The sequence below is a fragment of the Oreochromis aureus genome, linkage group 4 (genome assembly GCF_013358895.1).
Source record: "Oreochromis aureus strain Israel breed Guangdong linkage group 4, ZZ_aureus, whole genome shotgun sequence".
Taxonomy (NCBI): domain Eukaryota; kingdom Metazoa; phylum Chordata; class Actinopteri; order Cichliformes; family Cichlidae; genus Oreochromis; species Oreochromis aureus.
The window spans coordinates 15,122,604-15,410,961 of NC_052945.1; the positions used below are offsets into that span (position 1 = coordinate 15,122,604).

General features: G+C 38.9%; 9 protein-coding genes and 5 long non-coding RNA genes across 20 annotated transcripts; 7 read left to right on the top strand and 7 right to left on the bottom strand.

Annotated features, from left to right (window-relative positions):
- Window positions 1-25,740: 25,740 nt before the first annotated feature.
- LOC116325199 (transcription factor Sox-8) lies at window positions 25,741-29,297 on the bottom strand. The gene is made up of 3 exons (XM_031746026.2): window positions 28,641-29,297; window positions 28,127-28,362; window positions 25,741-28,030 (listed from the first exon to the last, which is right to left on the bottom strand). The coding sequence occupies exons 1-3, from the start codon at window positions 29,054-29,056 to the stop codon at window positions 27,294-27,296; spliced, it is 1,389 nt and encodes a 462-aa protein (XP_031601886.1). The 5' UTR covers window positions 29,057-29,297; the 3' UTR covers window positions 25,741-27,293.
- A 35,724-nt stretch (window positions 29,298-65,021) lies between these two features.
- LOC116325179 lies at window positions 65,022-67,381 on the top strand. The gene is made up of 4 exons (XR_004199836.2): window positions 65,022-65,126; window positions 65,269-65,301; window positions 65,417-65,537; window positions 66,169-67,381. It is a non-coding gene; the product is annotated as an uncharacterized LOC116325179 (long non-coding RNA).
- Window positions 67,382-76,911: 9,530 nt separating this feature from the next.
- Window positions 76,912-131,367, top strand: LOC116325222 (ras-related protein Rab-26-like). Of its 2 annotated transcripts, XM_039611561.1 has the most exons (10): window positions 76,912-77,068; window positions 77,198-77,411; window positions 79,150-79,260; window positions 101,132-101,173; window positions 102,182-102,248; window positions 107,133-107,185; window positions 126,797-126,862; window positions 127,841-127,897; window positions 129,773-129,849; window positions 130,365-131,367. In XM_039611561.1, the coding sequence occupies exons 2-10, from the start codon at window positions 77,226-77,228 to the stop codon at window positions 130,462-130,464; spliced, it is 759 nt and encodes a 252-aa protein (XP_039467495.1). In that variant the 5' UTR covers window positions 76,912-77,068; window positions 77,198-77,225; the 3' UTR covers window positions 130,465-131,367. The 2 variants fall into 2 exon arrangements, with proteins under 2 accessions (XP_039467495.1, XP_031601913.1); XM_031746053.2 differs by having other exon boundaries at window positions 76,912-77,411.
- Window positions 131,368-131,491: 124 nt separating this feature from the next.
- Window positions 131,492-146,741, bottom strand: LOC116325178 (arf-GAP with dual PH domain-containing protein 1-like). Its single transcript, XM_031745995.2, has 11 exons — window positions 146,424-146,741; window positions 144,483-144,613; window positions 143,952-144,043; window positions 142,085-142,167; window positions 137,455-137,567; window positions 137,105-137,251; window positions 136,677-136,760; window positions 136,206-136,268; window positions 136,018-136,089; window positions 135,563-135,791; window positions 131,492-134,067 (listed from the first exon to the last, which is right to left on the bottom strand). The coding sequence occupies exons 1-11, from the start codon at window positions 146,512-146,514 to the stop codon at window positions 134,039-134,041; spliced, it is 1,134 nt and encodes a 377-aa protein (XP_031601855.1). The 5' UTR covers window positions 146,515-146,741; the 3' UTR covers window positions 131,492-134,038.
- A 734-nt stretch (window positions 146,742-147,475) lies between these two features.
- On the bottom strand, window positions 147,476-152,161 carry LOC116325191 (RNA-binding protein with serine-rich domain 1-like). Of its 2 annotated transcripts, none has more exons than XM_031746012.2 (7): window positions 152,066-152,161; window positions 150,205-150,348; window positions 149,923-150,105; window positions 149,704-149,809; window positions 148,258-148,411; window positions 148,023-148,164; window positions 147,476-147,905 (listed from the first exon to the last, which is right to left on the bottom strand). In XM_031746012.2, coding segments are annotated over exons 1-7 (837 nt in total). In that variant the 5' UTR covers window positions 152,068-152,161; the 3' UTR covers window positions 147,476-147,799. The 2 variants fall into 2 exon arrangements, with proteins under 2 accessions (XP_031601872.1, XP_031601871.1); XM_031746011.2 differs by having other exon boundaries at window positions 149,923-150,102; window positions 150,199-150,348; window positions 152,066-152,159.
- Window positions 152,162-152,203: 42 nt separating this feature from the next.
- On the top strand, window positions 152,204-156,382 carry LOC116325189. Its single transcript, XM_031746007.2, has 4 exons — window positions 152,204-152,337; window positions 153,334-153,969; window positions 154,110-154,220; window positions 154,588-156,382. Exons 2-4 carry the CDS (start codon window positions 153,355-153,357, stop codon window positions 155,557-155,559), a joined length of 1,698 nt encoding a protein of 565 aa, XP_031601867.1. The 5' UTR covers window positions 152,204-152,337; window positions 153,334-153,354; the 3' UTR covers window positions 155,560-156,382.
- Window positions 155,670-166,333, bottom strand: LOC116325190 (cytochrome P450 2K1-like). Of its 2 annotated transcripts, XM_039611643.1 has the most exons (11): window positions 166,204-166,333; window positions 164,759-164,887; window positions 164,458-164,664; window positions 163,724-163,883; window positions 163,486-163,635; window positions 161,528-161,688; window positions 160,769-160,948; window positions 160,533-160,686; window positions 159,497-159,678; window positions 158,742-158,883; window positions 155,670-158,645 (listed from the first exon to the last, which is right to left on the bottom strand). In XM_039611643.1, the coding sequence occupies exons 2-11, from the start codon at window positions 164,837-164,839 to the stop codon at window positions 158,458-158,460; spliced, it is 1,605 nt and encodes a 534-aa protein (XP_039467577.1). In that variant the 5' UTR covers window positions 164,840-164,887; window positions 166,204-166,333; the 3' UTR covers window positions 155,670-158,457. The 2 variants fall into 2 exon arrangements, with proteins under 2 accessions (XP_039467577.1, XP_031601868.2); XM_031746008.2 differs by lacking the exon at window positions 164,759-164,887 and having other exon boundaries at window positions 166,204-166,319.
- A 12-nt stretch (window positions 166,334-166,345) lies between these two features.
- LOC116325208 (cytochrome P450 2K1-like) lies at window positions 166,346-169,839 on the bottom strand. Its single transcript, XM_031746035.2, has 9 exons — window positions 169,562-169,839; window positions 169,301-169,463; window positions 169,068-169,217; window positions 167,903-168,063; window positions 167,380-167,559; window positions 167,155-167,296; window positions 166,878-167,062; window positions 166,637-166,778; window positions 166,346-166,559 (listed from the first exon to the last, which is right to left on the bottom strand). The coding sequence occupies exons 1-9, from the start codon at window positions 169,754-169,756 to the stop codon at window positions 166,372-166,374; spliced, it is 1,506 nt and encodes a 501-aa protein (XP_031601895.1). The 5' UTR covers window positions 169,757-169,839; the 3' UTR covers window positions 166,346-166,371.
- Window positions 169,840-170,693: 854 nt separating this feature from the next.
- On the bottom strand, window positions 170,694-179,354 carry LOC116325207 (cytochrome P450 2K1-like). 2 transcript variants are annotated; one of them, XM_039611644.1, is made up of 9 exons: window positions 177,301-179,354; window positions 176,989-177,145; window positions 174,870-175,016; window positions 174,585-174,745; window positions 174,235-174,414; window positions 173,980-174,121; window positions 172,689-172,873; window positions 172,445-172,586; window positions 170,694-172,354 (listed from the first exon to the last, which is right to left on the bottom strand). In XM_039611644.1, exons 1-9 carry the CDS (start codon window positions 177,508-177,510, stop codon window positions 172,167-172,169), a joined length of 1,512 nt encoding a protein of 503 aa, XP_039467578.1. In that variant the 5' UTR covers window positions 177,511-179,354; the 3' UTR covers window positions 170,694-172,166. The 2 variants fall into 2 exon arrangements, with proteins under 2 accessions (XP_039467578.1, XP_031601894.2); XM_031746034.2 differs by having other exon boundaries at window positions 176,983-177,145.
- Window positions 179,355-179,470: 116 nt separating this feature from the next.
- On the bottom strand, window positions 179,471-220,250 carry LOC116321442 (cytochrome P450 2K1-like). Its single transcript, XM_039611646.1, has 14 exons — window positions 219,694-220,250; window positions 219,428-219,590; window positions 218,544-218,693; window positions 218,230-218,390; window positions 216,811-216,989; window positions 202,463-202,631; window positions 202,146-202,308; window positions 200,800-200,949; window positions 200,456-200,616; window positions 182,572-182,751; window positions 182,339-182,480; window positions 181,777-181,961; window positions 181,533-181,674; window positions 179,471-181,458 (listed from the first exon to the last, which is right to left on the bottom strand). The coding sequence occupies exons 1-14, from the start codon at window positions 219,892-219,894 to the stop codon at window positions 181,271-181,273; spliced, it is 2,334 nt and encodes a 777-aa protein (XP_039467580.1). The 5' UTR covers window positions 219,895-220,250; the 3' UTR covers window positions 179,471-181,270.
- Window positions 183,228-185,213, top strand: LOC120440059. Of its 2 annotated transcripts, XR_005612938.1 has the most exons (5): window positions 183,228-183,905; window positions 184,240-184,284; window positions 184,403-184,462; window positions 184,558-184,647; window positions 184,814-185,213. It is a non-coding gene; the product is annotated as an uncharacterized LOC120440059 (long non-coding RNA). The 2 variants fall into 2 exon arrangements; XR_005612937.1 differs by lacking the exon at window positions 184,240-184,284 and having other exon boundaries at window positions 183,240-183,905; window positions 184,814-185,211.
- Window positions 188,225-197,985, top strand: LOC120440061. Its single transcript, XR_005612941.1, has 2 exons — window positions 188,225-188,411; window positions 196,770-197,985. It is a non-coding gene; the product is annotated as an uncharacterized LOC120440061 (long non-coding RNA).
- LOC120440060 lies at window positions 207,157-211,836 on the top strand. 2 transcript variants are annotated; one of them, XR_005612940.1, is made up of 5 exons: window positions 207,157-207,191; window positions 207,326-207,488; window positions 208,345-208,402; window positions 210,145-210,255; window positions 211,565-211,785. It is a non-coding gene; the product is annotated as an uncharacterized LOC120440060 (long non-coding RNA). The 2 variants fall into 2 exon arrangements; XR_005612939.1 differs by lacking the exons at window positions 207,157-207,191; window positions 207,326-207,488 and having other exon boundaries at window positions 208,265-208,402; window positions 211,565-211,836.
- A 28,717-nt stretch (window positions 220,251-248,967) lies between the features above and the next one.
- Window positions 248,968-252,519, top strand: LOC120440062. The gene is made up of 3 exons (XR_005612942.1): window positions 248,968-248,995; window positions 249,916-249,942; window positions 251,485-252,519. It is a non-coding gene; the product is annotated as an uncharacterized LOC120440062 (long non-coding RNA).
- Window positions 252,520-288,358: the final 35,839 nt, after the last annotated feature.

A 288,358-nucleotide genomic window follows, 5' to 3' on the forward strand; every position in this document is an offset into this window, starting at 1 on the left:
TTTCCTGAACATCTTCTTTTCTCCTTCTTTACAAAAGGCCTCAGATATCATGACACAGTATTGCAATTTCTTCCTCTAGCCCGCACTTTCAGTCACAGCTTTTTAGTAGAAAATGTCAAACTAAAATTGAAATCAAATCTTAAACTTTTGTTTGTTTTGAGTAATTAATAGTCTAATTTGAGCATGTGCATCAGCAGTTAGAACTCTGGTGTAGTTAATCTGCAGTTTGTTGAAGCTTTACTGTGGAGGTAAACCTCTTCTCGGCATCAAAGCGTTTTAAAATGTGTGGGATTAAAAATAGACACTTTGGCTCAGGTTGAGTCGCAAACATGATCAAGAAATCTTCTCATCCTGGACACCACCTTTTCACTCTGGAAGGTGCTACAGATCAATAAGGGCCTGCATATCCAGACATCAGAAAAAATAATGTCCAAGCCATCAAAGTACCAAACTCCATCTGATAACACTGCCACCACTCAGAACATCCTGTGCCATATTATTAAAGTTTGCTATTTGCACCGCTCAGAGAGATGTTCCAAATGTCATTGTGCACCCGTACAATGACCACATACAATCACAGACACCAGAATGGTGTTGGGCCCAATTTACTTTGATTTCAAAAACCAATTAGAGTGTAAACTTTTTGGCATTTGGCATCTTGCCGTAGAGGGTGTCTTTAAGGTAAAATAAATAAAAAAATAAATAAAAAGTACCAGGAAATTATCGTTAAAAAAAGCACAAATAATATTTTTATGTCATAAAATTACGGTGTAATAACACAAGCAAGTACACAAGGAAACAGTTAACAGTTAATGGAGACCATTTAGTTTATGAGCTTTTTGAAAGAGTGAGGTTTTTTTCCACTATGAAAAAATGTAGGGACAGAATGAATTTGGGGCCAGTGGACAAAGTATATACTTAAAGGCACAAGTATATAAGCACAGTTACACCAAGGAAACTGAAGCTATAAAATTAAACCCTTTTTTCACAAAAGTCCACAAGGGGACTCCAAACCACTCAAAACAAAACAAATCAGGAATTTACCTCTTCTCATTTCATCTCATCCCTTCTAATTTCATCTTATTACATCTCGTCATATTCATCTCAAATAAATCCCCGGTGAAGAACAAATAAAGCTAGTAGTCCCTTGGATGGTTTTAAGACCTGATTAAGAAACACTGATCTGCCTTCCTAGATGATCCGCCACGTTAATCTTCTTTAATGAGAAAAAAACAGGATTCAAATCTTGTTGCTGATGCATCAAAAATATGTTTCTACATGTCCAGAACCATAGTGGCGATAAGATGCAGTCCAATTAAGCCTCTCTAACTGATTAGCTTTCTAATTAAAGAAAAGCAACAGCTGTAAAACGCACTGTGTCAAGGAGAGTGGTGGAAAAAAGAGTAAGCAACAGCTGCACTACAGAGCCATTAAAGATTCTACTGTTAAGAAATTCTAATCAAGTGCAAGGACCTCTCTTTTGTTTTATTGTTTGTTGTTTTTCAGTAAGGTACCTCCAGTGTCTTTTTTTGTTTTGTTTTTATTACCAAAAATCTTGTAAACTTGAAACACCTTGTCCTAATTTTACAATAATAAATACATGTGAGTGTATGTAAAATAATATGTAAAGTATTTAAGTAATGGATAAAGTTTTGTCTTTCTGTACAACCCAAAAACTGTTAAAAAAGGCTTTTCCCTCAGCACATTTACACTCACCAGCCCTTTCATCTTGCTGGTTCTGATTTGAAACCCTTGACTTAACTGCAGTATTTCTTTCAACAAGGTGCTGCAAAGATTCTGGTCCATAATGACAGGATAGCATCACACAATTGCTGCTGATCTTTCAGTTCCACATCCACGATGTGAATCTCCTGATTCACTCCATCCCAAAGGAGCTCTACTGGATTGAGATCAGGTGACTGTGAGAGCCATTTCAGTATAGTGAACTCATTGTCATGCTCAAGGAGATGATTTGAGGTTTGGGATGTAGTGTGTCACAAAGAGATGGGTGCACTGTAGTCATAACGGGATGGACACGGTCATGGTCAGAAACAATACTCAGGTAGGCTGTGGTACTTAGCAATGCTCAGTTGGTACTTAAAATCATGGTGTGCTGATAAAATATTCCTCACCCCATTATACCACCAGTTAATTTGGTGTTTATATTAAGGAGCAGTTTATTAGGTACACTTAATTAGCTGTATCTTATATGTTGAGATATAATAGGCACTTACAAACCACTTTGTTCAAACATAGCACTGTTAACTTGCCTTTCATTTTCTCTATTCATAACAGGCATGTGAGTCTCCTGATACTAGTGATTCACTTAGGAAGCTAAATTAAAAAGTCACTTTTGATCAAAGACAGAATCATAACGGCACGAGCAAAACACATCAGCATGTGCGTGCATCCACAAATGTCTGCATTGAGTGACACAAATATACACACAGACATACAGCATGAGGGCAAAAGTAGATGGATCCAGGTGGGTCAGGTCACTAGATCAGCCAGTCACTAAACAACAAGTACAGCTCTGTGATAGGGGCGTGCAAAGCTGATGGTCATCATACATCACAGGAACCTTAGAAGGTGTGTGTACATCTGATACTTAAATATGTGTGACACCCATATAGTTTAATTCATCAATGTCAACGTGTGTGTATCCATGCCACACTAACAACATCTGCCCAATCCTAGCACATGTTGCCAAGACAGCTTTTGTATTTCTAGAGTTACCTGCAATGTTGAACACCGCACTTGTATAACTCATTAACTACTAACAATATGACAGTGAACAAAAAAGTCAGTGGGCAAACCTTTCCCTTAGATTAAACTCTTTAAAATGCGTAGTGAGTCTTAATAAGATTCTTTTTTAATGAAAGGCTGCTGATCCGTGGGATATTTTAAAATGGAAGCTGCCTTTCTTGTGGATAAAAGCTCTCTGTTCTGCCACTTCCTGACTGCAATCTTGGCAGAAGAGGAAAAAAGAGATCAATGATAATGTGAAAGCAAATAATAAAAGTCCTAATCGGACTTCCACGTGCAAGAAAGGTGTTAATACATGTGCATATCAATTGAAAAGGCATCATGTGCCAAACCGAGAACACTGAGATTACAAAGAAATTTATCACACTGCACATGGGGAAGCACTTAGATGTTCTTTCAAGGACTATTCAGCTAAAATATGGTTTTATTCAGCTTTCGCATACATTAAAATATTTTTCTAATATGCTTTCTAAATACTTTAAGTGTGTTAATTCCAGCTCAACTACTCTTCGTTTCACAGGGTCAGAAAACTCGCATATAATGTGTTCCTATTACACTGTATATATCATATTCATGATGATAGATAGATAGATAGATAGATAGATAGATAGATAGATAGATAGATAGATAGATAGATAGATAGATAGATAGATAGATAGATAGATAGATAGATAGATAGATAGTGTCAGTATTTGACACTATAGATAGATATAATATATATATATATATGTCTATATATGATGTCTTTTGTTTTTATTTATTTATTTTTGTTTGTTTATATTTTAGATATTCTATATGTCATCTATTATAATGCTGTTACTGAGCTCTCTAATACAAAACCAATGGGGCAAAAAACGGGGAGGGGAAGAGAGTTCACCAAGTTGTAGGTGGTGTTCTCAATCCAGTTTCATCCAGTCAGGCAGATCATGGGCTACTGTTGAGCTTGCATTTCATTTATTTCCACTCAGTGCTAACAGATGGATTCCTTACTGGACAAGACATAAAGCCACATTGTTTTCACTGCCCTCCATTACGCACTTGAGACCATTAATATATTTTTTTTCCTACCTCACTAACATCCTTCACGCAGAGGTCCCACTGCCCTCCATTGGCACATGTGTGTGTCTGGCAGAGCCCACTAATTCAAAACACCTCATCATGGTTGTTTTGCTGTGGCATTAAAAGGAAATGAATTTCTCTTCAGCACAGAAAATATGCCTCTTTCCCTAAGGGTGTTTTGTGCCGAGGCTCTTTTTTTCATTCCTTTCGAGATCCATTAAGGGCACAAATGTAATACAACTAGTGAATATGTCTGATTGATAAAAGGGCTGTCTGTGTCCTTTTTTTAAGATACAGTCTTATAATGCATTTCTAAAAGCAAAAGGAGCACTCCAGTGGCTGAGTGTGCATAAGGGCACGGTGAAATTAAAATAGAAGACAAAGACTTTAATAAGCACAGGAGAGTTTAAGGTCGCTTCAATTGTGCTTGTTCCTCTCTTAGTGACAACTTCACAACTAAATTTCTATATTTTTTAATTTGCTTGTAGTTTGCTGCTACAGACACTGGATCACAGGCTGAGCTCCAAAAAGTCCTTCAACCTGAATGGCCAACAATTTCTCATCCCAGGGCATCCGATACTGCTAGATATTGGTCATGGATGAAGGATGCGACCTTCAGTTTAAAAATCGAAACAATTAGTAAGTAGTGCCTCGTTTTACAGTTTTTCTCAGTCGCTTTGGTGCGTTTCTCAGATCAGAATTGAAATTCTCATAACTATTAGTTCAACCTCCACAACACTCAGTCATTTGTGCACATCATAGTAGCAATTTCTCCCCTCTCTGAACAAACTGCAAATGATCTTGGACATGACTCAGTTGCTTCCATACATTTCCCTGCTGCTTCCTGACATTTCCATTTGCTTATGTCATGTCAGTCAAAAGTAATCATACCTATGGATGCTGAATAGTTGTTCCCAATAAAACTAATAGTCATACATCCATTGCTTGAGTCATCACACACAAAATTGTTGAACTAGTTATCACATGCCAAATATTGGCCATCTGTCAAGCAAATCCTATACCTTTCTGTATCATTTTTCCTGGAAATGGCTCGAAATTGAACAATTGATCTCAGGTGAATTACAGCTGTCACTCATGAGGAGGCGTGTGAAAGTTCAGTTGTAACCAATGACAAACAACTTGTTCACTGTCAATTATAGATGAATCCTGTGAATCCCCAATTGGCAAGCATATATAAACTGCGCAGGAGCTAGTGTGTACCATTTCTACACTTCTGTGACACAAAATGGAAGGTCAGCACCCTGGAAGAGGGGTGAGGATGCGGGGAGGAAGGGGAAGGGGAAGAGGGAGAAGAGGCAGATATAGGCGGATTCCTAATGAAATAAGGGCTACAATTGTGGACCATGTTGTCAATCACGGCCTCACCATGGAGGAGGCTGGTCGAAGGGTGCAACCCAATATTGGAAGAACTACTGTCAGTTCAATCATTCAAACATTCCGTAGGGAAAACAGGTATGCAAACAGTAATTCACTGTACTGTACTGTGCCATCTCAGACACATCACATGTTACTGTACTGTATTTGCAAATTCACAAAAAGTCCACTCTGCACCACATAGGATTGTCAGACAACCTCGCGGAGGCGGAAGAGGGCCCCTTTTTAACCCACAGCTAGAAGAAGCCATTTGTGCAATGGTCATTGCAAACAATGCAATAAAGCTGAGAGAAATACAAAGCGCTGTCATAGAGAACGACACGGTATTTGGCAATATTGAATCTGTTTCAATTTCAACAATTGACAGAGTACTCAAGAAGAATGAAATCCACATGAAGCAATTGTATAAAGTGCCATTTGAACGAAACAGTGACAGGGTGAAGGAGATCCGTCACCAGTATGTGCAGGTAAAGCTGGTCTTCTATGTTCTGCACTGCAAACTGTTTTACAGTACTTGTAGTTTCATGCAGTACACTTGCAATTCCACAGCACATACTCTACAATGTGTTTTACCAAATGCATGCATTACTGTTTGTTACTGTACACAGGCATATTGTGACATTGCATTTCTCTCTCTCTAAAGCGTGTACTGGAGCTGGAAGCCAGGGAAACACTGCACACATTCATATATGTTGATGAGGCAGGTTTCAATCTGGCCAAAGGCAGAAGGCGTGGAAGAAATCGCATTGGACAGAGGGCAACCACTGAAGTCCCTGGTCAGCTGGAGGAATATTACCATGTGTGCAGCCATCTCAGACAACGCGCCCTCACCCATATCCCCTTCTTGGTCCATACAATACCCAACATCTCCTGACATTTTGTAGACACTCTTTACAGGGACCTAGTCCCTGAGAATGAGAGAGGTGGAGGCCAACTCGGCAAGTATGTTGTTGTCTGGGATAATGTCCGTTTTCACCACTCCCATCAGGTCAGAGAGTGGTTTGCAGCACATGACAGAATTCTGGTTGAATATCTCCTCCATATTCCCCATTCCTTAATCCAATAGAGGAGTTTTTCTCTGCCTGGAGGTGGAAAGTTTATGACCGGCATCCACATGAGCAAATGGCCCTGCTAGCAGCCATGGATGCAGCATGTGACGACATCACAGCAGGGTCCTGCAGAGGATGGATTCGCCACTCCAGGAGATACTTTCCTCGCTGCATTGCGAGGGATAACATCTGTTGTGATGTAGATGAAAATATGTGGCCAGACAGACAGGAACGTCTGGATGTGCCAGAATGATTTACTGTACTGTTACATGTGCTGTTTATTGTTCACATTAGTGCACAGCTCTACCAAATGGGTGATTTTATGTTTACATGTATTCTACAGTGAACAAGTGACTGTAGCATATTTTTCTTTTGCACAATTCTGTAGGATTACAAACACTTCTACACAATGGAAATGTGAAACGTACGTATTCAGTGTCTCAGTTACTCCCAAGACTCCCATAACATCTACAGTGACTTCACTGCACATTTCAGATGGCTGTACAGGTAGGCCATAGTGCTGTCGTCAGCATTTTCAGGTGTCACCAATTGTTTTTGCAATGGGAAACACTGAAATTATAAACTGTCATAGTGGAAACATGACAATGCCATTTGACTATCTTGTTCATACAGATGGTGTCAAGACTTTTCATTTTGATGGCACTGGCAGTTTCATTGACATGGATACTTGCTTTTGCGGTATGGATAATCAATTCTGTGCATGTGACGTGCTTTTGCAGGCTATCCACTAGGTTTTGCAGTTTGCACTAATTGTTTTGGGAAATGCACTAACTGCTGTGCAAATGTTGATGGTGTTCTGAGAAACGCACCAAAGCGACTGAGAAAAACTGTATTTTCTGGGGTTTTCTTGAGCCATCGATCAGTCCATCACACGCCCTTTTTGTTGTGCAAACCAATGTATACCAAACAATAGAACCATAGTGGTTGTTTCATCTCTCGTGACATGACAGGGCACGTGACATCCATCCATCCGTTTTCTTCTGCCATTTCATGCCCTTATCCAGTTCAGGGTCGCGTTTTGCACTGTTTCCAGTTGCTTATTGCAAATAAAAATTTATTAGTTAGGAGCTGATCAGGTGACCCTGGACCCTACCTTAGTTACGCTGGGGCCTCTGTCTTAGCTTCAAGGGCTTCCCATGATGCACTTAGTGTTTTTTCTCCACTCACCTCTTTCACTCTTTATGTGTTTATGCACCACTTTGCATTTAATCATGAACTATTATTAATCTCAGTCTGCCATGTTCTGTTGGAGGTTTCTTCCTCTTAAAAGGGAGTTTTTTCTTCACACTGTCTTCACGTGCTTGCACCAAAGGGGGTCGTCTGATTGTTGGTGTTTTCTCTCTATTATTTTAGGGTCTTTGCCATACAATATAAAATACCTTGAGCTGACTGTTGTTGTCAACATAAAACTGAATCGAACTGAACCGAACTGAAATGAATGTTAGCATATTTGTCCCACATCTGTTCCACTGAAGCATGTTGAAATGGCATCTAATGGCTGGAACTAGTGGGAGCAATAACTATAAAACAAACCAATACTGTTACAGGAGGTCAGCGAAGCACCTTAACTAAACACGTATCAAACATTTGAAACTGATGTATTTTGTGATGACCAGACATAAAGAAAATATTCAATGGGTGATTAATTATGCCTTTGGCACACCTCACATGTACATAGAAGTCCTACAGCGACATGATATTTTCTGCGTTTCACTGATGGGTTCTGCTTGAGCATCAGTTGTCCGTCATTCACTGTGACTCATTTTGCTCCAGGCTAAAAAAAGACAAGAGAAACCTGCTGAAGCATAATCCTAATGTCTTCTTGTGCTTGGAAAATCATTTTAAATTGATTCATTTCTCCATAACCCCTGTCCGAAATCTGTAGCAAGGGAAAGGCTAAAAGGTAGAGATTTTAGTTGAGTTGTATGAAAGGATCGCCAAGCGGCTGCTTAACCATTATATCCGCTTTATCCTCAAAGTAAACTATGCAGTGTTCTCAGTAAAGATTCTAAAGGACAAGATAAGAACAGCTGGAGTTATTGGACTGTAGCAAGTTTAATAAGTTAATTCATACCGGTGACACTGTGTCACCCCAGCCAACGAACACCTCAGTGGCATCAAGAGTAGGCTTAACCTCTACATGTACATTAAGGCATTTTATAGTTTCTCATGGGCTATGCAGTTTGTTCCAATATTATTTGGAAGTGGGCTTCTCAGCCTAAGCAGAAACCAAAGCAACTGGTCAACATCTACTTATCTTCTGAGTGTTGCCTGCACACAAGACATCACACCATATGCAGTTCTGAACACTACTGTATCTTCACATTGGCCTTTAGTTTACTGTGCAAAGTACACAGACTTTCTTATCATTTTTAAGTTGTCTTGAGGAATGATTTTTCAGGTCAGATGGTCTTCCAAAGTTTTTCCTCGGACACTGCCTGCTTTTTAACTCATCTTGAAAAGATGGATGGAATTGTAAATGTAGAAAAGTATCATTGCTATAGAATAGGTGTCTGGAAAGTGTCTGATATAGCAACAGCTTCATTTTTCAGGATAACAGTGATTCCAAATACTGCCGGGAAGTAAAAGCATACCTGGATTGAAAAACACTAACACTACCATGGACTGGCTTCCCTAAAGCCCTCAACATTAATGAAGCAGATCATCTCGATAAAGAATAGAATAAAATACAGCGAGCACCCAAAGATGCCCTTCAAGAAGCCTAAAGAACTATTCCTTGAAACTTAAGCAGCCTTTTTGTGTCAACAGCAGTTATTTTGTCTGTCATCTCTACAATTTGCTGATTTCTAATTTTATTTCCACCTCTTGTTCAACTTAACACGCTTTTCATGTGTATGCTCCTGTTTGTGTTTGGAAGTTTCACATACTTCATACTGGCACATGAGACACTTTAATTTGAAACTCTCAGATTACTGCCTCATAAAATGATATATCTGTTAGGATTAACTTAGTTTTTAAAATATTTTTTATATCAAATTATCTTGAACATACTAAAGAGTTTTGTAAATAGTGGACAAAATCAATACATTATATCTAAAGTGTTCAGATTATTGTTTCTCTGCCATTAAAAGGACTAAAAGACTAAAAGATTTGGGGGTTTATGACTTGAAAAAATGGAAAAACTGCAAAGTAAAATGGAAACTGCACATTGATATGGGTTTTTAGAACAAAATATAATGATTTAGGCTTTTTTGTGTTATTTTAAAATGTTCCTATTATTTTAAAGTGTGTGTGTGTGTGTGTGTGTGTGTGTGTGTGTGTGTGTGTGTGTGTGTGTGTGTGTGTGTGTGTGTGTGTGTGTGTGTGTGTGTGTGTGTCGAACTTGTATCAACCACACTGCAGGAGGTGATAGTCACATGTTGATTAACAGTTTTTTGGCATCTTGGATCCTCTTTAGATTCATTTGTAGGTCAGTACAAATGAATGTAACCCTCTTACAAAAGCAGAAACTGGCAAATTGGGGATTCTCAGTGTTGTCTAAGAGGCCACAGAGTGAAGCAAAGAAAGGCCAAATGGCATTATGAGGGCATACAACGAGACACCCAGTCATCAGTGAGAGCTGCCACAGTGAACTATGACACTTTTTCAGTGTGTTATTCCCTGTTCTGGTCACACCTCAAAGTAAAGGTCAGTCTCACCTATTATAGACACTATTATTACTTGTGGCAGGAAAATGCACAAATGACTGCATCATGTTTCAGGCTTACTTAAGTTTTCAGCTTCACAGTAGCAAACATTAGATAAATTGGCCTAATCCCTGCTACTTAGTCCTTGTGCTTTCCCTAAACTTGGTTTTTCAACCAGAGTCCCAAAAGTCTGAGGGTTTTGTGCCATGTCTTACCTGTTTCCTTGGACTGCATTCTTCTGTACAGAGCCCTCTGATGTGGTCTCTGGAATCTGTTGGAGCCACTTCTCCAGCTTGAGGTTTACCATCCCTAACGCTTCCATTACCACTGGGAACACTTTGGATGTTGCTTTCCACATCTGCTCCGGTTATTCCTTCGCCCTCTGATACTTCTCTATTTTCTCATACTCCTTTTTTGTAATGTTGCTGTATCCTGAGAATGCCACATCTATCACAGCTGTGTTCTTCTGCTCCTTGTCAGCCACTGCTATGTCTGGTTTGTTGACCACCAGCTTCTTCTCTGTCTGGAACTTGAAGTCCCACAGGACCTTAGCTCTGTTAAGCGAGGTCTTCCATTGGCAATTGGGCATTTCTAATCCATATGTGACACAGATGTTGCTGCTAAATATCCCAGCCACTTGGTTTTGCCTTCTCAGTGTATAGTTCCAGTTTGCATTCTACATCCTGCTACTATGTGATGAATAGTCTCTGAGGCACCTTTGCACAACCTGCAACTTGTGTTTGGCAGAGTTCTACCTCTGTGGATCTGCTGCTTAGAGCCTGTTCTTGTGTTGCCATGATCAGAACCTCTGCTGTCTTCTAGCCAGCTTGTGAACAAGAACAGTAATACAGCAGGAGATAACCAGACCAAAAACTAGGACTCAAGGAAACCACACTGACAAGAGTGCACATGAAATGAGAGATGAAGGAGGATGCGACAAAGAACAGAAGCAAACTAAAGCTTTAAAAACACAAAAGCAGATTAGAACGGAGTGGATTCAGAGTGAATCTAACAAATTATACAGGGAAAGCAAAACTGAACATAATGCACACAGAATGAGGGACTATCAAAATAAAACAGGAAGTAACAGAAACACTTGATACAAAGACAGAAAGGGAACCAAACACAGAGGTAAGACAGTCATCATACAGTGGACACTAAGGATAAAACACAAACAAAATATTAGGACAGACTGGACATGAAAGCCAACAAAATAATCAATAAGGAGAATAAGGATTAGATGCAAAGATATGCTCAAGCATTACAAAATAACATTATACTCAAAAGGATAAATGAAGAATTTGGTAATAAATCAGATCATAAATTCAAAGGACTTAATCATGTGTCCACAAGAACTACGAACGCTGGGTCAAAAGGCCCAAGATCATGACACTAACATCCTTTCAGACCTCCCTGATTTTGTCTTTCTGCCTTCTTCTCCACAAGGGGCATTCTGCTTCAATGCTTGATCTTGTACGCAAGAGTCTCTAGGATTATATATGAGTTCACTGGTTTCAGTGATACTAGCATTGAGAATGGTGAGCAGAGCAGTGTTCATGTCTGCAAGCATCTCCTCTGATGGAACTGTCAGCTCAGTAGATGCATCTGTTATTGCAGGTGGTCATTTAGTTCAGTTAAACTGCTCTTTTTTTTCACCAGTGTCTGCTCATTATGTCCATACTGGTCGGGATTGTTCCCATTGTGCTGTAGCCTCTATATAACTGTGTGTCTCCATGTCAACAAATGCTGTTGCTAAGCACATTGTGGTATAAGAGCACATTAATACCTTTTCTGTTCATCCTCCTGCTCTCTCTTCTTCTCTTCTCACTGAACTTGTCTGGCATTAAAAATAAACAACAACAACAACAAAAACACTAAATCTGTGGACTTTGGTAACAAAGTCAGTTTTGAAGCAGAGCTTAATAACACTGCTATTCATTGCACCTGTGTCATTTTTGTATTTGTTAATAGTAGTGTGAATTTTAATGCAATCTACAACAGCTCAGAAGAGTCCGGACAGTGCAATGCATTTTAGAAATTGACATATATTTATATTCAGTTTTGGTCTGGTTTGATTAACTATGCTTTCTTTTAGATTGCTACAGGAATGAGGCACTAGTCTGATCATTCACAGGGCTGATACACAGATACAAATAAGCACAAGTGAGCACAAAGAAACATACCTGACGTGCCGTGTTGCTGACTTTTCTTTAAATTTAGTTTAAACTCAAAGTTCATTTTTTCCAGTTGCTCCATGCTGTGTAAGTGTGCTTGTTGTATGCTTTAAAGAGCTGACCTGCAGCTTTAAAGAGCTGACCTGCAGCTCTTTAACACATTTTCAAAGTTGCAGTATTGTGTGAAAATACTAGAGAAGTGTCTGTTTTTACAGTTTTTCTCAGTTGCTTTGGTGCATTTCTCACAACAGAATTAAACTTTGCACAATAGTTAGTTCAACCTCCACAACATGTAGTCGTTTTGGCACAACCTTGTGGCGGTTTCATGTTCATTTCGTCCAAAGGCAAATACCTTTGGACATGGAGCAGTTGAGTAAGTACAAATATCTAAAGAATGGTCACTTTTGACTTGCTATTCATCACTATCTCCTTGCTTCTATCATGAATGTCACAATTATTTATACTTGTACCGGCTGAATAGTCATTGTCCATACAACTAATAGTCTTCATTTCATTGCTTGTGTCAGTGCACTCAAAATTGTTGAACATCTTGTCAAACAATTTGTACACCCATTTTGAAAACCCTATTTTTAAGGAGTTTCCATGAAAATCTCCATAAATTACTTTTCTCAGGTGAACCTTATCTCACACTAATGAAAATTGGTGTGTGTTACTCTTACTTGCAACCAATGAAAAGCCTCTTCTACCCAGTCATAGGTGAATCGCGTTACAGTATCCCCTACTCTACAAGTATATATATAATGTAAACCAACAGACAGGATTGGCATGAGGTGCATACTGAATCTACAAAAGCTTGTGATGACATCACAGCAGAATCCTGCAGAGGGTGGATTCGACACTCCAGACGATACTTTCCCCGATGCAACGATAGAGCTGACATTCGCTGTGATGTTGATGCAAATATGTGGGCAGACAGACGGGAGCGTCTAGATATCAATGATTGATATGCAGCAGTGTCTGTTTTTCTTTTTTTTTTTGTGTTTGTTTCATAACTACTGCAGTAAGGTTTACTGTCTAAGTGAGTTTAGGTTTGCTGTAAAATGTTTGATTTACTGTATTTCCCCAGTTGCACAATGCTGTGCACAGTTTCAATTGAATATTATCAAGAGTGCATATGAAGTGTCTTGAGTTTCCTTTACAATTTATGGTTTTCAGACTTGACATGTCATTGGGAAGCACCTACAAAGAAATCCATCACAATGAGAACATGTTCAAACCATTTGATTTTGTGACCAAAGGTGCTGGTGTACTGACTTGTAATTGTGACAGCCCAGACACTTTGATTGATATAAGTACTTGCTTTTGATGAATATATTATCTGTTTTGATTAAGGGACTTGCTTTTGAAGCATTGACTACTTATTTTGAGCAACTGACTTGCTTTTGAACAACTGACTTTTCTTTTTGATGAAGTGACTCACTTTTGCAAGTTATCCACCATGTTTTGCAGTTTGCAGTAATTGTTTTGAGAAGAGCCTTAGTAGTGGTGCAGAGATCAATTCTGTTGTGAGAAATGCACCAAAGCAACTGAGAAAAACTGTAATGAAGTGCAATCTGAGGGACCGAAGATCACCAATAATTCCATTTTGGTTTTCAATCTTGTCCATCACCAAATCACTCCAGATGCTCTAGTACTGGTTGCTCCTCAGCCAAGAGGAACCCTGATCATAAAAAAGTGACTCTCCTTTTCCCCCTTTTCCAAGAAATGACCAGGGAGGGCATGAGTTTAGATAGATAGATAGATAGATAGATAGATAGATAGATAGATAGATAGATAGATAGATAGATAGATAGATAGATAGATAGATAGATAGATAGATAGATAGATAGATAGATAGATAGATAGATAGATAGATAGATAGATAGATAGATAGATAGATACAATACTTACAATTTATTCAATTTCTGTGTCCTATAAAGGAGAATAATGGTAAAAAAAAAATGATTTAATCTATTATTCGCGTCATGATGGGTGTTTTTTTTTGTGTTTTAATTATTCTACTTAGCGCTGCCTGTAAATTGATTTAAACTTTATTGTCTCCTGGAAAAAAACATGACATGTGTTGCTGGGGTAAGTGGCAATGTGCAAACATCACAGGTTGCCAGGTTCAACAGAAGCTCATCGTGAATGCAGTTTAGCAAGATAAAAGTTTAATGAGGCATCGTCTGACATCAGTGATGCCATTTGCAGAGCCCAGGATATCAATTTTGTTTGGCAAATGTAACTGAATAATAGAGCTAAGGGCATTAGACGGTGTAGGATTTCTCCACTGAAATGTGTTGGTATACTGTATTAGCACCATTTATATCTTTCCTCAAGTTATTTTCTCTATTTTTAAGGCATATCATGACTAACAGCCAGTTGATTGTCTTAGGTGAAACAACATTACATTTCTGCATTTGGTGCGTTTCCTCATATACATCCTATGATGATCCTAAGACATACAGTCACTTCCAGTTATATTTCTATTTAACTCATTAGTCTTCTCTAACTGTGATCATCCTCTCTTCTGGTCTGGAACTCGATACTAAACTTGTATTGATTCTTGAGCAAGAATTGAGAATTTACAAAGACCCACCAAGCTCTCACACCTCCAAATCTTTTTCTTTCTCTTATTCTGTGATCCTCTCCATTTAAACAAACAAGTGCAATGTGAGTGGCATCTGTGTGAACCAGACTGTTTTGTCTCAGCTCTTATTGGAAGCTTTGCCGTGTCTAGTTAGAGGGCAACACCTTTATTTCACCCATTTTAAAAATTAACTGTCTTTAGACACATGAATTAAACAAAACGCTGAATATCAAGACTTTTTCTGCATTCTCTAGAATGAAATAACAAAATAATAATAAACAATAAATAATAACAGCAAAATTGTTCCAAAAATTATTCATTCAAATGCAATCTTTTTAAAATTCTCTATGTTTTTTAAATTCTCTACAGTAAAGCTTACCTGGTGACATTTGACCTTATATTCGGTGATTTATGGTTGTGATGGAACATACTAATACATACTAACATACTAATGCTTTATTTTTAATCCTGTCTAAAATTATTCATCCCCTTCACCTGCATTAGTATTAGGGCATATGTTATTTACAGTTTATGTATTTTAGCATATCCAGAGTCTGTTGCAGAAGTTCTAGAAGTGTCTAGCGAATTCCTGGGGGCTAAAAATTCAAGGTAGTTAGTAAAAGCACTTCCAATTGATAGTACAAGGACATCTGCCTTGAGTAAGAAGATAGAGGTAGGAGATGACCTCAGGTCATGTATTCTAGATTGTATTATCAAAACAGATTGGGGTAGGACTCACTAAGCATTTGCTTCCTCCTACTCCTTTTCCAACAGTAAAGGTTTTTGTTTTTTCCATGCGAATAGTTTGTCTATCAATGATTTCATGTTTATTTGGATTTTTTTATATGCATTAAAGCTTTATGCTTATACATTTGAAATAAAGATTTGGTTGACTGATTATGTTTCCAAGGATCCCCTGGGCTACAAACCCATATCCAAGCAATTCCAGGCCACTGAAGGCATAATCCAATGAATCATTAAATACCTGGAGATGTTCACTAACAAGGTAGGGGCCAAAATTCATGTGTTGAATTTTGTTAAGTGATTAACTACAAGAATTTAAAGGCTGTAACTGCAAATAAATGTGTTTCCACTGGTCAATAAGACAGTGTAAATATATCTGAAGATGAGGGTTTTTTTTCCAAATATGTCAAATAAAATACAAAACTTATTAAATATTTTGAGACCTTATGTGACTCTTATATTAATAAGAATTCATTTGATTTGTCCAAACAAACAAACAAAAGAATCATTTTGGGCATAATTGCAGGTAAGGGCCATTTGTAATGTGTATTTTTGACCACTAGGTGGAGCAACAGATCCCAGAATCAAAATAATTGATTTAAAGTGCTGCAGTGCCATCATGTGGTGACCTGCTTCCTTTCAACAATCTGTCTTGGTGCCAGTCATCTTTATGGAAATACATGTATCATTTACAGCATACAGCATGCTTATTTAAGTGATTACATTGTTTTGAGAGTTAAGCCAAATATTTGCATGAACTGAAGGTTTATTTTACATACGTAGGAGAGGGTCATGTTACTCAGCGGCGACTGGTTTCTGTGGTAACAGGAAGAACAGGTGGAACATAGCCTCTTCTTTGGGGAGGAACCTTCTCCAAAGCAACTCATACCACCTGTGCGTCTTAAATTTTCAAGCGAAAAGGGATGATGACACGCAGAGTCCCCAGTTGCGGTTCTGTAAGTTGATCATTTCGTTGGCTTGATTCCACTTTCCCCCTTGTTAAAAAGAGGTCCGAGGTGGGTCAACAGATAGAGTGAGTTTTAGCTGTTACAAGAGACTCTGCATCTGCTTTCTTTTCTGGTTGGATTAAATGTGCTTATGATAATTCAGGGATTGTAGGATGGTGGATAAACTTAGCATGCTTTAGAATGAAGTAGAATGAATATTTGCACATTTTAATTATTTCAGGTAGGACGTGAAGTCAAATAGCAGCAGCTATGAGGGGGATCTGTGGGAGATTATGTTGGCCCTCGTGCTACAAGTAAATAGGTTGAGCCTCAGCTGTTGTTATGAACTAAAGACCTGGGTGACTGGACAGCTGCAAGGGCCAGGAAAGCAAAAGTTCTTACTGCACAGAGCAGTTGTCCTCTGTTGGGCTGCTGAGCGTTATGATAGCACACAAAGAAAGTGAGAGGAGAAAGCTTTTGACCCCCTGTGATCACAGTCACATATAGATCTGCACATATCAATAGGAAATAGACAACAAAAGAATAAAAACAGCATTTCGGATCAAAATAAAGCGTGTCTCCTAATAATAAAAACGGTTATATAGTGCATTAAATCTTGCACAAATGCCACTTTACTGAAATAAGATTTGTAATAGTAAGCTAAACGTATTAACTTTGGAGATTTGATTAAACCAGCATGTGATATGCATGCATCTTCCCTTCCTGTCAGATGCAGTTTGATGATATTATACGACTGCGGTTTATATTTTGACTGAGATGGACTGTAGAACACAAATTACGGGGAAATCCCCTCAACGTTCCAGCCAGGATGCGGCTTGTTTGCTGTCAGGTGCCCTGGAGAGATTTCAGAGCAAAACTGGGAACAGGGAGGGGAGAAGGGTAGAGCAATAGAAAGTTTGGCATGAAAAGCCAGTGATACCTTAGTGATGATGGTGCCAGTGCGCCTTGTGATGAAAGATCATGAGTGATATTTGGAAAGTCCCTGCAGGGCAAAAAGTTTGCACAGCAAAGACCATCTATCGTTACCTTGGGGGGGGGGGGGAATAAGCATCACATTTTAATCATCATTTGCCTATCTTCACTTTGTTTTTGCTTTTTTTGTTGTTGTTTTTTTATGTTTCGATGGGACTGTTCCCTGGGCAGAGAGAGTGACTGAGCTTCATGCAGAGGGAGTCTAGAATTATGGGCATCTGAAAGCTTTTCTGGACTGGGTTCAAGAAGTGCTGACGAAGCAAGACTAAACATCACAAACCACAGTTGAAAGATCTGCACATGTGCTCGCACCCCCCCTCTCCACTCCTGCCACCCTAGGATTAGTCCTGGTAGAGCAGCTACATTTACATGTGTGCAAACACACTCACTTGCTCACTCATGCGCATGCATATGTGCCCTATAATTGGAAAGAAAGAAGCAAAGCTTAGGGAGAGGGGTGTCTAGTGTGATGGGAAAATGAAAGAAAATGCAGATTCTTTACTGACCACAACTACTGCTGCAGCATAAATAAAGTAAGCAAAACCCATTTGCAGTGGGATCAAGTATGTGGGCCCAAGAACAAAGTGTACATTAGTCTTTATTTTGATAAGTAACAAAACCGTGAAGCGCAATATTTTTATTGAAAAAGATTGCTGTGGTGAGATTAAAATCTTAAATGGGTTTATGAAGGTACTTAATCAAAAAAGAAAGAAAGAAAGAAAACAATGACTTTACTTCTTGGTGCTAGTTTAGAGAAATTTTAATAAGCAGATGCATTTATTTACACTCTACCTAGACTTTAATTGCCCAAAAGGATCAGCCTGCCTGACATATTTACCTACAGCTGTTCTCAATGCTGGCTTTTATCAAGCACAGCTACATCATTATCATTATTATTATTATTATATTTTCCGATTTCTTATGCTTTCCAAACAATACAGATAATCTGAGAGCCTATATTATTCTTTAAAAAAATACATTATTACGTTAAATTTTCTGCTTACTCGAGTGATTTCATCCATTACTACGTGGATTTCTAACCTCCAGTAACCTTCCCTGCAGCAATGAGAGCACCTCTTCTCAGGGATATCACACAGCAAAACAGGGAAAGGTCTGTTTTAACAAAAACTGACCCTCCCAAACTACAGATCATTTTTCACAGTTGATCAAATAATCCCTGCACATCATCCTACCCCACTTCCAGCACTCCCAGACAGTGAAATGCTCGCTACCTGTGTGTTTCCTTGAAGCGGGGCAATGCTTGAATCTTAACTTCCATGAAGGGTGATGATAATAATATATGCTAGCTCAATATAAAGAGATCTGAGTCAAATTAGCAGGAGGATAATCAATATCTGTCCAAAATTGCAGCACAGTTGCTTTCTAACCAAACCAAATGACTGAAAACAGTGGACACATGAGCTAATGGCATACCGTATGTCTGAAATATAGTTTTAGCGACACACACCATACATGTTTTCATTAGAATGTTTTAGTCTTCCAGCTCATTCCACCTTCCAAAAACCATAAAACATTTAGGCAGCAACTGGGGCAATGTACCACCGAGTCCCCAGTCTATATAAGGGGTCAAAGTTCAAGCTCATTAGCTGCTACGGTTAATAGTCCCTCATGCTGGCTAAAAGCACCCTCCTCGGTTCAGTCTTCTTTTTTTTGTCTTTCTCATGTGTTTGTCTCAGGCTATTAAAATTTGACACAGGCGTTACTTCATAGCCATGTGACATCATGGCTCTGTCATTAAGACAAATGGCAAGTTTCATTTCTTTTCTCTCTCCTAATGAAGAGTGATGTAGCTCAGTGGGTTGTGACATGTGACCACGAGTGGGGTGTAGGATGACAATGGAGTGTTGTGGAGAAAAGCAAGACCTTTCCTTTTAACTTTTGGCTGGAGAACTGAGAAGATACTGATGAAGGAGACTTTTATCTTTGGTCATGGGGGAATTTTAGCCCGCAGCTTCATCAGAAGTGAAATTTAAATTATTTTATTGAATCTTTTGGTGTGTCTTTTTTATAAACACACAACAAATGCCACTTAATGGCTGTTCAACCAGGCAGACATTTGATCCTTTTTGAAAACCAGCCGGCCTATTATACAGGCTGCTGGTTCTGACTGTGGATTTACCAACTGAATGCTAACCTTATGCTTATTCCCAGCATTCCTGTAAAGTCAACAAGGCGCCGTCAAACGTCATTGTTGTTTCTCTATGAAATATCGTGAATGTAATTGTCGCTGAGCACTGACTGTTGTCGTTGCCGAGTTTCAACGTGGGAGAAAAAGATGGAGGACGACCAAAGCAAACATTCACCAATACAGGAGTAAAGAACGGAGGGTTGGAAACCACAGAGTGTAGTCTTATCCCTGTCTTGTGTTACTGGCTGTCTGTGGTCAAGGTTTGCCTTTCCAGAACCAAATTCCACCTTTAAACATTTACATACAGTGAGTCATTCCTCCCTCCTTGTTCGACTCACGCTGAAAAGCACCAAGTTTGGAGTGTCACACTGGTGATGAGCTAGCGTGATCGTAAAGTGTGTGTCTTCTGCCCTATGATATCTCTTCCTCAAACAGCAAACAGGCTGATCTCATTTTCATTCATGCAAATCACCCTCTGCCTCTGCTGCTCCAAATATAATGCATTTGCATTGAGCAGCATTTGGCTGCTGCAGTTAAATCAAACTGCTGGTCTCCAGCACAGGAGCGTCATCAGATGTGACGCGGTTAGAGCACCTTAAAGTCACAGTTCAGGGTCTTTGCATCCCTTTTTGTCTGTGAGAGCAAGCATCGGTCAGGGACCCAGTGTCGGGTTGGAGGCGCCAGAGCATTGCGCAGCGGGTGACCTCTGCAACCACGGAGGTTTGCTGCTTTCACCATAGCTCAACCATAATGAACTCTGCAGACCACTAAAAGGTTAAGACACTCGCTCACGATACACGCTCAGTCTGAGTTCCTCCAGCCTTGCTGAGGCTACAGTAACAGGAAAAGGAGTATCAAGCCACAGAAAGTATTGGTTTAAGCTGTAGTTGTGTTTGTTGCAGTACCGTTGTGTTTGTGTGTTGACCAAATGCAGCTGATCAAGTTCTCCGGTTTGGTGTGGAGTCTAAACTTTGATAATTTTCTGTTGCATAACAGGAAACCCCATAGTGGGGAGGTAAGAAGGTTCATGATTCATATTAGAGAGGATCTTTTTGATGCTACCCATTTGCAGCTCTTGGAGTGGATAATAATCTCAATAATTTATATCAGGTTTTATGCTTATTCTTTGCAGGTGTGTGAATGGAAAAAACAAAATAGCAAACAGAGAAAAGGAAAAGTTGAATGAATCCTGGAAGGTTTTGTCGTTAAATACATGTCTCACTATACATTCAACGTGAGAAACCTGTTTGGAGACGGTTGCTGTTAATACAGTGTGTAGTTCACTTGGAAGCCGAGGCAGGGAGCGCTGTTCACAGTGTGAGGACTGCGATAAGGTGAGAGAGAGCGGTGTACATACCTTTTTCAGCCGCTTGCTTTTTAGGTCCTCACACAACACACCTCTGGCCGCATATTGTTTTATTTTATGACAATAGATTCAGTTACATAATGAACCCCATCCATATCAAAGGCTGAACCAAGGGTAGACTGGCGTGGCTCCAAGCCCACTCAGAACAGGCCCAAACCACATGGGAGAACAAACTCTTCCCTATTTTTTCCTCTCCCCCCTGCCTACCCTGCTCTTTGTCATACCACAAGCGCTATCAAGTGTGAGAGGACAGACATGTGTTGCTGATCATATGCATATTAAGTAAATATTGCAATGGTCACCTAATATGTTGCGGTGTACTTTCCATTTCACTATAGGCCCATAAACCAGAAAAAGTGTGGCAACCAAGACATGATTTTAAAATGCGTTCCTCATGGCACTGCATTACAGCCATGTGAAAACTGCAGGCTTATGGGGAATATATGTGCTAGCTGGGTAAATGGGTTTTGATGGGCTCTGCTGGTTGTGTGTGAATCGCCATGTTGTGCTGGGCGTCAAGATTTGGTGCTCCCACAGAGAGCACTCACACACAGCTCTGCCAACACTAAGCAACATTTAAAACTCTGGTCCTGCTGTCCCTGCCGCACCTTCTGCCAAGCAGCTCTGCAAATAACAAGAGAAACGTTTTGTTTTTTTTTCCTTCTTTCTACCTGAGAGTTTCCGTCCTTCTGTCTGCTTCCTCTGAATTCTTTTTTCCCCTCTCTCTTTTCGTGGACCGCTGACTTCTTCTTTCCTTTTCACTCTCTTCTCTTGTTTTGTCTCTACCTCAACCACCTCTCCGAATCAATAGCGTTAAAATTTTATGGCAAATGTTCCTCCCACACCCGACATTCCGGGGTCTTGCTGGTGGCTCAGTCTCTCTCCCTCTCTCCCTCTACTCCGTGTCACTGGTAACAGAAGAGTGTAACTTGTGTGGGTGTTGGGGGCTGTGGGACTGGGCAACAATGCGAATTGGGAGGGGGGGAGGCGGGGGATAATTCATCATCCTTAATTACATCAGCCAGAAAATAAATTCCCTAGTTGGCATGATAATTTTGTATTAACCATTGATTACAATTAAGTTCCTGCGTATGTCACTTTAAATGACAGAAAGCTCTAAATAGTGTTTATAATAACATTTTAATGGTAGTTTATATAAAAGGGCCATAATACAATAAATCAATACATCTATAAAATAATCTAAATGAGAAGCAGAAAATTTGCCATAAGTTAAACATTAATTTTTCATATTTTAGAAATGTTTTGTCAACCATTAAAAGTTGTTTCATTGAGACAGTAAACTCACTCACAGCATGGGACTCAGGATGAAGGAAGGGAAAAAGGTTTAGATGAGATAACTTCAAGTAAAGATGGAGAAAGTACATGATGATGGAATGATTCCACAGTTCAACAAAAGCAGAAAGCTGTGACAATGAAAACACAGCCTCAGTTACTAATCAACAAGTCTTAAAGCTGTGGAAACAAGATGAGCAGCTATGCTGCCACCCCATTCACAATTGCGATGTGCCAAGAAAAGTGAAAAGGAGAGAACAAATGAAAAAAGAAAGTGAAAGACTGTGGACAACTGTTCAGGGAACAGAACATGACCAGATGTCAAACTGTTGCTGTATTTTTTCACATTTCTTTATTTCTTAAAAGAAGGAGAATGTTCCACCTGTGGTAAGCGATATCACTAATAGCATTTCAGAGGGCTGATAAAGCCCAATTTTAATAATATATTTTTCATTATTTTGAATAATATCTAACCTTTTTTTGTACTTTTATCAGAATTAAAATGTGTTGTTTTTTTCCAAATGTGAAATTCATAACAGGAGAAAGTTTCATTAATCAGAAAAGAAGTAAAAGTAACCTGACATTCTCTGACTCTCCCTGGTGCAGTAATCCCTCCCATCTGGCGCTCCAAGCAGGTTGAAACAGACACAGAATTATTTGCAAATACTTTTAGACCCAGGTCTGATTATCTTTTCAGTAAACAACTGTAATCAGAAACTCCATTGAGACATTTTTACTTCAGAATGTTTTTTTTCTCTTTTAATGCCAGACTAAAGAATAGATTTAAAAATTTGCCATTACAAAGTTTTCAAAGAGCTTAATTTACTGATCCTTCCTAATTTACCGAGAAACATTCCAGTAACTAATAAACTGCAACTTCATAGACATTTAAAAAAAGAATGTTTTTGAATTTCAAACTTCTGTTCTTTTTTTCTGTACTTATTCTGTTCTCGGTTGAGTAGTTGCAACATCAAAAAAGTAAGCATTGGTGGCCAATCTTAGGTGACCTTGGTGGAGCCGGCATCAATTTAGTGCCATTTAGAAAACCTTAGTGTTGGCACTGTACCTTCCTCAATTCCTTTCTGCGCGGGCCCATCTGTGAGGAATTGGGGAAGTTAATGTTGGTTCTGTCTGCCACTCTGTTTTACTTGGCCTGGCGATCCCAGCAAACACAGGACACACCAATAATAAAATAGATTCCTCTATTTAGTGAGAAAAACAGGGAGACAAGACAGAATAAGCCACAGGGAATCGTTTACTTGGGTGGAGCAGCTAAAGTTTAGTTGAAATTGTTTGTTTTGGAAGCAGCGTGAGTTACTGAAGTAAACAAGAGAGCCCGAGAGCTTTTCTTTAAAAACATGTCATATGCCATCTTGACTTAAACTAGTTTATGCAAATACTCAGCTGATGTAAAATTCACAGTAAAATAAACTCAAGCAGCGTGGCTCTGTCTCCAAGTCTTTGAGATAATACCTGATTTTATGACAATGACAAATAAATTGTTGTGAAAGCAAAATGTAATAAAGGGGTTAAAAATACATAACTTAATCTGCCCTATAACTCAATTCATTTTTATCATTTTGTGTAGGAAGTATATTTGCAAGGCAAGAGAAAATGCCATCAGTGATGAGGTATGAGATAAATGCAGGATTAAGATTTGGAGAACTTAAAAGAAACTCAGTACATCAAGTGGAATGAGGCTAGGCAGATTCAGCGGCAGGCAATAACCATGCTTTATGTCCACTCCATTTCCCTTGCAAATCAGCCTCACATTCTTAGGGTTTTCACAGTTCCCAGCTCCCCTTTTTCCCTCCCCCGAAACATGCCCTGAGTCAGCCAGGCTCATTAGGCAGGATGAGACTATTACCAGGCGAGTTATCCCAGTCTGAACAATGGGATGTGGTCAGGTGGTAGAAGCACCAGTTTCACTCGTTTCATCTTGCTTTCCCCTCATGTCCCCTGGGTCCGAGACCACGACTTCGACTTTGGCAAATAACGCCCTTCCTCCATCAACAATTAAATTGACAGCTGGAATGCAGCACAGACTCGACACTGCAAAATTAATGTGCATTATATTTTATTTTCATTTCCAGTTCCTGCATGTATGTGCATGTGGAGTGACAGGGTTTGTGTCAGCGTGCGCATGAGGATATCTACATGCTGTTGAGCTATTTTTGTGCATTAAGTAGGTTGCACAAATACCTATGAACTGCTTTTACTGAAAGCTCTGATTGCGACACAAAACTGTTCCACGCGATTTCCTTTTTTGGTTTATTTATTCATTCGGTATATTGTGCTAATGTAGCTCACAGTAAAGTTCCCCGCTGCACTTCACTTTTTCAGTTATTTACAGTAGGGCTTTCAAGCGGCCCAATCAGAAACTGTGGACAAGTTCCAGGGAAACAGGACCCAAGCACCCTGAAGAGCCTTTTTGCCTCACTTTTATTCACTCCTGTTCTTTCTCAAGAGTTCCTCCTGAAAGTATTTGGCAAACACTTGTGAAAAAAAAAAAGAGTTTCAGGGAAGAAAAACAACAAGTCGTTCTTGAGCCACCCACACCCCATCTGCTGTGGTATTATCTTCTTTTATTATCTACAGATTATGTGCGCTGATATTATTTCTGCAGTTTGGTCTGCTGGTCATTGTGGTTGTTGTTCTTGTTGTTTTTTGTTTGTGAAGCACTGTGATATGAGACAGCGACGGGGAGGGGAGGGGTCCTCCACCATGTGCATCTAATCGTCCATTCAGGACCCTCTTAATGGCTTGTCAGTTCCCCTTGCCCTTCCATTTTCTGTCCAATTAATTCCTTTCTAGCTGTCCGGATAAAGGGACACAATGGGGCCCCTCCACAGCATAATGAATCATTAAAATTCAGCAGCGCGGCCCTGGCACTTGGCTTCTCCCTGGGCTGGTTAGGGACGGCTGCTTGGCATGCATGCCAGGGCCAACTTAAGCATTCTACCCACTGGACCAACGGAGATAGGATCTCTCCCCATTCCTCTCATTTATGGTTTAATGGAAAAAACATACATATCTATATATTTACGAGGATAGCTATTCTGATATATATGACTACAGGCACATATGAAACGCTGGAAAAATCTCCGGTGTGGTCCAAAGGTTCTGAAAGTGGCAGCAGTAATTATAATAAGATGCTTTTTTTGGTTTTTGTTTTTACATATAACATTATCCATTACGTATAAATTTCAGAAGAAAGGCTCATGAGTTCTTAAAGCAAAATATTATTTTTGTTATTTATGTAAACACATTTCAGCGCATGATTTGAGCACAATCCAATTAGATTTACTGTGAAGGGATCACAGGGAAAATAATGACTCTATAAAAGTCTCACTACAGCTATAGCAAACAGTACAGATGTTAGACAAGGAGTCTAACAGCTGGTGTTCAGCGAAAAAGCAAACCCAACAACACGGCGTGCTTCTGTTCAGTTAATTCTTTTTTTCTTTTTTTTTCGGTTTTGTTTTTTTGTTAAGAACAAAAACATCGGAAACCATATGTGAATCCAAAAAGGAAGGACGAATACAAGTATCAACAAAAAGTTTTTTATTAAAAAAAAAATGTCAGCGCATGAGTTAGCTGTGCATGTGCGAGTGAAACTCTAGTTAATAGAACAACAATTCTTTTCACAGCCTCTCTCAAAAACTGATACATCATAATGATACAAAACACAGTTCTGCGGACAAAAGCATGATTCTCTGTACGTTTCACATACAGCATGTCACACAACATTACAAACCAAGGCTGTAAGGAATGATATCAAATTAAGGACATAGCCAGAAGCAAGGTAACTGTTGGAGTCTCTGGTGTTGATTACCGATTGTGTGCTGCCCGAAGTTTGTTAATAATTCCTTGTCATATAAAAATACTGACAATAAGCATTAGAAGGCACAAAAATGTTTTATGCGACTGCAGCAGTGAGTTGGCACTTAATGGTTGATGATAAACTGGCAAATACTCGCACACTTAATTTCATTTTTAAACTCTAAATTCTCTTATTTGAGAAAAAGTTCAAAGATGAATTTCAATTTAAAAAAACAAACAAAAAAAAAAACGTATCATTTGTGTCACGGGTTATATATGCAACTTTTTCCCAAGGAAATGGCTCGCGCATGCATGTGCATGTTTGACACCACATTATCTCCCTGACACACCAGCGCGGATGCATGTACGTAGATGTAGTCTTGCGTTGTCCATCGACATATACACGAGATCCAGCTGACATGTCACTCAGAGTGTGTGGTGTTATTTTACCCCATTTCCTTTAACCCTAGATCATGACTAATCGCAATTTGCCAAGCATAGATTTCAGACACCTGTTCTGTCCTGTGCAAGTCTGTTGGTCCCGTCTGTTTGTGTGCAACTTGGAATGGAGATGTTTCTGGAAAAATTGGTCTTTAACTGAATAATATCAAACACGGCACTTGTACCACCTTATTTACCTAGTTTTCATTGAAAGCCAAACAGTACTCTAAATAACCAAACCCACATTATATGTGTTCATCTACTTAAGAACAAAACCAAATAATGCATGAACATAAATAGATATAAGACTTTTATGCCAAAATGACACTAGATTCATAGGAGCCAGTTATTTAAGACTGATCCACTGATGCAAACAGTGTGCGGCGACATGGCTCTGGCCGTTAAGGTAAGTGTTACTGAAAATGCACATTATAGGTCATGTGTACATTCACAGAGTTTGGCCAAACCATTTCAGTCCTGCACAATTCAGCGTCAGGCCTTTTCTTTACCTCAAGTGTGCGCACACATGCAATCTTTAACTGCAAAGAAGGGTGTACAGGATGTAGGCGTAGGCGCTATGTCCTCATGGAGGAGTCTGGCTCACCAACAACACAATTTCTCTTTGTGTATAAAGTCTGTACAAGTGTGTTTTCGTCGCAACAATAGAACTCTGTATAAAATCAGCAGGCACTTTTTTCTCTTGTCTGTCTCAGGTTCAAATGGTCACATTTCGCCTACTAGCCCCTACGCACACTACTCCGTCTCCTCCTTACTTCCTTCGTTAGTAGTGCATCGATCTGAATGAGTCTCCGGTGCGAACGGGCTGTTTCTGTACTCTTAAGGTCGAGACAGTGTGGTGTAGACCGGCTGGTCCCAGCTGGATGCGTTGGGGCTGTGAGGAGGAGCCATGGACAGACTGTTGAGGATTGGGCTGCTGTAGGGCCGCCTGGATGAATGGAAGTAGGGATACTGATAAAGGCTAGAAGGATAGCTAGAGTAAGGGTTGTAATAGTTGGAGCTCTGAAGGTCAGTATAGTCACACTGGGAGCTGGAGAAAGAGGAAGCGGCCGAGGCAGCTGATGTGGCTGATGTGACACAAGCCTGGCTACTGTAGGAGCCGTAATCAGAGTGTGAGGGCGAGCCATGAGAGTGCTCGTTGTAGTGGCTGGGGCTCAGTTGCTCTGTTTTAATATGGAGACGGTGCTGGCCCACCTCACCGGTGGAGGGAGAGGAGGAGGACATGGAGCTTTTTCGGCTCCACGTTGACCCGTTGCTGCTTGTATGGCTGTATGAGGAAGTGTAAGCGCTGCCAGGCAGTGGAGCCTGGCTGTGGTCTGAGGAGCCTGAGGCGTGGCCATTGAGCGGGAGGTACTGGTCAAACTCGTGAACGTCAAAGGTCTCCATATTGCTGATGACATCAGTGCTGAGCTCAGAGATGTCTACGTTGCTGAAGTCAATGTTTTGCCTGCTGCTGTCAACAAGTCGACGGCCTTCATGTTTCAAATCCTGCTTCACCCCATGGTGGAGGTCTGTTTTAGGAGTAGTGGGTGGTGTAGGTGGACCATGGGGCTGCCCTAAAAAAAAAGAAGATGTAAATCAGAAACGAAGGTTCGTCACTTCAAACACAAAATTATCTCAAGAATTAAACAAATTAACCACAAAGTACATACCTGCATGGTCAGGATGGTGGTGTCCGTCACTCATTCCTCCCAGTCCTCCCATCCCTGGTTCAGCTTTGTACATGTGATGAGCCAGTTCTGCTCCAGAATCTGAGTCGCTCTGGCCTGGTTTCACATTCTTCCGTCTCCGAGGCTGGTACTTGTAGTCTGGATGATCTTTCTTGTGCTGAACCCGAAGCCTCTCTGCTTCATCTACGAATGGCCTCTTTTCACTCTCTGAAAGCAAGCTAAGGTAGAAAAATAAATAAATAAAATAGAGAAAATTATTTAGCTGAAGTAAACAAATTAAATTCAAAGTTACTTTAGCGCTTTTGTTTCACATAAAATGTCGAGAAAAACATACATTAAAAGGTGTTTTCTGTCTTGGTTTGTTCAAAAAATCTATTTATTTTCAAATCATTTATGTTACTTTACACTTACATAAAATGTTCGTGAATTTCTCTACACCCCAATCTACATACATAAATATATATAATTTTATTTAAAATCAATATTTTTTTCTCACCGCCAAAGTTTCCCCAGGGTCTTGCTTAGTTCTGCGTTGTGCAGGTGTGGATACTGATCCGCGAGCTTTCTGCGGGCCGCTTGCGCCCAGACCATGAACGCATTCATGGGTCTCTTGACGTGAGGTTTACTCTTCAGGGATCCGTTCCCTCTCACGGGCATTGGCACCAAGGACCAGTCGTACCCCTTTAGGACCTGAGAGACGGCATCTCGTATACACGCAGGGAACCTTTCATCATCTTCGGAGTCCAGTTTCTTGCCCATACCGGCGAGCAGGGATCCTTGACCATCGGAGCCTGTCGGCGAGGACGGAGCATCGGAGTCGGACTCGTCCTGGGACATGGAACTGTTTGTACCCGATGGACTGCATGGCTGGTCACCGACACACTTGTCATGCTCCTCCGTCATTTTTAACATTATTTGTTCAGTCCTTTGGAAATAAAAATTCAGATGTTGCCACTGAAGTTCAAGCCTTCACCAAATTGGCCAGTGCGCTTTTGCGCGCGTTGCGCCAAAGTAAATTCCTTTAACAGTTTCAGTCAGTGCGAGCCTGTTGTTTTTCCCCCGCTTTCCTGTTTGTTTGCCTTGTTGTCCTGGGCTGTCGTGGAGGGGGGTGCTGTCGTGAAACTTGTGGTTCTCACTGTGAGCTGAAGTGCTGGATGTTAGAGCAACTTGAGTTGGAGTTTTAAAAGCGTCACTCCACCTTCGGCATCTGGTTGGCTGGAACAAATCGCTACTTTCTCCTCATTGGTTCAGGATCTATGTGGGCTTCATTATGATAATGACTTTTTAATCGGTGGCACGGTCCTGTTTTTGTTAATTTATTCACGAGGTGTGACCAGCAGATATTTCACAAATTGCGCATTTCTACAATTATTTCTGAACTTAATATGAAAGGCATCTTCATTGTGTTAATGTCAAAATAACCTGACACATTATTGATTGTATACTTTATGATACAGAGTTATATTTTGTTATTATTTACCGAGATAACATAAAAATAAATAATATTTATATGTCTATCATATTTATTCAGATCGGATCATCAAAAGATGTTGCATGCACAGAGTAAAAAGAGAACTTAATCTGACAAAAACAATAGTATGAGGCGCTCAAAAATGTTTTGAAGCATGGAATAGCTCAAAAAAAAAAAAATCTTACTTGGCATATCACATCAGGTCTGACAGACTCTCCAGTCAAATTCACAGCAATAGGGTGACACCCTCCACAAGATTCAACTGATGGGTTTCTCTTTCTTTTAGCATAATACATGTGCTCTTCTAAAACTCATGCAACAATATTTTTAGCAAGATCAATACACATAGCCTACTAAGCCTTTCAGATCTTTTTATTTAAATCACTCGTCTCCACACGAACTTATAGGAAGAACTAAATTTGAATCTAAACAAATCATCGTGGCTGTGAAGCCCAAGTCTCATCCCAGAACACACCAAAAACAAAGGTTAATAAATTTGATAATAAACTGCAGCCCAGCTGCAACTTTGACAAATGCTCCAACTTTAGAGACGGAAGTTAACGTGTTCTGTTTGTTTTTGATCCATAATTCACTTCTCATCTCCAGTGAAGCATGCTTTTTACGACACAGAAGATACTGAGAGCAGAGAAGATAAGAGTGTAGATTGAATCACAGCCTTTGTTAAAGGTGTCTTTGTTCATATATAGTGGGATGATTTTTATCACTGGCCTCCCCATGAAAAGACAAGGTATGTTTGTGCTGGACGGCAGTTTGCTTTGCTCAATGCACACTGCAGGTGGCTGAGGGAAGAGGAGAGCTTGTAATGTGGAAATAATAGAAACTCTGGCTTGGTTGTACAGACGCTGTTTTTCAGTGTGAAAGGTGATGGCTTGCATGGAAAGGTAAGGGGTTTTTATTGTTTGTTCTTTTATTATTAGCAATGGCTTTTTATTGTGACTTTGTATTAACCTTTAGTGTTCAGTGTATTGTGTTTGAAGGACAATGACTGCATGGTCCATGCAACACAAAATAAGCCTGTTTTCCTTGAAAATGTAATTCACAGTTGATATAGTTAAACTGTCTTGCTCTGGCTTGAGCTGTCTTACTTTCCAGCAGCTGCTTTGAAAACACAGCTGGATCAAGTTCAGTGTTTGTGTGCGTGTGTGTGTGTGTGTGTGTGTGTGTGTGTGTGTGTGTGTGTGTGTGTGTGTGTGTGTGTGTGTGTGTGTGTGTGTGTGTGTGTGTGCGTGCGTGTGTGTGCATGTGTGCATGAATTCAGACAGACAGGACAGCATCTAGCTGTCAGATGAGAGTGGCTGTGGCCTCTTTCTCTTGTAACACACACAGAAAAGTATTAAATATGCACAGCTATTTTTGGCGTGCATAGATTCAATTTTATTTCTTCATAGTAATTTTAGTTATTCGCCAGTTGCTCGCCCTGGTATAAAGTTGCTGTTATTGTTGACAGCTTATTAGAAAGATCCACTGGCACAATTATCAGTAACATCTTGTCAAGTCTCATGAGGTTTAATTCTCATCACTTTTTGACTATTTGAACATCTCCTCTGGATTTCCAATCCAATCTCATCTGGGTCACATATAATGCTGGAAAATCCTTCCTCTAATTCACCTTTGAAACTGAATCAACTGTTCCTGGCTCAAATCCCACCTTCCCACCAAATTTCATGGAAATTCATTTGCCCGGGCTGAGGTATCCTGCAGAAAGACAAACAAACAAGCAAGTAGATTTCAATAAGTGTGATGTAGTTCCAAAAGTACTTTATTTGGGTTTTTATTTCTGGGGAAAATTAAGGGATGCATTGTGTTGTAATACCATTTTAATAGCTCCATGTTGACGTAAGTGTGACGCTAAACATATTAAAACTCACTTTAGCATTTAATGAAAAGGCAGAAGAAAAATAAATTCCAAGCAACTCACCCTGACATGACTCTTCAATCATCTGCTCGCAGGTATGACAGTGAGTGTAAATCAGCACGAGTCCAACATGAGTGGCAGCTGCCGTCACTTCCCACTTAGCTCTGGGATCGTATTCGTTTTTGGGGTAGACAGCAAGAGACAGAAAGGAGGAGACAGACTTAAACAGACTCCAGCCTTCCCTCTTAATGTCTGCCTGTATTGTGGGGAAAAACTCTGGTCAGAGTTTGTGGGCTTTGGGCTCTTGATTAGAAAAGGAAGAAACAACAGAGGAGAGGCAACCGCGCATGAACCTTAAGTGTCCTAAAGAATGAAGGAAGGTTTTAATTTTCCTATTTTTGTGAGCTTCATCTCAAAGTAAAGACCCGGGTAAAGATTTTCAGACTTTTGCAGAGCATGTTGGCCAATTTCTCCTGGGCCTCAGTCACTTCTACTCCACATGTAAATTATACTTTCTGGCTTCTAATGTGCATACAAAATTAAATTACACAGTCACCCACAGGAATCTTGCTTCCTTTGGTCTCTGCTTCTGTGTTTTAATACAGTTAGGCACATTTCTTCGTTCAAGCCAAGTTATAATGCTGAGCAGTTAAATTGGCATAAATTGTCACAGTATTGACATGATTCTGAAGTTCATCGGGTCATCAGGTCCATAAATACCATATATAAAACATTTAAAACCACGTTTTTTGTGCATGACGTATAATTCCTGCAACACTGGAATCTTAAAACAACTTCTTTACAATTTCCTACATGAGGACAAGCTCTCTTTGCAGCCACCACAGCATCCTAAACCTAACCCAGAACAGCAGGCCTTCATTTTGTCTAATAATCTCCTTGATTGCACTTTGAGTCAGTGTAAACTTGGTGAACTGTGGAGACTGGCATGCCCTCCATCTCACCCAGTCAATCCCAACCACTCCATAACCACATGTGGAGCAAGCTCCTGGGCTACTAACAAACCATATTTCACCCCTGCACCGCATCAACCAGACCACTTTTCTTTGGTTTCACACTCAAATAGGTTATTTAGGGCAGAATTTACAGTTGTAGCAAATGCTAATGGAAGGCTAAGATGCAGGTTTTAGATATTATTTATTAAGTTATGAAATCTAACATTTAACATGTCTGGGGAAGTTAAAGGATACATACATTTTTACATCTTTAAGCAACAAGATTCAGATTTTTTAGTTAGGTTTACACACAGTAAAGCAAACTCTCAGTGACGGATGTACGCACTCCTGTTTCAGGTTCATTGCTACTCATCACACCCCCTCTGAAACCACGTGATGGTGGATGTTTTCCATTTTGGTCTGCGGCCAAATGTATTTTCCAGGTTGTCTACTTAGCAAGGTCGAAGACCCGGGGATGCTTGACTCCACTGGTTCCAATCACAGTCCAACCCCCATGACAGCTGCTGCGCGTTAGGACCTCCCATTGACCTCTGACCTCACACTATCCTAAATTCATTCTATTAAAACACCATAATGAGGGGTTTACTGGACCAATTGCAGGTTTTATTTAAACCTATTAGTAGATGCAGAAAGGTGGAGGTGAGGGGTTGCACAGAAAGGAGTTTTGAAGAGATGTAAGGGGGAGTGTTTGAAACTGAAGGAAACAATTAGTCCAAAACATCTTTGGGTGTGTTTGGCCCTCGGCCACTCTCACATTTTAATGTCAGGAGCATAAAAAGAGCTCAAGTGTTTCCAGATTATTTGCTGTGTTTTCTCCCTGACACATAACTGCTTAGTGAGGCAGTGGTTTTGCTTGTGATAGTTGTATATGTTCATATGAATTAGGGATTATGAACGGGGAGGTTTTGGAAGTGGTTGCAGTAGCCTGTTGGGAAGAATTATTTTAAGACAGTTACTCAGTCTTTTGTCATTCGTAGGCCTTTTTGGAAATCTTTGATCTAAAAGTTAGTAGGTATCCTGGTTGTGTGACTCGATTCATGTGCACGCTTGTGAAGTACAGAAAAGTGACTGTCAGCATAATAGTTTCTTAATATTGGGTAAAGGTGAAGCTCTAGGTCGATTCCAGGAGAACAGGTCAGCAAACTTTAATTCAATCTTACGCATGCACAGTAGAAATGTCCATTCCACATTATTTTCTTCTTGAAATGACAGCCTAACTGCTTAGATGCTCAGATCGGACAATATTTCACATATCTTTTCCCAGTATTTTCCCAGGAGGAGTGAGGCGGTATGTGGGTTCCTTTTTTTACACTTTGTGATCTATACCCCCATAACTCTTTCTTTCTTTCTTCCTTGACATCTTCAGGGCATATGTTCTGAGTAAAACTTGTGGTGTGCTCAGTTTTCCACATTGTCTACTTTTTTGATCCTTGATTCTCATAAATCATCTCCCTAATTTGCTTGAGAATTAGATGGTGCGGGACATGTAGACATTAAGAACAGGACTCAGAGGCGGCGAAAGAACAGAAAGCCCACCCCTTGACTTTACGGGAAATGAGAGCCTGTTCTACAATACTAAGTCTATTTAAAGGAGTTGTCTGGCTGTGGGGCCTTTGCCTTATAGTGCTATGATAACTGCGGTGCATTGTTTTTATTTACAGATAATTAAAACAAGAATAAAAAAGACATTTTCACTCTTGATTTTTATGTCCCTTTTACGAGCACAAGACTGCGCTGCTTTTTGCACGCATGCAAGTGCACAAAGCCAGTGTGCAGCACAGTGCACACACACTAACCAGAGTGAAACCTAAATCTCTTGTGTACAATTCATATATTACAGCATAATTTATAAGCTATTAAAATGATTATTGGTGAAGTGGATCATATTCTCCAATTAGGCTTTTAGTGCACCAGCCAAGACTTTCAGTGTTTATGAGCAGCAGTTAGTCTGCGTGTCTCCAGCCTGTCTGCAACCTGATTTTGCAAAAACTTTTTTTTTTAAAAAGCGCATAAGCACACCTGCTGCTAACCGCATGAAGAAGTAGTGTGTTGTGATCATCTTGATGAGCTTTATAGTATGTGATGTTACAGCCCTGAGGGTATTCCCAAGGCTTGATGTGGATTCATTTAATGTGCAAGTGAAAACTGATTGGTGCTACAGCATTTGCTGTCCCCACAGGGCTCATGTCAGAGAAATTGCAAAACTCCTTTCACGAACTTCAGTTGGACTTTACTTTCAGCCTCGTCCAGAGTAATTAGATTTGGACACATCTCACCCGGCGTATCGACGGCTGAAGTGAACAGTGGACTGACGGCCTGCCCAGATAGCAAAAGACTCTGGGGCGGATCCGGTCAGGAGTCGCTGTCTGGGTACACTCACTACAGATGATGGTGGCCAGAGTTTTTAAGGTTCCCTTAGGGGTTAAAATATAAAATACTGCAAAAGTATTTAGTTGATATATATTCTATCCTGATTTATTGCTAGGTGATGATTTTATTCAAATATGCTAAAATATAGTGTGTACAAGCATGTAGTAGGAACAGGCTTGCTGTGGCATCTAAATTTATTGATTAATGTCTAAAGTTAATGTTTTTGATCTCTGTCAGCTGACTAAAACATCTTTGTTCCACAGCAGCCCCCGTAGCTAGTCTTATCCACTTGAATTGCTCAGGGCTAAGAACTCACTTGGTTGCAGTCTGCAATCTACTGACATCTAGAGATGATATTTTACCCTTTGTAACTTTAATTAGTCATTCAGATTTGTCTGAATGGATCAGGGGATCAGTGTTGTAGCAAGTAAACCACCAGCATATACAGATCATAAATTAGCCACACACAGCAGAGAGCCAAAAACTAAGTTCAGGTGCTCCCTTATTCACAAGAGCTTGCCACAACAGGTAATGCCGCCTGTTTGATTGGCAGCGGGCTTTTTTTTTACACTGCATGCAACCTACAAATGATTTGGATCTCCTCAAGGGAACAAACTGGGAAGCTTTCACTTGTTAGGTGAATATGTAAAGCACTATACTGTGAAGTCACTACAAACGGCACAGCGTTAGCCAACAGAAAAAGGAATCCTGCCCATCTGTGAAAGAGCGCCTCCTTTTTGTTGCTAGTTTTTTCTTTGTATGTTTGTTATTTTGTTTTGTTTTGGGTTTTTTGCTCATTTACCTTGTGTGACAGGTCGCACCATATAGCTTCCCTACTGACGGTTACACAGACATCACTCGCCTCAGGCAAGGAAAGAAGGAAGCAATTGCTAACCGTTTCCACTGGTTATAGGTTGCAGGGTATTTCCTGGTTACCACTTCACTATTTCTAACTGTTTGCCTGCCTGTTGCAGACATGCAAAGCAACAAAGTGAAATGAAGTCATGTGTAATATTTAGACTCACTCTCACAGCAAACTTAAAGTTAAACATGGATGTGACGTACAGTTAAGATAAAGCTGTTGTTCTGTTGAGCTTACTGGGTTTGTACGTATGTGTGCTCTGGTCAGGTGCTGGTGGTGTCCACCTTCATAAGACAGCGTGGGAAACCAAGGTCATCAAGGTCACTTCCTGTTCACTCTGAATAGGTGCAGAGGTGTATTTTGGGACAGAAGAGTCAGTAGGAATATTTGTGTAGCAGGAAGGATAGGGATTTTCAGATGGTGATTAAGTCTGATGTTTTCATTCCCAGAAGAATTTCACTTTCTCTGAACTTTTTCCCTTTTTAAATATTTCATGCTCCGCCTTTAGTTATTTTTTCTAAATATGACTATTTGCTTTTATCTAAAAAGTTATATGTGTTTTGCCTCCCTAATAATTTTAAGAGTTTTGTATGGCTCAGATCACTTCAGGCCACAGTATCACTTTTGGTGAGTGTTTACCCTCAACTCACTGGTGACTCTGTTCAGCTCTGAGGGTTATCAGTGTGGAGATGAAATTACATATTAGCTGAAGATGGTCAAATCACCAACATTTGATTCCACTCAACACACTCACCTTGGATTACCTCTGTGTTTGTGTGTTTCAGTGCTCTTTGCCTGTCGGTTCAGTCACTTTTGCCTTCAAAGATAATGATTTCTAAATGTTTTGATCCAAATAACAGTATGATTTTTAAGACAAATGTTTTCAGTTAAACTTTTTACTAGTTATCTGTCTATTTTAGCAAAATTAAGAGGATATACTTTTACTTTACCACTTTTGCCTGCTAATGACCACCCCGAGACAGCTTTGGCTGCATTTAATGCAGAGTATAAATCTACCCAACTACAGGGCCCTTATGGTGATGTGCAAAAATTAACTTCCTCTTGTGGATATATAATATATAAAGACCCGTAGCTGGTTAGCCTGATTGATGACTGCATTTTTACTTTGAAGGCCAGTTTTACTTTTGGGAATTTCTCATTATAATTTGGCACACTTATAACACTTTAAATCTAAGAGTAAAACAGCTCAATTCTCTGACTTGTTTGATGAAAGTTTTAAAAATATTTAAATACTATATGTGTGTACCGTTTGTTTGAATATGTTTGTGGTGATAAATGTGCAGCTCAGAACAGTTTTTGTAGCCACAAATAACTCCATGCTTGTGGATAAATTGGGGCCAAATTTAAAAACAGCCAATAACCCCCCCCCCCCCCCCCCCCTCCCGAATGAAGGCCCAATTTTAGCTCCATTGGTGCCTTTATAGCTTCAAACTCAGGTACATATATTTATGACGGCTGTAAAGTATTGCTGCTGTAGTTAATCTCCTAATGACGTCTCTCTTCCTCTGCTACCAGTAAGTCTGGGTTCGGACTTCAGGGACCAGTTGGCTGGAGACAGGAGGGGGGAACGCGGTCTATGATTTTGAGATGCAAATTTTAGGGGGCTAGGGGCTTAAACTATACTGTGTTTGTGATTGAGAAGGTGGAAAAGACCGGGTTTCTTCTCTTTCTTTCTTTCTTTCTTTCTTTTCTTTTCTTTTTTTTTTTTTTGATGACATGCATGTGACATGGCATATTTCAGACGCATGAGATCTATTACAAGTGAGAGTGCCAGGAAGAAATTTTGCTAATGGGAAACAAATGGGCCACACTTCTGAGCTCTTGTCACTTTCTATTTGGGATGCAGTTTGTTGCCATCTTCTTTTTTTCTTTTTCTTTTTTTTTATAGACATTCATTTGCAAAGATGCTTTGCATACACCTTATAATAATATTCACCAAACCATCGTGCAGTCTGCTTTTGCATACGTGCTTCTGCACAGGTGAGAGTGTACAGTCATATCATTTATGTGGATATGAGGTTGTTGTTTTTTTAGTACTTGACCCTTCACTTATAGATATAGGATGATGCCCCGGTGACACTGGTACACACCGAGCACAGCAGTTACTGCCTCTTCCCTCTTTCTGTCTCCACTGTCCATCTTCCCTCCTCCTTCCTCTCGCCTCTCCTGGTTGCAGTTGTATTTGTGCGCCTTGGGAAGATTACAAAGAGGTGCTTTGTGAGGGGATGCAGCTGCTGAAATCCGACTAGATCCAGCTGAAGAGAGAAGGGAGCAGGTGGGTCAACAACGCCACCCTGCTGTTCCCAGAATATCAGGCTGCAGAGCTGTGCCTCCCTCCCCCACACAGGCACTCTCGCACACACAAACACACAGCAACACATGCACACACATCCTCAGAGCACCCCCATCCCAGCCCATCACACACAAACATTATAACATGTCAAAATAAAAACACAGCAACACCCACAAAACAGCAACACAGCAATATGCACATGTCAAAGGACTACCTCTGTGGAAATACTGCCCACTCAAACAAGTGTGTTTAACAAGAATCATTCATGTAGTGGGAGAATTTTGGCAGAAAGTTTGAAAGCTACACAAATTATTCCCGCACACACACTTAGTGCTGCGTACTAAGATCTTATGCTAATTCTAGGTCGCACCTTATGATTTAATTAACAGCAGCAATGACACGGGCAGTCCACGTGCTGTAGAAAGCAGAGGAAGATCCTGTCAGCTTTGTGAAGCTAAGATGTTAACAGGTCAGGATGCTGCCAAAATGTTGGATTTCTGCATCACAATGGGGACATTGGTAAGATGACCCTCATCCGGCTTTGTGCAGCTCAAAAAGAGGCGGCAGGAGATGGAGAGAGGAAAGGAATGAAAGAGAGAAGAGGAAGTCATGCAGGCGAGCGTTCTCGCTCCCGTTGAAGTGGATCAGATGTCTCACCGCCAACCTGACTGCAGGGGACACAATGCTGGACCAAGGTGACATAAAAAGAACAAAATTTACTTTTTACTTTTTCTTCTTCTTTTTTTTGTACTGCTGAACTTGAAAAATCCAAATGTTGATGATGTTTCCACTTTCCTTTATCATCTCCTTCTACACCCTTAATCAGCTCCAGATCCAAATTCTGTACTTTATACTTTATAGAAACACCCACCAAATTATGGATGAATTTTTGTATTAACTTTGCATATGTGTCCTCTCTCCCGTCATGTCCCATAAGCAAGCTTTTTGATAATCATAAAAGAAATATGCTAATAGGATGCAAAGCAGTTGTGCTGCACCGAAAGCTGTGGGCTTTGTGAACTATTCTTCAGCTTTATGTTTCTCTTACTGAAGTCTTTCTGTATACTTAATGAGAGTTTTGACGCACGTGGCTCCCTCCCCATTGCCTTGGAGCGCCCAGCCCCCCTTCATGTGTGCAATAATTCAGCCACATTGATAATAAGTTCTTCTGTCCCTCCCTGAAAATGCTTGAATGTCATTTCATACACTAGGCTTTACTCTGAAAGAGGCCACTGTCCCGCACACTTAGTATTCTTGGCTGTCCCTCACCATATTTGCCACGTTTTTGCTTAAGTAAAAACCAGCAACTTTAAAATTTCCTTCAGCTAATTCGTCCACTTCTCAAAACAAAAACAAAATAAACATAAGCTGGCAATATGTCACCAATAGATCCGTATTTCTTTCCCTCTATTATGTCTAAATGACTTCATTTTTTTATGGGTCAGTTATCGTCCACCATTCACGTAGCTTTATCTGTGGGTACGATTGAGTTCAGTGACATGATATCCATCACAATTCTGTCACAAGCACCCCGCAGGCCTCTCGCTGCCTCTTGCGCCAGCGAGGAAAACGCGGGTCCCGCTGTTCGTACAGTGCTTCAGGTTGTTATTCTTTTTTCTAATATGTCACCCCGGTTCATGTGATATCGAAGAAACAACACATTCTGGGTCATTGTGGGTTTCTTTCTTGCTCAGATAACAGTTTGTGTGGGAGAGTGATCGCCATTAGAAGGTGGATCTCTGAAAATGCAGACTCTCAGCCATCTGGAGTTCCATCTCTACACATGTTTTAGAGTGTGGGAAGCTGCAAGAGTGTGTCACTGGTTTATATCAAATCACTAAATATTTCATCAACTCTGTGCTCAGTCGTGGGTGTGTGGAAGTTATTCTTTGAGTGGTTTTCCTTTTTTTTTCTTTCTTGTGGCCAATTACTCTCCCATCGCTGTCATTTACCTTCATTTACATCAATTCATTTGTCATATTAAATTTGTTTAAGCCATGCAATCTGTGTCCAACCCACGTTTCTGGAGTTTGACAAAATGAAGCCATATGCTGTTGATGTGGCACTAATCAGATGCGTTTAGCTTAGCGCTGTCTAATGTTAACCAACTCTAGGCAGCAGCAGAGGATGAGCCAGCTCCTACGTCTTTTCCATATCTTTGCTATAAGTGTAATGGTCCCCACATTTCCTAGTGAAGCATCGGGCCTGATTGCCGTCATTCTCACATCTGCTTCCTGGAATAGCAGTGGGGAAGTCTCCAAAGAGCTCCCAGTGGAGTGTGGGGCATGTGTGCTCACATATGAGGCGAGAGTTTTGAGACGGGGGCTTGCCGGTGTGGTTTATTTTCAAAGGGTTGTGCTGAGGATGTGTTGAGAGGTTGAGGAGTAGAGAGAGTTCTCTGCACTCTGGTTTGGGTTTCACCTCCCTGGGACACAGCTGGGGAGTTTAGGTTAGGAACCGGGGGATGGGGTCCACAAGGATTTTGTGTTTAGACCAAAGCACAAACAATAGAAAATTTCATTTTCTGTGTGTATTTTGGAGCGACAACAAATAGAAAGTGTGCAGCCTTGTTCGTAATGTTATAATCTTACTGTGAAATGATTACCTAGTTCTTTTTGACATTTCTATGAACTGATAGTCTGAAATGAGAAAAAGAAAACATGCAAACAACTAAACTGAACTCCAGCAGAAGAAGGAAGTAAATTATCCACACCAGTGCTAGCTAACTGTCATATTTGCACCATTCATTTCCCTATTTTTCACCAGCCACAGTAATGTGGGCAGCGATAGGCATCGCTCCAAGTGGGCCACTTTGCATTAAAAAAAAAGCTTTGGCAATATGGAAAATGCACAGAGGTAAACTGAACTTATTTGCTTATTCAAAGCTGTCACTCTCTCTTTTCTGGGCCGCATTACCGTACACGTGCATTCTCCAGCAGTCATAGCAAACTGGAAAGTTTTGAATGCAAAATAAGATGCAAAACAAAAAAATTTGCATCACTGTACAGTTTCAGTACAGAGCCGCCTAGCCTCACATGTTAAACAGAGACATTATTTAAGATGGGGTATTTAAGTATTTAGGGTGATAAATGTCTAACTGACTGTTCAGTGCAATTTTGAGCAAGTGGAGCATGTACTGTCATTAACTCAGCCAAGTGTGCTCCCAGAAATGTTTTCTCTGTAGAAAAACTCACTTTAAAGGCGTCACAGGCAAGATCACTGCACGCAGAGCAACTTGTTGACTATAAATTTGAACTATATTAGTTTAAATTTAGTGGGCAGTTATTGACTGGGATTTTTTTAAATGTCTTTTGTGCTCATCGTCTGCTTGTCAGTACTTGTTTTTCCTTTCGGTTGCAATTCTGATTCTTTTCCACACTTTCATTTTTAAACTGTAAACATCCTATTTTACGCCCACCTCTGGGTTACTGCTGCCTTCTTGTACTTTATGTTGAGAATGCATATCGGAAAGCAGACAGACAGCGTGTCTGGATTTTTTTCCCCTCCCCTTTTTAATGATTCTTACTGTTTCTCTGCATTTGCTGCATGGCGTTGCCTGCCAAACCCTGAGAGTGCCACAGTGTGCTGCTAGCTGCTGGTGTTTTTTCAATCAGGCTGGTGCAGACCTGGGAAGCATTGTCCGTGCCTTGCTGAAATTCAGGTGCCAAGAATATAATTTTCCTTAAGTGCTTACAACTGTAAAAACCAACGCTGAGACTGAAAGCAATTACAGATCATTTAAATTGGAGAAAAAGGTGAAGCAGCAAGCTCTTTAGTTTTCGTAGAACTCGGGAAACATTATGCGGTCTGTCTAATATATGTTTCATTTGAATGGTTTAATTTTTAACTTGGTAATTTATATTGGCTGTGTGTGATTCCTCTGGGGGAAATGCCACTGGCTGTGGTTAAACCAAAGACTACAATTTGTGGAAGATGTACTGGGCTTTCATATCAATGCTAATTTACCAAAGTAAAATATGGAATGAAAAGGACAGCAACATCTAGTCTTTAACATCTGCCTATGGCTGTCACTTGAACTGATTGCCTCTGTTTAAACTAATCTGTATGACTGTCTATAGCCTGGTTTCTCTTTGCTTAGAGATGAACTTGTAACTATGTTCTGTTTTGGCTCAGCAGGAGTTCGTCACCCAGACTATGTGAGCATGATGTTGCACCTGTCAGAGAGGAAGGCTTCAATAATTTCTGTAGGCTGTAGCTAGGGAGAGCCTTCGGTCAGAGTCATCTTCCGGCCTCAGGCATGCCTGAATTTAATCATTTTTATTATTTTTTAAAAAATGTTTTAAGTACAATAATGACAGAGAATTTCCCTTGTGATTCCCACGCCTTCTCACTGTTCCCACTGCTCCTTGGAGCTTCCCCTTTCCAACACTTTTCTATCTTTTTCAGACATCAGAACATTTCTCTGTTTTCCCTCTTAACTCATCTGACTATTAGTAGGATGATTACAACCTGATTCATATTTGCTCACTCATCTCTGCTGTGAAACCCGCCTTCTTGGGATTAGCTGGGTTGCCATTGGCTCCCTCAGGTCCGAAAGAGTGGAGAAGGTTTCTCTGGCCTCTTTCTTTCTCCCTCTTCCACCGTATGTTGAGTCATTCTCTGGGAAAAGCAAATCAGCGCTCCATAGAGATTACAGAGAATACGCTCTCCAGTTCTGTTGACGAAGGGTGAGGTTCTTCTTCTTCTCACCTCTTGAGGCAGGACCACACAGCATGTGAAAATCTGCTCCGCAGACACACCTCGGTTTCCATGTGCAATAAAACGTACATGTTTTCCCACAACGAATTGCTTCACATGACAAATGAGAGATGCAGACTCATCCGCGCTTTGTTGTGGGAATAACCTCAGAAATAATTCAATTTGTGCATATCTCAGGAAACAGGTAACAAATGAAAGACGGCGGCACTGCTGCAATCTAAACAACTGAAAACAAATAGACATTTTTCCTGGAGTTCAGCGGCATTAGTATGTCAATTTTTTCCAAACAGAAAAAAAACTTCTCCTATTAAAATCAGATGTGGATGTGAGGAGCCTACCTCAGTTACAAAACTCGTGAACACCAGTCTTTTTCAGTTGTATATGTTTTCTGATTTGTTTTCAGTTCCAGGAAGACTCCAAATTTATATTACGTCGAATTTGGCCAGGCAGACTCAGATTGAATTTTGTAAAGTCATTTGTGTTTGCGTGTGTCTGGTGTAACTAATTGCATTTGGTCGGCACATTCAGCCGCTTCATGTTTGTCAGTAATGATTCGAAGTGACCACCATGACATTCTTTGAAAATTCAAACCCTCGATTTCATTGAACTAATCTCTTTATACCTTCCACATTGTTCATTTTCCTTAAATAACTGTAACCGCTGAAGCAGCCCAATTACTGCAGCCTGTAATACAAAATCTTAGAATACTAAAGGTCTCTTTTTGCAGCTTTCTTTGTTGGAAGAAAACTGAGAAACCAACTTTCTAACAAGCAAAGAAGCAAAGGCCATCTCTGGTGTTTTTAGTGCTTCAAAATAAACTAAAGTCACAGTTTAAATGAATTCCCCATGACACCATTAGAGACCAATAAGTGTCTTAGCCACCGTTACACAACTTTCTTTTAAAGTGGGAAGTGTAATGGAGGTGGTAAAAAGAAAAATAAGCATAAAAATATCACAAATACCATGTAATTGTGTATTAGACATGATGTACACTAAGCCACCGTGGGTGTGATGGTGAAGCAATGTTTAACATTTGACTTAAAATCCAAATAATGTGATTTTAGTTCGAGCTTTATGGAGTTTTATGTCCCAAGTGAATCGTCAGTAACCGGTCATTTCAATAGATCTCTACTGAAGAGTGGACTAGGCGTGAAAAGGAGTGCCTGCCGTCATCAGCGTGCTTCCATTTATAGCCACCACCTCCTCCTTTTTTCACTTTTTGCCTTTCACGCCTTTCCCTCTGTGTCTTTTGACCCTGTCCTTCACCCAAGGGACAAGGCTGAAGTGGCGCTTCTTGAGTTTTGTTTCCTAAATGGGCTTGTTTGTTGTGTCTAGTGTCTGAGCTTTTGCAGGGCTGAGCTGAAACATAATATAATGCTGCACTGGGCATATGGCAAGTGGTGGTTTTTGGGAGCCTCTTAGTGGCTGGTGGCTTCTTAATTCTGGACACTGCAGACTTCCTGTTATGGGCAAAGGCTTCTCATCATGGGAACATGGTTATCTGGCTTCCTCTACCAACTTTGACCTAAATTTTCCTTAAATACAGCTTACTGTCTTAAGTTTTAGTTAGTGAGAAAACTTGTTGAAACTTTAGTAACAAAGAAGAGTATTATGGTTAGAAACTGACTGCATGAATAAACATTCTACTACTGTTGGCTTTAACCCTAAAAATCTATCAGATTTTCTAACTATAGAATCAAGACCTTATCTCAAAGCGCTCATCTTCTAACATCCACATAAATTCACTGGCTAGAAACGCACAATAATTCCTTTTTTTGTTTTTGTTTTTTTGCATTTTTTCTTAAAATTCAGTTAAAAATTGGGCTATATCTGGAATCAAACCTGATAATCGTTCTTTTGTGAAGCCTGTTTTAGGGAAAGGCCACATGATTGCAAGACCCCTAAATAAAATTCAGTTTGTTCATTCAATCATTCATTCATTCAATAAAGGTGGCGGTTAAGAGTCTGTCGCTTTTTTTTTATTCATGGGGAAATGGTATGATCTGCTTGGATCATACCGTGCGAGGTTAAAGTGTGTTTCCTTGGTAAAAAAAAAAAAACATTCTCATGAATCTCTGCTGCAACATCCAGATGTTGGGATCAGTATTTGGCATAAACAGGAAAGCATGTATCAATGTTTCCGTGCTGCTGGTTGTGGTATAATGTTCCAGGGGATATTTTTTGGTACATTTTTCATCCAATTGTGCATCAATTAAACACCACAGCCTACCTGCGTATTGTTGCTAAGCATGTCCATCCCTTTATGACCACCATCTACCCATCTTCTGTTCACTGCTTCCAATAGGATAGCATGCCACGTCACATAAATCATTTCAAAAGGCTTTTTGATCATAACCATAAATTTAATGTGCTTAAATGGCCTCCAAAGCCACCCGATGTTGATCCAATATCGAACCTTTGGAATGCAGTGAGAGATTCACATCATGGATCTGTAGATGGGAAAACCACCCAACTACTTGATGCTATTACGTCAATATGGGCCAAAATCTTTTATTAAGGCATTAAGTATTTAAGGCAGTTCTTAAGTCAAAAGAGGGTCCAACCCAGTACTAGTTCGTTGATCGATGACTGTCTTGAATTGGATTGAGCACTGCTGAATCGCTATTTCATGACAGCATTGTATCACAGTGTATCGCTAATCTATAATTCCTCCTTATGAGTGTTTCCTATGATAGATTTCTGTGGCTGTGTTGTGATGACACTTTAACAGCAGCTTCTTCTGACCGATTGCTACTGTGGCTTTCTCCATCTACCTGATAGGCCACGACGCACACATACAGTCACACAAAATACCGTGGGTCCCCCGGTCTGGCTGGGCTGTGGGTAGCTTGTAACCCAAGTGTTTTATTAGCAACTGGTCCAACACAGCTAATTGCTTCCTGAGGGAACCGCCTCCCTTCGCTCAGTGAATGATGAACGGCCCACATTATGTGTCTCGACAACCTTGACAATTTTTTTTTTCTTCTTGGTCACAAAACTTTTTATTACACTGCACTGCCACAAATCTCCAGTTTAAACATTCCTTCAAACCAGTTTTAATTGTGAAGCAGTTAAAGCATTCAAAATGATTTTGTTGCTCTAATTAACATTAAACACTATATATATATATATATATATATATACATATATACATATATATATGTACATTCCGCAATGTATCCATGTAGATAAATCTCAGCAGTTTTCCATCATGTTGTTATTAACATTGTGCATCACACATTAACACATCCTCAGACAGCTATACACAACTGCATCCTTCTGCGAATTTTATTGAAACGTGAAAAGAAAACAAGATCAGATTTGAATATTCGGTTACTTCATTGCTTTCCTTGGTCAGTTTTTCTGTTGCCTATAAATATTAGTACCGTGTGTATGTTTCTTGTTTCTAAACTGGGTCATTCAGATTCAATAGAAGTTGTTTTCTGGTTGTAATCATATTTGTCACTTACTTCTTTCAAAAGCCTTTTATCTTCCCTTTCTGGGGTGAATACATTTCTTATTTTATAATCACTTGCTCAGACTATTAACTCGAACAGATATCTTCTCTGTGATTCTTCTCTCTGTGCGTTTGTGTGCGTGTTGTCTCATGTCACTTACATTGCAACACACATGATGTAACTATATAATCGTGGGCTAAAACCATGCATCATCTGGTTTTTGACCTGTTACTCCCAAAAAGAAAATCCCCAATATATGTTTGATCATTTAATCCGTGTGTGGGTTGACATCAGATTTGTGAGGGCTGAGAACCTCTCTTCTTTATTTACTTTGTATGTGTGTGTGAGCATGTGTGTGCATGTGTCTGCAGATATTTATTTAAAATATGCCTTTTCATCCTCTCTAAAGCTTTGTTCTTGAAAATCTTAATTACAAATGCCGAATTTCTGGTCATAAAAAAGTCACCGGTTTCCGGACTCTTCTTGTTGCATGTTCTTGTCTCATATGTGTCTTTGATGATGCCACTGGGAGCTATGAGATGGGTTTCAAAAGGCTGCTTTCCCAAACAGGATATAGATGATGTGTAGGCCCATGATCTCTGAAGCAAGGATCAAATGGTGTTCTTCCACCCCCTGCTGCTCCCTCTATCTCTATTGGGTGGAGTCCGGATGGATGGCCTGAGAAGGAGGAGTGTGCTTTAAGGTCAAATTGTCATAGCTGCATCACCTTTATTTCCTCTGGGTTTCATAATATGTACAGTCATCTGAAAAACAGATGATGAGGTAGTACTGTTAAAAACAAAGTATACCCTTACTGCTTCCATTGGAATTAAAAATGTAAGTTGTAGCCAGATACTGCTCATCAATTGGATTTGATCAACTAATCATCGGCACTGAAGTTTATTCTAACATAATGTTCAAATATTGTGAAAAACTTACAAATGATCAGAGGCCAGACTTTGCAGTGTTCAGAGAATCTGCAAAACACCCAAGAGCTACATCTCAGACTCTACAGATTTCAGTTTACAACTTAAAATGTTAAAGTTCATGACAGTACAATTAGAAAAAGACTGGTTGAGTAAGGCTTGTTTGGATTGGCTGCCAGGAGGAAGCCTCTTCTCACTGTTTGCATCTGAATAAACGGCAAAACTTTTAGGCTAATGTCCTTTGGATAGATGGGAATCAACTGGAGATGTTTGGTCACAATACACAGCACCATATTTGGTGGAAACCATACACAGAATTCAGGGGTGAAGGGGTGATGATTTGGCTTGTTTTGCGTCTACACGACCTGGGCGAACTTTGTATACCAGAGTCTTCAAGAGTCAATTGTGGCGCCATCTTTACAACTGCTAAACTTTTGACCAGAACTAGATCGTGCAACAGCACAATGGTCACCAGCACGGCAGTAAATCTAAAGAATGGCTGAATGAGAAAAGTATTAAGGTGTTGCAATAACCCAGTCAAAAGTCAGGCCTAAACCTGACTGAAATGCTGCACATAAACAAATGACCACGAGGTTCAATGAACTGAAGCAACTTTACAAAAAAGTAGGCCAAAAATCCTCCACAACAATGTGAGAGACTGATAACGTCAAGGTGGTTCTACAAACTGTTCAAACATGGGGTGTACTTAGTTCTCACAGGACTGCATAGATTCCTGTGAAAACTTTCTTTTTCACATGACTATGAAATCCACATTGTCTCATTCCTGATGTTGTTTTAAAGGGAGTGTTCACGCCAAAATTAAATTTACATGCTTTTCCTCTGGCCTATAGCACTGTTTATCTAAACTGCTTGGGTTGCCTAGTGTTGGATATTTTGCCTGTAGAGATCTTTGCCTTCTCTTGAATAGAAGGAGGTTAAATGACAGTTGCTTGTCAAAGTACAGAAAATTATTTAATTAAATCAAATTAAATTAAATAAAAACATCTTAAAACCCTTTCAATACCAGGATACTCAAAAGAAAATTTATTCCATGGATGTAGTTGGTTGGCCAGTTTCAACCAACCTACATTCACCAACCAAAAGAAGTACGCAGCTTGCTGATGTTACGATGCAGCTGAGAAAAATGGCATCACTAGCTTGAATGCATGCTTTGTAAATGTGTTAATTTGCAGATCTGACAACTGCAAGATAAGCTGTATTATTTTAAAGAGAGTGCAGACATCTCCGCAGCACATATCCCAAGACTGGGGAAACTCCATTATAATCTAGTTGGATAAATACCACAACAGACCAGACGAAAAACATGAGGAAAACTGATTTTGGGGTGAAATATCTTTGAAACCAAATCATATCATCTTTCTTCATCATTCGGCACCTCGTTTTGACCCCTAGACACAGAACTCTTTAATTATTGTCATAGTTGCATATATAATGGTAAATCATGGCTCTGAAGCCATGTTCAGTCAAACTGTGGTGACAAATGCATATTTCTGGTTTGGATTTGGAAGGAGCCCTCCTGTGTCTTTTCTCTGAAGTTCAGAAACGACATCAAACACAGAAATACGTTATTGACATGGATTTCTTTTGTACCGTTTCTTTTCAGCATTTTTTTCCATAAACATGACTGAATCTGAGACATCTGTCTCAGTGTGGACTCATCTGACGGATCTGTCCTCTGCAGTGCACTCAACATGTGTTTCAGCATTTGTGCAGCTATTGCTTAACAGAGGACAGTGGCACTAGAACTGGCACTGACATCAGGAGCGATAGAGCAAAGGCAAAGACTCATTTGGTTCAGACACATTTCTCTGCCCAGTGTGGTGGCAACACTTTGGGCAAAGCAACTGGATGTGGCTAATAGGAAGGAGACAGGAGAAGGAGGAGTCACTTTTGCATTAGCAGAATCACATTTTGAGATAGATGCAGCATTCCAGGACCTCTTTATTTGATTACTATAATGTCATAAATGCAAGAATGTACTCTGATAAATGGCAAAAGTAGCTGATGAATTAGTTATTCCCGTCAGCAAATACCCACGCTAGCTTGCCCTCCCTGTCCTCATCCCACGGGCCACATTGCCTCCTCAATCTGCAATATGGAGCATAATTATACTAATTTCTCTCTATTGCATTAGCAAGGGCCTGGAGAAAAGAAAGGCTGTCTTTCTAAGCAAGAGTCTTGACTATGCAGTCAGCCTCCTTCCATGCACCTCAGAGAGCAAGTACAGGGGGAGGCAACATGACCCCTGGTCACCCCCACCCCGCTCCCCAACACACATACACATTTGCCTGTACTTCCCTTGCTTGCTTCATTCCCTCCATCTCTTGTCTCTTTTCCTCATTCTGTGTTTTCTTCCCACACTGACTGCTTGATCTGATGTGAAATGAAACTTTAATACTCAAGAAAAGTGTTTCTGGTACTTGTTATAATAAAAATTTAGTCTTGGTGTGTGTATTTATGTGTGTGCATGCATTTGATTTTTCTTTTTCTGTCCTTAGAGGAAGAAATATGAAGTTTTAGCGGCTTGTTTTATATGCCCTTGAAGACCTTTAACTTTTGTTTCAGCTTGTGCTCAAACAGTCCCACTCCATTAGAAATGTGTGCCTGCTCTATCATAGCAAGGCATTATTCCAAACAGCATAAATTCATAGCAATTCATAGCAATCATAACATTAAACTCAAAGCTGGAAAATCTTTTTAGCTGTACAGCTGTTAGGGTCAGTTCTGAAAATGTTCTATTAACTAGCACCCTAGTCTCACATTAGAAACTATATTTTGAATTTAAATTTTGCTTTAGTGGATAGATATTTATATGAGCAAAATATGATTTAAAAAAGATTGTACAAAGATACAAATCCTTCTTTCTGTGTTTCCTCCTTAAGAAGAACCAGTCCACCATGACCAGGTCACATCAGATCAGCCTGGTGGATGAGGGACTCTGGGGGACAGCGGGGTGCTGGTAGTGGGAACGCTGCCTCAGTTATGAAAGACGCCATTGTCCTATCTGGCTCGCCAACATAGAAAATGAATAAATCAAAGTGGAGAGATCAAGAGTGGAGGAGAAGAAGGGACGGTGAAAAGGGGGGGGGGCTATCTGACATCTGCATTTTTAAACTGGGCATTGAGCTCTGGAAGAATGTTGTTATCATCCACCCGCAATTGCTACAATGGTGAAGAATTCTGCATCACATTATAGCATGTTCAGACATCTGAAAAGCTCTAAATCCCCTCTTTGCCTCACACTCCCTACACCCATGAGATGGGGGTTCTACTTATAACCAGACTGGTATCAAAGTAACCCCTGTTTTGTGGTCATGCCTTTGGTTTTAGGCTTTTTGTAAAGAATAGTGAAAAGAATTGGGGGTTTTTTTCAAATGTATATCTATATTTTTTGTCCATAGATGCTATGCACTATGCAATAATGGAATTACTACAAAGTTTGTTAGTGTAAATAGGTTAAAGTGGAGGTGATTTATATCCACGAGTCTGTAATGATCAATCAGATAGGTCAGCCAGGATGGTTGCAACAGATGTTATTTTTGCCTCCATATCAAGCAGTTGCAGTGATGCATGCAGACACAATTCTATTTCTGTTTATTTGATTGAGGGATTAGATTTGAAATCAAACAGCAGTTTTCACTGATAATACATTATTTGGCGTTGGTGCTTTTAGTACCACAAATAGATAGCCTTTTCAGCGGATAAAGCTAACAAGACTTGGATTCATCCATTGAGAATCGTGCTAATGCAATCATCAGAACTCAATATAACTGAAAAAATGGGACTTTCTGGTCAAAAGATCAAAGGATGAACACAGTGAAGTAGCGAAGACGGTTCCTTTTTTAAACGCTAGGTAGCCATGACTGTGAAATTTCTAATATAACTGAAAAATATTACATTTATTCTTTTTTTTCAGTCTCATGTCCTACTCACGTCAGTATTTGGATGTCTTTTCTGTGGATTTCCCAAATTAGCTGACTTCAAACAACATCAGTAGTTGCTGCTAATCCTGGAGTTTGCAGAGCGTATGAAATCCTTCCAAGTAAAAAGAAAAGTCCTAGCCATTAGACATTTATGCTGAATTCACGGTCAAGTTCAAAGTCTTTTTTTAATTTTTAAAGCTAAAGTCCCTTATTTATAGCATGACTCTACATCTGTGATAGATTCAAATGTGAATACAGTATATCATTGATTTGTATGAGAAGATGTGTAGCATTTTGGGGGATATTTTAGAGAATTGTCATTTTCGCATCTTCATTTGTAAGAGGGGGAAAGACTTTATAGATTATAAATGGTGACATGTCAGTGAACTATCACTGTCTGGTCACTGTACTTGTGAGGGGCGCACAGGGCAGCCAGTCAGTCACCCAGCCTCTGCCTGACCTCTCCAGTTGCACAGCCAGTCCAGACCAGTATACTGGTAGATCCCTTTAACAGCAAGACAGCAGCTGGCTTGCTGATTCAATTCAACATTTAACACAGTGGGACTTTGCTACTGCCTTCAGTCCCAGGTGTGTGTGTGTGTGTGTGTGTGTGTGTGTGTGTGTGTGTGTGTGTGTGTGTGTGTGTGTGTGTGTGTGTGTGTGTGTGTGTGTGTGTGTGTGTACGTGTGCGTGTGCATGTGTGTGTATGTGTGCATAAATGATGACCACACAATGGTCGCCCTGTGTGACCCTGTGCATCTGTGTCTGCCCGGACAAGCTCCACTGTCCTGCCTGCCGCTGCAGTCTCTCTTCAGTGTTGACGGCATGCTACAGGTGTCCCGCACATCTGGTGCTTCACACGACCAAACACATCTGCTGAGGCACTGATTAGTTAAATTAAGATGGCCCTCAAAGGAATACACTATCAAAATCGTCAGGAACATAACAGAACGCTTTCAGTTGCTACTCTAAGACATGAGAGAAGTTAAGTGACTTTTTTTTTTCTTTTGCTGGACCACAAATGGATTCATTATTTGACCAGGCCACAAGTTCATGACCAGACCTCTGCTCATTAATGAAAGACTGTGTTTGGGCCGGGATTTTGAACAGTCATCACACTGTTATTTCATCTAACACCCCCCCCACACCACCACCATCTTTCAGTACCAAACACATTCTGCACATAATCAATGCTCTGTCTAACAGCAACCACTGTTTGCTAACTCTGGACGGGCAGAAAAGTTTGGTTGAAAGAAGCCATTTATAGATGTTTTTGTACGCTAAGAGAATATTTGTGAATCATTTGGCTGCTTCTGAAACACAGTGGCACCCTACAGTTGTAGCTGCTCATTTGTGCTTCACTCTGCATACTGCTGTTCAACACATCTTGGCTGCAAATTAGAATATAAACCACTCACTGGTCGCAAAATTAAAAAAAAGAAAGAAAGAAATTTCAGCCCAGCCCAGCCCAGCCCAGTTATGCAGTAAGCTATGCAAATAAATCATGTAAGTTAGTTTCATATTTCTGGCAAATAAATGCAACAGACAGATCATCATCTCTGGTTTGTCACACTGAAATGCAGACCAAAGGTTAAGCTGTTCACAGGTGCACTTCCTCCTTCACCTGCATGAATATTTGCATGAATATCCAATGAGGAACCATCATCTGCGCCACCTGTCATACTGATCAGTGAGCAAAGCTTGTTGCATGCTTGGTGTTTAATCTCTTCCTCATTAACCTGTGGAACAGGTTTCTTTTTTAAGGTACCAGAACTGCTCGGGGAGAAACTCTTGTCATCATGTTTAAATGATTTGTCCAAGCTCAGATCACTTTAAAGGAAGTTTTGGCAGCATCAGTAACAAAATCTATGTTGTGTTTTAGGTTGTCATGTTGAGGGGGGCTAAATATCTTTACAGAGTTACATTACGAGGGTGCTATTTTATGCAGAAGATATATTAAAAGGTATTATTAGGTTAAGATTTCGGTTAGGGTTGGTAAAAGTTAGGGCTAGGCAAGCAGAAGTTATGGTTAAGGTTAGTCGAAGTCTCCAACGAATTCATGTATGACCTGTGAAGTCATGGAAACAAGGCTTTGTATTCGTCTATGTTATTGTAAGTTCCAGGTTTGGTAGGTCAGGTCACAGGACATGACAGTTTTCTGGTGGAATACAGCCTCTAGGCTAGTGCAAGCCCCTTCTCACTCTGGGTGGCCTGTGTTTACGAGTTCCAGGAGCAGGTCATCACTGTGCTGAGAACATGGTCTGTGCAAGGGGACTGTTATTGGGTCATACCCGGAGGAGCAACCAGGAATTTTTTCCTCGCTGTGCACGTCTTAATGTCTGTGTGCACACTGACTGATGTGTGTTTGTGTGTTGATTCAGACTTCCTGTGTGCAACAGTGCGGGGGAACTGGAGGTGGGGGGGGGAGCTGACCCTCGACCCTGACCACATGTCCCAGTCTGTTGGTTGATCATCCACACTTCCGCTGTGCAGAGGCTCTTTGGGCTAAAGAAACCTCCAAACTCATCAGCACCACTGTTATGATAAGGATGATCAGCAGCAGCATTGTGCAAGTTCACACTTCAAAAGAGCTAGTGAAATGTTTCATCGCACTGAAGAAAACTTTAGAATCTAGAACCAAAGTTCACAGTCAAAAAGCAAACTGGTTCACTTTTATGTTTTTTAGCTGTTCTTTTTCAGTATTTCTCCACATATCCATCAGCACTGTTCCCGGTCATTCGTACTACCCAAACAACTATATAGTCACAGATTTATTACTTTAAAAAAAGCACAAAAAATGCAAGTATATGTTTTTATCATTTAAACAATGTAAATGGTGCTGGTGTACAAATATAATGCAGCTCTATAGGAACTACTGCTGTTGGATCAGGGTGTTGTCCTTTATTATTATTTCCTGCTGTTGTCGGTCTGTGATTGATGACACCAAATCAATAATGGATGTTTCACAAGACTCTTCAGATGCCTCTACGCATGGAGTTGTTTGAAACTCATTTGCTGATGTGGCTGATGCAGAGAAAAGTTTGAGCGCTCTACTAAAACTTTCTGAGAATGTTTTTGTAACAGTATAAGTGTAAACGGCATGTTGGATTATGGATTTTCCAAATTACCTCTTAAGAGCTACATATGTAATAACCGTTCCATTTTGTGAAGCCTTGTTGAAAATCAAATGTTTATAGTGTTAGAGGTCATGCTTTACAGCCAACTTACGGGCCCAATGTCACAGAGAAGCGAGGATGAGAGATTGTCTTTTTTACTCATCTCCCCACAGCGCATGTGAATAAGGTGTGAAAATTAGCTTGACTGGTTCCAAAAGTTAAGCAGCACATAATAAAGCGGCACAGATGTTGGAGGGGAATCTGACAACCTGACATGCAGTTTGGACGGTCCATAAATCCCGCTTATGTTTCAGCTCCCATGGCAGTGGCTGTCTGACAGTTGTGTGTCAGTCCTGTTAGACGGTTTTCCACGAATTTGCATGGTGAGTCACACACACTGTAGCTTGTAGCACAGCATATTTTGTCACTTTTTCTTTGTCACTCCCACATATATATTTTTTACTTTTTCGGGTATTTGTGACTTTAAACTTTAAATATTTTAATATTTACCAGCCAGATAGCATAGCAAAGTCATTTGGTGGGTAGTTGGTATTACAGATGTTGGGTAGATGTCAATGGAACTGTATTAAAACTGTGCTCAAAACAGTTTAGAAATTTTTATAGGTGTGTAGTGTGTATCAGATGAAGCCCAGATTTTGTGATGAATGTGGTTGGAGAGCCAGTTAGAGTAGCAGCAGGTTAGGAGCAGGTATGATCCCATTGCAGGATAGGCTCAAGTTAAATGGTTGATATCTATCTTGGGTAAAATGGAGCTATTAATAAAAGTAAAGGATTTTTAGACTGTTTTAGAAGATACTCCGAGAGATTTCACATAGGTTTCCAACATATACAGACAATTAATAATATACTCGAAGCACAAGGTGGCATGGGATCTTCCAAGCGAGTTAGCATAGCTTCCTGGCTAGCTTGAGCTATTTCTTTTGAGCTCCTTAAGGTGACAACAATTAATCATACTGTGAAATACAGCAAATGTTTTCCAATAATAGGTGTATATGTTTATTTTTAATTTTAAAAAAAGGTTTTTCCATTCTAAAATTTTTATCTGTTTTAGCCATTTCCATACCCCGTGTTGATTTTTCAAATACGAAGACGTTAATAATCAACCACGATGCTTGATCACTGGTGACCTTTTAACCCCCCGGTTTCCCTGGGAACATGCTCATTCCTGTGCTCTCACTCACACAGCAGTAGTCACTGGCTCAGGTCAAACCAGCCACAAGGCTTTCTTTGACTACGCCTAATGAGAAGACTATGGTACAGGATTGCAACCAACATAGAGAGGTTTACGTGCATTACTTTTCTGCTTATTGGCGAGTGAATCACGGATTATTCAATTATGTACATCTCCGCTTTCCAAGGATTATGCCCACTCCCATTAGTGCACACTATTCTGTTAATGTAGTTAAATACAGTTAAATTGTGTAATCACAGAGGCTGCAATTAGTGCAGTATGCTTGTCAATAAAGGGCCTAGTATGTCTGTTGGCAGAGTGCGCTCCCCCTACGACATCCCAATTCCTGTAATTAAATGTAGGGGTCTGCATTTTAGTTTATTCAATTTATTTCGAGTGATTGGCCCTGGCATTGACTGATGGGTAAAACAGCGGTGGTGTGTTGGCTTAAACAGAGAGGGATCTGGTACGATGTGTGAGCAAATTGTCCTACAACTGCTAGGTGCTCATGATAATCCACCCAGAAGGTCAAAGGGTGACACAATCAAATGTAAAGCCTCTTTGCGCTTTCAGACACAAACACCAACGTTCATTTGCTTTCTTTCCTAAATAATATTCATTTTTTTTCCTTCAGAGCCTGAAATTTGCTTATGTGCAAAGCCAACATTTGTAGGTTGTGGGAGTGTGTTTGGAGTGGCATTTACTGTGTTTATTTGGTCAGGGGTGTCAGACAGATTAGCTGGTGTGTTACAGGTGCTATAAAAGTTGTTGCTTTGGACACGGCTCATGAACAGCATAATGACTCCAGGTTCGCTATCTTTTATCTCACTCTGCCTGGCTCCATCTTGGGCTGCTGGACAGTTTAGTTGCCAGGCTCAGCCTAAGCTAAGATGACGCATAGAACAGGACAGCGCTACAGCGTTACGCCTACTGGCACAGGTTGGGGAAAAGGCCAGAGAGGGAGGGAAAAAAGAAAAGTCTGAACAAGAAAGAAGTTGAATATTATAATCAAGGTCCTTATTTTTTGTAGCTTTTTTCATCCATTACTGTTCTCCTTTTTGTCATACGTTTTCCTGTCTTTTATTTACAGATATTGTAGGTTCAGTTTTTTGTTTTTTGAAATAGTTTGAGATTATAAAAAAGTGAATGATTTAGTGCAGAGCAAAGGAGAGCACAAGAATATGGAGAAGAAAAGAGTAAAGGAGAGGGTTCAGTTGCTGTCTTCTGCTTGGGGGGAGGTGAGAGTGTTGAGGAGTACATGCTGTTTGTTTTATTGCCCTTTAGGGGGGAAAAGGAACACAACATTTGTGCTGAATACCAGGAAGCACATGGCTTGTACCTTGTTTGTGGATGATATTCAACTCTTTGAAAGATCATTACAGGTCACAGATTTGTCTCTTACTGTCACCCTAGTTTTCTGGTGCATCTGTCTTCCTCCTAGCTGGCCACTGCCTCTCACTATAACTTTTGCAATTGCTGTCTGTATTATCTATCTCCAGCTCATTCTTCAGTTACCTTATTTTGTTTCCCCTCTTTTTATAATCTTAATAAATTATAGCGTGATGAGAGCATCAGACATGGTTCCCTAGTGAGGTAGGGCTTTCGGCCAGCCAGCACACAGGTTGAAAACTTAGATGCAGTTTAGAACCGCAGTGTTTATGAGGCAAACACTGGTGTAATCCAAGTAATTGTTTATTACAGACCTCAACCTATGTTATAAGTAATTACTTTCGGGTGCCCCTGCTCTGTAAAAATCAGTTTTGTTTCCTGTCTGGCTGCCTTAACACCAAAATCTAAGCTCCTCCTTTCAAAAATGAATGTATTTTATTGCACCTTGAGAATGACATTACATATAATTGTTGGTTTTCTGTTAGCTGCACGGTTGTAAAATACATGCATTTGCTATTAGGGATCATTAGAGCTTTGATGGTGCAGAGCAATTCCTCAGTGACACTCCATCACCTGTGCCCATAAAATTCTGCGTGCCAAGTCAGTGGGGGAGGATTTTTAAATGTGGCATAGGGCTCTAATAGCCACTTCCTTATGCGAACGGCTGGCCAAATTGCAGTCATGAGCAATGTGCACAACATAGGTCTTGAAACACGTTAAAGTGAGTTAGCAGGGATAGGGAGCACGTGAAGGAGGATACGAAGGATGGGAGACAGGAGGAGAAGGTTGCTATCACACACTCACCTGGATCTGTTTGTAATCAGGCATCTGGTCCTATTAGGCGCTCACTAGCTCAAATCAGCAAGGCTGATGTCATATTCATGCCACACATGCATGCAAGTACTCCTCTCACATGTACACAGTAGGCATGTGCGCAGGGATAGCCAAACGTGTGCGCCGAAACCCACACAAACTGTGATTACAACAATCACACATGCGTGCACACACTCAGCGGGGGGGGGCAGATACCGTTCACACTCTGATTCACTCTGTTGTCCTTCTGTGCTATGTGAAACCGACTGCAACAACAAGTGAGCCGTCAAGTTACTGATACCTGTTCGTTTTTTTCTTCTGTGTTCTGGGCTTAGTTTCCTTTTTTTTTCTCCTTTCTGCCTTTGTATATTTTCTTTGGCCAGTTTCTTATCTCCTACTCTTTCATGTTCACAAAGTAGCTAATAAACAGTCAGGGAACATTAAATACAGAGAACATCTTGAGTTGCCCTTCCTTTTGTTGAGAAGCCAGAATTCAAAAGACACACACATACATGGGATCATTCATACACACACTGATAAAGAGACTGTATGGATGACTGTGTACAAATACTGTACACAGAAGTGCAAAGACGCATGTGCACGCATTCACACAGCTGCACATGCTTAAGCAAAGCCAGCATCTGTCGCAGATACATCCGTCAGTGCCTTCACATCTGTGTGCTCCAGCTCAAACCTTTGGCTCCAGCCCCCACACCCCGCACACGTTCCCCTCAACCGGGTTTGGCCCCGAGCCACCCTCCCTTATTCCTCCAGCTGAGTGATACATACACTAACCTCAGACAGCCATACAGTCGTGTAGCCTATTTAAAGTATTCCTAACGGGAATGTGATACAGTAAGTTTTATTTGAAACATCTTTTTTAATTAAAGGGGAGACATGACGATTCCCTATAACTGCAGTTCTAATGGCCCTAACATGGAATGCCGTTTTTTCCCCCACTGTGACACATGTTCAGAGATTTTCTGGCATGCACACTGAAGTAGCAAATGTTGTCCAGTGAAAAAAGTCCTTCATCTGTCTGAAACTTGACTTTTCCTTGTAGCAGCCTCACGGACGAGCATGAGTTAAATCACTGATACTGGCTCCTGAAGCCATTGTTTAGGGACAGTGACTGACATATCATATGCAAATCCAGAGCAGTTTCAGTTGTGAATCTAATTTGGATAGATTTTCATTTTGAGAACATTTTTGATGCCTTTTCAAATGTTGTTGCTGAGGCATCGACAGAGGCTGGGTTTTGACTCCTGTAATGATGTTATCCCTACCCCGCGATCATCAGTCATGAGAAAGAGGGAGAGGGAAAGATTGCGAACAGTGTAGTGGAAATTGTGCAGAATGGATCCCATTGTCGTAGCCCCACAGGCCAGAGGGTGCTGTCTCATCCAGGAAAGTATCACCATTTGGACTACGCTCGTGGCCAATTGTGTTTTCTTGGGTGTCTGTGCATGTGTGTGTTTATTTTTCTGTGAATGCTTGCGCGTGTGTGCGTGTTTGGCTACGCGTCCATGTACAGTATGTGTTAATGTGTTTCTTCCCAGACATATCACCATGGCAACTGCTCTTTTTGGTTGTTCACATGCGATGTAACACCAGCTGACACCACCACATGAGCATGTGAAGCTTCTTACAAGCTCATTTGTAAACTTGTCTTTCATTATTGTTGCATCTAAAGGTATTTCCATATGTCGGCCGTGCAACCGGGAGCGTATGTGGAATTGCGTATGCGTGTTGGTGGGCGAACGGGTTTGCAAGAGATGGCTAATGTGAATTTATGTACTTGTGGCGAAATTATTACAGATTACCATAATCATATCTGGCTGTGACGTGACATTGATTTCCGGCCAGCTCTTTTTTCATGCGTGTCAGCAAACCCGTTCCCTCTTGGCTCGCCCTTTTAAACTGGTGTCCATTGTGTGATCGTACCTGGCTTCAGGATATTTGAGCCAAGGGAAAAATCAGCCTTTAATAAGTAAAGGGAAAAGATTTAAACTGCCAACATGGCAGTACACTGTTCAGCTGGCGGGCTGACAGCCAGCAAAAGAAGGATGGGATTAGAATCTAAGCAAAAATAAGAGTGATTTTTCTCCCAGGCCTCCTGTTGAAAGGAGACAACATGTAAGAATGTACATGTGAGAATGTGAAGACGCACTGCACCAACGCAACCTTGCGAAGTATGGAAAATATCCCGATAACAGTCTTCCAGGTCATGTGACCAGTAGCTACATCAGTAGCCACATTAACATTAGGACCCTTACCTATCTTGTTATTCCCCTACACTTTTGCTGCTGTGCTTTACCGGGTGCTAGTAGTTGTACGTTTTGTTGTATGTGAATCACAAGTCTGAGCTGAGTGGAGCTTGGTAGGGAGGAGGCTCCAGCATGTTGGAAAGCACAGAACTAACGGCGCCAACTCCAATGAGAGAAGAATTATAGCTCCAGCTTCCCTGAAATCAAATAAATAATCTTTCCCTTATTTATTTACTCAGACCCTCTTTCTGATTTGCAGCTTCTTAATTATTCTACTTGAGTAATTGACCATGGTTTTCTTCTCACACTTTGCTTTCCCTCCTTGTACAAACGTCACTGCTGATATTCAGACACACACCTGTCACCTGTTTCTTTCATTTATATCGACGTCTGGATATTTCGTCATTAAATTAATTGCAGCCAGCCGGTCTATAGCAATGTAAATTCATTGTTAGGGCATTTATGCAGCAGCAGGCTTTGCTATTCCTACGCATCGACAGAAGCAAAAACATTCAGCCAGCCTATAAACACGCACACACACACACACGCACACACACACATACATTCACACAGGTCCTAAGTAGCAACAGCGTTGCACCTATCAGAGCCTCTTGGCCATGTGTTGAGTGCAATAATGGTAAAGGCAATGACAGGCTCAGCTCATACTCTCAGTAAGGCTCCCCAAGTGCTAGGTGTGGAAAGGTGTCTGGCAAAACGCCTGACCACAGCACTCAAAGAGCACTTTGTCTGCACACCTCACACCCACCGTACCTGCTCATGTTGTGGAAACAGCCCAGTGTTGTCACACAGTTGATTTAATAAAATTGGATCCTCAAAATGAGTCTTCTAGTGTTTCAGGGGCGCAATATTCGTAATGGAAACACATACTCCGCCACCCGCCCCCCACTTTGGCTTTACAGGCACCCTTCCAGAGTAAGAATGAGCAGGGGAGACCCGGGTAAACGGATACTTCCCCACTGTGAGCCCAGTAGTCTGGGTATGGCACAAGTAAACCCACATCCATTGCAGGCTCATATCTAGCAACAGTCCTTGGCATTGCTGGAGCTCACAGAGTTGTTAAATGATGATTACTTAAACAGAAAAAGTCCCAAATGAAAATAAAGGTAGCAGCAGTGGAGCTGAGGTGTGGCTGTGGTTTTGTAAGTTGGTTTTGGGATTGGCAGGGAACCTGTTTAGTCTCACGTAGCTCAGACTAGTGCACAAGCTTTGAGAATGTTTACAGTAATTACATTTTATAATAAGTCCAAAGCCAAGCTTGATTTACTGAATTTATGCAAATTTTTAAGTATATCAACCAGTGTTCGCCAGAAGCTTGGAATGCAGGAGGATGATCAAATTGCCAAAAGGGTTGGCAGCAGCTGAGCTTGTGAACACAGAGCAGTGTGACATTATTTCCTGGAAATAAATTTACTTTGATGACGCATTTTTAAATAAGGCCTAAACACATGAAAATAAATATGAAATGGAAAATATGTTCTTCATACGCTCTGTGTGAAAAACTTTTTTAAGGTGCAAAGACAAGAAGATGCTACTTCAAGAAAAAGACAAGAAAAAAAAAATTAGCCTGACTCTGGAGCTCTGAATCAATCAGTGCACATATATGCTATCTTTTATCTGGAAACCTGCCATCGCTACAGGGAGTTATTACTCAAAAGGTAATGTATTAAACATAAACATTACTTTATTTTTTTTTTAACTGATGCATTAATGAAATGCTCTCTGAATAAAATACTAATTGCATTGCTTTTGCATTAACTCAGAACATGACCTGAGATGCTCTGTCAGATAATTACCAGGTAACAAGATAAACCTTAGGCTACAGTCCCACACACTAGCACAAATGCCTATCCTAATGAGGACACACACAGAGAATTGTTCTAAGTTTTAACACATAGCTGACAGCAGGCCTGAAAACCAGGCCAAAGATCCCTTGACAGCTATCACCACGGCAGTTCTGCTGTAGAAAACAAGCACTGGTAAAAGTGGAGGCTAGAATGCTACAAACCTAACGTGTTTCCTTTTCTTTGTGTCTGTGCGTATGGTTGCAAAAATCAATCTAGTGCTATCAAGAGTTGGTTTTGGCCTGGACACTGTTTGCACTTCGCTGTCATGTTTTTGATCTTTTATGCAATAAGCATAAAAGTTATGTCCATAGCTCCAACACTATAGCTCCAATAGTTTTGGACACTACTTTTCTCCTCCATGCACAAAAAACAAAATAAGCTGATTGTAACACAAGTGTGTTTGAAACCCTCTCCCCAAAAAAGCATGTTTGATGACTCAAATCATACAGCCAAACAATCAATGAGCATATACAATGGCAAGGCAGTTCAAAGAGTTCCTTTAAGAGTATTGATGGGCAGCACGGTGGCACGGTGGTTAGCACTGTTGCCGCACAGCAAGAAGGTCCTGAGTTCAATTCCACCATCAGGCCGGGGTCTTTCTGTGTGGAGTTTGCATGTTCTCCCCGTGTTTGCGTGGGTTCCCTCCGGGTACTCCGGCTTCCTCCCACCGTCCAAAGACATGCAACTTGTGGGGATAGGTTAATTGGATAATCCAAATTGCCACTAGGTGTGAATGTGCGAGTGAATGTGAGTGCGAATGGTTGTCTGTCCCTATGTGTTGGCCCTGCGACAGACTGGCGACCTGTCCAGGGTGTACCCTGCCTCTCGCCCTATGACAGCTGGGATAGGCTCCAGCGCCCCCCGCGACCCTGAAAAGGATAAGCGGAAGCGAATGGATGGATGGATAATGATCACCCAATTGGTTCACCCAAACTGTGCTCAAGGTTACATTTTCCCTTTTATGGGCATTTTTCTATTGTTTCCTAATTATAACCTTCATCCTCCCGACATAGCTCCTAAATAATATTCATTTTAAACCATTTAGCAAAGTCATTAACTTAATATTCTCAATGTTAAATTAGATTTTTTCCTTGCACAGCATTGTATCCTGTTAGATGAAGATAACGTCCTGTTTGTTACTATCATGGAGAGAGTCGTCCTATTGGTTGAAGCCAACATTAGGAAGGCTTGAATGGAGCCTTGCTACCAATATAGTCAGAGATATGAAATGCTGATGTATTCCTATATTTTCATGGTTTTTCTAGTCCTGAAGCCATTTGGAGATGAGCTAGATTATTTCATTTATGCCATTTTTTTTTTTTCATTTAACCTGTATTTAACCAGGTTAGTACCATTGAGATCTAAGATTTCAATAACAAGGGACACCTGGCCAAGAAGGGAGCAACACTGATACACAGAAACACACATCATACTAAATTAACAACATTAAAACTCACTGATATAAAACACTTGCACACAGACAAGTTAAACTGTACCAGATCTTTAAACATCTTTACTGTAAGACGGGCGTGAAGTTAAATTCAGATTGATATGACAGTTTGCACATCGTGTTGATTTCTCAGCTTCATTTCTCATGTGTGTGGAATATAACAATGTATGAAGTATTTATCTACTTCATACATTACAGTTATCTGTAAACTGCAATGAGCCGGATGAGCTATAGTGTCATTTACATCCTCTGCTGTTGTTACTGCACCTAATTTAGCGCAGTATTGCATGGCATTTTTCTGTGATCACATTACAGAAAAACATTATGTGACGACAATAACATGTCGCTTTGTAACTTATTACACTGCTTACAATTCAGTCTGCTAATTCAGCAGTAATGGTCCTAAAATGTGGAATAAATTAGGACGCTGCTCTGCATATTTCTGGCCACTGTTAGGATAGGTGGCATTACACATAACAGACTTCCAGTTTCATGTTCTAATAATATAGTGATTTTATCAACAGATGATGATCCATATGTCTTTTCCACACTATTCTTCTCTATATATATACTGTGTCTTGGAGCGATTTCCTCTCTCTTGGAACACACTTTTGCCAGCAGCCACCCAGCACTTTATGTTAGTATGCAGAATATAGCCATTTGCACATTTGACAATGTAACTGCAACATGTTTTTCTCTATCATTATATCCTTAATGTTACCAAAAATGCCCGTTTCCTTCAAGCAATAAGGTTCGTGGGTCCGCCACCTTGTTTGAGAGAGATCTCATTGGCCATGAGTGCTATAAAATATTTTGGTTAGGTTTAGATTTTTTACACACAGATAAAAAGAGAAAGCACAAAGTTAGATTTTTATACAAAGGCCAGTCAATGGAAATGCTTGCAGGCAAACAGAAAAGCCACTAGTGGGGTAAACAGTTTTTTACAGCCACCATAAAACTTATAGTGTTATATAATGTTTAATAATGCGTGACATTAAAATAAAGTTTCAGTTTGAAAAGTGTCATTTAAATTTGAAGATATATAATAATACATACATTGTTACCATTTTAAATTCAGCTCTTTGAGTTTCAGGATTTCGGTTTGCTGCTGTTTAATATTCAAAAACAAAGGGAACAAAGACAAACACTCATAGATGGCTTCTTTAGTTAAATACACTATGCTTTCTCCCATCTTGTTAAATTGTGCACAATATTAACACACCCGTTTTTTTCCTGTCTTCTGTGTATAACAACGCTTATTTTTCATTTTCTTGTTTTTCTATTGCCATACTACTAAATATGATAGCAGCACAGGCATTTTAAAAAAACTACAATTATTAAGCCATGCAGTCAGATTACTCTCACAGGGTGGGGGTAGCATAATGGTCACTTGGTAAACAGGTAAACACCCTGTTGAAATGTGTATTTGTTTACCCGCCAAGGTGTGTTGACACGCACATATTGCCACAGGGCTCTTAGGAAGGGGTGGGGTGTCATAGGCTTATTTATGCATCCATGTGTGTGGTACGGGGTCGTTAAAAACACACATTATGGATGGAAAGTGGGTGTAACAGAGACACCTTTTTAAAATGAAGGAAAATGGCCCTTAACTGCTGGAAAGTTTCTTCAAAACAGTGTAATTTCTAAATCAGGTACTTTTAAAAAATGGTCTTAATTTACACATTTTCATTCCAGAAAATTAGGTTGAAGCAGTGAAGAGTCTTTGATCATGTGATTGAGATTAGAAATAACAGCGCTGGCTGTGAGTTTCACACAGCTTGCTCCATAAATGGAAAAACCTTATTCGCTCCAGAGCAATTTGCTATCTTTAAATGTGTTCATCTTAAACTCGGTCTCTGTTTTGTCCTTACAGCGTGTCCATATGCGCATGCACGTCCATACATCACAGAGCCATCTCCAGCCACGATGATGTCGATGGATTTGTGAGGTTAAATCTTGTGGCCTTCAACGTGGAGGTTTACTTCCATAATTACACTTTGCAGGGTTATTCGTGTATTTTATGGGTCTGAACTTGTGACCCTGGATGCATCGTGGAACAATTTATGATTTCTATTTCTTTCCCCCCTGTACATGATAAACATCTGCAAACCTCCCCAGAGCTGACGACGATGACAGCTTACAGAGAAAGAGGTTTTGTTTTTTTTAAATGAGAATAGCAGAAATCTCCCTTTTCCTCTCTACCTCCCTTGTGCCTTCCCTGTCCTCTTATCCCTCTCTTTTTCTTCACTTCCATGTGTTTCTGTAGTCTTTGGAGTCTGGAGACAGAGTGGGGGGACAGATCCTGCTGCACATCTGAAGTTTATTTGGCCTCTCCCTAGGGAGCGCGGTGAATCTCTGCATTTCAAGGAAATTGCCAGCACTTTTTGGTCAGCTTGGCACACTGTCAAACACAGTACACACACACACATTTATATATATATTCTCACTCCCAGTGGCAAAGTTTCTCCATCTTTCCAGCCCTCAGCATCCAGTCCATATTATTTTAATATACATTCCCGTTGTTTTAACATTTATGTGAACACACGATGCTTGAATTGTAATTTTGATACCTGGATTTTTTTTGTTTGTTTTAAAGTTGCACTTTTGAAGGTCATAAGTAAAAAATATATGCATTCAGTAAGATGGTGTCAATGCAGATCTAAGAGCTGCACAAAACAAATGAATTTCAGATTGAAAAGACGGGATGGATGCTACCAAACTGCAGTAGACTGCACATATTCTAATGTACAAATACTGTATAACCACACAATAACATACAGTACCGCTGCCAGCTTGCCACACTGCCATTTTTCTCATTTTTCTTTGTTTAAATGCGGAACACAATTAGTTGTTTTTTTGTCAGATGGACACGTTGGATTGTTGCCAATGTTTCTACCTCACTCCTACCCTCATTTGTGCTCCAGACTTCCAGCTGGTGGAGGGTGGACACGAAGACAAAAATTATGCCATCTCCGTGCTCAAACACTGACTTCTTCCATTTCCTGCTATCCTCTCTAGATCCAGCACCCATCCCCCCTCTCCCTGCATCTACTCCCCACCTGGCTGTCATTGAGGTTTCCATCTACGGGTGGTGGGGGCTTCAAATGCAGAGGCAGACAATCAGACGCAGGTGTCTCCTCTAGTGACCCGGATGTACTTATCCCCCGATGCCTGGTGACCCTGACAGGAAGTGATTCGCTGGCCAAGTGACCTCCCCTGGTGGCCCTTCCTGTCCCCGTGTTGCCTCTCAGGAAGGAAGGATGCGGTTTGTTGTCCTCAGGCGCCTCGCTCTCACTCTCCTGTCCTCAGCCCGACGAGAGAAACTAGATTATTGATTCCAGGCTCGTCTCTCCTCGTCCTGTCCTTTTTTTATTCTTCTTTTTCTGTCTGCTCCATTCTTCATCTCTTTCTCTCTTGTCTCAGCACCCACTTTATTTTCTTTTGACATCATCCCTTTCTTCTTTTGTTATATTTTCCCTGTCCTTACGAGATGTGAGTAAACACTGCGGACACAGGCAAACCGCATCGTCCCCGATCCCATTCAATTACACTCAGGGGGCTAACAAGTCTTTTGATTTATAGGCTCCATTTATTTTATTTCTGACACTGATTTATTTATTTGTTTTACTGTTATTTTATTGCCCATACATTCACATTAAATATGGCAGTCAATTCATGTGGTGGAGAATTTCCAAGGTCAGGCTTCTGGGTTTAGTCTGCTCTAAAATGAAGTGCATGCACACTGCAGATTAAAGACACCATTTGGTCGTATTTAGGACGGGAAGGGGACTTCCAGGCAGAGACAGAGACAGAGACCTCTCTAACAACATCAAACGTTGTTTTTGTTGTTCTTGGCTGTAGATTAAGAACAGGAACTTAAACCAACAAGGTGAAAAGGTCATGAAAAATCATTGCCATTGTTTGTTAATTGTGTATCTGTCAAGCAACAATGTCCAGGCCAGGAAAAACCTTATCTCCTGAGGACTTTCACTACTTTCTATGTTTATAATGTCAGCGTAGAGCGTAATTTATAATAATTCGTTTGGTGTAAAGATGGTGATAATACAGTTTTTATGTCTTATTATAGTAGAATATTTCTCTTTGTCACTTGTTAATTAACATTTTGTAATTTCTGTCAACAGCTGTAATTGTTGTATTGTGTTTGGTAATGTGCCTTCAGTTTATAATTTTAATTATTAAATGCATTAACATAAAAAATAATAAAGTTAAACCTTTTATGAGCCTAATTGTGTCTTTTTGTAGTTTTAATATTGTGAAAAAAGTAGAAACAGAAAAAGCGATTTGTATCAGTTCAGCTGTGACTTATCTTCTATTAGTTAATGCTTCTTTACTTTCTTTAAATACAAATTAAAATATAATTGTCACTCCTGTTATAACAACTAAAATTAAAGTGTAGTGTTCTGGAAATAGTTGTCCAACATCTAATTGTCACATAATGAGAATAAATTTGTGTTTCTAAAACATTTGGATCTAATTTAAAAAATGACTGCAAAAACCAGCAAAACTGAATTTATGTCTTGTCCATTCTCGTTTTCTTTGCGTCGTTAACGGAGAAAATAAATGGATTTAGCTGTTAACAGGGTGCTCGATTCTTTGTTTTCTAAACGGCAACATAACGTGTTCCAAAAGAGACAGGAGAATAACAGGACAGCAGGGAGAGAGTGTGAAGTGAGATGCTGTAGTCCCACAGGTGTTTTTCTCTCCTCTGTAATGTCAGTCTGCAACTTTATTGCCACCTAGTGGGAGTGGATGTTTACTGTTTTTAGACTAATTCATTTATAGCTCTTAAACGTAGATGGTCTGTTTAAAGTTTAGGCAAAGCAGTGAAATAATTAAGCCCAGAATAAGTGTTCAGATCAGCAGTTTCTTACCATCATTGCCTATGTCAGCAAACTGCTGGTCTGTGACAGTGAATTTTTCCAGCTGAGCTCCTCTGTCAAGTCCTCCAGTAAATCTCCAACCAGTGAGTTCACATCTGGAGTCTGAGTGGGAAGATAGACATCAGCAGGCCTTCAGGCGATGAGCTGGGGCTGAGGAGCACATCTCCACAGTTGCAGAGGATCAAGAACACTCAAAACGAATAAATGTCAAAAGGCAGTACTTTAAACTGTTGTTCAGTTTGATACACTAAGAGCGAGGAGGGGGAATAAGCAAAGGGAGGGTAAGGGTACAAGGACAGAAAATCCTGTAAAAGCAAGGGAGATGTTTGGCTACATTTGTCTAATTGGTTTTACGTTTGTGTCCACTGGTAACCAATGAAGTGTGTAACTGCTGAATTTCAGCATTTTTCCGAGAGACGTAGAATGCAGGGTGCACACAATTGAAAAAGGAGAGTTAAATCAGCTAATTTAAAACCACGCGTAGCACATCCTGCCACTCCTTTATGTATTTAACAGATGTTAGGCAAAGTGAATTTGAACCTGTTTCATCCATTTAAAGCTATTTTAGGTTTTCACACTCTAAACGTCAAGCTTACGTTTGAAGATTTTTAAAAAATGCTTTCATCTACTTTGCTATCTTCCATCTCGTTTAACCCTATCAAGTTATAAGTGGTCATCCCTCTGACCTTCACCATTCTGTTTTGTACATCTTTCTTCAGCCATAGCTAAGGAGGTATGCAACAACAAAGCTCTGCTGTGGTCAGATGGCATCTGTCCTTTTAATAATCCTGCTTTTATAACTACACATCAAAGCGTTAAAGGCTAACATAATTGAGTTAACGAGTGTGTTTGGTATGTAACCTGAGCCATTTTCCCTGTTAGGACTGTGGTCACAGTGTGTTGACCACAGATAGAGACAAACAGAGAGAGAGAGAAGGAGTGAGAAGGCCCTAAAGCCTTGCAACAACTGTAGATTCATGCTGTGGGTCTGGCAAGCTCCACAGCACTCTGGGCCAGCACCAAGCTAATGAAAAAACAACACAAGGGTAATGCTGGTGTGGAGCTGGGATCGCAGCACCGCGCACACGGCACAACTGCCCCGGTCAGCACTGGCACTGGCCACAGCGCCAGTTGTCACGGCCTTAATCCTGCCTGCTGAATGACCTCATCATTGCCTGCCTGCCTTGCTCAAATAGCTGCCGTGACTCGTTACAGCAGCAGCAATAGAATGACCTCACCGACTCAACACACTCACACAATCACATGCAAAGTAGGCTAATAGGCTGGTGTAATATCCAAAACATGCAAAACCAGAATGGATAAGACTTTTTCTTTTTTAGATCATTTTAATGTTCAGTGTGAGAGTTCTACCTCCAGCTGATAAAGTGGAGGTGAATTAGTTTTATTTTGAGTATTTGGGGTAAGATGTATTCATCACTGTTTATCATTCAATTTAAACCCATAATAAAGTTTTGGCAGTAAGAAATATGAACTTATTGAACGAGTAAATGAAACAGGATGAATACATGTTTTTTTAAAGAGTAGAGCTAAAATGTCGTGAACGAGCGTTTGCCCTCTTCCTTCTTATTTTTCCATTCTTGTCACAGACCATCAAATAAATTTTATTAGACAAAGATAACCCGAGAAAATTGCAAATGCACTTTTTAAATGATGATTTTATTTATTTAGAGAAAAATGTTACCCAAGCCTACCTGGCTCTATGTCAAAAAGCAATTGCCTACGAAACCTAATAACTGGTTTTCCTTCTTGGCAGCAAGAACTGCAATCAAGCATTTTCGATAATTGATAGGGGTCTTTCATCGCCGTGGAGTAATTTTGGCACACTCTTCTCTGCAGAATTGTTTTAATTCAGCCACATTGGAGGGATTTTGAGCATGAACGGTCTGTTTAAGGTCATGCCAAAGCATCTCAATTGGATTTAAGTCCAGACTTTGACTTGGCCGGACCAAAACCTTCATTTTGTTTACTTTTTTTTTTTTTCATTTAGCAATTGAGAGACAGACTTGCTGGTGTGTTTCATATTATTGTGCTGCTGTACATCCTGAAATTCTCCTTCAGGTACAATTCTTGGTAGAGAGCAGGATTCATGGTTCATCCATTTGGGCAAGTTCACTCCAGGTCCTGAAGCAGCAAAGCAGCCCCAGACCATCACACTACCACCACCATGTTTGCATGTTTGACTATCGGTGTGATGCCATTTTTATTAAATGTGAGACGGGCATTTGTGTTCTTTTTTGTCAGCAGTGGTTGTTTTCTCCTTGGATCTCTTCCATGGATGCCGTTTTTTCTCGGTCTCTTTCTTATTGTTGAATCATCAACTCTGATCTTAACTGAGATAAGTGAGGCCTGCAGTTCTTTAGATGCTGTTCTGGGTTCTTTTGGGACCGCCTGGATGAATGGTCAGTGAGCTCTTGGAGTCATTTTTTTAGGCAGGCCAGTGCTGGGAAGGTTCACTACTGTTCCAAGTTTTCTCTGTTTGTGGATAATGGCTCTCAGCGTGTATCACTGAAGTCCCAAAGCCTTAGAAATGGCTGACAGATGTCAATGACATTGTTTCTTGTCACAAAGTTCTTCAGTTTCTTCAGATTGTTGCAGGATAAGTTGCGTTTTGAGATCTTTTAGGCTACTTCACTTTCTCAATCAGGTTCTATTTAAGCAGTTTCTTAATTCAACAGGTCTGGCAGTAATCAAGTCTGAGTGTTGCTAGTGAAATTGAATGCACCTTTTCAAAAAGAATGTAGCTTATTACAGAGGGGGCAGTCACTTTTTCACACGTGGCCAGGTAGGTTTGGATAGTTTGTTTCCTTAAAAAATGAAATCATCATTTATGAACTGCATTTTTAAAAATAAAAAATAAAATTATTTGATGATCTGAACCACATAAGAGTGATATATGGGCAAAAAAAAAAAAGATCAAATAGGACAATCAGAATCAGGGCAAATACTTTTTCACAGCACTCTGTATTTGTGCAAACTTTTCCTTGAGCATCCTCGAAAGTGACAAATACGACAAAACACATGATGCAAATTTACATTTACTGCACTCGTATTAAATAAGATCCTGTCCTGCACATACAGCCCAAATTATCATGAACATAGCTATTAACAGACATAAACACAGATGTACCTGCTGTCCATGAACATATATCCACACACAGACACACTTGTCTGTGATGAAAATAAAGAGACACTTGCTCTGTTGGCACCTCCTCCAATCACACAGGCCGCCTCCACTCCTTCATCCCAGCTGTCACAACTGCAAAAACTCTACAAATACACACGCGCACTCTTCCATATTCACACTCACCCACACACACCACTTTTCCTGCTCACACCTTTTCCCGCTCACCATGGTTCTCTCCAGTTGGTGCTCGTGTGCCCACTCTCAGCTGCAGCTTGTATGTAAAGTTTATGTTTGTGTGCATGTGCCGTGTCTTTTATTGACGTGGTTCCAGCTGCGTGCAGACACGAAGAACCCACCTCTGCTCCTGAAGCAGTAGAGTGGACAAAGAGTTGCCGCCTTGAAGCTGTGAAAAATTACAGCCACCTAAAAGTCAGTCTGCTCTGCGTCTGAGAGAGGGGAAAGTATTGAAATGGCATCGGGTAATTTTGCATCTCCTTGTTGTGAATCTCTGCTTTTTCTCTGCTTTACACACCCTTATATTTTTGCTCCATGTGTCCAACCTGATCAGCTCACCTACTGAGTTAATTTGGGGCCACTGGATCTTATGATTAGTGCGTGTGAAATCACTCCTGTGCTCACTATGCATGTTTTCGTCTCTTTGTGTGTGAGAATGAGTAAGTGCAACAACAAATGCTTCCTGTTTGACAGCAACACCATGTGCAAGGTCATAAATCTGATCACCAGAGCAGCAGATACAGTGACAGTGTTGCTCGCAGGAAGCACCCTGGATTAGCAAGGATTTATGGGTGGACTTTGGATAACACAACCCATCACTTGTGAATGCACCCAGTATCCTGTTTCTTAAGATGGCAGACTGGAATTTTTGCAAGTGAAAAGAAAAGTGTCTTGATACTTCAATCCACGAAAACAGAAAATGCTCAGACTGAATTCAGCTTTAGTAACTATCTGCAATTGAATAGGGGAACTGAAATAAGGAGCAGATATCTGGGAGGGGAGTTGGACCTCTGGTAGTGATTATTGCCCATGTGGAGCTTTTTCCATTCTGGTACCCTGGCTCAGACTCTTATGTCTGGATCTTTTAAAGGGTCCAGTGAGGTTTGGGCATGTCTGATTTTCAACACTTCAGATTAAACTTTTCTACAGCTCCCTGAGGCCTTACTAATGCAGACCCCCTGTTGACTTGCAGCAAAATTGAAAAAGAAAAAAACATCAACTGTGAAAACTAGAGGTGGAAATTGCATGTGTGACACTGGGATGATGTGGTGACGTCTTTGGAAAGGTAATAATTATCGTTGTCACCTTCGTTTTTTATGATGCCAAGTAAAGAGAATTAAAACATTTTCAGGATGACAGGTTTGAAGCGGGTGCTTGGCTTAATTTGTTTAGCACATTAAAAGAATTGAGGCATTGAAGGACATGATTGTGCCATGGCAATTTCAAGCAGCCTTAGCACATTGTTTCTGCAAAGCACCGTTTCTTTGCAATTTCTCAGCTAAAGTACACAAAGGTTCCTTTATTTCTGCTTCTAGGTCAAAATTTATAAGTAGAGAAAAGTTAACAAAATGACCTTACGGCAGCAAAGAAACTGCATTAAAATTCAGCTGAAAATTCACATTAGATATTCATGGTGTTAGTCAGACTATCCATCTAAAATATTTTCATTTTTAGTGAACTGGGCCAGAATCAGCCCACCAAAGGCTGTCAAAGTGAAGAAGGACATGAATTTTAGACTTTTAACTGTATTTCAAAGGTTTTAAAATTTTTCCTACTGATAAAACTAAAACCATTCATGTCACACCAAAGTAAATAAGTAATAGATAAACAATGAAATAGCAGAAGGTTCCTGTTTTCTATTATATTATCTAATATAGAAATGTGTGATTTTTAGAAACAAAGACAAAAAGAGGACATTAACACATCTGTTAACAAAAAATATCCATTTTATAATTGCAGGACAGTCAGCACAAATAGATAGCAGAGCAGGTTTTTTTTACAATTTAGGCCCAAAGCAGCATTTCTTTCTCTTGTTGAAAAACTGGGATGTACTCCTGAAATTGCACTTCTTTTTTATTTTAAAATATCTCTAAACTTATTTGCACTGACATAAAGAGGAGTTTCTCTGACAGTTGCAATGCTTTACTCTGTTGGGAAACCTCAGGTCTGTCCGTGGTAATATGCTAACACACACACACATAATTATTGAAAACAGTCACAACAGCACTCCCTGATGGCCGGAGCCTCCGGCCTCCTCCAGAAGGGCAATTCACTCCCCCACACAGCACCCAAAACATTAACCCATTAACTTCGAAACATGATATACCAGAACAAGCCTGATCCACAGAGGCCGACACCCCAAAACCCACGCAGAACCCAAGTGATAAACTTCCAGTGTACTGGTGCCAGAAACCAAAGGACATCCTCAGTCGTCCCTGCCCGTGCTCCAGTGGATCAAAGCTGTTATGCTGGCATGCGGAAGCGCTCCTGATAGGTGATTTTAATATTGTGGTTTAATGGTCTATGAATTTGAATTTATTTTTGAAAATCAGACAAAGTGTCATCAATATTTTTTAAGAACTCAGAAAAAGAGTCCTAAAATACTGACAGCTAATGGAAACCTGGAACACAAAAGGAATCATAAGTAATAAATGGAAAAGGTTGGGGAACATCACTACATAACAGTGTCAAAATAATCCAATAAAACCTCTTTTCAGTGTGTGTCCTGTAAGTATAAAGCTGTTTCCTCACTAACTTATAACATGTGGCAAATGTCATGGAGTAAAAAGCAGGATAAGACTTGTGGAATTATAGCTGAAGTAAAGCATTCCTTGAGTATTTAGATAGCTAAAATATAGTAAAAATATAGTAAAAATAGTAAAAACTGTTCTGTTCATATTATACTTGTGCACTCTTTCTTAATGTTTTTTATTAAAATATATTTGATATAACCACATACAAACAGCTAGCACCCACCCATACTTCTCTCTGAGACACACATATACACTCAGTGTGTTTTTCTCATTTAAGATGCCTCGGGGAGCGAATAAGTGCCAGACGGTACCAGTCCACTGTCGGCTGCTCTCGCCAAGGCCTGACAAACAGGGGTTCGGGTTGGCAAGATGCCCCCTGCCCCCTCTTGCAGCACTCAGGCCACAGGCAGCTGACAGAAAAAGCAGCCAAAAGATCAACAGTTGCTGTGACTTTGGTTGAGCGACTGGCCAGGCTGCTGCACGCCACCCAGCACACACTCAGGGCACCTGACCCTGAGTAAACTGACAAATGCCGAACGTTTGGGTTTGCCTGCAGAGTGATGTGACCCTGAGGGTTCGATGACCTTACTGCACCGGGTAACCAGACACACACACAACTACAGGTATAATTTTAACACTTTTTCCTCCTTTTTTGTCTGTCTTTCAAGCTCTCGACCAACTATATCCCACTTACAATCTCCCACACAGTAATCATCATGGAGCAAATCTAATGATCCTTGCACCAGGGAAAGAGTGCTGTAATTTGTGCCTGATTACCATGTTTATGTGACTGGATGCTGTTTTACAGTGCGTGATACTTAAACAAGTGCTTGAAATTAACGTCTGGTTTGTTACTTTCAGCAAAGAAAAAGTACACTCGCTTCATTAGGTTTCTCTGAACTGCCTCCACATTTTGTATTCATAGGCCTTGGCACAGAAACTCATAAACATGCACAAGCATATGGCACCCTAACTATACATTACAGCCTTTCGATGTAAAGTACAGTCGTCAGACATATTTAACTCATCTTGACAAGGATGTTAATTTTCCTGAAAGCAGGGATGGATTCCAGTGACCTTCCCTATCGACGTCCCTAATTCCCTCCAAAATGCCCAGCTGTTGCCACAGCAGACAGCTGCTTTGGGGGCAGAAGGAATCTCAGCTGTTGAGGGGAGCTGTGCAAAAAGGTTGGTGGATTTTCGGGTGTGTATTCCCCCAAACTCCACTCACTGCCCTGCTTGAAGCTGGGTGGAAAAATGCTGACAGACAGCAAACTGAGGGATGGAAAGCAGAGGCTACAGCTGTCCGTGTGTTTACAACCAAACTGCTCTGTTTCTACCCCCAGCTCAAAAACTACTGATTTTTGAGCTGGGGGTCAAATTAAGAGACATCCCCAAATAATCTGTGGACTATAATTTAGCTTGTTGGGAAATTCACTGTTGGAGATTCAAAAATAAAGAAAGGAAGAGATTCATTTGCCATTTTAGCAGCAAAAGTTTACCACAGTTATGTCAAAACCACTTGGGGATCAGCTGATTTCCAAACACAGTGATTTCAATACACTGATCCCTCTATACATATGACTCATAACCTGTTTAATGCTCTGTTGTTTCTTTCTGGATTGATTTTCAGTTTTAACTTGCATATCTAAAATGTGACTTCCTCTGTGGAAAATTCAGCCTGATATTACAATTACGGATGCATAATGAAAAGCTGAGGGGATAATGAGAGCTCACTTTGACTCCCTGATGTGGGCATCAAATAATGTCTCTGGGCTATGATTGCCATTAATAGACTAATGAGCCTGGACAGTCTGGAAAATGAACGGAACGAAAACTGCTGCGGAAGTCATGCTGCGGAAGGAAAAACTATTATATGAATTAGAAAGGGCGTGGGTTAGTTCAGAGAGGATCAAGTGACCATCATTTACCATTCTTGATTATGGAGGCAACTGAAAAACCTACTGTAGTTTGGACAGAAGCAACCAGTAGTACTGATATATAAGCCAGACTCATGCAACAGTAGCACCTCTTTTTATTTTACTCCTAATAGTGATCTAATATAGTCATTTCTTAATTTCTAAAACTCACACATTTAAATCAATCATATTCATTTTCTAGAAATCAGAGTATCAAGTCCAACTGTAGGTCTGAGTTTTAAGCTCTATGACTTTGTTTCTTATTGCTATACCGCCCTCTTGCGGCGCAATGTTGAAATCACAAGACAAGAACGTTCCACAGGTGGCCGAAATGCTTCAGCTGTTTTTCTTTTGATTATTGATGTATAAGAGAACCTTTTAAAATTATTTGCACTGACCTGCAGCCACACACCATGTATACAGAGAGAGAGAGAGAGAGATACATACATACCAGCTACAAAAACACTTCTAACCTAATCATCAGTATAATACATGGAAATGTTGGCGCACTCACCTTAAAACGGCTTCTGTAACACAAAGTAGGGTAAGCTTATTACTAAAAAAGCAAAACTAGCTGCTTTAACAGCAGTTTTGTTTTACAGTATAATGCAAATTATTATAAGGCTTTACAACATATCACCTTTATTAATGCAAATTATTATAAGGCTTTACAACATATCACCTTTATTACATAAAAATCAGACTGCTGACAGAGAAATATCTGAATGCTCTGTACTGTAGCACACACTGACCCAAAGTCCTGCAAATATCAAGGTTTCATTGAACGCAAAACTTCGTTTTTAGGTGGGAGAATTCCTTGCAAACAAATCTGTAGCAAAGCTGTGCCGCTGATTTTTTTTTTTTTTTTTTATCTTATTCCTCCTCCTTCTTTTCTTTTTCAGGACCACGGAGAGCGCCCCTGACCCCCTCGACTGGAGGTTATGCGTTTGGAAGTCACGTGATTGTGTTTAAACCTGAAAATCCCCCCTCCTCTCTAAATCGACTTCAGCTCTGCCCCCTTCGGCTTTGCCGCTACTACGCGCAGTGCTGAAGCTGCTGTCCTGGAAAGAGCAACCTATCAAGAGCAGGAAGCGGCAGATCAACAACGGAAGCGACAGCGTTTTGCGACAAATTTACTCCCACTTTGAGTGGAAAGGTGTCGAGGAACATGCGTTCAACGCACAGGTGAAAAAATCACCTGATTTAACTTCTTCGCTGCTCCAACTTTTCGGCCCTGCCTTGCGCAGATTCCGGTTAGATTTGCTTTTTGTTTGTTTGGTTCTGTTGAGAATAGTTTTTTTTTTTTTTTTAAAGAAACAAACAAACTATAAAATCTTGAGGCATGTCTCGCAAGAAGGCAGTCAAAGGCAAAGCAGCGACCAGCAGCCCGTCCGCGGGCAGCCCCGCCGGGAAAGGGACCGGGAAATCTGCGAGAGGAAGCCCGGGCATCGTTCAGATGAATGGTGTAGTTCATCCCAGCAGACCGTCCATCAGCAACAGCAGCGAGTTTTATGACATCGCTTTCAAGGTAAAGGTGCCCGCCGATGTTACTCAGTCAACCCAAGTCACGCAAAAGTCGACTGTGTTGTAGGACTTTGCATGAAAACACGACAGGGTGCGGTGGGGTATAATTTGGGAAACAACACACCCACGAAGGTCAAAAACTAAAATCGAGCAAATGATATGCATGCTTTTGTGTATGTGTGTGTATTTTAGGCACGATAAACCCGATTGTAGTCTACTTTATGCCTGCTGCTGCCGTTGTCCTGCCCAGCTTTCATTGTCTTCCGTTTTACCACCACCTTTATTATTTAAACAGCAGCGAACCCGCGACAGCAGCTGTGTCAATAAACAATCGATAACCCGGAGAAGGGGCGCATCGCACTACAACAGCCAACCAACAAATCATTTGCTCCTGCCGTGCAACCGGTTAATTGCACGTTTTCCTCAGAAGCAGGTTGAGTTGTTGGTGTACTCAACCTAATGTGAGGGTAATGGGTGTGCAGAACTGCCACTTCACCTCAACACAAACACAGATTTACACCCACAGATTCCCTGTGTGTACTCCCAGCATAGCTTCAAGGGGCCCTTGCCACCTACTCCGTGTTTTTGAAGCAGCTGTTTGATGTGAGAGGAGAGATGGCTTTGTGTTGCTTTTTTTTCCATTTGAAAGAATGGATTGTTCCATGTAAGCCACTTAAATGAAGGGCTTCTACTTCCATATTTCCAAAAGGTTGGATTAACCTGTTTCAGTTTGGGCTCAGATCTCTACTGGTGCAAATCTCTACTGCCTGGCCTTTCTTCAGTAGCATCACATACTGCCACACTGATTTCCTACAGCTCTGACAAGTGCTTTCGAAATTCTCTCTAATCCTTCTCTTTTGATTTCTTTTGATAATTCAGCACTGGATTATAGTCCAACCTGTAGATTCAAGGTTAGCAGGAGGCTTTTGAGAGATTGCACTGTACCTCTATCTGATCGTGCTCTGAAAAGTAAAGTGCAATGTCATTTGTCGGGCATTGTGCCATGTTCCATGTATTGCTTATGGCTCTCTCTGGTCAATAATCACATTAAATATAAGAGAGACAGAGAATCCAAGCACCTTCTCTTGCACACTCCTTCAAAGGTCTGAATATGGGTGAGGCTTCTGAGGGAGGGGTCAAAAAAGAAACAAGATTTTCAGAGATAAAAAGAAGTGGAAGCGACTTCTTTTTTTTATTCTCCTTCCTGGTTCTTTCGTGTCCTCTCTGCTTCCTCTCTACGGACCCAGGAGGCGCTTTTAATTTCCATACTCCAGGTCCCAAAGTGCCTCAGCTAAACTGATAATGGTAATCACATAAAACCTTTAACCTAATCACAGCTCTGAATAAAAAGAGAAATGTACAGCTCGCTTTTCTGCAATAAAGTTAGCCGCGTACGAATACATCATGCACTTACAGAAAGGCTTTAAGGACATCAACTGGTCGCAGCAAGGAGTCACACATTCATCCACATACACCTTCTCCCCTGGCCAAGCACCAGAATACCAGGACCGATTTAGCCGAATGATTCAGACGCGGCGATGACAAACAATCAGACGCTGATAGTTAATTAAACAAATGAGCAACAGCTCCCTCCTGTTCGTGCTAATTATTTCAGTTATTTCTGGCATTGACTTTTATTTTTTTTATTTTTTTTTTATTTTTTTTACTTTTTTTTGATTGGTCAGTCTGAAATCATATCCCTCGCATGCCTCTAACTCACTCCTGCTGGAATACCTGTGCAGGTGATGCTGGTTGGAGACTCTGGTGTGGGGAAAACCTGTCTTCTGGTCCGATTCAAAGACGGAGCTTTCCTGGCCGGCAGCTTCATCTCCACTGTGGGCATCGACTTTAGGGTGAGTTTAAATCACAAGAGCCAAACATAAACCAATTCCCTGCACACATGCACTTTCATACACACTTTCAGATTGTGGTGTTTCTAAATGGGGTCATATTCTAATGGGATTATTTTTACAGCTATTCAGTCACTTTACATGTCCCAGAACTATGACTATCTCCTGTGTGAGATGTCTCTGAAGATAAGATATTGATTTCTTAAATTAGTTCGACATGCTTTAGTTTTTTAGTCTCCCTGGGCAATCACAGTGCCTATCATGTGCCAGTTTCATGGTCCCGCATGGGCAACTATAAAGAAATGTATCCACGTCTTCTTTTGATCACATTCAGGGGTCTGTGCATGTGACAGAAACAGGTGTTCACTTAGATGATACTGAGAATCATATTTGCAAAAATTTGCTGCTTTTAATCATTAAGTCATAAAATGCGTTGTTCAATTTAATGCACATAGATTAAAATAAAAGTAGAATCAGATATATCTTTTTGCTGCATATTCTTTTTCTTGATAGAATCTGGCAGATACAGTTGTGGTGAGAAGTTTACATACACTTGTTATCAGAATGATTGTTGTAATAATTTTGGGGGCTTTTAAATGATTTGAACTGTTCTTTTTCCAGGATGGAATAATTATACAGCACACATCTTTAATTACTTTTTAAAACAAGAATTGGGTGTGCAATTTCAAATTTTGGGGGGGATTTTCTCCAAACCACACACATTCGAAAGTATACATACAGGCTTAAATATATACACACACTTACTAATTGATGCTGAAGGCCTATTAACATCATTGGTGATCATGATTGAATGCAACTGGTAGGTTCTCTTTGCCAGCATAAAAAGGATTTGTTTGACAGAATTTATTGGACTGATGTACTCAGAACAATGGGAAAGTCCAAGCAACTCAGTGAAGAGCTAAGAAGGAGAATTGTAGCTTTACATTTGGTCACAAATTGGCCGAGATGTATGTTTGAAGGATGATACAAGTGAGGCTTTCACCAGCTGTCAAGCAAGGTGGTGGTAGCATTATCCTCTGAGGCTGTTTTGCTACCAGTGGCACTGGATCATTACACAAAGTGTATGGAATAACGAAAAAGGAGAACTACTTCCAAATTCTTCAATTTCACTTCACATCAACAGCTAGACAGTTGAAACTTGAGACCATCAATAAGATTATTGAATGGCCGTCCTAAAGCTCTGACCTCAACCCTACAGAAATTGAATTTGTGGACTACGCTTAAAATCCAGGCCTGTGATGAGAAACCAATTGATTGAAATTAACTCTACCATTTCTGTCAAGTAGAACATTCATGCCCATGATGAGTGACTGCAAATCAGTTCAAACTCCACATATAACTGAGAATAACGTAAAAATAAATCTTTACATGTTCATGCTGAGATATTTTTTTGCTTGTTTTTGACAATTATATGCTAATTTGATTTTGATGACAGCAATACTTTTTTTCTTTAATTTCACAACTAATTAGATTCATTGGCGATAGTTCAGCAACATGGCTGGGTATAAACAGCAGTTGTAGGAAGGTTTGGTTGGGTTTGCCGTTGTGTTAAAGACTAAACTGAAATTTGTCAGTGTAAAAATGCAAACAATTGAGATGTGATTAATGTCACTGCAAATCATCACTACATCTACAAATTCTTTACCATAGAAAGACAAAAATCTATATACTGTAAGCACCTTCCCCAGAAAGTAGTGTCATCAATACTATACTACTGTAAGCACTTTTTTATTATAAGCATGCACACACACTGCTGATCTACTTGTAGCAGCTGTGCTGCTTTCAGTCTGTATTATGTGTTTAACCTCTTCATATTTCTCTAAAATTATAGCTTTTTAGTTTTAGCTTGCTTTGTAAAATCACCGAAATGATTTAAATATAGTTCTGTTTTTGTCACAGGTTGCACGGCTTCCCAACTTTTTGGGGGGAACAGGGTTATAATATTACATAAATGTACAGTAGTCTAGTAATTTGTGTGTGTGTGCGTGTGTGTGTGCGTGTGTGTGTGCGTGTGCGTGTGCGTGTGCGTGTGTGTGTGTGTGTGTGTGTGTGTGTTAAACTAAATATCCAACCATTGTATAGTCCCGTGTGGGCTGGACGAGTTTGTGGGTGGGTGAGCAGTTGAATTATTTACTTATGCAATGTCTCTTATGACACTTATAGCGCCGTAATGCTGATGCACATTTAGGCCTCTCCAAGTACAGAGGAGGCCTTCATCAGCCATCTCTGTCTGCTACATTTAATGCTAATGGAGGAAAAAGAACCGGACGCATAAAGTTTAGCACTTACTCAGCTCTTTTGCCTTATTGACTTATTATTTAATCGCAGTGTAGCACAGAGCTGTATTACGTGAATCATTTTCTCTCGTCAAAGCTCCCTTTGTCTTCTGCATGGTTTCGCGTTAAGCGGTTCAGTTCTTAGATCTCCCAGGACTCATGAGAATCGTCTACAGTTTTATTTCTCTTATTATATTTTGTTGGGGTTTTTAAAAATTTACATTTAAAACGGATCACCGAATGATTATAATTACATAATGGCTTGAAACTGGACATGGATATCTATGAAAACGTGAGTGTGAACTTCATATATTGTTTAAACAGTGACAACAGTGAGGGGCTTATCTGTTTGTTTTTAAGACAAAAAGACCAGGGCTTTGTTGAGTTGGGGGGAAAAACTTGAAGGTCTGTGGTGTTTGTCTTCCCATGGAGAATACACAGAGAAAGGAAGAAAGACGGGGAGTGATCCTTATTTTTAGGAGAGACAGTTTTGATCCCCTTTAGTTGGTGGGAAAGAGAGGCAATTTGCTTCGTATGGGGATTTGATCCAGTTCTCACTTCAAAGCTCTCCAGCAAGATGCAATGTTTTCCTTTCCCCTCTTGTTTATTGCATTCTCATCTCATTTAAACCTCAACATGTTCTCGGGATTAGAGTTGCACTAGTACATTGTTTGGCTTAAGATACAGTGAGTGTGAATGCAAAATGTGCTGCATCTCTGCACTTGTGTTTCACTTCAAAAATCCATGCAGGATGCTTATAAAGAATTAAATTACAGATAAGAGTGAAAGGTTAGACTGTACCTTGCTTACTCTCATAACACAAATGGGAAGCAGACATAGTTCTCTGTTCCATACATATTGCGATGATATGATATCAACCCTACCAGGTTAATAGGGTGTGAATTCAAGTCTATAGCTGCCTAATGAATCACACCACGAAATGTTTGTCGCAGATTTATCACTGGTTCCAGAAATGCGGAATTCTGTCTTTCAAATGCCTTTCTACTTTCACATCACTGTCTTGCCCATGTAAAAGTTTTTAGGAACTAAAATTTTAACCAGAGAAGTTTTCAGGGTAATGAACTCCGTCTCGTGTTATAGTTCAATTGAAATTGAAAATTTGCATAAAAGTGGGACAAGTGATCATCTTTAGAGTCGGTGTGTTAACAGTTAATACAAGTGTTAATGGGTCGGGACTTTGCAGGTATTAGTGTGTGTAAATGACTTGTTACCCAAGCAAAAATAAATTATGACAGATATTAAATGATTGTTTTCAGAAATTACACAATTGGTGCCGTTACACTAAATAAATTTTGATATTTTATTTTCATACACTGTTTTGCCAAAAGTTTTTGTCTACCGTCTGTCCCCACCCTTTGCTAAAACAGCTTCAACTCTTCTGGGAAGTCTTCTATCAGGTTGTGGTCAGGACTCAACTGTAAAGGCCACTCAAGTCCTTCCACGCTAAACTCATTCATTCATGTCTTTATGGACCTTGCTTCGTGCACTGGTGCGAAGTCATGTTGGAACAGGAAGAGCCCATCCCCGAACTCTTCGCACAAAGTTGGGAGCATGAAATTTTCCAAAATGCCGTGGTATGCTGAAGCATAGGAGTTCCTTTCACTTCAACTAAGAGGCTAAGATGAGCTCCTGAAACACGACCCCACACCACAATCCCCCCTCCATCAATCTTTACATTTGGCACAATGCAGTGAGACAGCACAGTTCTCCTGGCAACCTCCAAACTCAGACTCGTCCATCAGATTGCCAGACAGAGACGCGTTACCGCCACTTCAGAGAATACGTCTCCGCTGCTCTAGAGTCCAGTGCCAGCATGCTTTACAGCACTGCATCTGACATTTTGCATTGTACTTTATGACGTAAGGTTTGGACGCAGCTGCTCAGCCATAGAAACCCATTCTATGAAGCTCTGTACGCACTGTTCTTGAGCTAGCCTGAAGGTCGCATGAAGTTTGGAGGTCTGTAGTGATTGACTCTGCGCATTAGCATCCCCTGACCCCGCTCTACCACTTCCTCACTGAGTTGCTGTTGTTTCCTATCGATTCCACTTTGTTACAATGCCACTAACAGTTGACTGTGGAATATTTATACATTTCTCAATGAGAAATTTCATGATTGGACTTGTCGCACAGTGGCGTTCTATCACAGTACCACTGAGCTTCTGAGAGTGACCCATTCTTTCACAAATGTTTGTAGAACCAGTGTGCATGCCTAGGTGCTTGATTTTATACACCTGTGGCCACGGAAGTTACTAGAAGGACTGGAATGGGTGAGTGACAGCTTTTACAATATAGCGTATGTTAGTGATTTACACATTTGCCTAAGAAGCAAAAGATTCCTGGTTTGATCCTGGGAGAAATTTTGGTGTTGCATCAGAAAGGGCATTTGGCATTAAAATCTGCCAAATTAAACAGTCTACCTAACAAGAGGCAAAGCAACTAAGGAAAAAAATCACAGCATAATGACTGGAACATTATTACAAAAAGTCAAAACAATGGACAAACAAAAAAACAGAGCAATAAGAGGTTTTTGTTTCAAATTTTTCTAGAGATGTCTCATCTTTTTCAACTCTTTTATCAATCTCCCTCTGCGCCATCTGGGAAACTCTACTCTCCTGCATTGTTATATCGCTGAAAAGCATGTGAAGCTCCACTTGGTTGTGACTTGAGCCCAACTAGAATGGCCATGTGCATGTAATATGCCAATATTAGGAGGTGCACAACACCAAAGTGCAGAGGAAAGCATGCACCGTGCACAAGGACAACAGAAGTGAGCCTAAACTACCTGTATTACTATCAAGTCCATCAATCTATCACCAAACAGTATTTAGCATGTCAGCCTGTACGTCTCTGTCTGTTGCAATGAGATTTTCATGCACGGAGAAACCAATATCAACTGTAATTGTTCACATCCATCATACATTAAGTTTCCTTCATTTTCCTGTCACTTCCCTCCGTTTGGCATTTCATGCATATTCTTGCTAAAAATAATGTTTTGTTTATCCTTTTAAATGCTGGAGCCTGAAGGGATGCATTTTTTTTTTCACGTTTAACTCAATCCCACAGTTCCAAATAGCAACAGGAAATTTATCTGAATTTAATTCAGTTTTATTTTTATAATGCCAATTTACAACAACAGTTGCCTCAAGGAGCTTTATATCGCAAGGTAAAATCCCTACAATATTAGAGAGAGATCCCCAACAATCAGATAATCCACTGTGAGCAAGCACTTGGCAACTGTGGGAAGGAAAAACTCTTTTAACCGGAAGAGCCCACTGCCTTATCGGGCTCAAGAATGGGCAACCATCTGCTGCAACCAGCTGGGGGATAAGTGGAAATTATAAAAGCTAGAGAAAGAAAACAAAAGTTAACAAAATGTATTTATAGCTTAGATAAGAAAAGTTATCTGAATGAAGAAGCAAAGGGAAATAGAAAGGGAAATGATGCCAGAGAGAAAAAGAAACACAAAATGCTCAAAAAGAAGCCATTACTCTAACAAACCTTCCTTTTATGTCTGTACTTGGAAAAACAGCCTTTCCTGCTGCTTCCTTTTCACAGTCTATTTCATTTAAGGACAACAGAGAGAATTAATACTTCAGTCCTTCATTTGACAGAGTGGTTGAGAGAAGAGCATCACTTCTCACCTCTAGTAAGAGACAAGGGAGCTGCTCTCAGCTGTCAGTTATGTCTGCTGCACCCAAAGTGATAGATCTCTTATGCAACCACAGATTTCGCCTCGGCTGGGCAGTAGTTTCATTTTTCAGCATGTATTTCTATAGTAGTGAAATGAGATATGGGATGTTTATATGAAGTTTATATGGATATAGTTTAATGTTGTGTTACATAACCTGTTCTTCTGTAACTGTGTGCTCGTGTTTCCGTCTCTCCTCCCTCACATTCTCCGAACAGCCAGAGCCCAGGTGAAGAATTCATTATTATCTCAATATTTAAAGCTATATGTTGACTCAGTGTTACAGTAATATGTGTGGGAACAACACAGGTTCGACGGCCATTGTTTGGACTGTGTTGCTCTTATCCCCTTGCACTTACGGTACAAGTGCTAGAATTGGACACAAAGGGTTAAAGATACTGAGCAAAAACAGCTGATCAGTGAAATTGTTATTTTTAAGAAAATGTCTTAAAAAATGTGTCATAAGACCTATATTGCCTATAACTGCTGACTAACGTTTTCTCACTCAATGGGCTTAAATTTAATGTTTCTTTTTCAATTTGTGGTGATCTGCACATTGTGCTTTACAGTGTGTGTGAATTTATGAAACATCATTACCGACTGATATGCATTACCACCCTTGACCTAAGTTCTTTCCCTGCTTCCGTCTGATCTCTGAACAAAATGTCCAGGGTGCTCATCTCGTACTGGCATGTGGGCTAACCAGTATACTGAAAGTTGCACAGTGAGCTAGGAACAGATCATTTTAACTCTAGGGGTGTGTCATATGGCCTTATGTCACTATATTTCAAAGAAACTTGCAATAATTATATAATTGATGATTTATATTTAAAGGTGTGCTTATTGCAGACATTAGCAGGCATCAGCATCTATAAGTGAGCTGCTATCTCTGATGACATATTACTTAATTTGAAGTGTGAATCTACCGAGGTGCCAGCAGCTGGAGGATTACAAAGCAGTATTAGTGACGTATTATATACAGTGACACAGCATGGGTCAAATGTAAGCACAAGTGTAGCCCAGTTATTGTCGCCAATGGAAAGTTTAGGCAAACGTATGACATAACTGCTTAATGCTTTAGTTTAATAGTGACAAAGGTAACGTCAAATGTCATTTGGGTCCTCCCTCTCCATTCCCACACGCTTGATTGTGACCACAGCTGGCAAGTGCTCTAGCGATACTCGATGAGTTATTTGTTGACTTTTGGGGTATCACATCACCAGCTGCTAGCATCCCTTCTTCTTGTGCCTTCGTAGCCTGGTTGTCGTTGCTGGTGTGCCTTTTTTCCTTTAAGTAATGAACAGTTTCCTTGCATGTTTTTGCAAAGAATGGTGCTTTGCTGGAGGTTTTTAAAGTAACCTCCTTTTTAGGTAGTAAATTGCCATTGGAGACTGACACCCAGCTCTTGCTCTCAGACATGGCTTTCCTTGGTCATTATTGTGTATGCGCAGGGATTTTTATATGATAAATCGGCTGGTTCTAATATTGCATTTTTCTGCTCTACTGGAGCACTTAAAGCACTTTAAAGAAGCAGTTTTTTCTGTGTATTTATGTATTTGCCATGCAGATTGGAGCAGCCAGGGATCAAACCACCAACCTTCCAATTAGTGTAAGACCTGCTCTTGAGCTACAGCTACCCCATATAATACTGGTATTTTAATTATACCAGTATTATTGTGGACTTTATGGTATGGCACAGCCCTAATAAATATCTTTAATTCTGAGGATTAAATCAGTTACAACTGACCACAGACTACAGCCCAGAACAGATGAAATATCACAACAGTCTCAGCTCTCCAGTGTTCTAGTAGCGCTCTGTCTAGGAGTGGTCTATAAAATGTCCCTGACATATTTAAGAGACATGGATCACATCTTGAATACTAATTCATGTCTTCCTGCTTGTAGTCTGTATTGTACTTAAGACCTTTATCAGTGCAGTGCAACTCTAGGCAAGATTCATTCATGCTCTTCAGCTACAATGGATGAGCCCATGGTTATCACTGAGTTATGGGATGCACAAATATTGTTGCAGTAGCCTTGTGTCCTGGTAAACACTTTAATGCTCTTGTCTAGTGATTTGTCTCAGAGTATTACTGTACATCCTTCCATGTGTGTGCGCGGAAGAGAGTCAACCATGTTTTTTGTGAGTCATAGAAAACCAACCTCTTTCTGAGCTGGATAAAAGAATGAAATGAATAACAGGTTATGTTTTTTGGTGGGGTTTTTTTTAATAACACACCATGTTACATAATGCATTTACAATACTTCAAAATAACTAAAACACAAGGTACTGTCTCTGCCTTCGTAAAGCTGCTTTCAACCGCTTCCGTATTGACAGGGCGTCGCCGAAGCGGGTGGCTCAGCATGTTTGATTTGGCTGGTGTTTATGGCAGATGCTCAAGGATCCCTCGGTTGTTACGCAAATATGTAAACCACTACACCGTGGAGCCACCTGCCCCTTACTGTATACTAATCATTATTCTTATCTGTAAATGTTCTCTAATATCCTCCTCCACTATCTTTTCGGCTTGCCTACAGACGTCACCTGGCACTTTCTCATTTGTACTAATGAACCTCAGACTCGTGTGTGTTGGGAGTTTCATACCTCACTGATGACGGAGAAGTATGTAAACATCAAGCTTCCATTTTTAAGTGCAGCAGGCGTGATTCGCACATTCACCAGGGAACCCCATTGATTCATATTTCACTTTCCGCTGATGTTATTTGTGGTAGTACTTAATATGTGCAACATATGGGGGTGGGGTCTATGGTGCAGGCAAACTGCAGAGACTTCCTACTACTGTTATAACGACAACGAGAAGTGGGCTCACTTTTATTTAAGTTAATGTGGATAATGGATAATTTTGTAATTGAAGGATTTCTTACAAAAGCTGCTATAGTCATTACCTTACACTGTGTCCATTTACCTTCATTTATCTCATGTGAATTGCCCAGTTAATTTTACTGCATTAGTCATCAGCAACAATTTATTTATAATTTATCTTTTTTCATCTGTGTTCGGAGCAGATGTTGAATAATTCAAAGAAGTCTAGTCTTATTATGAAGGCAGTGCTGAGGATTGTCTGTTAAAGTGTGTGCATTTACATGACAGTGAAGACGGGTGTGTTCCTCCTGCCACTGCAGAAAGCACAGAGATATGACAGAGGCGGCGGCAGCACAGAGAGCTGGGAGAGAAGGTCAGTGGTGTTACAGAGGATTTGAATCAGCTGTAAATTATGTTGTCATCTTGGCACAGGAACAAAACATATCAATGAGCATGAATATGTTACATAATGAGGATGAAATGTAATAATTAATAGGGATTAGAATATTTCTCTGTGCTTTAGTCATTTTGTCTGTGAAATGTCAGAAATATCTATATTTTAAAACAGGACCTTGAATGAAATACACTGAAACCAAGTCTTATTCATGTCTTAAAAGCGAGAAATCTTACCCTGACGCAGAGGCCTGAACAGTACATGATTATTTTAAGTTGCTGCCATGGCTCAGACTTGTTTCAGCACATACCATGTCAAAGCAAATATCCTGGTTAGATTTTTTTATTCTGGCTCAGACCGTGTTTGGTAGGTATTCACTGGTACTGAGAGGATTGCGTTGCTTCTGGCCGAGTCACCGGGCAATAATAATTTGGCCCTTCCAAAAGTCACTCAGGTCAGCACGCCTGCCTATTTTCCTCACTTCCCATGGGCTGAGCATGATAATGACTGTTCTTTTATGTGGTATTCAGACTTGGAAAAGCACACACATTCTGAGGTAGAAGTACAGATACTAGAATAGAGAAATACTTCAGTAAAAGTTGAAGTTCTGCTTCAACTTTTACTGGAGTAAAAGTAGAGAAGTACACGCTCTGAAATGTAGTAGTAAGAACGTAAAAAGTGGCTCTTTGGAAGATGTTTCTACCAGTTATTTTTGTGCAAAGCCTTGTGCTATATTAATGTAATAATAAAATAATAATAGTAGATGGGATACAAACTTTAGTCATTTTTTTTGTAGTAATAGAGGTAGTTACACGAAGTGATAGCAACAAGAGGAAGAAAGAACAAAAGATGCTTGGGAAACCTGAGAAAGGAGTCGGAAAAGATGTGGAGGGTAAAAGCAATAGTGCCACCTTTGATAATCAGAGTACTTGGAGTAGTGACCCCCAAAATGGGTAAGTGGCTCAAGCAGATTCCAGGAATGACATCTCTGCCTAGAAAAGTGCAGTCCTATGAACATCAAAGATACTCTGCAGGACCCTCAAGCTTGACGGATAAAGACCACCCGCAGGGCGAGTGGGGAATTTTATATATATATATAGCCACAACAGAACCAAAAGGGAATTTACAATGGAAAATCCCACAGTATCAAAGCCTGAAGGCGGCTCATCAGATCATAAGTGTGACCACAAGCATGTTAATAGTTTTTTCACCACTGATAGAGCCATGCACCATGAATTTGTCCCCCACAGTCAGACTGTCAATGCAGAGTTGTAGAACGTCCTGAGGCATGTGAAGAACATTTGCCACAAATGACCTGAGATGTGATGCGTGCCCATGTATGCGCCCACTCACTGTTTTGAGCAGTGATCGCAGCGCATAAGATATCAGGTCCTAAAACACATGCTCAGTGCAGCTTTACTACAAAGATACTGAATGCTTAAAGCGTTTTTTTTGTTTGTTTGTTTTTTAACCAGTTCCCTTTTGATTTAAAGTCATTAAAAGTCATTGTGACCTTTCTAATTCTAATTGGAACTAGAAGTGTAAAAGCTAATTTACTGTCTGACCTCTCACTCCAATAATACTGAGCCAGTCATCACAACTTTATGTGGTTGTCTTCGGTAGTTTGCAGTTGCGCTGGAAGGCATATTTTAATCTGTGGTCAGTTGTTTTGATAGCAGCTTTATAGGTAAATGGGACGTGCTTAACAGTCGGGTTATCATTCTTAAATTGACGTTTTAGTGTGATTATCAGGCAACGTTATCTTTCCAAGCAGATAATTGTGTAAAACATGCTTGTAATCGGTTGATGGGAATGGCGGTCCGGATGGGTTTAGTTGAATCATGGAGCGAGATGCTGGTGTGGTTTCCTTTCATTTCCTTTCAGTCACACGTTACGCTGCACATTTAGTAGCTGTCACGGACATACACACACACACAGATGTACGCAAAATGTACAACAGCAACCTGATAACGATGCTCAACAGATGTGACGACTGTTAATGAACCAGGGGAGATAAACGCAGGCAGCAGACTGTGTGTCTTACATCAGTGTTTGCACATATACTGCAGGTGGGCTGTTCCAAAGCAACATTTTTATAAAAATAGGCTGCAAAGAAAAAAACACGCTTAATATGTTTAGCAAGCTTTAAAAATGCAACTGAGATAATAAATAAAACATTTATTCAACATTAATCAACATTAGTTCATCTGAAACTAGTTTCTCATGACTTCATTGTTTAATTGACCTTTTTTCTTTTTTTGTTGAATGTGTGAATTTGTCACATTATTGTAAAATGACTGGGTAAGTAACAGCAGAAAGTACATTTTCTTTACTTTTCTTTATATTTTCAAATCTGTATTATTTTATCCTTCAACTCCACTGAGTTTGAGGATTTAGTATGGCATTTTTTAAATATAGCTAATAGTCAATTTTACAGATTCAAATAATAAAAAGTATAATGGATGGGATCTGTGTGGTATCAGCACCAATGCAAATGGTCTATTTTGAGTGAAGAGAGTGCTGACCATGACCAGTCATTGAATGTTCTTACCCTGATGCAGGGCTATCACAGAGAGGCAGACAACCATGGACAATTTAGATTCACCGGTTAAACTAAAACCAGATCCATTAATATTAAAATTAAAACTAATATATATGATTATTTAAGAACTTCTCAACAAAAATAATTACAGCCCTCTGAACACACAACATTCACATGAATCCACAGACACATTCATGCTCATGGCGTGAGCCACCGTCCTTAACACCAGTGAGTCATGAGCCAGACCATCTCAGCAAAGGCACTCTGAAATAGACTAAATAAGGACAAGTATGATATGAATCATTTTGCTTTAATGCTGGCCTCTGTATGTGTGCTTGTGTGCGTGTATTTACCCATTACTGACTGCAGGTTGCCTTTGACTTCTGTCGTCAGTGTACACACTTCATAGCTGCCAATTGTTGACCTTACTGAGCGCATTATTATGCACTGCATTTTAAGTGTACTAAAAACTGCTTTATGCAAAGTAAGATGAGGTCATCATCTTTAGATGGTGTTGGGATGGTGACTCATGCAACAAGTGGATGTTAGTCATCACATCATTACAGCAACTCAGTTGGTCCTCAGGAGAAGTAATAACATATTTTCGATAATAATTTTGCTCCGGTAATGTTAAACACTCCTACTTTCTGTTCTGTTTTGTTTTTGCTGTTGTTTTTCTGGTGGAAAAATACACGCAGTTGTTCAAATTTGCAACTCCTGAATGCATTGCAAATCTTTACATGTAATATTTAAGTTCTTTAGATGATTTAAACCTTTTCTAAACTTCTGCTTCTGGGAAAATATTTTTTCTTTTTTCTCAAGTGGTCAGAATTTTGTATCAAATGTAAGAGTCTATTGAAAGAAAGCAATGAAAAGATGAAAGCAAGACAGCAGGGAGAGACGCATCTTTGGCATGTGAGAGGATGATAACGGACCCATCATAAAAATCAAGCTGTGGCTTGATGATTGCATCTTCTTTTCTGAAAGCTTCCGCTTCTCTTTGATGTATCACCTGTCAGTGTGCGTGTCACTGACAGTGCATTGCCTCTCTGATAATGGTCTCTTTGCATCTGTCTGTCAGTAGTTTCCAGCATCTATACTTTTTTATTATTTATTTTTTGGTAGTTTGTGTCAAGATGCCTGAGTGATTTCTCCATTATCCACTCTCCCGCCTGCCAGTTTGTCTGCCCGCCTGCCTTTTCTGAGTAGGTGGAATTAAAGTGCCAAGCATAGTCATGCACTGCAAATGGCAGTAATGTTTTTTTTTTCTGCTTTAAAAATAATTTGAATCAAGATGAACTGGGCCCTAAAATGAATATTTGGACGCATTAAAAACAAGAACTAAAACAGAGATCCAATATGCATGAATATTTATAAGTAAAATTTTGTGCAACTGTTGGCAAAATGTTACTGTTACCAAAGTTAACTGAGAAGAAGGTTAAGGTTAGTGGAATTCCTTATGTTTTGCATACTTGCAGAGAAATAAGCGAAGGGCGAAGATCAAAGATTTGGGCACTACAAGAGATTTGATGGCTCAGAAGAGTTTTACAAAGATTGTTAACTTAAATTAGAGCTTAGACGACATTTGAGGAGTCACTCTGCAGTCGTGGGTTCCTCTACAAAGCTGCCTAGCATTCTGAAAATGGATTTACTGTAAGTGACACCCACAAAGCAGGAGAAGACAATAATACAACAAGGAGGTGTTTTTAGCAGTCATAGTGAATCTTAAAAGTGACTCTTATTAGAAACATTGGGGATCGCCTGTGTGGTGGTGCTCTGGTGCACTGGGCAGCAACCCCTGCACATAGAAGACCGAGCCATGAGAAGAAAAGCTCACTAACAGGAGTTTGCAAATAAATATCTAAATGAGCCTGAAGCTTTTCCTGTATACAGAAGTTAAAACTGAATTTTCCATCATCATGAGCAAGCATATGTTTGGATATAAAAATGAAGAACGCAACACCCCATGGGGGGAATTGATCATTCGTTGTTTGTGTTGCAGCCATTGACGTGAGGTACATTTCACCAACATCTTCTGGAAGCAAACATCACACGGTCTATTTTTTTTAAAGGTTCTGCTTCTGCCATGGTTTTCACAATCCTGGGACCTAAACACCATCAAAAATCTGCAGCCAGACATCAGAAGAGTAATACATATGAGAGGCGCCCAAGAATCTAACAGAAGTGCAATGCTTTTGCAGGAAAAGTAGGAAAAAAATCCCCAACAAAACAAGAACTGAAATACTTCTAAATGCTACAAAAAGATTCTCCACGCTGTGATATTTGCCGAAGGTTGTGTTACTGAGATCTACAAAACTTTTCCTTTTAGGCTTCTTCCCATTTTCTTATTTTGAAACTGTAAAAGACAGAGAGAAAAATGTTTTGCTCAAAAAGAGCTTTTTTGGAAATCGACTCATTATTCGCACCCTGGGTTGTGACTGTGAATGCGCGTGAAAATACCTCTTTGCTTGCTTGTGACTGTTCTTGTTTTAGGGCTAAGATATTTAGCTGTGTTTTCTACGAGCCCCGGTCCCTGCTAAATTAAAAGTATCGGGCGAGGGTTCACACCTGCCTGGGGATGCGTTTGTAATTAATGACAAGCAGCTTTGCCACCTGCTGCCCTAATGTCACTCCGATCTAGAGAGGCGAGCCCTGAGGAGCACGATGAATATTTAATGATGACATGAAAGAGGTGGGGGGTGAATTGTTGGACTGTGGAAGCATCACTCAACAAGCGATGAGAGACAGAGATTGTTAAGCAACATAAAGCAAGGGAAGATGGTAATTTGTTGTATTTTGATGTTCTTTTTTTATGCCTCTGTACTGGAGCTGGAGGGATTGTGGTCGTCTTTACAGATATCACATTTTTGTGAGTGTGATATTTGCCAAATCTCAAACACCTTGAGGGACTTTCTTGTGATTTACTTGGACTCTAGAATGAACTTGTCAGAATTTGTTGGTTAGTGGTGTCATGTGAAGGTCATGGTGACCTAACAAAACACATTTTTGATCTGGTTTGCGATTCAATGATGAATGCGATTCATTCCAGCATGTGAAAATACCAAGAGATAACCCCGACAGGGGACATGTGTTCAACTCTGTGTAGATTTGGTGTATTTTTGTATTTTGTTCCATGCTGAACTACGTTTTGTTTTTGATGATTTGGTTCAAGCAACCAAATCAAGGAGCAACATGGGGAAATCACTATCATTAATAGCAAAGTCGTGATATCACAAATCTAAATGTTTTCACAAAAAACTGTTGTTTTTTTTGTTTTGCTTGAGCAATATAAGCTAAAGATGATGCATCAAGTGCAAAGTATGACCTTTTTTAAAAAAAAATTGGAAAAGTCCTTCTCTTATAAGAGTCCTAGATATCAAATCCTGAGGCTTTACACTTCTTGGAATGCAAATCTAAAAAGTTAGCCAGAAAAAAAGTGCCTTAAGTTGATCTACTGGGACTACATGCCTCCATGTCGTGCATTTTAACCAATGCTATACTGACAGAATTGGAATTTTTTCTTTGCCAGATAGATCCCAGCCTCTTTCCTTGTTCTTGCTGATGTATTTTTGTTTTGCTCACCTGTGATTTTCCTCAGCACATTGAAGAAGCATACTTAATGGCAGCAGTAATAACAGTTTGCTGCAGTTTGCAGTTTTTCATCTGAAATGCCCCTGAGGCCTTCTGCTCCTTCAATTAGTCTCAGTCTCGAACTTCGTCTGGTCACCCAAGTGGAAAAGTCAATAACAGCAAAGGTTCCCGTTAACCCACTGAATATATACAGTCACAGGTGCTTTAACGGGTGGACTTTTTCAATCAAAGTCATGCACAAAAACGTACTTCTTATTTTCATACACCTCATGTTACTGCTTCACTGCTTTGCAGACATTTGGAAGCATACAGGTAAAAACATTATTGCCGCAGCAGCTATGGCCTTGCTGTTAATTGTGCAGGGTCAGCAAGTTTAGCCCATCAATGAATGAATCCCATATTGTCTATAAGTTACACAGTGTTTGTGTGTCTGGTGTAATGTGATTTGCTGTGCTTTCTGTGTCTTCAAGAGGTTTTTTCATTGCATTTTAATAAAAAGTCCAATATTTCTGAATTGTATCTTGTGGCTTAGAAATGCTGACCAAGCTCTACTCTGAATGTGGAGAAGAAGAGAGGATCTATGTGTTCAGTTATGCTTCAATAACATGATATTTATAAAGCATCATTTATTCCCTTAAAAAGTTAAATGTGTGTAATCAGCCTTAAATAACAGAGCTCTTGCTGTGCCCAATTCGCTCACACTCCATTATGAAGATTACACTTTACACTGAGATACTAAGGAGTTACAGATTGTCATAAAGTAAATGTCAGAGATGAAAGCTAGCCTTGTTTTGGGGTAAACTTGCCACCAGTTCAGTCCCCATTTTGACTTCAGAACTGCCTTAATTTTGTATCTAATTACATATTTATTTTTCTGGCATGCATTAGAAAGCTTCTTCTTTTGGCTAATCCAGTGTGCTGAAATCAAATTTGAATTTGAACATGATGTTGTGGTACACCGGTTTTAGCTGTATACAGCAGTGACTTCTTTGTCCACGACACAGATATAACTTCAGATGTGAACTGAAAAAGATGCAGAGAGGACATGAAGTCTTGTATTTTACATTCACAAAGAGATAACTGATTAAATGTTTTCCCTTTTGTAGCGGACACAAACCTTTTGGGGGTTGCATGAGTTGAGTTGACTGTAGAGTCCTGCCTTTCTGTACTGTATGCCTACATGCAGTTTTTTAGCTGATTACCCCAGGGATTTTATTTCTGCTGTCTGTTTTGATGGCAGGGGCCCACGTGCACCACATTAAAGAACAGAAAAATATTTGTTTCTGACTTTGATGATCTTAACTTGAGTTCCAGTCACCGCTGCATTCTACATTGATTTACTCTTTTTTTACATATGGGTTGTATCACCTCTCTCATGTGTAACCTTTTTGTAGACATCATGCTCCTGTTAGCTGCCTCATGCTACAGTCATTAATGTTTTATTGGCTCACACTCCCCCCCCGAAAGCGCCTCATACATTTGTAATTTATGATCCCTGTGAGGTGCTGTTAGAGTCATTCTGCACTGATGTGTACGTTTTGTTGGGGAAAAGATTACATCCAGCATCTGACTGGTGAAGAGGTTTGCATTTGAAGACATCCTCTGCTTGGAGGGTGTTTGCAGCAGCTCAGGGATTGAAACTGACCTAAAAAGTATAGCAAGCGTCTCAACTTCTCAAGCCTCTTGTGAGCCAATTGTAATTACACAGAGCAGAGCTGTGTCAGGCTGTAAGTTGTAGCTTTAGAAAAGTCTAAAGGATGGAAACGGTGTCTACCAGAGTGGGATTGACACTCTTTAATCTACAATACCTAAATTTTCTGTCCCACAAAATGTGATTCTGTTATATAAGCTGCTCAAATACATTATATTTTATCCAGCTCAGTCTACAATTTCTTTGATCATTATATCTGTTTTATTACATTCTGTTCTGCCTGATTTTCCTATTAACAAATCCAACATAATTATCTGTGCAATCAAGCCTCAAGAGTAACCACCCAAAATACTCAGCCCAGTGTTATCATGAGTCTTTTTTCTGGGTCACTAAATATTCATGAACCCTCCAAGCACATTACAGATAGTTTTTAGACACAACAACAACAACAACAGGGACGTGGTCCTTTGAGACTCTGATTCCTATCAGAAAACACTTACAAAGTAGCTTCAAGCTCGAGTTCCCCATGAATATGTATGGCGTTCCTTCTTTGTGACTCTCAGTGAGGTAGATCAGCTAAAGACATTAACAAAGACCATATCTTTTTCTAAGTGCCCTGCTGGAGGATTAGCAGCATCTTGTCAGGGCTGAATATCTTGGGTTTCTCCTCAGGGATCAGGGAATTAGAAGGTCATCAGCAACTCTCAGAATATCCCAGAGGGGATGATGTTAGGAGGAGGCTTTTCAGCATTGCCACAGCACCGACTGATATAATGCACACTGGCATAGTAGAACAACGAGGGGCATCTTGACCTCCTCAAGCAGACATTAACTCGCAGAAAAAAGGAATTCAATGTGAGGAAATGCAGTGCTGTGCAAAAGTCTTGAGCCATCCTTTGTCTCTTTATATTTTGCTTCCCAGTAGCCCGTCTTTCATTTCATTTTTCACCTGATTTCAACAGGTGTTTTAAAGTTTTTCTTTGGACATTGGCTGCTTTTTAATTTAATCATCTTTTTTCAATTGTTTGTTAAAACACTAAACACTGACTTATGAATCATTCAAGCATAAAAAAAAGCACCTAAATCGAGGGATGAACCTTGAAACGGTAAAATGGTAAAAACTTCCTCCTTTGAAACATTTGATTGCACTCGAGCAAGCCCCAAGCTTAAAAAAATACTTGGCTAATATTTGCCTCTGTGACCACAGTAACGGTGGTGTTTTAATGCATCTGCTATATCTGCACGCACACACACACCATATGGCTATTTCTTTGAGGACATTAATGAATGCACTCCCAGGCCACTAACCCTAACTCCCTGCTAAAACCCACACTGTACCTCACAAAGAGAGCCATATGAGTAAAAAATGCAAGATCGCGAAAGCTTCAGATAGATATTGGTAGCATAAGGGATGACTTACATGTTTAAAATAACAGAATTTTGAGTAACAGCAAATAAAAAAAGAGATGGAGATAGAAGAATTAAAGTAATAAGAAATCATAGAAAGAGGGTGGAAGGGAGATATGATGTAAAGCTAAGTAGGAAATATAAATGAAAGAAAAAGGGATGGAGATGAATAAAAAATGAAGAGAAACATGGAAAAATTTGGAAGGGGAAAAAGAAAGTAATTAAAGAGAATAAAAAGTGAAAGAAGAGTAAAAGAAGAGAAAAGTCAAATGAAAGGAGATAGGATAGATGCAAAACTGAAAGGAAATAAGGAAGCAGTAAAAAGGAAACAATGAAAAAGTAGGAAAAGTGAATTTCTTGAATCAGTTTGTGTCATTTCAATTTTAGGTCATTTCAGTACAACAACTTGTGCTTTTAGTTGAAATGTTCTCTACCCTTGCTACTCGAGAGTCAAGTTTGGGTACTCTCGAGTAATAAAATAGGCCACAGATGTTAAGCAATGTGTTTCAGTGTACAGGGAATTTTCTCATTTGGACTACCTGGTATGAGTTTTTCCCGTTTTTTGGATCCACCACATGAGTTTACAAACATTTTTCAGCATTTGGTAAGTTAGCTATAGTTTCAGCTGAGGAGCAGTGAAACCAAAGCTAGATTACTTCATTGTTTCATCTCGGAAAAAATATAGCTGATTTCCCCCAACTTGTACAGACTCTTATTCATTGAATTTAATGCGTTAGATCAAGGGTCCTAAATCCCAGTCCACGAGGGCCGGTGTCCTTGCAGGTTTTAGATGCATCCTTGATCCATCACAGCTGATTTAAATGGATAAATTACCTTCTCAACATGTCTTGAAGTTCTCCAGAGGCCTGGTAATGAACTAATCACGTGATTCAGGTGTGTTGACCCAGGGTGAGATCTAAAACCTGCAGGGACACCGGCCCTCGTGGACTGGGATTGGGGACCCCTGCATTAGATGGTCTGTCAAGTAGCTACAACCTATAATCACTATAAAGTAAAGTCTTATTTTTTATTTTTTTTCTCATTAACACTGTGAGTTGAGAGGTTTTTTTTTTGTCTCAGTTGTGCCTCTTTTTTCTAATCTAAAGACGGGCAGTAGCAAGAAAAGACAGACAGTTCTGCACAATAAAGTCTTTTAATATTGCTCATATTTATCTTCCTCCATTCAGTGTTTACCAAGCTCACATAAACTATAAAACTCATCCGATCCCTTCAAACACTATTGTTTTAAAGAAAACTTTGATTTTCCAAAATATGTTTTCTACTTATTCCTGACGTAACACTTTTTAACCATTTGTTGTGGGTTTTTTTCTTCTCTTTTTTAACATTGTTAAAGTAGGGAGACCCTAACTTGAGAGACAAATGAACACACACACACAAATCATCATTTATCTGCTTCTTGCTGTGTTTACATTATAAGTGACCGAACAGTCAGTGCTTATCATTTTTCTCCAGGTTTCCCAGCACAAAGAGGCTGAGATGAATATTGGCACCTCCCTGCCTGAGAACCACGGTCTTTAGGTAACTCATACAGAGTGTATTACCCACTCTGTATGAGCTACTGCCTTAGGTGGAGGAGTTAGAGTATATCTGGGTTTTGTTAATGTGTGGCAGAAAAGCAATGGGGGATTGACAAATGGATAGTAGCAGCATATTCAGTGACACAAACAATGTACACGTATACAGTGCAGTGAAGAAAGAGCTGAGTGTGTCGTAATGGTGTCGATTTACCCTTGACCTATGGCCACAAGCTGTGGGTAGTGACGGAAAGAATGAGGTCGTGGATACCTAAAATACAGAAAAGAGCTTCCTCCACGTTTTGTCGGACCTCACCCTTTGAAATAATACGAGGGACTTTGTCTTTTAGTAGAGATTCACTGTAGAGCCTCTGCTCTTCTGTATAAAAATGAGCCAGCTACAGTTTTTTTTTTTTTTTTTTTTTTTTTTTTTTTTTTTTTTTGCATGGAGATTCTGGGGCAGACCAAGGACACCCTTGACTGGCCTGAGAATGCTTCAGTTTTTCTGAGAGCTAGAGGAGGTGGGTGAGAAGAGAGAAGTCTGGGCAAAGCTTCCCAGACATGGATGGATGGATGATGGGGTGGCAATGGCAGGTGGTCGGGTCTCCTACTAAAGTAGATCTAAAGATCTAAAGTCTAATGACTAAAGTCACTCAAAATGTAGACTGTAGAAATTGTGTCCCATAAGTCTGAGCTTTGTGGTTTTGGTGAAATGTCTTGATGACTACCAGAATAAATGTTGTGACATTTCTCGCAGACTTTTATGTTCCTCTCTGGAACAAATGTACTAACTCTGATGAAAAGTATCATTTTTATTAGCTGTTTTTTTTAAGTCGATGGTTCAATAAGTGTAGATGGTTCACCACCACGTGACTGTTGGTATGAAGTTCTTTTTATGAAATGCTGTTAGTTTTACCAGGTGTAACAAGACTCGGTCTTTCCAAAATTTCAACTTTTGTCTCATCAGTCCACAGAAAACCTTCCCAAAAGTCTTTGGGATCATCATGATGATGTTCTTAGTTCAGAATTCACAATTCAACAATAACCTGAAGACGATACAAGACGACTAAGACAAGGTCTGCAGTTCTTTAGATGTTACTGGAATAAGTTTGGTAGGCCAGCCAAGGCCTGTCAAGGACGTTGCTTCTTTAGATCATGGCATGATGTGTTCCTTTTTTAGATCTTTTAGCCTAGTTCACTTTGTCAGGATGGTTTTATTTATTACTTTTTTTTACATGATGATCATGGAAGAAAGCACACGGAAAAGCTGTGATGTTTACTTTCTCTCTTAGGACTACACAGTCCACAGTATGTCCACAGTCAGATGAACATATGGACTACAGTGACTAGTATTGATCATCAGGTTAAAAATGTATATTCCTGTAAATGATGAGTCTTGATTTTTTTTTTTTTTTTTTTTTTTTTTAAATTTGAACCAAATCTTTTTTTGTATAATTTTGACAAAACAAAAACCTGATGGAAGGGTGTGAAACCTGCTGTCAAGACTAGGCCAACCTTAAACCTAAACCTGCCAGGTCCGTTTGGCTGAGCACCACTGAGCTGTGTTAGAGCAGATTGAATCAGATCAGAGGAATGTCTCCGTAAGATAAAAAAAACAAAAAAAAAACAGAGGCAGGTAAGGAGAGCAAAGGGGGTTAATCCTCTGGAGGAAAAAGGCGAGGCTTCTTCAAAAAGGGGCCAAAGTAAGGTGCACACATGCAATATTGATTGAGTGGAGAGGAGACTGTGGATGGAAGAGACTAGAGGATGAGGTGGAAAATACTGTTAACCAGTTGTCTAACCTCAGATACACACACATACACATCAGGGTGCTTCTGCCATATACAGGAAAATGTTGTAAATTTTAGCTACTGTCATTTAAATCACTGCTTACCTACATCATTTCTGGCTTTCATTTTCAGAATAAAGTCCTGAACATTGATGGAGTCAAGGTGAAGCTCCAGGTAAGAAATCTAATTTATTAAGATAATATTCTAAAAACATAGTCTGGTATGTAACCTGTCCCTACAAAGGTGCAGATTACTGAAAGAAATCTTGAAATGCATGCCACATTTATTTATTTATTTATTTATTGTTAAATAAACAGGTTGATAGGTTGAAGTCATCATCACAGGTCTGTCATAGAGAGTAGAAAACATTACTGCCATCGGAGCCAAACTCTGGGGAGATACAGTGCTGATGGGGGAGAAAGACTTAATGAGCCAATTCCACTGAGATTGGAAAACTTAGTATCAGCCAGGTGATTTCTGTTCAGTATTATGACCCAGACTGAGGTAAAAATAAATCTGACACAAGAAATTGGTACTACTGTATATATCCAATCTATGGTATGATCTTCAAGCTGCAAATTGGGTAATATTTTTATGCTGATGCTAATGGACCAAATTACAAATAGAGGTGGTTGCAGTGACCAAAGATGTTTTAGCATCTTTTAGTGAAATGGCCTGTGACTGGTTTGGTTTTGCCAATCATATCAATATTGTTACAAACCTTGCAAAAACTTTTGATGCTCAGTATAGACAACCTCCCTAGCAACAGCAGACTGATGAAACTCACTAGCTGGTGATAAAATAGGAGCTTGAATGGGAATTAATTTACATAGTACCCACATTTTTCCACTGTACAGAAACATGACTTTAATTAATACCATCGTTTTTTTGTTGTATGTGACAAGTACAAAGGAAATTATTTGCACACTAGCCAGAACAATTCTGATATGCAAGCTGCTGGTGTTGTTGAGAGCTACCAGTCTTTTTCAGTGCTGTGTTAGTAAGTTTGAGTCCCATAGATCTAATTACCATATTCTATGCTTATCCAAAATCACAGAGTGAATTGAATGGGTGGTTTCACAGTGAGTGCCTTCCAGCTGAGTGAGCAAACATAAGGCTTATTAAAAAGACGGAAACTTCTTCTTCTATTCAATGATCACCTCCCTCTCTAATTATCTGCAGATCTGGGACACAGCTGGACAGGAGCGGTTCCGCAGTGTCACTCATGCCTACTACCGTGATGCCCACGGTGAGACACACATAAATACACACTTTAATATCTTTTCTTGATTATTATACTAATGATTTAACTTTGTTCTTGTCAAAAAGGTGTTATTATATGCAGCTGCCATTCAGCCATTATGCAATGAAAGCCAGTGAATTTGTATGCAAATTGTGAACTTTTATTTTTCCTGCCATTTGATGAATATTTTGCGAATGGCACTGGATTCGAGTTCATACACTGCGCACAATGAAAGGGAGTGCTGATGTTTTCAAAGACAATGCATTGCCATCAAACTAAAGTTTTACAGCAGTTGTATTTCACAGCCTTTTTTGTATCAAAGCGTAGAAGAGATTGCTTTTGTTCCACGCTGCAGAATTGTCAAGCGCTGAAGCTTTATAACACTTCAGCTGAGATAGAAGGGCAGCAATTTCAGGATTCGGGGACTCTCTGATGATGTGTAATCAGTCATCACATATGGGTGTGAGTCAGCATGTGTTTATGTCTACTTTGTATTCATTTTGATGTCATTAGTCACTATGTAAGTTAATTAGAAAGCTCTTAGTTGTGACATTACATTGAGTTATCATGAAGTTGGTAATCATGTTAAGTCTTTTTTGGAAGTGTCTTTGATCAAATGTGAATAACCTGGTGTATGATACACTAAATCCGAACAAAAATACTCTGATTTCTCAGGCTTTTTCCTATCCAGGATCTTATCCTTACTAAATAATGTTCACCAAGGAATTACTGAATAAAAATGACTGTTTAATTCAGATTTCTAAGCAGACCTAACCTGTCTTTAAGTAAATATCAGCGCTGCTTCTATGTTTTGTTTTGTTTTTTCTGCTTGATATTCACTGAACGTTTCAGTATGTGTTTGTAATTTTGTGCGCTTATGTGAATGCATCACTTCCTTTCATCTTATAATCTCGGGGCATTTGGGGATTCTTGTGGGATCAACCATCTGGATCAGTGTGCCAGTTTAAATCAATTTAAGTTTGTGGAACTTAAGCTGGGGTTTGGCTTGGTGTGTGACCAACTATGCATAAATGATAGAACAAAATCATCTGTTTCCGTGTATTATCTATGCTAGGGTTTGGCGGTCAGCCTGCATAATTACACCAGGTTTTGTTTCACCGAATTGTCTCTGTCTCCTGTAATAAGGGGACCCTAACAGACTTTTAGCAGGGTGAGTTTCAGGCAAGATGCCCTGGGGACACATCTTGTTTTCTGAAAACCACATCACATATGTCTGGAATGTAGTCTTACTCATCTTTGTGTCGGAATTTTGTTATTTTTCCATTACTGCCGTGGAGCAAATGAGAGAATGTTCCAACATCCTAATCAACTTTAGATTCTTTTAATGCCGCTCTAAGAGCGTGTGTGAGACAAGAATTTAATAAAGCCTGAACTGCTATTGGAGAAAAATATCCAGGATGTGATGTGAATATTAAATTTTTTTGTGGCCACTGCAGCATTAATAAAACCGTGACAGGTTCAGTGGAATAGTGTAGACTTTTCTTTACACGAAACTCTTTCTTTGTGCCAATAGGCACAAAGAAAGTCCTTCACACATCGCTTCAAAACTCATGTTGATACCAAGCCTATAAGTGCTGCTGACTGTGAATCTGTGCAACGTTGTTTAATCTGAACAAACTCCCGTTTCAGGACCAGACTGTCAGTCGATTTTTGAAGTCTCTGAAGCGTTGTGCAAAAGGTCTGCTGTAGTGGTTCCCCAGCTTTATGTGTGAGCTTTCTGCAAACAAAAGCTCACACAGTTTGATCTCCCTGTCTGTCTTCATGCTGTGTTCTGTGCTTCCCCCAAAGCCTGCAAACAAACCAGAGTTATTTCCAGCAGTGTAACTTTTCTTCTGCTTCTTCATGTAACCAGGCAGCTGTTGCAGGTTTTGTTTGAAGCTGCTTTATACATCTGTCTACATCAATGTACTGCTAATGCAAAGAGACCTTGGGGCAAGGCTATGACTGAAATGGTACATAAATGTTTAAGTGCTTTACTGCACAAGGTGTTTTATTTTAGTTAATTTTGCAACTATATGCAAGCTGTATACCACAAGATTAAATGGAAAAGGTATATAAAACATGTTAAATTTTCTTTTCCAAATGTTATATCTTTAAAGTCCTGCATTAAATTGACTCCTCTTTAAGGTGGTATCCATGGGCAGCTTTGCACCACTCCCACAGCTCCTGTTGTTTGGATCATTCTGTGGAATTCCTGTTCTGAAATCTTGCTTACAGACAACAAATATCAACTTTTGTGTCAGATTGGTCCAACCCCATTGTTGAAGATTATCACAGAGAAAGACAGAGCTTCTCTGACTACAACCTAGAGACTAAATCCCAGCCTTCAATTGAAGAGCAAGCATTCTCAAGCCCAAAGGCAGCGCCCATGCTCTGCATTTATTTCCGCATGCGCACCACATTCATTGTGAAATCGTCCTCCAGGGTCAGGCTTTTAATGTTTTGTTAATGCTACAGTTCTACTGTAACATCACAAGGCATCATTGAGCACATTAATAAAGCAGTTTGAGCCTAACAAACATCATCACTACTCACCAACCTGGCGTCTGTATCATCTTCCTTGAAATACAGTCATAATACAGATGCAGTCAGAATGGGGTGATCTGAAAATTGCAGCGATGCTTGAAGCGGTCAGCAGGTGCACAATGAGACAAGCAAATTAGATATGATTTTTGGTGGAGTTGCAGATCCTATTGACCAAACCTTGTACTATATCCAATGCCAAAAACCACACAAGAAAATTGCCAAAGTCCCCAAAACTGATCAGACCCACAGGTAACGGTAACTGTTTTATGATTCTTTTGTGACATTTTGGCATTTCCATGTATTTCCATTTAATTCAGTTTGGAAAAGTCCAACAATTCCTTCTTTTCCCTGTTTACACACAGTGGATATGCACTCCTTCATGAAGCTGAAATGGACAATTATAAATGAAGCCATTTGTCACTGAAATAATATTTAGGCTATCGGAGTAGAGCTGGAGCGAGGGGCTCCGCAGCTAAAGTGGCACCGCAGAGAGAGAAGTGTAGGAGCACAAAGACTCTGAATTAGGAATTGCTCTGCAAGAGAACATGGAGAGAATGGCATGAAGAGAGGATTATTTTAGATGTTGGTGGATGGGCAAGGTATTTGGTGTGTGGGAGTATATGCAGACAGTCATCAGGTATTTTTCAGCTCAATTCAAAAGAAAATCTGTGGTTATTGTTTCAGCACTGGGACATTTCCTGTAGTTTAAATGTTTATGCCTTATCTACACAAGCACTTTAATAAAACCAGCATCAGAACAAATTATGACTCAAGACAGACAGAATAGAAGAAGTGGGCTAAAACAGAAGCATTTCAGTTCAGCAAAAATTCTCTCTTTAGTATTAAAAATTTCATTTGTCCTGAACCAAGCTACATCACTAAAATATATACATGCCATTTGGTGTAGAAGAAGGGATTAGTTAATCCCATTCTTTCAAGATATTCAGACTGCATAAAAATTAACTCCTCAGTGGGGAGTCACACTTGGAGCTGCTCTTAATTAAGGAGTAAGGTAGAAACACACTGATAAGCTCCAAATGCCCTCAGCTGTCTCAGATGGAAGGACACTAATCTTCTGCAACATTTTTACCACTGTCAGATCTATGTATGCCTGTCACGGGGTCTTTTCTGCTTAGTGATGGACAATTTTATACCAGCTTTTACAACAAAACCTCCAAAAATGCTCCTATTTGGTAGTCTGTCTTTTTTATAATTTATAAATAATGGAGCACCGTTCAGAAACGAGTACAAAGTCATCTACAACCTTTCCCCCAAAACCATTTCTTTCTATTACCGAGTCCATCCTGAAATGATGAGTGAGGAAAGAACTTGGATTTGTATGTGTAGTGAGTCCACAATCGCAGAGATGGTTTGGACACGCATTCAAGGTGGTGTACTGTTCACTTGGACAAGAAACTAAGTCAATATAGGAAAGAATAACCTTCAAAATATAAGAGGAATCGACAGAAATAAAGAAATTCGCATGTATAAACAAGAAGAGCCAGGCAGGCAGGAAAACAACTCAAGGGTAGAGCCAATAAAAGTCTAAAAATACACATTTTACAGCCTAAACTGACATGAAAGTTGTGAGTATGCTTTCATAATAAAGATTCTTCCATTACCTATTAGTCTAGCTCTGTCTTGGAGCCACAGTGGTGGGAAGTGATCCCTTATTTCATCTTAATAGCTTTGCTGTTTTTCTTTAATTGTTGCTTTTTATCAGTTCCCTTCTTCTATCCTCACAATCTCTTCATTTAAAGCTTAGCTTGACTGTGCCATGTGTTCTACAGTGCAAAAACCTTCAGATTTGTGAGGGGAAGATACTAACCGAACATCTGAAGCTGACACCTGCTGACATTTTAACATTAGTATTAGAAAAAAAGCTGGATAAGATGTTGAATTCAGATAGCGGAAAGGCATCCAATAAAACGGAGACTTGCAGGTTATGATTTTAATGTGTCCTGACTTCATCCACTTAGTGGTGACCAATTGCAAAAGAGCGAGAAACACCTGCAGCACAAGTCTGGCAGACCTCAGCTTTGTTACATAGCTGTCAGTCCTCATCGTGTTCATCCCTCCTTGGGCGCTTCCTTTCTCAGCTGCAGTGTCTCGCTGCTTCTTGAGAATCTTCAGGTAAACTGCTACATAGAGTTAGAACAGCTCTCTGTATTTCACTTATATTCATTAGGATGCTTGAAAATATTAAACGTATCCTGCTTTTATATGTTTTTGTTTGCAAAATTACGTTGGTGCTCATATGAAGTAATGCATCAATGTTAAAGTTTTTTTTTTTTTTTAATGCCACAACTTTTTACATGGGATCTTTTGCTTTGTTTCTTTCAGCTCTTCTCTTGCTGTATGACGTCACCAACAAATCATCCTTTGACAACATACAGGTTAGTCAATTTCTTGATTAAATAATTGTGTCCATAAAACAAAATAGTACTCACTTTTTTGCAAGTACGCAGTATGACCACATCACTTGTCCATTTCAAAATTCACCTTAAAAATACTGTATTGTGATCAGAGTCGAGGATGAGAGGAAGCTGCTAGTGAAGACGTCTGGGGTGGGTCAGGGACACGGGTTTCTATCCCTGACATGTGCTTTTCACTAGTCTTTAAATACTGAAAGGATCTGACTGGATCAGGGCCACAAATGTCAAAAAATCATCTGTGACATCTCATACATTATTCATCATCACTGGAATAAGTGGAAGTACAATCTGACTTTGTAATGATGAACAACATCATGACAAAATGGCAATCAGTAAAATGGAGATTGATTACTATGACATTGTAATTTGTGGCCTTATGGAGTTCTTCCCATACTGTCCAGTGGGGGATGTATGAATGAGGTCTATGCAAAGGGGAGACTTGAATGAAATAACTAATCGGAACAGGAATATGAAGGAAGACTGAAAGTTACTGAGTGAGGGGTAGCATGGTTACCTTATTGTCTAAACTTTGTCATATTTCTCAGGAGCATAGTGACTATTTGAATTTTTAAGTGAAAAATATTTTTTACAAATGTAGTTAACTTAGTTTATTTTATGAATCACTAGGGGGGCATCTGTCGGCCACATTTGGCCTTATCGTTAGGCACCTAGGCCAGTAGCACTAATATTGGCCAGTAGGTCAATATTAGTATTTCTGCAAGGTCATCTTAAAATTCTCTTTTTGTCTACTAGGAAGTAATGGATGCACTCGGACAGCAGGGGCACTCAAAACAGATTAGATGATGAAGGATTAAACTAATAATAATCACATGACCACTTGTGTATATGAAACCATTTATTATTGTTTTTATAATGAGACTAACTCAGTCCAGAACTTGTTGTGGGCTTATAGTTTTGCTTAAACACAGCAGTTAGATCCAGTCAGTCTGTTTAAATCCCAAATTGCAGGATAGTGTTTTCTTCCCTGAACTTTCTTTATTGATTCATAGATTTCAGAACAAAACTGATATTTTCTGCCGTATATTAATTATGTTATATACTGTGTTAAAAGAACAAGCAAAACTCTTGCAGTTAGAAATCAAAAAAGAACACAGCAGGGGAGGACTTGAAAAGATGCACTTAGTCTATAAAGAAACCAATTTGTTCCAATATTTAAATGGGAAAAATATTTTTCATTGATGTTAGGAGCACAGGCTAAACAATATTACTCATTATCATAAATACATTTAAATCATTTGACAATTTGGCACCAGTAAGTGTGAAATAACTGTCAGAAAGGGCTGCAAAATGGCAGCTTTTGCAGAAACCTCTTTCACCCATTACCCTCTTCAGTAATAATGGTTGTCAAAAGAGATAGAGCTGTGCCAGCTGGTGTCACTTTGTAATCATAGCACTTGTTCCCCTCTGTGTAATAAGTATAACCTGCAGCACAAGGGGACACAATTTGCAATTGCTTTAATTTACAGTGACCAAAAAAGGATTCTTTCAGTGCACCAAAGGGCTTGTTAAGGCACGAAGAGCCTGTTTGTTACCAGCCTGTGCTAGAGAAATGTGATGTGCCTATCTGCCCTGTGAGATCACTGAAGCAGGAATGATGCTTCTCAAGTCCAGATTTGAACAACAGCTAAAGTGGGAGTGGGGGGCGGGGGTTGGGGGGGTTATGTGAGTACAGAATGCAGAGAGGAAGGACTGATACGTTGGCAAAGCGGTAACACAGGGGAGTACGAGTAGCAAACTGTCAGCTATCTGACACAAAATCTAGCTAGAACAGGCCTCTGGCCCTTGTCTTCATGGTCCAACACACAGTGCTTCGGGCTATTTTTTATATGGAAGTCTTTACTGTCCCAACAATCTCCAGATTGTGAGGACACCGATGGGTATACCTGCATACTGCTCTAACCTGCTGTGTAACAAATTTGACTTTTTCACTACATATTTACTGTATATATTTCACGAGAAACACCAGATACTAACAAACACTATTAGTTAAAAAAATAATTAATCAATTAATATTTATTCTTGCAAATCAATAAGATATATTAGCACAAAATCTAACAAATTACCATAGAAATTGCTTAAACTCGGTGTGAGACTTTCTTTCATTTGTCCCAAATCTAAATGTATTTAACAAAGATAAAGGACAACACTCAGATTTGAAGACTGCAAACTGATTAGAAAAGATTTAAAAGGGAGTGCAGCAGGATAGAAGTGTAAAATGCATCTCTGTATTAATTGTGACATTAATTGTGCCAATATTCTTCACTTCTTATTGCATTACTTTGAAAAACCAAGCATACATTATTCAGTGAAGTGCATGTACAAGCATACCATATTTAAGAATGACTATAAATTAGCCTGAAAGCACTTTATTTTAGTAAACTAAGTGAGACTAGTTGTGTAGACTTATTGTTGTACTTATTTGCTTTGGATATCTGAGATAGGTAATCATTTTCGGAGGCTGTGGAGCATTTTTGTATTTGTTTAGATTATTAACTTATAATTTACTGTTCAGGCCAACTTGGATCAAATTAACCAGTTTGCGACCCATGAGCAAATATAAGTTTGAGACCTCTAGCTTAGTGTGCTGCAAACATTGTTACATGTATACATGTAAGCTTGGTGCAAAATGATAGATGAAAGGTGTCAGTTCACATCAGGTAATGGATCTGTGGATATGTCAGGTTTCATGGCAGCTTGTTAAATAACTGTAGCTTCTTGAAAAAAACAAATGTGTAAATTGCCTCAAAAAGGTCAGAGAGATCACCAAAGTCAGCCTGATTTATTCTTTGGAGAGTATGGATATCTGATGGACCTACAGCCTGAGTAGACAACCAGCCCCTTTGCATGATTTAAATATAACTCAATTCTCCAAGTTAAACAAATGGAGCAATTCACAGTATGGCCTTCCAAAAATCAAAATCTGCCACTGTTTTCTTCAAGTCTCCCACTTGTTTTCGCTCTTATCTAATTAAAACTCCCTATTTGTCTTGTTCATACAAGACTATTTTTACTTTTTAGAGTTGTAAATGTAGGCACAAATAGTATGATAAGCGAAGTTAAACGAACAGCTTGACTTTCTGTCTATTTTTGGTTGTCTTGTTTGATGTTTCACAGCTTGGTGGAGTCCCCCCACCACCACTGCCCCCGAGATTGTTGACGTTTATTTAATACAGTTATAGTCTCCTACTGATACATTTACACTAATCCTCTGAGGCACAGATTGACAAGTCCTTCCCCACCCTGCTCAGCCCTCTCCCTCCCTCTTTCATATCCTTCCACCACTCTCACACTCAGTCAGTGTCTATTACAGGCAGGAGATATGTTGGCGGTAAGCTGCAGATGCCTGCTGGCATACTGCTGCCTAACGAGCACTAACTCATGTTAATGAACACTAATGGTGATGAATGCCACTCCGAAGGAGAAGCAGAAATGAGAGAGGCAAATATCCTTTTCTCGTGCCCTCAGACCCGCTCCTCTCTGCAGTGTTTCGAGGACACAATTACAGCAGCGCATTAACATCATTCAAGCTGTCCATCATCTCGGAGAGAAAGACTCAACTTGTAAGGCAATAGAAGTCCAATCAGTTCATCTCATGAATGTTACATTTGAAATATCCAGCCGCTGTCACTTGGATTGTGTTTTAAGTGGTTTGAAGATAAAGTCAAATTCATCCACAAATGAATGTATTTCTTGTATGTGCGCTACATCTTAAACATCTGGCTGTTTCAGAGTTACTCAGGTGTTTCACGCCGTGCTGGCAAGCGCTATCAATCAGTGCTTTGTTTATATAATACACAGTGGCAAGTAACGCAAGTCTTTATTTTTGCAGAACTACGCAACCCATTTAGTAAGATGATGAATGCCTTCTTGTCAGAAGTGGTGCTTCAGGGAGACTATAAAAGTCTATTTAGACCTCTGCCGCAAATTATTTGTCTGGGCTTGTGTTTTAAATAGCAGCCTGGCCCCTGTGGTGCCATCATTCAGGAGTAAGATCATTTGCTCTTTGTGGGAATTAGAGAGAGTGTCCAATCAAAATTATTCACTCCTGTCTGTTTGTCTGTTAATCGTCTAGTCATGAGAGATTCCCCCTCATCATTAACATCTGGAGCTTATAAAAAAGTTGGTCTTAAAATAGATATTCAGTCATTATTAGACCATTATAACAGCATGAGGTCAGGGCAAAATCTATAAAAATCAGTAGGTTAACATTTATGCTTTTTCTTCTGCAAGTCTATATTTTATTCTGGGATTCCTCTAAAGAAACTTTAGATAATTCATAGTTTTAAAAAAAAAATGTCCCACAGCCTCTCAGTTAATCATCTGTCCTAAACAGAGATGTTTTAACTTCTCTGTCTTAAATGTCCGCTTTCTAAGTAGCTGCAACAGTGGCAAACTAACTGTAAGTGTTCTTAAAACCTATTTTCTCTTTCGTAAAACAAAATCCATACTTGGATTTACACACTACAGTTCCTTCAACACTTTTTGTACCTGAAGTGAAGCGTCTGTCAGTGAAATAGTTACATGGTTGCTTAGATACATAAAATAAGTAAGTTTACTTAACAGTTCTATTTAGTGTTTTGCGGTGTATATGACAATAAACTTCTTGAATCTTGAATCTTAAAGCTGAAGTCTCTGCCTCCCATTCTACTTTTAAGAACTCCAGGAACCAAAAGTAAGCCAGCAGTGTGAGAGCGAAGTGATCTGTGAGGATAATAAGATGCTATGCAGTCTATAAGATATGACAGGGGCCTGATTATTCAAGATTTTGTATGTGACGAGAAGGATTTTAAATTCAAGTCAGAATTTAACAAAGGGCCCATAAAGAGCAGCTAATATGGGAGAAATGTGCTCTCTTTCTAGTCCCTGTCAGAATATAACTTCCTCTGAGATTATTCAAGTATTCTGATTCTGATACTCTCGCTGCAGCATTCTGGATCCACTGAAGGCTTTTCAGGCAGCTTTTAGAGCGAGCTGATGGTAATAAATTACAATAGTCCAACCTAGAAGTAATAAATGTGGGAACTAAGTTTTCAGAATCACTCTGATGTTTCTATTCTATTTCTATTTATTGCACAAATGATACAGGCAGGCCTTGTATACTTGCTTGATATGCATGCTGAAGGGTATATCCTAAACAAAAACGACTCCAAGATTCCTCACAGTGTTACTGGAGGCCAAGGTAATGCCATCCAGAGTAAATATCTGGTTAGACATGTTTCTAAGAAGTAACCAAAAGGTCACTAGTTTGATTCCAGCCAGAGACACAAATCCCTTCAGGGCTGCATCAAGAAGGGCATCTGGCGTAAAACTGTCAAATCAAACATGCAGGGCTATCCACTGTGGCCACCCCTTGTGACAAGGGAGCCAAAAGTGGCTTTTGAGTTGTGCTCAGAGGTCAATGAACTGGAAAGAGAGCGATCAGGTTTTAACAACCAACGTGTCTTGCCATTTATTTCATGGGATTTATACCACTTCTAATCCTGCATTTTTATTTCAAAATTAAAAAAATAAATCCCGGGGCTTTCTGATAACCTTAGGATTGATCAGTCCCCTGGCAGGGTTCAAAATTAATCTCTCCAATGACACACTGTGTCTGTTGGGATATTGACTATGCAGATCAGTCGCTCTAGCCTAGATTGAAATTTATTTTCGGCAAATGAAATGTAATGTTTCTTATTGAACAGTCTGGCTTTGGTACTGATCATTGAAAGATTAATTACCATCTAACTGCACTCGCATTGCAGATGTCCAAATGCCTGATCATGCTTACATGTCTGCATTGTAGAAACACAATGAAAGCAACGAGGGGGATTAAACCTTCATCTGTCTGTCTTCATTCATCTCTCTCGTGTCCCCGGGGCATGGATTGGCTTCAAATGAAATGGCCGCCTGCCTAACACATTGCTGTTCGCTAAATGTCATGGCACCACTGCACCAGATGGTGATGAGGAAACTGTCATTAAATAATGCAGTGATATGAAGTCAAATACCATTCATTTCACAGTCTGTGGAGACTTTTGGCATTTTTGAAACGACCTGTTTCAAGCTTGCAGGTGTTTTATGTTGTTGTGCTTTGAAATCATCCTGATTATTCTGCACAGTCAGTTCCTCTGCAACTTAGTTACCTTGTCGCTCAGACATCACCTTTAAATTGGCGTCCTGCATGGAACATTATTAGTATGTCAGCTCCATTGCTTCCGCAGATTACTGTAGTCATATATATGATGCAGCCAGTGGAGCGTGGATCTGCCGAGGCAAAGCGCCAGAGGAAAAAATGATGTACCATTGTTCAGGCAGCTGCTTTCTGTGGACATTTCCATTTACTTTGATGTCAGCCCCAAAGTGACAAAACAAATGGGGGCACTTACAGTACGTGCACACAAGCAATGTAAGATGAATGAAGACTCAAGATTTAAGTCGCTTGCTATTTGTTGTTGTTGAAGCAATTCCAGAAGAAGTGATATGACCAGAACCCCAGCGGATGGATATATGTTACAGGTGCCTCATTAAAATAGCTTCAAAATCAGTGATTCTATGGGCCTTTTTCTCTTCCTCATCTCACCGCTTTTTGTTATATAACACCACATTTCTGCACCAGAAAGCTCCTTTTATGGTCCTCTGAGTGTATTGAAACTCTGCCGAAAGAAGCTCTTTACCTGTGAGGGGGCTGGCAAGTCAAAGGTCAAAGCCGTTTATCATATATTTTCGGAAGAGAAATATGATTTGACTGCCACTGTCTCTCCTTTAGCTTCCTCAAAAAGCATCATTACCCACTTAGAAGTTAAAGTAAAGAAAACAACTTAGTCATAAAAGAAAGTGCTCAATTCTCCTGTTATTATATCAACATTAAAGACAGTACAAGAAGTACAGGTATGCCTTTGCTGCATTCACACTTTCCTTGGCATAAAATATCTTCATCTGAAGGGATATATAGTTTATTTAGGAGTCGCTTTAAGGAGAAAACAAAAAGAAAAGAAAAAGAAAAGAAAAAAACCCAAATAAAGGGTTGAAAAAATTGGGGAAGGTTGTTTTATTATATTTTGTGTGAAATGTGTTTGCCCAAGGTGAGTCATGCAATTACCTTACACGTTGTTTCTCTCTGTCTGTATCATTTTATCTTCACATAATGTCATTTTCCGTCGCACTGCCTCTTTTGTCTTTTTTTGGAGGGTTGTATCGCTACCTGGCATGAACAAAGGCAGAGGTGTCATTGTGTTTGTTGTGGTTACTCTGGCTTTTTATCACATTGGCGCTGTCCTTTTATCATCCAGACAGAGGGACCTCACACTGTTTGGTTTTCGATCATTTGTTTAAGCAGAAGAGAGCTGTCTTTAAAAAAAAAAAAAAAAAAAAAAAAAAAAACCACTCGCACACATACATGAATTTGTGATGACGTGAATTTAGAACAACACTATTAAATCAGTCGAAGCACAAAAACAAACAGCAATCAAAAGGAGTGTTAGCACTTCACGGGCTGATTATCCATTGTTTCTGGAACAGCTTGTGGCTCTTGTTTTTAAAAAAGATCCTTTTTTTTTTTGCACGTTTTTAAAGATACCAGAAAGTAAACACTGGATTAATTTAATACAGCTGGTGTTTAAGTAGCTAACATCTTAGTATTCGTGCAAAGAGAAGCAACCCTCATACTATAAGCCAGACTTGGAGACACAATTTTTTCTCGCTTAGAAAATGAAAAAAAAAATTGCTAAAATTTACACACTAACTTGGTTGACCTGGAAGTTGAAAAATTAATAGTGGATGTATAAAAGCATACCCCTCAAGGGCTTAAAAGAACCAGAACATTTAAATGTATAATTACAGTGCTGTACATGTTTGCTACCACCTACAATATGTGTTTACACAACACAGCTTGTTGTATTAGATTGCTCTTATTGTCTCATGTGTTAATTAGCCTGCAGCATGTCAAGGCAGTGGTACTGAATCAAAGATGTTCTGTCTTTAAAACAGAAGTATCTCAGCATAGGCCAGAGTCTTCCCACACAGGCTGACCCCATATCAATGTCTCAAAGTCAGCTAAATTTATATGTGGCTTAAGGTGTTCGTGGAGCTTTTCCACACTTTTAACTCTTTGTTTTATCACTTCCTATCACATCAACTTAAATAAAATATGTCCTTAGATTGTTTTTTATTTTTCCTCTCGACTAATAAAACTAATTTTGGCCAAAAGTTCAATTTTTAAAGTTGACAATAACTAAACTAGGAAAACAGGCACAGAAATAAACCTGATGGAAGACACAGAGGGAAATGGAGATGAAGGCTAAACAACAGGAACACAAGGGGGAAAGGATAACCTGAAGCTCTGAACTATAAGCAATAATAACTAAAAAACAAAAACTAGACTGCAAAAGGTATTAAAACTAAAACTAACAAAACCTTAGAATAAAAAGATGGCAAAACCAACAGGGAATAGCAACTAGAACAACAGACTAGCAGACAAGCAGAACAGACCCTAAAAGTTCATAATATGACACCCATTCAGTTTTTATATACCACCATGCATGCCATTAAATTTGTTTCTCCTCCACAGACACCTCCTCCCTCCCTAAACCTGGTTTTGCCCACAGTTTCTTCTTGTTTAAAGAGAGTTTTTCTCCCCACTTTCACAAAGTATTTCTTATAGGGGTTAATTTGATACTGTAGGGTCTTTACCTTACAGTATAAAGTGCCTTGAAGTGATTATTTATACAGCACTAACTCACAACAACAAACTTGAATGTATTCAAATTGAATTGGATAAGCAAAAGAAATTGAATTGAACTTAACTGGGGGATTACTGCAAGTCAAATTCCTGTCATGAGGTAATATTAGTTCATTGTGATGAAAATCTAGCAAAGTGGCACATTTGCAGATATGTGACTTTTGTTCTTTTTCTATTGCAGCTTTGGAAACCTTAATCCCCTTTGCAGTGAGTCAGTATTTTACTGCCACTTGGCATTTTGAACACTCCATTTCTTTCCCTTCAGAACATACTGAAACCTTAAATTACTGATTTTTCTCTTTGTTAGTCATGCATGCATAATTTGAAGAAACACGGGTCCATTTACAAGACCGGTGCCATCGAGTGCACTGGCAGGGTTTAAGAACTGATTTAAATTACTCCTCCAATAACTTCTTTTTCGTAACCAATTGTTCAAATCAGAGTGCTGAGGGGACCAGAGCATACCTCAGCTGTCATACCAGGCGAAGTAGGCTACACCCGGGATAGGTCGCCAGTGTATTGCAAGGCTACAGAGAAACCGAAAACCACCCACACTCACATACACACCTACGGCCAATATAGAATCACCACTTAAACTAACAAGCATGGGAGGAAACCTGAGACACAGGCAACAGTGCAACTACTGCACCACCTTGATTTGAGAATTTGTGTGAACAAATGCAGTAAAACATTATTTGACTTTACCTTTTCTTACTGTGACAGTGAACTGTAGTGTGCAATATCACACTACACAATCCACAAAGATGAAGAACTAAAAATGGAAATACTGCTGAATCACTGATGCCTCATATTACATTTACATTACATTACAGTAGTTGGTTTCACTTTCTGTTATAACACAGAAATAAATACATACATTTACTGGCCACTTCGTTAGGTAAACCTGTGCAACGGCTTCTTAATTCAAATTTCCAATCAGCCAATCGCAGAGAAGCAACGGAGTACATATAAACACATAGACCTGGTAAAGACGACCTGCTTAAGTTTAAAACAAGATGGGGCTAAAATGACTTACGTGGCTTTGAATGGCATGGATGTTTTTGCCAGATGGGCTGCTATGAGTATTTCAGCTACTGCTGATCTACTGGGATTTTTCCCACACAAGCATCTCTAGACTTTACATAGACTAGTCTGAAAAGGAGAAAATATCCAGCAAGCCAGAGTTCTCTAGTCAAAAGTGCTTTGTTGATGCTAGAGGTTGGAGGAGAATGGCCAGGCTGCTTTGAGCTTACAGGAAGGCAACGGTAACTCAATTCAGTTCAATTCAGTTTTCTTTCTAAAGCGCCAAATGACAACAGCTGGTAACCTCAAGGTACTTTATATTGTAATGTAAAGACCTTACAATAATATGGAGAAAACTGAAGTAATGAATTGACTTAGCACATGGCAACAGTGGAAAGGAAAAAAATCCCTTTTAACAGGAAAAAACCTCCAGCAAAACCAGGCTCAGGGAGGGGCAGCTGCTGTGTTACTCAAATAACCACTAAAATCAAGATCTGCAGAAGAACATCTCTAAACTGAAGACGTGTCAAAGCTCAAAACCGATTTGCTTTTCTCAACAAATGAAGCCCGTGGTTGTGTAATCGTGTTGGGGATATTTTCCTGACAGACTTTGGCCCGTTCGTACCAACTAGGCATTTTTGAAATGTCACAGTTTACTTACTACAGACAATATCAATCTTCTGATGACTGTTTTAGGCAGGTTACGCACCACGTTACAAAGCTCAAATCATCTCAAACTGGTTTCTTGAACATGACATTGAGTTCTCTCTACACAGATGCCCTCCACAGTCACATGATGTCAATCAAAATACCTTTCTATCCAAAAACCTTGAAACGGAAGATTCGCATCACATAGTTGCTGCAACAAATCTGCAGCAACTGTGTCAATATAAGCCGAAATCTCTTAGGAACATTTCCAGCCCCTTGTTGAATCTGAGCAACAACGAATTAAGGCAGTTTAAATGCAAAAGGGGGGTCCAACCAAGTACTAGCAAGGTGTTCCTAAAAAGGTGGCCAATGATGAGTGTGTGTTTTTATGCTTGTTGTGCTTACACTTTGAGATCTTGCCAAGAAGAGCAAGAAGCTTTTAATATATCCATTCTTTTCTTTTCTTTCTTTCTTTCTTTCTTTCTTTTTTTTTGTTCTAGATCAATAGAACAATTCAGAGGAATTTTCTATTTAAAAAGTGGAACACAAGAGAAAGTAAAAATGTTATATACTTCACTCCCATTATGTCATATACAAGACTTGATGCCCCATTTCCCTGTTAAATTACAGTGTAATCTGGTATCTCTCAGAACAGCTATTTATAACTGTAAAATATTAATGCACCATGCAACATAGAATATAACTTTCAATAAGGATAATACCATGTGTTTGGCTGCCATTATACCATTATGTTAGTGTTCCTGCTGTAATCTCCATCTACAGTATATTGTTGGTTGCTTGTACTCATAAAACCTAAACATGAACAGTCTAATGAGTGTTTGCACTCATCAGCCACACTTCCTCCAGTGACAGCAATATTTTACGACAAGCTTTTAATTTTATTAACTTTGCTCTAAAAAATGTCGTGTGACTTCTCAATGAGATTATATAGTTGATGCTAGTAGACATTTAGTGCTGTTTAACTGGATTCATAAAGAGCAGCACACTGCTGTACATGATTTCAGCTGCAGTTTGGTGCGGTGTGTGTAAACTTGGAAACGAAAGAGACAAAAGTTAAGGTCAGCAAATATGTTTATCGGCTCGAGTGCAAAAACAACTTGGAGGAGAGCATCACTCTTACTCATGCTCATATTCACTACGACTGCCGTTTTTCAAAGCACATCAGTCATCCCGACATGTCTCACACCCATGTTTGCTGGCAGATGTACACGTCAGCTGCTCTTTTATAAACATGAAAGCCTTTCTCTTCCCTGTCAGGCTACAGACGTCAACTTACAGGCCTGTCGTTGTCAGTGTCTTTTTCTTTCTGTCTTTCTTCCTTCTTTTTAATTGTCAAGTTTTATAACACACCAGTTGTTTGTTAAATTTGCTTTACTCACTAATCTAAATAGTGTATGCCTTTACGGTCTAAATGTACGAAAGATGGCACATGCAATGAGTTATTCATAAAAGCCAACAATAATTTTTGGCGACAATAAAACCACTTTAGTATCATTATTGTTGTTATCATGCATTGCACGTGCATGCAGATTTGTTTCTGCGTGCACGTGTGACAGGATTGCCCCAAGTGTGACAGGATTTCAGTGTCTTCCCCGAGTGTCAGGCGGTGACACAGTGTCACTGTTTAGCACAGCTGCATAAACCTCCTCTCAGGGGAGAAGCCCCATTTTCTCTTTGCGCTCCTGTGGGTTGGTTCATTTTGACTCTGCCTGTTGTTGGGAGCAGATTTCTCCCCTCTCTTGTCTCTTGGTGTTACACTCTGATCAAAGCTTGGCAAGAATAGCGTTGTCACCCATAGCAAATGTGCTTAGACAAAAGTGCAGCAGAGGAAAAGTTGGGTCAAACTACGAGGCTCCTTGAGGATTGTCACCTTCATTATTATATGCAAAGAGATTCTGCGTATTGTATTGGGAGTAACTAATGTGTTATTGGTGTTAATGTGTGGTATTTATTACACAAGTTTTGGGGCTTTTATTGTCCTTTATTGTGAAAAGTTTCCCACTGCTCCTGATTCCTTTTTTATTGCACCATATGTTTCTCTTTCCATTCCACAAGTGACAGGTATTAGCTTCCAAAAGAAGACTTGGCCCAAACATGCGCATAGAAACGTGCTATGTCTTTACCGTGAGTATTGTTGTGCTGATCTTTTATTTGACTTAAGCACGGAATTATAAATGATTTGTGTGTGTGCATGGTGGTTAGCGTTGCTGCCTCACAGCAAGAAGATCCTGGGTTTGAATCCACTGGCCAGCTGGGGACTTTTTATGTGGAGTTTGCATGTTCTCTCCAGGTACTTCGTCTTCCTGTCATAGTCCAAAGACGAGCATGGGTGAGCTAAACCGATGATTCTTAATTGGCCAGTGATGTTAATGTGAATGGTTGTCTCTCTCTTTGTTAGTCTGTGATAGACTGGCAACCTCTCAAAGGCATTTTGCCTTGTGAAAGTGGGGATAGGCTCCATCTCCCTCTACGACCCTAAACTGGATAAGCAGAAGAGGATGGTTGGTTGGTTGGTTGGTAGTGGCTGTGGCTGCTCTGCCTTGGCAGAAGGGAATCACAAGATTACAAAAACTAACTTTTATCTAGACTAATAGATCAATTACTCAAAATTTTAGGAGTGCTAACTTTAAGCGGTATGTACAATGTATAGATTGTATATTCTGAATTTGAGCAGGCTGAGGAATCTTGTGATGAATGCTGATATTGTGAATAAAAAATGACCTCAGCACCCCTATAACACACACAGCTAATGCTTATCCCACAATATGTTAATACAGCAGTGGTAAATATGCAGTTTGTTTGGGGGGGTTTTGTTGTTTTTTTTAAAGTGACAATCTTTCTAAAGAAGAGAGAGCGAATGAGCAGCTGACCAGGCTGGTCCAGTATCCTGGAGTACTACACATCCCTGCTGTCTCCTCTGAGAACAAAAGAAAAACAGATGCAACATCAGAAGTACCCTCACATACCTCTGCCAGTGACAACTTGTCTTTGCCAGTGTCACAACGCAGCCACCAGCTGCTGTGTGCCTGGCTTTATATTTTCCTTCCTCTTTGATATAGATCCTTTGGTCTTTGACTTGTCTTTTACTGTCCTTTTCTCCCTGCTTCTTGAGTCCTATCTCCATCTCTCTAAGAACATTGTTACTGGCTCTTCAATTGTTTGATGAACCCTGGCATTTGGCATTGCAGCTGTATGAAATATTTGATGGAAAATAGCAGGTAATAATTTGTTGCCTGGAGCATTTTAGAAACCAGTGGGCATTTTAATTCATTAGAGCTCAAGTGAACAAAAATCAGAGGTGCTATTTATGAAACATGAATCATGTTTCTTGCTCATTTTGACTGGGTTGCTAAGGGTTCTTACAAACAAACAGAAAAGCGCAACAAAAACAAAAAAATCCACTTCCATCTGCTTTGTCACATAATTTGTGGACTTTTTAATGTCCAAAAAACAAAGAGAAAATTTATTACTTCCTCTCACGCCATGTCACGTTCTCACTGACATTTGGTTCCCCAAGCATTTGGCCAGAGATCCTGGTATTAGTCTTGAATAAAAGATGAAGTGAGCCCTGAGACTTCCCCAGCAGCCGCTGACAATATTATTTGGAAGCTAGTATTTATCTGCTTAATATTTAATTAGATAAATAAATGGATTCTGTTCAAAAAGTGTTGCACTACCTGCACATCTGCCTTGATGCTGGTAAGAACTAATGATAAAAGGTGCTTAATGTATGTAATGTTATTATTTAGTATTTATTGCTTTAAAAATTGACTTATTTATAGTATAAATTATGTGTGTAGTCACACTTAGAGTGCTTTGTTTGCTGGAAAAATGAGATTTATTAAAAAGTATACGAGGCAAAAACTGCAAAGTTTGTTTTTTCACTTTGTTTTACTTTCAGTTGCACTAACATTGCTTTCACAGTATCTACTTAAAAAGCTTGTGCTAGTCTTCTTTCTTTTCTATGTTGTGCTATGTCTAATTCCCTTTCATCTCTAAAATGAAGGTAAAGCCACTATAGCCACATGAATGTGTTTTATGCTCGGTTAAATTAACTGCTATTGTCCTTTAAGTCTGTTTAATATTTTATTCCTAGCTTTAGCCCCAGGCGCTAGCAGACTACTCCAGCTAACTAAAAGTGATTTGGCAATCATAAACTGGAATCCTTTCTAGTTTTTCCAGCTGTATTTTTGTTGAGTGATGTGCTGTTACAGTTGTTACACTATTAGTTTTACAGTTAAAAGCTCTTTTTGCATACAGTTGGGTCACACTGTTTGCCTTGAACTTTGACCTTCTTGTTGTAATGTTTAGCTTCCACTGAGATTTGTGGGTCAGAAAAGCTTAACTTGCCTGTATCCTGTAGCCAGATGCAGTAGGACTTTCTGGTATTCTTGGAATGCATTTTACATACTGGACACTAAATCACATTTTCTGGAATACTAAATGCTATGTTAGTGGGACTAGAAATGCACCTAGAATCTATTGATTTGCCACATTGATTCATTTTGTTTTCTGCTGCATCATTGCATGCATATTTCCTCTGCTGCAATGAAAAAACAAAAGAAGACTGCAGTTGTCCAGGATGAAAGTGACAAGTGGCATCATGATCGATGATTACATCCGTGAAATGACCCATGAGGGGATGTGCTATGAACAGCCAAATGATCTAATTACAAGCTATGGTTCATCACCAGTAATCACAGCATATGGAGAGAATCACTCAGAGGCAGGCTGTCAGATTTTATCCTGCAGAGGGTTGCTTGTACTTGTGGGAGGATGAAAGTTTGCACGGCTGGGAAGTAGATAACAATAACCAAAGGCCAAATGCATGATCCAATATTTTGATAAATATTGTATTGAACAGAGGTTACATCATACAAACACAAGCGACTTTCGAAGGATGCACAGAATTCAAAGATGCATCATTTTCAGAGACAAGCAGTTGTAGCAACTGACCTAGCTAAGCAATATGTGAAACCTTGACAAAAAGTTGAATTATACATGAAGCAAGTGATTAGCTACATGTAAGGTGTTCCTCTGAAACATTTCACCCCCTCAGCAGTATGCTGAAGATCACTGGTGATGCAAATTCAAATCCAGCCCAGTCTTTTTTATCTTTCTCAAAATAGCAAAGGGCTCAGGGCTCTGATTAAAGAATCTTGGAGCCACCATCATGTTTCTCAAATCACCAGACCTCGCTGACCTCATTAACTCTGAAGCCCATCAAAACACAAATGAGATTCAGCATTGATTTTGAGACAACCCATTAAAGTAGAGTACTGGTGAGAGGACAAAGGTTGTACAGGTGAACAAAGGGAGTCTACACAGTAGTTCCTGTAAAAATAGCTCTTGTGTACAGATGTAGCTTAAATAGCTTTCACTCAGTTTACCAGCTCCCACAAAACACTATTTGAAATGCAAGACTAAATCTTTTTATGTACGTCCCCTTCTTATGTCCAAAGGGTTTAGGATAGGATACACTATATGGATAATATATGGATCCGTACCATGAAGCTCCTGGCCCACAATCTTCTAATTTTTTTTTTTTTTTTGGTGCTGATCTTAGTGCAAGTGGAGTTTTGGAACTGTACAGTTATTGAGTCATCTGAGCATTGGGGACTTATACACAGTATACGCCTCAGTACTTGTAATCTTACATGGTCTTCCACTTTGTGGCTGTGTTACTGTGGTTCCTAAACGTTTCCACTTTGCAATAATACCACTTACAGCTGATCATCTGGGATCAGGGAAGGAAGGGAAGAAATTCCAGAAACAACAAGTCAATATCTGAATTCAAAGATTAAGAAATTGGGTCCGTTTATTATCTCTAAGATATTTTTGGCTTTTGACTCAATATCAGGATATTCCAGAAAAGTGAGTATAGACAGTCGATTTAGAAAAATAGAACAATAGATGTTGTCCTCCCCCTTTTGAGGTGCCTATAGCTCAGGAGAATAAAGCAGGTCATCTACTAATTGAAAAGTTGGTGGTTCAATTCCTGGCTGCTCCACTTGCCAAAGCTTTCTTGGACAAGATACTGAACCTCAAGTTGCTCTCTGATTCGTTCAGGGGAGTGTGAGTGTTAGTTAGAAAGCTCTTAGGCATTGAAAAAAGTGCTTGTGTGAATGTGGCAAGCTGTATAAAGCACAAGTGCTCCAGTAGAGAAGAAAAGCTGTATATAAGAATGAGTCCATTTATCATTTACTCATTAAAAAGTGGACAGTATGGTGGGATGGCAGTAGAGTGAAATCCACATCTTTTTGAATGCAGCTGCACCTGTAAGCTTGGTCATGTTCTATTTCCAGAAGCATGTTGGTCACAAGGTGAGGCAGGCAACTGCTTGGGGCCCAAGACTAGTGGGAGGCCCCCAAGGGATGACAAACTTCCAGCAGTGGTAATGTGCAAAGTATCCAATGAGTAGGAGAGACCTGACCTCCCTAAGGGGGCCCTTAGTTTACTTTGACGTTTAATATTTGTTAATTGAGCTAACAGAGCAGCCGAGTGTGTTTAGCTCTGCTGGCCATGATGTGACTGAATCTAATGTGGGCATGGCTCGGAGTCAGAGATGAGTAACTGGTTTATTAGCATATCTAACAGTCTGAAATAAAATAGAGGTTGGTGGTTACACTATTAACACTTTTTTAACCAGTATACTTAGTCTTAAGCATTGTTGCTGAAGTAAACATGGTTTCTTCCATTCTTCCAGTCTTACCTGTCATTTTGTAGGACTGTTGGCGGCGGTGCTGTCATGTTATTTATAATGAGCGCTAGTTGGAAGGCTCCCCTGTGAATTTTCTCCACTGTCTGTTTCACTACTGTGGCTTAAACTGATGGGAATAATTATGAGGTATACACTAGAGTGAACGATTCTTAGTTGGCCTCATTCAATATGATAATCTCACCTTATATAATTTGAAGTTCATTTAATATACTCGATGTAATCTCATTAAATATGATTTGAAGTTCACTTAATATGCTACATGTATCCTCTGTGGGAAAACTACTGTAGCTGCCTTTATTGTGTGCCTTAGTGAGTGAACTCTGTTTAACCCTGTGCCTTAAGAATTGCAAGCCTTATTTGTTGGCCCCAGCAACAGTAGACAGGCCTCGGAGGAAGGCTGTCATACAGTCAGTGGGCAGAACACACTGGGAAGCATGCTGAACATATTGGGAGTTCCCAACCCTGATGGGAGCTGTTGTGTAGTTGCCATGCTGAATGCAATGGTAAGGCCAAGTTATGCCTGATTAGTACTCAAATATTGTAAGGGGACCGGTCTACTTATTTCATGGTGGAGGAATTTGAGATCATTTTTGTTTTTTCTAACAATTCATATCATAATAGTCTACAATTCATGTTTGCAGAACGCCACCCAGATGTATTCTGAATTTCTTGATACAATTTAAAACACATATACTCTCTGTATATTTTTAAACAAGACATAAAATAACTTAATTTAAATTACTTAAGACTAGTCGCTACCTGTCCCCACAGTCATGGCCTCTTCATGCTTATCAGGATCAGCAGTGTCAGATGGGTTTATCTGCTGCTCCAATGCTACCACAAAATTCTATTATGAAGGAGTTATTCAATATCACATAGATCATACTGTAACCTTTAAATTAAGTTTATTTTTAAACTTAAAATGGTAGGCCATCTGTGAATTGTCTTGTACCTATTGGGCTGCGCAAAATAAACTAGGCTAATAACCTATCAAACGTTGTACTAGCCTTGTAGCCTAAGCTGATAACACAAAATTTCATCCACAGTTCCTCTTTCCCAGCTGCAACTGGGATCTGTCTTCTGGTAAACAGGTCGGTTCACATAGCATATTTGACAGCATCTTCCTCCAACGCCCCTATGAGAAATCCCTCAGATGATAGAATTCATCTGATATACTATGATGCTGTTAGATGAATGGAGATAGTGGAAAAAATAAAGTAATTGTCAGAACTATTTTTTCCCACTCATCCGTCTCAAAAGAGAGGTGAACATAAACCAGCCCATCAGGAATCAGCCCGACTGTCCCGATTAGTCAAGCTGTCCCTGCATATTGTGACTGATTAGGATTCACACATCGTCTATGCTTGTGTACAATATATTTGTTGTGGTTTTTTCTTTGTAACAAAGAATCTGAGCCAGTGGCTCCTGTCTCCCTCTGCCTTTTGCTTGTCCTTCGTCTGTCTCTCACTCACTTTGCTTGCTTAAGGTTTGACGTCCCGGGATCACTTTGTTGTCGCTTTACTGTTCCTTCTGCTTCTTTTCTTAGGTGACTCTGCTTTTTCAGGAGAAGCTCAATAAACTGCATTGCAACAAACTCTGCTTTTCGCCAAAAACCTGCATTTTTGTTTTAGTGTTTTTTCCTTTTAAAAGAGGTCAAAAAAGCTGAATCCAAAATTGACCAGACAAAGTTTATCATTTAGGTTCCAGATTTTTGACTAAACAAAACTGTTGTATACCAAGAAGTCACATCAAGGAGGCACATACTGTTTATAGTGGCTTTACATGAAACTTGCTTATAGTCTCCCTCAGCCATATGCTGGCACACAGAGACGCTGAGAAATTCCTTTACAAATGCAGTGTCATCAGCAGACTTAACTGTAGTTGTTTGAATGGGACCAGGTTTGGAACGGGACCACTAAACAAAAAAAAGGATTGATCACCTGCAGAAACTAATGCAGAATAACTCGCTGTGGGTACAATTAGGCATTGTGCTGAGACGGCGGGTAATATTTCAGCAGGTGTTTGTTTGAGCTAACTAATTGCTCATTAACAGTGAATGGACGGTTCAGCAGCTGTCGAAGCTCACACCGTAAGAAGGGCTGTTTGTTCCTCTGGATGACTCTATCTCTCCCCACGGTACATATTACAGTTAAACCACGATGCAGCTGGGAGTGCTGATTTTAACTGATGATGATGTTTTTTTACAATCTTACTATACAGTTTGTTAAAGTCTTACAATATTGCCATTCCCCAGATCCTCTGTCCTCAGTCTTCACCCTTTGTTTTTGTCACTCTCTGTCATTAGATTTAATGTTCAAGCTTGTCCTTGCAAAGTCCCAGACAGGGTTTGCTTTTTCCGAGCCCTTCCATATGCATAGCACACATTTATCCTTGTCTCTTCTTTTCTTGTGTTTACCAGGCATGGCTGACTGAGATCCACGAATACGCCCAACAAGATGTAGTGCTCATGCTGCTTGGAAACAAGGCAAGGCACTGAAATTCCTTCATAGCGGTAACTTTTCTAGAGATTACCGGAGTGAGCTGCCAGCTTACATGTACAAACCCATCTGACAGGGATACGATAGTGGCACAGATAATTGCCCTTTGGATACACAGTGAGTGGGCATGTGGAAATACTTTAAACACATGTGTTACATGTTAAAAAAGGACAATAATCTGACCTGATTTGTGCTAAAAGGCACTCAACCTGACACTACAAGACCTCACAGGAGTCCCATCATTTTCATACACACCCATTACTGTGGCACCTAATGTAAATTCTTCCACTGCCAAAGTTAGCACCTGACAATGAAACTGTTGGGTCTTGCCTTGGATTTTGTCTTTCGTGGGATTTGTTAATAGTGACAAATACCAAAACACACAAAAAAGTTCTCTAATGTTGCATCTAAGAAAATTAAGAAAAATTAACTATCGTTGTATTTCTAAGTATCAGTAATAATTTGCTACTCCAACAGACGCATGCTTAGCATCAACTGATGTCTATGCTTAAGCATAACTACTTGCCAAAGCTGTTTGAAGCTTAATCCGTTGATTATTGGTGACATTTGCTTAAAAACCTGTTTTTTTATGTATCCTTTATTTAGCCAGGAGGGTCCAGTTGAAATACAACATGTCTTCTGCCAGGGAGTCCTGAGTCATTCTGTGTGCGCACACATCTAATAACTGTCAATCAAATTTGCAAATATTAGCGAAACACATTTTCTGGAACTGTCATTCTCTCTGAGCAGAGAACAGATGTCTCTGGCTCAGAGCTCTGTCTACTTTCAGTCACCTAACATGCCATAACAGCCTCTAAATAGCATCCCGAGACTCCTTAGCTGCCATCGGATCAGAACGAGGCTTATATATGACAAAAAGCCTGCAATTGGTGAAAGCATGTTTGGCGCTGATGCTGGTGGTTGCTTGATGCTGGAATGTGACCTTGTTTTTCCTGTCTCATCAGGCTGATGCCACTCATGACAGGGTGGTGAAGAGAGAAGATGGTGAGAGACTTGCTAAGGTAAAGAACTAAGATGCATGGGGATTTGTTCAGCTGTGTCAGAGCCTGAAGGTCCACACAATATAAGCAGAAGTTTTGCCCCACATTTTTAATTGTTTTAGAATCTTTTTCTGAACAGTGGAGACATTAATTTTTCTGTATATGTGCTTTTCCAAAGGGATTTATATGGCAAACATGAGGATTATAAATATTACCGAAAGGCGTGATTATCTGGAGATCTGTTTGCATTCTCACTCTAGCTCTTTATCTGAGATTTCCTTCTGCTGTGAGGAAACGGAAGATAAGACTTGGATGTGTTTTCTCCCTCATAGATAATAAAAATGTGAGTCAGTATTTACTCTGTAGAATTGTGTCTTATGGCTCATCATGTTTTATGAGCTTCTGCATAACATGTATCGACTGTCAGTCATCCCCAGTTTTATAGCTCTTTCTTCAGTGCGACTGCAAATCCTTGCACTCCCTCAAAATCAAGTGCACTGAAAAAAAGGTAAACTGCCAAGCAATTCTTTTTAGAAATGGCAGCAATAAAGTGCCAATAAGTAACTCGGGGCTCAGCCTGGAAGGAAACAGACACATCAGTTATCATCTCTGTTTGCTGAGACAAATTTGCCTGCAGAGGGAAAGCATGGAGACGGCACCGGAGCTGGATTATCTACAAGTGAAGAAGTGTGAAGCTGCTGGGCACTACATTTTTATACAGTTTTTATCCACCAGCCACAATTTGTTCCTTCAGGCTTAATCCTGCTGTGTTAACTTTTTATACATACTTCATATTAACACAAATATCTAATGCAACTCAGTACATTCAGGCATGTAGACATTGTCAAGACAAAGTTCAAACCGAGCATCAGACCAGTAAAGGAAGGTAACTTTGAGGCAGTGTTGTTAGCGCGTTTTCAGAAACTACTGATCTACTGGAATTTTACCACACAGCTCTCTCTAGAGTTTACAGAGAAAGGTGTGAAAAAGCGCTCACTGGATAGTTTCTCTATCTTGGTAAAAATGCCTTGTTTTTGTCAGAGGTCAGAGAAGAATGGCCAGACTGCTTGGAGCTGATAGGAAGGCAACAGTAACTGAAAAAAACACTTGTTAAAACCAAGGTATGCGGAACAGCATCTCTGAATGGACTGCAATGCGAAATTTGAAGTAGATGGGCTACAGAAGACCAGAGCAGTTGCCTATCCACTCGGAATGGGAAAAAGAGGCTACAAATGGTACAGGCTGACCAAAATTGGACAGCAGAAGATTGGAAAGCTATTTCCTGGTCTGAGTCTCAATATTTGCTGCAACATTCAGATGGTAGTCTCAGAATTTAGAATAAACAAAATGGCTCTATCCTACCTTCTATCAACTGTTCAGGCTTCTGCTGGTGTAGTAATGGTCCATGGGATATATTTCAGCACATTTTTAATCTAATCAAGCATTTTTTAAACACCACAACCTACCTGAGTGTTGTTGCTAACTATGTCCCGCCCATCTTCTGATGGCTCATGCTGGTTTTTGAACATGACTTTGAGTTCACTGTGCAAAAAATGGCTTCAAAAGTCACCAGATCTCAATCCAATAGAGCACCTTTGGGATATCAAATCACAAATCAAAATTTAGCAAGTTCAGACCTTAGTAATGTTTCAATGCAGCACATGGCTGAATGTTTGCAATCAGATTAATGGACAGGCTTGCAGTTTATTATGACTGTAAACATCTTTCTCCAGTGTCTTGAGTTCCTCTGCTCAAAGCTGCTTCTTAAAATATTAAGAAAGAAAATGTTATTTTGATGAGATATGAACATTGGGGATTTTTCTAAGTTTTAGTACAAACATCACAGAGAGCATAAAAAAGCACTTTGAATTAAGGGTCATTGCTTTGGCTCTGCAGGAATTCGGAGTTCCCTTCATGGAGACCAGCGCCAGGTCAGGCCTCAATGTAGAGCTGGCTTTCACTGCTGTGGCCAAGTAAGTATATTTTTCTTTGCAAGTGTCAGGGATCATATAAAGGATATATGAATATAAAATGTGGTTTTTAATTTAAAATTTTTAGTATTTTCATATAAACATGGACGCCAATGTGGAGTCAAAAAGATTTGTTACTTGTGTAAATGCTTCCTTGAAGTTGCAAATGTTTAAATAAAGATCTCAAGTACAGATTTAAATAATACTAGTGTTTATTTATGTATTTATTTGGCTAAAAGGATGGCAGAAAGTCAGGTGGTTACACAGTATTACATTTTTGGCTTCAAACTTGCTTACCTCTGACTTCTACTTGTTCTTCCCTTTTCTGCATGGGCTTTCTCTCACAGTCCAGTTTTAGTATTTTAGTCTGAGCATTTTCTAATTTGTCCATAGGTATGAATGTGATTCTCCTGTGTTAGTTGACTGACAGCCAATCCAGTCAACTAACACAGGATTTTCGAAAATAGATTAACGTGTGTGAAGTTCCTTTACCTCAATATCCTCTTCCTTTTCCTCAGGGAGCTGAAGCACAGGTCCATGAAGGATCCCAATGAGAAGTTTAAGCTCCATGAGTACGTGAACAAGGAAATGAAGGGCACTGGCTGCTGCCGGTCTTAAAAGCCTGCCCCAGTCACTCTTTGGCTCTGTGTGTGTGTGTATGTGTGCAGACCACTTATTTCCATACTGTACGTGTTCATATCTGGTGTGATCAGAAAGGAGGAGTCAGCTCCAGCGAGGTATAAACCCGTTCGACCTTCTGCTCGTCCATTTTCAGACGTCATTGTGTCAGTACACGCAATCTCACTCTGTTGTCCCTCACTAGTCTCGTTGCCTTCCTGCATCATGTGTATGTGCGTCTTGCTTTTCCCCACCCATCTCCTTCTGTAGCTGTAAATGTAGCCCAAGGTTATAATTGGCAAAAGGCGAAGATGGCACACCTCAGTTATTACCCTGTTTCAACTGCAGCTACACAATTATCTTCACCATTGCCTGGTGTCCTTCTTTTATTTTGAAGGGTCTTTTTGTTTTGTTTGTTGCAGAGATAAAATGCATGTTTTTAAAGCAGTTTAATTTATGCATATAATTAATGTGTTAGATGTAACTGTCATTTTCTTCAGATGTTACGGATGAATGTTCAAATAGTAAATGTGTAGTGAAGTGTCCTCTGTACAGTTTGTGGTCAAATCAATGATTCAACAGGCTCCCTGGAGCCGGGTTAGCTCACCAGCATAAATTTAGTGTTTCAGCTGTGGATCTGGGGGTGGGGGGGATTTGTATTATTTTAACACAAAAATCTAGTAAAAGCAAATGGGTGTCGCTATTTTGGATACAATAAGCATTAACAGCATTCAGATATGAATCCATATTAATATGTTCAAACAAATTTAGACATTTGAGTTTTGAAGAGCTGTGATGCGACCACTGTTCCTGATCTGTATTTTTTGTTAAATTATTAAAAACAGATAGTCAAACACACTGTATGCAATATACAGGAATATAAAAAGGGGGCTTTTTTGGTCATTATGGTGTAAATACTACATTTTTTTCTGCATGTAAAATAGTTTGGATAGAAGAGAAGAGCACTTTAGATGGGAATAAGAGCATGGGAGTGAAGTGAGAAATAAAGAGCTATAGAGACCTGAAGTATTGTACATGAAACATATGTAATTTTTTTTTTATTTTATTTCTCTGTTTGTTTCTTTTTTGTTTTTGTTTTTGTAATCCATGCAAATCATGACAGCATATTTAAATGCTGAGTTTTGAGCCACCTCTCATTTCTTTATATTTTGCAGGGAAATAGCTGCAGTGATTTATCGAAACGTGCAAACATACATAGAAATACTGTATATAAGTCAAACACAGAGATCATAGAATTCTAACAAGCTTGAAATCTCTTTAGATAATCATTGGGAATAGTTCTTCAGGCGTCTGGAAGGACATTTGAAGCTCTTCTTTGGATGTTGGATGCCTTTTGTTCTGTTTTTTGTTAAGATGATCCCACACTGCTTCCGTAAAGTTGACCTCCAATCTTGGCAGTGTGTTTGGGATCATTACCATGCTACAAATTGAAGCCAACACCCCTGGCTTATATGCAGCATCAGACAATGACAGAACCTCCACCATGTTTTACACTTGGCTGTAGATGCTCACTGTTGTAGATATCTCCTGACCTCCTTAATACATATTAATCAGTTTAACCAAAAATTTCAAATTTGCATTCATCACTTCAAACCTGATTTTCAGTCCATTTGTTATATAATATAATATCACCACCCTGACCTTCAAATACTGTTCGTCTGCTTCTTCTTCTACTTATCCAGTTTCCTCAGTATTTTTAAGGACATACAGCACACTATGCTGAGATTTGCTAGGTTTTCAGCTATAGCGCTTGAGAAATCAAATTTTGTTGATGCAAGAATACTATTTTTATGCCCATCTTTGTTTATCTTTGGCATTTTTGGATTCAACTAAAGAAATGGGAACAACCGGTGTGTTTTTGCAACAGTAACATCTGGGCTAAAGATACAATTTTTAAAAAGCCTTTTGCCTTCATCCTTTGAGTTGCGTTAGTTTGTGCCTTTTTAAATGCTTCAATAATTTAAATCATTTTTTTTATAGCAAAAAGCGACAAAACGTTATTTTGTGATGTCAGGTACAAGAATTGGACTGAAAATGGGTGAAAATGCAGCCAATCTCCAGAAAAACATAGCAGAAAACCTGGAGAGCTAATCCTCAAGACCACCTTAAAACAAAGTCTGGGTCTTTGGAAGTAGAATAAAAGGAAATGACCGATGGCTCAAAACCTTTGCACAGTACTGCATGTATGTGTTTTCTGTACATTCGTATATAAATTGGGTATATAGTGCCATGTTTTCTTAACATTTTGAGCAGTATGTCACCTTTAATCGGTTAACAGTATTTAACTTATAATTAATATAAGAATCACAGATGTCATTTTATATACTGTTGCTTAGAAAGACTCGATCTCAGTCACAGAAACCACATACTGTACTGCACTTACTGTACATGCCCATGTTTCCTTTTTTTTAGCCTTGAAGTTAAGAGTATTGTTTATTGGGTTTACTACCTTTCAGTGTGTAACTTCTTTCTTGTAACTTAAAACTACAATAAAAAAAAAAATATGTATACATCACATTTCAGATTCTCTTACACAAATTCTCTTCTTGGACAGTTACACAATACAAAGCATGCAATTACAGATCACTGAGTGCAGCAGAGAGCATGTGCGTGTTCACGCTGATTGACGTCAGCTCTTCAGGTTTGAGCAAAATGTGCGACAGTCCAATGAAAGTAGTGCTCAAACCTCCTTGTGCCTTTCTCCCAGGGCTGCTTTCACAAATCACTTAAAGTGTAGACCAGCAATCACTGGTTTGATGAAGTTAAGCCGCTGGAGCCTTTTTCAGTCTAAAGCCTTTCCTATGTCTCCCTCTGCTGGATAATAACCCATGACATAAAGGAAATATTTAAATAGTTGTATAAAATAGAAGAAGCAGTAAGGCTAGGCAGTACTTAGCTGTTACATTAATTACATGTGTGTTAACAAAAAAAAGCAAAAATTGTTTATTCTACCTGTGTGGCACATAGAAAATGAGACAGTTTAAAAAAAAAAATAAATACATTCAGAATTACACATTTTTACAGAGAGTCTAATATAAAATAATGTATGTATACCACCTTAATGATGTTGACATGCAGTTTTATGTCAGATAAATCTGTTTTGGTCTGCATATAATTGGTCAGAAACTTGCAGTTCATACATCTGAAATGTAATCTTGTTACTGATAACAGAACACTACACTGAAATCTCGCGAGCAGCAACAGTTCTAACTCAAGGTATACAGACACACACACACATGCTTCTGCACATTCAGTGTTACTGTCCTGTTTCAAGTATGAAAGTAAGTCAGACCACATAGCAGATGAGTTAGCTAACATTCATGGCTCCCCACGAAACGTGTCTGACACATCATGTAGGTGAGGCTGACGAAGACAACGGGCAGAGACAAAAGGGTAACTGCTGGAATGCCAAATAATCAAAGCTGTATCACCGTGAGGCTCTTTTCTATGTGAGCCTTCAGTTTTCGTCTTCTATTACAAGATGTCAAGGTTTTTTTCTTCTTCCAGCGGCAGTTTCTATATTCCTCACCCTGCACCAAGTTCTTCGTCCTCATCACGGTTTGTGCTTAAAATATGCCTCCACTGTAGAAAAGGAGAAAAAAATAGAGCCAAATGAGTGAACAAAATAGTGACACGTTCATCTATGTATTAAAAAACGATTTACAGTATTGTGCAAAAGTCTTGAGCCACTCCTTATTTCTTTATATTTTGCTTCCAAGGAGCCCGACTTTGTTTCACTCTTTCTAAAGATTTTCTTTTGACATCAGCTGCTTTTTCACTCATTGTAAGTCCAGGTCTTGTTCTTGACCTGAAGAATATCTTATGTTTTGTTTTGCTAAACCATTCAAGACTAACCTGTTACTCTTTCAAGCATTATAAGGCATTTAGGACATGAGCCAGTGTTGTCTCTGCACATAACAGACTAGAACCAATTTAAAATTTGTTACCATTTCTTTTGTTGAATCTTAACAAATGCCAAAGATAACAGTTTGACAGGTATAAAATAGTATTTATGCACTAATAAGGTGATTCCCAAAGAGCTTTGAGCTAAAAAAAATTGGTATACCTTCATATCAAAAAATTGAGAAATCTCGATATGTTGAGGACAAAAGAAGTTGTAAGTATAAAAAAACCTTTCTACAGCAGAAGAACAGGATCTGAAACTTATGTCTTTAAGAAATCCAGCAAAGACCTGAAAAAGCACCTGCATCTTCATTTCATCCATTTACTGTTTGCTGAAGCTTCATCCGAAATAATCCCGGTGGAAAGGTGGCTGTCAAGAAGCCATTCTTAAGGAAGTGAAACAGGAAGAAAAAGCTGAGGTATGCCAACTTACACAAGAGCTGGACTTAAAATCTGTGGCAACAGGTCTTATGGAGTGATGAAATTTGAAATTTTTGGTTGAAATCTTCATCATTATGTACGGAGAAAGTCGGGAGAGAAGAACTGTAAGTTTCTACAACCAAGCTCTGTCATGGTTTGGGAACGTATTTCAGCCAGTCGTGTTTCAGATTTTGTCAAAACTGATGGAAATATGAGCCTTGCATCAGATTGGCGATCTGTCCAGGGTGTACCCTGACTCTTGCCCTATACCTGCTCCAGTCCACCCACAACCTTAATAAGGATGAGCAGAAGAGGATGTTTGGATGGATGGACGATGGAATTATGAACACAGAAAAGTACCATCTGATTTTGATCCACCATGCAATACTATCTAGAAATTGTCAGACTGGCAGCAGCTTCATTTTTCACTGCACGTGCAGTAAAAGCATACCTTTGATAGAAAACACACAATGGGACAGTATCAGTCATGGATTGGCCTCCCCAGAGCCCGGAGGTCAACATTACTGAATCAGTGTGAGATCATCTCGACAAAGAAGGGAACAAAAGCCAGCCAACATCCAAAGAAGAGCTTTGAACATCCTTAAAGAAGCCTTGAAAACAATTCCTGATAACTATTTACACAGCACTTCTTTGTATCTTTGCACATTTCCTAGCAAAATATAAAAAAAAATGAGGGGTGGCTCGAGACTTTTGCACAGCACCGTATATGTTTTGTAACTTTTTTTATTTTAACCTGCATACTCCTGAGGCAGCATTGGTCTGTTAATAACTGTAAGGAAAGCAGTGATCCATTCTTTCTGCTCCACTTCGGTCTCACATGCAAAGAGGAACTTCCTATCTGGGGTCACTATTGTTATTCCAAATGGCCAATGGTGACCCTGGATGGTGGAAGGAAGGTCGGGAAGCACAATGTAGCCATTTTCCTGACTACCGATGAAGACCTCACCACGTGCATAGGCATCCTACAAGCAGAGAGAGAAGCAGTTTTAATGTAGCTGAATCAAACTTACATTCAGAAGAGTTAATGGATATGGAAATGGTTTCATTAAAGTATAAAAACACACAAAATAAAGCACTAAAGGCTACTTGCACAAGAATTGACTGTAGAGAAACATCACAGCACCATCTGCTGGTCACAGTGTGTAATTAAAATGCTTTTCATATGTTTTACTGGTGAAACTTTACTACCAGTGGATCCTTGAAATACATGAGCCTCCTGTCATCCATCGTAAACCACCTCTTCTTGAAGCCCTCTGTGTGCTGCAGGACAGAAAACAAGACATCGAAGTCATCCTGACGGCATCGCTGTGATTTTTTTCTTTTATTTTTCTCCTGTGATATATGATCGGCAATTTATCTACACAAAACAAAATCACCTTTGGACCAGTCTTCTCCATGTAGCCCTCTTTTAGGTAGTTTCTGGTTACCTTTGGCAGAAGCTGCACAAAGAAAAAGAAACATACTCAATCAGGAAAACATTTGATTTCTTGTTTGTTTCTTTTTTAACTGTATATGTGCGCATGCTTATATTAAACTGACTACTGCAGTTAAACCACATTGAGAAGTTGTTGTGATTTAGTGTTTTATATAAATAAAACTGAATTGAATTGAATTAGACATTTTAGAAATGAATACAGTTTACCGAGCTGTACTGAAGTTAAAAACTCCTGCAAAAGGTTTAAATCAAACCTCTACATGAGCTTAAATCATGAGTACAGCAACCAGACTGAAGCACAAAAGATGCCATTATTGTGTGCAATATTACCTTAATAATAACAAGTTCAAAAGAAAAGGAAAAGTTGTAGCTGCCTTCATGCAGGAGCCCAAACGTGAGAGCACTTACTCACCTCAGAGTTTAGAGCTAGAGGAAAAGCCACCTGCAGGTAGCGCAATCGAGCTGCTCTGATGGCATTGAACCAGTCCACTATTTCCTTTAGAGAAGGACATAAGGAAGTATAATGGCTAAGTTACACATTATCATGTCATTTAAACCATTGGTCCCATCTCCAATTAACTCCACCAACAAGGTAACTTATTAAAAATGCTTTGTAAGAAAACCATCTGAAACTAAGAAACTAAGCTATTGGGAAATATATTGTTAACCATTTTTAATTAAACAGTATACCATGTAGACTGATCCCTGTGAAGCTCTTACCAAAGTAAATTTGTTACATGTTGAATTGTAATTGCCAACCTTTTCCTCTAGAGGGACACATTAACGTTCCCAAGCTCATGATTTCCCATCTGAAACACCAAACGGGGCGTGTCAGCTCACCTTTCCATCCTCGTGGTAAACAAAGACATTCCTAGTGCTGTTGTCCTTTAAGTAGGTTATCTGCAGGCCATGGGCAGTGCCCATTTTGGACGGCTGGAAAGTGGCATTCAAAGTATTGATCTTCATAATCGCTTTAGGCTCTTTGGCCTGCAGAAAGAAAAGATTTTTTGTGAAACATTCTCGCCGTTATCAAGGCTGTTTTTGCACATTATTAACCAATTGTAGACTAGGAGATAACCACATTTGCCAAAACACACAGGCTCCTTATTTATACAACTTCATATATTACAAAGAGAAAAATCGGGACATGTATGAAGTGACAGAGTGTAAGCAAAACAGACAGAACTCACGTCATGCTTGTTAAAGTATTTAAGCACGCCCTCTCGCTCGGACAGAATAAATTTTCGGCTGAGGTATTGTCCGTTGTCTCTGCCACGTTTCCACAGAAACCCTTCTCTGTAGCCTGCCAGGAGGAGAGAAACACAGGTTGGGGGTAAAAGCAAAACAACTTTTATTAATGCTGAAAATCTCAGACACACATCTAAGAAATGTCGACAAATAAACAAACTGTTATTAACTTGATAATCAGAGAGATAAATGTGCACTGTGTGGTTTAGAGCAAGAAGAAAACTGTCACCTTTAAGGCTGATCCATTTACATTATAAAACAATGATAGCCTCTCTGCATATACTGTAGCATTGGCATTCATTTTGGACCTTTGTTTCTGACCCTCTGACGAGTGTAAAGTTCCTGTCACTTATGTTCATGCTATGTTTCAAATAAAATCTAAAAGTATACAGTTTATTTTGCTTTGCCAGTTAACTCCTACTATTTTGGTATATTTAGACTAATTGTTCTGAAGAGTTGCAGCAATTGCACAATACACAAAGCTTTTATATCCACTTGCCACTGGAAAAAAAAAAAATTGACTCATGCCGCCTTACACTCATAGCTGACACTTTAGTTCCAGAAAGCAAGCATGGAAATCCCTAAACCCACATTGTCTTGCTAAATACGTTTAAACTAATCCAAATGCTAAAGAAAACATAAGTTATATTATTGCACAACCACGTTGTGTGGTTACTCATCCGGTGAATTGTGAGTGCACTAAACACCTATTACACAATCCCTTGAAGAGCTTCAGAGCTCTTTAACCGTGTAGCCAGTAACAACATTGGTGGAGGCCACTGAAAGACATACTGATGACGTTGTGCTTGTGTGTGTACCCTTTTAGCATTTGTGACCACTGTTCTTAGAACCTCAGTAATGCCTTTCACTATACATAAATAATTAAGCTTCTACTGATCTACAAGCCTGAAAATGACTGAAACAAATATGCTAGCACACACACTTAGCACGTTTGTTTTATAGCTGTAACTGAACAATCGGGAGCAGTGAATGAGTCCAGTTATTTTTAGTCCTACCTAAATAATCATGTCAATCATTCACCTATTCTCTCCTCCCCACAAACACATAGACACACACACAGTAGTAGATGGTCCTATCCTTGACCATGGCCACACACAAAACCGCAATAACATTATTCTCATGCAGACAAATAAAACTGAAACACTAAGTAAATATAAAAGGCACCCAATTAACAGAGAGCTCGATCCTGATGCTGAAGTTGGTACGAAATCAAAAAACAGCTGTTACTCTAGCAACACTGTGATGCTACAACACAATCGCCATAGTCACACCTGAACTACAAAGTTTCCCCATTGTTACATGTAGCACTCAAAAGGCTGATCAGGCAGCCAAGTGTTTAAGGGTGCATACTACGTAAGCAAACGGTCTCAATCCAAATTAAATGGAAATCTGACTGGATATGAATAGCTGCATGTGTTCCTAGTAATATATTACATTGATTCGTCAGAAACAACAAAAACTACTTCCTCCACAAGAAACTGTACCCAAAAAAAGCACCTCGGTATTTAACCTCATGCTGCTGCATGCTATTGAGGCCAGAGGCTTCAAAATAAGAGGAAGATGTGCCAAAAAATTATACAGAACTGCTTTCATACAGGGCATTTGTACCTAGAATTATGGTACACCTGCATCTTTCTTCACTTTCCTACTTTAATATGCATTTTGAGTCACAAATAGAACCTACTGCTGTGGCTGAGCAATAGCTTCATCAATAACTTATGAACCTGAACCTGTTTTCTTCCACGTCTGGGATGGGGTCAAACCTTCCACAACAACAGAACTGAGGAGGAGAAGAGAAATGATTCACTGCGATAACAGAAAGTTAAAGATTTGCAAACACTTGGGAAAGCAAAGGGAGTTTCGGATGGCAGTGTCCGTCTCTCTCCAGATCCTGCACAGATGAAGACTGGATGCTTTGGCATAAAATCTATGTGCGCTGTTGTATACAATGCTCATACACAAAAGAGGGCATTCTTCCTCCATGGCAGGCACACACAGCCACATGCTCTAAACCTCTGCACAGCACAACACAAGGGAGCATTGACAGAGAGACAAAGTTTGACTGTCATGAGACTATGATAACAGGGCTTTATATTCTCTACCTGCAACTGAGATGACTTTTAGTTTCTGCATGCAAACATCCATATGTGTGGCAGGATCTTAGCCTAGACTCAAATCTGCAGTCTACATTTTAAATATGTTCAGTTGACCTGACTAACACGAGACCAGAGCGATCAGCTACAAACCTTCCTGCTTGCCTTGCACATCTACTCTGCAGCACTAAAAATACAACGCGCAATACACTTCAGATTGTATATTGGCACACAGCAAAAGCAAATCTTAAGCTTTATGCTAATTTTAAAATGCACAAGGTTCCTCAGAGACACCCAGTGACAACCTCATATGACTTAGTTAAAAGGGAACTGTGTTGATTTTACCCATCACCTTCTGCTTCCTCATCATGTGGACTACAGCATGTGAACCTACCATCTGTGATGCTGCTCTACTACAAATTCTAAGACACAATCGCACACACACACCTTCTGAAGGTGTGGTTTTGAGTAACAAAGTATTGTGTTATATAATGTACAATTTTTTAAAAAACTGCTTTCTGTCAGGTTGAACAGACTTTAACTTGCCCTGTTTCCTGTTTTCCAAACAGAAGTTACCAGGGGAAGCAGTCTTTTAAGCTTGATAGTATGTATGGTTTGTGACCATCATTTCTTATCTGGGTAACATATACACACGTCTGACAGCTTCCCATTTCCTCAGACTTTGCTCAACTCTGAGTAGTTGCTAAAGAGATGAGTGGACTTCTCAGAACTTAGCAGCATTGTAACATTGTGGGGTAGGCCTATCCTTTATGTGTGGCCCTTTTAAATAAGGTCTTATAAATAGGTATGAACACACAATACAAAATCCCCATTGCCCTGAAAAACAAGACAGCCTGCTCTGAAAAAAAGGTCTAATCACAACAAAAATACTTCAAATTACTCTGTTCTGTTAAATCATTTATCTCAAAGAGCGCTGGGTTAATTATTCACACTTTAACCTCAACTTTTTGCCCATTTTCAGCATTTATATTCTGTAGCTAAACATTTCATACAGTGTCCAAAATCCAATACAAGTTGTAAATATTGAAATAAATAATAATTTATTGTCATTAATACAACTGCGCCTGTCTTTTTTGGCACCAATTAATAGAGTTTGGTGAAAACCATACATGCACTGTGTATAAAGGTCTTAAAACAACATATAAATAATAGTTACCAACTGTTCAGCTATTGGTTAGTAAGAATAAAGATGTATAAAGATAACAATAGAATAACTGTAGTTCTGTTTTTATATAAATAAAGTTTCTCCTGTCATCAGTGTTAAATATATCATCTACTTTAAATATCTTAAAGTGCATTTTATTGCTTTTAGCATGGATTCAATTCAAATAGATTTTCTGTTTGCCATTTTATTTTTGTATGTAGTGAATCTACTACATCCTGCCCTTAAAACTGTAGGGGAAAAAAGCCATTTTTATGCCATGATTTAAACAGCATAGGGATTTTCTGCTACACACCCTACAATGCAATGCACCTCATTTTACAATCATGGCCATTGTGCAACTCAACAGATGATACTGATGATATGAAATGAGAACTCTAATGTAATGTCCACTAATGAGGGTGTGTCCATATTATTCAGAGAAGTGAATAAGAGAACATTACTTTGGAAACACTACATAATCTTCGCATCATAATCTTAGCTGTGTCATACATTCGTGCATGCGAAAATCACATAAAAGTCCAGTCTTAGCATTTGCACACTCATTGCCAGTCAGTGGCAGAGGGATCCGTTATTGATTAGCTGAGTCTGGTTTACACTGGTGCTTCTTTGTCTCTTATGAGACTGCATTGGGCAATTAGCCAGACGTCCATTATGAAAGGGAGATGATTCAGCACAAAAGGCATGGATAAGTGTTCACACATTAAGTTTGAATTTAGATAAACTAAAATGAGAAAAGGGTGTTTTGGTAATTAGTGAGAAATGAGAATAAAAAGGACAAATCCGGAGGACAGAAAAAGAGCGTTTTCTTCACTTGGTGACAAACCCTCATTGTCTCTGCAACATAAGCCACGCTGACACACCATCTATTTCTAAACAGCGGACTAATTGGGCTGGGCTATGTAAATGAACACTGGGTGATGGTGCCTAGTGGACCATGGTTATTTATTTCCTATTACACCTTTTGAAAGTATGATGCCATTACCAAGTCACATCTGCACCTGCCAACATCTCACCAATTAACCTGATATATCTAATTTCTGTTTTTATGCCCTTCAATTATTTTCTTTATTCCCAAAATACTGAATTATTACTTTAAGTGGAGGTGGTAAAGTGGGGTGTTTTCTGTCCTCGATCATTGTTTGGGTTAATAGATGACGCTTTCTTGCTGATTCAATCAATACTGAATGGGTGGTGCAGCGTAAGACGCAGAAATACTTCTTCTCTTGGTCATGTAAAAGGGTATAACTGTGCAGAGGTACGTTGTATTCTTACCTGCCGAGTAGGGTTCCTGCTTTTCCACGCACAAAAACTCCTTCCTCTCGTACTTGGCTCGGATCCACTGATCCCGCAGGACCCTGCAGAACGGCGGCTGTTAGACACTCAGCTTTGCCTGGGTTTGATGTGTACTTCATGCCTCAGCTAATTTGTTGTAAACATCTCATTAACTTGCGCAGATGCCGACCCTCGGGGATTCATTTTGTGCAAACATCTATCAAATACGACCTCATCATCTTGTAATTATCATTTGTGTCTCCCTTGTCCTGTTTCAAACATAATAACGATTGGATGGTGTGTGATGTTCTTTGGCGTCATATTCTTCTCTTTTTTTCCATTTTCTGTATTTTTTGGTTTCCTTAATAATAATAATCATAATAATTGCACGTGTATGCATCTTTAGCATTCTTCTCAGTATGTTCAAACTGCTGCGGTATTACTGTGTGTACAGCTCTTCACTGTAGTAAATGGATCTGCCTTTTTCATCCCTATTTTCTTCACTCATCAGTCACCCCTCCAAAACACAACACATGCCCGTTTAGACTTTCTGACATGACAGGTCACTGTGGTGCTGTTCAAAATTGTTATTTATATCACTGAACAGTTAAGAAGAAACCCTCATGAAACCCTCAACTGCTGCTTCCTGTTCATACTACAGGAACTGGGCATTCTTATCACTGAGGAGTTCTGCATGTCATCCTGCCAAACCAAAACCACTTGTTAATGAAGACATCCATTTTCCCAACAGCTGCAGACTTAAAGGTGCCATCGCTAATATTTACTGTCTATGCATAAAATAACAATTAATTTACAGTCTATATAGAGAGAAATTTACTCGTGTTAATAGTTTTCAATTAATTACTAATTACTAAAAATGAAAAGGTACACAGTTTCTGTCATATCCCACTGTTTTGTGCTTATCCATGTTTCAGTCATAATAAGGAAAAGGAAACCTCTCAATTTAAAGGTTTTACATATCAAGGCATAATTAAAATAGTCTGGTCCTTAGCCAGTGTTAAAATTATGATCATCACCCCATCACTGTGCTCAACTTTTGGTTTGGGGTGTTTATGCTGAGGTGCTGCGTTTATTTTTTACCAAACATAGTTGTTGGCATTATGGCCACACTTTTGACTTTTGGTTTCATCTCTCCAAAAGGTATTGTTCAGGAAGAATTCTGGTATGCTCAGATGCAGCTTTGCAAACATAAGCCATGAAGGTGACCCTTCATGGCTTATGCCATATTTAGCCATATTTATTTTATTTTTCTAATTTTTCTAATTTTCTACTCTCATTTAACATGGTTGGCAAGAGGTCTTACAATGTTTTCCACTTGTGAAGAATCGTTCTCACTCTAGAATGATGGACTTGAAATTGTTGGAAAATGACCTCATAACCCTTTCCAGACTAGTGGGCAGCAACAACTGCTTCTATAACATCACTGCAAATGCCTTTGGCATTGTGTCACTGCATATCTGAATGATCCAGAACAACAAGCTGCCAAAACTTCTTTGTTTGAGGTGCTCACACATACTGATGATCAATCAATCAAGTTCATTTGATTAGTAGAACCTGTGTGCTACCTTCCCTCTCAATTCCTAAGGTTATACTTTTACACAGCTTCTGCATTGTGGCTTAATCTTTGTTAAATATATAATGACACAGTACAGTATGACCTGTATTGTAGCTCGTCTGAGGTTGTATTTACCAAATTTCAAGATTTGCTGAGGAACATAATATTTTTTATTATGTACCGATATGTAAAACCTTCGAAGTGAAAGAGGGTGTACTTTCTTTACATTATGATTGCATATTTAGAGGTGACTCAAACATAAAGTGGAACAAAAGAGGATGGATTACTTACGTGCAATCCTTGAAGGTGGGGCAGTAGTAGAAGGCAGGAACTAGTTGTTCATATATGGCTTTGGCAGCATCGTTACCAACAGAGTCCATAAACTGTGGAGGAGGGGAAAAAAACACCACTCTATAAGAAATATCTGTTTGTGTTCACAGCTTTCTGTAGATATATTAAATACAGTGTTTGGAGCTCAGTGTTAGTTTGGCTGACTCTGCGCCCAAAGTTTGACTGCTGCACTTTTCTGTCTTCGTATTTAAAATTGAGGACGCTGCTCAGCACGCAGAGAGGTATACACAGACACGCCTTTGCATACGCACACAAAGAAGCTGGTTGTGTCTGTCAGCTGCTGGCCCATTTCTTTCAGATGAAGCTCAATTGATATAGATGACCTTTATTATTTTTTCAAGCAGAGATGCAGGGGGAAGAGTGGGAGTCAGAAAGATAGCTGCTCACAGTGGGGCTTGAATGAGATGTCATTTTAAGCTTGATGGCTGATCCCCTCTTACCAAACAGAGGATCTTCTACTGGGTTTCTCACCTCCAACTCAGAAGGGCTCCAGGGATCCAGAATAAGAGATTTGACCTTGCTGATCTGAGCAATGTTTCGATGGAGGCCTGAGCAGCTTTGACACACAAACACGCCAAGGGTGTACGATGCCCACTCCGGGCCTGTAATGCAGGATAAAGAGGTGTATGATCACACACACACACACACACACAAATATTTTACCTTAAGTAACTGCCACACTGAAAAATTCCTGACAGACACTAATTGCTCCATATAGCAACTGAAAAAAGTGGTTATCACAGGCAAACAGAACAACCACTGCTGTAGTTGATGAAGATTTTAAATAAACACAAATATGTTACAAATGTCGCCTGAGAAAGAACAGAAATCAGCACAGGCAGAAGCATAACAAGATTAAGTCAAGCTAACGAAAAAATCTTGATTGTTTCTTGTTTCTCGGCCATTCTGCCTCTTCGTCTTTAACATAACAGATGATCAGCGCACCGCATAAATAGATTTCCACATATGCTCACTATAGTATACACAGGAAGTTATTAGTGCACAAAAAGCTTGTTTATAAGACCTAAATTTAGGGAGCCTAAATCTTCAGTATTTATATCACCACCCTGTGTTTTGAGTACGTGTTTGTATGTAGGAATAGATGCATAAATACACATCACATTCACCTTTAACGTGAATGCTTAAGCGAGGGTTTAAACTTCACAGAGTTTTATATATACCACACACTCTCTTTTTTTTAACTCATGCAGTATGTCAAGCTGCACACCACTAACGTCACATATGTTTTTAAATTTAGTACAGAGAACATACCCTGAGCAGGGTTATAATACAGTGAAGGTGTGAGGAGATGCAGACATATTTCGAAGTCTAGTTTTTAGCATCATTACACTGACCAGTGTGAGGCTGTATTACACCTGCCATTGTGGTTATTTTGTAACTGAACCGCAGAACTGGGGGGACAAGATTGGTGTCAGCATTCAGCAGCCTTTAAACCGTCACTGAGAAAGATAAAGCCGCATACTTGCGAAGACTGCATGAGAACAAAGAGCTCGATTACTTCCTTTAGCATAATTTAAAAACTGTGCACATGCGAAACCGTGCATCTGTAACACTGAGACAAGATGCTGCCGCGTGGTTAGCCAGTCGGTCTAACACTGAAGTCATTCTACACAGAAAGTGTAATGCACACAGAGCCTAAAAATATAGTTAAAAATGTTTGAGTTTGTTCAAAACTTGGAGCTGAAAGAAAGGTCTCCAAGAGAACTGCAGCCGTGTTTATTGCTGGTTATTTAATAGGATGCGTGTGCTCGTCTGCAGCCTAATCTTGAAGGCTGCAGAGTAGGTAAGTGAAAGTAAATTTCACAAGCCACACCTTTTTGAAAATGCATGCTTGCTCTCATATACTGAGCTGCAGATTTGATTAATGTTAACCAACTAGGTGTGTTCCTCAGGGTTTGTGACCACATGTCTGCATGCTGAAGAAGAAAACCAACCACGGATATAAACACCTATTTGGCCACTCAGTATGAAAAGTAACAAAAAAATAGTAATAATTAAAAAAAAATATTTGTTCTGTTTCCAGTTTAAATTAAATTAAATTTTCATACTGAAACTACTGAAAACCTCCGACTGAGAGTATTGGTTGAACTCACAAACGTATTGCAACAAACGAACAGTAAAAAAAAATAATCAAAAAAATATTTCCTCTGTTTCCAGTTTAAATTAAATTTTCATACTGAAAACCTCCGGCTGAGAGTTGAACTCACAAACGTATTGCATCAGTGTGAAAATCTTCATTATGTCAACTATCTCACACATGTCACAACTGTACGAGAAGAGAAACTGAAGCAATTACTTTCGTGTGTCTCGGTTGGGATTGCAACAGAATGCATGAACACTCTTAAAACTGGATGTCCAGCATCTGAGAGTGACTCCGCTCCTCCAGCCTACCTGCAGCTCCACAGTCGGCACAGTTCCCATTCCCAGGTTTGTCCAGAAGCGCTTTCACACGCTGTCTTATCATTTCGTGATCGGAAGTCATTTAAGTTTAGCCTATTTTGCTCCGACGCCTGATCAGCCCCTAAAATCCTCTAGCTGTCTTGCATAGAAAGTAGCCCAGAGACTGTGGCTGGACGCACTGAAGTAAATTCGCAGGGCGTCGCAGCGCGCTTGGCCAAACAGGAGCGGCGTTTTAGGTGGTGGCTCGATGAGAAGAAGAAAAAAAATGAAGCACGGTCAGGGTTGTGTAGATGCTGAAACACTGAAAGAGCAAACGCAAACACAAGTCTTCTTTGTTTATTTGGAGGGAGACCTCCAGTGGTCATAATGGAGACTTTCGCAGAGAGTGGATACACCCATATTTGACCTCTTCCTCGCTAATTTACCTCACTGCAAAATTTAGTTTGCCAGATCAGTCATTCAAATCTACTAACAAACTTAATAACTAATAACTGCATTTCTTTTAGAACTGTTCCATTAGACTGTACAGAGGTACTGTGTAAGCTGACTCACTGGCACAGTTTACTGGACATCATCATCAATGAAATTCGTTTCACCCGACCATTTCCTGTTAAAGATTAAGACTGCATGAAATTTACTATGATCGTGATGGAAAATTTCATAGGAAAAGGGAAATTTGTGAAGAAATAGGTCTATTTTTAACAAACCCATCCATCTATACCAGGAATTATATGCTGAAGGAGGTAATAAAGGAAGTAATGAGGAAAGTTTCCTCAGTATTTAGAAATTTTGACTTTATGTTGTCACATAGATGCTTCTGGGTGATGTCACTCAGGCAGGAACCTTCCTAAGCAAAACTGATTATTCCACCACACCCCGAATGTCAGTAAAGGCCTCTTTTTCCTTGTCCCTTTCTCTTTTCCTGTGGCTGTAATGCCTGTGCTCTTAAAACAGGAACCATTAGGAAATGGTCAATAACAGTATGGCACACATATTAAACATTAATAAGGCAAGGCGAACCATCAAAATCCACAAACAGGGTCTTTCACATTGTTAAAGTTTTATTTTTCAAAATGTCTAAAAATTGAAGACAAGGTAAAAAGAAGACACACTCGAAAGACTGGTAGATCTGTATGCAGAGCAAGCTCAACCTAAAAAGACACATACTGGTCTAGCTTTCCGAAATAAACTTATACAAAACATGGAAAAAAAATGTTGCACAAAGAGCACTATTAAAGAGATGTCCATGTTGGCTACAATGCAGATGAGTGAATTCTGTTGAGCCCACATGAATACTGAGGAATCAAGAAACGAAGCCGATTTGATCTCTGGCACCATGAGAGATCGCGTACAGTACGAAAACCCGTCTATCGAGAGGAGTTGGAGCTGGAACGAGAGCGGTGACGCCTGCGACCGGGAGATCTGGAGCGAGAGCGGCGGCGTGCTGGCGATCGCCTTCTTGGGGAGCGGGACCTGCAAGATGAAAAAGATAAATCAATAAGTACGTGTGGGAGGGCAAGAAGGCCTGATGAAAAAAACCAAATGTCAAACACGAATGGAAACAGTAACTGATCGAATCATTCATGGTACCTTCTCCTCATGCGCGGTGGGCTGCGACGCCACATAGGTGGCGGCGGGGGCATTCTGCGGGGTGGAGATGGTCTACGGGGTGGAGGGCGGACTCGCTGAGGCAGCACAGCACAAGCGGTGATTTCCTGTCCATCAATCTGACCTATTAGTAAGAGTCAACAAAGAGTTACCCAACACGAACGCAAGTCTGTCTAGATTAATCTTCCATGATGAAGCCACAGAACTACCCACATACCTCCATCCATGTGTTTGAGTGCCTTCTGGGCCTCCTCGGGGGTCTCAAACTCCACATAAGCACAGCCCCTGTGCAGGTGCGGGTGGAGTCTGTCCATTGGCATGTCGACTCCTTTGATTGTCCCATAAGTAGAAAAGATTTCCTGGACATGTTCCTGTTGAACAAACACATAGATGTTAACATAAAAACCTTTGTGTTTCAGAAATATGAAATTAAAATAATTACATTATGTACGGAAATGTTTTATTTTCAATACAATTTTATTTATACAGTGCCAGATCACAACAACAGCTGTCTCAGGGTGCTTTATATTGCAAGGTAAAGACCTTATTAAAAATATAGAGAAATAGGATTACCACCTATGAGCAAGCACTTTGGTGACAGCGGGAAAGAAAAACTCCCTTTTAACAGGAAGAAACCTCTGGAAGAACTAAGCTCAGGGAAAGACAGACATCTGCCACAACCAGTTGGGGTGAGGGGAGGAAGACAGTACAAAAACATGCTGTGGAGGAGAGCAGTTATTTAATAAAAACGAATTACAAAATGCAGAGTGATGTATAAATATCAAGTGGAAAAAAGGCAAGTGAAGAAGAAACCCAGAGAAGCCTAGGGAAAATAAACAGTCAAATAATTTTTTTTTAAAACTAAACACCTTGTTAGAGAAAAAAGCTGAAAAGTGCAGTAAAAGATGAGACACTTTTACCAGGAACAATCTGACAGCTGTAACATACACACTTAGGGTTCTGATTTGCACATCAGGAATTTTGTCACTAATAAGTAACGCCCCAAAACAACCATATTTCACTTTTAGGCAACTATCTGTAAGTTAGGCTAAAGTACTGTACTGGTGTGCAGCTGGTATTACAGAGGAATGTAGAAAATTCAGTAACAACATGTTGCCATAGCTTTAAAGTCCACCCGATGTATGATTTGTCAGATCAGTACTGATATTTGGCGATTTAAGATCCTTACTAAGAAAAGTGCAGTCACAAATGTGTTTTACTGTCACAAGTTGTCGGTTACCTGTTTACACTCTAATGGACTCTAGATCACCTGGTTGATTTGTTGCCAACAGGAAAGTTGCAGTGTGCCCTCTGGTGGACAAACTATTTAATTTCAACACCGATAACATGGTTGAAGGACGTTTCCTCTGTCTCCATTTATGTCAAACGCCAACACAATATATCAGTATATTTATACTGATATCAAAATACCCCCTCTATCTATCAATATAAAGGGGTCGTCTAATAATTGGGGGTTTCTATCTATTATTGTTAGGTCTTTACCTTATAATATAAAGTGCCTTGAGCCGACTATAGTTGTAATTTGGTGCCAAATAAATTTAATTTAATTTAATTTAAACCCTCAGTTGCATAGTGTGTTATCGCCTGTTTTCCCCTCCAGTGTGAGCGGCCCTCTGGTCTCTCTTTTGCTATAAAAACCAACCTTGGTGACATTCCTGGTGAGTCGCCCTAAGTAAACTTTAGTTGGTTTGGGTGTTGGGCTTCTTTTCCGGCGTTCCTTGTCATCTCTGGTCTTTTGTGTTTTAGAGCTGGAAAATCACAAGCAAAACACTAAATAACCTTATCACGGCTCAAACAAGAGAACATACAACATATCATTGTGCACAATTAACAAGCAGTTGCTTTAGATGACGAGACTTACACAGAGCGGGAGCGGCGACGGTTATCGTGGCGTCTGCGGCTGGGGCTCGGAGAACCCGAGGAGCTGGAAGACGAAGAGGATCGGGAGCTAGAAGAGCCGGAGCGGCTGGAACCAGACGAGCTGGATCCGCTTGAAGAACCTGAGCTGGAACCAGAACTGCTGCTCGAAGAAGAGCTAGATCTGTTGACAATCAATAAAAAGAGAAATATATGAGGAAAGAGGACAGATTTTTATTTTCAACACTGGGATAAAGGATTCCATTAAAAGAGGGCAAACCTGCTGCTGCTGCTGCTGCCAGTGGATGCACTGCGGCGTTTCCTTGCTTTCTCTCGTCCTCTATCCTTATCTCCTTCCTTTGTTCCAGGCTTTTCTTTGCCTCTGTCTTTTGTTTTTTCGTCCTCCTTCCGCTTTGTAGGTGAGGGTGCCCTTAGATGAGAGGAAAGCCACTGTTACTTTGATATGTTTACATTAAAAATAGCACAAAATTGCCACTTAAGATTATTTTCATTGCAAATAAATAACTTTACAATTAAGCATTTAGTAAAAAATAAAGAAAATAGAGGTAAACATATTTCACAGTTCTAAAGATAAAAGCTTTTTTTCACACATAAAATAAATTGTATCTTAGGTCATATGTTTTCTGTTAGGTAGTTACTGAACAAAATAACAACTAACTGCACAGAGGAAATAATACAAGTTTTTCTAATCTTACAATACTCTAAACATTCAGGACGAGGAGCAGCCTCAAATCTCTCGATCTAGAATTAGAACATCCTTTTGATATACGTTTAAATCTTTATAAATTGACCCATTTTCTCTACAAGCTTTAATTTTTCACCAACTGCTGGAGCCTATACCAGCTGTTACAGGCCAAAAGGCAGGGTACACCTAGACAGCCTATCACAGGGCAGTGACAGACACCCATTCACATACATTCACATCTATGGCCAATTTAGAAACATCGGCCATGGATGCAAGAAAACGCCTTCCTGCAATTAACCTAACCACAGTAACACACTAACTGCATGTTTTTTGGCTGTGGGAGGAACCCACTCAGACACAGGGAGAGAACATGCTAACTTCACACAGAAAGGCCCCAGCCAGCCAGTACATTCAATGGCAGGACTTTATTGCTTTGAAGCAACAGTGCTAACCACTGCACCTCTGTGCTGCCACTTCTGTGTCCATTTATTTTTCATTAACAAGTATGTAATTTAATTCTGCCTATACATCTAAGTAATACCTGGTCTGATATTGGAACATTTAAATGCTTGGTGTCTATGGATGTCTTCTTTTCTTGAATGCCGGTTAAAATTTATTCTTTTATATATTTCAGGAGTTTTAAGGTTAATGAAGGGTAATGTTATATTACTAATATCAGAGTCATTCAGGTTCTGTATTTTTCATTATGTTTTGCTACTACAGTTTTCTTCAGTTTTTATTTTCGTTTTCAGTTCAATTTAGTTTAGGTTTCCAGGGTATGTCTGCATGTTTAATATACCTATTTATTTAATTTGAGCTTTCTTCTTTCTGTTCTTACCTTCCACATGTTCTCCTTCATTACATCTATGAACATTGTTTATGATCTTACTCTTTTCCTCTTGCATATGTCTAAACAATTTCAGCCTTGCCCATCTAATTTTCTTGACCGTGGGGTTTTAAACTCATCCACCACTTCCTCTACGTTTTTATAATCTGGTAGGTATTTGTCACGTGCCGGATTAAATTATTACGATATAAGCAAAATTTTGTGGGGGGAAAAAATCTCCAATATATATGTAAAACAAAGCCTCTTCATGCCTTGTATTGACAAACAGAAATGATCGGAAATTATTAAAATTGTTTTTGAATTATTTGTTTTCTTATTAGATTTTTATAGTAAAATTCCCATAATAACATTGTTTATCAAGGGAAAATAATCATTAAAGTAAACTAGTTGACTTCACATCTAACATCTTGAGCACGAACCCGCCGCCATTGAATTTCATTCAAACAAGGAGAAGGCAACGCACGAGCTGCTGTTTCACCCAAAACCGACCTCAACTGCGATTAGAAAATGTCGCATAATTTTCCGCATACGCCTAAATAGGTTTTCGGGTTTAAAAAACAGCTCAACTGAAGAGAAATAAAAGGTTAAACTTACATGTTTTTCAAAGGAGCTAGGCGCAGTTCGACCACTTGCGGCCTGAGAAAACGTCGCACGGTGATGACGACAAGCGGAAGTTACGTGACCATCTGAGCGCCACTTACAACTCATTTGTTTATTTTACGTTTTTTGACGATAAAATGTGAGTTTGTAAGTGAGCGCGTGTGCGACCCAGCGCACTCGTGGAAAAACCTTGTTGTTTCGTCGAGCTGCGTGAAATGAAATAACCGAACAGGAAACATCGATCGAGCTTCCTTCTTCTGGATCAAGTGAGTGCATCACTTTCTAAGCATACTGTGCTAGCTGAGGTGCTTACCCCGCGCAGCTAACACGGAGTTACTGTACAGCACTACCTTCTCACTCAGCAATAAAATGCCCTTTAAAAAAAATAAAAATAATCCTGCACTAATATGTTTTTCTTCTTGAGGAAATTTTAATTAAATTTAAAAAGCACACAGCCTTGTTCCTAGAAGAACTTACAAAAAGAAGAAATAAAAGAAAACCTGTTTTTTATACGCTGGATTTATGGTTGGTTTTATTTCATGTTTATATGATAATGTAAGATATTGACAGTGTTTTCAGTTTCCTCTGTTTAGCCAGTAAGTTGATCTTTTTGTTATGACAGCCACATTTCCGACAGGAGAAGTTTCCTGATTTTGTACTGTTTATAAAAGAGCTTCACATGGTGATGTCTTTTATTTTTTTACAACAGTTTAAATACTGTCTCTCTCTCTGTCCCTCCATATATACATACATGTGTGTGTGTGTGTGTGTATATATATATATATATATATATATATATATATATATATATATATATATACATACATATATGTGTATATATGTATGTTTATAGATGGTGAGGTAATCATATATCCTCCTCTATAATGGACATTTGTTTTTGGTCTATGTGTTTTGACTTATTTGAGCTACACTACTAAGTCCTAATGTATTAAATAGAGGACATCCTGGGCTTTCCATTGATATCTCACGTGTTTTAGCTCCAAAGAGGATAATTACAATTTACTATATTATTATATGTGTATTACATGCTATGAAGAGTGCTATGAAGAAGTATTTACTTCCTTCCTGATTGTAAGAAATTAGAAAGGAGGCAAATACTTTTTCACTGTATGTGGATTTTTAGGGTTTTTTTATTTCAAAGCTATTGCCAGGGCTGCTGTTACCCTACACCTCTAACATTGTTACAGAGATCCCACTTTTCTTTATTATTAAACATATTATTATTCACTTTTTTATGACAGGTGAGAACAGGTGAATTCACCATGGGCCGGCTCGATGATGCTGCAAAGCACAAAGTGGTAGAGCTGCGGAAGGCTGGCCTGAGTTTCCGTAAAATCAAAGCTGTGCTGGAGCTGGAGAACATTAAGGTTTCCGCTCAGGCCATCTACTTGTTCCTGAGAGAGTTCCAGGGGAGGCCGCCAGGGAGGGTGAGACCTGTAGAGCCTGGAAGTAGCACATCACCAGCACAGGTGCAAGCTCAAACTGGAGCAGTACAGCAGACCTGGAGTAACATTCAAATCCGAAACCTATTACGGGATTCATCTCAACGTCTTGGCTTTGCAGCTGCTGCTGACTTTGCTAAACAGACTCCCACCAACTCAGAGGGCTCTTCCTCCGGGGAAACCAGTGGAGGCAACAGGAAAGAACAGCAACCTGAAGAACATAAGGATGAAAATGATATCCAGATTGTCAGTGTCACGTCACTCGCACAGCAGAGCCAACAAAGAGCTCCCCAGTCCACTCTACCAAGGTCAGAAACCAGTGCTATGACTTCCACGCCAGCAGTGAGGCGGAGAGTCACACCTTCTCCAGCCACTAGTTCAATGCTGGCAGCTCGAAAGAGACTTTTGGATAAAGCATTGTCACACAGATTGAAGGTACCTAAGCATTAGTGTACTTGTCATAATCACAGTTGTAACATTTAGATTTACTGTCTTCAGGTGCATGGAATCTGTGTAAATTACCATAAACTAGCCTCCAAATATCATTCAGTCTTTCATACGTTGTTTGTCACCAGTTTTCAACAGTGGCGTCATTGTTAAGGAGAGATCCCTCAAGTGTCCAGGGTGCTGACATGAGGAATGCTGTGCCACAGCCACCTGAAACCTACGATCTGACCACTGAAAAGGTGAGATAATTTAGCTTTAGCTAACACTTAGCTTTTTAATCCCTTTTACTAAACAAAGATGTGAGTTTATCACCATCAGAGAGTACCTGTTAAATCACAGGCTTTATTTGGCCTTACACAATTTTTACTGTCACCTGATGGGAGTGGTATGGTCGGGTCTTTAGACTCTTTATTGCCACTTATATTTCTCTTAAAACATTTCTGTGTTTTGTATTTGGTAAATTTTTGCTTGAAAAAAAAATCTTGGTTATTTTCTGATTTGAGTCTGGGAGCCTGGCCATACAAACACTGTCTTTTGTTGAGCTTTTTGTTAGTACGACTGCAATATGAACACCATTTTAAATTAAATGTTTTCAATGTTACATAGACTGTTACAGGGAATCAGCCTGGAAGTAGCAGCGCTCCTAGACGTTCTCTCACCCAGAGACCAGGGCTATCTGTTCGTTCCCTTCCTTCTCCCCCTCATCCTCCTCCTCGAGTTGGGATTCGTCTTTCTAACCGGCCGCAAGCACCTTTAACATCTGCGTCTCCCGGGGGCGCTGTTATCCGCATACAGGCCCCTGTGAGTCAGGGTGCCTCTCGTACTGAAGGGAACCCGAGTCCTCAGCAGGCAGCCCAGGACGCTGGAGTCAGAAGCGGTTTCCAGGATCAGATTCAGAGTTTGGGCTCTGAAGTGCGCAGCTTGGGCCTGGCAGTGAAGATGCTTGTAGAGCAGCAGTGCCGTCTGGAGAGGGAGCAGTCGCAGCAGACCCAAATTCAGAAGCAGATCCTCAACACTCTACAGACCATTGCAACCAAAATGGGTCACGGTAGCGGTGTTCAAAAGCAGCAAAACAAAACTCCTTCACCCTCTGCTTTGGCAGCAGCTTCTGCCTCTACCTCGTTTAACCAAGACACCTTCAGTTTTAGTCAAGGCACTTACACTCAGTGTAGCCAAACCCAGCCTAGCTACAGCTCTTTAGAAGGTTTAGAAAATGTGGAGGCCTTTAAATTGCCAGGACTCAGTCCTACAAGCATGAATGGGTTTCCACCATGTAGCAGTGCTGAAAGCCTTCCTCTTACTCACACCCCTTCTCAAACACAACCTTATTCAGCTGGATATATTCAGCAAACCAGTCAAGCACTCATGCCTCCCTACACACAATCCTATGTCTCCACATACAGCATACAGTCACATCCTCAGACTTTCAGAGCATTAGAGAGTAAAACATCGGAATTCCAAAGCAGCTGCTCAACAAGGACTTTCCAGGACTGCAGCGTTTCCAGTCAACCAGTGCTGAACTCGGACCACTCTTCACAGGATCAGCAGATTAATATTATCAAAGTGGAAGGACCATAGATAGCTTTAGATTCCACGCACTGTTTGAGGACCACAAGGGCTTTGATGTACTTTTTTAGAGTAACTGTAGCATTATGAACATGTTTTCAAATATAACAATAAACAATGTAGCAATTTTTTTTATTTATTTCCAAAGGGAGAGGGTACAATCAGCAATATAATACACTGATTACAATCTTTTAGTAAATGTTATAATTTGTATTTACTACAGGCAACGATTAAATAATTCTCACATTTTAAATGACATGTTTATCTTATATCACCATGACTGGCATTATCAACTGTTAATTTTCATACATCTGGGCAAACTGATTAAAAAACACAAGGACCTTATTACGATCCAAAGCATGCTTCCATTTCACTATGTTAGAGATGACAAGCTAACATATGAAACTGAGAATGCTTAAATAAAAAAAACGTAATTCTTACAAGGGGCGATTCAGGACAAAATCAGATGTGTGTATATTTTTTTCTGTGGTAGGTATTTGTATTTAGCCATGTAGATTGGTGATGAGTTTTGGGTGTCTGCCTTATTTTGAATATAAAGGAAGAAGACAACACTTTCACTGTTATGCTAAAAAAATTACTGGTAATGTTTCTTTCTGTAAAACTTTGTTGGTTTTTTTTACAGAAAAAAATCAGGTGCTTTTAGCCATACAAGCTGTATACTGTTGTAGTCATAGTGGGCATAGATTGTTGTAGTCATCGTGGGCATAGATGGGTAGTAATTGGGCTTTTAATGATTTCTTTGAAGTGTTTTTTTTTTCAGGGTGGAATGATTGTAATGCATACATCTTTAATGACTTAAAAAAAATCAAGAATTGTTTGCAGTTTGAATTTATCTTGGATTTTCTCTAATCCACACAGGGCCAAACATGCACATACTACATTCACAATGTCTTTTAACTTGACAACTTTTAACTTAACTCCTATTAACTTCTTCCTAGTGATCATGTTTCACTACAACTGGCAGTTTCTTTGTGTAGCATAAAGCGAAATGGATGGATGGATGGATGGATGGATGGATGGATGGATAGATAGATGCAGATTCCAAGATTATCAGTTTAAATAACTGTATCTAAGTTATTCAGATGCGTAACCACTTTGCCAGAGTGAAAGAATACTCAAACTGTCACCCTCCACATGAGAGGAAATTGGTTATGATGTTTAGAAACTACAAGGCTCAAGCCTGCTATTAAGTGGAAACTGCTGGAACGGCAGTGTCACCATCCACAGTGAAGTGAGTTTTATATTGGCATGTACTGAGCGTGTGCCAACCAACAAAAAAGCCCCTGGTCCCTAACGACACCTTCCACCTCGACTGAAATTTACAGCTGCCCACATGGACAAGCCAAATGTCTTCTGGAGAAAGGCTTTAGGATCAGATGAGACAAAAATGAAGTCATTTGTCGACAATGGCGAGGTATGGATGCCACACAGTGACTAGTACTGCTGCCTCACAGCAATAAGGTCCTGGGTTCTAATCTGCCAGCAAGTCGAGACCGTAGGTGTGAGTGTGAGCGTAAATCTCTCTCTGTACAGGGCGTACCCTGCTTCTCGCCCTATGGCATCTAGAATGCCCCTGTAACCCTGAATTAGATGAGCAGAAAAAGACGGCTGCAGCAATTTAACCAGTTCAATCATTTAAAGTTACTTCTACCAAAGAAGAGTGGTCAAATATCCAGCAACATTTATGCCAGAGGTCTGCTGATGACGACCAAAAGCATCTGGTTGAAATAGAGCTTCGTGAGGAATATTTAACTAAATATTAGTGGGGTTATATGTATATATTTGACCCCGTGTGGATTAGAGAAAATTGACAATAATTCATAATAATGTATAAAAGAAGTTTAAAGAAATCTGCAAAACCTGAAATTTACCATGACATTTGTCCTCATGACAAGCGTATGTGCATTTCTGACCACAACTGTACATCTCCAGACCAGCAGAGGGATACAGCTAGCCACCATTACAGCTCAGCTGAGGGGAGTGGCATTATTATCTCTTTGATCAGCTAGTACAGCGTCACTGAACCCAGGGCTGGTAATCTGGCATTTGCCTGCTGGGCCAATGCAAATATGGGCCCCTCCACTACCTTCACCGTGCGCTCATGTATCTTGTTGAACAGAGTTCAGTGTGGAAGAATTGATTGATACACATGGAAAAAAGGTCAACCTGAAAAGCTAAGAGAGAAAAATTAAAAGAAAGTAGAAATAGATGCAGTAAAATGTGTCAAATTAAACAAATATTTTAAATATGCTCCCATTTGCTGTCTAGATATCGCAGAATTGTAGGTATGACCCTGAATGACCTTTCTGAGCTGTACGCATAAGATTAGGAATTTGAAGTTAGGACAGATTTACATTGCTTCCACCTAACTGCAAACATTGTATGTGCAACATCCAGGACAAATACACTGAAAAAGTCAATGTCCCTGCTGCGACTGGTCTGTTGAATACAATGCTATGCTCTTACTCCTGCTTTTTTTGTACATTTATTGCATTTTGCTTGATGGTTGTGTGATTTCTGCTGTCTGAACAACAAATTGTCCTTTAGGGATAATATAAATATCCTTGCTTCTTGATTGAATTCTTGATATATTGCCAAAAATGTTTTGTGAGGTTACAGTGGCTTTTGACCACCAAAATCAAATTAATTCATCCTTGATTTCATGGTGTTTGTAGCCAAATTTTAAGAACTCCACTCAGGCAATTTATCATAGGTGTGTTCAAAAACAGTGTCAAACATGGTTTTAATCAGGGTTAAGGCTTTAACGATGACAACAATACCTTTTCATAAGAACAAGCAGATCAAACTCCAACAGCTTGTTCTTTGTGGTTTTGTGTAACCAAAATGGTTAAAGAAAAACACCATTTGTCTGTTCTACACTTTTAATCTTCAAACTCTGCTGATGGCACAGAGCTTATGAGGTAAAGGGGTGAGGGTGAAGCCTACAACTGGTGTCAGATCCAGGTCATCTCCAGTCATTCCAGGTGGGGGAGTGAATCGAAAGCGCTGGAGGAGGGAGGCAAAGAAAAGGAAAAGCTCCACCTTGGCCAGACTCTCTCCAGCACAAACCCTCGACCCTGCAAGAAATGAGGGAATCGCAAACTGTTAAGCCATCGTAATGCGTTAGATTTGTCTAATATTTCTTTGTGTTAAAAAACCCCACACACACTTACCTACAGAGAATGGGATAAAAGCCTCTCTCCTTCTAAAATTGCCTTTCTCATCCAGGAAATGGGCTGGATTAAAAGCGGAACTATTTTCCCAGTTATTCTCATCCCAGTGAGCTGATGAAAGCACACCAATCACTGGGGTTCCCTAAAATATGGATACGTTTAAATAAGTTTAATTGCTTGTTGTACATTTTATATTGATTTTTTTTAACATTTATACAAAGTTGCATTTGTCCCATCCCATTTCGGGGGTTTTCTTGTTATTGTAGCCTCCCCCTGTGTTCCTTTTGTATCTTTTGTGCAGTAATGTTATACAATATACTCATTCCTTATTGTTTTTTTATTGTAACAGTTTATTTCAGCACATTTGTTGTTAAATAAAAAATAAATAACCTATACGGTAGTTACTATATTAAAGCACCAATAGTTTTAAGTGATTTGTTTAACACTAATATCTTATTTAGAATTTCAATTTGTGATAATTTCCAAATATGAAAATTAAAAAACCAAATAAACATGAACTAAGATCCACACTGTCTTGAGAACAGCGACAGCTTAAAGTCTGAACAAAAGTCACTATCCTACATAGTAGTCTGTACGTCTTGGTGAAGGCTCCCATACAACCCAGTGTGTTAGTTTCATGGTACTCTTGATGCTGTTTGTTCTGCACTTGCGTGTCACTTTTTTAAAATAAAAATGTAGACGTGTACAGTGTCAGTACTCGGTTCAGAACTGGGACTGTTTAACTCTTGTTTTACCTTCTTGATGAAGTAGGACTGAAAGGTGACATCTTGTGAAACGCAACGTACAATAAAAGGCATAGTATTAATCAGTCTTTGTATTTCATGGATGACAGCGTCAGTGAACGGCAGGCTCTTTCTGTCTCCCATTCGGACCTGGCGATTTCCTACTACCTGATCCAGTTCCTCCTGGACTTTGTCTACAAAAAGAACAAAAAACGAACCAATTGATGATTAAAACTGTAGTAATGTTGTTACACAAATTTTTCTATTTATGAGCAATTTATTAATTTTTTGTTTGCATTCATGTTTATATCTGCAGTATCCTGCACACTGCTGGAGCTAAGTAAAAGGGACATCTAGCAAACCTAAGTTACTAGGTTAGACAGAATAGCAATCACTAATAGTCGAGCACAAATTTAGATTTTGGACAAATTATATCCAATTGTGATTGTAAAAGTTTTTGGAAGTCATGAGATTCAGTTCTTTCATACATAAAATGAAGAACATACTTGAAAAGAGAAACATTTAATTATGTTTTATATGCTTAAATTTCTGGATTGCCAATATATCCTCACAATATACAGTGAACTCCATTGAGTACCTTCCCGGTGGAGCAGTGGTAAGCCTACTGTGGTTTCTTATTGGTTTTGTGTTTGGTATTGTTTTTTCTGCCCTTCTTTATCTGCCACGCTTCCTGCCACCATCTTATTCTTACCCAGTAGTAGGTAGTAATCAAATAAGTAAATAGACCAGGGAGTAGGAATGATGAGTGTTGCCAGAGAGCCAGTTTGACAGCATTCTGGGTTACTAGACAATGGCCATTTACCCATGGTAGGATTGTATTTTTGTTCTGACTCATTTCTTAAGTTTGCTTTTTCTTTAACCTAGGTTTTTCTCGCCATCTTTTTTTTTCCTTGTTAGAAAAAGCTGCATAACCCGTTCTAAATTTTATGAAAATGTTGTTTTTTGATTTTGCTTTTTTTGCCCTTTTGTTGCCCAGACGTCTGGTGAATGAAGCATCACCAGTAAATAAATGTATTATATTTCTTACCTTGTATTCCAGGGTACTTGGCCATAAACATTAAGCCATATCTTATAGTAGTAGATGTAGTTTCTGAGCCAGCAGTAAATAGGTTGACAACAGTAATCAGTAGGTTGTCTTCATGATAGTGAGAACTTATATTTTTATCAATATTTCCAGATGCCTTACAAGTAGAAAAAAGGGAAGAAATGCGTCTCAGTAATAAGATTACTTTGGAAAGGTAGTTAATCAAATTTAGGTCTTACCTCAAGCTGAATCTTCCGAGCGAGAAATGCATCCACCAAACCTCTGCACATCTGTGGATCAAGGGTGTCCTCTAAGCCTTTGATCAATGCTGCTATCTGTCTTCTATTAGCAAAGGCGTTCTCTATCAGCTCTTTGCGGGCTTTAACCCAACTGAACAGCATTGGAAAGTAGTTATATAACTGTTGAACAAACAAGAAAATTAGATTCACCACACATTACAGTTAACAAATACATTATATATATATATGTTTAATTATAGAAAACTGGACATGGTATCCTGTTGCTATTAATCTTCAATTTAAGGATAAGAGAACCTGAAATCCGGTTCATGGCAGGGTATGGATGGCATGGTTATGATTTTGCAGTTATTTTGTAATGACTGAATAGTATTGGCCTTAATGTCTTCTTTTAACATTCTGATTTTACACAAAAAACTGCATTTTGACTAAAGATAAATAGTAATGCTGATCTACTGAACTTAGAACACAGGAGACAAGAGCAAGGCTTACAATCTAAATTTTTAATCAAAGGTTAATCAGGCTCATGGCAGACAATAGGAAGGGTTCTAAAACCGTTCCAACAGGTTATAAGCAATGGAAACTAGACTAGGTACTAGAAAGAGGACAAAAAAACAAAAAGACAAATAATTACAAACATGTAAAGGAGTAGTAATAAGTAGCACTAAGCAGCAAAACAACCTGACAAGTGACAGGGGAGTGAGGTTGTGAAGAAGTGTTTCTGTCAGATTGTTATCATACCTGCACTGAAGCAGAGCCGAGGAGTTGAGTATTCCTAATAGCTCGACTCAACATCACTCTGAACTCTGGGTCATCATATTCAAATCTTTTACCATAAACAATCGAACAGATGATATTGGAAACAGCAGAGCTCACAGCCTCAGCAGTGTCAAAGGCTTTACCTGACAGAAAAAGGAAGGTGTTTTTATTTAAGGACCAACACAGTAAGAACTAAAAGCCTCAGGTAATAAACATTCACAAAGGCAGGATCCAGGAACAAGTTTGGTTTGTGTGTTACAACTCCTGCAGAGTCCAGGAAAGGTTAAGCAGGTATTCTCCACCCTTTAGGATGATTATCCACCTCATTAGTCCACCAAACAGACTCACATGGGTAACACCTTTATAATTACATTTCCCAGTGCATCAACGTTTTTGTTTCCTGGTATTACTTTGTCAGTTGTAGTTGTAGAGTCTCAGTCTCAGCATCCGGCATCCATAGGATGATTGTTTCTCTTTGATTGGTTTAATAAGCAGTATGGTGGCTTATTCGCGGCCCTGTTTGCAGAGTGGCCGATTTGCTTGTTTCCTGCCCTTGTGGAGGGGACAGCTGCACTGCTACCAGCATTTCAGTATAGCGTCCGTAAGCAGCATTTGGCACATAGCCTCCATTCGGTGGTCAGTGTTTGATTAATTCGGCTTAGTCAAGTTGAGGAAAATCCCTGCAGTAACCGCTTGTCTGAGCCTGCCCTTTAAGGAACTGCTGTCTTGTCCTGACTAGTTTTTCTTTTGTTCTGTGACTGTGAGCCTGGTGCTTGGTGTCCTTTTAGATTCTTTGTTTTTATTGCAGTGAACCGAGGATAAGCCAGGAGCTGTGGGACTTTTGTTGGGTCGTTTTCCAAAAATGTAATTATAAACTCAGAATCACCCTGAGGATCATTATTAATAAACAGAATTTAAGGGACTAAACAAACAGCAAAAAATCCATGGACAACCCAGGACCATGACAATTACACTGAGTTGTAATAGGGGGAGTGGCTCCCACACCTCATACCTGTACCTTGACTTCCTGTTCTTGGACTATGTAACCCTCTTAAGTTGGGACAATGACAAAAACCTTTTTCAGCTACTCACAATCTTCCCAATCTGCATTTTTGCAAATTTTTATGGCAGAAGCCCTTCCTGGTATGTTTGCTTAAGGTCTCAAACCAGGAATGAATGTGTTAACCACCAATCTATGAAGGCACTAAGTTGGGAATACGAGTAAAATGAAAAGAACAAAATAAATCCAGTCATGCATTTTGCAGTCATTCAGTCACACAGTCTTAATTGCTGTGAATTACAAATCACATTTCATTAAACTGTATAAACAAAATATATTAACCTAAGAAATTGTTTTCGATGTTGTTTATAAACATATTTGTCTTGAATTTAAAGCCAACAACCTGTTCAGATAAGTTAAAGTGTACAAGGCTGAAAAGCAAAATGTGGGCCAACATCCCTGGTTAATCACTAATTTGACTGAGAAAATCTAGTTAATAAATCGGGATCTGGTGCCTCAGTTGCCCAGTGTGGGGTATTGCATAAAAAGGGAAGGGTCATTGTTAATCTGTGTAAGTCCAGATGCTTTTCTTTCTAAGCTCCTTAGACTATCGGGGAATGTCACAGAATGCGGTTGCACAATTGCTGACTCAATAAGTACAGAGTTCTAAACCTTATTAACCACTTTAACATCAACACAAAAGTGTGCGCTGGGAGTTTCATGGCATGAGTTTCAATGGCCAAGCTGTTCCTGTAGCTGTGGTGTGTTGATGGGTCCATACTTTTATTTGTTTGTATAGTTTATTTTCAGTCTTGAACATTCAGTTTTCAAATGTACATTTTTTTAAATGATAATTTTAAATAAATGAATACAAATTTAAGACTGATTTGTAAAAACTGAGAGCTATTAGCAAAAGTTAATGTGTCAAAAGGTGCGTTACCTTTTTTTTCTTCAAATACTTCAATCAGGCACTCAGACTCCTCTATGATTTTTTCTTCGATTGCTGTTTTTCCCATTCCAAACTCTTTTAAGTTTGTTAATGCAAAATGCCTCATCTCTCTCCATGAATCCCCACTGGCAAAAACAATTCCTAGAGAATTTTTAAAGTATCGGAGAAAAAGCAAATATTAAAAAGAAACCTCAATATACACTCACAGAAACACATTTTTTCCACTCACCATGAGTTAATTTTAAGTCACTAATAATTGGAAGTACTTCCTTGTCTGAAAAGGCATCAACATTCAGCAGAGCTTGCTTGATCGTCTTGTAACCTGCCAGCACCACTGTCTTTTTGGGCCCCAAATGGACAGTGAATACTGGGCCATACTTCTTGGACAGCTGAAGTGAGTAAAACACAAGGAGACATAAGTTTTTAAGTTTCTCTACATCTGAGTGGAAATAAATTGTAGCAGTTAATAATAAATCTGTTTGCCTTTGCCAACAAACACTGCGTCAAAACAACTTTATGTCATGATTTATTTTTTTAGAAGTCTGTCAAAAACTTGTTTAAAACTTAGAATTTGATTGTTGTTTATTAGGCAAATTCAATTCATTATTTCATACCTAAATTTGAGCGGGCCCACTGGACTCCTCAGAGAAGTCAGAAATCGTTCAAGCAAAACTTTCAACCACACAAACATTTTTTTCTGTTCAGGAATTCAAGTAAATAATCCTAAATTAGCATCTGCTTTTTTTTCTTTCTTTTTTTTTAAAATGGCAAAATAAAAAATTAATGGATTTAAAAAGTAGAATAAATTATAGTTTAGTATGAAATATCAGGTTAATTGTGAAACATTAAAAAAAGATTTTGGTAATAGCCAATACTGTTATTTTAGAGCAGTTGTAATATAATCTTTACATTGTATGGTGACTTAATAATTTTGTCAAACACTGTATTTGATTTTTTGCATACCTCATAGAGCGCAATGTGAAGCGGCTGACGATTCAACTGTAGCAAATTGCCAAACAGCGGCAGTGGCGTGGGACCTGGAGGGTAATTTCTCTCAGAAGCAAGGATGGTGCAGATTAGATAGAAAGCAAGTAGGATCACAACTGTGACGAGCAGAGATATTACATTCGGGGGATATAGTAAAAAATCTTCCATTGCAGCCATACTGACCTAGAAACAAGATGAGTCTGCCCTTACACTTGTGTTTCAATAGACTTTGTGGTTAATATCCAACCAATATTAAACATTAACAACACAGACATGCCTTGTTTGGATAACAGTCAATCAGATCCTCGCCGACGGAGACTATTGCTATCCACACACAGGCCCGGCCCCTGGAGGCCATGGGAATGCTGAGTGATCAGCAGGCAATTTAGGTCAGCTCAGTCTGAACCTGTTTGGATCAGATTCAGAGCATGGGGTTTGAGGTTTGTAGCTTGGATCCAGCTACGACAATTCTTTTAGAGCATCGGTGCCTGCAGAGGGTGCCAGCACTGCAGGGCCTGCCAGCATACAGTGCCATGCATCCTATATTTGACTCATTGTCTTGAACAAAAGGCTCCCGCTTCCTGCCACTGGTATGTCAGGTTGTTGGGCAGAATTTGATTCATTTTTCCAACATGTGTATTTTGATTATTGTGTTTTTATTTATTTCATTATCTAATTTCACTTTAATTGTATTGCCTTAGTTCAGTCATGAAATATTTGATTTGGCAAAATTATGATGAGAGCAGGATTGTGAAAAAGACAGATAACTAGAAATGTCATAGATTCAGTTTGCATAGTAAAAATACAATAGTTAATTTATTTAACTGAAAACAGGGCCAACACGTAATTAAAGCTGCAAGCAGCGTTATGAGGGCCCTCGCACCCCCGGCGCGTCGAGCCATGCCCAACACCTACAACCAGCACATCCGATCTGATGTCACATTGATGGAATTCATGCATTTAATCACCAGCTAACATTTAATCTCATTCAATCATGATTATAGTCGTCCCACTAGGTAGCGCTCTAACCATTACTGACAAATGGCGCCACGGCCTCACCGTATCACGAAAACTCAAAAGCTCCGCAATTTAACATGGCCTAGGTGTGTAGTTGACACTGACCAAATATGAAGTTTATACGACCAAATCCCAAGGAGGAGTTTGAAAAAGTTCGAGGCATGGAAATGGCAAAATTAGAGCCAAAATGTCACCTTCACTTCTAAATTGCGGACTTCCTGTTGGGTTTGCGTCAATGGGCCCACTGACTTTTTTGTTCGTCTTGGCATGATACACATGTGTGCCAAATTTCATACATGTAGCTCAAACGATGTGTTCGTAGGGCTGCATTTTAACAAGGCATAGGTGGCGCTACAGAGCCATTTCCCAATGCTCATATGTAAAACCATTAAAACACAAAATTTTTCACCAGATCTGGCATGTGTGCAAAATTTCATTTGTTGTCAAATTCTCCCATATAGTTACTTGACAATTCTTTGAGTATCATGAGTTACATGGACATCAGAGTACATTTACCACAATATTGCCTATTGTAGCCACACAGTTTAGCCGGCGCTTAACGCCTTTAAATAACACGAACATATTTATTTTCACAGTCATCCTAAAATATGAATTAATTGGATAACCTCAGGAACAGTTCATGTGCAGATCTTATTAACATGTAGCAAAGATGAGGACATGAAAATGTCTGCAGGCAGGACTTACATGCATTAGCTCGAAGCACCACTCAGCTGTTGCAACCTCCAATGACGGAAGCTAACAGTCATTAACTGAAGGTGTCTGAGAGCGATTTGGTGACGTTAACCACTTTACTCTGTAGACTAATGCCAATTCATAAAAAACACATAGTTATCAAAAAGTTCTGGTTCTTTTTCATTGGCGTCTGACAGCACACAGCTTCTGAGGTGAAGGAGAGAGCGTGAAGCCCACAACTGGTGTCAGGTCCAGTTCATCCTCTGAAACTCCAGGAGGGGGGGTGAATCGAAAGTGCTGAAGGAGAGATGTGAAGAACAGGAAGATCTCCATTCTGGCCAAACTTTCTCCGGGACACACCCTGCGCCCTGCAAGGACAGAGGTGAAAATGGTCCTAGGTGTATGTAAGCATAACATATTTGTTTTTGGTTTTATTAAATGGTACCTGCAGAAAATGGCATGAAGGCATCTCTCTTGACAAATTTACCCTCCTGATCAAGGAAATGAGCAGGGTTAAAAGTAAATGGGTCCTCCCATTCACTCTCATCGTATAGGACTGAAGTGAGAAGGGGAAATACAGTAGTTCCCTGCAGCAGAAGTAAAGCATAATGTTTAAAATTTAAGATAATATATAACAAAGAAAGAAAACTAATTTGTGTTAATTGGAATAAATGTTAGCAGCAAACCTCTTTGATAAGATAGCCATGAAGAGAAACATCTCTGCTGGTTCTGTGAGGAATAGCCATGGGAACAATGTTGCCGAGTCTTTGTGACTCATGGATAACAGCGTCAGTGTACGGCAGGTTCTTTCTGTCCTCAACACAAACTTCTCGACTTCCAACCACCCTGTTCAGCTCTTCCAGAACCTGGTCTGCACGTAAATGAAATAAAAATCAAATTTGACAATATGTGACCTTTTTTTAAGTTCATGTAACAAACAAGCCTGGCGAGGAATTTCTGCACCTTGAATATGAGGGTACTTGGCCATGTACAGCAGACACCACTGAAGTGTATTTCCTGTGGTGTCGGTTCCAGCTGCAAACAGATTTATCACACTGTAGAGCAGGTTATCATCATGATAGTGTGAATCCTTGATTTCAGACTCCTAGCACGACATATGGAGAAGAGTAAATGCCGTCAATGAACAGCATTAACAGTATAGGAGTGGAGTGACCGCTGATACCTCACCTCCAGTTTTTGCCTATGAATCAGAAACGCATCAACAAAGCATCTGCACATCTCAGGGTTGAGAGTCTCTTTAAGGTTTCCTATGATCCTTTTCACCTCCACCTTGTTGTCTTCAACATTTTTCATCAAATCCCTCCAGTTTTTAAGAAATGGACCCAGCCACGGAACTATGTTGTATATCTGTTAGAGTGACCAAAACAAATAAATTATAGCTAGAAAACATAACTATGAAAATCATGAGCCCCAGTTGAGCCTCATTTACTTATTATTGTTTGAACATGGGTTTCAAATTTTGACCTACTCATCCTGATGCTAATAATCTTGGAATTTGCCTTTTTCATTATGTTTGAAGAGGTGTAATGATGCTTTTCTACACATTGTCGTGCTATTACTTGCACATGTTTGTCTTCTTAACATTTAAATGAATTCATTAGAAAAGTAAGGAAAATGTTGCAATTTCCAATTTCAGAAACAATGTATATCTGTGCTGATTTTCCATGTCAGCATTAAATTATATAAGTACCAGGAGGGAAGCTGATCCCGTCAGACGGATGGACTCATTGTCTCTTTCCACCATAGCTTGGAAGACAGGATCTTTGTATTCAAACCTCTTTCCAAACATTATAGCTGATATAATGTTTGAAGCAGCATAAACAATTGTCTGGCTGTTGTTGAAGGCTTTCCCTGTAATAGAAAAAATAGTTATAAATAATATATATAAAATGTATAATGAACTGCCACACATTATAAATACCTCAGTTTAGGCTCACTTTGAGATAATGTAGCATTAATGTCATACTGGCTGTTCTGACTCAGTGTTAAGGTTACTTTTTTTTAAACTAAAGTAGGATTATTGTGAAGTGTTAGACATCATAAGCCAAAAATGTAAATGTATTGTTAGTTGAACAAAATAATGTTAATATACACTCACTGACCATTTTATTGGGCACACCTGTTCAACTGCTTGTCAACACAACAATCTCACTGGCATTTAAGCATGTAGACATGGTCAAGAAGACCTGCTGAGGTTCAAAATGAGCATCAGAATGAGGATTAAAAGGGATTTTAACAACTCTGATTTTCCAGCAAAACCTACTCAAGGGTTTACAAAAAATTGTCAAAAAAGAGAAAATATCCAGTAAACAACAGTTCTCAAACTGCTCAAACTGCTAAGAGGTGGGCAACGGTAACTCACAAAGCCACGTGTTGCAAACAAGGTATGCAGAAGAGCATCTCTGAATGCACAACATGTTGAACATTGAAGCAGATGGGCTAACAGCAGGAGATGAGCACACCAGGTGTCACTCCTGTCAGATAAGAACAGGAAACTAAGCCTACAGATTGCACAGACACACCAAAATTGAGCAAGAGAAGACTGGAAAAATGTTGCCCGGGCTAATGAGACGTGAAGCTGGCACATCTACAACAGTGATGCCGCCCCGTTAATGACCAAAATCTGTGAAATGTTTCCAGCACCTTGTGGAATCTGTGCCATGATGAGTTAAACCACTTCTGAGCCTAAAATTGGCTCTAACCCAGTACGAGCATAGTGTACCTAATGAAATGGCCGTAAGTATATTTATATTGCTCTCTGCTAAGGTTACTAAGTATTTTGTTTATTGAGTCACTTGTTTAACCAATGTGATTGTGTTTGAACTTGTCAAATTGTTCAGCAGAGCTCATGTTACCTTGATGCTGCTCGAATTCTTGGATCAGATAGTGACATTCCTCAATGATTTTTCCCTCACTAATCCTCTTGCCCATTCCAAAATCTTTCAGGGTACTTAAAGCAAAGCGCCTCATTTCCTTCCATGAGTCACCATTGGAAAACAGTATTCCTGGAAGCAGATAAAACTGACTTTTAAACAAGAAGAAAATGAGAAAATAAATAAAGTCACTAACTCAAAGAGGATTTTCTTACCATGTCCTTTGGTAAAGTCATAGAAGATGGGCGTGACTTCTCTGTTTCCAAACTCTTCAGCATGGTTTACCAGAGCCTGTTTAACTGTCCTGTAACCTGCTATGACTATGACCTTCTTTAGTCCAAAGTAGACTGTAAACACTGGTCCATATGTTTTAGAAAGCTGAACAGAAATCATGTGCACAGAGGTGAGACTCGTAATCCTAAATAACACTGACAAAATCAACAAAGTCACAAAACTGTAAGCAAAGAGTTTCTCACATCAAAGAGAGATTTGTCGAGCCTCTTGAGATCGACCTGCAGCAGGTTACCGAGCAGACGAAGAGGTCTGGGTCCTGGAGGCGCTCTCCTTTCTTTAGAGCTGAAGCTGGATAAAAAAATCTGAATGATCAACAGGCCAGTGATGACCCCCAAAAGCAAAACTGAAGTGGAAGACTTAAAAAGCTCTTCAAGCATGATCCTGGAAGCTTCCTTTTCTGCTTTTTTAGAAACAAACACTTTCACAAGTGTTCTCACACTGAGTGCAAAGCACTCCCCATTGAAATGCCTGGCAGCAAGTCAGGATGTCAGAGCAAGAATTTCCTGTTTTGCAAATTTTGCCCCACACTTATGCGGGTGACATTACAGACTAGACCAAACTCACCAGTCACGCTGTGAGTTATTATCAATCCATAGATCGCATGGAATTTAATGGCAGTCTTATTTGGATAAGCAAATATTCTACCCTGTTTAACACAGCATCTACAAATAAAGAGCTGATTGGAGGAAAAATGTGTGTGTGTGTTATCTTATGTGATGTGTTTCCAGCATTTTTCCAAGATAAATTTACAGACAGTAAAGGCTAATCTAAAAAAATGAAATGCACTTGTTTTCTCTGCACGTACAGGAAAGAAAGCAACACAAAGAACACTCCCAGGTGCTCGAATTGTATACCATGTCCCTTTTCAACATCAGAAATTTGATCTCTGCCTTTTCTTTATTTCAGTAGAGAATAAAAACTGGCTGGGCTGGATGGTGTCTTGAGGAATTTTAATACCAGAAGTTTCACTTTATTTGTTTATTTCAAGAGAAAATTCAACCCCAACTCGACGTTTGTCTGGAATGATCTGCAAATGTAAAAGTGTTTGTAAGTGTAGCCAAATCAATTTTTTATCTTCATTTTGGCCTAATATCAGATATTTTATCTGATATTTTATACATTAAATTCTAGTTAGATGCCAAGAATTCGTAATTTTATTTTCCAGAAACATAGTTTTTAATAGCCATTCACAAAATCATAATTCAAAAGTAGATTAAACACACTTTTTTTCATCTTTAATACTTTAATCGTTTATGTGAAAGTGTTGGGAATTTTATTTTTAACAATATTATTTTTAAACACAAAATACCCAAAGTGACCAAAATAAAAGGCCATTAGAAGAGATGCTTTGTCCAAATGTATTTACACATGATATACCTCTTTTTTATAAATATTAAACCCAGAACAATATAAAATTATTCCGTAACAGTCCATGGAAATAGAAAATATAGTACAATATGTATGGTACAACATATATAGTACAGCATGAATTAATGGTAATCCTGTTTTCAGTGGGACATTTGCTGAAATTTTTAAAGCTATGATTAAAGCAACAGGCCTTTGTCACAATCAAGCAGCATAATATTGAGTTTCAGCTAACAGAGCAACTAAAATAATATGAGATCGCTGGTTGGATGTGTACAGCCGTTTCAGCTTGTCTTGGTTGCTTGTACTATAGGTGTGCTCGATTTAAGAGATTTTACTGTCAAGTAGTGAAAGTGCAGCAGTTAACCTGTTCGATAAAGTTTCCCTGGAAGCTCAAATCTTGGCTGGTTTCATAAGGAAAGAGAGCTAGCCAGCCACTGTGCTCATTACAGACAGATGAGGAAAGTTAAGTTTCTTCTTTTCCAGACCAAAATACTACATCAGTCTGAAAATTGTTGTTTACATGTGCAAAAGAATCAGCTAAACGGACATGCCAACCTATGTTAAACCAGATCTGATCAGGTTTAAATATTACAACTTTTGAATTCACAGTAAAAAGAATTGAATTGATTTCAAATGTTCTCATATTATGAGATGCTTTGTCTTTCTGTAACATGGTGTGGCATTTTATATATTTGTAGGTATTTCTTAAGGAACATAAAGAAAAAGAAGGGGGAAAGGGACCAAAATCAAAGGCTATGTAACATTATTTTATTTTTCTTTCTGATTTAATAGATATTTGAAGTTGCAGGTTCAGGTCTATATAATATGGTACAAAATTTTAGCCATTAGGTGAAATATAAAGAATAAATCTTTAACATCTTACAGAGCAAAAATCATTTTTGCAAAAACAGTCAGAAGGAGTGTATTATGTTCATGTCTTGGTGAAAATCACAAATTCAGATGTGTGAAAACAACATTTTGTCCAGTCATCCCACTGCATATCTCCCACCTAAAACACCTATTTTTTGTATTTACCTAAATTAAAGACTTAATTTTCACAATGTGCAGCATATAGTAAGATTAAACAGCATCAAAATCATTGTGGAAAAAAACAAGCAAAGTGCCAGAAAGCAGAAATATATGGTAAACTGTGTGAATTACTTGGTAAAAACAGCAAATTCAAGCAAAAAATTAGACCAGTTTTTCCCATCTCTAAAGAACACCACTCGTTCCTGTTAATACAGTTTTATTTGCCTTAATGTGAAGGACTGAAATACATTTTTCTCCTTTTATCTCACAACATCTGCTTTTGCTCAACAATCCAGGTGTTGAGGATTGTGACATCTGCTGGTGGCTGAAAAATGATACTTCTGCTTGCCGCAGGCATTCACTTTAAAGAAGCCCTGCTTAAGCTCTCGCTCAATGGCGACTGACAGCACACAGCATATGAGATGAAGGAGGGGTGGTGAATCCCACAGCTGGTGTGAGATCCAGTTCATCCTCTGTAATTCCGAGTGGAGGAGTGAAGCAAAAGCGCTGAATGAGGGAGGTGAAGAAGAGGAAGAGCTCCATCTTAGCCAGACCTTCTCCGAGACACACCCTGTGACCTGCAAATGCAAAGAGTTTATGCTCATTTAAACGAGTCATGTCTGTGCAAGTGCAAATTTTCTCACAAAAGCCTGACAAAGTTGTCATACCTGCAGAAAAGGGCATGAAGGCATCTCTCTTGACAAATTTACCTTCCTTATCCAGGAAATGAGAAGGGTTAAAAGTGTGTGGGCTCTCCCATTCACTCTCATCATACAGGACAGAAGTAAGAAGGGGAAATACAACAGTTCCCTGTAGGCAAAAGAGCAGATTTATCATAGATGCGCGATTCAAGTTATCAGAGGTGAATCAAAATATCTATTAAAAGGTATTTTTTGTGGATGAGCAGTTGACCTTTTTGATAAAGTATCCCTGGAAGGTGACATCTCGGCTAGTTTGGTGAGGAAGGCATGCAGGTAGAATATTAGCCAGTCTCTGGATCTCGTGAATGACTGCATCAGTGTAGGGCAGGTTTTTCCGATCATCAACACTGACTTGTCGGCTTCCTACTACATGTCTCAGCTCCTCATGGACCTGCTCTGTAGACACAAAATAAATGGATAGCTTTTGTCTGCATTCATTTTAACGCATATTACCAATGATCACTTTATATTATAACACAAACCCCTTACAATATTACAGAGAGAACCCCAAAGATCAGACCATCCACTATGAACAAGTTATTGGTGATAGTGGGGAAAAAGAACTCCCTTTTAACAGGAAGAGGTCTCTAGGAAACACAAGCTCAGAGTGGGACAGCCAAACTCTCCATCACGAGTACAAACAGAGTTCAGGAGCAGACTGCCCTATTATGTGCTTTACCTGTTTCTTTACCTCCACCCACTCCTGAACACGCCTGAAGAAATCAAGCACCTGCGAGGCACCTGGCAATCAGCTGACAACTATCCGAGCTGGGACCTGACTTTCAATCTTCACCTGGGTGGGGTCTAACTGCAGTAGCAATCTCCTCATCCTCCCTGTAAAAAACTCTCATTTTCTCTTCACAAAGATTTCTAACTCATATTTCCTCTGTTAAGGACATCCCAGTGGAGTTTACGGGAGAGAGTTTTGTGTGGCTGAAGAGGAGCAATTTGTTTCTGGAAACCCTTCAGCTCTGGAAAACCTGGAAGTTTGGAATCACCTCCCTTGTTGGACTTTGTAAATAAGACACTCTTGAACTGTGAATAACTAAAAGACTTTATAAATAGCACAATTCACCGTCACTGTAAATTAAATCACTGTGCCCAACACATTATGATAGTCCCAATATGGAAAAACCACATGTTTTTTTTAGCTTTAGGAGACCCTAACCCTCCACCTACTGGAAAAGAAATGAAGTTCTAGAAAGTTAACCATAGTTTTTGAGTGGTGTGTTTGGTCCTATTGCTGAGTTCCTTGTTGTACTTACCTGAGCTGAACATTAAACTTTAACCAACTCTATCCTGCCATGAAGTCTGTGTAGTATGGAAACCATAAGACAAAGAGCTGTGGCTAAACCAAAACTCCTGCATGCGTGAAATATCTTGATGAAAGGTATTTTTTTGCCTTTGTCGACATCTATCTTGAAAATATTCAATTTTCTAATGGCTGAGGGGCTTTATGAAAACAGAAATAAAATTTCTGGAGGAGAGTTCTGCCTCCTTACCCTGTACATGTGGATATTTAGCCATTAACAGCAAACCCCATCTCAGTGTGGCTGCCGTGGTGTCAGTACCAGCGACAAACAGGTCAATCACTGTGAATATCAAGTTCTCCTCACTGTAGTGAGAGTCGTCAATACCAAATTCCTAAATTAAAAAAAAGAAAGAAAGAAAAAGAAAAGGTATAATAATAAAACAGAAATTTTGAACACTGAGCCACTTTTTTAAAATGTTAGAAAAGACGAAACATGCCGTCTTACTTCCTCTTTCTGCTTCCAAATCAAAAAACAGTCCACAAACCCTTGGCACGTGTCAGGGTCCAGTGTCTCTTTCAGGTACGTAATTAAATACTTTGCATCTCTGATGGTCGTCTCAACATATTTTAACACCACCTGACGATTTTTAATCCATCTGAACAGCCGAGGAAACATGTTATAAAGCTGTAAAATTAAACAGTAACAAAGTAAAGATTCAAGTAAAGCTTTCATTTTTACAAAAGCACCATCGTCATGTTTACCATTCAGTTTATGCCACACAGGTAACAATAGTCACTGTTAATATTTTATGTCATTCATTTTTTTTAAAAAAAGAGTTGGGTCAAAAAGCAAACCTGGACTGATGCAGAACCTGTGACACATGTGGCATGAGTGGCTCGCTTCACCATTTTTGTGAATATCGGGTCATTGTAGTCAAATCTGCATCCGTACACAACGGAGAAGATAATATTGGCTGTTGCATAATTTATTGGAAGTGCTGTATCAAATGGTTCTCCTGTAAACCAACAGTGTGGACAAGATTGAGACATTAATAATTAATTCTAATAGCATTAAAACAAACCTCAGCAAATTTAAATTGGTCTTTGTTTTAACACTGCGTATACATGCTATCTCCATACCTTTATGCTCTTCGATCGCTTGAATGAGATAGCTACACTCCGCCAAGATTTTATGAGAAAGTCTTTTGCCGAACTCAAAGTCTTTGAGGGTGGTGAGGGCAAAATATCTCAGCTCTTTCCATGATTCTCCATTTGCAAACAGAATCCCTACAAAACATAAAATTTTACAACAGAAGGTCAGTTAATTACAGTTTACAAGCAGTGTTGGGTTTAGCATATTAATTTGTTGCTTTGTGACCCTTTACATCCTGATACAACCCTCCCAGGGACGAGTGTTCCACCTGGTTTCAAAGTGGGAATCTTTCCCTTCCTGTTAGGTGAACATGTTAACTTTGAAACAGGTTGCAAAGTAACGCATTACTGTAATCACATGAGATTTATCCTCAATATCCAACTTGCTTTTTACACGCTATAATCAAGTTTGATATTCAGTTTGTGTTCAAGAGGAGGAAAACGGTGGTGCAGTCGATAGGTTTTCATGAGTGGAGACACAGATATGACTTTGCCTAGGACAGAAACAACCAAATAATACTGCCAACATAACTTCAGCTCTTTTCAAAGATCTGCACAGACAGCATGCTAACATAAAGCTATCCAAATCAAGTCAAGTGGCTTTATTGTCATTCAAACCATGTGAAGTGGTCCAGTACACAGTGAAACGTTCCTCCAAGACCATGGTCCTACATATGACTTATAACGGACAATCAACACAGGACTACATAAATTGCAATGTCCAAAAATTGCAAAAAACAAAACAAAGACAGTCCAACACCAGACAGAACAGAACGATACAGGCACAAGACAGTGCAGACACAACTGTGCAATAGAAATGTGCAAAAGACTGAACATCCAAAAATCCAAAGTCATGTAAAAGCTGTCCAGCAACCCCAGTCCAGCTGCCAGAGTCTGAAGTTCAACAGATAACAGTCTCAGTGGTCAGCAATCAGGCTTGTAGCACTGAAGCTTCCTTTTCTACCTGCTGATCTCTCAGTAGTAGTAGTATTAACCAGTAATTATGTGATTGTTATGTTTCATGTCATTTTTCAGAGTAACGAGAAACTAATGTAACGAGTAGTGTAATTAATTAGTTTTTATAGCAGGAAATTAAGTGCAATTTTTTTAAAGAAAAGTAATAAGTAATGTGTAAATCATTACAATTTTTGAGTAGTGACCCTGATGGACCTGCAGATAATGGAGACATACACCACTGTTTCTACCAGTTGAGAAGCTGTGTGAAATATACATAAAATAAAACTCATTTTTAATGTATTGGCAGCGACGTGTTTCAGCATGTATTTCTCATGCTCCACAGTTAAGGTCCTACTTTATCATATTTATCATTCATTTCATAATGATCCAAATGTTTTCAGTGTGTGGCAGGTTTGAAATGCAGACAGGTCAGTGTAGCATCTGTGACCAGTAGAAAAGAGCATGTTTAACAGACCCGGATATCTCTTTTTTTCATGAGTTAATTTACTTTAACATCAGCAATCGGGTAAGAGGTCAGATGACTGTTGTTATCAACTTGATAAGTCGGTCAAGGGTTTCTCAATCATGTGCTGGTAATTTCAAACATGGATAAGTCTGCAGGCAGCAGATAATGTCATGTGTGCTATTGTGCTAATGTTTCTTCACAAAGAAACATCACCCTACTTTAAGGTTTTCAGTAGGTCTTTATTTTATTTTATTTTTTTATTTCAGAGTCATTTTATCACTTTTGATCTGGCGTTTCCATCTGTGTCATTAGTGAAATGTTATTAAAAAGCCAACTATCAGTAGAACTCAAAGTACAACACAATGTTGTCACAAACAGAACTTAACTCATTGCAGACATCCGAGAACAAAGGAATATGCACCACTAAACCTTTAAAAATTATTTTGAAATATTATTTTTCTGATTACAAGGAAACCTGGACTTCATGATATTGGTCGCTGTTGCAAAACATGAGCAAACATGCTGTTAATTGTGTAGCCTGTTTCGATCATGTTTTCTTATATCTCTAGTGATCACAAATAACAAAACCTGCAATTTCCCCTGGGCTGACACAGAATGGGTGGATGATTTGTGAACATGAAATTAAACTTAATAAACCACAATATAAAAGAATCATACCATGACCTTGGTTTATATCATTAAGTATCGGGGAGATGTTGCGCTCTCCAAACTCCTCTGCATAGTTGACCAGTGCCTCTCTGACTGTCTCATATCCAGCCAGGACCACAACTTTGTTGATTCCAAAGTAAAGAGTAAATACAGAGCCATATTTCTTTGAAAGCTGCAAGAATCATTCAAAAAATAATAATTAAAAAGCATGTTACGTTCCCCTAACAATTCACAGGAGGCCCTGCTGGGGCCATAACAAAGCATTAGGTATTGCAATATGTTTAAACTGACTTCTTTTGATTCAGATCTTGAGAAGAGTTATCTTACCTCACACAGAGTTTTGTGGGGTCTCTTGAGATCTATTTGCAACAGGTTACCAAGCAGGGGCAGAGGTCTCGGTCCTGGGGGTTCATTTCTTTTTTCCTTAGAGATGAAAATGATAGAAACAAGATAAAGTACAAGCAGGAGAACAACGGCTCCCAGCATTGTGGTGGGACTGAACAAAATGAAAACGATAAAATCCCCAAAATGTTCCATTTGCTCTGATGTTGATGGTTCTCCTCTGTGCTGTCGCTGCAGGTAACACACTTTGCTTTGTGCCAGAGTGCATTGTGTGGGGGGGGGGGTGTCACATACATCTTTATAATCTCCTGGATTTTGACTGGCTTTGCAAAAAGTCAACACTGCATTGAAGACAGTTTACTAAAATCGGACTCTCCTCCAGTGGCTGATAAAAAGGCCAGGAACACTATCAGACACTCTGATTGATGTCAATAAACATATGCACACTTACTGCAGACTTTACAGACTTCCACAAGCTACAGTGGAAACTATCACAAAGAAAAAGAGATCCTAATAGAACAAAGATTCATGTTCCAAGCCAAATGCTAAACGTGCTAAACAAAAAACTTGCCTTACAGAAAGGGGCCCATTTTAAGGCATACTGAGACACAAAGTCTGAAAGAATATGTATCCCCTGCAACTTTTAGAAGGAATGACTAATCTTCTCCAAAGTCATCCAGATTTGGTGCTTCCCCTTCTTCTTTGTGCTCCCAAACACGGGATCACAATTTCTTCACGTCGCCTTACTTATTTTAACCTCACTGTCACCATTTCACCTTAGTAGAGAAAAAGAAACTTATTTTCTTTGTGGGTGTGTTTGGGTTAAAATGGGAAGGAGTTATAGTTCTTCTGGTTGGAGTTTTGGGAGAGAAGTATTTAAATGAGTCATACAAACACAGTTTTCTAAAGTTTGCAGCATGTAATTTAATGCAAAATGAATGATGATTTTAACATGGAAGAGCACAGCTTACAGTGTGCCTGATGTGGCTGTGATAAATGTTGTTATGAATCTTCAATTTAATTCAGTTCAATTTCTTGATATTACAACAATCATATGACTCCCTATGAGCAAGTGCTTTGGCAACAGTGGGAAGGAAAAACCCGCTTTTAACAGGAAGAACACTCCAGCAGCACTAGGCTGCCACTACCAGTTGGGGGTGAGGGGAGGAAGAAAGGACAAAGACACACTGTGGAACTGAACCAGAGATTAATAATAACTAATAATTAAATGCAGAGAGGTGTAAAATCACAGTGCATCATGGGACTCCCCAAGAAGCCTCGACCTATTGCAGCATAAATAAGGGAGGATTCAGGGTCACCAGTCCTAACGATATGCTTTATCAATCGTGAAAGCTTTAAGCCCAATCTTAAAAGCAGAGAGGGTGTCTGCCTCCTGAATTCAAACTGGATGCTGGTTCTACAGAAAAGGAGCCTGAAAGCTGAAGGCTCTGCCTCCCATCCTACTTTTAAATACTGTAGGAACAACAAGTAAGCCCAAAGCCCAAAGGAAGAGCCAAAGCCTTGACTCTGTTCTCTAATTCTTCACTGAGTCTTCAAACTGGATGTTTAGATAAATAACTGTAAATGTTCTCCTACATACAAAGAGCTGATGAACCACTTTTTTTCTTAATTAAGCAGATATTCTCTGCATGAATCCTCCACCTCGAAAACCAAAAATGGCCAAAAATAAAAGGTTAACAGACTGTAGATTATTGTGGTTAAGGATGTTACCTGAGTATTAACTACTAAACATAGACACAACATAGGTAAATTTAAAAAAAGAAATTAAAAGGTTGCAGCAATGGAAAAAATAAAGCCTTTAATAAATTATTGTCTAAAAACTAAAACAAAACAAAACAAATTCAAACAAAAGTCTGGTCGGCCCTAAATCTGAACCTTAATGGCTTGGACTGTGAGTGTTCATTATAGAGCTCAGTTTCCTCCACAACTTTGGTTGTTGCACTAAAAAAGCTGGCTAAGCAGCTTTAAAGTATAAATATATAAGAGTACAATGCAGGAAAAGCTATATGGTCTGAAACCTGATCCAACATGTTGTATTTTTACTTGCCTTTTGTTATATCTGCACTGTTTTAGTGAAAGTGTGTCTTCTGTATATTCATGATGTGTTTCACCGCATGCAAAAACCAAACTGAAAAACTGAAGACTTTAGTTTATTGCAACTTTAGATCAGCTATTAAAAGGTACTTTTAAAAATGTATCTGCAGAAAACAACATTTTCACAATTCTCCTGCAATTGAAAGAATAAACCTCTAATAAATTACTCTCTGAAAAGTAACAGTGAAAAACAAAAATACTGATATGATCTGTTAATCATTCAAACAAAGTTCTGTACAGAGATCAAAAATTTGAATGACTCCACTCATTCTATGCATTATACTTTAATTTTACTTGTTAGAAGTGACTGAAATAAAGGGTTCCCTTGCACAGAATTCTGCACTTCAGTAGCAGTAGAAATACTACTGCTAAAAATACTCCAGTAAAAGTTGAAGTGAACTTCTTTACTCAAGTAAAAGTTTAAAAGTACAGGCTCTGAAATGTTCTCAGAATAAGAAAGTAAAAATAGCTCTTTGGAAGATGTTTCTGTTTCTGTCCAAAGCTGACTGAGCCTTGTGCTATATTAACGTAATGATAAAATAATATCAGTAGATGGGAAACTTTAGTCTAACATTTTTTTAATCCAAATATAGAAAAATCTTTTCTGTTACTGACATTGTTCCTCTAAACAGGAAAATGTGTGCAGTCAAGGGTTAACATGGGATTCAGCAGGTGTGGAACCCTAAAATTGGCTGTAATGGTTTAGTGTGGGGAAGAGAATCATAACTCACAATAATTTCTATTGCGAGTTCCAGTAGATTATCTTAGTGTACAGGCTATGATCAGCTGACCTGCTGCTCTCTGTGGACGTACACAACTGGATTCAACCAGATGTCAGTAGATGTGTCATGAGTTGTCCTGGCTGATTTCCTCTACACTGACAGTACACTGTTTATCCTGGCTTTTTTTCAGATGGTATAAAGTTGGTATGAAGGTGGAATTCAATGAATGGATCTCAGCATCATCAGCTAAAATTCAGATGACTCTCTGCTACACTTGATGTAACCCAACTGTGACCATGAAACCACAGCCACTGTGCACCAGTCACACAATGTTCTTAAAGAGCAGGGTGTTCTTTACTTTTCACAGGACAACAAACTAACCTGTTTATCCTGGACTAACCCGCAACAAGGTTTTCATGCAACCTTTAGATAATAAAGTTAGTCTACCTCAGTTTGTTTCACAGCATGTTTCACAACATGAAAAAGCATAATGTCACATGTACAAATGTACAACATCTGATTTAAAAACATCATGACTTCCATGTAAGCTTTAAATTTCCAGTTTATCAGATACCGCTGAGCAGTCCTTACCTTTGAATCTAACCTCACTTCTTCCTCTCCTGTCCTGTCTTTCTTATCTTTCTCCATCTCTGAGTGAAGTTGGCTCTTTCTGTTCTCTCAGTGTGAAATACAGCAGCTGGACCTTTAGCTAGCAACACACTTTGAGACAAACTGCACACAAACACTTTGTGTGTGTGCAGAATCACTTTTAAAAATCACTTTTAATCCCTGACTTTGACACATGTTGTCTTTTTTTATCCACTGGTGATTAATAAACAAACAAAGGTCCACAATGATGAGATAATAACTCCCCCCAAATGCGTTACAGCCAAAGTAATGAGCCTGTTTTGAAACGTAATAAGTAGAAAGTACAGATATTTGTTTGAAACTGTAGGGAATAAAACCAAAAACTAGTCAGAAAAATCTGTTCCCTTGACATCTGCCTTTGCCTGTTGTTCAGAATGCTGACATCTGTTTGCTGTTGGGTTAGAATGATAAAAACAATGCTTATGCTATTGTTACAAGTAAACGCTATAATGTCAAGTTCCATGTGTCTCTCACTGGCGACTGACAGCACACAGCATATGAGATGAAGGAGGGGTGGTGAATCCCACAGCTGGTGTGAGATCCAGTTCATCCTCTGTGATTCCAGGTGGAGGAGTGAAACGAAAGCGCTGAATGAGGGAGGTGAAGAAGAGGAAGAGCTCCATCTTAGCCAGACCTTCTCCGAGACACACCCGGCGACCTGTGAGAGCAGTTTACACTCATTTAAATGCAATCACGTCTGTGGAAGTGTACATTTTATCAAAGTTGTCATACCTGCAGAAAAGGGCATGAAGGCATCTCTCTTGACAAATTGACCCTTTTTGTCCAGAAAATGTGAAGGGTTAAAAGTGCGTGGGCTCTCCCATTCACTCTCATCATACAGCACAGAGGTGAGAAGGGGAAACACAATAGTTCCCTGTGGGAAACAGAAGATTTCTCATGTAGATGTATATCTACAGAACCGTTTCAGGTTATCAGAAGTGAATCAAGATGTTAAAATATATTTACAGCAACTGACTTTTTTGATAAAGTATCCCTTGAAGGTGACATCTTGGCTAGTTTGATGAGGAAGAGACATGGGGACAATATTCGCCAGTCTCTGAGTCTCGTGAATGACTGCATCAGTGTACGGCAGGTTTTTCCGGTCATCTACACAAACTTGACGGCTTCCTACTACCCGGCTCAGCTCCTCGTGGACCTGCTCTGCAGAGACAAAAGAAAGAAACACATTTGTCCACATTAGTTTTAACAGATCTGCTAAAATGTGTAAAAAAAAAAAAAAATTCTAAAATTATACACAGAATATTGTTATGGTGTATATTGTTTGGATATGACATGCTGTGTATTTATTTTCCACTGACTAGTGACAAAGACAAAACTCCTGATTTTTTGCCTTTTCTCTCTGATATCACATATGAAATGTCAGCAAGCCCATAACTGAAGTCCTTGGTCTTGTAGCCCAACAGGACACTGAACTCCATATATTTATGTGTTATTACCATACATAATGCACCATGTAGTATTTCTTATCATGCACATCCCTTTATGGTGAGACTTGCATGTCTTGTCCAGTTCCTTACCCTGTATGTGTGGGTATTTAGCCATTAACAGCAAACCCCATCTCAGTGTGGCTGCTGTGGTGTCAGTGCCAGCAGCAAAAAGATTGTTCACTATGACTGTCAAGTTCTCCTCATTGTAGTGAGTATCCAAAACACAGGACTCCTAAAAGAAGTAGCACTCACATTGCTTATTGCTATCAAACCTAAATTGTAAATAATGATACCATAATTTTAAAAAACACATATTGTCTTACTTCTTCTTTCTGTTTCCGAATCAGAAAACAGTCCACAAGCCCTCGACACAGTCCAGGCTCCAGAGTGTCTTTCAGATGCTTAGTTAAATTATTTATATCTCTGACAGCCATCTCAACATTTTTTAACACCACCTGGCGATTTTTTATCCAACCGAACAGCCGGGGAAACATGTTAAAAAGCTGTGAAAAAACAGTTAAACAAAGCTTATATCAATGTCAGTAAAATATACAGCAAAACACCGTCAAATTCCAACGGTAATGGAGCGTAAAACCAAAAACTTCCTTTTACTGTATTAAATAGATTGAATAACCGTTAATTGTGAGACTGGATAAAACTTTGTTTTTTACTGTAATAAAATGTTGAAATTATAAATATTGTCTGTGAAAACAAATAAACATGCATACATTTTACAATTAAATATTGTAATGTTGAAAATGTCTGAAAAACTTAGATTTTACGGTATTATTTGAGTAAAACTACATCTTTTGGGGTTGTGCACATTGGAATTCACAGTATAAAGCTGTAGATTTTTAAGCAAACAAAAACATTCATTTTCACAGAAGCAAGATGTTAAAAAAATAGGGTCCACCGTAATAATACAACCAGTAAATACCATTTAAAAAAAAAAAAGCAAATATCAGCAGTGAAAGACAATAAAATTGATAGTATTTTTTTTTTTTATTTTAAAATTCAGATACTGATATACAGATTAAAAGTTAGGCCTGCAGTATATCATTGTTAACCTTCTGATTAAAAAAATCAACAGCAAAAGAAGATGTTAAAAATAAAGTTCATGGTTGTGAATAAAATTGATTTCAATAATCTTTTTTAATTATTATTTTAAAACAACTTGATGTTGTTGTGTTTCACGCCATATTATCAGACCACCTTAAGTGGGTCCGCCTTAAATTTTGAGTTTGTGTGATCGCTGTTGATTGGTAGCTAAACTGCTGGTAAACTGTGTACAGAAAAAAAAATTCTGGTAGCAACATTGTGCAGTATGAGCGAACCATTTCACCAAAAAAAGGGGAAGCAAGGCAAGACGTGGCTGCAGCGGTCTGCAGACGTGACTTCTGATCAAATTCGAACCTCCTCCTAAAGAAACAAAGAGCGACATTACATTGCGGGATGACGTCACCTGAAAATGACCAATAGCGCAGCGCGCTGCTGAGCTGTGTGCCAACCGCTCTTTTTTTCATGCAGGAGACTCAAGTTGGCTTCGCTAACGGACACAGTTTTGAACTCGTATATTAGCGCCATTTATTGCTGCTTGGACCACAGCATCTTCGGAATTTGTAGACATCCTGGCAGCTTACAATTAGTTCGAGGTGAGGTGAGTACATGCAACTTGAAGTTATCTCTGTTATAAAAATCCACCAGCCCAGCGTTTATAGATAATTTTAGCAGTTCGTTTTTTATGAGTGAGGTTGTGAATTTAGTTAGCATTTGTGAGTTGACTTTAAGTGTAGAGCTTAAGCAGTTTTGGCTTTCTTTTTTCATAATGCCAGGAGAAGCTTTAGATGCTTGTTTTGCCTTTATTTGTTTAAAGCAATATATTTGACTAGCAGCAAGTGTGTGGAGGGCAAAATATGTTCAAGACAATAAAAATGTCAGTGAAGGACATCTGAAATTTTGTTGCAGTGGTTTTCTGATGCATGTGTTTTAAGGTTTAAGGGTGGTGGCACAGCTAAGACCCAAGAGTCTCTTTCAAGGTTAGTAAAGTAAACAGATTCAAGAAGATATTTTACACATTTCTTTGTTGTCCTTCTCTAAATCTTATTTTGTCTTTATTATGATTAAAAAGGTTTGTTTTGTTCCTGCCCTTTTCAGACACTGAATTTGAGCAGAAACCATAAGGATACTCAAAGGACCTGTGACTCTCAGGAAATGGTGAGATTTCAGGTCATAATCTTTTTTTTCTTTTTTTCCATTAAATTCATTTTCCTTTTTCCCTTTACAATATTGCTGTTTTGTTTTGTAAACAGCATCAAATGAGAGGACAGATGAAACAGTTTCAAGACAATGGCAGGAAAAACATGCTGAAGATTGAAACAAACCTTGGCTGGAAATATTTGGTATGTGTTTTACTGTAAATCAAATTGTTGAAAAACATTCAGCTACACTGCAACACAGGGAAACTTGATTTGCACTTATTTTGTTACTTTAATTTCTTGTCTCATTATTTTTGTCAGTTATTATTGTTTATGGTGTATGCCCTTCTTGTTTTCTTTCTGAATGCAGAAGGTATCTAGCCAGTCCACAATGAAAGCTTCGTTGCACCCCATGAGTCTTCTGGCAGAAATGATGGCACCTGTATTCTTTGGTTTCCCTAAACATCACACCCTGCCTGTTTATACGAGGCGCTTCAATTAAGTCTGCACCCAAAGATTCAACAAGAGGTAAGCAGTGGTATTATTCAAGTTTTGCTAAAGAAAGATGGACAGGAGACACTAATCTTAATCGGCCGAGCTCAGGTTCATGTCCAGGTGAGCAGTTTCATACGCTATAAAATGTAAATTGAATGATAGGTCTCATCACCATGCATTCAGCCATTAACTTCAAGTTCTATGATAAATCAATAGGAAACTTAAATACGTTTTCCAACAAATTATGATTGTGATTAGGGCTGCGTTGTCTATGTATCACTTTTACATAAGTAGCAGGGCTCTAGAGTGCGACCAAATTTTTCAGTGGTGCGACTAAAAAAAAATATTTTCAGGTAACAAAAAAAAAAAAAGAAATCCCTGCAACTCTCCATGTGGTCAACAACAGACACACATTATGCTCTATCGCGGACTAAACCAATCAGAGATAGTCAGGGGCGAGACCTCTCTGATTGGCCGTGGTCCAGTTGAAAGTGCAGGTGGAAGAGAGAGGTGAGTAGCTTGAATAAAGCGATATCAATTCATTAACGGATTCCACACAAAGACTTAAACACAGAGCGGACCCGACGCATCAGAATCAGCTTTGTCTTTCTCGGCTTTCTCACCCCACGGCCCGAACACGGACACGCTGTCGGAGCTTAGCGATTCTGATGCGTCGGGTCCGCTCTGTTTCCGTCTTTTTGCGCTGATTCTGAGCTGCAGGTTTTGTCTCTCTCCAACCAAAATTCGCCGAGCCAGCAGGAAAAGAAGCAGCAAACTACGCTTCACATTTGATCAATGTCCACATGAATTCCCTCTGACTTTTGCTGTTTTGCTTCCACCACGATAAAAATCACACTTCATGCACAGCTCTCTCTCTCTCTCTCTCTCTGTACTTCAAGAACAGTTTCCCGTCTCAAATCTGTTTTCTGCATTATTCATTCGCTTATTACCCACCAGTCTACCGTTGTTTACAGCGGTCTTTTTCTTTTTCACTTAAATGACCTCGGACAAGAAAGCCTAATTTCTGCTGTTCAATACTGAAGAAATTTAAACTTCTTAAAATTATGCAAAATTGCAGAATATTTTTAAGGTTATCTGCTATAAAAAACCAGACCAGGAAAATCTCCTTCATGTTTTTCTGTGTTTTATTCTCAGTTACATTCATACAAAGGCATCTGCTGTGATGTTCACAATTCGGATGAAGTCTCACATGTATCAGTACTGATAAATGATCAGAATTATAATATTTCTGACTGTCTGAGGCTAAACTGAATCGAATCAGGACTTTGAGAACCGGAATCGAATGGATTATAGAAATCAGTGATGATACCCAGCCCTAGTGAGCAGCCTAGGCCCGACAGAAGTGGATGTAGCTGTGGGTAATAAGAAAAGATGAAAAGAACTATTGATAACTTTTTTGTTAAGTTAAAGCCTGATCCGTCTGAAATTCATAGCCAGCTCTGACACGGTGCCATCAATCTTTGAATGCTGAAAAAGCAGCAGTGTATCCAAAAAACACACTTTATGCTGCAATAAATGCACTGCCCAAGTGTCCCCTCTCCCCACTGCCTTTCAGCAGCATGCAACAGCAAATAGGTAATCAGAGGAGGCCAAGATGATGATTAAGTTTAACATTTTCTACAATATTGACAAAGCACTTTAAGCACAAGATTGTTAGTTAATAATTTAGAAATGAATATTGTCTGTATGGACTTCCCCCCAAAGAAAGTGCACATGTAAAACTGCAGTGATAAGCGATGCGGTTCAAAAATTTGAGTGCGCCTAACTTTTGTGCCGGTACGCCTAAATTTTTGAAGTTAGGCGTACCGGTGCGCCCATGTCAAAAAGTTAGTTTAGAGCCCTGAGTAGATTTAAAGGATAACTATTGCCAAAACGCAACCTGGGCTGTTTTTTTTTACTGTATCGAGTTTGATGCGCTCAAATTTATGCCCCGGCCCCCTAGTATTCCCATTCACTGGCTATTGACCACAAAACAAAATCACGGTCAATCTCAAAAACGGCTTGTTTGTCGTAATTATGCTTTTAGATATATGTTTGTCTCATTTACAGTAAAAAAAAAAAACAGCCCAGGTTGCATTTTGACAATAGCTATCCTTTAAGAACTGTATATTTTACACTTAAGAAATCATTTATCATTAGATCTGTTTTTGGCAGCACGTTTTGTTCATTTCTGTGCATTTTGCTCAAGCACTGATCAAACTTTGTCCATTTTTGCTGCAGAGGGATCCTGCCAGTCCAAAGTGAACTCCTGATGGACATTGAAGTACTCCTGCAGAGCTTGTATCTTCGACACCATGCGCATTAGAAACTCCACTGAGTCCTTTCCTTCACCAAGGCAGGACCCAGTGACTCATTACTGTTGATAGGTCAGGGGCAGGTAATATTTTGTTTCATGTTTATTCATTCCTCCATGGATTACCAGCCATATATATGGACACATGCTGTTGTAGTGGATTTTTGTGTGATATGTATAACTATGTAACTATATACACTATATATCTATGCGCACTGAACATATATATTTTAACTTTCATGTGGAGTCTTAAACACAAGACATTTTGCTTCACCGAGGTTTATTAAGTTGGTACTGTAACAGGGCAGTTAATGTAGGGGGAGAGTTCTCTTGAATAATTTACTTAATAATTAATTAATTTAACGTCTTTAATGCAGCACAACCAAAACAGTAACATTGTAACAGAGATCCTGAACACATCACGATAAAATACCATACAAAATAAACACACACACACACACACACACACACACTTTGAACCCAAACTGAAGTGTTTTTATATATGAGAAAGCATGTAACCTATAAGATTGTGCCACTTGCTGTAAAAGATTTAATAATTAGGATTAATGTCTGACCTTTGACCGTGTCATGACCTATTGTGATAAGCCAGAGCAAGGGGTACTCAGAGTCCTGACTGGCCTTTGGCCAAGACCTTGGCCGCTACCTGACCCCAGCAGCTGTGCTGGGCGTGTGGGAAAGTTACCCAGCAGCAGGGGGCGGGGATACTGGTCCCTATATTAGGGGACCAGAGGACACCCCCAGAGCTCTTTTCCTCCTGCTGCTGCTACCTGTCCGTCTCCGTGTTGCTCTGCTGTCTGTGCTTAAGGCTGTACACCCCGGGGTTTTGCTTTGCTTGCTTTCTGCTTTGTAATTTTCTTGCTAAATGTCTGTATGTATTTTTCCTGCTGTTCATATGATTCAGTGTATTAAACTCTGTTCCAAGAATTCTACTCTTTACAGAGCATCTTTTGAGTGTCTTGGTTTTAATTGGATTTGGATCTCCACATCGTTGGTGGGAGAAGGTTATCAGGATGGCTTCAAAATTTGCGACCACAATTGGCGACGTACGAAGGGACAAGGAATTAAGGTGATTGCTGGGAGCCTTGGGGAATGCCAAAGCCTTGCACATCAGAGAACACCAAGCGGCCGCTACAATAAGGTAAGCAGAGTTTTTTTTCCTGCTCAATGTTGGTGTTGTCTGAGTGCAGAAGGGGGGTTCCACCTTGGCTCCAAGTAGATTTCACCTAACCTTGAAAAGGACTTTAATCAAATGGTCGCTGTTATTCTAAGTGATAAAGTATTACACTGTAAAAAATAATGTTAGTTGCAGATGCTGAAGGAGTGGAGTTTAATGCTGCATCATATGTGTGTGTGTTATTCCTGTAACTTGTGTGACCCGTGGGGGGAGTGTGAGTGAGCGCTGTGTGTGTGCGTATTTGGGGTTTGTGTGTGTGAGAGGCTGCTCTGCCCTGTGCTGGAGTATGACTCCAGGGCTGTGTTGGGGGAGTTTGGGTTTATCTTTCCGCTATTCTTTAGTGCATCTGAAGAATAGGCGTAAGTTGCGCAGAAGTAAAAAGTTGAAGTGATGAAAAGTGAAATATATGTCGGCATCCTCAAGGTGGTTACCGCTGGAAACCTAGTTATCCATTTAGGTAGATAAGGTGACACAGGTTAACTAGGTTAACCATTTAATTGGTTAACCTAGTTAACCCAAGTGAATTGCTAGGTAGTCAGAACTGCTCGGGCTTTGAGGGAATTTTGGAGATAAGAACTCAGCACGTAACGCGGGGACTTGGGGCTCGCAGTGGGATTCTGAGGGCTTTCGAGTCCACCGGTCTGGACACGCTGGGTAACTGCGCGCGTCGCTGTATGAAAGGCGACACCTTCGGCCCAAGTCTAAATATGTAAATAGCTGTTACTAACCCTTAAGTATAATCACTGCTGTAAATATTGCTAAGTAGTCTAGAGTATAACCATGTATTGCTGTAAATATTGCTTAAAATAACTCTTGCCGTAAATAAGAGTTAGAGGAATACGCGTAAGGGGTGGGTTTTGATAAATAAGTATGGAAAAGGGAAGTTAGTAGGTAGATAAGTAAAAAGTTGTAGAGGGACTGATTTGAGAGACTAAAAAACTGAGCTCTCTGTGCTGCAGAGCGCTGTGTCTGCAGGCAGTTTGTGAATCATCCCTACGGTATGTGGAGGAGTGAGAGGAGCAACAGAGCAGTGAAAGGAGATAAGTCGGCAAAAATTAAGAGTTGTTGAATATAAAGAGGAAAATAGACACTGCTGCTGAAAAATAATGCTGTTGTTTAAGGAATTTAAACAGAAAGATCTGCAGAAATAATATTTGTTAAGCAGCAACATGAAGTAAGGTGGAAAATTTGTGGGTAAAATTGAGTAAAAGAAGATATTAATTGCCAAAATAGGGATAATGAGTAAATAGGGATTGCAGGCACTTTTTGGGGGGATTATTGGCTTAATAAAAGTATGACCAAAAGTTAAATAAATTGGAAATAGAGCTGCTTGACTAAAGTAAAAAAAAAAAAGGGATAACCTAACCTAGAGCTAAATTGTAACATATCCAAACTAATAACAGTAAGAATGAGAACTATAAACTAATTCTAATAATAAAACATAGCTGGGATAAAACCCAGGCCAAAAATAATTAGAGGGAAAGTAAATAAAATCACACAAACAAATAATAAATGAAATAGGGAGGCTTGTACTGTGTGTGGAGAAATATAGACGGTAGTGGTGATGATCTAAGAACAGCTGAACATCTTAGTAAAGAGGGAGAGATAGAGACTAAATAATAAGAACATGTTTGGGCTACAACGGAGATAAGAGAGTCAAAAGAGCATCCATAAATCGATCTCAGTAAAATGCAGGAGTTGTAAAATAATCTAATAATGTCTCAGAGTTTGCATGTGAAATGTACATGAGGGTTTGTTATCACTCACCAAAGAATAGTAAATAATGAAGTTTTGCTTGTTGTAGAAAGTTCTGCCGAGAGGTCATAAACTCACCCAAAAGCATACAGAGAGTGGAAAAGATACCTGAGTATTATGATGTGAAATGAATGATTGTTGGAAATAAATTGTGTGAAGGTTAGAGGAGTTCAGAATAAACAGGCTGACATGTTGGGTGAAGTGGTCATGAGGACAAATAATGAACAAATTAACATAAAGAGACACCTGCTAGAGATCTGTTTAAAATGCTGCCATCACAAATAAATAGTTGGGAAGAGAAAAGAAGGTAGACAGGGTTTAAATGCAACTAACTGATATATTAAACCCAGAGCATAAGAGCTAAAATCACTGGATGCAAAATGGTGAAGTGAAATAGAAGAGTTTTGTTGGAAATGGTGGTTTAAGTCAGAGATCGTGACTTAACAATTTAAAGTAAAGTTTAGCGCCTGTTGAGTGTGGCAGAGGGAGACAGTAGAGAGAAAAAAAGGAAAAGTGTTGTACTGAGAGAGCTCACATCAGCTGAGCCACGGCTGCAGGAGGCGGCCCGTAAACAGCGTCACTGGGGTGTAGCTGGCTCAAGTTGCTCTGACTATGGGTGTGTGGGGTGGGCCCCGACATCCTGCCAAGAGTGTCCTTGACCAGTGCACAGTGCACAGGCTTTCAAATGATCTAAGCCAAATGCAAGTGTGTGAGAAGAAGGAGTCACCTGAGACAGGAAGCAAAATTGTTTGCTTAAAAAAGAAAAAAAAAGAGATGTAACTTGTTTGTAAAGTTTGGGGCCCACATCAGTTAAGATGCTTAAACAAGTGATCAAATGCTGAGTACTATGAACAAAAAACAACAAAAATGTATAAAAGAATAGTACCCAACAGAGTGAGGAACAGGAAGAAAGAAGCTCTAAATTTGAGAATAAAATATTAGAAGAAACACCTGGGAGGAAAATGATGAGGCCAGTAAACTGGTTCTCAGGTAAATTAAAATAAATATAACAAACTATTAAAATAAGAACAGGGAAGTAAGACAGAACTGAATGACAGAGGGGCAAAAGACATAACAGTAGAGAAGCAGTGGAAAGAATTGAGAATAATAATAATTCAGCGAGTAAACAAAAAGTTTAAATATAATAGTAACTGATTAGAGTGTAATGTTAACAATAATAAAACAATAATTAGAAAGATGTAATAAATAATGCCATTAAGTGTAATAGTAAAATAAGAGGAAGAGTAGGTAAGAATGTAAAGTGATTACACTCAAGCACTTTAGAAAAAAAGAATAAAAAATTTAAAGAAAAAGAATATTTGGCTGGGAAAAGAAAAAACAGAAATAAAGTTGTGGGATGCATGGCTGGTCAACCTGCAGCTGTGGATCATTAGAAATGCTGATCAATAAATAAAAAGCATGATTAGATATTGTATGGGGGAAGGGATTAATAAATGGATCATTGGTATCTAAAACACTCGCCTTGATGCTGGTCAGACTGTGTGTAATCCTTCTTCTATAGCTATGAGAGAGATAACATTTAGAAGAGCTTCAGAGGTGCGTGACATAAGACGGCCTTAACCCTTTAAGGCTTCGAGAGTCAGGCTTGAATCAGGAAGTATTTAAGTTTTAAGAGTCCCAAAACATCAGAGTGATTTTTAACATCCAAGAAAGTAAATAATAACTTGCAAAATGCTGTCTTCAGCAAATGCAATATGGTAACTCTTACATATGCAAAATTACTATTGCTTTTAATTTGTCAAGTTTAATAAGTATTGTGACAAAATTTGGGGGTAATTGTTTCAGGAATCAGGGTTTTGAATAGTGACAGGGTTAATCCCACAGCTGCATCTTGTCACTTACAGGAAAGTTGAGCAGAAAAACATAAAACTGTTGTATATGATAATAAAGCCCCTATGATCTTGTTTTAGTTTTACAAGAAAAATAAAGAAGCAAATATAGATAAATTTGTGCTGCCAGTAGGAAACAGAAAGCTCCCTAAATAAGCAGTGTGCATCGTGCAGGGGGGAAATACACAGGAGCAGGGTTTGGAGGGGATGACATAGCCTTTGTTCCAGCAAAAGCTGGTAATTAGAAATAAAACACATTAACCTAAAATGCAATAAGGAGAAATCAAAAGTTGAGCCTTTGTACTAAAAAAACTAAACAAAAAAACAAAAACCATGACAAAAGTGATTATGGCTTAGAAGAGGAGAAGTAAACACGAGAAAGTTTGAGATGTAGGAAGTCAGATTAAGGAGCTGAAAAGTGAAGAGTGATTAGACAGGTGGGACAAAGACAGTTGTGAGTCAGAGGAAAGGAAGCTAAATAGGAGAATTCAAAGACCAGGAGTAAGATAATGGAGAGTAACATGAGGTCGAGCTCACAGGCAAAAGAGAAAAAAAAGGTGGAGCAAATGAAAACAGTTACTAACTAACTGATGTATGCACATACTCGAAACAATGACTCTCCTGCTATGAAAAAAAAAAAAAAAAGGGAAATACCTCCTTACAGATGAAGGAGCTCACCAACTGAGGGGGAGAAACACAGAGCACCAGTGAAAGACAGCAGGCCATGAGTCTGTGGAGAAGAGCAACACTGGCACTGCAAAGGCCTACGTCACTGATGAGGCCTGCACAAAGGTGGAGAGGAGGAGTCAGCTGTATGACGACATCCAATGGCTGGCACATGTGAAAGCCCAGGAACTCCAGAGAGGAGTGTCCAAGTGAAGATCCACAATTCATGAAACCGAGTCTCCTTGAGTCCAATGAAAGACTGTATCTGCAGAGGGCTGGAAAAGTGTATTAAAACACACTTTTAGTCAGCTGACATACTCATCAATCTGCTGAGGACTGACAATCGATGGCCTCTAAGAGCCAACATCGTCTGCATCTGGGATGTTCTCTGTGTGGATGTTCCTGGAGAACGCCAAGAGGAATGTGGGCAGCACCGTAACAACAAGGAAGTTACTGCCAAGAGAAATCTTCAGTACATGGACTGTGACTGACACCAGAGTACCTAACTATCCATGATATCTACAGTGAACAACATGAAGTAGCTGCATCAGTAATGCTCCCAACAAACTAATAAGTTTAAAGCCCTGGGCTCCACCCCTTGTGTTACTCTCCCAGTAGAAAAAGAACACAAATAATATGAACTAGGCCACATGAAAGCATTAGATAGGAGATTATTAGAAATATATTCATTACTAACACTCTTACATTAGAATATTATTTAAGATTAGGAAGTTTAATACATAAAGGGCACAGACATGACTCTCACTGACACTAGAACAGATACACAGAGCATTAGAACCCCAGTAGGGCATGGGACAGATAAGTAAACTTAGGGAAGTTATTAATCACCTTATGAGCATTGCATTATTGAAGGGATGAAACGTACACATGGGGATTTACTAAAAGTTGGGGTAATGATGAAACTCAGGATCCCTGGTAACACGAAATGAGAAATTTAAACATCTGCTGTTTCTGACCCTGGTACACTGCTCTTGGGTATCCTCCTGACATGTATGTAACTGTGTGGGTGCAAATGTGTACACATGTGTAAATCTGTATGCAGATATGACAAATAATCTGTCTTTTATCTTTTTCAGTGTGGCTACATATAGACCAGTGGCAGCTACTTCTGTTCATGTGTTGAAGCTAATAGTAAGATGCTAGCTCTAAACGTGCAGCACTAAACCATCCATACTGCGATAATTCAGTGTGAGCAATTTGTAGTTACTTTCAAATGGAAGAAAAATAAAAATGAATGCAGTGTGGAGGAGAAAGCAGTGAAGGATTCTGTCATAATCTTAACTGCATTGGGAAAAGGGGGGAACATATAGCTTAGCAGAGCTAAATTGTTAACTCTCCCAAAGAATGAACCAAACAAAAAAAGGAGAAAATCTAAATTATCAGATATTTTGGAGGGAAAGAGGCTAAAGCCTGATCCCCTATAAAATGATCAAACCTCAATTTAGAAAAATGGGGCCTAAATTATCTTTCCTGTGTGTGGTAGGGTCCAGTTGTCTGTGGATTGACATATTTAAATTACTCAAATGCTTACTCTAGCAAAAACTGCAGAGCTAAATGACTCTATTCTAGTTCTATTCTAGTTACAGTGTGCAAAGGTAGAGTTTGAAGCACTGAGGAGGGACATGCAGTCTGACAGGGCACATGGCAACCAAAAGGAAAGAGAAGACCATTTCATTGGTGTGGGGCAAACTGAGAAGATTAAGGTAAGGCAGAGTTGAGTCAGCATGATTAAACCTTCACAGGTGAGCAACTATTGACCTAGTACAATCCAAATTTACAAACTGTTGTAATAGACCTTTTACCCTGCTATTAGAACTGTTTGTTTTTCAGTAGGTCTCAATGTTCATCATGGCCATCCAGGTGTATTATAAACATAATACCAGTTACATGTATTAATTATGGTCCAAAATTTACTATCATTCAAGTTAAGGAAAATGGGGTGTGAAGTAATTGTCTGCCTCAGAGTCCACTGCCCGGATATGTAACAGGGTCCAATTAGGGAATTTCTTATGATTACTGTCTATAAACAACCCATGCATGAAAATTTGTATGAATAGTCTAATACAGCTGTTTTAGCTTTTCAGTGTCTATTTTCTATAAGAACAAAGGCTGTATAGTATTCAACTCAAGGTTGAACAGGTATGAAATTGCGATGCCAGTCATCTAAGGGCACTTCAGTATCTAAGGATAAACTGCAAAATTAAAACATTACAAAACTATTATTTATCTGACCCCTTTTAGCAAGAAACTTGGAGAGGAGGAACTCCCTTTTAACAGGAATAAATGCCCAGTAGAACTGGGCACAGGAGAGTGGTCATCTGCTGTGACCAGCTGAGTAAGGAGAAGGAGACAGGACTAAAAACATGCTGTGTGGGAGAGTCAGAGATTGATAATAACTAATAATAACTTCAAAGAGAGACCTAAAACTGGTGGCCTGGCTTCCCATTCTACTTTTAAATATTCTAGTGAGCTTAAAGTTTGAGAGTCAAGTGGGAGATACAGTACTATAGGAGCAGGATGGTAATTAAAAAACAGATTTAACAAGGAGCCTATGAAGAAAAGTCAATAAAAGAAATATACTCTGTCATTCTAGTCCCTTTCAGTATTCATGTGCAACATTTTGATGTAGTTGAATGCTTTTTAAGGAGTTTTACCACAACCTGATAATAATAATAGCTCAGCCTAGAAGTAATAAATGCATGAACTTGTTTTCCAGCATCACTCTGGGACAGGACTTTAGAGATATTGCAGAAATTGAAGAAAACAGTCTCTAAAAAGTGCATATTAGTGCATATTGAGATAAACAAATGACTCCAAGAAACCTCACAGTGTTAATGGAGACCAAGGTAATGCCATTCAGAGCATTCCTTTAGGTTGACTGATAGGTGTGTGTTGCCTGGCTTCATGGATGGATGAGAGAGAGGGTGTCATCAGCACGGCAGAGGTATGTTGTGTCTTTTGTGGTGTTACCTAAAGGAGGCACATGTTATGTAAACAGAAATAGATCTTGGGGTGGAACCTTGTGAAGCTCAATGGTTAGTCTTGTGTATGTGGAGGATTCTTAGAATAACATGTTCACAAGTATCGAACATAGAGATCAATCCACTGTCAGAGGCCTTAAGAAGATCATTTTTAACTTTCATCGAAGCTGTTTCTATACTGTGATGTGCTCTGAAACCTGACTGAAACTCTTTAAATAAGGCATTCCTCTGTGACTATTTTACAGCATCTCTTGTGGGGATTTTTGACATAAAGGAAAGTTGGAGGCCTATAATTGGCTAGGACAGTTAGGTCAAGTGATGGTTTTTGAGTGATGGTTTAACTACTGCCAATATGAAGAACTGTGTGGTTAATATTGCATTGTCTAACAGCTTTGAAAATTCCAATTCGCGGCTATAGAGGTGTGGGAAGTTTGATCAGCCATATAGCCAGCAACGCTAAGTTTTGGGCTAACAGCGCTAATGATGAATTGTGAATTGGCAGCTGGTAACAGAGTTAATGTTTATTCAAATTCAGCATATAAATGTGACATGTGCTCAATAGTGTTTAAGAACAAAGAAGATCTTAGAGAAGCCAACAGAGCCCCAATACTGTATGAAGAAGCAGTTACTCAGCTACTAGTCGCCTAAAGCTCCCTGGTGCTGTGGCTGTGATTAAATGTCTTAATCACCAGAAAACAGACACATTCATAGCTAAATGAAACAACCTTGTAGAGCTTTACTATGCACTTCCTAAATTGATAGCTAGGTAAAGATAAGTAAAGCTTTCTCTTTATAACAGCAGCTTTGAGACAAACATTTCAAAGTGCTTCACAAAATAAAGCAATGAGTTGGAATTTGTTAAGGAAGAGGTCAACTGGGTACAACTATTAACTTTAGTACTAAGGTGCATGCAGTCGTGAACTAACAAGACTAAAACAACTAACATTGCATGGCATACTCACAAAGATCCATAGATAAGTCCTCATAAAGGGCCTGTATTGGTAACTGTGAACACAACTAATGCAGTCTGCAAAGCTATCTTTCTGCAGGTGGAGATGGCATCTGGATAACAGACGGAGATGCAGAGGTCCTGGAGCAGGTGCTGGTGATGCGAGGGGACAACGGAGTGAAACAGGCTGCTCCAGACAGCTGAACCATGACCCATCCAGTAGCTGTTGAACCTGCTGCAGAGCCTACAGCCCAAGCGGAGCCATACAGTGCCCAAACCAGCTTCCGAATGATGGCTGTGCAAGATCAACTACTACCCATCGCTGACCCTGACTTTAATCAAGAGTAGGACCAAGTCGTCTCAAGTATTCTTAGAAGCTATGCGAGATCCAGCAGCAAGAAGTACCAAGAGAGACTTTTCTCGGACTCATAAATTGGTTGAAATATGGGACTGAAAAAGGGACACAAGTTGAGTAAAGGTTGAAGCTGCTGCAGAGAAATGTCAACCTTGAAGCTAACAAAGGACATTTCAAAGCCCACACTGAGAAGTTGTTCAAAAAAGAAGTTGCACCTGACCAAGATGAAATCCAAAATTGGGAATTAATTGTTTAATTGTTTTATTTTTAATGTCACATATGGTGTTGTGTAATCCATGTATGTATATGTGTCTCTACTGATGTGTTTTATGCCTTACTTTCATTTTCCTGTAATTAGGCTGATTTTTAAGTTTCTTGAGTATTCTGTTTAGGATACTGTGTAGTATGATTTGCAAATGAAGATGAATCAATTTGTCTTAAATTAATTGACTAAGAGAAATGGAATCTTGGGAGAATGTTATGTTGATAACTGTGAGGTTATTGGTGGAAGGAAGGGCTTATTCATTTGAGCAACAACTGTGTGGGATCTTTATACAAATTCTTATGTTCTATGTAGAGCTTGCTTTAAAATATGTTAGCAAAAAAACAGCGCACGCATTAGTTTTCACGATTTTTGTTCTTCTTTAGTCATGGGGTCTTTTTAGGTGGTACCTCCAGGTACCACAGGGGGGAATGTAGTGGATTTTTGTGTGATATGTATAACTATGTAACTATATACACTATATATCTATGCGCACTGAACATATATATTTTAACTTTCATGTGGAGTCTTAAACACAAGACATTTTGCTTCACCGAGGTTTATTAAGTTGGTACTGTAACAGGGCAGTTAATGTAGGGGGAGAGTTCTCTTGAATAATTTACTTAATAATTAATTAATTTAACGTCTTTAATGCAGCACAACCAAAACAGTAACATTGTAACAGAGATCCTGAACACATCACGATAAAATACCATACAAAATAAACACACACACACACACACACACACACTTTGAACCCAAACTGAAGTGTTTTTATATATGAGAAAGCATGTAACCTATAAGATTGTGCCACTTGCTGTAAAAGATTTAATAATTAGGATTAATGTCTGACCTTTGACCGTGTCATGACCTATTGTGATAAGCCAGAGCAAGGGGTACTCAGAGTCCTGACTGGCCTTTGGCCAAGACCTTGGCCGCTACCTGACCCCAGCAGCTGTGCTGGGCGTGTGGGAAAGTTACCCAGCAGCAGGGGGCGGGGATACTGGTCCCTATATTAGGGGACCAGAGGACACCCCCAGAGCTCTTTTCCTCCTGCTGCTGCTACCTGTCCGTCTCCGTGTTGCTCTGCTGTCTGTGCTTAAGGCTGTACACCCCGGGGTTTTGCTTTGCTTGCTTTCTGCTTTGTAATTTTCTTGCTAAATGTCTGTATGTATTTTTCCTGCTGTTCATATGATTCAGTGTATTAAACTCTGTTCCAAGAATTCTACTCTTTTACAGAGCATCTTTTTGAGTGTCTTGGTTTTAATTGGATTTGGATCTCCACATCGTTGGTGGGAGAAGGTTATCAGGATGGCTTCAAAATTTGCGACCACACTGTATTCTCAAGATCTATGCTGTTTTGTAGGAATAGAGAAAATGATATGTTTAGTCTGTTTTCAAATGGTATGTCATATTTTCTCATTGTTTATCAGTAATATTCACTACCTTGGTTATATATGAGCATCTTTAGGTTTTTCTATATTTAGCGGTTGCAAATGTAAAATGTACGGTAAACCATTTATGTTCCTCATATTGTACTGTATTTTTAGCGGTAAAATACCGGCAGCTGTGGTTGCCAGGAATTTACCGTAAAATGTATCTGGTCAAAATAAAATGCTGTAATTTGTTATACAATTTCACTGTGTTTTTTACTGTCAAAGGTTTTAATAAGGTTTAACATATTTCTGTTATTTTTACAGTTATTTACAATAATAGGGTCTATCCTATTACTGTTAAATTAACAACAAATTACTGTAAATATTATTATATTATAACTTTTTTTTTTACTGCAAATATCCGTAAAAAGCTATGGAAAGTTGCATTTTTTACATTAAATTGCTGTATAATTGACAAATATATTTGGTTTTTTCTATCATGATTTTGGTAAAATAATACGTTGTCTACCTTAAAATTTAGGGTTACAAAACCAGTATACCGTATTGTCTTTTACAGATTCCACATTTTTTTCACGGTATATTCCTGGCAACCACAGCTGCCGGTATTTTACAGTAAATTTGACAGTTTTTTTTTTTTACAATGTACACTGAATTATTAGAAATAAAATTAAATAAATTTTACTTTGTCATATGACACAGTTTACATACTTAAAAAGGTCAATACAGTATTATTACACAATTTTTCACTAAATCCTGGTTTTTATTTTTATGAAAGCAGCAATGACTTAATTTATTTCAGAATTTCTCTCACAGAAATCATTTAAATCACAATTAACAAAGTTACTGTTGCTGTGCATCTAAATATATCTGATATTTTCAGGTAGCTTTACCATCTATTCTCTTAATGACTGTGAGTGCATATTGTGTCTTATATACATTTTATTGGATCTCATGATTAAGAATGACTCTCTTTGGGTCAATGAGCAACAAACAAATTTATAAAATAAGAAGAAAAAAGCTTGTGAAAAAGCAAACAGTCAGATTTCCAATGCACCAGATAGAGCCAGATTTGCTAACGGCAGCGCTACAGCTTTGGCTCTGTCCTGTTGTGGCGGGGTGTGGTCTGCGAGGTCGCGTCAGGTGAGGCGGACGTACCTGAGCGGCATCCGCAATCACGCCTTGCCGGCTTTAAAGTGTGAAATGGCTCCTGTCGTGTTGTTGTTTTTGTTCGGTTGAGCTGCAAAGCTGCAGCCAGTGTGTAGAACAGCAACTGTGAGATTTTAAAAAGCCTCATGTCCTCAGGAACTCCAGGATCGGATCGAGCGTGGGATGCAGGTGATTGAGAACCTGGCAGATCGGATCTGGTCCTGGCCGACACCGCCGCCAGCCCCACTGGCGTTCCCCGAAAGTGGAGGAGTGGAGGCGGTCCTGACTGTTCCGGCGCCCGTCGTCGGGTGGGAGCGGCTGGTGCCCGGCAGCTTTATACGTGTAGTAAACATCAGGTCATGAGGTCTGTTTGTTGTTACTAATTAAACTGCTTTTATAAGATTTTATAGTCTCACTGAACCTCCTACTTCCATATATGAATGTATGTGATCGTGGCTAATTTTACCAACTCATCGAATCTGAATCAGCATGAAAACGGATGCTGATTCTGTTAAAGCTGTAACAGTATCAATTTAGACCTCGATCCTGTGCACACTGGTAATATTAGTGGGTTTAAATCTTTTGTGTAATTTATTTTAAAAACAGCGTCAAGTCAAAAAGCCAACCTGGACTGATGCAGAACCTGTGACACATATGGTTTGATTGGCTCGCGTCACCATCCTTTTGAATACAGGGTCACCGTAGTCAAATCTGCTTCCATACACAATGGAGGAGATAATGTTGGCTGTTGCATAATTTATTGGAAGAGCTGTATCAAAAGCATTTCCTGTAAATTGACACACAAGGGGGAAAAAAATCTAAAATAAATAAATCTATACGCGGGCTAACAGAAATGCACAAAATTTGAGGTGTGCTAAAAAATTTTAAATCCTTTAAGTTGAAGTTCAGGGTTTAAAACTGCTTCAACACACAATGTCATCACTTACATGTACACACACTCTCGCCATACCTTTATGCTCTTCTATCACTTGAATCAGGTAGCCACACTCCTCCAGGATTTTATCCTGAGAAAGTCTTTTGCCCATCCCAAAGTTTTTGAGGGTGGTGAGGGCAAAACGTCTCAGCTCTTTCCACGATTCTCCGTTTGCAAACAAAATTCCTACAAAACATAAGGTAGAAGGCATGTCTGCGCCAGCCTAGCAGCCAGAGCCTGACTTTCATCACTTCAGCAGAGGCACAAATGAACAATCAGGCTTGTAGCACAGACATTTGTCTGTTTCAGAAGTAGTCTCTGTGGCAGAGTTCTCAATTTTGCATTAATGCCTTAACTCAAATAAAGAACTGACAGTATGTGTTTCGTGTAATTTTGTATTTCAGCATGTACTTCTCATGCTCCACAGCTGAGGTCCTACTTTATCATATTTATCATTTCAATTTTTTTTTCCTGGGTTAATTTTCTTTTACATCAACAATCCGGTACGAGGTCAGATGACTGCTGTCGTTATCAACTCGATATGTCAGTCCAGGGTTTCCCAATCAAGTGCTGATTATTTCAAATATGGATGAGTCTGGAGGCAGCAGAGTGACGACTTTTACAAAGCAAGGAAAAAAGCAGATAATTACAAAATAAATATAAAGCATCAAACCACCTCAACCAACCATTGATTCCCAGCTGGATAAGCAAGGAAAACTGACTTTAGGTGGTCATATAACATGCTAATGTGTGTTAAATGTAAAATCCACAAAGTAGCACTATGATAAAGGAATTTGCTGTTGAGCAATCTCTCAGGTCAGTGAGAGTGAAGGAGGCTGTTGCTCAATCTGATCTTAAACTAGCAAAACAGCAAAGATCAGAGCAAAAAAATAAAATAAAATCAGCATTTCTTCAAAAAGAAAATCATCCATTTTTAAGGTTTTCAACCATAACTCTATAGGTCTTTAATTTGTATTTCAGAGTCATTTTATCACTTTTGATCTGGCATTTCCATCTGTGTCACGGGTGAAAAGCCAGCTATCAAACAGAACTCAAAGTACAACACAGTGTTGTCACAAACAGCAGAACTCACACTCATGGTAGACATCCTAGAACAAAGGAATATGCACCACTTTAAAAATTATTTTGAAATATTATTTTTCTCATTAAAAGGAAACCTGGACTTCATGATATTGGTCAGCTGTTGCAAAACATCAGCAAACATGCTGTTAATTGTGTAGCCTGTTTCGATCATGTTTTCTTATATCTCTAGTGATCACAAATAACAAAATCTGCAATTTCCCCTGGGCTGACACAGAATGGGTGGATGATTTGTGAACATGAAATTAAACTTAATAAACCACAATATAAAAGAATCATACCATGACCTTGGTTTATATCATTAAGTATCGGGGAGATGTTGCGCTCTCCAAACTCCTCTGCATAGTTGACCAGTGCCTCTCTGACTGTCTCATATCCAGCCAGGACCACGACTTTGTTGGTTCCAAAGTAAAGAGTAAATACAGAGCCATATTTCTTTGAAAGCTGCAAGAATCATTCAAAAAATAATAATTAAAAAGCATGTTACGTTCCCCTAACAATTCACAGGAGGCCCTGCTGGGGCCATAACAAAGCATTAGGTATTGCAATATGTTTAAACTGACTTCTTTTGATTCAGATCTTGAGAAGATTACCTTACCTCACACAGAGTTTTGTGGGGTCTCTTGAGATCTAATTGCAACAGGTTACCAAGCAGGGGCAGAGGTCTCGGTCCTGGGGGTTCATTTCTTTTTTCCTTAGAGATGAAAATGATAGAAACAAGATAAAGTACAAGCAGGAGAACAACGGCTCCCAGCATTGTGGTGGGACTGAACAAAATGAAAAAGATAAAATCCCCAAAATGTTCCATTTGCTCTAATGTTGATGGTTCTCCTCTGTGCTGTCGCTGCAGGTAACACACTTTGCTTTGTGCCAAAGTCCGGGGTGGGGGGGGGGGTGACTGGCTTTGCAAAAAGTAAACACTGCATTGAAGACAGTTTACTAAAATCGGACTCTCCTCCAGTGGCTGATAAAAAGGCCAGGAACACTATCAGACACTCTGATTGATGTCAATAAACATATGCACACTTACTGCAGACTTTACAGACCTCCACAAACTACAGTGGAAACTATCACAAAGAAAAAGAGATCCTAATGGAACAAAGATTCATGTTCCAAGCCATCAAGTGTTTCACTTTTTGTAGGAAACTTTTATCCTCTCCAAAATCACCGGGGTTATTAGGTATATTCTTAAGTATTTGCTAAACAAATAACTTGCATCATAGAAAGGGGCGCATTTTAAGGCAAGTATAGTATAAGTAAAGTGGCCAAAATGTAAAGTTAAGAGACTGTAGATTATTGGAAATGATAACACCTTTAATAAATTACAGTCTAAGCAAAGAGTTACATAAAGCAGGAATGTATGTCAGGGTTATGAAAGCAAGACCTAAATGCAGGACTTCCTGTAGAGTACAGTGCGTTTATTTACAGTGAATAAAATGACAACAAGTGCAACAATCTTCCGCATGTTTCTGTCTTCATGTGCTCGCTCAGTTGCATGACTTCTTCAGTGTTCGTGGTGGTCATCCTTTTCCTTTCAGTGACTCTGAACAACATGCTCCACTTCCTCCACTCGTTTCCGTGACACTCTGGATATAAACACAAGCTGCCATTAATACACGCAATCCCCTCCACTCGAAACACTATCACACAGTAGCTGGGAACTGAATGATTTCTCACAACGATCCAGCGTCGAGTGAAGCCCAGCTCCTCTGTTAAGTAGCTCTTCAGATCAGGCTGATCAGTAACAGGTGAGTTTCATTCACTTTCAGGTGTGACTGGCTTAACGGCGGGAAACTCTGCAGGCCTGACGTCTCCAGAAACCCCAGACACTGCTGTACACACACACACACACACACCCATCAACTCACAAGTGGAAATGAGGGACGGTGAGCAAGCACATTCATGGCCACGGCAGGTCGTCAGGCAGGGACTGCAGACCGTGACAATATACTGAGCTGATTACTTTTTTTTTTAAACCACAAATTCAAATTCTTTTGGGCTTATCAACACTAAATCTGAACCTTAACAGCTTGGACTGTGAGTGTTCATTATAGAGCTCAGTTTCCTCCACAACTTTGGTTGTTGCACTAAAATAGCTGGCTAAGCAGCTTTAAAGATTAAATTAAATAAATAAGAGTACAATGTAAGAATACCTATATGATCTAAAACAACATGCTGTATTTTTACATGACTTTTGCAATATCTGCACTGTTTTGGTAAAAGTGTGTCTTCTGTATATTCATGATGTGTTTCACTGCATGCAAAAACCAAACTGAAAAACTAAAGACTTTAGTTTTTTGCAATTTTAGATCAGCTATTAAAAATGCACGTTTCCAAATGTATCTGCAAAAAAAAAATCACAATTCTCCTGCAATTGAAAGAATAAACTTCTAACAAATTACTCTCTTAAAATAACAGTGAAAAACAAAAACAGTGACATGATGCACAAATACATTGTACCGTGTTAATCACTTAGTAAAAAAAGCACACATTCAAACAAAGTTCTGGTCGGTGATGAAAAATTTGAACGACAGAACTCGTTCTGTGTAATATAATCTCCTTTTACTTGCTGGAAGTGACTGAAATAAAGGGTTCCCTTGTAGACGTGGTAAAAGTACAGAATTTTGTACTTAAGTAGAAATACTACTGCTAAAAAAAATACTAGAGTAAAAGCTGAAGTACTGATTCAACTTCTTTACTCAAGTAAAATTTAAAAAAAAACAAATACGGGCTCTGAAATGTTCTCAGAATAAGAAAGTAAAAATAGCTCTTTGGAGGATGTTTCTATTTCTGTCCAAAGCTGACTGAACCTCGTGCTATATTAACATAATGACAAAATAATATCAGTAGATGGGAAACTTTAGTCTAACATTTTTTTAGTCCAATTATAGAAAAATATTTTCTGTTACCTGCATTGTTTCTCTAAACAGAAAAATGTGTGCAGTCAAGGGTTAATGTGGGATTCAGCAGGTTGGAGAACCCTAAAATTGGTTGTAATACCTCAGTGTGGGGAAAAGAATCATAACTCCCAATTGTCACGTCTGCTGTGGCAGACGGCGAGGAGTGGAGAGCGATTGGACCCAAATGCAGACACTGATAACGGACTTGAATTGAGAGGAAGCCTTTATTACGGCAGAGCAGAATACAAACAAAAGCAAAAGGTGGCAATGACTAAGCTAGCAAAACCTAAACTGGGAGAAACCTAAAAAAAAGACAAGAATAAGGCCACTAAAGCGCTGCAACATGGGAAATGCAGTTTGCAATAAGCAGAGAATCCAGCAACAAACAGAGGACGACAAAGGGCTTAATTACACAGAGGGATAATGAGGGAATGAGACAGAGAAGGAGGAGAAATCACACACAACGAGACCGGGGGAAACAAAACTGAAAACACTAACATGGCACACGAGACTGTAAAAGTAAAACAGGAAACAGGCACAGAGGCACAGACTTGACACTGAAACCAGGAGAAACACGAACATGAAAACATAACTCGATCAGACGTGACACAAGGGGAAGCACATAGACAGACATCAAGAGACAAGAAACTAAATAACAATGAAATCAAAGACTAGTAATAATTCAAAACACAAAACACTGGGTCACTGACCCAGGACCGTGACAACAATAATTGGTGCACAGTGGCACAGTGAGAGTTCCAGTAGATTATCTTAGTGTACAGGCTATGATCAGCTGACCTGCTGCTCTTTGTGGATGTGCACAACTGAACAAACACTTTGTGTGTGTGCAGTTTGTTGAGCTGAGAGGAAAGTTGCACTGGAAATGCACTGACACTTACAAAAATCACTTTTAATCCCTGACTTTGACACGTTGTCTTTTTTTATCCACTGGTGATTAATAAACAAACAAAAGTCCACAATGATGAGATAATAACTCCCCCCAAATGCGTTACAGCCAAAGTAATGAGCCTGTTTTGAAACGTAATAAGTAGAAAGTACAGATATTTGTTTGAAACTGTAGGGAGTAAAACCAAAAACTAGTCAGAAAAATCTGTTCCCTTGACATCGGCCTTTGCCTGGTGTTCAGAATGCTGACATCTGTTTGCTGTTGGGTTAGAATGATAAAAACAGTGCTTATGCTATTGTTACAAGTAAACGCTATAATGTCAAGTTCCATGTGTCTCTCACTGGCGACTGACAGCACACAGCATATGAGATGAAGGAGGGGTGGTGAATCCCACAGCTGGTGTGAGATCCAGTTCATCCTCTGTGATTCCAGGTGGAGGAGTGAAACGAAAGCGCTGAATGAGGGAGGTGAAGAAGAGGAAGAGCTCCATCTTAGCCAGACCTTCTCCGAGACACATCCTGCGACCTATAAATGCAAAGAGTTTACACTCATTTAAACGAGGCATGTCTGTGCAAGTGCCAACTTTCCCAAAAAAGCCTGACAAAGTTGTCATACCTGCAGAAAAGGGCATGAAGGCATCTCTCTTGACAAACTGACCATTCTTGTCCAGAAAATGTGAAGGGTTAAAAGTGCGTGGGCTCTCCCATTCACTCTCATCATACAGCACAGAGGTGAGAAGGGGAAACACAATAGTTCCCTGTAGGAAACCAAGGAGATATCTCATGTAGATGCATATCTACAGAACCGTTTCAGGTTATCAGAAGTGAATCAAGATGTTAAAATATATTTAGGTACAGCAGCTGACTTTTTTGATAAAGTATCCCTTGAAGGTGACATCTTGGCTAGTTTGATGAGGAAGAGACATGGGGACAATATTCGCCAGTCTCTGAGTCTCGTGAATGACTGCATCAGTGTACGGCAGGTTTTTCCGGTCATCTACACAAACTTGACGGCTTCCTACTACCCGGCTCAGCTCCTCGTGGACCTGCTCTGCAGAGACAAAAGAAAGAAACGCATTTGTCCACATTAGTTTTAACAGATCTGCTAAAATGTGTAAAAAAAATAAATAAATTCTAAAATTATACACAGAATATTGTTATGGTGTATATTGTTTGCATATGACATGCTGTGTATTTATTTACCACTGACTAGTGACAAAGACAAAACTCCTGATTTTTTCCTTTTCTCTCTGATATCACATGCTGAAATGTCAGTAAGCCCAACAGGACACTGAACTCTATATAGGTATTTATGTGTTATTACCTTATATAAATATACACTATGTGTGTTGGAAAGTCTGTTGACTGTGTTCAAGAGCCCCCTTGTGGCGAGAGAGCAGAGTTGAACTATTGAGAACATGGTCCAGAGGTTAAGCTAACACATAGCAAGAGGCACCTTGTAAACTGACTTAACAGTGGACGTCTAGGCATAGTGTGAGTTGTGTGCGTCTCTAAAGAACTGTGAGTAGACATCATGATTGAATCCTTATTATATTCAGCATTCTGTATATGTTTTGCTTATGTAACCCATGGTTATTTTACTGACAATTGTATTGTATTTTTATTCTAATTTTAAGTGTTACTGTTTTGTTAAGTGCTGAGTTTTCCCATGTACCGTGAATGCACCATAGCGCTGTGCGTGGTGACTTTCTTTCACTGCATCCGCCTGCACGGAGCTAGATGCACAGAGCTGTGTGGAGATTCAGTCCTGTAACGTCTTGCGCTACGGAATTAATGTTTTCTTTGAAGAATATCCTGGTGAGTCTCACAGTTGTATATTAAGTTGTGATTCACAGTCCAGTTTCTGAGTATTAAACCAGTCGGGATACTATGTTTGTCGAGGATGTGAAGTTTGTCGTAGCACCTGCTAACGATTCCTTAGCTTCCTTAGCTATGTTAACCTGTGGAAGGTATGCTAGCGTACCCACATGTGCTCCCAGGGCTAACGCGCTTACATGTGAAGTTTAGCTAACACACCACGTGAGACACTTTTCTATGGAAGAAATATAGTATCATCAGAATCCAACTATTTTTAGACATTGAATTTATAACACTGAATTTTTATCCTCCAAATTTCCCTGCAAAAATATTCACCTGCAAAAATTCACCTGCAAAAAATTCAACTGCAAAAATTCACCTGCAAAAATTCACCTGCAAAAAATTCACCATCAAATATTCACCTGAAAAAAATTCACCTGCAAAAATTCACCTGCAAAAAATTCACCGTCAAATATTCACCTGAAAAAAATTCACCTGCAAAAAATTCACCGTCAAATATTCACCTGCAAAAATTCGCCTGCAAAAATTCAACTGCAAAAGTGATGAACTTAAATGACCCAAGCCAGAGCAATCAGCACTAGATCGAGTCGAGCGGCTCTCAGCCAATTAAATTACGCTGTTTGATCACATGACATCGTTAGCCAGCAGTGTGTCTCCTGAAAAGAGAGCTGTTTAGAGGTGAGGATTAAGTTTTCTCCTAAATAGAGATCATTACAGGACGCCTAGTCCTACTTAAAATCCCATTCATTTTCTTTTATTTTATCATCTACTCGAACTGAGGAAAACGTTTGACTAACTCAAAGAAAATTTCCGCGCCTCCCCTGCCTGTCTGCAGAGGCAGTTTTGAATTCAGGAGCGGCAAGATGGCAGCGGCAAACCCTGGCGGTTCTCCGGTAAGTATATTATGTTTTATCTTCAAGTTTGTCTTTTGAAACGTTAATTTTATTTAAATCCGTTGGTCACGTATAAAAGTACACAGACGGGGTCTTTGCTCAACTCGTCTGATGCGTGTCTCACTAAGCGCTACATGCTACCATCCTGCTAACCGAGCTAACCTTTACATGCTGTGCTCTACAAAATAGGATACTCGCTACAAAACCATACTCCACAGATGTTGATAGATAGACGAACACTGCAAATATAATGTGGGAAACGAGAACGGCATTTGGTGAAGGGTAAAATACACCATGAATAAAGCCATAGAGTGAATGGCTGCCATGGTTGCAGAACGGCCTGATTTAATGACAAGAATGGGGAAGAGTGAGGTAAAGTGAACCAAAGCCACAAAACACGGTCAGACAAGGCGGGAATAGGGCAGTGATATGTCCGTCAGTATGAAGTTGGTGTGTGCTTTAGTGACCAAAAACTCGAGACCGGTATCAGGAAGATGGGAGACTCGTGTTTCACTGGAGTAGTTGTGAATTAAAACATCATTTGTTGGGGAAATTTAGGTGTAAATGCATCCATACAGGCGAGACAGAAGCAGACCAGGCAGCGAAGAAAACAAGGCAAACATTAGAAATATTAAAACGGAAATATGGGATTAATATAACATACAATTAGGGAAAATTGAAGGAACACAATGTAAATTATACTGTAAAGTCATTAAAACAGCATAACCTGAGTAAAAGAAACATGTAATTGGGTAGGATGGTGGTGGTGATGATGATGATGATGATGATGATGATGATGACAATAATATTAAAAAACATGTACAAGATGGGCATGTATACTTGTACCCAAAATTTAACAACTATAAAGTTGTGGCATGACAGTACCTTACCCCATCCATTATATCCACACTTTCAGAAAAGGATATGGTCAATATCTTTACAAATCTAAACTTAAACAGATAGCATAAGTTAAGCGGGATATTCCTCTGCTTTCTCCTAGAGAGAATACATCAAATTAAACAAATAAGTAGTCTATGGCATTTAAAAGTGGTTACCTACAATTCTGAAATGATAATACTAATTCTTATTGATGATGATATTGTATTTAAAATCCTGGTGTAACACTGAACCCGACATCATAAAATGATTACCCTTGTAATGTCAGGGAGCTACAACCAAGGAGGAAAATATTACTGTCTCACCCTTGTATCCAATTACATAACAGCACTGCTTGGTAAAGGTGTTGAATTAGCTGGGTCGCTCAGTTTGGGGAAAATTGTGGGTAGCCTGCAAGGGCCTCAACTTTTCCATTCCCACAATGTGCAACAAATGGGCACAGCTGATCTTCAAGATTGGAACATCGGCCAATTACTTCCAACTTTAACGTATTTTTGCAAAAATATTCTTAAACTTGTCTCTTTACACAGATCATAATGATACAAGATGGCACTTGTGTAATTTCCTATAAATTCAATAAATCTAAATAATTGTTACCAACCCGGTAAATCCTGAGAAATGTTTTAACAGCTGTGTTAAATTAAACTTCATACTGACACATGCTGGAAAGTGCATTCATGAGACAATTTTTTTTTTATGCCTTCTAGAGCAGTAGCAATCAAAGATTTTAAGGATTCTTTTACATTTTTTAAAAACACTCTGATTAAGGCATAAGTTGTTCTTTATTATCAGATCTAAGTTTGTTTAAAGCTTGAATGTTTTGAGGTACTTTTCTTTGTTTTCAGGATTCGTTGCAACCACGGATGGGAAAATGTGGAGGTTGCATGGCTGATGTTTACTGTTCGTGGCACAGGAAGAGGCAGTTTCATTTCAGGAATGAGTGTGCACAATCAGAGGTTTGTTCTCATAAAATACTGTCAACCTCAAATGTTTCTGACATAAGATGGAAGGTGTTGCAGCTTTATTTCCATTATTTAAAAATACATAAACATTTAAAGGGTATAATGTTATGATTTAATGTTGTCAGTGTTTTGTTTTATGTCATGTTTAAGGATTTTGTTCTCGGTTGTATCTTACGTTTAGTTTAGTTCAGGGTCCATGTGTCATTCTGTCTCTGTGTCAGGTCTTCGTCTTGGTGTAGTGTTCTCATTTCCTGTTTTATTGTGAAGGTCTGCGTCTCATGTGAGTGTGTTCAGTTTTACCTCTGTCTCGTCTGGTTGATTATTCCCAGCTGTGTTCCCCCACCTGTGTGTAATCTCCCTGTGTTTCTCTGTGTGTATTTAAGTCGCGTCTTCTGTCTTTGTGCTGGCTGGTCCGTCTGTGTATCCACCATGTTCCACTCGTGTGTTTGGTGTTAGTGTCTTAGTTTTGTAAATAGTCTTGTCAAGTAGCGATCGTACATTTTGTTCACCTTGTGTATATATCCTTCACTGCAGCAGCCTAGTAGGCGTGAGAAGCCATTTTTGTTTAAGTTTTCTCCTGTTTTTGTTAGAAAGTTAGGTAAGTGGATTGTCTTTTGGTTGGGTTTTTATTTTGTGTAGGACAGCATAGGGACCAGTAGGGAGTTTTGTTTGTTATTTTTGGCACTGCTCACAGCTGAAGCAAAATAAATGGCTGCTTAGCACTTTTAGAAGATATTGTGGTTTGTGTACTTATTTGGGTGGTGTGTGGGTGGGCCAACTTCTTGTTGCGTTCGATACTCGCCTAGACAAAGAACGTAACAATAGTTTTATGAAAAAAGTTTTATAGTAAAATGTCTTTAGAGAACAGTGCCCTATCCAGCAGGATATATTGTCTCATATGTGTCAGGTGGTGTTGTTGTTGTTGTTGTTGTTGTTTCTTTCAATTTCCATTATTTACCCCTCAAGGAAGAAAATATTGGACAGGTCCTACAAACCCCAAAGAGCCTTCAGGACTCTGTCCTATTTTTAGTTATTCACACACCTTTTCCAGTCTGTTACTTCCTTCCTGAATGTTCATTCTGTGTTAATGGTCTGGTTGTCATCTCATGTATTGCCACTGATCATTACAACCCTTTTGGCACCTTTTAAGTGATATGCCTGGGTCCTTCCTACATGCCCTGATAATATATTATTACTGTTGTCATGCACACATTTCATGTAGGGTTAGAAACAAGCAGGGAATTTCTCATACACACCAAAGAAAGGCCATACCTAATTTAAATATTTTTATATATTATTTCAGAATAGAGCGACTGTGGAGAGACCTCTGGGTGGCCGTTGCATGCATTTACTACGATGTTCTTCACAACCTTGAGGAAGAAGGCCTTCTTGACATTTCAAATGCTGCACACCTCTTTTGCTGCCATTACATCTTTCTTCCTCGACTGGAGGATGATTTTAATACATTTTGCAGTGGATGGGACAACCATCCACTGCGAACAGAAAAACAACACGAGTCCCAACCAGCTGTGGGAGTTGTGTCACAGATATCACCCTTTTCCTGTTCCAGAAAACACACAGGTAAAGGTGCACATTTTAGTACTCATTGATTCTCTTACAGAGAATGTGATGATTTTATGGATAATTAAAGTCAGTCATAAATCCACAAACACAACAAGCTGAAAGTCAGTGATGCTGCTCGGTTTGCAGTCCTGAATATGACGGCACAAGCAGGATTCACTGCACTGTTAATGTTCGCTATGTTATATTGCTGCCTCTGTTCGGTGGTGTGGAGCCAAAGCGGACTTTAACGTGTGTTTGAACGAGCTGACGGTTCACTCGTTAAGCTGAAAGAAAGATGCTTTAATCACAGGAGTCACACATGTGTCCACTGGACCATCTGGGAACTCTTCTTGTTTAGCACTCGTAATAACACAAACACTAAATCCTACTTCTCTTGTGCTGTTTTGTAGCAGTGTATACACCTGAGACTGTCACCTGTCTGTCTGTCCTGCACTCTCTCTGTTTCTTTCTCTCTGATTGTGGAATAAAAGTATGAACATGTATTTACAAGTTACACTTGTGTTTGAATCCTGCAGCTTATCACACATTTGATTTCCATGTGTGACAACTGCAAGTGTCCAGAGTGAGGACAGACTGAGGGACCCACTGCTGCACATCATCTGTGAGGCTTTGCACCCCTGATGATCCACCAGGACAAACTCAGCAGTGTGTGAGGAAGAGGAGGAGGAAGAGCCAGCAGCAGCTGACAGATGGAGAGAATAGACAGACTGTTCCCTGTTTGTGAAGGACTGCTAGGAAAGTTTAACATAACTAATTGTCTGTCCTGAATCAGTCTTATTAGGTAATGTTCAAATAATGTTATCATCCCAGTGTTTTCAGTGTGGGAGAAAGTACTCAGGGCCTTCAAGTTACACACTATGAAAGGCAGCAACAAGTTTAATATTCAGAAACCTAAAGTATGTATCAGCAGCAGAATGGAGCTAAAGATAAATGTTTGTTTCAGTTCTATGAAGCTTTGAGTATTTTGGATTAGTAGCACTGCTGTGTTTGTTGCATCCTATTGTTGTAATTGTTTGTATGCTTTATATATTCTGAGGTAAGTTGATCTATAGTGTTACATCATATTCTATAAGGATGTCATGTGTTTGTATACTTTCTGCCCAGTTTGACCCATTTAGCAGAAGTCGGCCTGTTTAAGGCTCTGATATCTATTCTGTGTGACTTAAAGCAGTTATGACATGGTCTGATTTTCTCACCCAATAAAGGAATATTTAATATATCAGTCTACTCTTTGTTTATTAGAAACAGTTTTCACAGCTCGTACATTTTCTTTGTACACATATATGTAAGCATTGAGCCAAATTTAGTAATGCCAACATATTAAATGAACAACATTTGTCTCTTATATATAATACACCTATATATGCACTGTCAAAGATATTTGTCTTTGAGTGAAGATTTAAGGTGATAGGACTTATAAATAACTGCAACTTGAATCTTTACTGAAGCTCAGTATTTGACACAGAGTTCACTCACATGAATTTCACTCACATGTGCTGTACCTGCACATGTGATGTGACAATAGAAGTTATTTGATTTGAGAGTTCAAACTCACTGCTGTAATAACTTGTAATGATTAATATAATAACTATAATATTGGCCATATCATATTTACACTGACTTTAGTCTCATGAACAACATTGGCTAATTGTTGTTTACTAGCTAATCTTAAATGACTGTTCAGTACAGATATGAAGGCCAACAATCATGTTTTACAGTCCTGTGGTCTCAGCCTCAGATACTTATTAAATCACACAAAGCTGGTGTAGAAACAAACACACGAACAAAATATGTTCTCCTTCATTTCTGTCAAACAAAGCTGTATGAAACGTTTCCAGCGGTTGGTGTTATGGTTGCTAGGCAACCTGGGAAGCGCGACGGAGGCTAGACCGTCCCTTTTCACGAGCCTCGCACTTCCGGCCTTAGCGGTCTTTGAGTACGCGGCCCTTGAAGACCGTTGAGGCTGCGTACTTTAAGGCTGCAGACCCTGAATTGGGATACAGCCTTAATCCCTCACCTCTAAACAGCTATCTTCTAGGAGACACACTGCTGGCTAACGATGTCATGTGATCAAACAGCGTAATTTAATTGGCTGAGAGCCGCTCGACTCGATCTAGTGCTGATTGCTCTGGCTTGGGTCATTTAAGTTCATCACTTTTGCAGTTGAATTTTGCAGGCGAATTTTGCAGGTGAATTTTTGCTGGTGAATATTTGACGGTGAATTTTTGCAGGTGAATTTTTTCAGGTGAATATTTGACGGTGAATTTTTGCAGGTGAATTTTTGCAGGTGAATTTTTTCAGGTGAATATTTGATGGTGAATTTTTGCAGGTGAATTTTGCAGGTGAATTTTTGCAGTTGAATTTTTGCAGGTGAATTTTGCAGGTGAATATTTTTGCAGGGAAATTTGGAGGATAAAAATTCAGTGTTATAAATTCAATGTCTAAAAATAGTTGGATTCTGATGATACTATATTTCTTCCATACTTTTCATGCGTTATGATTTGCAGTGAAATGTATTTTTGTCGTTGATAAATTGTTATTGGCCAATAAGAACTGTATAGATGTGTGATGTGTGAAAAAAAGGATAAGACTAGAGAAACACATGTTTTATTTTACAAGTGAAGTGATTGCTCTGCACGTTGTGTGCAGGCTGGTTTTTTTATGTGGTAGAAATCTGCTGCAAGGACCGAGCGGTGCCATCTAAGGACTGGATGCCACTGGAGGTGCCTAGAAAGGACATTCTCAATATGAAGGCCACCTGTTTCCTTGGAGGGTGGTAGGATACAACAATTTGCAATTTTTTTTAAGGATTAACGTTTTCTACTGAGATCTCAGGACGCTTTATGTTGTTACTTTTTTTCTTTTTTTGGGTCAGATCTGATTCCACTTAACACAAAAAACTGATGCATCTAAAAGCAAAACTGTGACTAAAGACAATTGACACTTACTAAGGACACTGAATACAAAGTGCACTGAACTGAACTGGACAGCCTACCTTATACATTTATGGACACTTGAAGTGATAAATTGTACATTGTTGATATTTACATGTTTGAATTGATTTAAATGTTTGTTCATGTCTATGTTTTCGACCATTTAAATGTTGAATACAGTCAGATCACTTTTCTTTCTTTAAGTTGTTGTCAGTGTCTCATTCTGAGTGGAGGGTTTTTTCTTCTTTAAGTTGAGTTACCACTGCCAGTCTCCTTACGATCCTAACTGAACCCAACAAGAGTAGATTCTGAAATATTGTTTTTTTCCTTGACTTTGTATGACAGATTAGTGTGGATTTGACTGATTTTTGACTACTCAGTTAAAAAGGGTGACACTTACAGACCACACATATGGGCTCAAATTGTGGGCATAAATATTTTGTAGTCGTAAATCAAATGTGTAGTTGTGAACTGAGTTTTGTAAGTGTGTAAGTTTGTGTGTGTGTAAAAAAGATTTGTGTTTGTAAAAAAATATTTACACAGTTACAAATTTTTTTGTTAAGGTCTGGTTACTACGGTGGCCCTGAGAGGCCAAACGGACTGCAACTTAAGAAAACGCCAGCAATAAGAAAAACGCTGCAAAAGCACACAAAATACAACGGAAATAGGAAAAACGACAACGGAAATAGGAAAAAAGAAAACATAAAGAGGAAAAACAACAGCGGAAATAGGAAAAAAGAAAACAGAAATGGCAAAACGAAAACAGAAATAGGAAAAACACAAGGAAGTGCTTCTGGGGAGACAACCCGACGGACCAGTTGCAGGAACCGAAAAAAATGGTAAGTGTGTTTTATCATGATTCATATAATACTGATGACGGATTTTTAGGCTAATAGTTCGGCTAACACACTTACCTCTCATCTTTTCTTTCCTCACAAAACCGATAGATCCTTCACTTCTTTTAAGTGTCTCCCAGCGCAATTCTTAGCATATTTTGGTTCCTGCAACTGGTCCGTCGGGTTATTGTCTCCCCAGAAACACTTCCCTTGTGCTTTTTGAAATCTGTTTTTCCTATTTCCGTTGTCGTTTTCCTTCCTCCGTTATTTTTGTGTGCTTTCGCAGCGTTTTTCTTATTGCTGGTGTTTTCTTAAGTTGCAGTCCGTTTGGCCTCTCAGGCCCACCGTAGAGGTTACAGATACAAAGCAAAAAACTGGTATTAAACTCTACACTCAAGTTCCCTGGCTGTGTGTGACTTTCAACTTACAAGTACGAATTTTGACCCAATTTTTCTGCCTTTCACCTGATTGGTCAATGTCATGTCAATCATAAATTTAACAATCCAGTCAGAGAACAGATGGGTTTGGCTGGCGGCGGGGTGCTTTACTGAGCTTCAGGTCCTGAAAGGGTAATACAGTTTGAAGCTGGAGGATCTCTATATGAATATCCTAAGCTAGGTCCCTTAACTTTTGGTAGCTACTGAAAGGATAAAGTTGTGCTATACCAGAAATACCATTATTACTTTAGTATTGAGTCTATACACACAGACCCCACCTACGAGTTGTACACCACCCCTGTAACCCTGTGGTTGCATCACTGTGCTGTTGTGTTAAAGAATAACAGTAAATAAGGAATAACCTTATTTGTGCGTCCTGTGTGTTCTGACCGACACCCCAAGGTGAACACCATTGTTATTCAACCAACGCCTATACAGTCCTGGGTGAAACCCAAATGAACAGTGTCGTATTTCTTATCATGCACATTCTTTTGAGGTAAGACTTGCATGTCTTGTCCAGTTCCTTACCCTGTATGTGTGGGTATTTAGCCATTAACAGCAAACCCCATCTCAGTGTGGCTGCTGTGGTGTCAGTGCCAGCAGCAAACAGGTTGCTCACTGTGAATGTCAAGTTCTCCTCATTGTAGTGAGTATCCAAAACACAGGAGTCCTAAGAGAAGTAACACTCGCATTGCTTATTGCTATCAAACCTAAATTGTAAATAATGATACCATAATTTAAAAACACATATTGTCTTACTTCTTCTTTCTGTTTCGAATCAGAAAACAGTCCACAAGCCCTCGACACAGTCCAGGCTCCAGAGTGTCTTTCAGATGCTTAGTTAAATTCTTTATATCTCTGACATTCATCTCAACATTTTTTAACACCACCTGGCGGTTTTTTACCCAACCGAACAGCCGGGGAAACATGTTAAAAAGCTGTGAAAAAAAAAAAGTTAAACAAAGCTTATTCAAAGTAAATAAACTTAAAATACTTTGTCATATGACACATGTTACAGTTTAAATATTAAAAAGATTAAAGTCCATACAGTATTATTACACATTGTTTCACTAAATCCTGGTTTTCATTTTATGAAAGCAGTGATGACTTAACTTATTTTAAAATTCCCTCACAAAAATCATTTAAATCAAAAATAACAAAGTTACTGTTGCTGTGCATCTAAAGATATATGTGATATTTTCAAGTAGCTTTACCATCTATTTTCTTAATGACTATCAGTGCATATTGTGTCATATTTACATTTTATTGTATCTCATGATTAAGAATTACTGCCTTTGCATCAATGAGCATTAATAACAAATTTAAAATTTACGAAATAAAAAAAGCTTGTGAAAAAGCAAACAGTCAGATTTCCAATGCACCAGATAGAGCCAGATTTGCTAACGGCAGCACTACAGCTTTGGCTCCGTCCTGTTTTTCTTCACTGAATGTTTAGACCCTTGTTATTGTAGGGAGTTGTGTATGCCTTCCAGAGAGCCATATCGATGGGGACTTTAGCCCCTGGGATCTCTGTTCAGGCAGGCAGGTCACAAGGTGCAGGCCAGACAACAATCAGCAAAGTCAGATAAGAAAGACATGACATGAACTGGATCAGTTATCAGGCCGTCCTAACTCCCCGAAAAGCCTTCAGTTGATCCAAAATGCTACAGCGAGAGTATTGACTGCAAGCATATTTCTCCCATATTCACTTGTCTTCATTGGTTTCCTGTTAAATCCAAAGTTGAATTTAAAATCCTTTCACTTACAAAGTCTTGAACAATCAGGCCAAGTCTAATCTTATAGACCTCATAGGACCACATAGCACTGCTGGTTTACTTGTGGGTCCTAGGGTATTCAAAAGTAGAATGGGAGCCTAAGATATGAAGCATTATACATGTATTAAACATCAGGTCATGAGGTCTGTTTGTTGTTGCTAATTTAATTTAATGTATAAGATTTTAGTCTCACAGAATTTTCTACTTCCATATATGAATGTATGTGATCATGGCTAACTTTACCAACTCATCAAATCTGAATCAGCATGAAAACGGATGCTGGTTCTGTTAAAGCTGTAACAGTATCAATTTAGACCTCAGTCCTGTGCACACTGGTAATATTAGTGGGTTTAAATCTTTTGTGTAATTTATTTTAAAAACAGAGTCAAGTCAACAAGCCAACCTGGACTGATGCAGAACCTGTGACACATATGGATTGATTGGCTCGCTTCACCATCCTTTTGAATACAGGGTCACCGTAGTCAAATCTGGTACCGTACACAATAGAGGAGATAATGTTGGCTGTTGCATAATTTATTGGAAGAGCTGTATCAAAAGCATTTCCTGTAAAATTGATACACAAGAAAAAAAATCTAAAATAAATAAATCCATACATGGGCTAACAGAAATGCACAATATAACATTTAGAGGTGTGCTAATTTTAAAAAATCATTTAAGTTGAAGTTCATGGTTCATGTACACATACTATCGCCATACCTTTATGCTCTTCAATCACTTGAATCAGGGAGCCACACTCCTCCAGGATTTTATCCTGAGAAAGTCTTTTGCCCATCCCAAAGTCTTTGAGGGTGGTGAGGGCAAAACGTCTCAGCTCTTTCCACGATTCTCCGTTTGCAAACAAAATTCCTACAAAACATAAAATCCTTTATTTAAAAAACTCAATTAACTGATTTTTATGAGATGGAAATAGAAACATGCTGACAAGGCTTAAACCACCAGTAAGAAAGGGCTGAAAACAATGAGTATTTTTAAATTTTTTAACTTTTGAAGTAGTTTTTGTTTTTTGAATATATCACATTTTGTACCCCCAAAAAGTTGATTCTGTGCATCTGGATGTAGTATTTTTACTACAGTACAGTGCGTTTGCACAGTGACTGAAATTAGCACCACTGACTAACAATGTCAGTTTCATGATCATTGGTCAGTGAACATTATTTATAAAGCTGGGGAAACTTACAGTCAGCTGAGACTGTAGAAGTCACTTGGATGAGTGACAAAACGTTTATCCCACAGAAAACGCTATGTCGAGATGAACAGGATCAACGTTTTGGGATTTCCTTACCTGGAATATTGAAGCAATTTCAAAATAAAGGTGCTATATTGCATAGTTTACTACACAAACAGGGTCACATACTCATGGAAGACATTCAACATTAAAGGAATATGTAGCACTAAACTTATATCAACTATTTTTTTAAAACTCTGGATGGAGAGGAAACCTGTGTTTCATGAAGTCATGCGAGTCATAACAGCTATAAGTGCTGTTAGTCATTTCTGAGAAGCCAGGTATCTATGTTGACCGGACTATTTTGGATAGTAAAATGAAACAGAATAAATGGTATTATGAAAGAATTTCATACCATGACCTCGATTCAGATCCTTAAATATCGGGGAGATGTTGCGCTCTCCAAACTCCTCTGCATAGTTAACCAGTGCCTCTCTGACTGCTTCGTACCCAGCCAAGACCACAACTTTGTTGGTTCCTAAATAAACTGTAAATACTGACCCATATGTCTTTGAAAGCTGGAAGAATAAAAATTAAGCAAAACACAACTGAAATAGCTTTAAATGCATTGTAATCTTTCATAAAGCTGCTTCTTTTGAATGAGAAGACGGGCTAATTTACCTCATACAGAGTTTTGTAGGGTCTCTTGAGGTCAATTTGCAACAGGTTGCCAAGCAGAGGCAGAGGTCTCGGTCCTGGGGGTTCCTTCCCTCTTTCCTTAGAAATGTAACTGAAAGATATGAGATAAAGAACAAGCAAGAGAACAGCAGCAGCCAGCACGGTGGTGGAACAGAAAAAGTTGAAATCTCCAAAAAGTGCCATCTCTGTCCGGTGACAGTGGTTTTTCTCTGTGTTACTTATGTGAAAACTGCCAGAGCTTCCTTGTAGGGACTCCCAGGATAGGTTTAGCAATCATCTTCCCGCCCCTGTGGTACTGCACAGGAGCATTAGGTAACCCCACCAGCGATTTAATTACAGGAACTTGTTTTGCCAGAGCAAGTGAGAGCGTCCTCACACTTCAAAAACCCACAGCTATGTTTTTTTAGGGTCAGCAATGTTTCAGTTACCAGGTTGCTATTGATCACACAGAGACATGTAGAAGATTGAGGTCTGTTAGGCGTCACCTCTGCCCGCTGGGGCTCCACCTTGTTTGTGCTCATGGTGGCTTTTGGAACATTTTAACACAATTATCTGATAAAAAAAAATATATGGCTTGCTGTGTGATACAGCTCATCGTCCCTTAGGGATTAATAAAGTATGCTGATTCTGATTCTGATCTACTAAGTTTGGGGAGTGGAATTCTAATATTTAATTAGTTTGTCACTTAACAATAAGTAAGTAGCAGATACATTGCATCCAAACAGTTCATGGGTGGCAGCTTGTTAATGAGGCTCTGTCAATGGAAAATTGTACTTAGTAGTCAGTATAAGCTTTTAATGATATAAGTTTAAATATGATAGAATACTGCATGATGACCTTTTGATGTCTTAGACTGTTGTTACTTGTTCTGTGTGAAAAGATTTTGTTTATTATTCAAATATGCTTTGCTTGTGATTGTGTAAACTCTGAATGACGAATCACCCTGATAAAACGTGAAACCTTGCCTATGCTTATCAAATGCCTGTGAAGACAAGTTCCTGTGCAAAGAGCAACGGAAAATACCACTTAAGCAGACGTTTAGTATAGTACAGACAGAATGTTTAGTAAGATATGCATTTGTCAGTTAAGCAATCTATATTCTGAAAACAGGCGGAGACTGCCTCCGTCTGCTGTGTAACCTACATGCCTATATAACCTGCAATAAAGAAGAGTACTGTGTGACTGTCTCTCGACACGTTCACCCATGTACATGTAATTATGTGTGCCTATGCCAAGAGGCACACATATTACTATTCCTCGGATTTATTGTGTGGATGCTTTAAGCATCCACACTATTGAGTTCCTGTTTCTCTTTATTCTTTATTGTGTGGATGCTTTAAGCATCCACACTATTGAGTTCCTGTTTCTCTTTATTCTTTATTATTATTGTGTGGATGCCCTAAAGGGCTTCCACACAATTGTTTTCCTGTTTCTCTTTATTCTTTATTATTGTGTGGATGCCCTCAAAGGGCTTCCACACTATTGTTTTCCTGTTTCTCTTTCTTCTTTATTATTATTCCCCTAGTTGCTTCCGTACACTTTTTGGCACTTAACTACTTCCACAGTTTTCTGCCGATTTTCTCAGTTCAAACTCTATACTGTTCTGCTCTTTCTGCTCTTTCCGGCAATGACTTTTGGTGTTTATTAATATTATACTTTTTAAAATATTACACTTTTTTCCTTTAATTTGTCCCATTGAAATGAATGGGAAACTTCCACAATTCTGCTAAAACTTGCTTGTCTTTGAAACTTAACTACTTTGTCATACTTTCACCTAGAAACTCCATTCAAACTTTAAAATGTTCTCAGATTATTGGGCTATTCCTGTCTGATTCAGCTTTTTCAGATCTTCTACCGTTTTAATCTTATCTCTCTTTAAGTTTTCAGTTGCAAAATTGTGATTTTTCAGAAAATACATGCGTTGCTATGGTTGCTATGCAATTAAGTCAGAGTGAGTGCTGGTCCGTTCTGAATTTTCTCTTCATGTCTAAACAACTTCTTGCTACTCACTCAATTTCCACTCAATCCCCACAAATTATACATCAAAACGTAGGTATTTTTGCTGGCTTTCAGACAATGTCACTATCTTTATTGTGAGGTTTACCGTTTTTTCGCAATTTGCCTCGGAGTGACACAAGGTCTGACAAGTCCCCATTCAAAGTCTATGGGGAGGTTTTCAAATTCAGAGCTGAAATTCTGTAACGGGAGGCATTTTCAAATTGCCATATCTCTTTAACAAAGCAAAGTTAGGACATGAGGCTTGTGCCAATATATCTTCAGACACTGCTGACACTCACAGTGGAAGCAGTTTTACAATTATCTTATCGTTGAGCAATGAATTACGTTTGTTTGAGGGTGGAAATCTGTCCTTCTCTCAGTCTTCAAACTCTGGAAATGAAGCCGTTTCTTCTCTCGTCAAATCTCCGCGATGGAGGCACAAAGAGCTATGAAAATCGCAGTCAAAGTACACCAAAGTCCGCTGATTCACCCAGTACAAGAATTATGCTGCTAGCCCTCCTAGTTTTTGAGTTACACGACGTTTTGTAACTCCAAAAAACAGCGTTTTTCACCTCTCACCGCGATCTAATTCTGATTGCTGAAGTCTCTGTCTTTCAGACCCCCGCCCCCTTTCCAGGTGGCGCAATCAGTAATGACACGGCTCTGCAGCTCAAAGGTCGTGAGTTCAATCCCACCTTGTTCAACATTTTTTTTTTTCACTACAAATTGATACACTATCACAGACCTGTAATTTATATTGCTAATTTATTACAATTCTGCAAAGTTTTATGATTTTAGCAGCTTTTCTAATATGGACCTCAGATTCTTGTCAACACCACGTGGCAGAAATACATACAAGTAAACAGCCTGATGAAGCAGACAGAAGCAGTACCTCTGATTCGTGAATTTGAGCAGAACCAGGTTGTTCTGCCTCTTTTCAGCAGAAATTCTGCTCATTCACCTCTTTTCAGCGCAATGTTCTGCTTCTTTCCTGTTTTCTGCAGAAATTCTGCTGATTTACCTCTTTTCTGCAAAATTTTCAGCCCTTTTACCTCTTATGAGCACAATTCTCAGCAGCTTCTGCTCATTTCACCATAATTGTCAGTCTCTCCATCTCCTTCCTTGTGAGAGTCAGTTTGGCACAGTGAGATGAGTAGCGCCTTGAGCCCAGGAGGGCCAGGTTGAAACATAGACTGTCTGCAACATAACAGCATATCTGTTATGTTATAGTATTACTACTAAGTCACAGTATTTCTGCCAATTCGTAGTATTTGTACTAAATCATACTACTCGTGCCAAATCATAGTATTTGTTGCAAATCATAGTATTCAAACCAAAATATAGTATTTGTACCAAAGCATTGTATTTGTATGAAGTACCGTATTTCTGCCAAATCATAGAATTACTGCAATTTCATAGTATTTTGAGGAATCCCTTTTGTGATAGTATTACTTCTAAGTCATAGTATTTCTGCTTTGTCATAGTATTTGTACTAAAACGTAGCATTTCTGCCAAATCATAGTATTACTGCTATCTCATAGTATTTGAGTGAAATTACAGTGTTTCTGCAAAAACATTGTATTTCTGCTAAATCATAGTATTTCTGTTATCTTAGAGTACTTGTACTCAATTATAGTATTTGTGCCAAAGTTTAGTATTTCTGCCAAATCATATTTATGTGAATTTGTACACTGTAATATCGCTGTATTACGTAGCGGCTAAGTAGGAGGCTGACTGTTACTAAGTGCATCAGTGTACATAGGTCATCTCTTGTGTTGGAGTGCCCTCTTGTGACGCCTTTTGGGTAGTACCTTAGTAAATGTGAACACTGCAAGAAGTGGTATCAGACTGGTTTGTAGTGGAGGAATTTGTTGCCAGTTTCTTTAATCTTTAATCCGTATTCATGTTGTAATGTATACCCTGTTCTCAATCATAGAAACTACACCATATCACCCCTCCACATCCTCCTACTGTATGCCATATCTCCCTGTAACATCCATCTGACTGCCAATAAACTCCACCTGTGGTAATCTAATCCCTGGATGCCAGCCTCTCCTTCTGACCGAGGATAGCTACTATTGCAGCACCACCCAGCATTAAACTGACGTACACCATTCTGTACAGTGCTAAATCATAGTGTTTGTGCCAAACAATAGCATTCACCCAAATAATAGTATTTCTGCTATGTTATATTATTACTGCTCATAGTATTTCTGCCAAATCATGGTATTTGTTCCAAAGCATAGTATTTCTTCCAAACCATAGTTTTTCTTCCAAATCATAGTATAACTGCAAAATAAGTTTTCTAGCCAAAACATATTTTTTGTGCTAAAACATAGTATTTGTGCCAAATCATAGTATTTCTGCTAAATCCTAGTAATTTTGCTCAATGATAGAATTTCTGCTATGCTGTAGTACTTTTGCTAGATTATAGTATTTCTGCTAAGTCAAAGTATTTCATGTAAATCATAGTATTTCTACCAAGTCCCAGTGTTTCTGCTAAATCATAAATCATACATAATGTTTCGGCACAAATTGTATGATTTGGCTCAAATACTATGATTTGGCAGAATTTTCTATGGTTCAGCACAAATGCTATGATTTGTAAGAAAAATATTATTTAGTATAAATACTAATAATACTGTGTTTTAGCACAGATTCAGCTAACACTATGATTTGTCACAAGTGCTATGATTTGGTACAAATACTGTGATTTGGCACAAACACTGTGATTTACCAGAAATACTGTGATTTGGCAGAAATACTATCATTTGGTTCAAATATTATGATTTAGAAGAAATATTATGTTATAGTATAAATACTATGTTCAAACTTTTAAAAAAATTCTGCTATTTCTGCTAATGTGTGCCATGACTTTTGACCATTGAAATGAATGGAACACATTATCAATGTGGTCACTGATTTTGCTTGCTGGAGTGAGCTGTGTTTTAGCTCAGTGGGATGAGCAGCAGTTCTCAGAGCGGGAGGCCCGGGTTCAAATCCCGCTTATGGCAACTATTTTTTTCAGTGCACAATTATATTGTTTTAACTCTTTTCAACACAACTGTCAGAATCTTCACCCCTTTTCACCTGAATTTTCCAGTTTTTTCACCACTTTTCAGCACAAATCCCAGCCTTTTCGGCTGTTTTAAGCAAAAACCTCTTTTAAGCAGAATTTTGCTCATTCACCTCTTTTCAGCAGAAATTATGCTGATTGACCTGTTTTCAGCAGAATTTTCAGAATTTTCACCTCTTTTCAGCCCAAATTCTGCTTATTCAACTCTTCTGCAAAATTTTCAGCCTTTTCACCTCTTATCAGCACAAATCTCAGCTGTTTTCAGAAAAAACCTCTTTTGAGCAGAAATTCTGCTGAATCATCTCTTTTCAGCGCAACTTTCTGCTTCTTTACCTCTTTTCTGCAAAATTTTCCACCATTTCACCTCTTATCAGCGCAATTCTCAGCAGTTTCTGCTCATTTCACCATAATTGTCAGTCTCTCCATCTCTTACCTTGTGACAGTGAATTTGGCACAGTGAGATGAGTAGCTGCCTTGCACCCAGGAGGTCCAGGTTCGAATCCTGCTCAGGGTGACATTTTTTTTTTCACCACCATACAACTTTTTGCAACTTTTCATCTTTTTCAGCTTTTCAGCAGACAGCTTCAGCGTTAAGGCATCCACACAGCATTTTCGCAGGAAATGGCTGTGGCTCAGGTGGTAGAGCAGATCAGCTACTGATTGGAAGGTTGGTGGTTCGATTTCTGGCTCCTCCAGTCTGCATGCCAAATATCCTTGGGCAAGATACTAACCCCAAATTGCCTTCCGATGCATTCATCGGAGTGTGAATGTGTGTGAATGCTTATTAGTTGCACTTGAGTTTAGAAGTGGGTGTGATTGGGTGAATGAGGCATGTTGTATAGAGCGCTTTGAGTACTCCGGGAGAGTAGAAAAGCGCTATATAAGAATCAGTCCATTTACCAAATGCAAATTTTTCTAGTTCTTTATTCCACTATATTCCAGTTGCTTCCGTACACTTTTTGGCACTTATCTACTCCCTCAGTTTTCAGCCGATTTTCTCCGTTCAAACTCTAAACTGTTCTGCTCTTTCTGCTAATGCCGGCTATGACTTTTGGTGTTTATTACTATTATACTTTTTAAAATATTACACTTTTTTCCTTTAATTTGTCCCATTGAAATGAATGGGAAACTTCCACAATTCTGCTAAAACTTGCTTGTTTTTGAAACTTAACTACTTCCTCATACTTTCACCTAGAAACTCCATTCAAACTTTAAAATGTTCTCAAAGTATTGAGCTATTCCTGTCTGATTCAGCCTTTTCAGATCTTCTACCATTTTAATCTTATCCCTCTTTAAGTTTTCAGTTGCAAAATTGTGATTTTTCAGAAAATACATGCGTTGTTATGGTTGCTATGCAATTAACTCAGAGTGGACAGTGAAACTTTCTGAATTTTCACCACTCGTCTGAACAACTTCTTGCTACTCGCTCAATTTCCACTCAACCCCCACAAATTATACATCAAAACGTAGGTATTTTGGCTGGCTTTCAGGAAATGTCACTATCATTGTTGTGGGAGTTACAGATTTTTTGCAAATCTCCTCAGAACAACACAAAGTCTGAAAACTCTCCATAGACAGTCAATAGAGAGCTTGTTCAAAATCAGCGCTGGATTTCTCTAATGACTGTCATTTTTAAATCGTCATATCTCCTTAATGAAACAAAGTTGAGACATGAGGCTTGTGCCAATATACCTTCAGACTCTGGTGATTCTCACAATTCAAGAATTTTTTTCCCACCTATTACCGTTTTGAGATGAGTTACATTTGTTTGAGGGTAGGAAATTCGTGCCTTGCTCAGATCTCTTCAGATTTCAAACTCTGGAAATGAGGCACTTTTTTCTCTCGTCATATCTTTTTGATGGATTTCAACAGAGACCTGAAAATTTCCATGACTTTTCACCAAAGCCTGCTGTTTCTTACGGTGAAAAAATGATTTTGATGCTCCATATAGATTTAGAGTTACAAAACGTTGTTTGAGGGCAAGTAAAGGCAGTTTTGCTTTGCCTCTACTCAGTTACAGTGTGTTTCAAGTCATATATCTTCAATAATTTATATTTTATCTCTGAATTATGAAGACCTGCAGATTCCCCCATCTCTTCTGAACAAAACGGTGTCAGAATGACCGTTCTAGCTCCTACGGTTAGGAAATTATGGCCATTTGTTCGAGGGGAATCCTTAATGTGAGAAATACACTGCAGAAAACCCATAGCTCTCTCTGTGTCTGTGTGTGTAAGTGCTGATTACAGCAGGTGCAGCCAATTTAGCTGACCTAGATATACCAAGCCCAGACTCTTAATAGCCCCCCTGTACACTTTGCTCTCTGTGTATGTGTGTGTGAGTATCAATATTTCTCCCATGTTAAAGTATTACTCCTCCATAATAGTATTTGTGCTAAATCAAAGTACTTCTACTACATCTTAGTACTTCTGCTCAATCATAGTATTTCTGCTAAATCATAGTATTTTTGAAAAATCATGGTGTTTGTGCCAAATCATGGTTTTGAGGCAAAACCATAATATTTATTTTATGTTATAGTATTACTACTAAGTGGAGGGATGTGTGTTATGTTATAGTATATTTGCTGAATATAGTATATCTGCCAAATCATAGTATTTATCTCAAATCATAGTATTTGTGCAAAATTACAGTATTTCTGCTAAAAAGCAGAAATAGTACCTTTAGCAGACATTTGTGTCAAAAGATATTATTTATGTTAAAACATAGTATTTCTGCTAAATCATAGTATTTGTGCCAAATCATAGTATTTGTACTAAGTCATAGTACTTGTGCCAAATCATAGTATTTGTACCCAATCATAGTATTTCTGCCATATCATCGTATTTGTGCCAAATCATGTTATTTTTGTCCAATTAAAATTTCTCTTATGTTATAGTATTACTACTAAGTCGTAGAATTTTTGTTATGTTACACTATATCTGCTGATTATAGTATATGTGCCAAATCATAGTATTTATAGCAAATCATAGTATTTGTGCCCAAATATAGTATTTCTGCCAAATTGTACTATTTGTGCAAAAACATAGCATGTCTGCAAAATCATAGTATATCTGTTGTGTTATAGTATTTCTACGAAATCATAGTATTCCTTCAAAATCATAGTATTCCTTCAAAATCATAGTATTACTGCAATTTCATAGTATTTGAGCGAAATCGTAGTATTAGTGCAAAAACATACTATGTCTGCAAAATCACATTATAACTGCTATGTTATAGTATTAGTACTATGGCGTAGTCTTTCTACCAAATCATAGTATTCCTTCAAAATCATAGTATTACTGCAGTTTCATAGTATTTCAGGAAAATCGTAGTATTTGTCCTAAAACATACTATGTCTGCAAAATCACAGCATATCTGTTATGTTACAGTATTACTACTAACGCATAGTATTTCTACCAATAGTATTCCTTCAAAATCATAGTATTACTGAAATTTCATAGTATTTGAGCAAAATCGTTGTATTTTTGCAAAAACATACTATGTCTGCAAAATCACAGCATATCTGTTATGTTACAGTATTACTACTAACGCATAGTATTTCTACCAATAGTATTCCTTCAAAATCATAGTATTACTGAAATTTCATAGTATTTGAGCAAAATCGTTGTATTTTTGCAAAAACATACTATGTCTGCAAAATCACACTATATCTGTTATGTTATAGTATTACTACTGAGGATTAGTATTTCTACCAAATCATAGTATTCCTTCAAAATCATAGTATTACTGCAATTTCATAGTATTTGAGTGAAATCATAGTATTTGTGCAAAAACATACTATCTCTGCAAAATCAAAGTATATCTGTTAAGTTATAGTATTACTACTAAGGCATAGTATTTCTACCAAATCAAAGTATTCCTTCAAAATCATAGTATTACTGCAATTTCATAGTATTTGAGTGAAATCATAGTATTTGTTCAAAAACATACTATGTCTGCAAAATCACAGTATATCTGTTATGTTATAGTATTAGTACTAAGTCACAGTATTTCTGCCAATTCGTAGTATTTGTACTAAATCATGGTACTTGTGCCAAATCATAGTAGTTTTTTGCAAATCATAGTATTCGAACCAAAACATTGTATTTTTACGAAGTCATAGTATTTCTTCGAAATCATAGTATTTCAATCAAATCTCAGTAGTTGTGCTGAAACGCAGTATTATTGCCAAATCATAGTATTTGTACTGAAACATAGTATTTCTGCCAAAAGAGTATTTCTACTAAACCATGGTACTTGTGCCAAACCATAGTATTTCTGCCACATTGTGCTAGTTGTGCAAAAACATAGACTGTCTGCAAAATCATAGTATATCTATTATGTTATAGTATTATTACTAAGTCGTAGACTCTCTATTTTGTTATAGTATATCTGCTGAATACAATATATGTGCCAAATCATAGTATTTATAGCAAATCATAGTATTTGTGCTAAAACATAGTATTTCTGCCACATTATAGTACTTGTGTAAAACCAGAATGTCTGCAAAATCATCATATATCTGTCATGTTATAGTATTACTACTAAGGCATAATATTTCTGGAAAATCATAGTATTTCAACTAAATAACAGTATTTCTGCCAAATCATAGTATTTGTTTCAAATCATGGCATCTGAACCAAATCATAGTATTTGTGCCAAAACATTGTATTTGTACAAAGTCATAATATCTTTTCTAAATCATAGTATTTCAATCAAATCTCAGTAGTTGTGCTAAAACGCAGTATTATTGCCAAATCATACTATTTCTGCCAAATCATAGTATTTGTACCCAAACATATCAGTTCAACTTATTTAACTCTTCTCAACAGCCCAACACCTCTTCTTCAACCCTTTTCAGCAGAATTGTGAGTTTTTTCACCCTTTTCAGCACAAATCCCAGATTTTTCAGGTGTTTTCAACTGAAATCTCTTTTTAGCAGACATTCTGCTGATTCACCTGTTTTCAGTCCAACTACTTCTTTACCTCTTTCCAGTAGAAATTCTGCTGATTCACCTATTTTAAGCAGAATTTTCAGCCTTTCACCTCTTATCAGTACAAATCTCAGTATCTTCTGCTCATTTCAGAGGACACCCTTTCACCTCTTTTCAGTACAAATTTGAACTTCTGTACCCCTTTGAAGCAGAATCTTTGCCTTTTCACCTCTTTTCAGCAAAAATTTCTGGGTTTTTTTCACTTGTTTTCAGCATAATTTTTCAGTTTCTTTACTGCCATACAATTCTTGCAGTTTTTCATCTTTTTCAGTCATTTTCAGCAGACAGCTTCAGCGTTCCGGCATCCACACAGCATTTTCGCAGGAAATGCAAATTTTTCTAGTTGTGTGGATGCCCTAATAGGGCTTCCACACTATTGAGTTCCTGTTTCTCTTTATTCTTTATTCCACTATATTCCAGTTGCTTCCGTACACTTTTTGGCACTTATCTACTCCCTCAGTTTTCAGCCGATTTTCTCCGTTCAAACTCTAAACTGTTCTGCTCTTTCTGCTAATGCCGGCTATGACTTTTGGTGTTTATTACTGTTATACTTTTTAAAATATTACACTTTTTTCCTTTAATTTGTCCCATTGAAATGAATGGAAAACTTCCACAATTCTTCTAAAACTTCCTTGTTTTTGAAACTTAACTACTTTGTCATACTTTCACCTAGAAACTCCATTCAAACTTTAAAATGTTCTCAGATTATTGGGCTATTCCTGTCTGATTCAGCTTTTTCAGATCTTCTACCGTTTTAATTTTATACCTCTTTAAGTTTTCAGTTGCAAAATTGTGATTTTTCAGAAAATACATGCGTTGCTATGGTTGCTATGCAATTAAGTCAGAGTGAGTGCTGGTCCGTTCTGAATTTTCTCTTCATGTCTAAACAACTTCTTGCTACTCGCTCAATTTCCACTCAACCCCACAAATTATACATCAAAACGTAGGTATTTTTGCTGGCTTTCAGACAATGTCACTATCTTTATTGTGAGATTTACCGTTTTTTCGCAATGTGCCTCGGAGTGACACAGGTCTGACAACTCCCCATTCAAAATCTATGGGAGGTTTTGAAATTCAGAGCTGAAATTCTGTAACGGGAGGCATTTTCAAATCGCCATATCTCTTGAACAAAGCAAAGTTAGGACATGAGGCTTGTGCCAATATATCTTCAGACACTGCTGACACTCACAGTGGAAGCAGTTTTTACAATTATCTTACCGTTGAGCAATGAATTACGTTTGTTTGAGGGTGGAAATCTGTCCTTCTCTCAGTCTTCAAACTCTGGAAATGAAGCTGTTTCTTCTCTCATCATATCTCCGCGGCGGAGGTAGAACGAGCTATGAAAATCGCAGTCAAAATACACCAAAGTCCGCTGATTCACCCAGTACAAGAATTATGCTGCTAGCCCTCCTAGTTTTTGAGTTACACGACGTTTTGTAACTCCAAAAAGCGGCGTTTTTCGCCTCTCACCGCGATCTATTTTCTGACTGCCCAAGTATCTGTCTTTCAGACCGCCGCCCCTTTCCAGGTGGCGCAATCAGTAATGACATGGCTCTGCAGCTCAAAGGTCGTGGGTTCAATCCCACCTTGGTCCACGTTTTTTTTTTTCACTACAAATTTATACACTATCACAGACTTGTAATTTATATTGCTAATTTATTACAATTCTGCAAAGTTTTATGATTTTAGCAGCTTTTCTAATATGGACCTCAGATTCTTGTTAACGCTCCATGGCAGAAACAAGTACACAGCCTGATGAAGCAGACTGAGGCAGTACCTCTGATTGGTGAATTTGAGCAGAACCAGGTTGTTCTTTCATTTCATTTCTTTATTTATTTCACACATGGTTCAACAGTGTTTCTTTTTCTACATACAGAACCTTCTGCCTCTTTTCAGCAGAAATTCTGCTCATTCACCTCATCTCTTGTGTTGGAGTGCCCTCTTGTGGCGCCTTTTGGGTAGTGCCTTAGTAAACGTGAACACTGCAAAGAAGTGGTATCAGACTGGTTTGTAGTGGAGGAATTTGTTGCCAGTTTCTTTCATCTTTAATCCGTATTCATGTTGTAATGTAGTAACTTTTGTGGCACAAATAACACCATATGGCAGAAACACTATGTTTTGGCACAAATACTTTGATTTGGTATACTTCTTCACCCCTTTTCAGCAAAATTTTCACTTTTTTCACCCCTTTTCAGCACAAATTCCATTTATTTGGGCTGTTTTCAAAAAAAACTCTTTTCAGCAGAAACTCTGCTGATTCATCTCTTTTCGCGCAAGTTTCTGCTCCTTTGCCTCTTTTCTGCAGAAATTCTGCTGATTCACCTCTTTTCTGCAAAATTTTCAGCCCTTTCACCTCTTATCAGCACAATTCTCAGCAGCTTCTGCTAATTTCAGCAGAATTGTCAGTCTGTCCACCTCTTCTCTGTGAGAATGTGTTTGGGTCAGTGAGATGAGTAGCTGCTTTGAGCCTGGTAGTATATCTGTTATGTTATAGTATTACTACTAAATCACAGTATTTCTGCCAATTCAAGGAGGCTGACTGTTACTAAGTGCATCAGTGTACATAGGTCATCTCTTGTGTTGGAGTGCCCTCTTGTGGCGCCGTTTGGGTAGTGCCTTAGTAAACGTGAACACTGCAAAGAAGTGGTATCAGACTGGTTTGTAGTGGAGGAATTTGTTGCCAGTTTCTTTTCATCTTTAATCTGTATTCATATTGTAATGTAGTAGTACCACAATATGGCAGAAACACTATGTTTTGGCACAAATACTTTGATTTGGTATACTTTAGCTTCTTCACCCCTTTTCAGCAAAATTTTCATTTTTTTCACCCCTTTTCAGCACAAATTCCAGCTTTTTTGGCTGTATTCAGAAAAAAGACAACTCTTTTGAGCAGAAACTCTGCTGATTCATCTCTTTTCAGCGCAAGTTTCTGCTTCTTTGCCTCTTTTCTGCAGAAATTCTGCTGATTCACCTCTTTTCTGCAAAATTTTCAGCCTTTTCACCTCTTATCAGCTTCTGCTCATTTCAGCAGAATTGTTCGTCTCTCCACCTCTTCTTTGTAAGACTGACTTTGGCTCAGGGAAATGAATAGCCATCTTTGAGCAGAAATTCTGCTGATTCATCTCTTTTCAGCGCAACTTATTGCTTCTTTACCTCTTTTCTGCAGAAATTCTGCTGATTTACCTGTTTTCTGCAAAATTTTCAGCCTTTTCACCTCTTCTCAGCACAATTCTCAGCAGCTTCTGCTCATTTTAGCAGAATTGTCGGTCTCTCCTCCTATTTTTTGAGAGAATGAGTTTAGCTCAGTGAGATGAGTAGCTGCCTTGATACCAGGAGGGCCAGGTTCGAATCCTGCTCAGGGCGACATGTTTTTTTTTCGCCACCATACAACTTTTTGCAACTTTTCATCTTTTTCAGCTTTTCAGCAGACAGCTTCAGCGTTAAGGCATCCACACAGCATTTTCGCAGGAAATGCAAATTTTTCTAGTTATTCTTCTAGTTGCTTCCGTACACTTTTTGGCACTTAACTACTTCCTCAGTTTTCAGCCGATTTTCTCAGTTCAAACTCTATACTGTTCTGCTCTTTCTGCTCTTTCCGGCAATGACTTTTGGTGTTTATTACTGTTATACTTTTTAAAATATTATACTTTTTTCCTTTAATTTGTCCCATTGAAATGAATGGAAAACTTCCACAATTCTGCTAAAACTTGCTTGTTTTTGAAACTTAACTACTTTGTCATACTTTCACCTAGAAACTCCATTCAAACTTTAAAATGTTCTCAGATTATTGGGCTATTCCTGTCTGATTCAGCTTTTCAGATCTTCTACCGTTTTAATTTTATACCTCTTTAAGTTTTGAGTTGCAAAATTGTGATTTTCAGAAAATACATGCGTTGTTATGGTTGCTATGCAATTAACTCAGAGTGTGCACTCGTCCTTTCTGAATTTTCTCTTCATGTCTGAACAACTTCTTGCTACTCGCTCAATTTCCACTCAACCCCCACAAATTATACATCAAAACGTAGGTATTTTTGCTGGCTTTCAGAAAATGTCACTATCATTGTTGTGGGACTTATAGATTTTTGCAAATCTCCTCAGAGTAACATAAAGTCTCAAAACTCTCCATAGAAACTCAATGGAGAGTTTCTTCAAAATCAGCGCTGGAATTCTCTAATGAGAGGCATTTTCAAATCGTCATATCTCCTTAACGAAACAAAGTTGAGACATGACGCTTGTGCCAATATATCTTCAGACATCCCTGATGCTCACAATTCAAGAATTTTTTCCTCACCTATTACCGTTTGGCCATGAATTACACTTGTTTGAGGGTAGGAAATTTGTCCCTCGCTCAGATTTCTTCAGATTTCAAACTCTGGAAATGAGGCACTTTTTTCTCTCGTCATATCTTTTGATTGATTTCAACAGAGACCTGAAAATTTCCATGACTGTTCACCAAAGCCTGCTGTTTCTTACGGTGAAAGAATGATTTTGATGCTCCATATAGATTAAGAGTTACAAAACGTTGTTTGAGGGCAAGTCAAGGCAGTTTTGCTTCGCCTCTACTCAGTTACAGTGTATTACAAGTCATATATCTTCAATAATTTATATTTTATCTCTGAATTATGAAGGCCTGAAGTTTTCCCATCTCTTCTGAACAAATCGGTGTCAGAATGAGCGTTCTAGCCCCTACGGTTAGGAAATTATGGCCATTTGTTCGAGGGGAACCCTGAATGTGAGAAATACACTGCAGAAAACTCATAGCTGTCTCTGTGTCTGTGTGTGTAAGTGCTGATTACAGCAGGTGCAGCCAATTTAGCTGACCTAGATATACCAAGCACAGACTCTTAACAGCCTCTGCACACTTTGCTCTATGTGTATGTGTGTGTGTATATCAATATTTCTCCCATGTTAAAGTATTACTCCTCCATAATAGTATTTGTGCTAAATCAAAGTACTTCTACTACATCTTAGTACTTCTGCTCAATCATAGTATTTCTGCTAAATCATAGTATTTTTGAAAAATCATGGTATTTGTCCCAAATCATGGTTTTGGGGCAGAACCATAATATTTATTTTATGTTATGAGATTACTACTAAGTGGAGGAATGTCTGTTATGTTATAGTTTATGTGCTGAATATAGTATATCTGCCAAATCATAGTATTTATCCCAAATCATAGTATTTATGCAAAATTACAGTATTTCTGCTAAAAAGCAGAAATAGTACCTTTTAGCAGACATTTGTGTCAAAAGATATTATTTATGTTAAAACAGTATTTCTGCTAAATCATAGTATTTCTGCCAAATCATAGTATTTGTACTTATTCATAGTATTTCTGCAATATGATCGTATTTGTGCCAAATCATGGTATCTTTTTGCCAAATCATGGTATTTGTGCCAAATCATGTTATTTGTGCCCAGTTAAAATTTCTGTTATATTATAGTGTTACTACTAAGTCGTAGAATTTCTGTTATGTTATAGTACATCTGCTGATTATAGTATATGTGCCAAATAATAGTATTTATAGCAAATAATAGTATTACTGCCCAAACATAGTATTTCTTGTAGTATTTGTAGTAGTAGTTGTTGTAGTATTTGTGCAAAAACATAGAATTTCTGCAAAATCATAGTATATCTGTTATGTTATAGTATTACTACTAAGGCATAGTAGTCCTACCAAATCATAGTATTACTGCAATTCCATAGTATTTGAGCTTAAATCGTAGTATTTGTGCAAAAACATACTATGTCTGCAAAATCACATTATATCTGCTATGTTATAGTATTACTACTAAGGCATAGTATTTCTACCAAATCATAGTATTCCTTCAAAATCATAGTATCACTGCAATTTCATAGTATTTGACCGAAATTGTATTATTTGTACTAAATCATGGTACTTGTACCAAATCATAGTATTTTTTGGAAATCATATTATTTGAACCAAAACATTGTATTTGTAATGAAGTCATAGTATTTCTTCTAAATCATAGTATTTCACCCAAATCTCAGTAGTTGTGCTAAAACCCAGTATTATTGCCAAATCGTAGTATTTGTACTGAAACATAGTATTTGTGCCAATAAGAGTATTTGTACTAAATCATAGTATTTGTGCCAAATCATAGTATTTCTGCCATATTGTGCTAGTTGTGCAAAAACATAGACTGTCTGCAAAATCATAGTATATCTGTTATGTTATAGTATTACTACTAGGTCACAGTATTTCTGCCAATTCGTAGTATTTGTACTAAATCATACTACTCGTGCCAAATCATAGTATTTAAATCAAAATATAGTATTTGTACCAAAGCATTGTATTTGTAATGAAGTACAGTATTTCTGCCAAATCATAGAATTACCGCAATTTCATAGTATTTTGAGGAATCCCTTTTGTTATAGTATTACTTCTAAGTCATAGTATTTCTGCTTTGTCATAGTATTTGTACTGAAACATAGTATTTCTGCCAAATCATAGTATTACTGCTATTTCATAGTATTTGAGTGAAATTAGTGTTTCTGCAAAAACATTGTATTTCTGCAAAATCATAGTATTTCTCTCATCTTAAAGTACTCAATTATAGTATTTGTGCCAAAGTTTAGTATTTCTGTCAAATGATATTATCTCTGCTAAATCATAGTGTCTGCCAAATCATAGTATTTGTGCCAAATTATGGGATTTTGCCAAAACATGGTACTTGTGCCAAATTATAGTATTTGTGCCCAATTAATATTTCTGTTATGTTATAGTATTACTACTAAGTCATAGAATTTCTGTTATGTTCTGCCAAATCATAGTATTACGGCTATTTCAAAGTATTTGAGTGAAATTACAGTGTTTCTGCAAAAACATTTTATTTCTGCTAAATCATAGTATTTCTGTTATCTTAAAGTACTTGCACTCAATTATAGTATTTGTGCCAAAGTTTAGTATTTCTGCCAAATCATATTATCTCTGCTAAATCATCGTGTCTGCCAAATCATAATATTTGTGCCTAAGCACAGCATTTGTACCAAAACATAGTATTTCTGCCAAATCATAGTATTTGTCCTAAAGCATAGTATTTCAACAAAATCACAGTATTTCTGCTATGTTATAGTATTTGTGCTTGTAGAAAAACCTGTGTTAGTGTGAGCTACATTACTCAGCAGCCTCTGAGCAGTGAGGGAATTCATGGGACTTCTGAGCTAGATGGTCTTCCTTCGTTCCTGTGCTAACGATTGAGGAGAGAGCTGCTGGGAAGGGGAGCAAATAGCCCATCCTGTATTTGTTGGGGATGGTGTGTGTCACATAAATGTGAGTTGATGTTCCATGCTTAAGATGTTTACCCTGCTACTTGTGTGTATTGGTTTTAGTTACCTTTAGCGTATGTGCTAGTTAGCAATAGCTATGGCAGCCCAGTTATTTTATTGTTTTGGGCTTGTTCCTGCTTTGTTTTTTTCCCCCTGCAAATTTATGTGAATTTCTACACTGTAATATCGCTGTATTACGTAATGGCTAAGTAGGAGGCTGACTGTTACTAAGTGCATCAGTGTACATAGGTCATCTGTTGTGTTGGAGTGCCCTCTTGTGGCGCCTTTTGGGTAGTGCCTTAGTAAACACTGCAAAGAAGTGGTATCAGACTGGTTTGTAGTGGAGGAATTTGTTGCCAGTTTCTTTCATCTTTAATCCGTATTCATGTTGTAATGTAGTAACTTTTGTGGCGCAAATACCACAATATGGCAGAAATACCATGTTTTGGCACAAATACTTTGATTTGGTATACTTTAGCTTCTTCACCCTTTTCAGCAAAATTTTCATTTTTTCACCCCTTTTCAGCACAAATTCCAGCTTTTTGGCTGTTTTCAGAAAAAAAAACTCTTTTCAGCAGAAACTCTGCTGATTCATCTCTTTTCAGCGCAAGTTTCTGCTTCTTTGCCTCTTTTCTGCAGAAATTCTGCTGATTCACCTCTTTTCTGCAAAATTTTCAGCCTTTTCACCTCTGACTGTTACAAAGTGCATCAGTGTACATAGGTCATCTCTTGTGTTGGAGTTCCCTCTTGTGGCGCCTTTTGGGTAGTGCCTTAGTAAACGTGAACACTGCATAGAAGTGGTTTGTAGTGGAGGAATTTGTTGCCAGTTTCTTTCGTCTTTAATCCATATTCGTGTTGTAATGTAGTACTTCTACTACATCTTAGTACTTCTGCTCAATCATAGTATGTCAAGAGAATATTGTATAATATGATCAGCTATATGAAATGTATCTTTTTATATTATTATTAAGCACATGTTTAAATGACTTTTTACCTAGTAACTTGTGTGATGAACCTATGCAGCTACTAACCGCTTCCTGTCTTCAGAGAACATTTAGATGTAGAAAAGGAAAGTCCGCTACTGGAGTGATGATGTTATCTATGTAACATACACACACACACACACACACACACACACACACACACACAATACAGACAATCTTGTATAAATAAATGTCGCAGGCAGTCGTGGGGCGCAGTTAAATGCGTTCTCACGACTGCCCTCGCCAGTGAAAAACTTCTGCAGTGTTTGTGTGTTTTCTGACTCAGACGTCTCAACTGAACAACGGCAGGGTGATTTAAAGAAATCCCTGTCATTTAAATTGGTCCTTCAAGCCTAGAGATGGAACATCAGACACGTTTCTGTGACTCCAATAAGGTCTGATTGCTGCATCCTGACGCCGTGGGAAAGCCAGAACCGAAGTCTGTCGACAGCCCTCTCCAGGTAGAGGTGAAAGCCCTGGGCGTAAATTGTATCCAGGCCGGGCCTGGTCCACGGCGTTGGGGTCCAGCCAGATGACCTGAACAACCAGCAAAAAAGACGACTGAGGGTGAGAAAACACTTTTGGTTTTAAACCGCCGGAAGGGTTTAGAAGAATGCATAAAATAGGTTGGAAGTAGCGGAATTACTTCATAACAAAACATGTGAAATAGGTTGAGTTCGCGGAAGGAACTAAGTTTAGAGTGGTTTTAGAAGTAGCCGTCAAATACTTCGTGACAAATAAGGTTTAAGTTCGCCACAAGGAACTGTGTTTAGACTGGTTTCAGAAGTAGCCATCAAATACTTCGTGACAAATAAGGTTTAAGTTCGCCACAAGGAACTGTGTTTAGACTGGTTTCAGAAGTGACCGTGAAATACTTCGTGACAAATTAGCGCATAAATGTCTATCTGTGTGTATGTATATTTGTTTTGTGTATGTGTTTGGAAGTAAGTTGATTTTACAGCACAATAAGCTGCTGAACTACTTCCATTGTTTTTATTGTTTTCCTTGTGTATCCTGCAAAAGCTGAAGTACTGGTGACGAAGAAGTAGGTTGGGTTCTGTCCCGTAAAACTGACACCGCTCCATGGAAGTAGCCCCGGAGTAGAAGGGCGTGTCAGCAACCACTCCTGAGTCTCATACCAGAGAAAGCTCTGCAGGTGTGTTGTAACAATGGGGAATCAGCCCACAAAATTCACTGCTGACGAGCAGTGGTTAGAAAAAGAAATGTCCAGGCGCCGGACAAATCAGTGCTTGTAGATGGAGAAATCCTAAAAAAACAAAATGTCCCACTTGGGAGGGGAAATGCAGCCCTCAGCACTAACACAGCTGAAAGAAGCTCTTTTGAAAGAAATATCAGAAACAAAAACTTAAAAAGAAAGGAAAACGCTACAGAAGAATCACAATATTTCCAGGCCTGGAAAGAAGAAGCAGCTAGGCGAGAGGAGAATAAAAAAGAAAAACAAGAGAAAAAAGATAAAAAGTCAGAAAAACAGAACTTAACTGCCAGCTTAATAAAACCAGAAGACGAGACACTGTGCAGTGCTCGCAATATGCGTCTTAATCCACCACCATAAGCACCGCCGCCTCCCACTTCTGCAGCCGCAGCTGCAGCATCACCCGTTTCTGCAGCATCACCCGTTTCTGCAGCTACAGCTACAGCACCACTTACTATGCACTCACCCATATCAGGAAGAACTAGGTCACACACACATCATCAGCCTTATGTAAAAGCACAGACAATGCTAAACGAACTTTCACTCAAAAATAACCCACAAGAAGAAATAGGTCGTGATCCCACTGGGACCGACATCTGGGGAGACACAGTCGACCCGCCAGCCACTGGTATCTACCCAATGGTAGCAGTAGCTAACCCCAGATTTGGCCTAATAATAGGGCCAGAAGGACAAGAAGAGCAAGATGACCGTCCAAACATACATATTTTTCGTCCGTGGTCACAAAAAGACAGACAGAATGTCCTGAAAGACGTTCCTCCACTGAATGAAGGTTTTATACCATGGAGGGATGCTGTAGAACTGATCAGAAGGCAATGGTATTTAAACGGTCATGAAATGCTTCAAGTAGTGCAAGATTTATTAGGTTTAAAGATAGGAACAGTTAGAGGAGATTTTACCGGCTCAAGCGCTGGGGTGTAGCATACGCACCAGGAAGCACCGACCTAATCAATGACCTAACAAATTTATATGAGAGAATTAGAGTACGGTTGGCCCCAAGGGCTGACTATGGAAAAATAGGAGAGGTGAAACAAAAACAAGCCGAAGCAGCTTCTGATTTTTTGGACCGCCTGCGTCCAATTTTTAGACAAAATTCAGGTTTAAATTATGAAGAGGGTCCAGAGACCCCATATCAGCAACAACTAAAGAATGCCTTTTTAAATGGCCTCCTACCACCAGTGAAATCACATGTAGAGAAACACTGGGTGACTATGAACACAGGATCACTGCCCGACGCACTGCAATATGCAGAGCATGCAGTCCGTGTTATAAAAAAGAAAAATGAGAATGTAGGCACATTCACAGTAGATCCAGAGACAGGATTTATTGCATTTTCAGGAGGACAGATGCAAGGGTGTAGGAGAGGAAAGAGAGGAAGAGGCAGAGGAGGTTACAGAGGCAGAGGAAATAACCGATCAGAACGTTTCGACAGGGAAAGAGACATTACCTGTTGGCAATGTGGAAAGAAAGGACACCTTTCTAGAGACTGTAGATCAGACAAGAAAAGAGAAGGTAGAAATGAAGACTGACTAGACAGAGAACAAGGAAGTGAGGAAAAACAGGATGACACAGAAGTGTTTAATGTGTATGAACTAGTCACACTGTTAGAAGACAAACCCATACTAAAAATTCATGTAAATGGCCAACCCATGACTATGTTATGTGACACAGGTGCATGCAAAACTGTGCTAAATCAAAACCTAAAAATCTAAAATTTTCAAAAGACACCCTGACAGTTAAGTCTGCATCAGGTCATACTAGTGTAAAATCTCTAACAGAAGGGCTTCTGCTAGTGCATAAAGAAAGTGGCAGGAGCTGTAAAAATCAATGTATATATGATCCATCCTGTCCAGCCAACCTCCTAGGGAGAGACAGCATGGAGAAATTAAAAATTGGCGTAGTGCCAGGATCACAAGGCATGCACGCAGAATTGATGTTAAACTATGAAGAGGCAGGAGAGGAGGGACAGATTAATTATAGCAGTGAGGGAGAAGGAGTGCCCCACTACTATTGGACTCTAGACCTTCCACCATTAGAGCCTCTACAGAGATTGGCTGAAAAGTATTTGCCACCAGACTCCCGACCACTTGCTTTTGATGAGTATCACAATACTCTAAGATTTAAACAAAGCCCAGGCCCAGATCCTTCATATGACACACAAATTCACAGATTAGGCCCACAGAAGCTTACATTGCAGCACCTCTATGTAACTAAAAGTGGCAATGCTGTGTGCTCAGTGATACAAACAGGAAGAGTACAGGAAATGAATAGAATGTCTAAACCGCATGTGTCTGTAGCACGAAATGAAAACACAGACTGGAGGGAGTTAGGTCACGTCCTGACTCAAGTTGAAAGAGACAGATATGAAAAAACTGAAGAAACACATGAAGGATGGCTTCAGGGCCGTAGAACAGGATGTATGAGGTACACATTAGGGTGGGTGCTTACGACACAGCCAGCAACCCATCTATCTGACCGTGCAGATACTCACATGTCTGACACAAATAATGAATGACACTCACTCTCACTAGAGCTCTTCCCAGAATTAAAGCAGTTGCCTGAAAACCTGTGGTCAACAGGTCCAACTGATGTTGGACTAATCAAAGGTGCTGACCCTGTTGTGGTAAAACAACCTCTACGTACAGACCAGTTAAACCACAGTATCCCCTGACAACAGAAGCAAAAGCAGGGATCAAACCGGTAATTGCAGACATGGAGAGAGCAGGCATTCTAGTGAAAACAGATAAAGTAACTTGCAACACACCTATTTTCCCAGTAAAAAAAGCAAGCACGGGAAAATATCGTTTAGTGCATGATCTCAGAGCAATAAACGAAGTAACGGAGCAAATCCCACCCGTAGTGGCAAACCCACACACAATTTTGAATCAAGTGACACCTAAAGAACAGTGGTTTTCAGTCATAGACCTGTCAAATGCATTCTTTTCTGTGCCATTACATCCAGAGTCACAAAACCTTTTTGGATTCACATTTAATGGCCAGAAATACACGTACACGAGACTCCCTCAGGGTTTTCAAAACAGCCCAACTTTGTATGCAGAGGCGTTAAAGAAATGTATGTCACTCTGTACATTGCCCGCACCAGGGCAGTTTCTCTTGTATGTGGACGACATCCTGATTACAGGCAACACACAGAATGACTGTAAAGCTAACACAATGGCAGTACTACATCATTTAGCTGAGCATGGACACAAGGTGTCACAACACAAACTTCAATTGTGGAGTCCCAAAGTTACATACTTAGGGCACACACTCACAGGAGAGGGAAGAAACTGTTAGACAGCAGGAAACTAGCAGTACAGAACGCTCCAAAACCTCTCACAAAACAGCAAATGATGAGTTTTTTAGGACTTTGCAATTTCTCGAGAAGTTGGATACCGGAGTTTGCTTCACTAATCGAACCCCTGCAAAGTATGATCTATGGCAGGAATTTGGGACTGAAAGACAAAATACAATGGACTCCAGCAGCAGAGGAAGCATTCAGTAACTTGAAACTGGCATTACAGACAAATATAGTTTTGGCCTTGCCTGACTATGAAAAGCCTTTCTACTTACATGTAGATGGAGGTGCAGGTCACATGAAAGCCGTGCTAACACAGGCATTTGGAGAAAAACAGCGCCCGCTGGCATTTTACTCGTGTAAATTAGACTCTGTTGCTTCAGGCCTGCCTACGTGTGTACAGGCCTGTGCAGCAGCAGCAGAAGCAGTAAAAAAGTCAGCTGACATTGTTTTAGGGCATACTTTGATTATCAAAGTACCCCATGCAGTGACTTCAATACTACTCCAAGCCAATTTGTCCTACCTCACACACGCAAGACAACTGTCGTATGTTGGAATCTTGTTGTCACAATCACACATCAGCATTGAGAAGTGTGGTCAATTAAACCCTGGCACACTTTTGGCCTCACCCGACGAAGGTTATCCGCACTGCTGTATGACAAAGTTAGATGAGGAGACAAAGCCACGAGCTGACATCTACAGCACACCACAAGCTGGTTTCACTGACATTTTTGTAGACGGTTCAGCGTCTAAAAATAGCCTAGGACAAAACTGTGTAGGTTATGCAGTAACTACAGCAGATAGAGTCGTAGAAGCGAAACCGCTAACATCCTCACACTCTGCACAGAGTGCAGAACTAACAGCAGTGATACGTGCATGTGAATTGCACGCAGGCCAAGACATAAATATCCACACTGACAGCCAGTATGTTTTCTCAGCAGTGCACCATTTTGCTAAAATTTGGCAGAACAGAGGAATGATTACCTCTACTGGTAATCCAGTGAAACAAAGCACTGTTGCAAGTGATAACATTGCCAAAACGGTTAGCATTATGCAAATGTGCTGCACATCAGAAAGATACATCAGAAATAACTCAAGGCAATAACTTTGCAGATCGAGCAGCAAAGTTAGCCGCACAACAAACTGTAGACACGTTAATGTCTGCATCCGCTATGCAAATACCACTTGAGATTAACACAAGGCTCTCAAAAACTGACACCTTTTGAGGTTGTTCATGGGAGACCTTTTCCACTGCCAGTGACAAGCGAACCTTTAGAAAAATCCGTCAGAGAAACAACTCTGGCACAATGGATGGCAAAACTACTAGAAAATAAGGATATTGTTTTGAACAGTAAACTGCCGTATGAATCTTCTCCAGTCTCTTGCAGGTTGAAACCAGGCGATTGGATCCTGTTACGGGTGCTCCAGAGGAAAAATTGGAGTATGCCTCGCTGGGAGGGTCCATACCAAGTGTTATTGACAACACCCACAGCCTGTAAAATTGCAGAGAGACCCTCCTGGATACATCAGAGCCACTGCAAAAAGGTTGAGGTCCCGAGAAGCCCCATCACTAAGGAGGAAGCACATTAGGAAGGCCTCACCTACGTTTGGTTGCTTCGGGGGTGAGGGGGGGTAGTGCGATTGGGCCCCCGTTGGGTAAGCCTGCACTCCACCCTCTATCCGATCAACTTTAGGGCAGCCAGGTGCAGGTGTGATGGACCTATGTGCAACAATGTGAAGGGGAAGCCTCCTGGTTACCTTGACTACAAAAGCTCACCCTTACAGGATCCCAGCTGATGCCAATAGCAGCCGAGCCATAAGGCAGACAGAGAAGATGGACGCACGACAGCTTACACCTAATGGACATGACACAAGATCACATCCATCCTTGGATGAAAGGTGACTGATACAGATATGTGTTTAACAAAACCACAGAGAAAGACTGTTATGTTTGCTCGCACATGCCGAGCATATTAACACAGCCATGTATGGGAAACACCCTGGAACAAGTGCACCAAATCTGATCTAATGACTTTTGTAAGGTGCACAACATCATCAACATCCTGATCCAGGAAGAAGCCCTGAACTTTAACAAGTTTTAAAGAGACTGTTGATCGTCATTGAATTTTTCTTGATTTTATTTTGCCTTTCTTTACGTATGTTATTCTTTGTTTGAAGCTGTAATTTCACAGATGATTAGTTTGTCATTCACAGCATACGCAGATGTACCAAAACCGATGAAGACTTCTTTTCCTATTTGTCAGATGAAGATGAAGTGTAACTAATGATGTAGTAACTGAGAATGTGAAAGACAAGTAGTTACTCACTGATGAATTGTACATTTCACTTCGTGATCAACAGGAGGGAATGTCAAGAGAATATTGTATAATATGATCAGCTATATGAAATGTATCTTTTTATATTATTATTAAGCACATGTTTAAATGACTTTTTACCTAGTAACTTGTGTGATGAACCTATGCAGCTACTAACCGCTTCCTGTCTTCAGAGAACATTTAGATGTAGAAAAGGGAAAGTCCCGCTACTGGAGTGATGATGTTATCTATGTAACATACACACACACACACACACACACACACACACACACACACACACACAATACAGACAATCTTGTATAAATAAATGTCGCAGGCAGTCGTGGGGCGCAGTTCGTGCGTTCTACGACTGCCCCTCGCGAGTGAAAAACTTCTGCAGTGTTTGTGTGTTTTCTGACTCAGACGTCTCAACTGAACAACGGCAGGGTGATTTAAAGAAATCCCCTGTCATAGTATTTCTGCCAAATCTTGGTATTTGTTCCAAAGCATAGTATTTCTGCCAAATCACAATATAACTGCAAAATAAAGGTTTTTGAGCCAAATCATAGTGTTTGTACTAAATCCTAGTAACTCTGCTCAATGATCGAATTTCTGCTCTGCTGTAGTGCTTTTTGCTAGATTATAGAATTTCTGCTAAGTCAAAGTATTTCATGTAAATCATAGTATTTCTACCAAGTCCCAGTGTTTCTGCCAAATCATAAATCATAAATAATGTGGCGTGTTGGGGGAACAGCTAGTTCTCTCCCATCATGCCTTGGGACATGTGCTGCTGTTTAGATGTTCTTGTTTCATTGTTTATGGTTACGTTACTTTTAACTGTTGTCTTGAATGTTGTGTTTATACTACGGTACAAAGTCACTGACTGTTATTGTTTTATAGGAAGAATGCAGTACCATTAGTGAGCTCTGTTATGCTGTTATTGAGGCTTGAAGGACATTGTAGCACAAGTAAGTGTGTTTAGTAAATATCTCCCCCTACCAGCTTGGAAGCGTGGAAATACAGGCTCAATCTCTCCTTGTGAGTTTGTTTCCAAGATTCACCTGCATGCCACAATAATTTTAATAAAGCGAAGTTAAGACGAGAGGCTTGTGCCAATTCATCTTCAGACACTCGCAGTTGGAGCAGTTTTTACTGTCATGTTACTGTTGAGCCATAAATTACATTTGTTTTCAAACTCCTAAAATGAAGTCGTTTCTTCTCTCCTCATATCTCCGTGATGGAGGCACAAAGAGCTATGAAAATCGCAGTCAAAGTTCACCAAATTCTGCTGATTCACCCAGTACAGGAATTGTGCTTCTATCCCACCTAGTTTTTGAGTTACACGACATTTTGTAACTCCAGAAAACAGCGTTTTACGCCTCTCACCGCGATCTAATTCTGACTGATCATCTCCCTGTTTTCCAGGCGGCCGCTCTCTTTGCTGGTGGCACAGTTGGTAATGACACAAGTCTGCAGCCCAAAGGTCGTGGGTTCAATTCCACCTTGGTCCACATGTTTATTTCCCTACAAATTAATACACTATCACAGACCAGTAATTCATAATGATAATTTATTACAATTTCATAGTATTTGAGCAAAATTATAGGACATGAGAAAAACCATATTATGTCTGCCAATTCATAGCATTTTTGCAGAAACATCGTATTTCTAGTAAATCATAGTATTTGTACTAAATCATAGTATTTCTGCAATATCATAGTATAACTGTTATGTTATAGTATTACTACTAAGTCATACTATTCCTGCTTTGTTATAGTATTTGTGCTAAAACGTAGTATTTGTGCCAAATCCTTTTATTTCTGCCAAACCATGGTATTTGTGCTTAAAAACAGTATTTATGCCAAATCATAGTATTTTTGCCAAATCATAAAATTTCTGCTAAATATAGTATTTGTGTTAAAACAGTTATATTTATATGACAAATGTGCTTTTATAGAGAGGGCTGCTGTAAAAAGACTAAGTATAACTGCTATGTTATTTATTTATAGTTTGCATGGTTGTCTTTAAAGCCTTTGCTGAACACAGCCTTGTTGTAGACAACCACACCTTTGCCTCACTATAGCACAGGTAAACGAGTGGTGCCAAGTCCATTTAGCTCAGAATACCTCAGTGAGAGGAACCTGTTACTGTACTTTCTGCTGTCCTGTGAGGATGCTTAGGTGACTGTGTTAATTCTTCTCCATTTTAGAATACAACTTCTGCTCTGCATCTGCTCTGCACAATGTCTAACTCCCCATCATTGCAGACTGTCCTGCACTGTTTTTTTTAGGTCTTGTGCACTCCATCACCAGCTCCTTGGTATTGGTGTTGAGGAGAAGACTGTTCTTATTGATCCTGTCAGTTAAATAAATGTATTAATATATATTACATTTTAACATAGTAACCTTATATTTATTAATGAATTTTAACCATTATTTTAAATTCTAATAATCCTGTTTGGAATATTTATTCAATTTATATACTTCAAGTTCTGCTAGTTTTTTTCTGTAGCAAATAAATCTCATATAATAATAGATTTACATATATTTTTCACGTTTTCAATGCCAACTTTTTGTACTGGCGGGATTTCCCACTACCAGTAAATGCCTCTTTTTTGACTCCGGCTCACTCGCACGTCTCCGCCCACTTCCCCGATTGCTGCGGTAAGAGCTACTTCTCTGCTTCTCTTCTCTGAAAAGAAATGTTTATAAACTGTTTGAGGGATTTACCGAGCTTTTGTTAGTGACTTATAAATCCAGTCGAAGTATAACTCTGATTAAAGTAACACAATGAATGCTTTTTTAGTAAAAAGTTGTATTATTAAAGGGAGTGTTTTATGAGCTAATGCTAATGCCTAGCTCCTATTAGCCCGGTGTGAAATGAAGACGGTTCATTTGCCTGTAAACTACAGTTAGTGCTTCATTTGGTGTGTTAGTGTTTCTGAGACTGTTACAGAAGGTGCGGTTAGTTCTACTCCTCACAAATCGGTAGGTAGGTTAAAACAGGCTCATTTTTCAGGTTGTAAAGGTAACCGCCATCTTAGAACCAATAACTGCTGAAGCACCAGGTGTGGCGACTTAATAGGAGCCTCTTGCTGATCAGCGGGAGAGAGAGTCACGTGCTTGTATTCGCGTGTGTCTGTTTTGCAGGTTAATTAAGGGAAGGGAGACTGAGGATAAAACACATAGTTAATGTAAGAACAATAAGAGTTGACTTTTTAATTCTTAAGAACTGTTTTGTGCAGTCCTACTTTTAAATATAACCAAAATCTGGAGGTCTGTGACACTTCTCTCTTTATGGAACATGAATGAAATTAAAAACAAAAAAGGGCTAACTTCAAATAAATAAAATGCAACAGTGGGCCATTAATATTATAGTATGTAGATATTTGTTTTAAAACAACAGCATGTATTATACTAAATGATGGTGTATGCAATTGATAATATTTTTAGGCAACAGAATTTGAATGTAGGCCACCTCAAATGTTAAAACCAGATAAAAAACAGATATATCATTCAAGCTTTCATTTATGATTGTTGCATACTTTGAAATTGTGATGTCACCATTAGATAAAGTGTGCAGTGATAGGTGTAGCAAATAATTGCTTATGATATTGACTACGTTATCGAATAGCAGCAAAGTATTAGAGCATTATGACTGTGAAGGTTCTCAGTCATTCAGGTCATTGTACTTCAAGAAGACGTTTCACCTCTTCACATCTGGGAAGCTTCTTCAGTGAAGAAGTCCAGACACTTTCTTTCCAAGCTCCTTAGACTATTAGAGTTTAACATGACTAAGAAACTTGTGTGGCTTATTGCAAATGGATGAAACCACATATTACCTTAAATGAACATGGTTATCTTTAATAAGGTGTAGAAAAAAGAAAACAGAGGACAGTTGGTGTTTGTATTTCAGCTGTAGTAAACACAGAAGTTAACTGAATCTTTTTGACTACCGAAAGTATTAAAATTAAATTATTATTATCATTATTAAATTATTATTATAATTAAAATTAATAAAGCAGTATTGACTGACGCTGTATTTTTGTTCTTTGTCTTTTGTTACACAGATTGAAACAGATCTTTGGTTTTGCCTTTGCTGGTAAGTAAACAGTGATTATAACTGAAGCAATATGACACTGTCATTGTATAGCATATCTGACAATTTACATACAGTAGTTTTGCTTTTTGTGACATCCATTTACTGATGGGCAAAAACAAATGGTCAGGATTTGTAATCTGAAGCAGCAAAGCCCGCACACAGGACCTCTGACTGTCCCTGAAAATGTCCCTGAAATTTAATAGCCCGTTTATGTCTGATTTTAAGCACTTAAGCAATGAGAAAAAACTAGGAGAACTAGAGCTGTGAGTGCACAGTGTTTGGTATATTAAAGTCAGTATGTTCTATTTATGCTATAAGTTAAAATTAGTTTATTAATTATTTAGTGAATACAGTGTGTTTGAAAATTAAATAGAAATGTTGGCAATAAGGGAAATATTGCAAAATACATAAATATTCCTTCCAACAGGTATATCCTGCATTTGTACCAACAAATATTGGAGCCTATTCTTTAAGCTTATATTACACGCTATAGCCATGTGAGACTCTGCAGCTAATATTAGTCCTCTTTATAGTACAGTAAGTTGTTAAGGGAAATTAATGATTGTACTAGTTATTTTATTTCACAGTAAATCAGATTGCGTGTGACACAAGGCACAACGGTCTAAGTCATTTAACAGTGATCTGATGTTTGAGCCACAAAGCTTCTGTGTTGGAAATATTTGGTATATCCTGCATTTGTGCCAACAAATATTAGAGCCTATTCTTTGCACTTCTGTAGTATGAATGCTTTTATTACACGTTATAGCCATGTGAGACTCTGCAGCTAATGTTCATAAAAGCTTGAAGAAATTGAGGATTTTACTAGTTATTTTATGTCACAGTAAATTGGATTGTGTGTGAAGAGGCTCAACTGTCTGAATCATTAAACAGTGATCTGATTTATTGTTTCCTTTCTTTAGACTGCTGATCTGATCGTCTCAAGTCTGGTAAGTAAAGGTTTGTCTGAGGTCCAGTGCTGGGAAAAGACTTTCTTCCTTGCAGATTTATTTTTTTATGTTTTTTGTCACTTTTAAATGTTTTAAATCATCTAACAAGGATAACCTGGATAAATACAAAAAGCAGTTTGACAGTGATGATTCTGTTTATGAAGCACAGAAAATCAAACCAGAACAACCTGGTCTAATGTAAAAACATGTTGCAGTCTAATACCCAGTCTAATAGTCCTGATAGCAATAAGTACCATCAAGCATTTACAGAAACTATTAATGACTGATTTGCATTACTAGGGGGATTTTGGACAACTCTACTTTCAGATTTTGTTTCATTAAGGTCCAATATAAGGTTTTCAAGTCATGTATAGTTCCAGTTTCATTGAAGTCCAGAATCTGATTAGACTGCACCAAGAGTTTTGTTTCGTTCAGAGTTCCTTGTGTGTTTTGGATCAACTCATCAGTTTCCTGCTGTGAATCCCAAGTATGATTAATGTGAAGCTCAGGACCTGATGGCATGATGCAGGTCCTGAAGTAGTAAAGGAACTTTGGACCATCACAGTAACAGCATCATGTTTGACTTTAATGCTGGTGTTTTTCTGAAATTCGTCACTGTAGGAGACTCAGTTTAGTGCAGTGAGTCAGCACAGCTCTTGGTGATCATCAAGATGTTTGTAGGCAAATGTGAGAAAGGATTTGTGTTCAGTTTGGCCAGGGAATCAGTAAATTTGATTTGAGTGGATGTAAGGTTAATGCAAAGCAGGGAGCCTGAAACTGACTGCTCTAATGTCAGTGTGTAGGTTTGTTTGGACCATATAATATTTACAGTAACTGTTGCAGCACATCTTGGTTTCAGTCAATACACTGTTTGTTTTTATTGTGTCAACAGAATGCAAAAATGTCATTATATCAGTTCCACCACCATTTGTTAAACATTGTCGTTCAGTGCAATATGCACTGTATTTTTCAGATTATAAGGCATAAGGGCAATGAACGGGTCTGTTTTTTAAACATAAGGTACATTAAGCCAAACAAAACAGCCAGATAAATCAAGCTGTATTCAACTCATTCACAATAATCCGCAACATTGTTCAGTTGTAACACATAAAATACAGAACGACACATTCACTTTTTCAGTTTATTCCTCTTCCACAAATCCATCAAATTCTTCATGAGCTGATCAGTTTGAAACCTGCTTCGTAAGCATGGCTCTTAACAGTTGCCAGGTCCTTATACACACACACACACACACACACACAGTATAATATTTTGTTGAAGCACAGTGCGAATTACACCGTGAGGCTCCTAACTACGGTAGCTTACCAAAGTTGTACTACAACATTTTGAGAGATTTTGCAGCGCCGTGTCCCACATAGAATTGGTTTGAAGTCAGTAAGCACAGCCAGAATGAATACATAAGGCGCTAAGTCTATTTTTGAGAACATTAAAGGATTTTAAGTGTGCCTTATTGTCTGAAAAATACTGGAAAGCTACGTTTATTGGAAATATGCCTAATTCCAGTCCCTTTGTGTCTTACAGGTGGCCTGCTGCAGAAGCTCTCTCTCTCTCTCTCTCTCTCTCTATCATTAACAAGCCATTCAGTCTGTCCTATCACTCTCCCCACTCTATCTATTTTGACAAGCCGTTCTATCTTGCTTCACTCTATCCCACAAGCTCTATCTAAGTTATCAAAAATCACGTTTTTAACTGGAATCAAATTTTGAATGGAATCAAGTTTTGTCTGGCGAAATCAAGTTTTGACATGGCCCCATTTTTGGGAAATTGAAGTTACCAGTACTTCATCGATCTGTTACAGAATTCTGAGAGATCTCTGCTCTCACTGCTCCTTCTTTCCTGTCGTTAAACTCTCTCACATCCAGTCTTTTTGCTGGAAATTACAAGTAGAAAGTTGAAATTACAATAGTAGAATTACAGTACAGTAGAAACTATTTACACAATTTTAATTTTTACTTGGAACACTTTGGAATAAATACTGATAGTTTGGCTTAGAGGTGCAATTACTTGGATACATTATATAAAATTTACACCTTAAAGGTTTCTTGTAATAAGATAAACTTGTTATTTTATACGACACATTCAGACTGCTGTATTCACAAAAATATTAAACTAGATAACTTCAGATACATTTTGCTAGTCTGTTTCATTGACTGTAACATTTGACTATAGTAAGTTTATACTATTATTATTTAGGGACATTTCTGTTACTCAGTGTTCAGACACAATTGCCATCGAGAAGCTGCCCTGAGGACCCAGACTTCCTGTTTCCTGACTGCTGCAGAACATCCAGCTGAAGAATCCTCATCGCCTGTCATCTGATCACCACATCACCACAGCTGTTTATATTTGCTTTACATTTTAGATATCTGAAAGATTTACACAAAGTCTACTTAAAAAAAGACTTTTATTATAGCCTGTTGATTGATTGTGATTTATTCTGTATATCCCTTTACAGAAGCTAAGATCTAGTCATTAACAAGTCTGGTTAAAATAGAAGTAAAAATACTCTGTTTTGGAAAAAGCTACAATAAATCTGAGCCAAGTGTTTTCAAAGAACTGAATATCTTTTATATTGAGTTTGGAGTAAAGTCAACCTTTTACATCTATTTACATATTTATAAAAACATTGGAACATTTTTATATTTAGATTTACATTTTTTCAGATTTAATAGTAAGTTGAAAAGTTATTAGTTCTTCACTGTTTCCAGGTTGAGTTTTGTTTATATCTTTGTATAAATACGTATAAGCTTCAGTTTGTACTTCAATAAAATGCCGAGAAAAGGTCAAAGGTCGCAGTCCCAGAAGCTTAGATGGCAAAAGCAGAAAGAACAGGTAAATGTTTCTCAGGCCGGTGAGCAGGTAAAGGTGTCTGTTACAACTGTTCCCAGTCCAGAAGTGCAGAGCAGCGTTCAGACAGCCGCAGTGTCTTATGCAGATGTGGTAAAGAGAGGTGTTCGCTTAGCATGTGTGCCAAATGCTAAAGTACAGCAGGTAATCCAGACTGAACCCTAGGTAACTGTGCAAACGCAGCATGATGGAGAAGCTCCAGGACCATCTCATGTACAGGTTACAAACAGTGAAAGTCATCCACGAGTGAGTAGCATCTGTGCATCCAGAAGCCAGGCCTCTGCTAAGTATGGAAAGTACAGGAATCAGCAATGCATGGCTAACAGTTTGGTTTTCCTGTCATTCTTACACGAGGATGAATTCATTACCAGAGCAGATCTTAACCGTGTTTTGGACAAAGGCCATGCCATGTATTCAGATGCCAGAAAGAGGTTTGTGAACAGCGTGTTTCTAGCCTCCGATGAGCTTCCCTCAGTGGTCACCAGCCGCAGACACGAGTATCAAGTGGACATGTCTCAGTTTGCTCATTATGGCACATTTGATAGTACAGATCATCTTCAGAGTCTTGAACAGGCACTACAGTGTTTGGCTTCAGCGGTTCGCTATGCTTTGCTAGTCATGGGAGGAAACGTCATTGCAGTTTGCAGGCTGACTTCAGGTGAATACGCATACTTTGACCCTCACCCACGTAAGTCTACAGGAATGCCATTGTCGCTAGCTGTAAGTGGTGGAACTGCAGTTATGTTGAAATTCACACGTCTTAACGACATGATTGACATGCTCAAACGTTTGTACCGAATGCTTAGCATCGCACCAACTTGCACTTATGAGCTACAGCCTGTCGAGTTTCACAGTGGAAACACTGCTAACCAAAAAGATGCTAATCAAACCACTGAATACAGACAAACAGCTAAAAGTGCTCCAGAACCAGTTCTCAATGAAACTGTTCATGAATTAAACTTCCAAACGTCCACTGAGCAGATATGGAAAACTGTGACCGACACTTTAACCACTGAAGTGACATCATCCAGAGTGAATTATTCAAATGAGCCAGCTGCTGCTGAGATTAACTATCATTTTGAAAAAGAAACATTTGCATCTTCTGTGACAGAAACTCCAGTAACATCAGATTCTGTTCCTCAGAATGATTCAAGTACTGCCTCCTGTTTAACTAAGACAAGAGAGGAGCTCTCAGATAAACTGCTGAAACGTAATAAACAGGAAAGGAGAAAAATGAGGAGAAGATTATTGTCCCAACAAAAACTACCACAAAGAAAGGAAAATCAGAAAAAGAAAGAAAGGCAAATGTACACTTTTGATGAAAGCTTTAAGGCAAAGAAAAAAAAATTCCTGTAGAAAGTCTAATGACCCAGATCACAGACAGAAGAAGAGTGTATACAAAAATAATCTGTATAAACAAAATCCAACATATAGACAGAAACAGAGAGAACATTTCAGAAAGATCTATAAAGAAAGGGAAGGTATTAAGGAAAAACAGAAGGAGCAAATGAGAAGGATCTATAAAGAAACTGCTAAAATTAGAGAGAGAAAAAGAGAACGTGTCATAAGGATGTATAAAGATAACCCAATATTCAGGGAGAAACAGAAAGAACGTATAACAAGAACATACAGAGATTCTCCTGTATTCAGAGAACAGCAGAAAGAACGTATAAGAAAAACATACAGAACTTGTGCTAAATTCAGAGAGAAACATAAAGCTTACATGAGGTCATATGTTTCTAACCTATATAAAGAAAGTGAAGAATTTAAACAGAAAAAACGATCTTACATCACTAAACGTTATGGAGAACAGAGACAATTTCAGCAACAACACAAGGACAATATGAGAGAACGAATGAGAGTAAAATACTGGAACGGTTTTTCTTTTAGACAGATGCATAATATCAGATGTGCAATGAACATAAAAAGAAAATATCGTCAGATGCATCGACCAGCTGAAAGTTTACAGTGTCATCCAGATAACAGTTTAATGAATGAGGCCATATCTCGTTTCAGATCAAACATTAAGTCAGCACCATCTTATGTTTGTACCGTTTGTCTAAAAGCTTCTTTTCCTAATCAGGTGAAAATCTGCAAAAGAAACAATTATTCGAAACACCAAACTGTAGCTCAGCAGTGTCTAACTGGTAAATTTGTTCATGTGTGTGATGAAGCATGTAATGATCACTGCAGCTTTCCTGTTGAGAGAAAAAAAGAGTATATCTGTCACACGTGTCACAGTTCCCTCAAAAGTGGACGCATGCCAAGGCTTGCTGCTGTCAATGGTTTAGAACTGCAGGATATTCCAGCTGAACTGTGTGATCTCAACATTCTGGAGAGACATCTGATTGCCAAATGCATACCATTTGCTAAGATTATTCCTCTTCCAAAGGGGAGACAGAGACTCATACGTGGTAATGTGGTGTGTGTACCATCTGAAGTCCAACAAACAGTTGACTGTTTGCCTCGGCTCAGAAACCAATCACAGATAATGAGGATCAAGTTGAAAAGACGACTGTGCTACAAAGGCCATCAGCTGTTCCAGACTGTCACCTGGTCTAAACTGATCCAAGCCCTGCGTAAGCTCAAACAGATTCATCCACAGTACACAGATATTATTATCAGAGATGATGCATTGCTTTGTGATCCAACGTTACCTGATGATGACAGCAGTGATGAAGCCAGCATGGCAAGTGATGATTATGATGAAGCAGATTTAATGGAAATTGACAACTATGAAAAAGATGCCCTTTTGTGTGAAACCGAGTCTGAAAGTGAACAAGATATTGATATGCAATCCTGTGATGAACAACCAGAGGAACAAAATCCAGAGGAACCAGAAAGTGATTTGAACAATGGAGGTTTTGCTCTAGAAAGTTGTCTGCAGCCTGTAGACATTTCGGAAGAGATTCTCTCTTTCACTGATAACACATATTGTGTGGCTCCTGCAGAAAGAAACAATCCTGTTAGCTTCTTCAGAACTCCTCATTTGGAAGCCATGGCATTTCCTGTGCAGTTTCCTACCAGTCAGAATACACTGGATGAAAAGAGACGTCTTAAACTCACACCAAGTGCTTACTTCAAGTCAAGGCTTTTCAACATTGATGCAAGATTTGCTAAAGATACAAATTACCTGTTTTTCTCACAGTTTGTCACTGAAATACACTTGGCTAATTCCAGCATGACAATACAGCTAAGGAAAGGTAAAACTATGACCAAAGATGGACGCAAAATCACATCAGGAATGTTACAAAGTAAGACAGAAGTAGAGAAGCTGGTAAGAAATAAAGATGCAATCAGATTTATGCAGCCACTCAGAGGAACTCCAGCTTACTGGCAGAAAACCACCAAAGATCTATTCAGTATGGTCCGTCAAATAGGAACACCTCAGTTCTTTGTCACTTTCTCTGCTGCTGAGATGAGATGGCCTGAAGTGATTCAAGCAATAAAGAGACAGCAAGGTGAAGAGGTTGATTTGAAGCCCTGGACTGGTCAGAAAAGTGTGAAATTCTAAGATCAAATCCAGTAACCACCATGCGAATGTTTGATAAGCGTGTTGAGGCTTTGTTCAGAGATTTGCTTTTTTCTCCTGCACAGCCCCTTGGTGAAATCATTGATTACTTTTACAGAGTTGAGTTCCAGCACAGAGGCAGTCCACATATACACATGTTGCTGTGGATTCAAGAAAAGGTAGAAGTAGATGTGGATGATGACCAAACTGTCTGTGACTTTGTGGACAGATACATCTCAGCTCAACTCCTGATCCAGAAAAACAGCCTGAACTGCACAAAAAGTCGCTGAACTACAAAAGCACAGCAAAAACCACACAAAAACATGCTTTAAGAGTGTGAACTCTGGTTGTAGATTTGGGTTTCCAAAACCGCCATCCACAAGAACAATGATCGTGAGACAGGATGAGGATTCAGACACTGAAGCTGCAAAAGCCAAACTCAGACCTTTGTTGAACCTGCTGAAGGAACCTGAAGCTGCTTCTCTCACCATAGAGCAGATTCTGTCACGATGCAACTTGACAATGAATGAGTATGAGCAATGCCTCCAAGACATAAACAAGAAAACAGCTCTTATTCTGAAACGTGACCCAAAGGACTGTTGGATCAACAATTACAACCCACACCTGCTTGAAGCCTGGAACTCTAATTTAGATGTCTCGTTCATATTGAATGCCTATTCATGTATAGAATACCTCTGTAAATATATAACGAAGAAAGAATCTGGCCTCTCTGAATACCTGAAGACAGTTATTGATAACTCTGATAAGAACACGGTCAATGAATGTGATGAAATGAGAGCTGTGATGCAGGCTTACTCAAAAAAGAGAGAAATCAGCGCACAGGAGTGTGTGACTCGAGTCTGTGGCCTAAAAATGAAAAAATGTTCCCGCAGTGTTGTATTTGTACCAACAGATGATAACCCAGTAAAAATGAGTCGCCCGATGAGCTATCTGGAAACCACAACACACGACAGTTGTAATATTTGGATGACCAGTTTGAGTGATAAATACAAATGCAGACCTGAGACACCAGAATATGAGGAAATGTCACTGGCTGATTTTGCTGCCTTGTGCCGGTTGGTGAGTGGTCCAAATGAAGGAAAAGATGTGCTTCCTCTTCTAAACCAGCTTGGATTTGTACAAAGGCGAAAGAATGATAAACCAGCTATAATCAGGTATTACCACTGCTCACAAGAAAAAGATCCTGAGCAATATTATGGACGACTGTTGAGACTTTACCTTCCACACAGATCAGAGCAGGAACTGAAACCACAAGGGTTCCAAACCTATCAGTCCTTCTACAACTCAGGTTTTGTACGACTTCCATGTTCAGACCACAGTGAGTCTGTGAAAAGGATTGTAAAGAGAAATAAAGACAAGTATGAGAAGAACTCTGAGGATATTGAGAGTGCACTGGAAGAGTTTGAACAAAATAGGGACGTTGTGATTGATGAATGGTGTAATCTGGCTCCTGAATCTGAAGTTGTGAGGTTGCAATGTGATGAGAATCTTCCTGAGAGACATTCTGATGATGAGAATGAACAGGAGAATGTTCCTGACTACAGTCGTCAGTCTGATGCTGTAACAGAGATCAGAGCCGTCAGAGAACAACCTGCAGTCGATCCAGCTGTGGTACGTGTAATGTATCAGAATCTGAACCAGAAGCAGGCCTGCGTGTTCTATGCTATAAGAGACTGGTGTATTCAGCGCGTTTGTGGTTTGAACCCAGATCCATTTTTCTTCTATATCAACGGTGGTGCAGGAACTGGAAAGTCACATCTGATTAAATGTATTCACTCTGAAGCATCAAAGATCCTGAGCAGACTGCCTTCTAATGCAGAAGAAGCTGACATATCAAATCCAACCGTTTTACTGACTTCATTTACTGGGACAGCAGCTTTTTCTATCAGTGGCTCTACGTTACATTCTCTACTGAAACTACCCAGGAGTCTGAATCCACCCATTCAAGGACTTGGTAACCAACTGGATGAAGTCAGATCTGAACTGATAAATGCTGAAATTATTGTTATTGATGAGATTTCAATGGTTTCAAAACCCCTTTTTGCCTATGTGGATGCAAGACTGAAACAAATCAAAGGCACTCAGAGACCTTTTGGTGGAATGTCAGTTTTAGCTGTTGGAGATTTTTACCAGCTGCCACCAGTGCGACAGTCTAAACCTCTCTGTGTTTATGATCCAGAACAGATTGACCTATGGCAGGAGCATTTTCAGATGATCACTCTAACCGAGATCATGCGTCAGAAAGATGATGTGGCCTTTGCAGAGATGCTGAACAGGATTAGAGTCAAAGAAAAGACAGATGAGCTTTCTCAGTGCGACAGAGATTTGTTGTCACGGGCTGTGACTGCACCAGAAGAATGTCCAATCGAGGTCTTACACATTTATGCCACCAACAAGAATGTTGAATCCCACAACACAGATACGCTCAAGAAGCTTCATTCAAACATTATAATCATCAATGCAGACGATTTCCAGAAGGATAAATGTACAGGCAGAATGGCACGAAGAGACAAACCATTTACAGGTGGGCGAAATGATTTACCCGACACTCTGAACATTGCTGAAGGAGCTCGAGTGATGCTGACCAGAAACTTGGACACACTAAACGGTTTGGTCAGTGGTGCTTTTGGTATACTGATAAAGGTGGTGAGATCTGAAACTGATGGACGCATAATTAAACTGGGGCTCAGAATGGACAACCGGCAGCCTATGAGACACAACCGCAGTGCTAATGCAGCATCTGATGATTTGGTTTACATTGAGAGAGCAGAGGAGAGCCTGAAGTTTAAAGGAGCGGTACGCAGACAGTTTCCTGTAAAGCTAGCATTCGCCTGCACAATCCACAAAACTCAGGGTCTTACAACACAGACAGCTGTAGTTTCAATGAAGAACATTTTTGAACCAGGTATGGCTTATGTTGCTCTCAGCAGGGTGACGTCTCTCAGTGGACTCTATTTACAGGACTTGGATGAGAAAAAGATTTACGCCAATCCCGAGGTAACTGCAGCGCTCCAAACCATGAGACAAGCCAGTGTTGAGGAAATGATGCCTCTTCTTCAGGTCAGAGAAACAGCCAGCAGACCTGACACTCTTACACTGATCCATCACAATACAGAGGGTTTGCCATCTCACATCAGTGACATCAAGAGTCATCATGAAATGTGCTTAGCAGATGTTTTGTGTCTCACAGAGTCTCACCTCCAAGGCTCCTTTGTTGCAGACAGTCTTCATTTGGACGGCTACACCATGTTCAAACGCAACAGACATGTGTCCTACACAAACTTTCCTCACATGGCCAGCAGAAGTGGTGGTGGAGTTGTTGTGTATTTGAGGAATCATTTTCAGGTTCAGGTAAAACAGTATCTGCATAATGTCACTGATCTTGAGTTCTTAGTGTTAAAGGTTCAGGCTCCATTCCCTGCGCTCATTGCGGTTGTATACAGACCTCCAGACTACAGTTTGGCACCGTTCATGCAAAATCTGGTAAGTCTTTTAGATTCACTTGAAATAATGGACTGTCACCCAGTCATTGTGTGTGGAGATTTTAATGAGAACCAGTTACAGAGTGGAAGGAAACAGATTCTGGAGCAGTTTCAGTCGAGAGGGTATTCACAGCTGATCACTTCTGCCACTACAGACAAGAACACCCTGCTTGACCTCATTTTTATTTCTCAGCCACAGCAAAGTCTCTATTCAGGTGTCCTGAGAACATATTACAGTTACCACAACCCTGTGTTTTGTGTCCTGTCCTCCAGCCAATCATGAAGTCGTCTGGTGAGTTTTGAAACAATTACAGATCATGTTACAGAGTTTACTGATTGTAGAGTATGAAAAAGATTTTCTGTTGATAATGGAAGGCGTCCCAAAAATTCGCTTCCCTGTCTATAAGAAAACCATCCTTCAATTTATCAAACCTTTCTCATTGCAATGTTATTAATCATTTTATCAAATCATGGCTGTACTTCATGCAGAGCAGGGACATCTGCCTTCTGTTATCATGCACCTCAGATCTGAAATATGCTGCAACAAGTATTAAACGGACATAATTTATTTTTTATTCTCATGTTTTAAATGACTAAATCTACTAATGCATTTTTTCATTGATGTTAATTGTCATCTCCTTTTTTGATACTTTTTTTTACTCTGACGTATGTATCTCAACAAACGAGATCTTCCCCTTCAAGGGCTTTGAAATATGAAATAGTAATAAATCCCAGATATATGCAGGTATTTATTATTGGTCACATAAATAAATACAGGCAATTATATTTTCTGGATTATAGTAGATTTTGTAGAATCAAACATTTTGGGAATGAATGAGTCTTATCATGTTTTATAGGTAAAAAATGTCAAACGTTTTACTCTAACTTTAGGCTACCAGAGATGTCTATAATGATACATTATGTAGAGAACAACATTTTTACAGTTTACAGAATTTGTATAAAAACTGATTTAGAAGTAAATGGAAAGTTTCTGCATCCATTTTCTGACTTGGCCTTTATCCGGGTGGGTTTGGGTTTGGGTGGATAAAGGCCAAGTCAGAATTCTCGGAGCAGCTGGAAAAAGCTGCTAATAAACAAAGACATCAGAAAGTGTGGGCTTTAGGTGTAGCCCCCGCTTTCTGATGCACTAATTAGACTTAGTAACCGACACCCCATACCAGCATTACATAGACACTTGGGGGCTGAGATGGGTGGGTGGGGAGGGTGGGTGGTGTTAAAAGCACTTTATGTTTTGTAGATGTATTTTTTCAGACAGGGCATACACAGTCCTGTTTCCTTTGTGGGAAAACCTTCGAACTTCACCATCCTCAGCTGAAATGACAACATCTTAACACCATCTTCATGAACTGCTGAGCCAAACCTGATCCATCAGTGCTGGACTGCACAGATAACTACATGCCACAAGGAGACTGCTGTGTTATGAACTGCCATACCAGTGTGTCTTCAATGGAGAAGATGACACACCCATCACCTGACCTCCTGCCTGATCTGGAGACCATCATCATGCTGCCACACTACACACCTCTGAGACCATCAATGATGACTCATACTGAGGAAACTGTATTTCCTGTCAGAGATGCTCAGTGATCCTCAGAGCAGAGAGAGGTATGATTCTTTATCTTTGATAAAAAAAAATATGTCAGTGCTTTTAATTCAATTAACTAATTTAAATCCTGTTTATTGCATAAATAATTCCACACTCAAATGATTAAACTTGTTGACACTTTTTGAGTTTTAATTCACATTATGGATTACAAATCTATGCTTTTTCTACTCTGTCTCTCTGTGCAGGTACTGCTGTCTTCTGAGTTCTTCAGTGTCCCAACTGAGACATTCAAACCTCATCAAAGAGCTCCTGTCTTTCCTCACCATCATGTCAGTGTGAGATTGCTCTGGATTCTGGTTATGTGGCCTGCAGCACCTATGAGGTATTTCAATATTGTTCATTGTATAACTTATTTGTAGTTTTTAGGCCTTTACACAAATAAAATGTTCCTTTTCTGTATTTTTTAGAACAAGCTCATCCAGTGTGCCTGCATTCCAGCTTCTTAGACTCTACGCAAATGGACAGAGTATCAGTGTTTGACACTCTTACAGACACCGACTTCTGTCAACTCACTGCTACTGATCAGGCACCTCACTCCAGGAAGACAGAGGGCTGCAAGCCTGTTATCGTTTCCAGTGTGGCTTTGTATTCTTGGGGTAGCATCAGATTTTTCCCACAAATATTCAAAGGTAACACTTATTTTAAGTTTAGTTATTAAATCAAAAGTATTCCCTTGTGTTAATTACATTTGTTTTTGTTTTCTTTTAGATTTATATGCAGTGATTGGATGTGGTGGAGCTTTGTTAACTGTGTGGAAAACATCTGTTTGTGATGCTATTTACAATGAGGCTGTAAGGTGACAGTTTCCATGTAATCTCAATCCTTTTACTAAGCAAAAACATGTTTGTAATTAACATATTTTTTCAGTTTTGTCTTTTGGACTTATGGTTAACATTCCTTTGTGACAGCAAATACTAAACTGGTCCAAGTAACCAGCATATCATTGGTTGAGGGTAAAAAGGACCACAATGAATTTTTGACTGTGTTTGTGTCACCAGATTTAACAAACAATATCAGACATATGAAACTGAACTCTGGATTAATGTGCAGATATACTGTTTTTTGTGGGTGGTTTTTGTTTTTTGTTATTTTGTAGAACAAATCCAATCTATTTACCCAAACCATATAACTTGTTTGGGTAAATAGTGGATTAATATATCTAAGTCTATAAGTATAGCAAGCTGAATTCATACAAACACACAGCTCTAAATCTTGAATTGTAGGCTGTACAAAAATGATCATGTGATTATTATGGACATTTAAATAACTATATCTATTGAACCATTACACGTATTCTTTATAGAAATTACACAATCTCAAAATATGAAAAAGTGTTTAAGAGAAAAGATAATGTGTGTTTGTATGAATCCTGCCTTAGTATGGGGTGTCAGTAACTACATTAGTATAGAGTAGGTCTAACAGTGGTTTTCCACATCTGCTCTAATATATATAGATAATGGGTCAGACATATAAAGTCATTTTGAAAAGTTCATGAAGGTCTCATCCATTTATAGGTGTTCCTCTTTATCATTTTATATCAGGTCACACAGCTGACGTGAGTTTTGATCAGAGTAGAACCATAACATTCATGCTAATGGTTCTACTGTTTACAGTTACTTTATGATGGATTTCATCCTGGTCACAACACTATGTGAAAAGCTGTTAGACGTAAAGTTAACCCAATTAATACCTCATCATAAGTTACTCTCTAACGCAGGGCAGTGGTTATTTTTAACTGTAATTTATTCTACAACAATGTTCTTTATTTGATCCCTGTTTCTTTAAATATGCGCATCGATTGGTCAGCTGTGTGACTCGACACCTGAAATATATCACAATGTGGACTTCATTCCGACAGTATTTTGTAGTTTGGTACCATATTTATCATAAAATCAGGAAGCAGTAAACTAATTGAAAAAAAGAAGCTTTTGAAAATTTTAATGTGGCATTGGAATATGCTGTTTATCCTTGCCAAATGTTATGTGCACAAAACTCCAGCAAATGAGAGGATATATTTTTGTCTCTCACTTGCTGTTTATATATGTATATATTTTTGCAGTTAATAGCCGATAATGTGTCTGCGCATCTTAGGGCCATAAACATAAACATGGAAAACAAGGATATGTTCACAATTCCAACATATGCTTCACTTGTTTGTATATTTAGATTCATTTGATTTGCATTTTCTATTAATATTTTTCTATTTGTCCCAAATGGGATTTTTATTTCTGTATGCCATTATTGTAATCATTGGAAACAACTGAGTAAATATTTTGTATTATATGTTTCTAAAAAGTATTTAAGTGATCTACTTTTCTACTACTGGTTTTCTATTTTCTAAACTTTCTGCCACTCTTTGGCATTTCAATAACATTATTTTTGGGTGTTTTTATCTCTGACTGCAGCATCTTGTGCATTTATTACCTAACTGTTTTTGTGGGGTTTTTTTTGCTTGTTTGTTTGTTTGTTTTTTGTTGCCATTTTTACATTTCACCAGCTGTGTAAACTCTGCAATTTTACCTTGTTTTTGGTCCACATCAGTTTATCTGCTGGCTGTTTTTTTTTCCTTTTCTGTTTCTGGTCACTTTTCACAGTTAAATGAATGACTTTGAGGTTAAATCCGCATTTTCAGCTGTTATCTGTTGACGGTTTTGCCTAATTATTACATTTCTGCAAAATTAGAGCAGTTCTGGTAAGTTGTAATATTTCTGTGAAGTTATGTTATTCTAAATTGTTACATTTCTGCTAAGTTGTAGCTCCTGGCAAACTACAATGTTTCTGCTGAATTGTTATGTTTCTTCTAAGTTATTGCATTTCTGCTAAATTATTACATTTTTGTTAACTCAATGTTGTTCTGCAAAGTTATTACAATTTCAACAACTTTTGAAACACTGACTTTGATTTCTTCAGCTTCTTCAGCTATTTTCAACTATTTTCAGCAAACATGCGTTGTTATGGTTGCTATGCAATTGACTCAGAGTGGACAGTGGAAGTTTGTGAATTTTCAAAGTTCAACTTATTCAACTATTTTCAGTAAAATTTAAACTTTTGCACCTCTTTTCGGTTACCTGCAAATCAGTTTGGCTCAGTAAAGTGAGCAGGAGTTCTTAGAAAGAAAGCACTGGGTTCAAATCCCACTTATGGCAAAAAACGCTTTTATTTTTCAACACAAATTTGAGCTTCTTCACCTCTTCTCAGCAGAAGATTCAGTTTTTCACCTCTTTTCTGCACAAAATTCAGATTCTTCAGCTGTTTCCAGCACAAACTTCAGCTTCTTTAGCTCTTGTTTGCAGATTGTTCTCCTTCTGCTTTTTTTCCCCGATTCCACTGCTCTTTTCAACAGATTCCACTACAAGGCATCCACACAGCATTTTCGCAGGAAATGCAAATTTTTCTAGTTGTGTGGATGCCCTCAAAGGGCTTCCACACTATTGAGTTCCTGTTTCTCTTTATTGTGTGGATGCCCTCAAAGGGCTTCCACACTATTGAGTTCCTGTTTCTCTTTATTCTTTATCTTTCTACTTTATTCTTCTAGTTGCTCCCATTTTCGCCGATTAACTACTCCTTCAGTTTTCAGCCGATTTTCTCCGTTCAAACTCTAAACTGTTCTGCTCTTTCTGCTAACGACTGCTATGACTTTTAGTGTTTATTACTGTTATACTTTTTAAAATATTACACTTTTTTCCTTTAATTTGTCCCATTGAAATGAATGGAAAACTTCCACAATTCTGCTAAAACTTGCTTGTTTTTGAAACTTAACTACTTTGTCATACTTTCACCTAGAAACTCCATTCAAACTTTAAAATGTTCTCAGATTATTGGGCTATTCCTGAGTGATTCAGCTTTTTCAGATCTTCTACCGTTTTAATTTTATACCTCTTTAAGTTTTCAGTTGCAAAATTGTGATTTTTCAGAAAATACATGCGTTGTTATGGTTGCTATGCAATTAACTCAGAGTGGACAGTGGAAATTTCTGAATTTTCTCTTCTTGTCCGAACAACTTCTTGCTATTCGCTCAATTTCCACTCAACCCCCACAAATTATACATCAAAACGTAGGTATTTTTGCTGGCTTTCAGAAGATGTCACTATCATTGTTGTGGGATTTACAGATGTTTTGCAAATCTCCTCAGAGCAACACAAAGTCTCAAAACTCTCCATAGAAAGTCAATGGAGAGTTTCTTCAAAATCACCGCTGGATTTCTCTAATGAGAGGCATTTTCAAATCGTCATATCTCCTTAACGAAACAAAGTTGAGACATGAGGCTTGTGCCAATATATCTTCAGACATCCCTGATGCTCACAATTCAAGAATTTCTTCCTCACCTATTACCGTTTGGCCATGAATTACACTTGTTTGAGGATAGGAAATTTGTCCCTCGCTCAGATCTGTTCAGATTTCAAACTCTGGAAATGAGGCACTTTTTTCTCTCGTCAGATCTTTTGATGGATTTCAACAGAGACCTGAAAATTTCCATGACTGTTCACCAAAGCCTGCTGTTTCTTACGGTGAAAGAATGATTTTGATGCTCCATATAGATTTATAGTTACAAAACGTTGTTTGAGGGCAGGTCAAGGCAGTTTTGCTTTGCCTCTACTCAGTTACAGTGTATTAAAAGTCATATATCTTCAATAATTTATATTTTATCTCTGAATTATGAAGACCTGCAGATTTCCCCATCTCTTCTGAACAAAACGGTGTCAGAATGACCGTTCTAGCTCCTACGGTTAGGAAATTATGGCCATTTGTTCGAGGGGAATCCTGAATGTGAGAAATACACTGAAGGAAACCCATAGCTCTCTCTGTGTCTGTGTGTGTAAGTGCTGATTACAGCAGGTGCAGCCAATTTAGCTGACCTAGATATACCAAGCCCAGACTCTTAACAGCCCCTGTACACTTTGCGCTCTGTGTATGTGTATGTTTGTGTGTCTGTATCAATATTTCTCCCATGTTAAAGTATTACTCCTCCATAATAGTATTTCTGTTAAATCAAAGTACTTCTACTACATCTTAGTACTTCTGCTCAATCATAGTATTTCTGCTAAATCATAGTATTTCTACCAAATCATAGTATTCCTTCAAAATCATAGTATCACTGCAATTTCATAGTATTTGAGCGAAATTGTAGTATTTGTACTAAATCATGGTACTTGTACCAAATCATACTATTTTTTGCAAATCATATTATTTGAACCAAAACATTGTATTTGTACGAAGTCATAGTATTTCTTCTAAATCATAGTATTTCACCCAAATCTCAGTAGTTGTGCTAAAACCCAGTATTATTGCCAAATCGTAGTATTTGTACTGAAACATAGTATTTGTGCCAATAAGAGTATTTGTACTAAATCATAGTACTTGTGCCAAATCATAGTATTTCTGCCATATTGTGCTAGTTGTGCAAAAACATAGACTGTCTGCAAAATCATATTATATCTGTTATGTTATAGTATTACTACTAAGTCACAGTATTTCTGCCAATTCGTAGTATTTGTACTAAATCATACTACTCGTGCCAAATCATAGTATTGAAATCAAAATATAGTATTTGTACCAAAGCATTGTATTTGTACGAAGTACAGTATTTCTGCCAAATCATAGAATTACTGCAATTTCATAGTATTTTGAGGAATCCCTTTTGTTATAGTATTACTTCTAAGTCATAGTATTTCTGCTTTGTCATAGTATTACTGCTATTTCATAGTATTTGAGTGAAATTACAGTGTTTCTGCAAAACATTGTATTTCTGCAAAATCATAGTATTTCTCTCATCTTAAAGTACTCAATTATTGTATTTGTGCCAAAGTTTAGTATTTCTGCCAAATGATATTATCTCTGCTAAATCATAGTGTCTGCCAAATCATAGTATTTGTGCCAAATTATGGGATTTTGCTAAAACATGGTACTTGTGCCAAAATATAGTATTTGTGCCCAATTAATATTTCTGTTATGGTATAGTATTACTACTAAGTCGTAGAATTTCTGTTATGTTCTGCCAAATCATAGTATTACGGCTATTTCAAAGTATTTGAGTGAAATTACAGTGTTTCTGCAAAAACATTGTATTTCTGCTAAATCATAGTATTTCTGTTATCTTAAAGTACTTGCACTCAATTATAGTATTTGTGCCAAAGTTTAGTATTTCTGCCAAATCATATTATCTCTGCTAAATCATAGTGTCTGCCAAATCATAATATTTGTGCCTAAGCACAGCATTTGTACCAAAACATAGTATTGCTGCTATATCATAGTATTTGAGCCAAATCATAGTATATGTCCTAAAACATAGTATTTCTGCCAAATCATAGTATTTGTCCTAAAGCATAGTATTTCAACAAAATCACAGTATTTCTGCTATGTTATAGTATTTGTGCTTGTAGAAAAACCTGTGTTAGTGTGAGCTACATTACCCAGCAGCCTCTGAGCAGTGAGGGAATTCACGAGCTAGATGGTCTTCCTTCGTTCCTGGGCTAACGATTGAGGAGAGAGCTGCTGGGAAGGGGAGCAAATAGCCCATCCTGTATTTGTTGGGGATGGTGTGTGTCACATAAACGTGAGTTAATGTTCCATGCTTAAGATGTTTACCCTGCTACTTGTGTGTATTGGTTTTAGTTACCTTTAGCGTATGTGCTAGTTAGCGATAGCTATGGCAGCACAGTTATTTGATTGTTTTGGGCTTGTTCCTGCTTTGTTTCTTTGTTCCTGCAAATTTATGTGAATTTGTACACTGTAATATCGCTGTATTACGTAGTGGCTAAGTAGGAGGCTGACTGTTACTAAGTGCATCAGTGTACATAGGTCATCTCTTGTGTTGGAGTGCCCTCTTGTGGCGCCTTTTGGGTAGTGCCTGAGTAAACGTGAACACTGCAAAGAAGTGGTATCAGACTGGTTTGTAGTGGAGGAATTTGTTGCCAGTTTCTTTCATCTTTAATCCGTATTCATGTTGTAATGTAGTAACTTTTGTATATAAATACCACAATATGGCAGAAACACCATGTTTTGGCACAAACACTTTGATTTGGTATACTTTAGCTTCTCCACCCCTTTTCAGCAAAATTTTCATTTTTTTCACCCCTTTTCAGCACAAATTCCAGCTTTTTTGGCGGTTTTCAGAAAAAAAACCTCTTTTCAGCAGATACTCTACTGATTCACCTCTTTTCAGCGCAACGTTCTGCTTCTTTGCCTCTTTTCTGCAGAAATTCTGCTGATTCACCTCTTTTCTGCAAAATTTTCATCCTTTTTGCCTCTTATCAGCACAGTTCTCAGCAGCTTCTGATAATTTCAGCACAATTGTCAGTCTATCTACCTCTTCTTTGTGAGAATGAGTTTGGCTCAGTGAGATGAGTAGCTGCCTTGGGACCAGGAGGTTCGAGGGGAATCCTGAATGTGAATGTGAGAAATACACTGCAGAAAACTTATACCTCTCTCTGTGTCTGTGTGTGTAAGGGCTGATTACAGCAGGTGCAGCCAATTTAGCTGACCTAGATATACCAAGCCCAGACTCTTAACAGCCACTGTTCCCTTTAGGCTCTGTGTATGTGTGTCTGTATCAATATTTCTCCCATTTTAAAGTATTACTCCTCCATAATAGTATTTCTGTTAAATCAAAGTACTTCTACTACATCTTAGTATTTCTGCTAAATCATAGTATTTTGGCTAAATCATAGTATTTTGGCCAAATCATGGTATTTGTGCCAAAGCGTAGTATTTCCACAAAATAACAGTATTTCTGCTATGTTATATTATTACTGCTCATAGTATTTCTGCCAAATCTTGGTATTTGTTCCAAAGCATAGTATTTCTGCCAAATCACAATATAACTGCAAAATAAAGGGTTTTTTTAGAGAAATAATAGTGTTTGTGCTAAATCCTAGTAATTCTGCTCAATCATAGAATTTCTGCTATGCTGAAGTGCTTTTTGCTAGATTATAGAATTTCTGCTAAGTCAAAGTATTTCATGTAAATCATAATATTTATACCAAGTCCCAGTGTTTCTGCCAAATCACAAATCATAAATAATGTGGCGTGTTGAGGGAACAGCTAGTTCTCTCCCATCATTCCTTGGGACATGTGCTGCATTTTAGATGTTCTTGTTTCATTGTTTATGGTTACGTTACTTTTAACTGTTGTCTTGAATGTTGTGTTTATACTACGGTACAAAGTCACTGACAGTTATTGTTTTATAGGAAGAATGCAGTACCATAAGTGAGTTCTGTTATGCTGTTATTGACCCTTGAAGCACATTGTAGCACAAGCAAGTATGTTCAATAAAAGCTCCCCTACCAGCTTGGGGTGGAAATACAGGCTCAATCTCTCCCTGTGAGTTTCTTTGCAAGATTCCTCTGCATGCCACAATAATTTTAATAAAGCAAAGTGCTATCTTCCTGTTTATGGAATGCCAGGACTGCCATAATGAATTACTTAAATACACCATTAAATAATTAATTAAATGTGGCAATAATTAATTAAAATGGGAATTAATTAATTAAATAAATAGTTATGACACATGTAATTAATTAATTATTGACACATTTAATTAATTATTTATGTATTTCATATTTTAATTAATTATTGACACATTTAATTAATTAATTATTGACACATTTAATTAATTATTTATGTATTTCACATTTTAATTAATTATTGACACATTTAATTAATTATTTAATGATATATTTATTTATTTCATTTTGGCAGTCCTGGCGCCTGGCTCTCATCATGAATTAATTTTATCTGTCAGCCTCACCCATCAAACTCAGGGGCGGGGTTAACGCTGATCGACTCAAAACCATTGCTTTGGCCTGGTGGCCATTGTTTTAGCCCACAACAACCCGCAGAACTGAACTTTGAAAACCCTGTTTGTGTGTCACCAAATACCGTTTTAATATGTTTTAGCCGAGAATGTAGTGGTTTAATCTTCATATGTCTGATCGGTTTGTCAAGATACAGCCTCTTTGCAAAAGTGCTTGATGATTTCGGAGATGTCTGCCCAGTCTCACGGCAAAGCGTGGGATAGACCCGCTCGCCTTGCAAGCAATCGAGCTGTTATTACCGCCGACAAAGCGCAGGCCCCGGTACACAGCTGTAATAACCCCGCTGACACTGACTTCTTTTACTGAGGTTATATTTATCGGGGTTTTATTTCCTGATGTTCTTATGTGTCCCACGTGTTTCAGTCGCCAATTCTGAATTATAACTAACATTAAAAACATGTTTAAGGAGGAGAGAGCAAATAAATTCGATTAACAGCTGATCTTTGGGTTTCTGTTCAGTAATCAGCGTGACCTGTGTATAAACGTATAAAAGAGAAAACGTTGGTGTTTCCGTCATGTAGTAACTGCTGGCTTTAACTGTACAAAGGTTGTTCGACACTATGAAACACATACAGACTTCATGATGTTCGGCTAATATTTTTATTGTGAATATTAATCATGAGGGTGACCTGTACACCACGGAGCGAGGTCAGCATCTCTCCACGATATCTTCAGATCTCTGAGTTAACACAGAGTTTCCCAGCTGACTATCTAACTGTCATCTACGAATATGTCACGGGTCATATCAATATGATTTTACAGAAAAGCATCCTTAATACTGCCAACTATTCCAGAGACGTGAAAATCTACAGCATAAAGAACACAAAAATATAGCAACGCAACACTGTAACAGAGATGAACCGTCAGTTTGTCGCAGATCAAAGTGGAATGAAAGTGATTGGTTGAACAGGTGTTCGTGATCTGTGTTATCTGCATTTTCATCAGTGTAAGAGACTCAGCAGCAGATTAGAATAACAGTTATACATTTAATAAATTACCAAATGAATCCACGATCGAACCTGTTCCGACAGTTTGAGTTTGTATTCCCTCAGCTGCAGACTCGCTGCTGTTTAAATGTTTGAGAGGAAGATTAGATATAAAGCAAACATCAAACATAGACTCAGTCTGCGGTCACATTTGATGTGAGGCCAGCACGGATATTGGCTGTGTCCTGTTTTAAGATCATACATGTAAAATTGTTGTCTGACCTCCGTCGATCCAGCCGCTCATAGTCCGTGGTTACCATGGTTTGCTGCATAAGCAGCTATAATGTAAACATTACGCAGCATGGGTGTTTATGTTTTCATTGCAAAAGAACTGTCTGAATGGTTAACTGACGTTAACTTGGATAAATTATAGTTAAGGAGTATCACAGATAACGCCCATGTGAGCTGCTGAAATCAGTAGGCTATTACTGAAATACACGTGCTATATCATAAACTACGATATAAATAGGGAGGTCCTACTAACATGTTTAGTTTTAAAGGACACCTTCCTGCCTTTAGTCTCATTCATGAGCAGTATTAGTTTTCTTCTAACATCCAGAAGTCTGCACGATGTGTTTCATAGTTTGTAACAAACCTTTTACAGTTAAACATAACATGACCGAAAAAGCAAAAAAAAAAAAAAAAAAAAAAAAAAAGAGAGAGAGAGAGAGAGAGAGAGAGAGAGAGAGAAATCACACAAATTATATGTTAAGCTCATTTATTTTTAGTTAAGTAAACTCTAAAAATTCTAACATAGCTGGTGCTTAGAATACAGTTAAATAACTATTAAAAACAGATGATATAATATTTCTGTCCAGGTTGCAGTCTTCATCTTGAACATGCTGTTGCAAACTCTGCTCCTCTCGGTGGAAATGCGCTTCTCTTTCCTCTTTGTATAAAAACATTTTAAAAGTCAGTTTAATCTCAAAATTCACTGTTAAATCCGAAACACACCAGATAAAGAAAAGCGAATAGTTCAGTCTAACACATGTGCCAGTGAATCATTAAACGTCTGTAAAACTCTGCAGTTATGAAACATAACTTTAATTTGAGCCAAACCGATTTGCTCAGTTGTAAATAAAACAGCGAAGTAAACGTGACCCGACAGACAAAACCTGAGTGAATTAAGTCCAGCGTTTAACCACTGAGAGCTAAAACTCAGGTGAGGTTTCAAAGCTGTGTGCAGGTGATTGGACATCAGCTGCCGATAAAGTGGGTTCGCCTATAAAGTCCTCTGTAAGGAAACAAGCTCCAGCAGCTCTGCGCGCGGGAGAAATACTATATTTACTTATGTTGTGCAGAAAAATGCGCTGACATTGCGTTATATCAGCACCGGCTGCCCAGTTAAACTGTGACTATCACTAGGTAACGTGGGCGTGTTTCTTGAATTAGCAGCAGGTGTTAAACAGCTGACAGGTGAGGAGGGACGCATGCAGGTAAACTGAGGGCCTGCTGAGCTGATCGCTGGTGTCCTGAGAAACATGTCAGCTCGTTCTTTATGTTACAGAAGCACAGAGACACAAGACCAGGCGGAAAGAGACGATCGTTCGGTGAAAATGCGAATCTGCGAATGCAACATGTGGAACACGGAGAGTGGAATATGTAAACAAACCGTTGACGTAACCCCTCGGTGCACTCTGCATGCTGACTGTTAGCAGAGCTACTGAAATCTCTGAAAACATCTGAGCACTTTTGCAAACATGTTCTATGTTGACAACCTGACCAGACATGTGAAGATTACGGCGCGCGACATTCGCGGCTAAAACACTGTTAAAAGTGTAGCTGGTGACAGAAAAACGGGTATTTTAAAACTGCACCACCACCATTGCTGCCTGTGATTTGAAACGCATTCTGGGATACCTGGCTGCCTCAAGTCTACAGAAGCAATCGATTATCTAGGATCGACCTGTTTTGACTTACATTGCACGGCAACCAATCAAATGTTAGAGAAGCTGCATGGGCAGCGTTAACCCCGCCCGTGAGTTTGATGGGTGAGGCTGACAGATAAAATTAATTCATGATGAGAGCCAGGCGCCAGGACTGCCAAATGAAATAAATAAATATATCATTAAATAATTAATTAAATGTGTCAATAATTAATTAAAATGTGAAATACATAAATAATTAATTAAATGTGTCAATAATTAATTAATTACATGTGTCATAACTATTTATTTAATTAATTAATTCCCATTTTAATTAATTATTGCCACATTTAATTAATTATTTAATGGTGTATTTAAGTAATTCATTATGGCAGTCCTGGCGTTCCATACCTGTTGAGTCAAATTACATTTGTTTTCAAACTCTTAAAATGAACCCGTTTCTTCTCTTGTCATATCTCCGCGACGGAGCTACAAAGAGCAATGAAAATCACAGTCAAAGTACACCAAAGTCCGCTGATTCACCCAGTACAAGAATTATGCTGCTAGCCCTCCTAGTTTTTGAGTTACACGACGTTTTGTAACTCCAAAAAACGGCGCTTTTCGCCTCTCATCGCGATCTATTTCTGATTGCTGATGTCTTTTTTTTTTCGCGACCCGCCCCCTTTCCAGGTGGCGCAATCAGTAATGACACGGCTCTGCAGCTCCAAGGTCGTGGGTTCAATCCCACCTTGGTCAACATTTTTTTTTCACTACAAATTTATACACTATCACAGACCTGTAATTTATATTGCTAATTTTTTTCACTACAAATGAGTAGTGCAAAAACATATTATGTCTGCAACATCACAGTATATCTGTTATGTTATAGTATTACTACTAAATCACAGTATTTCTGCCAATTCAAGGAGGCTGACTGTTACTAAGTGCATCAGTGTACATAGGTCATCTGTTGTGTTGGAGTGCCCTCTTGTGGCGCCTTTTGGGTAGTGCCTTAGTAAACGTGAACACTGCAAAGAAGTGGTATCAGACTGGTTTGTAGTGGAGGAATTTGTTGCCAGTTTCTTTCATCTTTAATCCGTATTCATGTTGTAATGTAGTAGTACCACAATATGGCAGAAACACTATGTTTTGGCACAAATACTTTGATTTAGTATACTTTAGCTTCTTCACCCTTTTCAGCAAAATTTTCATTTTTTCACCCCTTTTCAGCACAAATTCCAGCTTTTTGGCTGTATTCAGAAAAAGACAACTCTTTTGAGCAGAAACTCTGCTGATTCATCTCTTTTCAGCGCAAGTTTCTGCTTCTTTGCCTCTTTTCTGCAGAAATTCTGCTGATTCACCTCTTTTCTGCAAAATTTTCAGCCTTTTCACCTCTTATCAGCACAATTCTCAGCAACTTCTGCTCATTTCAGCAGAATTGTCCATCTCTCCACCTCTTCTTTGTAAGAATGACTTTGGCTCAGGGAAATGAATAGCCGCCTTTGAGCAGAAATTCTGCTGATTCATCTCTTTTACGCGCAACTTATTGCTTCTTTACCTCTTTTCTGCAGAAATTCTGCTGATTCACCTCTTTTTTGCAAAATTTTCAGCCTTTCCACTTCTTCTCAGCACAATTCTCAGCAGCTTCTGCTCATTTAGCAAAACTGTCAGTTTCTCCATCTCTTGTTTTTGAGAGAAAGAGTTTGGTTCAGTGAGATGAGCAGCTGCCTTGCGACCAGAAGGGCCAGATTCAAATCCTGGTCATGGCAAAACCTGTTTTCAGTTTTCTCTTTTGTTCTTTTGTTCTGCCTCTTTTCTGCAGAAATTCTGCTGATTTACCTCTTTTCTGCAAAATTTTCAGCCTTTTCACCTCTTCTCAGCACAATTCTCAGCAGCTTCTACTCATTTTAGCAGAATTGTCGGTCTCTCCTCCTCTTTTTCCTGGGAGAATGAGTTTAGCTCAGTGAGATAAGGAGCCGGCTTGAGCCCAAGAGGTCCAGGTTCGAATCCTGCTCAGGGTGATGTTCTTTTTTCACCACCATACAACTTTTTGCAACTTTTCATCGTTTTCAGCTTTTCAGCAGACAGCTTCAGCGTTAAGGCATCCACACAGCATTTTCGCAGGAAATGCAAATTTTTCTAGTTCTTTATTATTCTTGGGACTTCGACGTTTTTTGCCGTCTAACTACTTTCTCAGTTTTCAGCCGATTTTCTCAGTTCAAACTCTAAACTGTTCTGCTATTTCTGCTAATGTGTGCTATGACTTTTGGTGTTTATTACCCTTATACTTTTTAAAATATTACACTTTTTTCCTTTAATTTGTCCCATTGAAATGAATGGAAAACTTCCACAATTCTGCTAAAACTTGCTTGTTTTTGAAACTTAACTACTTTGTCATACTTTCACCTAGAAACTCCATTCAAACTTTAAAATGTTCTCAGATTAGTGGGCTATTCCTGAGTGATTCAGCTTTTTCAGATCTTCTACCATTTTAATTTTATACCTCTTTAAGTTTTCAGTTGCAAAATTGTGATTTTTCAGAAAATACATGCGTTGTTATGGTTGCTATGCAATTAACTCAGAGTGGACAGTGGAAATTTCTGAATTTTCTCTTCTTGTCCGAACAACTTCTTGCTACTCGCTCAATTTCCACTCAACCCCACAAATTATACATCAAAACGTAGGTATTTTTGCTGGCTTTCAGAAAATGTCACTATCATTGTTGTGGGATTTACAGATGTTTTGCAAATCTCCTCAGAGCAACACAAAGTCTCAAAACTCTCCATAGAAAGTCAATGGAGAGTTTGTTCAAAATCAGCGCTGGATTTCTCTAATGAGAGGCATTTTCAAATCGTCATATCTCCTTAACGAAACAAAGTTGAGACATGAGGCTTGTGCCAATATATCTTCAGACATCCCTGATGCTCACAATTCAAGAATTTCTTCCTCACCTATTACCGTTTGGCCATGAATTACACTTGTCTGAGAATAGGAAATTTGTCCCTCGCTCAGATCTGTTCAGATTTCAAACTCTGGAAATGAGGCACTTTTTTTCTCTCGTCATATCTTTTTGATGGATTTCAACAGAGACCTGAAAATTTCCATGACTGTTCACCAAAGCCTGCTGTTTCTTACGGTGAAAGAATGATTTTGATGCTCCATATAGATTTAGAGTTACAAAACGTTGTTTGAGGGCAGGTCAAGGCAGTTTTGCTTTGCCTCTACTCAGTTACAGTGTATTACAAGTCATATATCTTCAATAATTTATATTTTATCTCTGAATTATGAAGACCTGCAGATTTCCCCATCTCTTCTGAACAAAACGGTGTCAGAATGACCGTTCTAGCTCCTACGGTTAGGAAATTATGGCCATTTGTTCGAGGGGAATCCTGAATGTGAGAAATACACTGAAGGAAACCCATAGCTCTCTCTGTGTCTGTGTGTGTAAGTGCTGATTACAGCAGGTGCAGCCAATTTAGCTGACCTAGATATACCAAGCCCAGACTCTTAACAGCCCCTGTACACTTGCTCTCTGTGTGTGTGTGTGTGTGTATCAATATCTCTCCCATGTTAAAGTATTACTCCTCCATAATAGTATTTGTGCTACATCAAAGTACTTCTACTACATCTTAGTACTTCTGCTCAATCATAGTATTTCTGCTAAATCATAGTATTTTTGAAAAATCATGTTGTTTGTGCCAAATCATGGTTTTGGGGCAAAACCATAATATTTATTTCATGTTATAGTATTACTACTAATTGGAGGAATGTCTGTAATGTTATAGTATATTTGCTGAATACAATATATCTGCCAAATCATAGTATTTATCCCAAATCATAGTATTTATGCATAATTACAGTATTTCTGCTAAAAGCAGAAATAGTACCTTTAGCAGAAATTTCTGTCAAAAGATATTATTTATGTTAAAACATAGTATTTCTGCTAAATCATAGTATTTGTGCCAAATCATAGTATTTATAGCAAATCATAGTATTTGTGCCCAAACATAGTATTTCTGCCAAATTGTAGTATTCCTTCAAAATCAGAGTATCACTGCAATTTCGAGTATTTGAGCAAAATCGTAGTATTTGTGCAAAAACATACTGTCTGCTAAATCACAGTATATGTGTTATGTTAATGTACTACTACTAAGGCATAGTATTTCTACCTATATATAGTATTCCTTCAAAATCATAGTATTACTGCAATTTCATAGTATTTGAGCAAAATCGTAGTATTTGTGCAAAAACATACTATGTCTGCTAAACCACAGTATATCTGTTATGTTATAGTATTACTACTAAGGCATAGTATTTCTACCAAATCATAGTATTCCTTCAAAATAATAGTATCACTGCAATTTTACAGTATTTGAGCGAAATCGTATTATTTTTGCAAAAACATATTGTCTCTTAAATCACAGTATATGTGTTATGTTATAGTATTACTACTAAGGCATAGTATTTCTACCTATGTATAGTATTCCTTCAAAATCTGATTACAGCAGGTGCAGCCAATTTAGCTGACCTAGATATACCAAGCCCAGACTCTTAACAGCCCTGTACACTTTGCGCTCTGTGTATGTGTATGTTTGTGTGTCTGTATCAATATTTCTCCCATGTTAAAGTATTACTCCTCCATAATAGTATTTCTGTTAAATCAACGTACTTCTACTACATCTTACTACTTCTGCTCAATCATAGTATTTCTGCTAAATCATAGTATTTTTGCCAAATCATGGTTTTTGTGCCAAAACATAACATTTCTGTTATGTTATAGTATTACTAATAAGTGGAGGAATTTCTGTCATGTTATAGTATATGTGCTGATTACAGTATATCTGCCAAATCATAGTATTTATCCCGAATCATAGTATTTTACAGTATTTCTGCTAAAAAGCAGAACTAGTACCTTTTAGCAGAAATTTCTGTCAAAAGATATTAGTTATGTTAAAACATAGTATTTCTGCTAAATCATAGTGCTTGTGCCTATTCATAGTATTTGTACCCAATCATAGTATTTCTGCCATATCATCGTATTTGTGCCAAATCATGGTACATTTTTGCCAAATCATAGTATTTGTGCCAAATTAGAGTATTTGTGCTGTTATATGTTATAGTATTACTACTAAGCCATAGCATTTCTACCAAATCATAGCATTTCTTCAAAATCATAGTATTACTGCAATTTCATAGTATTTGAGCGAAATCGTAGTATTTGTGAAAAAACATACTATGTCTGCAAAATCACAGTATATCTGTTATGTTATAGTATTACTACTAAGGCATAGTATTTCTGCCAATAAGAGTATTTGTATTAAATCATAGTAGTTGTGCCAAATCACAGTATTTCAGCCACATTGTGCTAGTTGTGCAAAAACATAGACTGTCTGCAAAATCATAGTATATCTATTATGTTATAGTATTACTACTAAGTCGTAGACTTTCTGTTTTGTTATAGTATCTCTGCTGAATATAGTATATGTGCCAAATCATAGTATTTATAGCAAATCATAGTATTTGTGCTAACACATAGTATACTGCCACATTATAGTATTTGTGTTGTTACGACCCGGCTCAAAGCCGCAACATAAAAAAAGAGACGAATATCAGAGTGAGTGTGACAAGAGGTTTTTCTTAAAATGGCATAGGAGGTTGGCTAAAATGGCTGGTAACACCAAGGCAAAAGCAAGTGAGCTTCTGGGAAGCTTGCCTCAGGTAAGCTTTTATGCACACCTGACTAGGTGTGGCCAATTAGCACCAGCTGAACACTGAGCAGATTAGAGTCTGCAGAGGGACGTAACACCTCCTCCCTCAAAAGGGTTCCTCTAGGACCCCTAAACAAATTAAAAGCCCCTCTGAAGCCTTGATCCCTCAAAAAGCATACACTTGAGTACTTTATTACCAGCTCTCCTAACACAACTAAATACTCACATTTCGTTAGTTAGCCTCTTTAAGCATGGATGCCCCTGCATGAGGATCTGAAGTTGCCACACTGAACACACACACAAAAAGTAACATGTGACCAACACAAAGGAGCACAACCGTCACAAACCCAAAACGATTACCTGACCTACAACACAAAACCAAAAGTAGGAACAAATAATCACAACTAAGTGATCTGTTGTCTCCACCACACAAACAGTCACATACAAGTGGCCCTATACCACAACAAGTTACTTTAATCCAAAAAGTTCAGTAAAGCAAGCACACTAGTGACCAACCACAAATGGAGAGCTATGGCCACACAATGATCACAACAAGGGTGGCTCAGCACCCCACAGTGTTATTGCCATCACCTGGCCAACAACACTCACAAGTGATCCAACAAACTAGCCATATTCCCCACAACACTAAAGGTCACAGCACAAAACACTCATCACACGAGGATCTCATTAGCATCCATCAACACTGACATATTAGATGCACACACAGTACACATTAGGCCAACTAAAAACAACCTACCTGCCTCAGCTACAAGACCATAATTATTGAGTGGTCTCAAACCTCTAGCCAAGTTTGGTGCCACCGGTTCACTTTGAGCAACTCCCACCCTAAAACCCAAAACTTTACCTATCTAGTCTTCAGTGGTGTACCGGGCTCGAGGCACCTTTAAACGCAAACTCAAGGGTAGGCAGCAGACCAGGGTACAGTCTCCCACCAAACCCTGAAGCGTACCCCACCCAGGATAACCACCAAACACAAAAAACTAAAACAACAAAGCAAAACAACAAACAAGTGCTTCGATGGAAGGGCAGCACAGCCACCCAGCTGAAACACACTTACTAAAGGGACGTTACTCAATCACAGTGAACACCTTCGCTCACCCATTTAAAAGTCAAACAAACTGATATTCAGACTCCACTAAAATGTCCAAATGATCCCGGACGAGCCCCCACTTATGTTACGACCCCTCTGCTAGGCGTCGGGGAGAAACATACACAAGCCCTCTCACGAAACAGAGTTAATAAAGGGTTTTATTACAAACATTAAACCAAAACCGACAGGGCTGTTCAACAGACCACTGGGCAAACAATTATTACATAACGAAGAAAACAGTCAAGCGTAAAAGCTAAGGGTTAACTAAGGCAAGCTGGCGGCACACAAAATAAAAGCTAAGGGTAACTAAGGCAAGCCAGCATCACAAAACTCTAATGAAACTAAGTTCAGCTGTATGTCAGGTTTAAACAGAGCAACACAGCGAACAGGTTTTAACAAACGAGCTTCACATGCAAAGCAGACGAGGAGGCCACTGCGTGTTCACTTCAGAGCAGCAGTTCCCCATAGAGTGAAGGATCTTCAGCCTTTTATACTCCCAGGTGCAGACAATCAGCCAGTCAATTGGTCTTGGAGTGGTCATGGGATCTCCAGGCAGCCAATCGTCCGCGAGGTCTGGCACACTGATCTGCATAAAGAAGGCTGGCACAGGACTCCCAGCAGCCAATCGCCCACAAGTCATGGCACTCTTGGATTTGCATGAACACAAAAGGCAGTCTCACTCCCTCCAAGGCCCATGGCCGTAACAGTGTAAAACCAGAATGTCTGCAAAATCATCATATATCTGTTATGTTATAGTATTACTACTAATGCATAGTATTTCTAACAAATCATAGAATTCCTTCAAAATCATAGTATTACTGCAATTTCATAGTATTTGAGCAAAATCGTAGTATTTGTGCAAAAACATACTATGTCTGCAAAATCACAGTATATCTGCTATGCTATAGTATTACTACTAAGGCATTGTATTTCTACCAAATCATAGTATTCCTTCAAAATCATAGTATTACTGCAATTTCATAGTATTTCAGCAAAATCGTAGTATTTGTGCAAAAACATACTATGTCTGCAAAATCACAGTATATCTGTTATGTTATAGTATTACTACTAAGGCATAGTAATTCTACAAAATCATAGTATTCCTTCAAAATCATAGTATTTCTGCAATTTCATAGTATTTGAGCGAAATCGTAGAATTTTTGCAAATCATATTATTCGAACCAAAACATTGTATTTGTACAAAGTCATAGTATTTCTTCTAAATCATTGTATTTCACCCAAATCTCAGTAGTTGTGCTAAAACCCAGTATTATTGCCAAATAATGGTATTTGTACTGAATCATAGTACTTGTGCCAAATCATAGTATTTCTGCCATATTGTGCTAGTTGTGGAAAAAAAATAGACTGTCTGCAAAATCATAGTATATCTATTATGTTATAGCATTACTACTAAGTTATAGACTTTCTGTTTTGTTATAGTATATCTGCTGAATATAGTATATGTGCCAAATCATAGTATTTATAGCAAATCATAGTATTTGTGCTAAAACATAGTATTTCTGCCACATTATAGTATTTGTGTAAAACCAGACTGTCTGCAAAATCATCATATATCTGTGATGTTATAGTATTACTACTAATGCATAGTATTTCTGCAAAATCATAGTATTTTTGCAGAAACATTGTACTTCTGGTAAATAATAGTATTTGTGCCAAATCATAGTATTTGTGCCAAAACATTGTATTTGTACAAAGTCATAATATTTCTTCTAAATCATAGTATTTCAATCAAATCTCAGGAGTTGTGCTAAAACGCAGTATTATTGCCAAATCATAGTATTTGTACTCAAACATATCAGTTCAACTTATTTAACTCTTCTCAACAGCCCAACACCTCTTCTTCACCCCGTTTCAGCAGAATTGTGAGTGTTTTCACCCTTTTCAGCACAAATCCCAGCTTTTTCAGGTGTTTTCAACAGAAATCTCTTTTTTTTAGCAGACATTCTGCTGATTCACCTGTTTTCAGTGCAACGTTCTACTTCTTTACCTCTTTTCAGTAGAAATTCTGCTGATTCACCTATTTTAAGCAGAATTTTCAGCCTTTCACCTCTTATCAATACAAATCTCAGTATCTTCTGCTCATTTCAGAGGAAACCATTTCACCTCTTTTCAGTAGAAATTTGAACTTCTGTACCCCTTTGAAGCAGAATCTTTGCCGTTTCACCTCTTTTCAGCAAAAGTTTCTGTTTTTTCACTTGTTTTCAGCATAATTTTTCAGTTTCTTTACCGCCATACAATTTTTGCAGCTTTTCATCTTTTTCAGTCATTTTCAGCAGGCAACTTCAGCGTTCTGGCATCCACACAGCATTTTCGCAGGAAATGCAAATTTTTCTAGTTGTGTGGATGCTGGAGGCATCCACACTATTGAGTTCCTGTTTCTCTTTATTGTGTGGATGCTTTAAGCATCCACACTATTGAGTTCCTGTTTCTCTTTATTCTTTATTATTGTGTGGATGCTTTAGGCATCCACACTATTGAGTTCCTGTTTCTCTTTATTCTTTATTATTCTACTTTATTATTGTGTGGATGCTGATTAAGCATCCACACTATTGAGTTCCTGTTTCTCTTTATTGTGTGGATGCTTTAAGGCATCCACACTATTGTTTTCCTGTTTCTCTTTATTATGTGTGCCTATGCAAGAGGCACACATATTACTATTCGTCGGATTTATTATTATGTGTGCCTATGCCAAGAGGCACACATATTACTATTCCTCGGATTTATTATTATGTGTGCCTATGCCAAGAGGCACACATATTACTATTCCTCGGATTTATTATTATTATTATTATGTGTGCCTATGCCAAGAGGCACACATATTACTATTCGTCGGATTTATTATTATGTGTGCCTATGCCAAGAGGCACACATATTACTATTCCTCGGATTTATTATTCTTATTATTATTATTATTGTGTGGATGCTGGAGGCATCCACACTATTGAGTTCCTGTTTCTCTTTATTCTTTATTGTGTGGATGCTTTAGGCATCCACACTATTGAGTTCCTGTTTCTCTTTATTCTTTATTATTGTGTGGATGCTTTATGCATCCACACTATTGAGTTCCTGTTTCTCTTTATTGTGTGGATGCTTTATGCATCCACACTATTGAGTTCCTGTTTCTCTTTATTCTTTATACTTTATTATTCTAGTTGCCACTTTTTATACGTTTTTGGCACTTAACTACTTTAACAATTTTCAGCCGATTTTCACCGTTCAAATTTTAAACTATTCTGCTATTTCTGCTAATGATGGCTATGACTTTTGGTATTTTATGCTATTATACTTTTTAAAATATTAAGCTTTTTTCCTTTAATTTGTCCCATTGAAATGAATGGGAAACTTCCACAATTCTGCTAAAACTTGCTTGTTTTTGAAACTTAACTACATTCTCATACTTTCGCGTAGAACAACCATTCAAACTTTAAAATGTTCACAAATTATTGGGCTATTCATTAATGATTCAGCTTTTTCATATCTGTTACCGTTTTCATCTTATCCCTCTTTAAGTTTTGAGTTTCATTTTTGTGATTTTTCAGAAAATACATGCGTTGTTATGGTTGCTATGCACTTGGCTTCCAGTGTGCCACTGTAGGTTTCGCAGTCTTCTCTTCATGTCCGAACAACTTCTTGATACTTGCTCAATTTTCACTCAACTTCCACAAATTATACATCAAAACGTAGGTATTTTTGCTGGCTTTCCGAAAATGTCACCATCATTGTTGTGAGATTTATAGAATTTTGGCAAATCTCCTCAGACCAACACAAAGTCAGAAAACTCTCTATAGAAAGTCAATGGAGAGTTTGTTCAAAATCATCGCTTGATTTCTCTAATGAGAGGCATATTCGAATCGTCATATCTCCTTAACGAAGCGAAGTTAAAACATGAGGCTTGTCCCAGTATATCTTCAGACACTCCTGACGCTCACAATTCAAGAATTCTTTTCTTACCTATTTCCGTTCTGAGATGAGTTACACTTGTTTGAAGGTAGGAAATTCATCCTTCGCTCAGATTTCTTCAGATTTCAAACTCTGGAAATGAACCACTTTTTTCTCTCGTCATATCTTTTTTTTGGATTTCCACACAGACCTGAAAATTTCCATGACTGTTCACCAAAGCCTGCTGTCTCTTACGGTGAAAGAATGATATCGATACTCCAAATAGATTTAGAGTTAGAAAACGTTGTTTGAGGGGAAGTCAAGGCAGTTTTTGCTGCGCCTCTACTCAGTTATGGTGCATTACAAGTCAAATATCTTCAATAATTCATATTTTAATGATAAATTGTCAACATTGTAAGATTCCCCCATGTCTTCTGAACAAAACGGTGTAAGAATGACCATTCTAGCCCCTACGGTTAGGAAATTATGGCCATTTGTTTGAGAGGAATCCTCACTATGAGAAATAGACTGCAAAAATCCTGTGTCTCTCTGTGCTGCATGCACCTGTTTTGGCGGGAAAAAGTGCACAGGCTCTCTGATTGGTGGATTCAAATTCAGCAGCTCCCAGACTGCTTGACTGAGCTAGAAACTTACTTCTCTCTCCCTGTGTGTGTGTGTGTGTGTGTGTGTGTGTGTGTGTGTGTGTGTGTGTGTGTGTGTGTGTGTCTGTGTGTGTGTGTGTCTGTGTGTGTGTGTGTGTGTGACAGAGAGTGAGAGAGAGAGAGAGAGAGAAAGCCTTTTTATGGGATGATCTCATTGTAAGATTTAAATTCAATATATTTAGACTGGTTGACTGAATTGGATCTTGTGTGTGTGTGTGTGTGTGTGTGTGTGTGTGTGTGTGTGTGTGTGTGTGTGACAGAGAGAGAGAGAGAGAGAGAGAGAGAGAAAGCCTTTTTATGGGATCATCTCATTGTAAGATTTAAATTCAATATATTTAGACTGGTTGACTGAATTGGATCTTGTGTGTGTGTGTGTGTGTGTGTGTGTGTGTGTGTGTGTGTGTGTGTGTGTGTGTGTGTGTGTGTGTGTGTGAGAGAGAGAGAGAGAGAGAGAGAGAGAGAGACAGAGAAAGCCTTTTTATGGGATGATCTCATTGTAAGATTCAAATTAGACTGGTTGACTGAATTGGATCGTGTGTGTGTGTGTGTGTGTGACAGAGAGAGAGAGAGAGAGAGAGAGAGAGAGAGAGAGAGAAAGCCTTTTTATGGGATGATCTCATTGTAAGATTCAAATTCAATATATTTAGACTGGTTGAGTGAATTGGATCTTGTGTGTGTGTGTGTGTGTGTGTGTGTGTGTGTGTGTGTGTGTGACAGTGAGAGAGAGAGAGAGAGAGAGAGAGAGAGAGAGAAAGCCTTTTTATGGGATGATCTCATTGTAAGATTCAAATTCAATATATTTAGACTGGTTGAGTGAATTGGATCTTGTGTGTGTGTGTGTGTGTGTGTGTGTGTGACAGAGAGAGAGAGAGAGAGAGTGAGAGAGAGAAAGCCTTTTTATTGGATGATCTCATTGTAAGATTCAAATTCAATATGTTTAGACTGGTTGACTGAATTGGATCTTGTGTGTGTCTCTCTGTGCATGTGTGTTTCCATATGTGTCCATATTTGTGATTGTGTGACTGTTATACTTTTTTCCTGATTTTTTTTTCATTTAACAATTACATTTGAGGGACCCTTTGCATGTTCAGCATTTTTCCGCTGTTCATTTTGCTTTTCCAATTTTTCTATTTAAGTTATTACTATTGTGCTAAGTCATAGCATTTCTGCTGCTTTTCAGTATTTCTGCTAAATACAGCATTTGTGCTAAATCATACTATTTCTGCTATTTTATAAGATTTGTGCTAAATATAGCATTTCTGCCAAATATAGTATTTTTGATTAATTATAGTTTTTCTACCAAATCATAGTACAGTTTTACTGCTTTTATATGGCTTCTAAGACAACCAATCATATCCGAGGGCTTGCACATTCAAATTTGCATATTGTTGCCTTCATGGCTTCCCAGCCAGCCAATCATATCTGAGGCCTTGCACATTCAAATTTGCATATTGGGGCAATCATGGCTTCTAAGACAACCAATCATCTATGTCATATATCTATGATATTTCATATTTTTATTTTAAATGGTCAACATTTCAGGATTCTCCCATGTCTTCTGAACACAACGGTCTAAGAATGACCGTTTTAGCCCCTACGGTTCGGAATTTATGGCTGTTTGTTTGAGGGGAGTCCTCACTATGAGAAATAGACTGCAAAAATCCTGTCTCTCTCTGTGCTGTAAAAGCCTGCACTTGGTGCACCAGTTTTGGCAGGAAAAAGCACACAGCCCCTCTGATTGGTGGATTCAAATTGAGAATCTCACAGCTGTTTGACTGACCTAGAAACATGCTGTTAACAGCCCCTGTTCACTTGCTGATGCTATGTGTGTGTGTGTGTGTGTGTGTGTGAGCCTGAGTGTGGTGTGTGAGTGTGTGTGTGTGTGTGTGTGTGTGTGTGTGTGTGTGAGAGAGAGAGAGAGAGAGAGAGAGAGAGAGAGAAAGACACACAAAGCCCTTTTAGGGCAGCATCTCATTGTTGGATAAAAATATAATATATTCAGACTGGTTGACTGGCATAGACCCTGTGTGTGTGTCTCTCTCTGTACATTTGTGTATCCATATTTGATTTTGTGTGTATTTGTTGATTTGTGTATCCATATTTAATTTTGTGTGTATCTGTTGGCTGTTCTTATTTGTATTTCTAAATGTATTTTTATTTTATTTTTCACAGGTGAACAAAAATTAGTTTTGAGCAAACTTAACCATGTTCCTTTTATTCAGCTTGTCATTTTACCTTTCCAATATTTTCACTTAAGTTATTACTATTCTGCTCAATCATAGTATCTGTTCTAAATCATTGTTATTGAGCTATATTGTAGGATTTCTGCTAAATCATAGTATTTCTACTATATTATATTTTTCTTTCTAAATATATCATTTCTGCTATAGAGTAGTATTTCTATAATGTTTAAGAATGTTTGGCTAAATATATTCTTTCTGTTATCTTATACTATTTCTCCGAAATTCTTGTATTTCTGGGAAGTTATCATGTTTCTGGTAAGTTACAATATTTCTGCTAAGTTCTGCTATGCTATTGTATTTCTGCCAAGTATTATGTTTCCTCTAAGATATTGGAGTTCTGCTAAGTTACTACATTTTAGCAACGTTCCTTTGCTTCTGCAAGTTTTTTTACAATTTCTGCAACTTTTCAGCTTTTTCAGCTAGTTTCAGCTGACAGCTTCAGCGTTCCAGCATCCACACTGCATTTTCGCAGGAAATGCAAATTTTTCTAGTTCTACTTTATTGTGTGGATGCCCTAAAAGGGCTTCCACACTATTGAGTTCCTGTTTCTCTTTATTCTTTATTCCACTATTTACTAGTTGCTTCCGCACGTTTTTGGCACTTAACTACTGCCTCAGTTTTCAGCCGATTTTCTCCGCTCAAACTCTAAACTGTTCTGCTCTTTCTGCTAATTCCTGCTATGACTTTTGGTGTTTATTACTGTTATACTTATTAAAATATTACACTTTTTTTCCTTTAATTTGTCCTATTGAAATGAATGGGAAACTTCCACAATTCTGCTAAAACTTGCTTGTTTTTGAAACTTAACTACGTCCTCATACTTTCACCTAGAAACTCCATTCAAACTTTAAAATGTTCTCAGATTATTGGGCTATTCTTGAGTGATTCAGCTTTTTCAGATCTTCTACCGTTTTAATTTTATACCTCTTTAAGTTTTCAGTTGCAAAATTGTGATTTTTCAGAAAATACATGTGTTGCTATGGTTGCTATGCAATTAACTCAGAGTGAGGGCTGCTCTGTTCTGAATTTTCTCTTCATGTCCGAACAACTTCTTGCTACTCGCTCAATTTCCACTCAACTCCCACACATTATACATCAAAACGTAGGTATTTTTGCTGGCTTTCCGAAAATGTCACTATCATTGTTGTGGGATTTATAGAATTTTGGCAAATCTCCTCAGACCAACACAAGGTCGGAAAAGTCTCCATACAAAGTCAATGGAGAGTTTGTTCAAAATCACCGCTGGATTTCTCTAATGAGAGGCATTTTCAAATCGTCATATCTCCTTAACAAAACAGAGTTGAGACATGAGGCTTGTGCCAATATATCTTCAGACAGTCCTGATGCTCACAATTCAAGAATTTTTTCTCACCTATTACCGTTTGGCCATGAATTGCATATGTTTGAGAGTAGGAAATTTGTCCCTCGCTCAGATCTCTTCAGATTTCAAACTCTGGAAATGAGACACTTTTTTTCTCTCGTCATATCTTTTTGATGGATTGCAACAGAGTCCTGAAAATTCCCATGACTGTTCACCAAAGCCTGCTGTTTCTTACAGTGAAAGAATGATTTTGATGCTCCATATAGATTTAGAGTTACAAAACGTTGTTTGAGGCCAA

Bases quoted from the DNA above. Each gene is read 5' to 3' on its own strand.
- LOC116325199 (XM_031746026.2), bottom strand. From the start codon at position 29,056: ATGTTAAAAATGACGGAGGAGCATGACAAGTGTGTCGGTGACCAGCCA. The intron at 28,363-28,640 runs GTGAGAAAAAAA...TTTCTACCTTAG, and splicing joins ACCCTGGGGAAACTTTGGCG to CTTGCTTTCAGAGAGTGAAA. The intron at 28,031-28,126 runs GTATGTACTTTG...CTTTTTTTTTAG, and splicing joins CCACCATCCTGACCATGCAG to GGCAGCCCCATGGTCCACCT.
- LOC116325222 (XM_031746053.2), top strand. From the start codon at position 77,226: ATGTCTCGCAAGAAGGCAGTCAAAGGCAAAGCAGCGACCAGCAGCCCG. The intron at 77,412-79,149 runs GTAAAGGTGCCC...ATACCTGTGCAG, and splicing joins TTTATGACATCGCTTTCAAG to GTGATGCTGGTTGGAGACTC. The intron at 129,850-130,364 runs GTAAGTATATTT...CCTTTTCCTCAG, and splicing joins GCTTTCACTGCTGTGGCCAA to GGAGCTGAAGCACAGGTCCA.
- LOC116325178 (XM_031745995.2), bottom strand. From the start codon at position 146,514: ATGACTTCCGATCACGAAATGATAAGACAGCGTGTGAAAGCGCTTCTG. The intron at 144,044-144,482 runs GTGAGAAACCCA...CCTCCTCCACAG, and splicing joins GGAGCCCTTCTGAGTTGGAG to TTTATGGACTCTGTTGGTAA. The intron at 136,761-137,104 runs GTGAGCTGACAC...CCTTCTCTAAAG, and splicing joins TTTACCACGAGGATGGAAAG to GAAATAGTGGACTGGTTCAA.
- LOC116325191 (XM_031746011.2), bottom strand. The intron at 148,412-149,703 runs GTTGGTTTTTAT...TTTGTTCAACAG, and splicing joins TCACCAGGAATGTCACCAAG to GAACATGTCCAGGAAATCTT. The intron at 148,165-148,257 runs GTATGTGGGTAG...TCTTACTAATAG, and splicing joins ACTCAAACACATGGATGGAG to GTCAGATTGATGGACAGGAA.
- LOC116325189 (XM_031746007.2), top strand. From the start codon at position 153,355: ATGGGCCGGCTCGATGATGCTGCAAAGCACAAAGTGGTAGAGCTGCGG. The intron at 153,970-154,109 runs GTACCTAAGCAT...GTTTGTCACCAG, and splicing joins CATTGTCACACAGATTGAAG to TTTTCAACAGTGGCGTCATT. The intron at 154,221-154,587 runs GTGAGATAATTT...AATGTTACATAG, and splicing joins ACGATCTGACCACTGAAAAG to ACTGTTACAGGGAATCAGCC.
- LOC116325190 (XM_039611643.1), bottom strand. From the start codon at position 164,839: ATGGCCTCCAGGGGCCGGGCCTGTGTGTGGATAGCAATAGTCTCCGTC. The intron at 161,689-163,485 runs GTAACGCACCTT...TTTTTCTGTCAG, and splicing joins AGTATTTGAAGAAAAAAAAG to GTAAAGCCTTTGACACTGCT. The intron at 159,679-160,532 runs GTAAGAAATATA...TTCTTTTTGTAG, and splicing joins CAAGTACCCTGGAATACAAG to ACAAAGTCCAGGAGGAACTG.
- LOC116325208 (XM_031746035.2), bottom strand. From the start codon at position 169,756: ATGCTTGAAGAGCTTTTTAAGTCTTCCACTTCAGTTTTGCTTTTGGGG. The intron at 168,064-169,067 runs GTAACATGAGCT...TTTCTATTACAG, and splicing joins AGAATTCGAGCAGCATCAAG to GGAAAGCCTTCAACAACAGC. The intron at 166,560-166,636 runs GTACCATTTAAT...CTGTCCTTGCAG, and splicing joins CTTCATGCCATTTTCTGCAG to GGCGCAGGGTGTGTCCCGGA.
- LOC116325207 (XM_031746034.2), bottom strand. From the start codon at position 177,510: ATGGAACATTTTGGGGATTTTATCGTTTTCATTTTGTTCAGTCCCACC. The intron at 175,017-176,982 runs GTATGATTCTTT...TATGTTTTGTAG, and splicing joins TGATATAAACCAAGGTCATG to GGATTCTGTTTGCAAATGGA. The intron at 172,587-172,688 runs GTCAACTGCTCA...TTTTGCCTACAG, and splicing joins AGGGATACTTTATCAAAAAG to GGAACTGTTGTATTTCCCCT.
- LOC116321442 (XM_039611646.1), bottom strand. From the start codon at position 219,894: ATGGCACTTTTTGGAGATTTCAACTTTTTCTGTTCCACCACCGTGCTG. The intron at 202,309-202,462 runs GTAAGGTAATCT...TGATTCTTGCAG, and splicing joins CCCACAAAACTCTGTGTGAG to CTTTCAAAGAAATATGGCTC. The intron at 200,617-200,799 runs GTATGGCGAGAG...GTCAATTTACAG, and splicing joins AGTGATAGAAGAGCATAAAG to GAAATGCTTTTGATACAGCT.